General features: G+C 45.8%; 4 protein-coding genes and 1 long non-coding RNA gene across 7 annotated transcripts; 3 read left to right on the top strand and 2 right to left on the bottom strand.

Annotated features, from left to right (window-relative positions):
- The first annotated feature begins 3,769 nt into the window (after positions 1-3,769).
- On the top strand, positions 3,770-127,263 carry HtrA2 (HTRA2-related serine protease). 3 transcript variants are annotated; one of them, XM_037413036.2, is made up of 7 exons: positions 3,772-4,077; positions 15,169-15,400; positions 36,114-36,315; positions 75,966-76,190; positions 92,659-92,767; positions 95,527-95,687; positions 127,072-127,263. In XM_037413036.2, the coding sequence occupies exons 1-7, from the start codon at positions 3,837-3,839 to the stop codon at positions 127,090-127,092; spliced, it is 1,191 nt and encodes a 396-aa protein (XP_037268933.1). In that variant the 5' UTR covers positions 3,772-3,836; the 3' UTR covers positions 127,093-127,263. The 3 variants fall into 3 exon arrangements, with proteins under 3 accessions (XP_075736976.1, XP_037268933.1, XP_037268932.1); XM_037413035.2 differs by having other exon boundaries at positions 3,773-4,077; positions 95,527-95,683; XM_075880861.1 differs by lacking the exon at positions 75,966-76,190 and having other exon boundaries at positions 3,770-4,077; positions 95,527-95,683.
- Positions 28,411-30,547, bottom strand: LOC142776701 (uncharacterized). The gene has a single exon (XM_075880860.1). The coding sequence runs from the start codon at positions 30,425-30,427 to the stop codon at positions 28,439-28,441; it is 1,989 nt and encodes a 662-aa protein (XP_075736975.1). The 5' UTR covers positions 30,428-30,547; the 3' UTR covers positions 28,411-28,438.
- Positions 127,264-128,045: 782 nt separating the features above from the next.
- On the bottom strand, positions 128,046-223,154 carry rempA (intraflagellar transport protein rempA). Its single transcript, XM_037414268.2, has 6 exons — positions 222,954-223,154; positions 221,507-222,032; positions 176,598-176,914; positions 163,408-166,156; positions 151,772-151,980; positions 128,046-129,226 (listed from the first exon to the last, which is right to left on the bottom strand). The coding sequence occupies exons 2-6, from the start codon at positions 221,696-221,698 to the stop codon at positions 128,356-128,358; spliced, it is 4,338 nt and encodes a 1,445-aa protein (XP_037270165.1). The 5' UTR covers positions 221,699-222,032; positions 222,954-223,154; the 3' UTR covers positions 128,046-128,355.
- On the top strand, positions 137,651-144,583 carry LOC142776702 (uncharacterized). Its single transcript, XR_012887729.1, has 3 exons — positions 137,651-142,020; positions 142,884-142,997; positions 143,294-144,583. It is a non-coding gene; the product is annotated as an uncharacterized LOC142776702 (long non-coding RNA).
- A 47,857-nt stretch (positions 223,155-271,011) lies between the features above and the next one.
- LOC142776703 (uncharacterized) lies at positions 271,012-274,407 on the top strand. Its single transcript, XM_075880862.1, has 3 exons — positions 271,012-271,402; positions 272,212-272,412; positions 273,779-274,407. Exons 2-3 carry the CDS (start codon positions 272,238-272,240, stop codon positions 274,390-274,392), a joined length of 789 nt encoding a protein of 262 aa, XP_075736977.1. The 5' UTR covers positions 271,012-271,402; positions 272,212-272,237; the 3' UTR covers positions 274,393-274,407.
- The last annotated feature ends 13,951 nt before the right edge of the window (positions 274,408-288,358 follow it).

The raw sequence follows: 288,358 nt of genomic DNA on the forward strand, positions 1-288,358 counted from the left end.
AATAGGTCACGTGGAACACTGTCGTATGCCTTCGAAACATCTCGGAAGCATGCGAGTAGATGGCGGGATTGTTTACGCGCAACCTCAATGCATTGGGTAACCACGAAAAGGTTGTCCTCCAGGCGTCTGTTTGGGCGGAAGCCATTTCGGAGTTCTATGAGGTGTCCACTACTTTCAGCCCATCTACTCATCCGTGCTTTAACTAGTTGGGCAAATAGCCTGTATAGCACACTGGTCACAGTTATGGGTCTGTAGCTGCTGAGGAAGCTGCTGTCAGCGCTTTTCTTGGGGACTGGACATACGCGGCTTCGCGACCAGTCTTCGGGGATGGGGTTTCCTTCTATAATACCCGTGAAGATAGCAGCAAGATGTTCCTTCCCCATCTTTCCCAGGTGCTTTACCAGACCTGCGGGTATATCATCCAGCCCATGTGCCGTCTGTGATGCTATTAGCTCTAGGGCACGTTCTAGCTCTACTCGCGCGACTTTCCATTCACGGTCTGTCTCCTGTGCATCCCCTGGGGCTGGTGGTATATGTACTTCGGTCTCTGCTGCTGTCACCGGAGCCGGGGCTGCAAAAACGCTCTGCATGTACTCAGTTATACGCTTTTTGACATCGGAGAACTGTTCTTCAGTCACCTCGTCTCGGAGAGTTGGTCGTGAGAGGTTTTTTCTGTCCAATGTTGATACATATCTTCAAAAGTTCTGCATTATACTACGACCTCGTGTTGTGAGCTCCTTGATTTTCTTGTGGTCGCTTTCCGCAATCTTGCGTTGCACTAGTTGTTGCATGTGCCACTTCAGCTCCAGGTGCTTGTGCCACGCCTGTTCGCAATCTTCAGCTGGGAGGTTCCGAATGGCGCTCCGATGCTCTCGATTTGCTTCCCGTTGGGCTTTCAATGCCTCTTTCACCTTGGTGTCCCACCAGGGTTTACGCTGAACAGCAAGAGTCTACACGAATCTCATGTCTGCCCATTATGTCTTTCAGTTCTTTGATGAACGCTTCATACGTGACTGGACCATCTGGATTATTGTGTATATCGCTCGCTTCAAATGCCTCAGCTATTGTGTCGTAGGCTTCTACTGGTAAAAACCACCTTGCTGGGCCGCGGTGTCGGGGCTGGGTTCTATGGTAAGGCAAGGCTGCAAAATTCAGCCTTATTCTGTTGTGGTCGCTCCCCACTCTGTATTGGCCTGCCTCATCAACATGTACTCGGGAGATGTGCATTGCCAGTCTGCGTGACACAAGGGCATTGTCGATACATGACTGACTGTTGCGCGCACACCACGGGACCATACCCTAGCAGTCGGGTCGAAGATCGGTCACTTCCCATGCCAATTCTTCTGCCAGTTGTACTAGAAGGGATCTGTACTAGAAGGAATATGTACTGGAAGGGATATTGATGGAGATGCCAGCGCCGCTGCCTGGGTGAAGAGAGAAACACACACAAGCGACGTTTGTGGAGCCACCCCACCGCATACTCTACGCCGGAGAGTAAGCCCACTGCCTTCTTCGAGTACACTGTACCAATTAGCCCAAGCTGCCACACTATACTACAGCTACAGTGAACTAGATAGTTCACTATACTACAGCTACATTGCTAGCCATGGTAGAGTGTACTAGAAGTGTTGAGTGGCGTGACCACGCCTCGCCGCCTGATCCTTTCCGCGTCGCCCATAGCGAAGGCGCTGCAGTCGAGTAGTACTGAAACTACTATTTGCTATTTGCTTGAACTACTATTTGCTTCGGCTCCTCCATCGCGCTTTCTTGATGCAGATTTCTTCGTACCTGCCCATCATTCATGTCTAGCACATGATGCCAGAGCCCTTGAAGTATAACACGCCAATCTACTGTATTTGAGCTCCGTAAAAGCCCCTGTGAGAGATCGAAAATAATTCAGAAAGGGCGCGTCTTATACCTATTTCTTCTGTCTTAACTCTTTCTTCGTCGGTTAGGCGTCTAGATAGATATGTGGGGTTTAACGTCCCAAAACCACCATATGACTATGAGAGACGCCGTAGTGGAGGGCTCCGGAAATTTCGACCACCTGGGGTTCTTTAACGTGCACCCAAATCTGAGCACACGGGCCTACAACATTTCCGCCTCCATCGGAAATGCAGCCGCCGCAGCCGGGCGTCTACAATGTACAGAATAACTGAGCCGATTTATTAAAAGTTAGCTGCACTCAGAAGGCTGTGAGATTGAAAAAACAAATACCGTTTCAAACGCACTCAAAACCAGGTGGCCGATAGTAAAAAGGGGAAAGGAAGGGAGCCTGAACCCCCTGCACCTGAAAATGTTTTCGTAATTTAACTTTTCGGGGTATACTAAAATATTTACACACATTCACAGTTACCACCCATTGCCAAAGTTAGTCGTACTGCTGCACCCCCTCCCATAAAAAAAAAAGAAATCTGTGTGCTAGCCTTGCGTCGAAGGTTTACAGTTGGCGAAGCTGAATTTAGCATGTCTCTGTACAAATGCGCACTGTGAATTTTACCTTTTCGACAGTATGACGTCCTAAAGCTAGTTCAAGTCTAACGTAGTCGGACGAGAAATGCACCACCAAAAATAGTAGCTGTGCTAAGGGACATTGTATAGATATTATTAATGGGGTGGTGAAATGTGTCTTAAAAACGTGCTGCACTGGTGGCGATATATATATATATATATATATATATATATATATATATATATATATATATATATATATATATATATATATATATATATATATATATATATATATATATATATATATATATAATGAGTGTGCGTGTGTGTGCATATAAAATGAAGGTAAATTTCTCAGAACAAGATGCACCACTGCCTGCCTACACTTTTGACACTTAATAATAGAACTACGCATATAATACAAAACATCGTCATAAGTTTTCTCGCTTGCATTGGTGTTACGCCAATATAATATTTCGAAAGCAGCACAATTTAAGCTGTTGACACAAAATGAGGACTGGTTACAATAAATTTACGCACATTAATAAACGGGCTACATATACAATATGCACTTTTTAATATGTTTGTGTGTTGTTTTTAACATGTTCAATATACAATAAGCGTTTCATAAACCAATAGTTGTTATCTTCCACGAAATTGGCATGATAAAACTGAGTCGTCACCGATATAAATGTTGTAACAGCGTTACTTATACACGGGTTTCTCGTGAAACAATCGAGCGCATGTAGGCTCATATGAGGAACATTGTTCTCTGCACATTGTAGGGACTGCCGACGAAACGAGCGTATGATTTATTCGCAGTTTTGATACTTCTCTTCTCTTTGTAGTTCGCCAGTAGCCACTTATGATGCAACGCAGCTCAAAGCGCTGCTTGAGTGAGGAGCTAGGCGGATCTATGCACATTCCGATTGACATTTCTTTTTTTTTTTTTTTTTTTGTGGGCCGGCAGGCTTTTGAGACAGTGAATGTATCGACGCAATTTCGGCGTGCCTGTATATTCACTCGTGGACCATGGTGCATAGCAGGTGAGTCCACTAATAAAGGCTCGGAAATGCATTAAATTCACTAATAACGAGCAATTAGACGCTTTCGCAGGCTACGGCGCGCGCTCTCCCAATGCAGACGCTCCTGAGATCTTCAGTACCATGGGACAACAGCGCCGTCGCTACTGTCACTCACCAGAGAATCAGCCGAGATGCGGCGCGGCTTCCTCGTTCACTCCATTGCGCCCTTACAGTCCACTGTAGCCGTGGCTCGGGCTTTTTTTTTTTTTTTTTTTTTTCACGAGCAAGACAAAAAGCAATCCATTATGGCGGCTTCCAGTTCCATGTGCGGCTGTCGTGCATACCAGAGTTGGGTCAATGTTGAAGGTAGTGGGCGCATGTAACCTCGGTCTGGCTGGTTGCCTGCTGCTGCGTTATTTTTGCATAGCAAAAACAACCCAAGACAGATTGTGCGGGTCGGTGAGGAGTACCGTTACAACAATGATGCGCAACACTGCCAACTTTTGTCGACTGCCATCCTTGCTCTGCCGGAGTGTCCCAGCTGTTTCACTGCGGACTCAGGTGTCGTCAGAGCTGGCTCACAAGTTCGTTCATCCTGGTAATGGCCTAAAAGTGTTATCAGTTACCAAAGGCGGTAATGCGACATTGCTTTCAGACCTAATCGGCTGCACACTTTTTAGTTGGTAGCACCAAAACAGCTCCCGCTAATGTTGGCGCGCCAGAGACGTTTAGGAAGTAGTGATATGATTGCCAATGTTCGTAAATTAAATTACAACGCGCATATATTCACTTGTACGCGTGTCGCCTCTATTCTGGTGCTTGATTTCTCTCTTTCTCTCTCTCTATGCTGCTGCCCTAACTGCGACACATTTCACATAGGCACTGCGCCGTGCTCCCGACCGGATTGCAGAAATTAGGTGCCTTTTCTTATCTTCTAACCACTACCACCACATTTCACAAGCGAAGGTCGCCCATTGATTCTGTTCCGCCTTTCCGGCCTTGCGCTTGCCTCATTCGCACCACATTCAACGTGAACCTTCCAGCCTAGAACAAAGGCATTTTGCTGTCGTTTCATCGTCAGCTGGTAGTCTGACTCAAGTATCGTAGTGTCCGAGCCGCTTAAGTGTCTAAACATATTTTGGAGTCCATTGTAAATAAATGTAACGAGTGGAAATATATTCGTCTTAGAAACACATCATTCAGACAAGAATAAGTAAAAGTGTTTTATTTTATTGTTCCAAGCTTGTTTATCTCAAAACAAGTGTCATTACTAGTGATTACCAGTTACCTCTGTCTTATGCCTGCAGATTTCCAAACGTAAGACCGTGAGATTCTCTGCTGTGCATTTATTTTCACGGTATCTGTTGTTCTGCAACCCCTACTTATTCCTTTGCATATATCAGGCCCAACTCAAATTCCTGATGTCTTCTACACTGTTGGTTATTCCTGTTACAATTCACACCAGTTTTGTTTTTTCATATCATGCTGTTTTCAATAACATCTCAAGCTATGTTGAATCCGCACTGTCTTGGGCCAGTGGGAAATGCAATTTTAATTGCGAAGCTTTTTTAGCTAATGAAAAGCATCTTGACCTGCAGCGATAAAAATGATAAGCTAGGTTGCCTTGCTTATGTTTTTCTACACTGTAGTTGGGCTCAGGTAATTTACAATTGAGGCACCTGCCCGTCTGGCCTACGTACAGTTTTCTGCATAACTGTGCATAATATACACCGTTCACTGTGTTGTATTTCTATTTTCTTGTCACTCCTTTCTATTGAACGTCACGTGCGAAGTTCAGACGCTTTTCTGGGAAAGCATCAGAACTCCTCGTCTGGGGAAACTAGGGGTCAGACACCGTGAAACGGCACCCTACCACCGCCGATATTGCCTCGGCAGGGCGACCTTTGACGGTAGTGTTGACGGAAGAAAAGCAGTACATCGCTCTGTGTTGTGTGTTTGTGGGAGTGGTGCACGGTCATGTTGACGGGAACCAATGAACTGTGTGCCTGCATGAAAAGAGATGCTCATAAGATCTTGTAGAGAGCAGAGGGCTGTCCTAATGCTGAGGTGCTCCGTGTTCTTTCTTTCTTTCTTACATCTATGAATGTAAGTTTGTTCAGTTCTAAAAAAAATTGGAGTTTTGTATTTCTTCAATCGTTCACATGGTGTCGAAAATAGAGGGACAGAAACATCGAAGCTGACAGAGGAATTGAATTTCTCAACCACTTGGACTCAGTGACTTGGTCACCCACCGATGCATCAATAATTCTACACTTGAAAAAGCTCCTGGCAAAGAGGCATGTATCGCGTGGCCACAACTCTCGCATCATCAATAAGGCTGAGCCTGCACTTCACGACGAGACACAAAGCCATCTGTCCACATTGATTCCATGACTAGAAACCAGCAACGAGTAGCTGCGCAAGATTAAGACAAGCTGGAGTCGCTGATCCCTGAGGAGTAGTTTGAAGCCAAGTACAACAAGGCCGTCAGGTGTGACAACGCGGTCATAGCCATGAATGGTTGTCTTCAAGCGTGGCTCAGCACCCTCAATATAAACAACAAAGCACCTCAAGCTGCGCCACCGAGTCACAATCATCAACAATAACCTGCACGTTATGCATGGTGGTGTCCAGGACTCAATGACACAAATTTGAGATAGTTTTTGGATTCCGTGATCATGTGAAGTTGTAAAGCAAAACATTCAAACTTGCAATGGCTGCATAAGGAAGAGATTACTAACAGCCAAGGCACCGACTGCACCGCTTCCTGCGCACAGAACTGCGCTAGACAGTTGTTTTGACGCTATGGGCATTAATTTTGTCGGCCCTTCATTCACAAAGGGGAAACGCAATGAAGAAAAGGCATACATAGTATTGCTCACCTGCATGGTTACTCGTGCTATTCTCCGATCTCTCCGCAAATAAATTCCTGCTTGCCTTTCGGCGTTTTACGTTGCGTCGTGGTTTGCCGTCAGTCATCTACGCTGATAACGCTCTAACATTTAAGAAGACATCTGAAGACCTTGGTTACTTATTCAATAAAATGAAGAAGGGAGACTTCACCAGCTACTGTGCAGATCACCAGATACAATGGAAGGGCATTGTGGAGCGAGCAGCTTGGTGGGGGCGCTTTTAGGAGCGTGCAGTTAAGAGTGTCAAAGTGTGCCTATGGCGCATATTGGGAAATGCACATTTGAGCTTTGAAGAGTTGATGACCATGCTTAACGAGCTAGAAGCTGTTATTAGTTCATGCCTTCTGACGTTCCTGCACGTATCGGCAGATGAAGGAACGTCCTTGACACCAACTCACTTTCTAACTGGCAAAAGATTGCTCGCGCTTTTTACGGTCAACCGAGTGCTCCGTCAAGTACTTCAGCCAAGGAAATAATAAGATGGAAGCATTGCCAAAGAACAGTTGACCATTTCTAGCGTTGGTGGAGGTATGAATATTTACTTCAACTAAGACCGGCGCACCTTTCTGCAGGCAAAGAAAACATCGTACTCAACAAAGGAGACCTGATCTTGATTAGTGATGAGAAGCTTCCTCGGCTTGTTTGAAAAAAGGCCGTTATTTACGACGTGCTGTTCATTCAGGATGGGCTAGTGCGAGCCTGCACTGTAGGTCTGCCAGACGGTAAACTATTTACCCGGCCTGTAAAATTGTATCCAGTCGAACTCAGCAACTAAAGAAAAAAAAATGAGCTTGCTCATTTTTTTGGGGGGGTGTGGGGTGTGATGTAGTTTTATTTTCTTCTCATTTATACTTGTTAAACATCACGTGCACAGTCCAGACACTTTGCTAGGAAAGAATCAGAACTCCTTGTCTGCTTGCACTCGGGGTCTGAAAACGTGAGACTGCACCCAACCGCCGATATTGCCTCGGCGGGGCGAGCTTTGACGGCAGCGTTGACAGAAGAAAAGCAGTGAATCACTCTGTGTGTGGTGTGCTTGTGAGAGTGGTGTGCAGTTACGTTGACAGGAGAGGACTGGCTGCGTGCCTGTGTGAAAAGACATGCTGAGAAAATCTTGTAGAGAGCGGAGGTGTGTCCTAACCCTGAGATGTTTTGTGTTCTTTCTTTCTTACCTCTAAAAATATATGTTTTTTCTAGGCTTGTGCGAATATTCAAATGCTTTGAATATTAGAACGGATAGTAGTGCATTTCAAAATTTCGAAGTATTCACAATGAACGAATAGTTGTACATCAATCCGCATGCAACAGCCTGTAAAGGTAGTTTCACTGCAGTGTTGGAGCGCTAAACCATGAAAGCACTCATTCAAAGAAAATTTGCTCTGCCGCAAAGTCCCCCTTCAAATTTAAAGGGGCCCTGCAACACTTTTTCAGCATAGTCAGAAAACACTCCCGATCGTTAGTAGAGGCTACCGAGAACACGCTAAACAAATATAGCGCAGCACGCGTCCTGAAATTCACAATAAATTCTCAAAGCCAGCTGAAAATCGCTCTATTCTCTTGGCAGATCGCTCAAAAGTCGCTCATCACAGCCTTGCATCAGCCGTTGGCTGATTTGGACTTAACGCACTCGGTCATCACTGGGGTCGCCGCAACTTGTCTACACACGTGCGTGCGATCACACTGAAAAGCCGCTATTCGAAGAAAAAAACAAAACAAAAAGTTTTCAAGGTCATGAGGTGCATGTTACATATTTTCTTTCGCTGTGCCATCCCTTCCTGCTTGGCTTCCAGCGCTTTTGTCAGGATGAGAGAAGAGAGAATGCAATTGTAGCATGCCACAAATCTTTGCAGCTCTGTTTGCACTGGATAGACTCTAAAAACTTTTGTGGCAGTGAATTCCTGAGGAAATAAGCTTCTTTTATTAATCCATTTCATGGCTACTTGAAGAAGTGTTTCAGGGCCCCTTTAAATGAACATATTGCTCTCAAATCAATTCATAATTTTCTTAAGCTTAAAAGCTCGTTATGACTTCTTATATGCTTCAAGTATAGTAAATTTTAAAATGTTACACATTTTTTACAGTTAACACTCGCATCATACCGAAAGTTAAATCCTGCTACTACTCCAATTCGTTTAACTTCCTTTGAACAACAACAACAAAAAAAGGCCATTTGCATAGAGGCCTTATTTCAATAAAAAAAATATTGTGCATGCTAGTTATATCATAGTAAGTATGCCAATTTTTCTATGTATGTTATATATACTATTCAAATTCTATTCGAATTTATTCGAGCAAAATTACTATTTGCTTCGAATTCGCATCGAACCTAAAATTCACTATTCGCACAAGCCTAGTTTTTTCACTTGTAAAGAAATTGGAGTTCTTTCTTCAGTCGTTCAGACACTGTGCACTGGATGAACTTAATCTTGTGCTTTACAGCACATGCTGCAACTGTTTTGCAGTTCAGATCAGTGACCCTGCATATCTTAGACAACTGATGCAGAAAAGTTGCCGAAAATGCAACATTAGATTGCACAGTTTTTTTTTTCTTCATTATGAAAAAGAGAGTGCAAGTACAGAACAACCGTGCTTTTCTGCAGATACCCTGGAAGTTGACAGCTGAGACATATGCTAATTTCTGAATAAGCCCTCAACTATCGACGTTAACGAAAAATTGGAAAACCCTTTGAAGGGCTTGTCTTTTAAGGCTCTGAGTCTTGGTGTGAGGACATGATTTTTTAAGGTTATTAGTGAAACATATTATAACTATGCTTAGTTTTGAATGCGCTGTGTCATACTGAAGTAAAGCTTAGCATGCGGTTCATATATCCAACCAGTATGTTCATCGGTAAATAATAGTTCAGGGTCTAGAAATGTGATAGTGTTGTCTGCTACCATTTCATGCGTGAATACTAATGGATGCAGGACCTCCTAAAAAATTGTCGAAATCTCTGCTCCGTCGGTGTTCCGGGCGTGTGTCAAATAATACCAAATAATCGTCTGCAATTCTATGAAGTTCAAGTGCATCAGTGCTCCTTAAACACATAGAAATTCATTTGTCTGGTGTCACTAGAACTATATCGCTAAGTATGGGCGCTCGGCAGGAACCCATATGCACAGCCTGCTTCTGAACATGATGGCTCTACGCCCAACTTACATAAGTCACGTTAATGTAAAAAGTGAGTAGCTCTAAAGAATTGCTAACAGATAGCATAGTAGTCTTCTGAGAACTAATGGCACCAACCTGGTGATTGCTATCTTCAACAAACTTAAAAATAGATCTTGCAGCAAGAAATAGTAGAAATCTTTCATGCCTACCGAGATAGCAGTGAATTTGGATTTATTGGGTCTGATTAGGCACTCAACAACTGATTCTGGATTTCTAACCATGAAGGGATCTTCGATCGCAATCTTGTCCTCATGCAATGACCAAAAGCTTTAACAGACAAGCTCTTCAAGGTGCACTGACACAAAAGTTTTGCTTTGTTTTTTTTTTTTCATATTGTGTTAAGCACTTATCATTGGCTGTGAAGTTTATTTGCTTGAGCACATGAAGGTTATTTCCAAAAGGCTCTATACGCATGTCGAAGCATGGCACGAGGAAAACGAGACACAGTAAAGAACACACAGATCAGGCACTAACCGGAAACTAAAGTTTAATGGAGAGACAACCGGCATCTTATAGTCCTCAAAGTCGGCACTGATACGATGTCACGTGAATATCCGTACAACCTGCTGAAGGAAAAAAAAAAAAAAAATCAGACAGATTGTGACATGGTGAAAGGTAAAAACAGCACAAATGAGAATAGATGAAGTATGAGGAAATGACAAACAGGACAAGCACTGACTAAACAACTGACTGTGTATTGCTTCAATGCAACATAAAGAAAGGTGCGGGGGAGGGGGAGGTTAACAAAGAATAACTGCCTCTCATGTGCCTAGGTGTACTCTTAAAATTGTATTTTTTCGATTAACAGGTTTTACGCTTTGTATAATGACAAATAGCTCGAAAGTTCACGTGACTTGTTACACCTCCCCCCCCCCCCCCCCCTGCACCTTTTCCTTCATTTCCTAATTAATCCGCAAAGCAAAAAAAGTTGCAGCATTTACTGTTCAAGGGGTACTGCTGAAATTATGGTCTGTGTTTTTTTGCTCCAATGTGTCACTGGAGAGGGTCTGTTACTTGCAACACGGTACATCATTTGCTGCAGTGCACGACAAATTAATTACCGGCTCCTCATTACCTACTATCTCAGTTCCAGTTTGAAAGACCTCCAAAAACAAAAAGCCATTGGGTGTAACTATCACCATCTACCGAGTGCAACGCTTGACCACGTCAGCGCACAGAACTGTGATGCCCTTCCGCACAGTCTGCATCAAGAAGCCCTTTCAAACGGAAAACGAGACAGCAGGGTAGCCAAACAAAACTTTCGGCCTTGTACTCCTGAGTAGTCTGCTGCAACAAATGTGGCAAACGAAAAAGGTCGGCTGTCATCATAACCTGTTTTATTGACGTGGTGATGTAAGGGAAGTAGGTGGTCACTTTTGAGGGTGTCAATATGGCGCACACGCATACTTATAAACATTCCTGTAAAATACTAACCAAGCTATATATGCTGTTGATATTTTGCAGATGATATACACATGTTCACTAGAATTGATCCCACAGGCTATCTCGGCTGCGAAATTTTGTCGCAGTACGCCGCTAAGTGCAAGATTTTGTCCAGTTCTCAGTGAACGTTGTGTAGCGTGTACTGTTGTCCTGTGGAAAATTGTACTTAGGCCAGATGGCCAGATGCTTCAATTCTAGATTTGAAAACAAGTACAATGTAGAAAAAATATAAGTAACACAACCTTAGGTCATCACTGTTATCATTGTGGGTGTGTTCTATTTTATGTTGAGTGTCGTCTCTAAAACCGGGAACAGATCATGCATGATATTATGCAACCAGTCTTAACTCGTTCATTACCATGACTATTCAAATCTATCACCCTTGATGGATACTTTGGATCATCAATTTTGGCATGTTGAAATTGTTTCTGGTGCACTCAGCACTTTCTTGTAGTTAGCTCAGTCAATTAAATTTTAGAATCAATTAGCTTGTTTTAGCAATATAGTGATTTTTGACAGACAATTGCACAAATCAGTGTGTGTGTGTTGAGAAAATGCTCATGGCTGGCGAACTTGACAGAAGTGCGTGCCCCTCGCGCTTATGCTACAGTAACATCAAAGTTCTGTCATCGAAGGAACCTTTGCTAGTCAAGTGTCAAATTAAGGTGTCAGCTTCACAGTCTGACAGTGTTGAGAATAATTGCCATAAATTTAAGCCAGCTATTCCATTGAGAGCTGTTGCTAGAAGTCGGGGGAAAATTTATTCTACAAAAATGTATTTCCAAAGCTCCGCCGCATGTATAAGGTGTGCAGGTGGCCTTCTCGGCCAGTTTCCAGCAGCTTTCATTTTGCTTGTATCATTATATCAGACACAGGGCTGCATCCAGTGTCACTAGTCGCCATGGCGTCATGCACGCATGGGTGCGCACCTGCGCTGCAAACAGAAAAAAAAAAATGCTCCACTCAAAACCGTCCTGCAGCACGCCTGAAATGAATGAGCACGAGCTTAGAGTCGTAGGATGGCGACACCTCAGCTTCAAATTTTATGGCGACGATGTTTTGCGTTAGTCTGAAACATCCGCAGCCATTCATGGGTTTGTTTTGCTTACAGCCTCAAATTGTCTCCTCTGCTGTAAGTGCGTAGCTATTGACCGTTGTGGACAATCCTATAGGTACTCTGGTTATGGTGCGAGGTCCCCACGTTGCTGGGGCGCGGTGTGCTGGCTTAGGCTGTAGAGCTCCTCGCGACAAGAAGGCGACCGGAGGACATCTCAGCCCTGACTACGGAGCAAGGCGAAAGGTTTTAGGACTTCACGCGATATTGTCGTTTTCTTTAATACGATGTGCAAAAATGCAAAAAATCATGTTTGGATACATACATTGGAACGCCAGTCTACACGAAGTGAAATGGCTCTTTTAACTAGACAAAATAGCAAAGTTCATAGCATGTCTGATTTATAGAGGGATTATTCTTATCATGGGCATTCATCTATAGTGGAACACCTGCAGGTTGTTATCACCAAGAAAAAAAAATTTACTGAGAAAAATGTACGGGTTCACTTGTGTCTCATGAAAAACCAAGCAATACTTCAATGCATGGCACAAGCAACGAAGCAGCACCTTGATTCTGATTTTCTTTGTCTATGTGAATAGAAACATTTCGTACTAAATTTATTTATTTTATACTGTTCCTGAAATCTTGTAGGCCCGTGTGCTCAGATTTGAGTGCACGTTAAAGTACCCCAGGTGGTTGAAATTTCCGGAGCCCTCCACTACGGTGTCTCTCACATTCATATGGTGGTTTTGGGTCATTGAACCCCACATGTCAATCAATCATTTATACTGTTCCTGTGTCATTTATCTTCAAAATATACTGAATTTTCTTTGTTTTGAATATTTTTGTATATATAGTGTTTTTATTGCACTGTTTACTAGCTGAAAACGAAAAATTTCTCACTTTTCACATTTTTATTCATTCCAAAATATTTGTGTTGCCCGAAAACATATATTTTTGAAAAGAGCATTTTATTGTGCAAAATTTGGTATGCTCCAATGCATGCTGGAGAACTTTTCAAACTGGCAAAAACTATCTTCCCCGAGACATATGAAAAAAAGCCATTTTCACACGGTAATGAAAGAGTTAACTGATAAGCTTGGGGATCAATGCGTTAACACCCCTTCGATAGCTCTTCTTTTTAAAGAAAAGAGGTTTCTGCTCAAGCTGTGATTTTGTTTCTTGTGATGGGTCAGTGCTATGCGTTGCGTGTTCCTGCATAATTAAATCATTTGGAAGTCAGCTCTTTTAGTCTGTGTGTTCATCCGTAATTTTTTGCGCTGTTATTTTACGAACATATATGTGATCATGATGTGCACCGTAGTGAAGGGGTCCGGAAATTTTGACCCCTTGGTGTTGTGTAACATGCACCTAAATCTGATGCGCATCAGCTTCTAGCATCTTGGCTCTGTCAAAGTGCAGCCGCTGTGGCTGGGATTTGATCTCATGACCTTTGGGTTAGCATTCGAGCAGCATAACCATTAAACAACCTTGCTTGGTACCATTGCACTCTAGCGTGTTTTCTGTTCCAATAAAACTGACATCTCTGTTTTAATGTGAGCGCCCACATTGGTCCATGAGCTAGTGTAGTTGAGGTGCCGTGAAACCCCCGATATGTGCACAGCTGCTCAATTTACATAAAAACATTGATTCACCTCGTACTGCTTGGCTTAAAGAGGCCTTGCAACACCTTTTCAGCATAGTCAGAAAATGCTGCCAATCGGTTGTCAAGGCTCCTGAGAACATGATAGCTAAACATTGTAGTGCAGCGCAGAACCGTGACTGTAATGTTGGTTTTCAAAGGGGGCAATAAATCACTCCCTCGACAAATTATGCGATAAAGCCACTTGACTGCGCTTAGTGGCCATTGGCTGATATCCTGAGCTGCATAATTAGTCACTGTGGCTCCTGCAGGATGCCACCATATGCCAGCGCGCACGCTCGTGATAAAACTTGAGGTATGCCACGGGTTTGAAGAAAAAAAAAGATCGAGGGGGGCTGATTAAGGGACGCCTATTCTCTTCCCCGTGTCGTCCCACTTACTGTGTAGCCTCCAGTGTGCTCACTGGTATAAATGGAGAGAGGAAGCAGTTGAAGCGTGCAAGAAATTTCTGTAAATCTGCTTGTACTTGGTAGATTCCATAAGGTTTTGCAGTTGTTGACACATGAGGCCATAAGCTTCTTTGATAAAAGCATTCAACAATTGCTTGGAGAAATGTTCTAGGGCTCCTTTAGAGCCTAAAATACCGTATGAGCTTCTAATCCTCTGCTTTCAATGAAAGTGTTTCGCACAACCTAATGGATTTTTTTTTCAAGAAGCAGAGTTGTTGCAGGTAACATTGCCTGCAGTTCGATCCCATTGGCAGGTGCTGGTAAATTCGCCATTGTGGTCTAGGGACTGAAGTACTCGGCTGCTGACTCGCAGGTCCTGGGATCGAGTCCCGGCTGTGGCGCCTGCATTTTCGATGGAGGTGAAAAATGCTCAAGGCCTGTGTGCTTAGATTTAGGTGCACGTTAAAGAACCTCTGGTGGTCGAAATTTTCAGAGCCCTCTAGTGCGGCACGTCTCATAATCATATGGTGGTTTTGGGATGTTAAACCCCTACATTTATTATTATTAGGTGCTGGTAAGGCAGCATCGGAAGTGCTAATTTGTGAAAAGACTGAGTTCAAACGACTGATCATTATTTATCAAATTTTGGTAGTGCCTCAAGGTTACGAAAAGTGCCATGAGGGTAGCAAACTTGGCATGCAAATTAGTCGTATGGGCTTTCGAAATATCTTCTGAGAAGCCCTGAGTGGGCAAGCATGGTGGACCATGAGCCATTTCATGTGCATTCATGTACTGATGTGTTTTGGCCTTGGTAGCCCTGACCCCGATTTCAGCGTTGTTCCCCTGCACTCAGTTGCCTAAGATATTTATCTTGGGCACTCTCCTGAGGTTTGCCAATATTATGGGATTCATCTGGCATTAGTAATGCAACCATGTTGAGGATGAACTGGTGGTAAATATTTAGGCGCAAGTAACATAAGTGTTTAGAAAGCACTCTGAGTTGCTCGCGTTAGGGTTTCCTGCTTTAATGGCCTGTGGGGTGTTTTCTGAACTGCACAGGTTCCAGTCAGCTCAGCAGCCTACAATTATGCGCTGGCAGGAATCGCATAAACCGCTATGCAGTCGGAGCAGGTGCCCTGTTCTCGGCTTACTTGCTCTGGAAACAGCGTGCAATGTGGCTGCCCATTGCCTCTGCCTCGACAATTCCACCACCATCCTCCCGGTTCAACTTCATCGCTGATGCTGTGGAGAAGACAGCACCTGCAGTTGTCTACATTGAAATCCTGGGCAGGCAAGAGTTTTGCCCAATTTGAGGATACAGAAAATATAGAAGGGGCACGGGAGGGATGATAAGGCAGTGGCATCGATGTCGGTAAATTTTCAGCACCTGTTTCCTTTGGTACTCTCGTGATGTATGTCTCCTCGAGTGACGAAAGAGGAAGCAGGCTCATTATGGGATGGTGATGAGGACCACTGCCATATAAAATTGTTCAGTCTTGTATTCAGCAAAAAGCTGAACATTGCTTGAAGGATTGAAGACAAATTAATGATAAGTGCCACCGGTCCCAGACGTAGTCTATGTATGTGGTTACATCATTGTAGACATTGCACAAAGCAATTAGCCATTTTGGTTGTAAGGCATCGTTGTTTAGTTATTTGAAATTATGGATAAGCCTCAAAGCAAAAAGAATCACTCTAGCTGTTACATGGCCATTGGAAACAGCAATATCCCAGCATTGTAAAAAATATGACATTGGAAAAAATGTTAGCTAACATTGCAGTTTCATAGGCTAGGATTTCCCATATGGCATATATTCGGTCAGTTCTCAATTACGTCCCAAAACTCCAAAAAACATAGTGATACTGATCTTGAAGTATAGAATTATTGTTTCTCGTTTATGTTACAAGACGGGGTGACCGCATTAGATGCCTTATGAAAAAAAGAAATAAACATACATATAATACCAGTCATTTCTGTATAACGTGCACAAAGCATTATTAATCATGGTAGGCGAGAAAGTGATGTAGGCACTTTGTAGCAATGTCACAAACAGTCACAAGGTCATTAAAATATGGGTCCAACAGTTTCACGTGCGCGTCGCAGGTTGCAAGTGAAAAAGTCAACCAGCCGCATGTGGCAATGCGTGTTTGAGACTACTCTCAGCTTTCTATCATATCAAGAAAACACAAAAAAAGTTGCTGAAGCCAAATACTGGCATGGGGACTTCCACATTGCTCCTTGTTAATGTGTTAGTTTCGGTGATATACCTTGGCCTACTATTTCTCAGGCACCTGTGAACTTTTCGTTTTAGCTCCTTGGTCTTTATGTTATGTTGAAAGGGTCACTTTATATGGTGCACGGATGCCCTTACTTGTGCTATAGAAATTTGATACTACAGTCGAACTCCGCTATAACGAAACTGACGGGGCACGGAAAAAAATTCCTTGAAGCAAAAATTTCATTGTTGTGAAGTCGAAAAAATATAGCTGATCTGAGCTAGCAAAACAAGGGAACGTTTATTCTCAAAATTTAAAAAGTGTCCACTGCTTCCTATTCTTTCCCAGCAGCATCACGACGTGATTCTCACACATTCATAGCAAGGCCATGGTGAAAAGCATGCTGAAACAAGGCCTATAACCACTTTCGTGAACAAACCAAACAGCTGCATTAACACATAAACACCAGAAGCTGTCCGCCGTCAAAGTGTATCCGACAATGCCGAGATGGAGGCAGGGTATCGTGCAGCGGTAACTTTTGCCTTTATTCTATGCCATTCTTATCATTCATCACTCGCGGCTAGCTAATTTTGTTGATAATGTGGGCGAACAGCTGCTCTGATTAGTTACACAATGGCCAAGCACAAACGAATTGATACGCATTGGCATCGAAAAAGGCATCGTTTCGCACAGCTGCGTGAAATTATGAACTGAGCGACTGAGCTTCAGCTTCGGATCATCTGCGGCTGAAAAGAAAGCTAGTGGCAAAGGCGGGACAGTCTCATTGCCATCGCTATTGAGCAATGGCCGCGCCCATGCTTGCTGAACAGCGGCGGTTTCTGGTGGTGCCAACACGTGTTTTAGACTTCATCGACGTACATTAAGGTTCTGATAATGCTCCAAAATGTTAAAGATAGGGTTTCCTGTACAGCAATAAATATCTGAGCCTGGAATCGCATCGTGAAGTTTCGTTGAAGCAGGACAGCAAAAGAAAAAGTGTTCGTTGTGGCGACAATATTGTCATGCACCAAGAGCCGTAAAGACAAGACAGGAACAGCGGGGAAGAGAGACACGAGCGTGTATATTTAAACGAAGCGCTAGCACACACTTCTTCGTTCTCTTTGCCCTTTTCGACTCGCTAGGGCTTGCCGGCTCACAACTCTAGGTGGCATTATTCCTCCTCCCATTAGAGCATTGACTCGATGCTCATACACAAGGGGACAGCAGGGCCAATAAGGGAATAAAAAGAAAGGGAGAAACGATAGTTATAGTGCACAGGGCACATGCAGGTGCAAAAAAAATGTCTGTGGTTGGTCATAAGAAAAAAAAAACAATTACACAGTTCAAAGTTCGTTCGAGACCTTACGGACAACATAAAAAAAGAAAATGTTTGCTGCCCGGGCACAATAAGACGAGTATTACCGCGTAAAATAAGGTTTTAGGCGGACGTCATGCACAATCTTTGTTCGTGGTGAGTGGCGCTGGGTCGTTGCCGAGCCTCCGTCTGGAATAACTTCATAGTTGACCTCGTTCAACCGCCGTAATACTTTGTAGGTTCCGAAGTACTTGCTCAGGAGTTTCTCGCCGTCTAACAGGAGTCCAAACCCACACTTGGTCTCCAGGTTGATAGGTGACTGGTCGATGGTGGATATTATACCTTCGGGAGTCTTTACATTGCTGCAATCTTATGTGCACGCGAGCTAGTTGACGTGCTTCCTCTGCATGCTGAATGTAATCCTCGACATCAGGAGTTAGCAGCTTGTGCTGGTCGATGTCACAAGGAATCATGGCGTCTAGCATGGTTTGCACGTCTCGACTGTAAACGAGGCGGAAAGGTGCGAACCTTGTCATTTCCTGAGTTGCGGTGTTGTACGGAAAGGTTACGCACGGCAGGATCTCATCCCACGTTTTATGCTGCACATTCACGTACGTAGAAATCTAGTCCGCCAGCGTTTTGTTTAGCCTTTTTGTGAAGCCGTTACTCGGGGGGTGGTATGCGGTTGTCTTACGGTGATTCGTGTAACTGAGCTTGAAGATGTCGCCCAACAGTTTTGCCGTAAATGCTCGTTCAGTGATGATGAATGACGAGGCGCCGTGACGAAGCACTGTGTGGTCCATGAAAAACTGGGTGACTTCAGATGCTGTAGCGCGTGGCAGTGCCTTCGGTTCAGCGTAACGCATCAAGTAATCAGTTGCGACGATGATCCACTTGTTTTCAGAGTGAGACAAAAGAAACGGTCCAAGGAGGTCCATCCCAACTTGGCCAAACGGCGTACGCGGTGGGTCGATGGGTTGTAGGAGGCCTGCAGGTTTTACAGGTGGTGACTTGCGACGCTGACATTCGCGGTATCGTTTCACCCAGCGTTTGACACAAGCTGCGAGTTTTGGCGAAAAACATAGCTGTTGTACCCGGTCGAGCGTCCGTGAGTATTCCAGATGGTCGGATGTCGGCTCATCGTGGCAGGCTAATAGGATGTCATCACGAAGGTCTTGAGGAACGACTAGAACATAAGATCTGCTGCCGACATTGGTGTTTTTGTTGTATAATATGCCATGTTGTAAGCAAAATGATGGCAATGTACGGGAAAGCGGATGAGGAACAGACGCGGTGCTGCCTTCTAAATGATCGATGATGGGCCCTAAGTCGGGGTCTGCTCGTTGCTTACTGAGGAGGTCCGCCCCACGGAGAGTCTTCAGGAAGGCACTGTCATCTTCTACAGCTGTATGGTCAGATTCCAGAGGTGCTCGTGATAGCGTGTCGGCGTCTTCATGCTTTTTACCCGACTTTTATACGATGGTGACATCGAACTCCTGAAGTCGCAGACTCCATCGTGCTAATCGCCCAGAGGGGTCTCAGAGGCTAGCCAACCAACATAAAGCGTGATGATCAGTCACAACTTTAAATGAGCGCCCATAGGGTTAAGGCCTGAACTTTGTAATTGCCCAGATTACCGCGAGACATTCCTTCTCTGACGTTGAATAGTTGGTTTCGGCGCGTGATAGAGTGCGGCTCGCATAGGCAATCGCACGTTCGGTTCCATCTTGTGTTTGCACCAAGATAGCTCCGAGATCAATGTTGCTTGCGTCAGTGCGCACCTCTGTGTCAGCGTCCTCATCGAAATGACCAAGTACAGAAGGGGAAGACAATCGATGTTGCAGTTCCGCAAAGGCAGTCGCTTGTTCGTCAGTCCACAGAAATGGGGTGTCGTCACGCATAAGTCTGATGAGTGGCTCCGCAATCTTCGAGAAGTTTTCAATAAAGCGGCGATAGTATGTGCAGAGCCCCAAAAATCGTCGAAGACTTTTCTTGTCTGTCGGAGCTGGAAGATCGGGCTGAACACCTGCAGCACTCACAACGTGACCCAGGAACTTCAGTTCTTTGTAGCCGAAATGGCACTTCTCAGGCTTGAGGGTAAGGTTAGCGGATCGTGTACCTTCAAGAACACTCCGAAGGCGACGAAGCTACTCGTCAAACATTCTTGAAAAGACAACGAGATCATCTAGATAGACGAGGCAACTTTTCCACTTTTCCACTTGAGGTCAGCGAGAACGGTATCCATCATTCGTTGGAATGTGGCTCGAGGGGAACAGAGACCGAATGGAAGCACTCGGAATTCATACAGACCGTCAGGAGTTACAAAAGCAGTTTTTTCCTGGTCACGTTCATCGACTTCAATTTGCCAGTAATCACTTTTGAGGTCGATTGAGGAAAAGTACTTTGCTCACCTCAGCCTGTCAAGAAAATCATCCACTCGAGGCAACGGGTACACGTCTTTCTTTGTGACGTTATACAGCTTCCTTTAATCGACACAAAAGCAAAGTGTACCATCCTTCTTCTTTACAAGGACCACTGGTGATGACCAAGGGCTGCTTGATGGCTGTATTACACCGTCTTGAAGCGTTTCCTTCACTTGCTTTTGAATCACGCGTCCTTCAGTTGGTGAAATGCGGTAAGGGTGTTGCCGTATGCGCGTCGCCGTAGGGGTTAATGCGGTGTTTGATAATCAATGTCTGATGGATTCTCAATGAACGTGCAAAACAGGCATGGAATTCTATCAACAGGTCGTTAAGCTTTCGTTTGTTTTCGTCAAAAAGCGTTGGATTTATGTCGACACACCGGAGAGGTACTTCGGCATTATCGGTTGCCTCGGAAGCAAAACACTCAGTCACATTGGTTACTGGGTAGTGTTGCGACCGGGGTTTGCAGGCACCGAAGGTGCGGGATGAAGTTGTCGAGGCAGGAGGAAGAAAGACTTGAAGAGGGTTTATTTACATTATATAAAAGATGAGCTCTCGTACATGACGAGCTCTTTCTTACATGGCGAGCTTTCGAATCTGGCATTCCTCTACATGGCGCTCCTTCGAATGAGCGGGTGGCTCATTATAAAGGGTATGTGCTCCCCATATCCTTAGATCAGGGAACACGTTCAGATGGTCCAATCACGTATCACACACAACTGGCGAGGGAGACGAGCATGCACGGCCCACGTGAACGCCCAATATTGAGCCATGATCACTGCAATCCAAGGTGGCGCCAGCGGGGCTCCTCCTCGTCGTGTGTGTGCCGCTGGTCGAGGGGTCCCAAGCTCATGACAGCATACATCAAAGGGTCTGCCGAACTGCTCGCTTAATTAGTGAGGTGATTTGCGGCGGCCACCGCGGTCTCTTCCAAGGAAGATGCTGTATTTGTTGTCCCCTCTCAAACGGCTTATGGCGTCGTGGCAACATGATCTCTCACCCTCCGGCTAGGGGAGATAATGCCTGGCGGTCATAGGCAGCCGGCCGGTTGGCTACTTGTTTGAAGATCCAAAGAGCGCCGCTCCTTTGTCAGCTCTGGCGCCATTCACAACAGCTCGTCCGCCGGTGGGAGATTCGACTTTAGGGTGACCAGCTGCACAGGTTGCCCGAAGTGTCGTAGTGTGGTGCCGCCTTCCAGGCCACTGTCGATGACGCCCAGCCAAGGACTCTTTCCCGCTCGTTCCTTGTGGCTCTCTTCTGGGAAAAGCATTTATACACACCACCACAGGCACGGGAAAGCGCCCTGCCCGCCCTGAGATGCATCGAGTCCTACAAATTCTCCAAAACAACCTTTCTTAAGTAGTATCACAACACAAAGCAGCAATCGGAAGGTTTGTCTGAACTTTCGCCAAAACTGCCAATCCCAATTCGAGAATAATCTTCCTATTAACTGCTTTGAAATAAACAAACTGTCAAAAGATGTGCTCCTCGTGGCATACCTGTGTGCTAGCGTGAGTAATCAGCTGTAACCTACCAGGCCTCATACTCGTAAAATAAAGCCTTTGGCTTCACGCTATCTTTTAGTTCCCAAGATTTTGTGCCGCCAAAGCTAGTCGTCAGTTCCCCCAGAGCTGACGAAGAAACAACTGTCTTGCTGCACCTGCGGGGATGAACTACTAATTCTGCCTTGCGGTTACCATCTTTATAAAAGCTACACATCAACTTTCGAACTAACTTTTCATACGGATATCCACACCGGACACATGCGAACAAAACATTACATTAACAAAAGAAACTTTCGCATGAAACCCGAAAAACTCGCATGGAATATCTTTGCGTCTCTGCGCTCAGTCTACTTAGTTCATGACGTCGCCCTGCTCAATTAAACGTATCTACCATGACGCAGGCTCTTATGCATGTCGTTCAGGCAATCGCACAACATTTACCTTAGCAAAACTTACAACGCCCAAGAAATGGACAAAACCGAAAATGGGTTACCTAGACACTGTCTAGTAGCCGACATACTTGCAGGACACTTTCTAAAACCCAAAACAAACTTAAACTGTCAAATTCAAACTTCAAAACAAAACAAATCCACTAGTGACCTTCGTCAAAAGCCTACGGCTGTCTACTCCCTTTTCAGACGAACGCGTGGTGTCACGTCCTGTGGGTCTTTCTGGGCGAACGGGAAATGGAACAACGGCAAAACGCATTCGCTTCGCCTCTGACCCCCGCAAAGCTCATCGCTGGCAACCAGAGTTCTTACCCTCGCTCAGTTACTATTAGCGAGCCACGGACCTTGCACTACCACGGCCCATCAAACATGCGGTCGATAGAGCGACGAAAGGCTGACGGGGCTCTTCCTTCCGTTTGCCTTTTTAGCCAACGTGCTTTTACTTTTTTCGTTTTGTCCGGTGGCTCGGACGCATACAAAGCAACTCCGGCGCCGATGAGAAATGCCTAATTCTGTAAACTGCCTTCTTAACATTTACCAAGTTTCTTCAAGCCGGCTGTGCTCTTTATCGTATCCTTTGCTTTACGACGCCGCTTCCGTCTACGCTTACTCTAGGGGTCATTTCTGAGCCTCTCGCTCGCATCTTCTGTACACTCTGCTCTTCCAAAGATGGTGTTCTTACCTAGCGGGCCGAATTCTCTCTGGACCCTGCACGCAAGATTGACCGTCGGGACAGCCTCCCTGTGCCTGTGCCAGATGTTCTAAAACTATCTTAACTGTTTCGCTAGATTTGCCCTGGCACAGCACCACGTTGTACTTATTGTGGCCTTCGTCGGCTTCCTCTCTTAGCGTAGCAACATTCGCAGTTGTCAAACTCAGTTCATTTTGGACCTGCCGTTACCCTCATAGGTGCTAGACTCTTCTCTACGGCTTCGATCTCAACTGCAACGTAGCCATTATTGAACTAGTGGTACACTAACAGGAGGATATTTCCCTGTGTCTACGCATTACACGCAACGGAAACGCCATAATCTTTTTTCCGTCAGCTGCCGTCACCCCATTCTAAAGGAGCTCATCTGTTAATTAAGCCCAACAACTCGCTCTAATGCGTATCACTATCCTTCCGATAGATATATATACAACGCATATAGGCTACCGAAACGATAGAGTGCTAACGAAAACAATGTTCAAATGAGTTATGTACAAAATCACTAAAGTAGGCAAACAAAACACTTCTTTTAACAGTCCTGAGTAAATAATTTTGACAAGCTAACAGCTATTCTCAACAACTTTAAGTCGAACTCGTGGTGGTCGCGCCCGGAATGATCTTCTCGACAAGCAGTGTGTGCAACACATGTATAAGTGAATCGCCTTGCTACCTAACCCCGCCACGTTCCTCGAAGCAGACTTGCCGTCGTCCCTTCCTGCTACTTCGCAAACCCCACCGACCTTTGTGTTCCGCACCCCGTCCAATGCGCCGTGACAGCAACGGAAGCGTCCCTTTTCCTCTGACCACTTACGCACACAATGCGCTTCTCTTTCCTTGGTCCTCGGCCGCTCGGACGTTTGCGATACGACAACTTTCTCGCAATTTCGCTCCGCCATTTGAATACATTCCTCAAACGCATCACGATTTTCATCTGCCTGTTTTTAGGACGCTTTCTCTGTTTTGCACGCTTCTTGGTGCCGTCTACGGAGTTTTACGCCCACCATCGATGCTCATCAGCACCCACATGCTTGTTAGCTCTTTTGGGTGCACTATCCTGATGATTGCCGATCAGTTCATCGTTAGACCGCGACCGTGTAGATTGCACTTTTCTTTTCCTTACTTTCCGGCCGCTCAGACGCATGCGATTCAAGCCAGTCAGAGAAGACAACGGCCTTTTCTCGCGAATCCGCCATGCCGTTTGAAGGTCCTCATCGGCTGACCTCCGGTTTCATGTCGTTCTCCATCGCTGAGTCGTATGCCACCGCTGCCAACCAGTTGTTTCGACTGGGGTTTGCAGGCACCGGAGGTACGGAATGAAGTTGTCGAGGCAGGGGGAAGATAGACTTGAAGAGGGTTTATTTACATTATATAAAAGGTGAGCTCTCGTACATGACGAGCTCTTTCTTACATGGCGAGCTTTCGAATCTGGCGTTCCTTTACGTGGCGCTCCTTCAAATGAGCCGAGTTGCTCATTATAAAGGGTATGTGCTCCCCAGATCCCTATATCAGGGAACACGTTCAGATGGTACTGTCCAATCGCATATCACACACAACTGGCGAGGGAGACGGGCATGCACGGCTGTCAAGCAAGGTTCTTTTAGATGTTTAGTAAGAAGAGCTCTCTAAGGTTTAAACCTACGAGAGACTTAATGAAGGGACAAAGCCGTTTGTACCAAAACTCAAACAAGAAGTTTAATTCAAAATTAAAAACACGAAAATCCCCCATAAAACGAAACAACTAATAAACAGTTAACTGGACACGGCGAAATCCATCTATCAACACTCAACAAAGAAGTTCAAAGTGTTCAATTGAATCTAACGCCCGAATGGGGCTGAGCAGTGGAGTAGGGCAAGATATCTGTTCGGTCTCACCCACACACTGAATTCCGGCGTCGATGAGCAAACCAGAACGCGATGATTCCGGCTTCAGGACGCGGGCAGGACGGGGATGAAGGAACGCTGGCTGCTCATGACACGTCGAGAAACCAGACCGGAACGTGGTGGCTCTGGCTTTAGAAGTGTGGACCCGTCGGTGACGAGAGAACGCAGGCAGGTGGCGACGCGTCAGAGAACCATGGTCAACCTGGCCAAGCACCTGGGCGCAAAGCTGGGGCCCGTAGCCTGACGACTGTTGCTCGCCTGTTGGAACCAAAGTCCGCAGGCCCTGGGTAGAAGTTCAGGACCAGATGGCCACAGTCCTCTCGAGCAGGAACATGACGGCAGGAGGCCCCGGCCGGTTGAAGTCCTGCAGGCTCGGGTCCGACGCACGACGGCCCATCTTCAGCGCCCGGTCCGGTGACGACCTTCCGCTTGCCCTGTCTTCTTCGAACTCTCCTTGATCTGCTCTGCTCAGGCTTCTCCTTCCGCTCTGGCCCACTTGTCTTGTCCCGATTGAAGATTCTGTACTTTTGTGGTACCCAGCCATTGGGCCTTGAAATCTCCGTGGTCTATGATCATTGGTTACCTTATCTTTTATTTTGTTCATGGGGTGCCATGTGTCCTCATGCATGCGACGTCTTCACTGTCGTCGTCATCGTCGTTGTCTAGGCAGCACCGTGCGTGCACTCTGTTCTCTTCTGTTTTTGTAATGTGCACTTTCCAAAAGCGCGCACTTTGAACGCGCACTCCACTCATCACAACGGCCCACGGGAACGCCCAACATTGAGCCGTGATCACTGCAATCTAAGGTGGTTCCAGCGGGGCTCCTCCTCGTCGTGTGTGTGCCGCTGGTCAAGGGGTCCCAAGCTCATGACAGCATACATCAAAGGGTTCGCCTGCTCGCTTAATTAGCGAGGTGATTTGCGGCGGCCACCGCGGTCTCTTCCAAGGAAGATGCTGTATTTGTTGTCCCCCCTCGAACGGCTTATGGCGTCGTGGCGACGCGACGTCTCACCCTCCGGCTAGGGGAGACAATGCCTGGCGGTCATAGGCAGCCGGCCGGTCGGCTACTTGTTTAAAGATCCAAAGAGCGCCGTTCCCTTGTCAGCTCTGGCGCCATTCACAACAGCTTGTCCACCGGTGGGAGATTTGACTTTAGGGTGACCAGCTGCACAGGTTGCCCGAAGTGTCGTAGTGTGGTGCCGCCTTCCAGGCCACTGTCAATGACGCCCAGCCAAGGACTCTTTCCCGCTCGTTCCTTGTGGCTCTCTTCTGGGAAAAGCATTTATACACACCACCACAGGCATGGAAAACGCTCAAGCTGACAACAAAGGTAGAACCACGAATCTGTATTCATGCTGTGCAAACGCCGAGTGGCGTGACGATGTGCCCACCAGCAGTACGAATCGGCCTGAGGTTCCAAGGCATTGTCACTTTCTTCAGGAGAGCAGCCTCTTTTTCACTTATTATAGAAAAATCTGCACCCGTGTCAACTAAAGCACTGACTTTGCGACCGTCGAGCAGCACTGGAATGTCTAATAAATCTTTGCGGAACCAGCTGGTGTCGTCGTCGGGGTACTGTCAGTTTGCGGAAGCGTCGGTAGGAGGCCTTGAGCTTGTCCAGTATGAGCGGCCTCGCCCCCGAAGGTCACTGTGGTTAGTTTTCCCGGCGTCGACTGGGTGACCGACCCTGCGCCACACTCGAATAGGTATGGTGATTAGGAGAAAATCGCCGCAGTGACGGGGAGCGTGACTGGTGCAAGGATGACGAAGTTCCGTACTGCTGAGCCACATACTCTTCAATTTCAGGGGGCCGCTGACTGAACCTGGGCGGCAGTGAGTTCGTCGAAAATCTGCGTAGTCCAAGTTGTCTGTAAGAACAGTGTCGGTACAGATGGCCAGCTTTGCCACAGTGGAAGCAGAGAGGACGTCGATCTGGCGCACGCAGACGTCTGATTTCCCCGAGATCAGGCGAGGCGCGCTGTAATATGGCACCGCTTGGTCCATCTGCAGCATGGCTGTGGCCATGGTGGGATGCAGAATTGTAGATGTAACAGGTTGCTGCAAAGTTTGAGCACACGACATGGGGGGGGAAGTCACTGGGTGGTTGATAATCCCGCATAAAAGGCGGTTCTCTTAAGGCATGCTGGACTTCATCTCGGACAACGCTGGACAACGAGGAGATAGTGCGCTGCGAGGACACTGACAGCTTTTAGAGTTCTTCGCGGATGACTGAACGTATGAGCTTTCGGAAGAAGTTTATTTGGCCACCGAAAGCTCCCAAGTAGTCCGTAGTTGAAGCGTTGACGTGCCATTTGTATGACGGGGCCCGGTGCCTAAGAGTGCTTTCGATGGTGATGGCTTCTATGAGAAATTCTGACACAGTCTTGGGTGGACTGCGCACAAGCCCACTGAAAAGCTGCTCTTTCACCCCACACATGAGGTACCGTACCTTCTTTTCTTCTGCATTTCCGATGGAGGCGGAAATGTTGTAGGCCCGTGTGCTCAGATTTGGGTGCACGTTAAAGAACCCCAGGTGGTCTAAATTTCCGGAGCCCTCCACTACGGCGTCTCTCATAATCATATAGTGGTTTTGGGACGTTAAACCCCACATATCAATCAATCAATTCTTTTCTTCTGGCATGCAGGGGTCAGCTCGGTGTAAAAGACGCGTCATGTCCTCAACATACATCGCAACCCCTTCGTTCAGCAGTTGTATGCGGGACTGCAGATCGCGCTCAGCTCTCTCCCGATGGTCAGGGCTGGCATATGTCCCAAGAAGTCGGTGTTTGAAGTCTTCCCATGATGTAAGAATACCTGCCCGGTTCTCATACCATACACGTGCACCATCCAAAAGACTGAAATGGATGTGCCCCAGTTTGTCTGCGTCATCCTACTGGTTGTGCACGTCAACGAACTCGTAATGAACAAGCCAATCTTCGACATCCTCAAGTGCAGTGCCATGAAAGGGATTTGGCGTTCGCGGTGTGAGTAAGGTGCAATGAAGCGGCGTTGTGCCGTTCGTACCATTTGGGTTGGTGTCAGTAGGGCTGGTCAGAGCTGCCATGTTGTTTGCGAGCAGTCCAAACTCGGGGGATTGCCCTCGGATTCTTCTGCTGGCGCGGTGCACAGGAGTGACCACCGGTTCGATGCTTGAGTTCTTGCTATGTGGAGGGGTACGGTGCATAGATTACCCAGCACCTCCACCAATTCGTCACGCACCAAGAGCCGTAAAGACAAGACAGGAACAGCAGTGCAATGAGACATGAGCATGTATCTTTAAGGGGGGAGGCTACCTTCGAAGGGCAACTTTTTTGTTTGTTGAGATATCTTAATGAAATTTTCAGGGTACACTAATAGCAAAGCCATTTGAATAACCACAAAGTTTCATGCAGTTATGTTCACTGGTTCCCAAGTTACAGCCATTTATCAGGGTAGTCCACATGGGTCCCTTAGTCAGGGTCTGGAGAATTTGAAAAATGTGCTAGCACTGTGAAATTCACTATGATGATTCCTGGATAGGTGCTTTAGGGCAAGACAGAGCCCTTTTTTTAAATTTCCTTGCCAAAAAATGTTAGCAGAGCACTGAATTTAGTGTTCACAATTTGGCTCTCATCAATGAAGTTTTAGTTAATTATTACAAATTACAGACACAATAAATTGAAAAAGCGGGCTTGTCTTGCCCTGGGCAATTTATTAAGGTGCATAATAAAAAAAACCTGATAGAAATCAGACCAGCAGTTCCAGAGAGATCACCTGACTAAGCAGCCTCACTGGCCAAAAAAGTCATTCTGAGAAAATTGACTTCGAAAGTTTCAAACATTTATTATGGTCTAAAATGACCCTGCAGAGTAGCTAGATGTGTCCTTAGGCTCTCTTTTTCTTTGCCGCTTTTCCTGCTTCTCATTCATCCGTTTCTGAGCCTTTCTCAGACGCAGAGAGTCTTTCTCCGCAGCTCGTTGAATGGTTAGGTGGCCAGGTGTGAGTCCCACTGATGACGACAACTCTTGGGTGGCCCTGTAGCAGCCGGCATTATACCACAAAACTGCGTCATGCAGTGCTGTCTCGACAGCAATCAATGATGCATGTTGCTCCTTGGGCATCAAGGACCATAGGACAGAATAGAATGACTTCGATGCATTTTGCGTCTTTGCTCCCAGGCAGCGTTGCAGTAGAGAAGCCTGCGAAAGGCGCTGGTAGACTGGCAACAGCGTTTCTGCAACGTAGCCCGGAAGATTGTATTTGTGCTTTGGAGGTGGCACGCCATTCCCCTTGCAGGCATTATGACGGCACCACGAGTCTGCACCTTCCGGGCACAAGTCATGGTGAGGATCCTCGTCAGTTGAGGTGACGTGATAATATGACGCCATCACTGCACGCTGCATTGCAGCCACATTGTTTGAATTGTTCCGCAGTGCCCAGCCATAATAGTCTGTGAGTTTATCAATAAGGGCTTTTGTCAATCTGCCCTTCCCTCCCAGAGCCTGTTCGCTTTTCTGCACAAGATTACGTAGGGCTGTGCCCATCCTCTTCCGGACATGGTTCAAGCATTCTTCTTTCACAATAGGGACTAGCCCATAAACATTGTCTTGTTGAAGGGCAGAGAATGTGGCGCTGTCCCCATCAGATACAATGGTTGTATACCGGAGGTTATGCTTGGACAGTGAACGTGAGAACAGAGTTACAGCTGCTTCAACCTCCATCCTCCCAGACTTGGCATCAGTGTTTTTTTGGCACACATGGTGCTTCAACCAGCTTGCATAGCCCTCGTCTTCAGGCTTCGGTCCTACCTGGCAGCCGAGACACTGATTCGATAAAACTACAGCATCCAAGATGAGGCCTGTGTGATACTCGATGATTGCACCAACTCCAATGTGAGATGTATGTCCACGCTTATGCCACGTGCCATCATAGTTCACTGTAATGTCCTTGCAGAAAGATGGGTCCATCTCCTTGTACACCTTTTTCACAGCAGAAGCCGATTCTTCATAGAATTTATCCAGGGTCTGTTGCTGTGGTTCTCTGAATTGCTTCAGGTGCCTCTGGAAAGTTCTGTGGTGCAGGCCACGGTGGGAAACATTCATAGTTGCCCAAAAGTCGTTGAGGGCTGTCTGTCCCTTCCCTATTTGTTTCATGGCCGTAATGGCTCTTATATTCACGTCGAAGGCCCTTGACTCGTTCTGACGAGCAGAGCTCCACGAACTTGAAACTATTCCACAATGTGGACATACCAGCTCAAGCTTCGTGGCAAGTCCAAGCTGGGTGCCTCCTTGAACTTTCATCCCGGTCGCGAGGCAGCGCGGGCACGGGGTCTTGGACAGCATGTCGCTAAGGGCATCCCCTTGCACGAGGAAATATCTCTCGCCTTCGGTCGTAGCGGTGGCAGCTTCGGGTTCAGGCATCATCGCTTGAAACTTCCTCTCGGTCGCTGGCATAGCGCCAAGCTTTCGTTGCACAGCAGCATGTTCTCTCTCCGCCGTCGCCAACTCCTCGCACGTCCGAAAACGTGTTTGGAAGTGCACAGTCGACGACGCGGTCTCACTGTTCGGGGCCGGAATCAATGCGGTTGGCGAGCGCGACACACCAGGCGCACTTGAGCACGAAACACCAGCCTCACTCGTCACGACGGATCCTTGTGCCGATGGTGTAGAAGTCTCGTCGCTAGAAGCGTCGACGCAATCGTCTTGAAAAGATGAAGCGGAAGCATCGGTGCAACTGTCGCCGCGCGTGGGCGTGCAGGTGAGCTTCGCCATGCGTACGAGCTTCAGCTGACGCTTTCTTGAACCGAACGCGTGCCGAGTCTTGAACTTCGAAATGCCCATCGTGACCGTCAGCGCAACAATCCGCGTCCCGTGAACACGGCGGAAGATCGTCTCGTGAGGACGGTAGTGATCGTCTCGTAAAGACGGTAGAAGATCGTCTCGTGAAGACGGTAGAAGATCGTCTCGTCAAGACAGTGAAAGATAGAGGAGCACGTGTGACGACCGATCGGAATGATGGCAAACGGGGCACACAAAGAACGCCGGCATTGCAAGCGCCGGTGCAGACGACGAGCCGGCGCATGCCGGAGAAGCAGCTACGTCATCGCACGCAGCAGCCAATAAGAGCCGCGCGTTTCCCCATTCCCTTGAGAGGCGCGCGCTTTGTCCAATCGCGGCTTCGCATCCAGGCAGCGGGACATTGGAAAGCTTCTGCGAGCCCCCCAATCATGAGTGACTCCCGCCTCGGAGCGCCACTGCCACTGCCGCGGGTGGCGAAAAAAAAAAAGCGCAAGAATTCGCGAGCAAAACAACATCAAGATGGCGGCGATCGGCCGAGCGGTTGGGAAATGGCGAGCGCGCGAAGTTGGGGTATTTTTGGCGCTCGCTCGCCGCTTGCCGGCTGCCGCGGCATGTTATAAAATTTATTTGACGTATTTTCGCGATGAATTAGACATTGATATTTACAGTAGAGGCAGTTTATGAGTCATACTGCCCGAGTATGTGGTTTTCAAAAAATCTACTTTTTCGCGATTTTTCGGTTTTCAAAGGGCGCGTCCCCCCTTAAACGAAGCGCTAACACACACGTCTTCGTTCTCTTTGCCCTTCTCGGCTCGCTAGGGCTTGCCGGCTCACAACTCTAGGTGGCAATATTTATGCATTGACTCCTATGAACTGCTGACGGGGAACCGTGAATTTTTCGTTGTAGCGGAAATTTCGTTGAAGCAGCGTTCGTTGTAACGGAGTTCGACTTTAAAACATTTTGTGTAGGGAGTTCAGCAATAGAAAGGTTGGCTTGTTGGCCTTGTTAGTGCAGCATGTTCATAAATGTAAGCGCAGCTCTGAATTGACAAGGACAGGACAAAGAGAACACGCACAAGTGAACACGCACAAGGTGTTCAACAATCTCCCTTGATGTCCATGGGAGTGCTCTCATTTTGGGCAAGCTGCAGGGACAAAAAAAAAAAAAAAAGAGCTAGCAGAAATTGCAGTAGGCAATGAAGTAAATGCATTTTAACAACATTCAAATTTTTCTCTTTGCATTATCTGTTTGGAATGCGTGTCTTAGGAACTATCTATACGCCTTAATACATATATTAATAATATACATATTAATAAATCCCACGGATGATGCCCCCTTGCAGTGTGCCTTTCTTTGACCAACCAGCCTACATGGTTCAGCAGACTTGCATCAACGCAAAATACAGTATTGCCAGCACAGTTGTCAGAGTTTCGTTCTACATGTTTTTGTAACCAAAGCCAATTTTTCATTTTGATTTCGATAAATTATGAGCTTTCACATATACAGAATATGGTTACTAAGTGTTATGTCTGGTGGTGCTGTCGGCCCAAAGACGTACACGTGGGGCACGATAGCCTATAAAGTATATAGTTGGGAAGGGATAAAAAATGTTTTTATTCCTACTCGGAGGTGGCAGCCGAACTGTCATTGGAAAGGAGTGGTTACTCGCTAGTAAAGAGTGGGGGTAAAGAGGAGCAGTCGACAACCGGACGTCTGCAGGTACGGTGAAACGCTTGGATATTCTGGGGCCCGCTTGGGAACATAAGTGCACTTGGGAGTTGGAATACATCTCCTCTCTTACATTTTTGCTTGGAAGTGGTCCTGGGGTCGCCGTTGGCACATGGACATTTTGGGTGTGTTCGGAGAAGCCTCAACTTGCTGGGTGTCATTTTCCTTGCGTTCTGGGCCAGCCGTTGGCGGCGCCGATTCATTTGGTGCGAGATGCCAGGCTAGGTGGGATGACGCTTCTGTCGGGATGCTTGCTTGAAAGGGAGCCTCCTCTGGCAAATTACCTGAACGACATAGCTGATTAAAGTGGCGGTGAGTGGCTTTTCTGCCTATGTCGATGAGCCATGACTGCAAACCTATGCATTCGAGTGCCGTCACTTCAAAGCAGTAGGGTATTTAGTTGAGCTGGCGTGCATATACGCGTTGTCCAGTTTCAATTCTCCTGCTGCGCAGAACCTTTTCTTTCCCCGACGATGTTTCTGATGAGTGCTCCGGGACAATTACTGTCAGCAGGGTTGAGAAGTGTTCTGCTGCTCGAAGAGAAAGTGCACATTATGACGTTGCATTGTTCCCGTCTGATTGTCTGTAAGGGCATGTTTAAGCTCTGCCACGCAGCACTCAGCTTGTCCGTTCGTTGCCGGGTGGTAAGAAGGTCATATAGCAGATGAGACATTGTCACTGTAAGTTTGAGAATTTTCGTAGACACAAATGAAGTGCGGTTGTCCGAGACTACTTTGCGTGGTAGGGCGAACGTTGCAGACAATGATCGAAAAGTGTTGATCATTGTTGCGGATGTTGTGGTCATTTGCTTTACTTCAAGCCACTTTGTGTATGTGTCTACAATCACCAGGAATGAACACCCTTTGATTAGTCCAGCAAAATCAATGTGCAGGGTGTGCTACGGCTTGTCTGGTCTTTCTTATTCAAGAATAGAGGCTCTTGATGGGGTTGCATTGACAAGTCAGGCAATCTTGTAGATGGCCCTCTTGTGCCTCAAGGTTGTTTACCCGTAGTACTGAAGTCTTTGGTCAGAGCTGTTTGCACTTGGTGATGCATGTCCCGGTTTTTGGCAAAAGTTGCAGATAGCGATCTTGAATCGGCACACCTGGGGATCGTGCATCTCATCGCTTCGCCAACAGCGTTGTGTATTTCTTTTTGAATAAGCTGTAGTGATGGAATGGCCTGACTGCTAATTGGTGTGATATATTGGTTCGACGTTCCGTCGAATATCTCTTTGCTGGCGACCAGCACTTTCTGCTTTCTGGATGATGTCGTATGCCTTGGCAAAGGTGAGACCTGTCTCCGTGAACAGGCATTATTGTAGGTCTTCGTCGCTCTCTCTGCACACAGAACGGTCACACAACATGTTGTCCAAGGGGAGTATAGTGGTGTTAGCAGGTGTGGCAGTAGATGCTCCCTCCTGCGCAGTAGCTGAAGTTGTCATTGTCAAGGTTGACGTCCCAAAATTGCAGTCAGCAGCAAGCTTTTTGAGAGCCGCTACGTAGTTGCTCTCTTTTTTGCCTTCCAGTTGGTCTCGCCATTGTAAATAGACTCGGCTGTAGAGATCCGATGGCCTTGGGCCATAGTACTTCTGTAGCGCAGCTGTGATGTCATCGTAGTCTATGGTTGCTGGAGTGCGTGGCTGAATCAGGGCGCAGACTGTGTCGTATGTCTGCTCCCCGTAAAGCATTAGCAGGTTGGCTTTCTTCATTGCTGCGCCCCGCCGCGGTGGTCTAGTGGCTAAGGTGCTCGGCTGCTGACCCGTAGGTCGTGGGATCGAATCCCGGCTGCAGTGGCTGCATTTCCGATGGAGGAGGAAATCTTGTAGGCCCGTGTGCTCAGATTTGGGTGCACGTTAAAGAACCCCAGGCGGTCGAAATTTCTGGAGTCCTCCACTACGGCGCCTCTCATAATCATATGGTGGTTTTGGGACGTCAAACCCCACATACCAATCAATCATTCTTCATTGCTGCATTAGTGATGTTGTTAGCCTCAAAGTAAAACTGCAGGCGTCCATACCACGATGACCGTGATGAGCTGCTGAATCCGGGTGGCTGAATTGCATAGCGCAGGTACAAATCTCATCCTCATTGCCACTGTTTTATGTCCGGTGTTGTCGTCGGCCCAAAGACGTATGCACGGGGTGCGGTAGGATGCCCGGAGTGTGGTAGGGTACTCGCTAGTAACGAGCTGGGGTTAAATGGAGCAGTCGACAACCAGACGGCTGCCGGTACGGTGAACTGCTTAGATATCTGTGGGCTCGCTCGGGAACAAAGGTGTGCTTTGGAGTCGGGACACTACACTAAGATAAGTGTTGCTTCTCCCCAATGCCCATCTCATGTGGCCACACTTCAACCTCCTTTGTGAAATTCGAGTTCGAATGTGTTTATCAATGCTTGTGTGACACGGTATTAAATCTGTACAGCTTTAATTTGTGCATTCCTCTACTGCTTGAGTCTACATTCTTAGCTTCTTTGTTGTTCAGAGCTATGATAGTAAAGTCGAGTTCAAACTTCACTACCGAAAAGTGAGCCCAAGCTGCCATTTTTATAGCTTGGGGACCGTGACGTCAGTAACAGGAGTCCTTCACATGTGCTGCATCGGGTGATTCCTGGGTAGACCATGGGGCAGAGATAGCTCCACAGCTATGCCAGCCATGAAAGGACCACAGGTCTTTGACTTTGCCGGGTGATTGCCTCTGTGCCATGTTGGATAAAATGATTACTCCTGTCCTGTGTGTCAGCTGCCTTAACTACTCTGGAATGAATCACTTTGTTTTTTTTGTAAGTTTTTTTTCATGTGGAAACAAAAAGTGAATGAACTGCGTGTGGTAAAATGAAACTAAAACTAAGTAAAAAAATAGTTTGTTCTGAAAACCTACATGACAGAAGTGCCTTGAGCTTCTAATTCTTCTTCTTTATGTATTACATCAACTTGCCCTCATCTTTATATTATCTGCACACATACTTTTTAATCCAATTAGGTGTTGCAGAAAGATCTGATTGAGCTTGAAATACTATAATGAACTGTACATCTAAGTAGTGTTCTGATGAAATGATTGCAAAGTCATTACTACATCGAGATCATAAAAGTTTTCTAGCTCTCGACCATATTTAGTTCTAGAGGATAAAAAGAGTGCATTGTGGGTGATTTGAGGTGATAACAATTTCATAATTAATCATAATTAAGTGCAGTGTTTATGACACAAAATATGGGTTACTTTATAAAACAAGACTGGGAGATGGGCTAGTTGGTGAGCATTAATTATGCATTCGAAAAGCTTTTGCTTTGAACATGAATGCTTATTTTTAATAGGGGTGTCTAGAGGACTAATCTTAATGTTTAAGGTAAGTTTTTTTCATTGAAGGGCTCATTTGTATTGTCCGTGGATTTATTTATTTCAACTTTTTGGATATCATGCAGCAATGGAGAAAAAGTTGTACTTTTCAAAGTGTCTACAAGGCGTTTTAAGGTTAGTCGAGACTAGTCTACTTTGCTGCTGACTTTAATGCGCAGATGTTTCTTAAGTGAAGGTTACCTTACACATAAATCCTCCACCAATCTGCAGAGCTTACACAAAAGAGTCAATTCCACATTAAAGTATGTTACAGTCGCTAACTGAAATTTATTGGTAGTGTTTGCCTGCGGTAAATAGACTGTTGACGACTGTCATATAGTGTATATGTGCTACTCTACAAATTTTGACGAGCAAAATCATCGAACCTGCACTCTTAAGGTACAGTTGTCGTGGAACAATCTTGTGCAGCTGAAGGAAATCGCATACAGCTCTCCTAGCAGACAACAAATTATCAAGTTGGTGACACACTGAACATGAATGATAGTGAAAAAAGCAGATGACACTGTAGGGGAACGCAAATCCTGTATTTTATCCAGCTTAAGGGAATGCAGCTAGTTGGTCTCCCTTTAGTGGAGTATTCTCAGCATTCCAGGATGCTTTCAGACCAGTGCTGTACTTGCACAATTATCTTGTCTGTGCAGGCACCCCTTCACACAACAGCAGATAGCTGTGTCCAATGGCTCTGGCTTTGTGGTGCGCCCCGATGGCCTTATTCTAACCAATGCACATGTTGTGGCCGATGGTCGGCTCGTGACCGTGAAGTTGCATGATGGGCGCCAGTTCACGGGAAAAGTGGAGGCTGTCGATCGCCGTTCTGATCTGGCCACCGTTCGCATCCCAGCAGTGAGTGCCTCTCATCCTTCAACTAAGTGAGCTGCTAAGGGTGGATTTTTGGCCTCGTTGGTGAGACATCTTCATATTGTTAAGTGCTGTGTTGAAACAGAGGCTAACACGCACACACCCTGGTCATACCACGGAAGGAGAAACAAGCCCCTGCTGTCGTTTTTTTTTTCCTCCCACTCATAACTAGAAGAGAAGAGTCGTCAGACACTGCCTCTTAGTCAGCTAAGCGAATCGTGTCACCATTTAATGGGCTTGACTGCCAGAAGGCTCACCTTGCTCCAGCTGGCTATCCTGACCACCTCCTGGTGTTCGTTGCTCCTGCAGTTACTTCAAAGATCTTAGCCAATGAGTTACAGTGATGGAAGTGCTGTTCCCATTGCTCCAAACTGCTCAGAAAGAGAAAGGCTGCTACGTGCCGCTCCAAACAACAACTGCTGTTGGTAATCACTCTAAACCTGCTGCAAATGGCACTGAGAGAATAATAATGACAAACTTTTACTGTTTGACCAGCTCCTAAGTCCTAAAAAGACTGAAACTAATCAGTATGCTATCATTGATTGATTGATATGTGGGGTTTAACGTCTCAAAACCACTATATGATTATGAAAGACGCCGTAGTGGAGGGCTCCGGAAATTTCGACCACCTGGGGTTCTTTAACGTGCACCCAAATCTGAGCACACAGGCCTACAACATTTCCGCCTCCATCGGAAATGCAGCCGCCGCAGCCGGGATTCGAACCCGCGACCTGCGGGTCAGCAGCCGAGTGCCTTAGCCACTAGACCACCGCGGCGGGGCCAGTATGCTATCATCCCAGTATACTACTAGTGTGTGGCGTAATCGGCTATGATCTATTTTATGCGACAGGATCAGGCATATTAAGCATATAAATCACTTGGCAGTTTTTTTATTGTTTTTTTTTCGACTAGACTTGCAGGCTAGTGTGGTGAAATGTGAAAATGAGCAGGATTGCTTTTATCCGAAATTGATTTTCTACTGCTTATTTTGCAACAATTATGTGGGACTGTAGTCGCTTCTCAAACGTGGTGCTCAGCTTTGCCAGTTTGATTTTATTTATTTTGTTTTTTTCCAATCAGTTTCATTCAGCTTCTTTAGATACAATATAACAAAATTAGTGAAGTATTACATCTGGAGGTTCCATAGTTTCAAGAACTGATGGGGGATGGGGGGACTTCCTAATACTAGAACATATGTATATTTAGTGTCGTGAGCAATATGAGAAAAAATACATGTATAAAATTTAATTTACAGGAAAGCTAAAGAGCTACATTAGAAAAAATCAAAGCAAGAAATAAACAAAAAAAGAAAGCAACAAACAACAAAAAGCTGCAATGGTATATAAATTCATAACTGTCATATAAGTTGAAAAAAAAAAAAAAACACAAAGTTAAATTGGAAATATTCATGACACAGACGTCATGAATTGATGAAAACAAAGTGAACGTATAAGATTCACCACAACAGCAGTTTATAAAAGAATGAATACCAAACGATATAGAAAATGGTGGCTACAAAATAAAAGCAACATTAATAATGAAAAAAAAAAAGAAAGTATTCAACAGTAATGATAGCAAATCAAGCATGTGCAATGCCACAAAAAAAAGAAAATATATAAAAACAAAAATGGCATATCGCTAAGTTAGTGTACCTGCTCACATAATGTGTCGAGACAGTATTTTTTGTGAAGGCTTTGAACTGTATGTATAGATGACGCTGATTCAATTTCGTATGGTATGAAGTTCCAAACTGATATGCCTGAAAAAAGGGCTGTTAGTTTTCTGTAATTTGCCCGAACGCCGGGAAGTAGATTGTCGTTTGAGAAGAACCTCGTAATCTTGGTGTTGACAAAAAATTCATTTGAGTAAGTAGGAATGGAGGTGTCACATCGCTTTAGCTGAAAAATAAATAGAGGTAGCCTTTGTTTGAGTAGTTCTGTGAGTGGCAAAATATTTAGGTGGGTATAGTGCACTGCTACAAATATTAGTATTTTAACTATATAGATCATTTCTCCGCACATGTTTGAGAACCAGCCATCTTGCTGTTTGCTTCTTGAAAGTTTCAGAAATTGTTGTCTGTGAGATATATATTGTATCAAATAATATTTTGGTACTTACGGGATGCTTCAACAATGCTTTCAACTCCAATTGGTGTATGACAAATTTTGTATCTGCTTCTAAAACACCTGTAGTTGCTCCAAAACAACATTTTTGTCTGCTCTGAAAACACCTATGGCTGTTCCAAAACAATGCTTTTTCTGCTTCAAAGTATGCTCCGAAAAGTAAAAAAGTCACTTCCATCACTAGATTTGTGAAATGGTGTTAACAGATCCATTGCATGGATATAATAGCGGGCGTATTCGGCAAGTGGATCTTTATGTCTCTGGACGTCACCTTTTTTCATTTCTCGAAAGAAACTTTTTGCTATCACAATTGTAATGCTCTCAGGATTCGACCACTTTGTGGGTGCTAATATCAATTTTTATACGGAAACATGCATCAGTACTGTACTTTTTTAAAGAAAAGGTTTAAGAATTATGACTCAACTTTAGCCGTTGAACATTGTTCATATTGGGAAACATAGTTTAAAGGGACACTAAATAAAAACAGTGACTTGATTAAGGTTCACAAACTGCACTCTGAGAAGTCGAGTGCCATGTATTTTACTCTCAGTTCATTATGAGTGAAGAAAATCAAGCTTGAAGTATCATTTTTAAGTTTCATGTGAAAATCTTTGCACATGACGTAAGAAATTTCAACATGTATTTTCAGTATTTTCATAGCATTGGCTCGATGAAATTTTTTGAAACTCTGTATGCTAAGTCTAAGGCATCCCCAGATTACAATGTAGCTCATATTTATCAATTGGAAGCAATATAGGACCTAGTAGACAGCTTCAAAATTTCTTACGTTGTGCCATTTTGTGCAGGAATCTTAAGGTGGTGTTGCCAGCCGCATTTTGTTTTCACGCTTTTTCTCGCTTCCTAATTGTTTTGTCGCATTAAGAATGGTATTTTCGAGATTGTAAAATTGTACTCTATGTACACGCGAAAAATTATTTCGCTCTTTAGTCTCCCTTGAAGAGGAATGGGACGGTTGAGTAGAGGAAGGAACAGGACACTGTCTCATTCCTCTCTATCCTTCTGCTACATCGCATTAGATGGCGCAAACAGAAGAAAAAAAAGAAAAGAAGAAGCAAGACGTTCCTCTACATTGGGAAGCATACGAGTGAACGAGAGTTCACAGAAGCTTGCTCGAAATTTGACTTAAAAAGAGAAGGGCAGTACAGTACTGCCACAGCCCACCTGAAAAAAAGAAATAGCATTTGCTGAAAAATTGCCGTTCTTCAGGTACACTTGCTGTTGACTTTGACCAGTCTTATGACTAGTCAGGCTTGGATGATGACTGGCATGACATTTGAGAAATCAACTGGCCTAATGAATATAATCAAGTGGCAAAAGGTGATTTTTTTTTTGCCAATTTCAGTAAAAAAATTTGGCGTTCATTAGACTAGAGTCAAGAGCAGTAATAACATGTCAGTGGCATCGGGTAGTTCCTGCGGGACAAAAAAACGAGTTCTTTGTTCTACTTTCCTCTTAAGTAGACATGGGAACTCCATCAATTACAGACATTGTGTGATAATGCTGCAAGTATTTGCAGTAGTACACAATTCCGTTTATTGTTTGATGTTCAACTATCCGTTTATCAAAGTCACTGGAGACACTTGTACCATTGTGCTACATTTGTCTTACTCCTCCTAAGTGATCTTCCACTCTACCAATGAAGCGGGTTGAATGGGACAGATTTTAGCATTCACAGAATATTTGTTTACAGCAGCCTCTCCGAAGATTTGCAGCTTGTTTATTGGGTTTGTGCAAATATTCAAATGCTTAGAATAATCTAGTACGTATTACAGTATTTGCAGTGATTCTACTTCTGCACCAAGCACCCCAAAGTGCGCCATATCAAAATTGCTGTGCCATCCTGATAATATCCGCAGAAATTGTGCCAAACTGTGCCAAAGTCTTAGGTTTGGGAGTGTCTTTCACCAACAATAGCCACGCTAGTGAGTCTAAACATGTGCTACTTTTTCTCGAGGCCATCGAAGTCAAAATCAGTGACGGGAATTTTTCTGCGGAATAAAAAGCGGTCACGCGTCCATCACAACTAATCTACAATTCTGTGCTTGGTGCCGACGCAGCTTGTGTTGTGCAAGCCGGCTCAATGGTAAAACGTGCTTTCCACAGAGCCTTGTGACGTCTAGGCCAATTGGGAGCACATCGGCGGACATTGTTCATTTCATAAACGCTGACCGTTTCAAAAGTCTCACTGCACGTTATTAAAGCAACTTTCACTGTAGTTTCACTACAGTAAAAGTTGCAGTGAACTACAGTGAACTGCATGCGTACCGCCAGAATTTCTGTTGCGTCTATTTATGGGCATCGTGATCGAATTTTCCATGCTTCATGTCTACAGAAAATTGCGTGAACAGCGGGAATGCATTGACACTTTTTCTCAAATATACTTTATCCATGGATATTGAAGAACATTTTTGTAATTCCTTCCACCAGCACATCCGCGTGTGTAATCGATTTTGTGGTAAGTAGCTCTACAAGGCTCTGCCCTTTCGAGCTCATTAGTACTCGGGCCTCAATTCGAATTTTTTGTGGGATTTTTTAAAATGTCATTTCATTAATAAAGTCATGCCTCCTGGTCGAAGAAGCAGCAATTTGGTTTTAGTACGCGCAGCTTTCAGTAGTGGGCTCATCGCTGACCGCTCTGGTGTCGGAAGGCCCACTGTGAAAAGGCTATGCCATGTTACTTATCTGCTGCTCACTTTCCAGGGTCGATAGTTGAAAATTGAAAAAATTAAACATGATGAGACTCTGTGCTCACAAACTTGCTGGGCTGTAAACATTTGTTTTGATTTTAGTGAACTTGCAGCACGATAGCCGCTTCAGCATCTGGACTGGCCATACTCTCTTTCACCAGTATTGTGGTAAATTACGTGAGATCGCGTCTACAAGATATACATAGTTTGTTAGTTTCACTTAAGCCCTTGGCAATGAATGAAATACCAACAAATTGTATTGTCATCTCAAGTAAAGCTTGACGTTATCCGCGAGGAGCACTAGTGGAGGAGTCGTCATTCCGAAGATCGGTGCTCTTGCCGCACACGCAAAACACTTGCTGCATGCTCTCCATATGGTGACTTGGACGACGAGAGATGCCCGGCCAGAACACCTCTTGCTTGCCGAAGCACGTACAGCACGAATGGTGCAGATGAATAGACCCCTGAAATCGTGTGACGATAGTCTTGCCCTCTTGCGAATCAAGGCTCCTGAAACATTTTTCGCACCGTTTGTTATCATTGAGAGCGCAACACGCAGAAGGGTATACGAGCCGTCTATGCCAGCCGAAATAGCGCTCTCGTCACTGATTGCAACCGCGTTTTCTAGACAAAATTCACAGTTGCTGCTTTAGCGATACAACCCGCCCCGCCCCTTGCGTTCCTTCATGCTTCTTAAAATGGGCCTCAACGAAAGCTTCGCGAGACAACCCTTTTGTTGAACGGGCTCGAACAGCGTGGAACGATGCCAATGTGGCTGTTCTCATGAACTCAACCTCTCGACTCTGCTATTGTCATCTACGTGAGGCCATCGCAAAACTCTTAACAGTTCGGAAGCATGGGAAGGCGTCAAAGAAGCCGTTCTCGGGGATCGAGCGTTTGGACTGCCATGTTTGAGAGAGTTCTGGAAGCCTGTAGCTGAAAGCAGCCATGGACTGCCGTTGACGTTCGGGTCAGCGGCAATCTCTCCGGAGGAGCTCAATTTTCCCTCTCCGGACTCTACCTCCTCGCCCTGCGGTTCCTTCAAGGCACGGGCCGAGTGCATCGTGTGGTGCACTCGTGATGACCATTGGACATTTTCACCCACGTTCTTCTTCTCACGAGGGGCCCAATTTCTGCACCCTTTCTGGTGGGTGGACCGCTGAGACATCACGTCACCTGATTTGTGGCAAGAGTGGTCCCCGCCTTTTTCGGACCTCCATGTAAGGGGACGACGGGCTATAAAAGCTGAAGACATTTTGTAAATAATTGTTGAATCATGAGCTGAATGTTTGTACATAGCTGAATCTGTGTACAGTTCCTTCTTTCAACTATCATGTAAATAAACCTTGGTTCTATCTCTCCTAACGCGTCCCCTCACTGGCGAAGATCGGCTATGCGGACAACGGCGGGGAGCGAGCTACCTTGAGGAAATCCCGCCGTACCTACCATCGACCTTCAAGCCCTTAACGACTGGTGGCCACGGTGGGATGATACCATCAAACCTCAACCCTTAACAGTCTACATAATTGCCATTAGAATGAAAACAAAAAAGCTTTCGTCTTTGAGTAGTCTTGAGGGAATGTAGAAGGTACCTATGAGGTTTTCTTTCTTTTTTACTGTTTTCTGAAGGAAATTAGGTGGCACTTCAAGTCGTGGTCATGATTTTAAGGCCCTTATACAGCCGGTTATCATAATCATTGTTCACATCTCAAGTCCTATGACCTGGCGCTTTTTGGCTATTGAAAGGCCCTTGCGCCACAAAACGCGAAACATCATCGGCAAAGGCACTAGGCAGTTCTTGGTTTACAGACTGAATGCCCCAGCCATAAATAATTTCGCTACAAAAGGAAAATCAAGTTTGTTCAATCATTTAGTCCATCTTTGAACGCACTTTCTGACAATTTTTCAGAAGTTGGATCGAAGTGTATTCCATATATGGGCAACCCGGCACATGCGCAGGGGATAGTATGAAAACACTGTGGGAATGCGGCTGTTTCAGTGCAGAGAGGTCTCGGAGAGAGGGAAGAGAATGTCGGGGGAGACTGTACTTATTAGGCTCGCTAAGTGACGTCTTGCTACACCCCTCAATAATATTCATTGCGAAAAAAAAAGGAATTTTTCTATTTTCTTGGAGTTATTTTAGGGGAATACATATGCAAAAGTGGAAGTCTTTAGCTTTGAGGCATTTTTGTACATCGCAGTGTTTGTCTACCATGTCTTCTGATAACCGTAAAGGTGTATTTAGAATCTCATTTCATAAAGTACACTTTTATTGAACCATCATTTTGTTTATTTGCTATAGAAATAGTCACTGAAGTTGTTCCAGAATACTAAACTTCTATGATGCCGGTATTTTCACACCATTATTGAAACGAGATGATAGGCTCTATGAGATTTGCAATGAATCAAAATATTGCTAGCTGTTCACAAGAGCCTCATAATAATTATTCATTTCCTTGAACATAAATGCAGCCTGCTTTTTCAATATATTTCAGGACATGCAAAATTATATACTCCCAGATGCAAGATTACCTGCTCCAAAGTGCTCCAATATGGAAAATTTTGCTGCTCTAAAAGTTGCTCTGATTCAGAAGACCTTCATGGAAACACTGTATTTGAATTCATTTCGACTAGAATTTAAAATATTGCAAATTTCTAAGTATTCTAAATGAACCATTAAGTGTATATTAATCCGTATGTAACCACTGTAAAAGTAGTTTTGCTGCAGTGGACGTGTGCTAAGCCTTAAAAGCACTTTACTAGATGTATATAACTTTGCATGTTGTACCTGTAAAAGTGGTTTAACTGCAGTGAAAGAATGCTAAGCCGTGAAAACATTTTTTTGGGGGTAATCTGCACTGTTGTGAAGCCTCACTTCCAGGTTATTTGAACATATTGTCCTCACATCGTTTCATCATCTTTAGATTCGAAGCAGCGTTTTCTCGGGGCTGTGTCAATGCCTCGACGACTGTCCGCTTCCCCACTCTCCCTCCTCTCTTCACGTGAGCGGGAAGAGGTGGCCAAAATGCTTCCTCTGGTTTGTTTCTCCTCTCCCGTTTATTTTCCGCCACAGCTGTGGGCTCCTATATAATTGAAGTAAAGTAGCAAATTGGGCTGTTTGGAACATACTCATTATGATCAGTGCAGAAAAAAAGTATAAAAACTCAAGAAAGTGCGTGACACAGCGCTTGTGTTGTGCACGTTCTTGTGTTTTTGTGCTTTTTTGTGAGCTGATCGTAATGACTCGCATATATTGCCGGGCACTCTCACTTCATTTGCACTCTTCTAGCAGCTCTTGGTGTTCACTTCACTTTGCGGCACACACGCGGTAGTACACATTTAAACGAGCCCATACATAAGATCTATTGGTTATAAGGACCATATTTCGGTGAACTTATGGTTTTCCTATGCTGGCCCTTTAAAACGCATAGTGAACATCTTTAAAGGCCTCCTACTTTTACAATGAAAACTTCAGACAGTGTCGTGGTAAAATTAATGCACACACTAAGTGAAAAAAAAAAAAACGATAAAGGCATAAAGGCATACTAAAGCATGTGATAGGCACGTGCTTGTGCGTGGCCCGCTGCAGATTTCTTGCGATGAAAATATCGTAGACTGGCTGCGAGCACTTGATGCAGATTCCGGACGCTGTGAGCGAGGTCCCTCACTTTCCAAGTGTTTATTCACTGGCAGAGCGAAAATAAGGAAAAAAAAAATAAAAGGCAGCATGAAGACTTACTGTCAGCTTTCTCATGGCTAGCATTTCTGACGTCGTTCTCAGCATCTTGGCATCTGTGACCGCCGACGATTGACCAACCTTGCCTTCGAATGCAAGAAGCCATATAGAAAAGAAGCGATAATTTTTTCTCGCATAAAAGTTCACTGCAACGCTCAACTCTCCGATACTACAATGTCCTGCATAAGGATTTGATTGATTGATTGTTATGTGGGGTTTAATATCTCAAAACAACCATATGATTATGAGAGACGCCGTAGTGGAAAGCTGCGGAAATTTCGACAACCTGGGGTTTTTTAACATGCACCCAAATCTGAGCACTGCATATTTTTTCACATGGTTGCGGTGGTGCCTGAATGGATGGGCATCACAAAATAGCGATAGCGAGGTGGCCGGTGGCAATGAACGGGAAATTTTGACTCTTGGCCGGCAAGTTTGTCAGTGTCACCTGCGGATATCTGCTCAGTCGAGTGCATCATGCTGCCATTCTCAAAGTCAACCCCGCCATGTCTTACAAGGCCGTTTGCGCGCCTGAGGCAAAATTAGTCTTTGTTAAAAAATTGCAAAATTAGTCTTCGTTCTGTTAAATTAACAAGCTACTCGGCGCACCTGAGCGCGATCCCATGTAAAGCATGCATTAAGACCGCACATGCGCATATATTGGGCTTCAAATGACCTGGCATGTGACACGCTGCAGACGGGGATGATTGTTTCAATGTGGCGGCACCGCGCTTCAGTGGAACGGCATGAGTTCATTGCCAATGTGTTTTAATGCACTCGTGAACACATAATGGGCAAGGCTTAACAGGCGAAAAGGCCTAACTTGTCAGCAGAGGGGTTGCGGGCACTTAATAAAAAAAAAAAACAACGGTTTGGCTGTCAAGTGGACCTTTTTATGGGCGAGTTCATATACAACGAATTATTGATATAATGACCACTTATCACAACACTTTCAAGTTCGTTTTAAACGGGTCTGACTGTATACACAAATGGGAGAGGGTGGTAACATGAGCGGTATACCACATCTTCACAACTTCACACACAAATCAAGCATACATGGAAATATACAAATAGAAACAACACAGTAAAGTGAACACCAGGGTTGCTTCATGTCGCCACATGGTTCCCTTTAGTGGGAGATAGTGTAATCTTTTTTATTTCAAGTTTTAAAGCTTGTTAAACTGGCTTATGTGCTCTAATTATAGTAAATATTAATATGTAACATATTTCACAGGTTATCACTTGCCTTTTACTGAAAATCGAATCCTGTTGTTATTCAAGGTTGTTAGCACTTCCTTTAAACAACCAAAACAATGTCATCTGCACAGGCAGTGTTTAGATAAAAAAATATTGTGCAGTTTAGTTGGGTCATGACAGATATGCTCATTTGTTTTAAATATGTGCTATTGGAATTCGTGTGCAGTTTGAAATTATTCAAACAAACTCACTATTTGCTTTGAACTTGCCTGTATTATAATCTGTCGAAAGTTGTTCAAGAAAGTGAAAAAAAAAAAAAAAAACTTGCGGCATATCCACAGAGTGAATGATGATGAGTGGGGCGAAGCTTCGGTGTGTTTTATTGGTAAACCATGAATCCGTCCGTCCGTCTGGCTGCCTGTCTGCCTGTCTGCCTGTCTGCCTGTCTGTCTGTCTGTCGGTCCGTCTGTTGGTCCGTCCATCTATTTGTCTGTCTGTCAGCACCTGCTGAGTGAGCCATAGAACTAGGCAGTCACGTACCAAGAGAGACATGCATGTGCAGACTCACGGCTTAAAGAGCTTCGCCCCTCATATAAATGTGAATAGTGTCCCGATCCTCCGGATTCTCCCCTATATATTTTTGACCCGGCTTACAATAAATCATTTTGTATGTGTTAGTACTCCCTGTTCCATCTGTGTCATTTCAGTTCCACACTCCACAATATGAATGAATTGGCCACTTTTGCTCATGGTGATTGGAAGGAGAGAGGGGGGGGATTACACAGTTTGATCGCTGAAATTTAGCTGATAATGCAGTAGACTCTTGACAACTCTGTCTCAAGGAGACCTCAGGATTTTATTTAAAAACTTCACAAATGTGATTCTGGGAAACCTACCAACTAGTTTTGTGAAACCTTTTGTTTCTCAGTGCTGCAGCTACATCATTGACAACTCTGCATGATTGCCGGCAACATTTATAGACATAACCCGTCATACTCGCATTCTTTATCGCACAAATTGTGCATGTGAGTGTAAATAAGGTCCAAAAGGTGTGTTGTCTCATGACAACTTACAGCCCCTGCTCATTCCTAGGATGCTTTTTCGCTTGACACCAGTGCTCTGTGGTGAAAAGAAAGCATTCCACATGCTGTAAGCGACGGTTTCTCACCTTTGTTTTTGTTTTTTGGAGCTTGTTTCTTCTGCTCGTGGTTTGTGCTATGTCGGTGGCGTGTACGACAGTGTTGCCTATACACATCTGCGGTCGCGCTTACGGTCGCCTCTCCAGTGATTCCAACTATGCTGACTAGATGGCGCACTTCCCCCGAAGACATCTGTTTTCGATGGCCCACATGCTCGCCTCCTTGAAGTGGAAAGGGAACGTGAGGGAAAAGTGTGTCATGAAAACTTTCTCTCTCTGAGGAGCTTACCTCAACAACGCCACATGGGAGATGGGTAGTGGGGGAGAGAAAGGAATGTTTGAGAGAGAGGAGGGTGTCATTGGTGTTTGGTCTGGCTACGCACGTATGCATGCCACTTTCCAAGGGGTCGTCTTTCTGGTGATTACAAGAATGCTCACCAGATGGCGTGCCGTCACTCATGGCGGCGCACATCATTCTTGGAGCTCACACAGTGAGCACACTTGGTCACCGCTCGGCCGCACGTACAACCCACGCACCAAGGCAGCAGCACGGCGGGCTCACAACGCAGCTGCAGCTCGAGCAGAGTCCCTGAGCTCATCGAGCAACGCCCTTCTTGTACTTTGCAAAAGAACATCTCTTGTGTATATAAAATGAGTGTAGTTAATCAAAATGTGTATTATAGTAGTGCGTCCAATTGTAAATTAATAAATACTGCATATCTAATGTATATATAACAGCGTTGTCAATCTGTATATGATGATAGCGGGTGTGTAAGGAGGATTCGTGAGTTACCCAATCATATCCGAGCAGGCTCCTCCATTACCATTCACTCTTTCGATATGGCAGGGATTTTTTTTCTTCTGCAGTCAGCACTCAATTGTTGGTATCATAGTTTGGCTAATTTGGCTGTGTTGTAGGCTGGCCATGGGCTTTATTTGAAACTGTTAGTGATGTAAAATTGTGAAAGTTTAGCTAGAAGGGATACCACCAGGTGGCGCCGTTTTGTTTGGCTGGCCGCATACAGTGCTCCGCTTTCACGTGTTCTTGGCCCGTTACCGGGCCCCGCCCGTGTCTGGACAAGCTCACTATTCCTTCTAGAAGACTTCCGGGACACGCCGACATCATCCGGGCCCCGGTCCGACCTCAGGCTGGCCCACCAGGCCCCTTCAAATGTACGAAGCGGCGCGGCGCCGCGCTAACCCTAATGCGCCGCGCCCGCACCACCGCGATGCAGCGTCCCGCCCAGCACTTGACACCAACGACAACTGACGCCCTGTCGGTAAGCCCAGCCTCCTCCGGTCGTACTGCTGATACAGTAGTGCCTCTGCTGTCAACATCTGGCAATGTCACCAGCCCCGCACCGACAACAATACAGCAACAGGCAGCATTCTTCAACAGTGCACACGGTCCAGCAACGTGCAACGCTGGTGGCGTCTGTGCTACTCCCAGCTTGATAGCCACGCAAACGCCGGAGCCCGAGAGCCGTAATGCAGCGTTGGCGTTGCAGTCAACCACGCCTGCTGCTCTCCCCACCATAGCCGCGTCTGGCCTCTCCATTGGAAATTCCGAGTCTGTCGACAAGCGCGTTTCGACGAGCATCGTTCCTTCCATCGCCGAAGTTTTGCCTTCCATCACTTCAGCTGACGACTTATTGACGGAAATGGACTTCACGGCGTCACAGGTCAACGAAGACAATACGCCATCCCCTGAAGGCAGCTGGAACACCGTTAGTGCCAATCGAAAACATGCCTCGACTGCCCGCCCCCGCTCCGAGCTCATCACCGTCGGAATCCAACTTCCACCCGGAACACTCACGCCAAAACTGCCTCTCTATGACCTGCTTTCTACCATCATAGCCGCTGCAAATCTCTCTCCCAAGACCAGTGCGGAGGTCACTCTTCAGGCCAAACCTGCTCAAAGCCTTGTGTTTCTGAAAACGCACTCACCTCTCACTGCCCACCTCCTACTGTCCCTTACAAGTCTGGAACTTAATGGTAAGCCGATCACCATTAAGCCCTATGCCCCCAGTCCTCCAATATCATATCTCGGCGTCATACACAACGTGGGTGGTCACTTCACATCATCTCAGCTCTTGCATGACCTCGAATCCTTTACTTCAGACATACTCGCTGCACGTATGATGGGCTCCACTGAATCCGTCCTCATAACATTTGCTGGAACCACCATCCCTCACTTTGTGTACTTTAAACGCGTCTCTTTCCGATGCCTTCCACATAAACCTAAGCCCCCTGCTTGCACTCAGTGCCTTGCTATGGGGCACCGTGCTCACAGTGCTCCGGCCAAGTGCCGCCGCTGTGCGTCTCTTCTACCAGCAGATCCCGATGCTCACGTTTGTGCCCAACCCTGGTGCATCCATTGCAAAGTCAACACCCACTCATCTCTCGACTCCACCTGCCCCTACCTTCTAGCTAAGCAACGCGACTGCGCCAAAGCAGCTTTTCTTCATCGCACAGCCATGTGCCGAGCCACTCGGCCGTCACCGCCCTCCTGTTCAGCGCATGAGTTCCTATCATCTCCCACAACATCCCCCCCCGGGCTCATACGCCGTTAAAATTAAGGGCACACCTCCCGTGTGCACTTCTTCGTCAAACACACCTTCACCATCCTTAAGTAACGAGAGCCGCTCCTTCGATCTGCGACTGGCTATGTTGGAGTGCAACCAGCGCGAGCAACAACGCGTCTCATATGAGCTACAACAAAAAATACTCTCACTGACATAGACACTCGCAACTACCACATCCTCTCTTACCTCTCAACTCACGGAGCTAATTAAGCAACTCGCCACACTCTTCACCCTGATTTCCAGCTCCGATGTAATCAAATTGGCCGACATGGTCAAAACCACCACCACTGCGCATCACACTCGTTTGGTTTAGCTGGAAAATTCAATTGTCCGGATTCTTACGACCCTCGAAACCCAATCGAAGCAACTGGAACTCACCACCTATATGCTTAACTCCCTGCAAGAGTCGCTTCCCGCGGCAAAAAAGAAGGAACGCGCAGCGCAGGCGCTTCCTCTACTTCAAAGACCTAGATGACACGTGAAAAGAAACTCGATATTTTGCAGCGGAACTGCCGCAACTTTGCTAATAATAGGACCCCTCTCCACCAATATCTTCTCATCCACAAAACATTACCCCATTTTCTCCTTATACAGGAGACTCTGACGGCCCTTGCCGTCCCGGGCTACCGTGCATATCACGCTACGACGGGAACGCCAGTTGCGTCCATTTATGTACGCAATGACATTCTCGTTTAACCACTAGACGTACCCTCCCCCTCCTGAAACATTTAGTTGGTGTGGTCTATTACCAACCATCTACCCGCATTTATTTCGCTCTGATGTCCTTTTACAACCCCCCTGTCACGTCCTCTTTATTTAGTGCTCTTGGCAAATTCCTGCACTCTCTTCCATCGACCACCCATATCCTCCTTGGGGGTGACTTTAATGCTCCTCATAGGCTCTGGGGTTACCCCCAAACACTCAAACCAGGTCGCCTTCTACACTGCCTCGCCCAAGAACGCCATCTCACCCTTCTTAATACCCCTGACACCCCTACTCGAGCGGGCACTGTTTCATAGCACTCCACTATACCCGATCTCACTTTCTCTCCGTCTCTTATTGGCTTCCGATGCCACATATGTGCGCAGGACATATTCCTTGTTCTTCAGCATACTTTTTTTTCACCTTTTCGTAGTCAGATCCATGCACTTGTAACCGTCGATGTACGGAAGGCATTCGATGGCGTGAGTCATGACTACATACTAGCTCAGCTCTCCTCCCTGTCATGTGGCTCCCGCATGTATTCTTACATCCGATCATTTCTTTCCAATCGAGTTGCTCGCTTTAGAGTCGATACTCATTTGTCTAACCAACACTCCCTCACCCGCGGCACTTCTCAAGGTGCCGTACTATCTCCTACTCTATTTAATATGGCTATGGCCCCCCTTGCCTCCCAACTGTCCCAAATATCTGACCTCCACCATATTTTTTATGCAGACGATATCACTCTCTGGTGTAGGTCTGGATGTCCTGGCCTGTGCAGGATACTTTCCAACGTGGCCTGGACCTTATCGCTTCCTTTCTTGCTACTGCTGGCCTGTCCCCTGCACCAGAGAAGGGAACTACTTTTGCTAAACCGGTCTGTGTACGAGCGCTCCCACAATACCCTCATCTCCCTACATCTTTCTAGCTCTCTCATCTCCACTGTTCAGCAATGCAAAGTTCTTGGCTTTCCTTTGCACGCGACAAAGAACGCGCAGGCCCTACATCACGTTGTGAGGACTTGCCACTCGGTGACCCACCTCCTGCGACTCGGCAGTTGGGGCTCCACGAGGCTCTTGGTGCCGGGTTTCACATGCGCTTGCCCTTAACAAGTTCTTGTACTTTGTACCCTACGTTCAATTCACCCAAACGCAACTCAACACACTCAAAAGAGCTCTATTAGGCCTCTACAAGGCAGCTCTAAACCTCCCTGTCACTACCTCTACCACTAAGCTCTTTGCCACAGGCCTCTTTCATCCATTACGTTCTCTTATTTCTCTGCACCATGACTCTCAGATTGCCCGTCTTTCTCTCACTCGTCAAGGCCAATGGCTATTAGCCCAAGCCGGTATCCCTCACATTCCCGTTTCTGTTCCCACCTTGCCTTCTGCCGCTAGCACCGCTGCTTCTAATCTTCGCATCCTTCCCCTTCCATCCAATATGTCTCCCGTTCTTCACCCCGGCCGGCGTCATGCGGCAGCACAGCATCATTCTCCTCCTCTCTCTACTCAGGGATTTGCCTACACGGATGCCTCATACATGGCTCCTCAGGGCTCGTGTGGCTACGTTATCTACCATCCACATCTTTCGGCACCTGACACACACACCAGCGGGTCATACTTGCACCCGCCAAATGTACTTTCGCTCGAGCTCCTTTCCATGGTCCACACCATGCAGTCATTTTCCTCCCTCCCTTCTCTCCCCGAGTACACGATTTACTATGACTCTCACGCCACCATTAGTCACATACAGAACAACACGTTGCCCCCTGCTCTTCAACAGGAGGTCAAGTGAGGGGCCTCTGCTTTTCAAGCCTCCACTGTCTTCCTCCGCTGGGTTCCTGGGCATTCAGGTATTAACGGCAATGAGCTAGCTCATCAGCTTTCCCGTGATATATTGCACCGGGCACCGTTCATTCCCTGGCCCACACCTTCGGAAGACAGTGAGAGCTCCGCGAATAACGATGGGCAGATCTCCTTGCGTCACACTATCAAGGAGGTATATCTCCAGGTCCGGCTCGACAAGCGTCTTTACCCTCCCCCTCATCCATCACTCACTGCGCTCGAGTCTCGAACTCTACGGCACATCCAAATGAATTGCCTGATAACCCCCTCTCGCCTTTTCCTTTATAAATATAGGTCTAACCCCTGCTGTTTTAATTGTCCCTCCCCATACGCCGACCTGTCACACTTCCTGTTTTACTGCTTAACTGCTCAGCAATCCAGCTATTACCCTCCCCCATCCCTTTCCATCACCTCCTGGCTCGACTGGATCGGCGCCGAAGGGGAAGAACAGCGTGGACTGGTCGCACAGGCGGTCGAAATGCTCGGCCTGTAAATTGTGGTTGAATAAAAGTCTACTACTACTAGCTAGAATCAATAAATGCAGCAGGTATTTTCATGTATCAATTAGCAAAAAGTTCAAAATAACAGAATTAATACAATGGGGCAGTTTTAATTGAGTGACTGAAATATAATGAGAACATAGTAAGCCAGCCAAAAATTTAACACTTTCATGACCACACCTATTCCCATTGTTGCTATGGTATCAAGGACAAGTTCAAATTTTGATGCTCTTAGAGCACTTCTGGACTGCTAAGGTCATTTGAAAGGATAAAAAGGATGCATATTGGTTTCTTTTTCTCACCATGGGGTGATTGTTAAGGCTTCTTCACCGTAGGGGAGATGAGTGCTCATGGGGTTCGCTGTGATGTCGACGTTGCTCGTGGGAGCTTTACGAAAACCATGAATTTTGGTAGATTCCGGTGCATCTGAGCAACAATCTCTGGATGATGGTCACAGCACAAACATCAATTCATCAGCCTCCAGTACAGCTAGCAATAGTGTGTCAGATCACACCAAAACATCAGCAGATATCCGCCAGAAAGTTTTGCTCTTTCCTCGGGCCATTTCATCACTGCTATACTTTGATGTAAACATATTCGGTGCGTACTAGGGTTCACAGCTCTTATGTGCAAGGTGTCAAGTTCATTCCACTGAGAACATTTGGCACCAACTGCATAATGAGCGGAGCTCTTTACATAGATGGCGTGGAGTGGATCACGACCGAACGCCCCGTAATGCTGCGCAACTGCTGCTTTGTGTTGTTTTTCAAGTTGCCAGAGAGCTGTGCCACCACTCAAATAGGTATGCATGAAATGCATATTTTTGAAAAGCCAATGTACAGTCAGCGGGATGAATACTCGAGGGAGGTCACTGAAGAGGAGATGCACATGTTCATTGGACTCGGGGTGTACATTGGAATCATCCAAGTCTGTTCAGGCTTGAATCGTTACTGGAGTTGACCGAACATATTTCCAGGCCTTCTGCCACTGTCAGTGATGCTACACAAGAAGGTTCAAGGCATTGCTTGTCTATACTTGAGTGTCTGTGGTCTGGAGAAGATGATCATCACGTGCCACACTGTTTAACCCTTGAACAATTTATCCGCAATCTTTTTTCAACCATATCAGAACCTCCCAATGGATGAGTAGATGGTGAAATATACAGGTCAGTTTACTATTCGGCAGTGCATAAGTGGCCAAGTGGCCTAATGGGGATACAAGTTATGGGTATTCGTACATTAGGGAAAAAGATGCACTGTTCATTTCAATGCATGCATGAGAAGGCTCCTAAAGCTGTCCAGCACTAACCACAGAAACATGGAAAAATACCAGAAGTGCAAACTATGCTACAAAGAAAGGAAAGTAGAGCAGAAAAAGAATGTTTTCTGTGAAATATGTGCAGCCATGTTTTGTTCCACCCCAATAACTGTTTTGTACGGTGGCATGATAGGCACATTTGCAGTATTATTTCTTATGGCTTTGTTTTCAGAACTTATGTGGCGTTTTTTTCCCCCCGAAAAGAGCTAAGTGTAGTAACCGAAACTAGGCTGAATTTCATGGGTGCATAAAGCAATGTTAAGTATCTTTGACTTCTGAAATAGTTGGAATTAAAATGGGGTGATTCCTGGTGGTAAAGTGGACTCAAAAGGCAGTTTGCAATTGAAAATAAGCCAGATGCTACACCTGTTTTAATCATGTACTCGCTGCAAGTTACACCGTCGCGCTTAACTTGCCGAGAAACCGCCTCTACCTTATCGGTTGACCTCTGAAACTGAGCCGGCAAGTCGCAGCCGCAGCTGATTTTGTTTGCTAAAACTATGGCAGAGAGCAGCGTGGTCATGGCGTGCAACTGCGCTACTCATGTGGTTCTTTTTGTATTTCGTGGGCTTTCTTCGCAGCTTGGAACGAATCATATACAAGAGACTTTCTTTATTGCAAATAATGCACGGCGGTTTTTGAAGTTGCTCTCAAGCTTTACTAGTTCCATTTTTCGCCTAACCTCAATATTTAGCAATTCACTTAAATAATCAGAATCATGACGGAACCATAGACTGACTTTCCCATCCCCAAGTACACAGGAGCAGTGAATGATGGACCCGTGCAGGACTGCTTCTACCTGTTCGAGCTCCACACTACCGCTGCATTATAGTTGGAACGGGAGATGATCATCAACTTGACTTACATCTTCGGCGAAGCTGACGCGCATATTCGAGAAGGACGAATCGTGGCAAATGATCAAAGAAGAGATGTTTGTCCATTTTCATGACTATGATGAAAACTTTCTTATTGCTAACCATCTGGAAATAATTGCACTTGGTCGTCATAGTCAAAAGCACTGTTCACGCATTGGAACACCAAGAATGAAGAGGCCTTTGCAAGAAGACCAATTAAACCATTCTCTCGCTGAAAGGCAGCCAGGTCTGTTTGCAGGAAGAGTCTCTCCTTCACAGCACCGCGTTTTGCAACTGCCCGATCAAAAGCAAGCCTTTATGTCATCACTGCACCGTAGCACTCATGTTAGGGAGCCACCTTGTGCACTGTACTCTCCGTCTCGCGCACTTAGACCACCTCCTGGTTTTCTGTCACTTGGCTCTTCAGTTGCTCACAGCTCTCACCTCGCATCTCACATTCTCGCTACACCGTCTCATTTTCGCGACACAAAGCTGAGGAACTTGGAAGATACTCAGCCAGGCTCTAACCCTTCTGTGCATATGCGTGTGTTAGAACAGCTCAGCTCGTTAGTTACACAGAAAGACGAACATTTCCGATGGGAATCGAACCAAATGGACACCTGATAGTCCAAACAACACAGGAGGCACGGAAGCATCAGTTCTCACACATTACCGGTTGCCAGAAGTATGAAGGGCTTTCTAGCAATGACGGTACGCTACTGAGCAAGCTTGACAAGCAAGACAACAGCTCACCATGCACCAGCTACCTACCCCGCAGGGGCGCCTGCGCAAGTAGGCGTTTGGTGTGTAGCGACACCACGGACCCGAGCTAACGGGGGGTTTCGGCTCCCTCCCACGCCTAGCCGTGTGTGGCTGAGCATTGTCCGGGGAAAAGGGGATCCTGAGGGTTGAGCCGACGCTGGGTGATTGGACCTTTAAGGCCCCCCGGCAGAGGCAACACACCCCTTTGGCCCCGGCTTCACGTAGACGGCACCTCTGGGCTGACCCATCCAGGGGAAATCGGCAGTCGCCTTTTCCTATCTCTCTCTCCCTACATCTTCGTCTTTATCTCTCACTATTTATCTGTCCTGTCTTCTACTCTCTTCTGTCTACTTCCAAACTTCCTGGCGGCTAGGGTTAACCCTGTGCAAATAGCCTACCTTGGTCTAGGCGCATTGGGTTATAGTAGCGTTGTACGGCTGGCGTCTGCAGGTTTTACCATCCGCAAACTTGTAGTGTCCTCTCGTTGGGCTCCGTGGTGGGTGGCCGGCAACGCTTCTGAAGAAAATTAAACTGGAATGCATAGAGCGTTTCCCTTGTTAAGTGATCGTACCGCGTTAAAGCACGTACGCACTGAGGACTTAGGCTTTTTCAATCGATCAAATGAAAACTTTCCCCATTTTCATGTTATACATAGTGAGATAAGCAGCAAGCAAGCCAGAACTGTATCCCCCTTTGTAGTAGCCAGATGTCTCACAGAAACTCTTGGAGCCGGGTACAAAGTTACCAAATGGCCAGCGGAGACCTCCTCCTTGAAGTTCGAGAGAAAGAACAGTTTGAGAAGCTACAGAATCTTTCAACTTTTGGTGACACTTGATCATTGTAACGCCACACAGATCTATGAACACAACCCGTAGAGTAGTATCTGATGCTGACTTGCTCGGCTTGACCGAAGAGGAACTTCTGGAGGGGTGGAAGAGTCAGAATGTTACCAATGTACAAAGGATCATCATTAGAAGAGACAACAAGGTAACACCAACAAAACACCTAATACTCACGTTCACTTCCAGTAATCTGCCAGAAAGTATTCAAACAGGGTACACAAAGACGTCGATCAGACCATACATACCTAACCCATGTCGTTGTTTTAAATGCCAGAGGTATTGCCACAGCTCACAAAGCTGTCGTGGTCACCAAACTTGCGCACAATGTGGAGCGTCAGGCCACAATTCTGACAATTGCGAAGAACCATCACACTGTGGGAACTGTGGCGGAAATTATGCCGCATACTCACGGTCTTGTCTATTTTGGAAAAAAGAAAAAGAAATTATCACATTGAAAATTAAAGAAAATATCACATTCAAAGAAGCCAGACGAAGAGTCGCCATTTTACGGCGCTACATATGCTGATGCGGCGTGTCAGGGGGCAACACCGCACCAGCCCTCGCCACTCCTTTGGCCAGCGCAGAGCGAGCCGTCGGCTGTGGCGCCTGCCCCCAAAGCGGCAGTAGTTCAGTCTACTCTGCCTCCTAGTGAATTGAGGCCGGAGACTCCAGGGTCCTCTGGTCTCAAAGCCTCCCCTCACCAGGTGAAGCCTAAAATCCGAACCACCAGCTCGCATGTGCGGGCACCCAGTGCCTCTGAGGAGGCAATGGATACAACGGTACCCTTGGTACTAGAAGTGCGGCGCGGCTCCTTGGAGCGCGCCAAGAAAAATAAACCAATAACGGGGCCGGACGACCGTCCTGCCACCTGAATAAACGAGCTCACTTCAACACAGGATACTCTTTGTACACACAGCAGCATCTCTCTTGTTTAAATATGCAGACAGAAATATTACAGTGGAACATCCGAGGCCTTCTTCGAAACCTCGATGACTTACAAGAACTCCTCCATGAACACAATCTTAGAGTGCTGTGTGTACAAGAGACTCACTTAAAACGAACAAACACAAACTTTTTACGTAACTACGTAATCTTCCGAAACGATAGAGATGATGCCATGCCACCATCCGGTGGTGTAGCGGTTATAGTTAGTCAAGGTATAGCATGTACACAATTACCCCTTCAAACTTCTCTCGAGGCGGTGGCTGTCCGAGCAGTTATTCTAAACAAACTCGTCACTGTCTGCTCTTTGTACATACCTCCGCACCACCGTCTTGAAGAACTTCAATTCCAGTCTTTAATAGACGAACTACCTGAACCTTATCTGGTCCTTGGGGACCTGAACGCACATAGTGGTCTGTGGGGTGACTCTCGCTGTGATGCACGAGGTCGTCTCATTGGACAATTTCTCATTTCATCAGGTGCTTGTCTGTTGAATAGGAAAGAGGCAACATAGTATAACCTTGCCAGCAAAACTTACTCTTCCATAGACCTCAGTATCTCATCTCCTTCACTTGTACCATTACTTCAGTGGAAAGTCATAAATAATCCATACGGAAGTGACCATTTTCCTTTAGTTTTGAGTACACCAATAATATATGAATGTCCTCCACATGTGCCCAAATGGCTGGTAAACAAAGCCGACTGGGAACAACTTCAAAAGCTTACTCACTTAAATTGGACTGACATATGCGGATTAGGCATAGATGAAGCTGTGCAGTACTTCACGGCTTTTCTTACTGACGCAGCAGCCAAGTGCCTTCCACAAACATCTGGACTGCCTGGCAAACAACACGTCCCATGGTGGAACACTGAGTGTCAGAATGCGCGAAAGGAACAGAACAGGGCATGGAGGTTGCTACGGAACTCGCCGACAGCGGAAAACCTTGAGAGCTTTAAGAAAACAAAATCTCGAGGCAGGAGAACGCGTCGGCAGGCCAGAAGAGAAAGCTGGCACAAGTTTTTATCAGGGATAAATTCATATACACAAGAGGCCAAAGTCTGGAACATGGTTCGTAGGGTAGCAGGAAGACAAGTACACTCACTCCCACTCGTAAACACACAGGGTGACAGCCTGGAAGATTAGGCGAACTTCCTCGGTGCACACTACGAGCAAGTGTCTAGCTCGTCACACTATACTGAAGCTTTCCAAAGATATAAAGCAAGGATAGAAAAGCAGAAACTAGAATACAAGTGCACAAATCACGAGGCATACAACCAACCTTTCAACTTAGCTGAGCTACAAACATCACTAAACTCTTGCAGTAATTCTGCCCCAGACTATGACCGTGTCACGTATGAAATGTTGAAAAACCTGCCGCTCAAAACGCGAAAAACTTTACTCTCTCTATACAATGCTGTCTGGCTTTCTGGCACCATCCCTGCTTCCTGGAAAGAGGCTATTGTTATCCCTATTTTGAAACAGGGCAAGGATCCTTCCTCAGTTTCAAGTTATATGCCTATTGCACTAACCAGTTGCCTTTGTAAACTTCTTGAAAAAATGATAAACCGCCGACTTTTACAATTTCTTGAAACACACAATCTGCTTGACCAGTTCCAGTGTGGGTTTCGAGAGGGTAGATCCACCACCGACCATCTGGTGCCTATAGAGGCACAGATCCGAGATGCTTTCGTCCACAGACAATACTTCCTCTCGGTGTTTCTCGATATCGAGAAGGCTTACGGTACAACATGGCGTTTTGGCATATTAAGAGACTTGTCTCACCTGGGTGTGCGCGGTAGAATGCTTTCCATAATAGAGAGTTACTTGTCCAATCGGAAATTCCGTGTCCGTGTGGGCAGTATTCTCTCCCAAACATTTGTGCAAGAAACGGGAGTATCGCAAGGTGGTGTACTTAGTTGTACACTTTTTATTATCAAAATGAATTTCTTGCACCTGTCCATCCCCCGCAACATGTTATATTCCACATATGTCGATGACGTCTAGCTTGGCTTTATTTAAGTCATGTAACCTAACAATGTGTGAGCGGCAGGTTCAGTTAGGTTTAAACAAGGTCTCCAAATGGGCAGAGGAAAACGGATTCCGGCTGAACCGAGAAAAAAGCACGTGTGTCTTGTTCTCCCGAAAAAGAGGCGTGCACTCAGAACCTGACATTGAACTGAATGGTCAACGTCTGTCTGTCAATGCGGAGCATAAATTCTTAGGCCTAATCTTAGACAACAAGTTGACCTTCGTACCACACATCAAGTATTTAAAAACAAAATGTTTAAAAGCCATGAATGTTATAAAAGTGTTGTCACGTACTACGTGGGGTAGTGACAGGCAATGTCTCATGAACCTGTATAGAAGCCTCATTCGCACCCGCTTAGATTATGGGGCCGTTGTTTATCAGTCTGCGACTCAAAGTGCTTTGAAGATGCTGGATCCCGTGCACCATTTGGGCATCCGCCTTTCTACGGGTGCTTTTCGCACCAGCCTTTACGTTGAGTCAAATGAGTGGTCACTTCATCTGCAGGGAACTTACATGTCCTTTCTCCATTTCCTTAAGGTGAAAGCAGACAAGAAGCACCCCTCATACTCTACTATTAATGATTTGTCGAGCTCCATTCTGTTTCAAAACAGGCCTTCGATGAGGCAGCCCTTCTCAGTTCGCATGAAGGGTCTAGCTGACGAAACTGGAGTGTCACTTGAACACAGTTTAATGGCTCCTGTAGCATACCCGCCACCGTGGCAGTGGCAGACTATAGACTGCGATGTGTCTTTTCTAGAAGTTACAAAACATGCGCCTATTGCCCATATCCGAACATACTTCCTGGAACTTCAACACAAATACACACGTCCTGAGTTATTTACAGACGCCTCCAAGTCTAACTCCTCTGTGCCCTACGCTGCTGTCGGCTCATTCTTTTCGGATGCTGGCCCTCTACACCCAGGCACAAGTATCTTCACAGCGGAAGCTTATGCGATACTTGTGGCGGCTAAACACATCAAGCAATTACAAATACAAAAAGCAGTAATTTATACGGACTCCCTCAGTGTGATAACGGCTCTGCACACTCTTAAAAAACAAAAAAACCCAATCCTTGTCTCACTTTACTCCATTTTGTGCACACTCTACACACTCAAACAATATGTTATAGTGTGCTGGGTGCCAGGGCACCGTGAGATCCAAGGCAACGTGAGGGCGTACAGCTCGCTGCATCCGTCCACAAAAGTACTGCCCCTACACCCATATCAATCCCGGCACTTGATCTTAAGCCGTCTCTCAAACGAAACCTCAGGGACTACTGGCAGAGCAAGTGGGATACACACACACAAAACAAACTACACATTATTAAGCCACCCCTTGGTCATTGGCTGCCAGTATCAAAATCGCGTCATACAGAGGTAATACTAACGAGACTCAGGATAGGACACACATACACGACACACACATATCTTTTGTCCGGTGGCGATCCACAATTGTGTGACAGATGTGGTGAAGCATTTACAGTCCTTCACATGTTAATCCAGTGCAAACAGCTAGAAACTCTAAGAAAACAACATTTTCCATTACCCTACCAACAACATATACCTTTACACCCTGCAATGTTTGTCAGTAGGGAACCGCTTTTTAGTCATAAATCATTGTTAGCGTTTTTAAAAGAAATTCATAGTTTTCATATCATATACCCGGGCATTCCGTAGCAGGACCTCTCCAGAGAGGTTTTTGCTGCGGTGGCTACACAAGAAAGCACTTGCCTCACAGCCCTTGGACGCAAGGGTATGAACGAGTGAGGTACTTGTGCTAACGCCGTACATGTCCACCATCGTTTTTCATTATCACCAACTTTTGTCACCTATTCACACCACACACACCTTTCACGGCATGGTCATGATTTTATTACTTGTATGTTTTTACCCGCCTTACCGCAAGGAAATTTATGGCCCTTATACAGCCGCTTATCACAATCATTTTCCATATTTTTAGTAAGATTAACTGGCGCTCTTTGGCCGTGAAATGGTCCTTGCATCATAAAACATCAAACATCATCATCATGCACCAGCTACCTACTCGACAAGACATCTACTAGCGGAGAAAATGAGGGCCATGTTCCGAAAGCGGTTCCAGTACAGCAATCTCTTGAGCAACATCAGGAGAGCCAGCATAGGCAAGATAACCGACCTCTCCTACTACAACCGATCCTCTCATAAGCAATACAACCAATGAAAACTTCGTTGGAAGCACAATCGCAGCTAAAAGGTCAATGTCACACAGTAAGCCTAATAAAGAAATGATGAATAGAAGACATAAGGCATCTTGACATGAAGGATCATCACCAGAAACGCATTCTGCGCAAACAGTCACTAGGCCCCGCCGCGGTGGTCTAGTGGCTAAGGTACTCGGTTGCTGACACGCAGGTCGCGGGTTCGAATCCCGGCTGTGGCGGGCTGCATTTCCGATGAAGGCGGAAATGTTGTAGGCCCGTGTGCTCAGATTTGGGTGCACGTTAAAGATCCCCAGGTGGTCGAAATTTCCGGAGCCCTCCACTACAGCGTCTCTCATAATCGTATGGTGGTTTCGAGATGTTAAACCCCACATATCTATCAATCAGCAAACGGTCACTAGTGCGTCTACGTTCAAACCTACTTAGAGAAACCCACCGAAAACGACAAAAAAAACAAACAAACAAGAAATCACCTGTACAACACATAAAAACAGGCATCATCCCATCAGCCTCGCTTCTCCCGAACGCAGGATAAAAGGAAAATGTCTGTTGCAACCACGACACAGAATCCAACGCCTAAGACATTCGACCTTCCAATGCTTGAAGGGCTCCCAACCTGTGTCATAATCAGTGCAGATGTGCATGGCATGGCTATGCTACTCAGGACACAACAGCCAGCTTCGCCCACCAGAACTCTTCTAAGTATCACTGGATGGCTGCCCTCTCTTGAGAAATCTTTTGTGGGAGTTAACGGAAGTTTGTTGTGATGCGGAGCTACTTGTCATTTCCACATTTTCTGCTTTTGAGACTGCTTTTTTATGCTTTGTTATATGTAACTTGCACATTCCTTTGATGGAAGGGGGAATCCTGTAACGTAAGAAGGCAGAGAGAGTTAGAAATGGATGAAAAAGAAGTGAGAAGGCAATAAACATAGCATATGAGTCAGAACACGTCTCCCAGCCAGTCATCACAGCATCACACTCACACACACACGCACGCATGCACGTATGCACACACACATATATATATACTGAAGTTTTGTCAGTGGGCCAAAAATACTTAGAAAAGTTGTGTCTCCCCTCTTTCTCTCTCTCTCTCTCTCTCTATATATATATATATATATATATATGTGGGACGTAGGAAGGCAGTGACTGATGGTAGAAGCCGAGGAAGAAGTGCTTAATGGAATAAACATGGTGTATGAGCCAGGCCACGTCTCCCATTCATAGCCTCACACAAGCCGACAGGATGAAGACCTGCCAGCCCTTTCATCAGTTGCTAAACATCGACGCAGTTCTCCACGAGACGCCCTGACCATACATGGACTACGGAATCATCTTTTAGCAGCACACAGCGACCAGCACCATGGCAGAACCATCGGCCGAGCTTGACATCCCTAAGTACACCGGATCAGCGGATGACGGACCCGTACTGGACTGATTCAACCTATTCGAGCTCCACGCCGCCGCTGCATCCTGGTCGGAACGGGAAATGATCACCAACTTCACTGACTACATCTCGGGTGAGGCATTTAAATTTTACCTAATGCACATATTCGAGAACAACGAGTCATGGCGATAGATCAAAGAGGAGATGATTGCCCGTTTTAACGACTATGACCATGACCTACTCATTGCCAACCATCTCGAGACAACCGCACACTATCGTCGATTTCCTAAGCAGTCCGCAATCATTCGAACACCCAGCATGAATCGACCACTGCCACAACACAAAGTGAAACATGAGTACACTGACAGGCGACCATGTGTATTTTGGGAAAAACTGAACCATCGAGCGCTGCCTGTCTTCTGCACGAAAATCGGCATTTTTAAAATTGTCGCTCCAGCATATTACACAAGACGTTGTTCACCCTACTGCTGCCCAGCATGCATCGTCTCGCATACATGGTCCACCACCTGGTTTTATACCACGCAGCTCTTCTAAGGCTCCCTATGGTCGCTATTCGTGTCATAAGGACGCCTTGTTCACGATAGACCAGCTGACGCATGGGATGATGCAGAGCGCGGATGATGCAATGCGGATGATGCAGAGCGCGAAGCAGTCCCCGACCTGTCAACTAATGAAGCTGATCAGTTGCGCAAAGGCGAACGCGGGAGACCTGCGCACGAGAAATAAAGGAGACTCCTTCGTTCCCACGGTTCACGAGCGGAGCCGTCAAAGTCACCCCCATTTGGGACTAGAAGGGGAAGGCTTACTCGGAAAAGCATCTGGCAAGAAGCTGGTCAAGCGCCGTCGTCGTGAGTTGAAGTCATTGTTGGCATGCACGTGTGTTGAGAATGTCGCGGAGACGCGCCCACTGAGCTGACCGTGTTTGCGGTACGGAGACGAGCATATCCTCCCCCGCTATACGTCATTACCGAGTGTTATTGGGTCAAAAGTGACAGCTGTAACAATATAAAAAATTAACTAGGATGAGAATTGGTATCGTTGTGTTGAATCAAACTGAAATTAAAGCTCCTGTGTCAAGCATTTCGTGCTGAACTCACATTCGAAAATGAATGTACCTAAACAGTCCTCTTCGCGCAAGGGTAATTAAGATTTCAGAATGTCGTATCAGATATATTTTTTCTAATATTTCATTTTTTGTGAGTTTCGTAACAGAATGAAATGGCTTATAAAAAGAACAAAGTGTGTTGTGTCAATGAAGGTGTTTTTTTTTTTTTTTTTGACATTGTAACCCATCTGCTGCAGCACCTTCAGGTAAAAAAATGTGATGTGCATCTGGCTTTTGTTTTGTTCGTAATTTACTTTTTAAGCATCTCTCTTTAAGTGACATAATAAGTTCTAGTTAGACACTAGAAGTTCTTGCGTGCCCCGCCTCGGTGGTCTAGTGGCTAAGGTACTCGGCTGCTGACCCGCAGGTCGCGGGATCAAATCCCGGCTGTGGCGGCTGCATTTCCGATGGAGGCGGAAAGGTTGTAGGCCCGTGTACTCAGATTTGGGTGCACATTAAAGAACCACAGGTGGTCAAAATTTCCGGAGCCCTCCACTACGGCGTCTCTCATAATCAAATAGTGGTTTCGGGACGTTAAACCCCACAAATCAATCAATCAGAAGTTCTTGCGTCCTCAATTAAAAGTGTTCTACCAAGGTGATTTTTAAAATTGGTTCGCTATGAGTCACCAAAGCATGAGGCGAAAAAGCAAGCTTGAATACCTTGCCTCTCGTCGCATGTAGCAATCGCGAGCCTCATTCCTTCCCTGTTCTGTTCAGTATCGGGGCTGGAGAATCACATGAGGCATACGCACCAAGCACAACATGCGTAAGTAAGGTCACGTGCGCATGACGTGCCCCAGCCTACTTGTGCACGTGCGCCATCGATGTTGTGTCATTTTGACGTTCTTTGTTGTGTATTATGATTTTCTGTGGAATGAATCAGTCAGTGCGTGTGCTTTAGGAGAGGCTGGCAAGGATCATGTATTGTGACCACGATACACCACGTCACTCCGCTGAAACTGTGGTCACAGACGACGCACCAAACACAAGCTAAGTGTTGTCAGGGTTGGCGAAAGCACTATAAAGGAAGGACGAGAAGACAAACACAAGGGAAATGAGGTCTTAGTAGTAGTACCAGTGGTAGTAGTAGAATATAGTAGTAGTAGCAGTGGTATTATGTGTCGTTTTACGTAAAAAAAACAATATGAATATGAGGAAGTCATAGTGGAGGTCTCCGCAAATTTTGACCATCTGGTACTCTTTAAGGTGCACTGACATCGTGCAGCACACGGGCATCTACTTTTTCACCTCCATCTAGATGTGACCGCCGCGGCCACAATTGAGCCCCCGGCATTCTGGCCAGCAGCAGAGCACTCTATTGCGACTTGTCCACCGAGGCGGACGCAAAACGAGGGTCGATTAGTGAATAGCATCTCAAGGCTATTAAAAAACAAAAATAAAAATGACAAGCTGAGATTCCACTTGCGTGTTTTGTTATTTTTCTCAGCTTTCATTCAATATACTGATTTTGAAAGGGCAGTGCAAAGGCACAGAAAATAAAGACATCTGTCTTTTTTTCCCCTTTGTCTTTGCGCTTCCCTTTTAAAATCATATGAAGCAGCTAGCCCAAGCCAAAATATCCTCACTCACGCTACACAACAGAACACACAAAGGGCACATGCCAAGTAATGTCACGTGCAATGCTCTTAATTAGATACCGTTTAAAATGCAGGATATAATCAGAAGACGGGACATTCTTCGTCTGTTTTTCTAGATATAGCTAGCATTTAAAAAAGTTCTGATGAAGAGCGTACGGTATGTGACGTCAGCCCACCAATGTCAAGGTAAAGGAGCGATGTAAAAACGGGACCAATCCTTGCTGTACGTCGCTCCCTATAGATGTTGGGGCGCACGCGTGTGAGAAGGGCAAGTGGCACTCATTAGATTTTTTCGCGACATGTAATTTTGCAAATTTTAACAAGAATGATCCGGAAGGCCCAGTGCACCATTATGCTTGTCAGCTCAAAATGCCCAAACATAGTGAGGGGCTCTCTAAAGTGTTCACCGATACGGGAGAAATTGGTCCTACGTGATTAGACCTAGCATTCCTCTTTGCTGGGGTGTCAGTGGTCTGGTTATTTGCTCCTGCGCTGCCCTTCTCAGCCACAGAGAAACGAAAGAAACCCAGGAGAGTGTTAATTGAATGGTGGCCACTTGATGCACTATGTTAGACAATAAAACGACAGACCACGCACTGCGAATTGTGTGGGAAATGCATGCCTATGTTCAATCGTTGGTACCTTTCTGCTATCTTAAACAGTATATATATATTTTTTACTTTTTGCCGTAGAATAATGAAATATTTGAATATATACAGTGAAACACCAATGATTGGAACTTGGTTATTTCGAAATACTGCTTAATTCGAAGTATTTTCACGTTCCCGTATTTTGCAATGTAATTTTGAGTGCATAATTCAAAGTGGCGGCAACACTAATCCACTTAAATCGAAAACTTTGGGTGCGTGTGCCACTTCCCGATCCCGATTTCGCCGCAAGACTGCAGCAACGACAGTTCTGAGAGCCACTAGGCAATGTACTGTACTGATACTAATAAGTAGCAGTTAAAGCACATCAACTTTAATACATCTAGCTAGAGAAATATTTTAAAGAAACAAAAAATGGTCGCGTGATAAACTGAAATGTGCGCCTGCAAAAAACATGTGCTTCACTGCAATGCAGTAGTGACGCACGGGCAGCATTTGGCATGCTTCTCGCAGCTGCAACGAAGCCGCCCGTCTTCTGTGCTACCCTGTGTACTAGGGAGTCAGCGCTACTCAAGCTGTTCTCACAGCTTTTACTTGCCCTCCTCATAACATGTCTTCGTTGCAAAATAAAATTTCAATTTCAGAATATTCTTTCTGGGAATATGAAGAAACTAAGAAAAGACAGTCAGGCGGAATTCGCGATGTATGCGAACTTCCGAATGCCGGTTGCTTGAGCGATTTCCGTGCTTGCACTGTTGGCAGAGTTCTTGCCTGCAACACCTACTTCGAAAACTCGGTTCGAGAGCTTCAGTAATAATATTTTTTAGCCAAGACACATCACGACTTTTGTCACACTGTTCATTATTAAGTTCCTTATTTTACTAGACAAAAATGGGTGGATGGTCGCATTGACCTGCTGACGCAGCGAGGAGCAGGAGACATGCTGCTCGCGTGTCACTACTGTGTTGCAGCAAAGATGTCTTGTTTTTTCGCAGGCACGCGTTTCAGTTAACTATGAGGATTTTTTCTTTTTTTTTTTATGGTGGCAGCAGCGAGGCCCAGCATTTACCCTTGTTTGCGGCGAAATCGTGACCTGGTATTGCTGGAAAACATAACCCTTGGGGCCGCGAACTAGCTGGCACAGCAAATGACCAGCCCTGATTACTTTGAATAATTTCAGGTTTCTTGCATCCCACTTTTTGTATATTCTGTTAATTAAGGAACCTGCCTAATTGAAATATTTCTTATGATCCCATTGGCTTTGAATTAACGAGCTTTTGTTGTATGTTAATTGAGAATATTTAGAAAACCTTGGAAAAAACGTGTTTCTTAATTTTCTTTCTTGGAATGTAATAATGAGTACAGTGATCCTACTCTTGCGTCAAAGTGCTCCAAATCAGATTTACTGTGCGATCTTGATAATATCATTGAAAATTCTGTCATACTGCATAAAAGTCGGATTCGGGAGCGTCTATCACCGGCAATAGCTACACCGGCTCGTCAAAACATGTGCATCTTGTTGTCGGGTCCACAAAAGTCACAATCCTGTGCCTACAATTATTTCATTGAATTAACAGCAGTCGCGTGTACGTTCTAAGTAATCCACGATGCTATGTTTGGTGCCGACGCAACTTCTGTTGTGCAAGTCCGCTTAATGGTGAAACGCGCTCTCCACAGGGGCTCGTGACGTCTGGTCTGATCAGTGCGTGAAACTGACGGTGATTCAGCGGGGGAGTTCCTAGTATCGCAGTCTGATTTCTGGTGCTTCGCATCTACTGAAGAACACGTGCATGGTAGAAACGCGTTCACACTTTTTCTTTAATATACTTGATTCATGGATCTTCATTCAGAAGCTCATTTTTGTAATTCCTTCCACCAGCACATCTGCGTTTGTAATCACTGTTGTGGTAAAAAGCTTCCAAAACACCCTGCCATTTCGAACTCGAGATTGCTAGGGTCTGTATTCAAAATTTTTGCATGCTTTTTTTTAATGCCATCTCATTATAAAAAGTATGCTTCCTGGTCAAAGCAGCCGGAATTCAGTTTTAGTATGTGCAGCTTTGAATAGGGAGGCTATCCCTGGCGGCTCTGGGGTCGGAAGGCTTACGGTGAAGCGGTTACATGTACACCTCTCGCTTTCCAAGGTCAATAGCTGACGGTTAAAAAAAAAATATTAAACATCACGTCATCGCATTCATTGCTTCTTTTGACGGGCGCATTCGCGAGCGTGCTATCTTGAGGCCTAATGAGACATGCTGATAAACTTTCTCGGCTGCTATAACCTCTGCTTTGCGTTTAGATAACTGACAGTGCAAAAACTGTTTTGGCAATTGGAGTGATCATTGTCTTTTCAGGTAGCGATCATCTGAGTTATGTGACGTCGTGTCCAAAAGATACTATTTGTTAGTTTCACTTAGGCTCTTAGCAATGAATGTCATACCAAAAGTCTGTTCGTATTGAGAGTACAAGATAGAAGGATATAACAGCCGTCGTTAAAGGGACACTAAAGTGAACTATCAAGTTGAAGTTGATTATTGAAATGGCCGTCCAGAAACCTCGTAGTGTTACTTTTGTGCCAAGGAAGGGCCTATTTTGAAATAAAATCACGTTTTAGTACTCTGAATCTGGTTAGCGCACCTCAAAATACCCGCCTCAAGAAGCGGACCGACCGGACCCATAGAGTTTTCCACAATACTTACTAGAGGGAACTCTGGCGCTAGTGTCTATGGGAGCTGCAATGCACGGCGCTTCAGCGAGCATGGGAATGATGGGTAGTACACACATTTGTCTAATATTCGAACTTCTGGCCTGCTTTTGGCTCCGTGTGTGTTCGTGTGGCTTGGAGCTGTTTTCTTACGAAACAAGTATTAGCAAATGTTCAGTTGTGGCGCTTCACCAATTTAATTTATTTAAACTTACTTTCCAAATTGGCTCACGAAGTTCAAAAGGGTTCAATCTTTCTTTCAAAACAAAACCGAAAGACAGCAATAAACGAAGCCGCAAGTACGATTCACCACCCGCAAGTACGAAGACTAGGCAAATGTGTGTACTACCTATTATTCCCATGGCCGCTGAACGATCGCAGTGCCAGAGTGCCCTCTACTTAATTTTGAGAAACTCTATGGACCGGACCGACTCACATCACTGTTGCCATGCAGAATGTTGCCCGGCTTTACTGCGCTAGTAGCAGCAGACTGAAAACAGCGGGAGCCACAGCAGCAACAACGGCTATTGATCAATTTCCCGCCATTGGCTCGAAGATTGCAGACGTTTTTTAATTCAACTGCGCCTCACTAGATGGCACCACCTGTCCAGTGTAACTACACGAAAATTGAATTTTTGAATTACTTGCGCCATTCTCCATAGTAATGTCCAGCGGTTCTTTTTTTCATGAATCAAACAAAAATGAACAAACAGAATTTTATTGCATCTCTTGATGCACGGAAGGTTCTTTCTTTAGTGCAGCTAGATCGATTACTAGTGATTAATTGTAGGTGGTCCGTCTGATGTCATCGAGATCATTTTGAAAATGCCCTACTGCGGTGCTTGTCTTCTACATTTACCTCAATTTCTTGGTAAGTAGGGCACTGTTGTTAATAATATTGTCGTTTTAGATGTTATCATATATTGAGCTTTCACTCTGACGTAAATTGTTATTTGACTTTAGTGTCCCTTTAATGCCTGCAGAATTAGCGCGAGTACCAGTGATCACACCCAAAGTTCATACCCCCCCCCCCCCGCCCTTGCGTTCCTAGTTCCTTCCAGCCTTTTGAAGATGGGTGACGTGCGTTCCTCTCTGCTTGAGTAACAATTGATGGCAGGCCTGGCACATGGGGGGATGCTATCGCATCTGCACTCTGTGCAAAGGAGGTAGGTCGCCTCTTTTGTTTCAATTATATGGGCAGTCTCGGCTGGCTTTTTGCCGTCCTCGCAGCCATTCACCGTATATATACATATACGGTGAATGTATGAAAACTCAAGAAAGAAAAAAATAAGCCACCCGCGCTCGGCACTCGGCTTGTCACGGCGCGCCCGCGCGTGCTTATCTATCACACATTTTGTCCCGCTAAGGGGGGGGGGGGGGAGGGGGTTAGATGGTTGTGTGCGTGCGCTTATTCTTCAGTGGGGAGAATCTTGTGCGTTTGGCTCTCACCGAACCGATTATGTTAGTTGCCGGGCCTAACACAAAAGTCACTTCGCTGGCTGCACAGGCCTGGTTTGCGAAAAAAGCCTGCTTTTCATAGACAGCGAAGTATAACAACTCGGACACTTATTAGTTGGCACTCATCTGTACTTGTGACTACGTTTCGTGCATCGTTTGTGTTTAAACAGTGCGCTAAGTGTCAAGTGGTAAACGTTGTTGGTTTGCTCTAGTCCTGTGTATGTTGTTTTCGTGTGTCACTTGTGCATGAGCAGCATGCTGCATGTTTCTATCTGATTGCCGTTCTCAGCGTTACATTTCAAGTTGTTGCTGTCGTATTCATTGCTTCACCCTTGCGATCAAACTGCGACTTTTTTATTTCTGCTTTAGCTGTGTCCATCACCCCCCCTTGCGCGCTTTTTCCCGCTTGTAAAACGCACGATGCGGGAGGTGGGGGGATGTTATCGATTGGGATATTACACAAAATATGACGGCCAGTGGCATCTCCCCCACCATCGAAACATTTTTTACCATGGCATTTATATAGCTCAATATTACCATTTGCATGTCCCCCTTTCTGATCAATGTGCGCTTCCCCCCCTAAATAAAAAAAATTTTACCTACACCCTTGGCGATTGCGAAGACCCGTCGAGAATGTCTTCGAACAAAATGGCTCTCGCCTTCTAGTCGTCTTGGGCGTATGCATAAGGTACCCTGTGAGGTTCTTTTTTCTTCATGCACTGCTTTCTAGAACACTACAGGGGACCTTGGGGTATAGACAAAACGCCCTAGCCACATAAAACATTGCTGCTAAAGAAAAACAAAGTTTGTTAAATCATGTAGTTTCAGCACAGAGAGATGAGTGCCGGAGGAGGTTGGCTTTATGAGACTAGCTAAATGTCATCATGTTAAGCCCAGCAGTATAATCAGTTGGGAATAAAAATAACCTTTATATATTCTTGGAGTCGTCTAAGGGAAATTCAGCTGCTACTGTGTGTGTGTTCCTGGTGTTGTACGTCACAGCGATTGCCTACCATATATACTGATAACCACGTAGGTGTAAAGGATGTTATTTCATGAAGTACCATTTTATTCAACCAGTATTCTGTTTATTTTCTACTAAAATAGTCACTGAACTCACTGAACAAGTTTTTTTGAGAATGGCCAACGTAATGATTTCAATATTTTTGCATCATCAACGAAATAAGGAGTTCTGCTAAAATGACTGGCTTCATGAGCTTCGAAATGAACGGAAATATTTCTAGCTTTTTACAGGAGACAAGAGCCCCAAAATAGTTATTTATGACCTTGAATGTAAATTCAACTTGCTTCTCCTCCCGGATGTGAAGTTAAATGCTCCAGATTGCTTCGAAATGAAAAATTTTGCTGCTCCAATGTGCTCCAAAATAGAAACTTTTGCAACTCCTAAGTGCTCCAAAATGAAAATTTCGCTGCTTAAAAAAATTGCTCCAAATCAGAAGACCTCGCCTGAGTATTATGTCGTGTTAAATTTAGACATTTACGAACAGTGCATCATAATTCATGTCTGAAGGGGATATGCATTCACCACTGACCCTCAAAATTGCATTTGAAAGAAGAAATGTGAAATAAAACGAAATCGCTGAGAACAGATGAACCGAATTGTGCCTACTTTCAACTGAACTTTTATTTCAATTTATGCATAGAATATTTGAATAGATGCTTTAAAATGAAATTTCAGCTTGGATTCTATGCTTTTTGTGTGCACTCAGCTATTTCATTTTACTTTGTGGCATCGTTTCTTGAATATGAGTTTTAATTAGATATTGCACATAAATGAGTACGAATACTTTTCAGAATGAACTATGCAATCTGTGTTTGTGCCTCTCAATACCTTTTCAATTGGTTTTAGGGAAGGACTTACCGTGACTGCATGAAGCTCACTTAATTGTGCCTTGATTTATCACAGATTCAGCGCTGCAATAGCTGCATCAGTTGTGTCAATTTGATACAATTCTTCATTGTTGCACCGAGCTGTGCCAAAACCATAAAATTGGCGGAAATTGCGCCGCGCTGGTCTAAAATGCCCGAGCAGCCTCAGGTGTGCTAATTTGAGAAAGAAATGGAGACCACATTGGCCACCTGCAATTTCTATAATCTATCCAAGCGCGCAAACACTAACCTTAAAAAACGGTGTAATATATATATACTGCTTAGGCGAAGACACTTGCGAGACGCGATCGGCCAGATAAAGTAACAATTCCACCCGCCCATCGGTCTGCTGACCACAGCGGATACCTATCAGCGTGGTGTCATAACTTCAAGACAAAAATGCGTGGCCATAGCCAGCAACCCTTCGCGCGAGATATGAATTTCCTTCTCAGTAAACGCGGTAATTGCATGCTAGGATGTAAACCTTAAAACGCATCCCGTGTTTTCCACACCCAAACAAACTTGACGTGCTACGAACGCAGGCGTTGCCAGCCACCATGTTGGTTGTCACAAAAACGGCACATAGAACATTTTTCTGTCTTGAAATTGCGTCCCGCCGATAGATATCCGGTGCCTTCGCTGAGCCAATGGGCTCATGCCGTCATTTCTATATCTCATCAAACACGCCTTGCAAGTCAGCTAAAAAGTTATGCCCTAAACCTAACCGCCACTGGGAATGAAAAAAAATTAAAAAAATTAGGGGAATAGGGTGGGGGGAGGAGTTGCTGATCGAAATCCTTGTTCTAAGCCGCGCAGCACCCAGTTTAAGCTACATTCGCCACAGTACACCACTGCCCTGTGGATAAGCGCGTGATGATTTGGAAGGGGCTGTTAGCATGAGTCATAGGACACAGCACATTTTGTCCAATTATTCATGCATGTACGCACTGCATAATTAAAGGGGCTGTAAGATCACTCACGTCTAAGAAAAGTTACTGGCAATCATTTTGAGCATTGAATGACATTTCTGCTGCCCAGTAATTTTTTTTTTTCGCCACCTCTACTTCTCGGTTTAGCGATTCTCCCGTATTTCACAGTTGTTAGCTTGGGAGAGCCACATTTGAATTTGCAGTTTGTCAAAGGACTTGAGGGGAGTGGCAAATGCTAATGTAAACTTCAGCATTGTTTGCTTACTGGGGTGGTTTCAAACACTCCTTTAGTTGAAAAGCAGTGTTCATTTTCACTCTTCATCATTTAGGTCAAGTCGTCTAGTTTTTTTTTTTCTAAATTTAGGCCTTCTGTTTTATACTGCTCCAAATTCGGTCTTTCGTGATAAAAAATTAATGTCCTTTTTTCTGTTACCTCTTCCAAATTTTGGCCTTTTTGCTCCAAAAGGAACATTTTGCTGCTCCGAAAATTGCTCCACATTCTATTTTGGCTGTTGCACCCCTGCAGATGTGAAATTTTTATGAGGCTGGCTTTCTGAACATGCTATGAATACTGCATCTTGTTCTGCTCCTAGCGTTGATTTCCCACGTGTCCCGTAATTGGCACAGCATACCCTAAGTTGGTTTTGTGCTGTATAAATCGGAAAGAACCAAGTATTTATGGCATAGTTTGATGCAACATATTGATTTTTGGCTGTGAAGTGGACAGTTCAGCTACACCAAGCTTAGGTGAATGCTTTCTGGGGACGATATAGAGTTTATGCACTCATTAGTATAGGCTACACTTTTCCCAAAGCTTCTGAAGAACAACATGTGTTGCTTCGAAACCAGGTTATCTGAAAATGCGAGGTATGAAGTAAGAATTCTGGGAGAGCTCAGAGGCTATATTATGTATGTTGGCATTTGTAATCGTTACGGTATTTATAAAAAAAAAAAAAAAAAAAAACTGTGCACTTTGTATTTTATCACTCTTGCAGCTCGATTAGTTCTGCACTCAGTGCACAATGGACTGTGGCTTGCATGTGGCGTGTCGTTGCATGTGGCTTGCAAAAGCTAAACAAGTGGCACAGTCCCGCATGTTTTTTTTTGTTGCTTCTCTCACAGTATGTTGCATAGAATTTGGTGAACACAAGCTTGTACCACAACCACGAAGCTTAGTTTCACTGAAAAGTGCAGCAGCCCATGCAATTGCACCTATGAACAAAGTTCACGTGCCGGCTGTTATGCTATCTGCAGGCTGTATCGCAATGCTTTCAGCCCAACCCTGTACCCGAGGTAAACTTTTCTAGCCACTCTAGTTGTACAGAGATGCTTGGAAAGCTTGGCCATCTGGTAGCATTAGAACGCCACATGACTGCTCTCTTATTGGCTGACACGCCTTGCGCTGCACCATTTGGAGCATTTTTTTCCCCTGCATTGAGTAGTAACACGAGGTGAGTAGACTTGGCGATAGATGCACTTGGGCATGCATGTGTCCCACTAGCTGTGCATCAATCATGCCTGAAACTGCACCACACAGCTGCACCTTATTAGGATTTTATGGGCACAAGAGAAGAAGAGGAATATTTAAATTCGGTAAAGACTACAAAATAAAGGGCAATCCTTTCTCTCCTTGTGAACCACTTGAGCTTGGAATATGCGTCAAACAAAACGGGCAAATGCCCATGAAAAAAAATCACTGGAGGGACAAGCTTCCAAAAAATTTTGTTTCGTTTGTCGAAGGACTTTAGCTATTCAAAGAAGCCTCCTCATTGGTGGTGGGAGGGACTAGGCTTGTGTTTGTGGGGAGAAAATGTCTCCTTCTGCTCCCGCCTTTCTCAATCCCATGCTGCTATCTATTACGACTCGATATTGCTTCAAAATTGTTTGGTACCGATTGCCATTCACCTCAGTTTGGCTTTGTATAAAGAAAGTTATATTCACATAAGCTTACTTCTGAATGCCAAGTCATGCCGTGCAGAGCAAGAGTGGGATGGCGATACAGATACAGAGATGATTGGAACACAAGAGGTCCCTTACCATAGGATCACCTTCTAATCTGTCTTTACATTGCCTCCAAAGTGAATAGATGCACACCGAAGTTCAGTAAATGCACAGTTTTGTACCCACACTGAAATGAAAAAACACGTCTAATGATTGAGGCATGGCATATTGTTAAAAGTGGTAGCACATGCTAGATTGATAGGTTTATCCATGGCATGAGCATGCACAGATAAGTTTTGGTGCCTTCTTACTTTTCCGCTCTCATGCGCATCTTCAGGTTTCAGTCGGCTTTTGCCGTGTTTTTTGTTTCTTGTGTCTGTGATGGCATTTCGTTCTTTTAGAACAATCTCCTTATGTTTCAGCTCACGACTGCTCTTTGCGATGCAATAAAGCTTGTGTTGAATCTCTGGGCCAAGACAGAACCCATCGACCTCTCTTTGTTGATTTCTGCAGAAAGGTCTGCCTACGCTACCACTTACTCGCACGGACCAGCTTCGACCCGGCGAGTGGGTCGTTGCCATGGGAAGTCCGCTGGCCCTCAACAACACCATCACAGCTGGGGTAGTCAGCTCCGTGCATCGTTCAAGTAAGGAGCTTGGCATTCACAACGAGATGGACTACATCCAGACGGATGCCGCTATCAACTTCGGCAACTCAGGGGGGCCTCTCATCAACTTGGCTAGTATTCCTTTGTCTGCATTTTGGTTGTGCTTGTAAATGCTTCTATATGGCTTGAAATTTATGCAAATTTGGGTTAATTTAGTTTTTTTGGACAGCAGAAGGAATGACAATGACAAAGGAAAGACACACAGCACTCAACTTACCACTGGCTTTATTTTCCTGCTTACAGCAATATGTGTGTTGAAGAAAACATACACTCCCCAACCAAAATACAATGCAATTGACAGAATTTGCATTTCGGCATGCAATACTAATGATTGTTTACAGTTAACATGGCTGGCTTTACTAAAGACATAATGTACATCTCAGGGAGTGGACCCAGTGTCTGATTTATCATGCCAGAAAAAAACACTGAAATCTATAGAGATACTAATTGTGGTACTGCAATTTCCAGTGAGTCAATAAAAATGTGAGAGCAAAAAGTCTCAGTAATCCCATACTTGCCGCGAATTAGCCACTATGTTGAGTGAATTGGAAAGTGAGCTAATGTAAATGTTCTTCTTTTAGCTCGCAAAAATTAAAAAAAAAATGTGCACCACCAAGCATAAAGATAGGTTCGTCCAATGTGACAATTGCATTGTGTAATGTATACCGCTATCTTGCCACCGTAATATGTATGTAGGTGAAACCAAAAGATGCAGTAATGAATGTCCGGGAAGGGGGGGGGGGGGCGGTATGGAAGGCAAAGACGACTGAAAATGCAATATTTGAATTTTCATGGCACGATATTCCAGCATTACTGACAAGGGATTCCATGAAGTGGAAAGTTTTATGCGCGTGAAAATCATTTGGAAATGGCCCCAGGCACTCCTACCAGGCAAATCGAACTTTAAATGGAGTTTTTTCTAAACACTACTCTTTGTCAGAAAAGAAACATTTGAAACATTTTCTCTGAAACCACTGATGCTGTGAAATACAAACTTTTGTCACTCCTTTCTGAATACCATTTTCCTTTTCTGAAGCAAAAAAAATGTTGTAGCCACCATAATTAAATTTTTTACGGAATTTGTTCTTCAAGAAAAAAAGCCCTAAAATTCTAGTCATCAGACATTTACCTATATTTTTAACTGAAAAATGGTCATGCCTGCATTTATTACAGTCGAATCTCATTAATTTAAACACGCTTAATTCGAACTTCCTGTTAATTCAAGCTCACAATGAGGTTCCATCAAAGCTATGTGTATTTCAATGGGCGAAAACGCCCGATAATTTGAACGTGCAAGCACTTGCGACGGTCAATTCGAACATACGGTGCTCCGAAAATGCTCTCAGCATCCCGCCCAATCTTGCGGCGGCACCTCCGAGAGGTTTCAACCCTGCGCGAAAAAGAAAAAGAAAAGGAAAGAAAAGGCTGCAGTGGAATTTTCGCTCTCTCTCAAATGCCGTTCTGCGACATGCCTGTACCACGCTTCTTTCTTTTCCACCCCTGCCACGTAAAGACCCTTCTCCTTCCAACGCCGTGCGCAAAGAGAGAGATAAAAAAAAAAAAAAGCTGTCACGGAGTGTGGTTCTCTCTCACACGCCTGTGCTATGCTTCCCCTTTTTTGTCTCTGCCATGTAACCTTTCTCCTTTCAACGGCGTGCGTGAAGAGAGAAAAAAAAAGCTGCTGTGGAGTGTTGGTTTATCTCAAACGCCAATCTGCTTCTCTCCGCATGGAGACGCTCCTCCTTTCTTGTCACGTGCTAGCCACGCTGGGGCTTTCGCCCAGAGGGTAGTAGCGGAGATGCAGTCGTTGTTGTCGTCTTTAGAGTGTGTTGGCACTGGACATTGCCGTGTGCAACTTCTCTCGCCAGGAGAATGCTGAAGCCGAAGTAGAAATGCTTTGCAAGCTGCGTGCGAAAATGATTGACTCGCTGCAAAGCAAACGTGTGTAGATGCGCATCACGGATTACTTCAATTAATGACGAATCCTGTGATTTATGAATAAATGTAAGTTTTCTGAAACTTCCCCCTCGTGTGTTAGCTCAATGCACATGCGCCACTGCAAGGGGAGTGCTCTGTTTACTTAGCTTTCATTAATTCAAACTTCTTTTAATTCGAACAAGTTTTCGGGCTCCTTCGAGTTCAAATTATCAAGATTTGACTGTATTTGGTTCAGAAGGATGCCCTGGGCACACGTAATAAGCAGAATAGATTTCACCATTTTACAAGCAAAATCCATGTCACAAATCTTGCTTCAAAAATGAAAATAATGAAATAATTTATTTTTTATTATTTTTAGAATGGCTTTGTATTTTCTCGCCAAATTCACAAAACATCTAGTAAAGTCTCCGTTCAAGCACATTGCAAAATTTTTAGAGTATACTTTTAACTAATAGAGCGATGGGCAGTAGTAGTTGCACACTTTTCTGTGCTATTCATCCCCACTTAAGCAGGTAAAATGCAGATAGAACCAATAAACATGAGTCTTTGGGTGAGTTGTTAGTTTGTTGTCAAGAAAATTGAAAGAGTGTGGGAAAAATACGAAAGGACGAAAAGACAGCTGACAAGGACAAACACTGATTTTCAGCTGATATTTAATTCAGAAAAGACACATATGTGTCTGAAGAACTGCACTGTGGAAAAGAACATGCGACAAAAATTGTTGTTAGTAGAGCATCGTGTGTCATTCTTTCTTGTCCCCGTCTTTTAAGCACTAGTTTTTTGCATTTGTTATACTAAACCAACAGGCCCAATGTCGTTCACTTTTTCTTTTTATTTACTGATTCAAGGCTCACAAGCACATAGGACTCGCATCTGCTCTGTCGCCTTTCTGAATCCATCCACCGGAATTTCAAGCTTGAAATGTACAGGGGTGGTCTTCAGGCCATGCTGCTGTAGGATTTCATGGGAAGGCAGCCTCGTAACTTTTGCCCACCCCTGCACACCTCGCTCTCATGAACTTACTTTTACAGTACCAATTTTTATAAAAGGGAACGCGCAGGCGCGTGGCCTGCGTTCTGCTGCGGCTACCTGCAACATCATCAGCCGACAGATAAAGAAAGCGCGTCTGCTTTTGGTGGCATCGATTGTTGCGAGACCAGAGCGGGAGCACAATTTAGCAGTGCTTGTCCAAGGGTCATGACATATGGCTTCGTTTGTTAATAGATGACACGGAAAGCGGACACACTTTCTTTATCCGGCGGTTGATGTTGCTGCAGGCAGCTACGACAGAGCGCAGGCTATGCACTAGCGTGTTCCCTTTCATAAAAATTTACACTATACATAAAAGAACTTCTGAGGTACTGTCATGTTCATTCAAGCTAACTTTCACTTTGCAATAAAGTTAAGGGTTGCAGGGGTGCAACAGATGTGCCAATTTGGTACCATTCCCCATTTTTGCGCCGAGCTGTGCCAAAACCATGAAATTTGCTGAAATTGCGCCATGCTGCGCTGAAATGCCAGACTATCCTCAAAATTTTCTCAGTTGCGCTGATATCAGCGAGAAATGGAGGCCACATTGTCCACCTGCAATTAGTCATCAATCAATCAATCCAAGCGTGCAGACTCTAACCTTAGACCACGGTAACCTAACCTTGCTAGCCTTAATTCTATTAGGTCAGGGAACTCGTGAGATGCAATCGACCAGATAAAGAAAAAGAAACAAAGCCGTGCGCCCATTGGTTCACTGACCACAACAGTTGCCTATCGGCAGGAAGTTGCCTATCGGCAGGAACTTTAAGACAAACATGTGTTGCTGTAGCCATAAACGCTTCGCAGGAAATACGAAGTTTATAGTCAGCAAAAGTGGCTGTGGCATGTTAGAAACTAGAGCTGGGTGCGTATACTGCATTTTCTGCGTGAACAGAGTCTGTGTGCTGTAAGTTGCCATAGCAGCGACACATAAACTATTTTTCTGTCTTGAAGTTCTGTTAGATGCTGTCGCCGGATCAACGGGCATGTGCCGTGGTTACTTTATCTAGTAGAACGGGCCTTGCAAGCGAGCCCAAATGTTGTGCCCTAAGCATAACACCTATCATTAAAAAAGAGGGGGAAGGGGGATGTAGCGGTGCATGAAAATTTCTTGGCCTTGTTCTGACCCGTGTGGAACACTGCTTAAACCAGCTTCGTCACAATACATCGGTGCCTTGCAGAGAAGTGTATTATGATTTGGAAGGGGCTGTTAGCATTACTCACGGGACAGCAAATTTCGTTCAATTACTCATGCGTGTATACTGCCTCATAATTGTGAGTACTACTATGATCGCTGATGTCTGAAACAGTTACTGGCAATCATTCGTAGCAGTGTATGACACTCCTACTGCCTTAAAAAAAAAATGAAAACCGTGCAAGCTTTTTTTTTTTTTTCGCCACCCCTATTTCTCAGTTTCTCGATTTCCTTGAATTTCAAGGTAAGGTCGCTAGGTTGGCAGATCTACATTTTAATTCACAGATTTTGTGAAAAGATTTCACAGACACGGCAAGTGCTAATGTCGACTTTATCATTGTTTGCTCAGTGGGGTAGATCGAAATACTAGTTTTATTGAAACAGCGGTGCTCATGTTTACCCTGCATGATTTAGGTGATGTTTAATGGCTTGAAATACTTTTTTTTTAATGTAAGCCTTCTTTGCTCCAAATGTGGTCTTTTGTGATAAAATTTTATAGATGTTTTATTTTCGTAACCTGCTTCAAATTTGCATTTTAGTGCTCCAAAAGTAAGATTCTACTGCTCCGAAAATTGCTCCAAATTCTATTTCGGCTCTTTCACCCCTGGGGTTGGCACGGCTTGTTGTTGCAGCTTACACAATTATCAGCAGAGGGGACGTGTGCGTAGGCATGGCTTCGTTATCCCTGAGCATAAAAGGAATCAGTTTCTTAGGTGATGCATCTTATGTGCACGTGTGCCTAATTGCTGTAATTTGTTAATGATGAGTTCACCATGGTGAAAAGTATTGCTTATTGGTTTTAAAACTTATCGTGTACATTTATTTATGACGATGGAATCGGTGCATGTGCCAGGAGGCTTGCTTTGCCTTGTTGGAATATTGTGTGTCGTTATTTCTTGGCCCTGTCTTTTGAGTGCTGGTTTTTCCTTTTGTCAATAAATGAAGGTGAGCAGAGAAAAAAGTGACCAGCACAATGATTGCGTGTCAAAGGTTTATAATCTCACCACATTGGAGGGCATGCGTGCCTGTTATGCCATGACTGTGATGGTTGTACAGTCAACTCTTATTGATTTAAACTTGGAGAGACCTTTGAATTTTGTTTGAATTATCAAGAAGTTTGAACTGTCAGAAGTTTCAGATAAATGGACTCTGGTTGAGGTGACACCATACGCTATGATTAGGCATTGATTTTATCCCATTTAAAAATTTTAATGTTTTTAAGCCCTAACTGCACGCTATGAACTGAAAGCAGAGGAGTAAGGTCCACAGGTTTATTGGCCATTTACTCCTGCTCAGTCCATTTAAAGAAATCTTGAATTGCCAATTGCTTCTTTGCTATAGGTATGTGCCTTCAGCACAAAGCTCTCTACACCAGTTGAAAGCATCACAGTTTACATGCGTGTGCTTTGTTTCAAACATTTTTTTACTAGCAAAGATTTTTTCTTGAATGCCTGAGGTGCTTATTTTTCATTTTGAAACTGTTAGGATTATTAAGCACGCAAATTTTTAAATAGTAGTGGGAAAACAGCAGACATTTTTTGGTATGGAACTTTAAAAAGTATAAATTAACCGAATGATGGAGTTTGAATTAAGAGGTCTTTAAAAGAATAAAGGGCCAACCAAAAAGTTTAATATTGTTTGAATGAACCGAAAGTATGAATTATCAGAGTTTGAATTACCAAGAGTGTATCTGTTTCTCCTTTCCGTTGTTCAAGGTGCATACTGAAAAGGACTCCATGGTGGATTTTTCAAGTAATTTTTGAGAGGGTGCTGAACACCAATTGTGTTGTACAGCTCTCTTTTATGCCCGCTTGCCTTTGAGGTCTAGTCACTTATCCATGCTATAAAAGAAACTAGCTTCTCCATGTCCGAGGTATCCCAGCGACTGATGTTGCACAGCTGAGCTCTTGAACATGACAACTGCAATTTTAGGAGGCTAAAATACAAGAATGCTCATTGTACTTGGATTTAGGGGCTGGGGAAAGAGCCCCAGATGGTCAGAATAATTCTGAAATCCCTAACTATGACTCATTTCACTGCTCCAATTTAAAACATGCATTTGTGTCTGCCTGGGTGGATCAGCGCCTAGTGTGCTCAGCTGCTGACTCAAAAGTCGCAGGCCCGATCCCAAGTGTGGTGGTTGAATTTCGACGGAGGCGAAATGGTAGAGGCTCATGTACTGTGTGATGACATTGCACGTCAAAGAACACCAGATGGTCAAAATTTTCAGAGCCCTCCACTACAATCGTCTCCTATAATCGTATCGTGGTTTTGGGACTTAAAACTCTATATAAAAAATACTACATGCAGGGGTGAGACAGCCGCGCATATCGCACATTTTTGATACCTTTTCGTTTTCTTGCACCAAGCTGCTCCAAAAGTATAAAAATCATGAAAACTGCGGCAAACTGCTCCGAAACGAGCAAGAATATCGATGCCAACTTCAGCTTCAGAAAAAAAAGTTAAGTTGACTACATGATTTTTTGAGCAGCACAAGGAATACCAAGAAAAGAAGACGTGTTCTTTACTTGACACATTTCTGGTGACGAAAGCTCCCACGGTGCTAGTGTAATCTCCCGTGGACTGTTGTATGTATGTGCGACCCCTCAAAGGTGTGCTGCTATAATCCCTATATTCTAGGTGAAAAGGGGTATATTGGCGTGTGTTGCGACGGTGGCCCTACGATGAAAACACAATCGGGACAGAGCAACGATCAAGCAGATGCCGGCGACGATCAGCACGAGGCAAGCGAGAGAAGCCCAGAACAAAGTACCCAAGCGGTGGCAATGTTGCTTGCCATTGATGCGTTTTCTTCTTCACAATTTGCCCCCGCCGAAAAAGAGCCATTCTGGCGACCTAAGAGTCTGGAGGCAGAGGGCTATAATATGGCTTAAGGTGGGCGATGAGGACAATGTCACGTCCACGCCGGCACATGTCGTCAGATGGGTAAAGTGGCTCAATGAGAAAATTCACCGGCGAGGTTTGCTCCAAAACGCGGTAAGGGCCCTTGTACTTTGGGACGAGTTTTGAGGAAAGGCCGGGGGTTTGGTAAGGAACATCCAGCCATACAAGTGATTCTGGGGAATAGCTGTGGCTTCATGAAGAGTCGACGTGGTTTTCTTTCTGGCGCTGCTGTTCTTGGGACGTAAAGGTGCGTGTGAGTTCACGGCACTCTTCCGCTTTTCGGGCAGCTTTGGACATAGATGGGCATTTGGATGCGTCAGGACGGTATGAAAGGAGAGTGTCGATGGTGTGGGATGGTTCGCGTCCATAAAGAAAAAAGAAAGGTGAAAATCCAGTGGTAGACTGTGCCGCAGTGTTGTATGCAAACGTGATGAATGGAAGAATGCGATCCCAGTTAGCATGATCAGATGTCACATACATCGCGAGCATATCGCCGAGGGTACAATTAAATCTCTCCGTAAGCCCGTTAGTCTGCGTAGTGGTATGCTGTGGTCTTGCGATGAACAACATGGCATTCAGAAAGCAGAGCCGTGATGACTTATGATAGGAAGGCTCGACCTCGGTCACTTAGTAGTTCTCGAGGTGCACCATGTCGTAGTATGAAGTGATGGAGGATGAAGGACGCTACGTCCTGCACAGTGGCACTTCGAAGGGCGGCGGTCTCAGCATAGCGTGTTTAATGGTCCACAGCGACTATGATCCACCGATTTTCATCTGATGTTGTCGGTAGAGGGTCATAGAGATCGATTCCGATCCGATCGAATGGTTTGGCAGGGCACGGAAGCGGTTGAAGCACACCGGACGAGTGGAAAGGTGGTGATTTGCAGCATTGACAGCCAGGGCAGCCCATAATGAATTTTCGAACAAAATTATACATTCCGCACAAGTTGAAGCAATGGCAAATGCATTCGTAAGTTTTGAAAACTCCGGCATGGCCACATTGGGGATCGTCATGAAAGGAGGCGCATATTTGGGATCGCAAGCTGTGGGGGACAACCAAGAGCCACTTACGACCTTCAGGGGCGTTGTTGCATCGGTGTAGCAGCCGATCACAAATGTCGAAATGAGCAGCATTACTTTGGAGAGATCGTGATATCGCAGTGGTTGACGATCCAGAGAAACAGTCAAAAAGGGAAGCGATCCACGGGTCCTTGTGTTGTTCACTGGCAAAGGAGTCGAGGTCGAGAGATGCGACGGAGTTGGTACCAGTGGTTTCGCAGACCGAGTCGGGAGGTAAAGGCGAACGAGACAGGGCGTCGGCGTCAGAATGCTTGCGTCTGCTGCGATAGATGACGCGAATGTCGTACTCCTGGATTTGCAGTGCCCACCGAGCTAGGCGGCCAGAAGGCTCTTTCAATGTGGCGAGCCAACAAAGTGCATGGTGGTCCGTTACCAGGTTGAATGGCCGACTGTACAAATAAGGGTGGAACTTCCGAAGCGCCCACACTAGCGCTAAGCACTCCTTCTCAGTGACGCTGTAATTGGCCTCAGCTTTACCAAGCGGGCGACTCGCATAAGCGACAATGTATTCAGAGTAGCCTGGCTTGCGTTAAGCGAGGACAGCGCCAAGACAGACCCAGCTAGCGTCTGTGTGAACTTCCGTTGCAGCTGTTGGGTCGAAATGCTGAAGAATGGGAGGAAATGTTAGCAGACTACGGAGCGTGGCAAACACAACATTGCAGTCAGGAGACCAGGATGAAAGGTCTGCGTCACCACGTAGGAGGTTGGTCAGTGGTGACATGATCGACGCAAAATTTCAAATGAAGCGCAGGAAGTACGAGCATAGATCAACGAAACTGCGTAATTCTTTCAGTGTAGTAGGTTTCGGGAACTCAGCGACTGCTCGCAGTTTTGTGGGGTCGGGTAGAACACCATGCTTGGACACAATGTGCCCCAAGATGGACAGCTCTCGCGCGGCGAAGCGGCACTTTTTAAGGTTCAGTTGGAGCCCAGTGTTGGTTAAACACGTCAGAGCCAGTTGGAGCCGAAGCAGATGTGTAGGAAAATTGGGAGAGAAAATGACAATGTTGTTGAGGTAGCATAGACACACAGACCACTTCAGTCCACGCAGTGTGTTGTCCATGAGTCCTTCAAACGTGGCAGGAGCATTACAAAGCCCAAAAAGCATTACGTTAAATTCGTACAGGCCATCTGGTGTAAGGAACGCAGTTTTCTGGCGATCAGCTTCTGCCATAGGAACCTGCCAGTATCCAGATCGCAAGTCTAAGGAGAAGAATAATTCAGCTCCTTGGAGGCTGTCAAGGGCATCATCGATGCGTGGTAATGGATAGACGTCTTTCCGTGTCACCTTGTTTAATCGCCAGTAGTCAACACAAAATCGAATCAATCCATCCTTCTTTCGAACTAGAACGACAGGAGATGCCCAAGGACTGTGCGATGGTTGAATAACGCGACAGCGTAGCTTCTCTTCGACCTGGTCGTTGATCACGTGACGTTCTGCAGCAGAGATATGGTACGGTCTTTGACGCAATGGCTGGTGCGAACCGGAGTCAATATAGTGGTGCACTCCGGAAGTGCGACCCAATGGCGGCTGAGAAACGCAGAATGAATTCGCGAAGTGCTGGAGGAGATTAAGAAGCTCGTCGCGTTCTTGAGCACTTAGGGTGTCGGCGATGGAACTCGAGAAGATGTCACTCGACGAGCATTCCAGTGGGGAAAAGGCATGAAGTTCGGTCGAGGCGCTACTGCACAATTCGTCTGTCATGTTAAGGAATAAAAAAGAATCAAGGTACTCCACTCGACCGAGACATTCGCTGGCAAGTAGTGTAAGCGGTGCAGAAAGGGGTTGTGGACGAAAATATTGCTTCGGCCAGCAGTGACGTCAACTGTAGCGAAAGGCAAAGAAACGGCTCTGCGACTCATGCAAATGTCGGAAGGTGTAAACATTACCCTAGCATCGTTATGGTCATCGCAGCAAACAGGGACAACGGCAAGAGAGGCTGGCGGAATTTCACTGTCCTCACGCACGACGAGTTCTGGCGACCGCTCAAGAGTTTTGTGCAAAGGTTTGTCTGTCACACAGGTGCGAAAATTGAACTTAAACGTGTGCGCAGTCGATGACGGCATGATGATGTGGCAAAGTCCTACCCGAGGATAACGTCATGCGAGCACACTGAAAGGACGATGAACTCGACAACGTACATAGAGCCTTGGATGAATGTGCGGGCCGTACAGGTGCCAAGAGGTCGAACTGGTTGTGCGCTAGCCGTACGAAGCGATAGTCCAGAGAGTGGCGTGGTCACTTTGTGTAGGGAGCGGCAGAGCTGGGCGGCTATAATAGAAACGGCAGCACCTGTATCGACGAGGGCAACGGTAGAAACACCATCAACAGATATGGTGACGACGTTAGTAGGTGAAGTGCGAGGACTTGGGCATTTTGAGGACGGCGTAGTTCTTACCTCTGGAACTGCGGCGTTCAGTTTTCCCGGTTGGAGGAAGCGGGTCGGGGCGCATTGGGGACAGTGATTGCCTGGGAGGAGACGGGGGGTGGGGAGAGTGAGTCTTAGATGGGGGCTGGGGTGACAGATTCAAGAAGGTTAGTGTAGCCATACTGCGGTGAGGGATAGGGAGCAGGTAGGTGCAAGGGCTGTGGGTCATACGGTAACGGCCGATTAGCGTCGTGGAGTGGTTGGAAGCGACGGCTACAATATCGTGCCATGTGTCCTGGAGTACCGCAGGTGTAGCAGATCGGTCGATTGTCAGGAGTGCGCCAGGAATTGCTGACTCGTGGTGCAGCCCAAGGTGTCGATAGAGGGGCGGAGTGGGGAGCAAGTGAAGACATGCGTAGGAAATGCTGCTGGCGGGGTCTGCTGCGTAGCACCTGGGCATACGCAAGAGGTGCGGCCACGAGCTGCATAGCCGGTGCATGGGGAACAGGCATGGCCACAGGCTGCTGGTGGGCAGCTACGGGAACAGCCTGAGCTACCTCTTAGGCACTAACGTCGTAGAGTGGTGAGGGCAGACGAGAGGACGGCTGCTGCTGTGTGAAGGGAATCAACGACAGTTGCCGAGCTACTTCTTCACGCACAAAGTCTTTAATCTCTTGCAGGGTTGGTGAGTGATCGGGAACAGAAGTAAGACTGGAGAGCGAGTCGGCGTGTAAGAAAAATTGCCAAGTCAGGGCGCGCTGCTTCCTCAGCTCGTCGAAACTTTGACATAAAGTGATAAGTTCCGCAACGGTGGCAGGATTACGGGCCAGGAGCATCTGAAATGCGCCGTGATTTATCCCTTTGAGGATGTGCTGAGTCTTCTCCGACTCGGGCATGGCGGTGTTCACACGGTTGCAAAGACCAATAATGTCTTCGTGTAACTGGTGAACGATTCCGATGGCTTCTGTGCGCGAGTCCGCAAGCGTTGTTCGACTCTGGGCTTGCGGGCAGTGGGTCGGCCGAAAACGTCAGCAAATGACGTTTTGAAAATGGACCATGTCGTAATGTCGTTTTTGTGGTTGTTATATCACATTTCGGCCACGTCAGCGAGGTAAAAGCTGACGTTAGTCAACTTGTTCGCGTCATCCCACTTGTTGTTTGTGCTCACCAGTTCGTAGTTAGTGAACCAATCTTAAACGTCGGTCTCATCAGCTCCGCTAACGACCTTGGGCTCTCGCAAGCGAAGAACGCCGGGGTTGCTGGAGGATGGAGTGGAAGAGCCAGTTTGCACGTTGTTGGTGGCCATGATGGGAGGTAGCGTTTGGTTGCGCAGCTCCAGGTTTGGGCGACAGCGAATGGCAGCACCCAGGTTCAGGCGATGGGGAATGCCAGCACCCTCCACCAATTGAAAGAAAAGGGGTTTATTGGCGTGTGTTGCAACGGTGGCCCTTCGATGAAAACACAATCGGGACAGAGCAACGGTCAAGCAGATGCCGGCGGCGATCAGCATGAGGTGAGGGAGAGAAGCCCAGAACCCAGTACCCAAGCGGTAGCGATGTTGCTTGCCAACAATGCGTTTTCTTCTTCACATAGGGACCATAGTGCTGCCTTGCACCAAGTGTGCTGCTCCTGCTAGCTAGGCTATGTGGTCACGTGCCACTGTCACTTCCCAAAAACCACCGAGTTAGCCACCGTAACCGAATGGCATGCGTAGCGAGATTTCGACTCAGGTTCTTTGTTGTGTGTAACACATTCCTCTGGCTGTTACTGTTTTCATGTCGACACTGCTGCGTGTGGTCACGTACGTGTGTGTGTTCTGCACATCAATGTCTGTAGGAAGTAAGAGACCCACTTGGTACAGCACTAAATAGTCGTCCATAGTGCAAAGTAGTAAACTTGCATGATTTGTGCCATCCAACAAAAATACAATTTCTTTTTTCCCCGCGAGTAATTATTGCACCCCCGAAAATTGCTGCAATAATGTGGTTTGCTTGTTTTAGCCACTGATTATGATAGTGTGCACCATCTGGCGCCATCTACTAAGCATAAAGGGTACTATTTTTTCACGGAGATTCAAGCCAAGCCAAAGTAGAGATGGGCAAAGCGGCTCACTTCAATGAGCAGCTCCGAACAGCTGAGCTCACTAAAGTGAACCAGGTAAGTTCAACGACTCACTGGTTCACCAGGGGTTGGTTACTCCGTGTACTTCCCATAAGACTCCTTAAATGATGATGTCGGCTCTTGCAGTGCCATATAACCCTTCATTTATGACCCTTTCGAAGGGAATTCAGAGTTTCAAAGTGCATCAATGGCAGTGCATCGGTGTGCGTCGACATGGCAAAACTAGAACCAGCCGCGCCTCGCTTAGCTCTTTCTCGCCCGCCGTTTTTTCACGTTTCTTGTCGCAGGCTTGGGCGTATTCTTTTTTTTTTATGAGTCCACTCACGCGTGCTGCGATATGTGTGATGATTTTTCTTTAATGCATCCGCTTGCTCGTGCTACGCCGTCTTCTGCGCGTTTCAATTCACGCATTTTACAATGATGCATTCAGTCATTCTTGCAGCCACGTGTTCATCTGCAAGAGAACAACAAAATGAATTGCACTCAACACATGTGTCTTTGTCCTCGTTTCCAAAAATCAACATTTTCATCAAACGAGGTGCGACACAACCTTAAGTGATTAACAAATTAACAGGAGACCAACATAAAGATACTTGAAGAAATGAACCGCAATGAACAGGACAACAAAAGAAGAGGCACACAGGACAAATCACTTTGTCAAATGTGCCTGTTCTTTTGTTGTCCCGTTCATTGCGTTTCATTTCTTCGATTGTATGCATCACAAACTGGCCTAAATCTATACTTTTCTAAAGAACATACACATGTTCAATGCCACTGAAGACGAAAGCTTCCAGCAGGAAGGGCTTACAGTGTCCTGTAAGCCCTTCCAGCAAGGTTAGGGGCTTACAGGACACTGGTATAAAAAAATGGAACAACACTTGGACACATATCTACAACAAAATTTTTATTCTGAGAAAAGTTTACAAGACCTCTTGACATATGCACACGATATGGCGCAATTTTCCTCTTGTATGTCAATATTATGACAACAAACAAACGTATACATTCACAGCATAGTGAAAACAATGAAAATTGTTGAAGTATTTAAAAACGGAATAATATTGTAAAGATTTAAATATCTCAACATAAACTCCAGATGAACTCAACGAATATTGGCCGCACTTCATTGATTATTGTATAACTTGTGGTATGAAAAACACGGACCAAATTAACACATAATATCGAAGGATGTGTCATTTGTCCATAAGAAGCACCGATTCTGCAATTCTAGAGCTGTCCTCTGTGTGCTATGATCATCTGAGGTTTTCTGGAATAACCTAACAAGAACACTTCAAATCTGAAGAAAAGTGACAACATTCAATTAGATGAAGAGCGCCGGCAAATCGTGCTAAAACAAACGGGTTTCTTCATCACAAAGCAGTACAGCTTCTCATACATCTATCTAAAGACTCAGAAACACGGTTATAAGGGATGACGAGTGATTAGCCCAACACAAATACAAAGAACGTATTCAAACATGTGGCTCCATGGCCGTTGTAAATTTGTATACAATTACATTGCACATGCTTGCCCACTGCTTGTTTATACAATGACGTAAGCGCTGCGATCACATTCTTTTCATGTCACTCTCTTTCGAAAATATTAACTGTGTCCACACTGAAAAAAAAGTAACAGTACTGCTGGTCGATATGGACGTAAATTAAAACTGACACAATGAAAACTACGGCTCAAAGGACACGCTCGCCTGTCGTTCTTTTGGGCGTCGGCAACATTTACCGTAACATGTTCTAAAAGTATCTAAGCAACAAAACACGATGCACAACAGTGTATATCGTAACGCATTGCGGCGCACAAGCACACAGCAAGCGAGCACCATGTAACGGACAAGTGGAGATCGCCAGCGCATGCTCCGGGAACACCAGACGAGGAACTTTTTCACTGATTCTGAAGCCAGCGAGGCGGCGGAAAGCACGCAACCCAAACTCCTTTCACATGACCTTCGAGATGGTGGGCGCGCGGCATGTTGAGAGAAACTCGCCACGCGCCAACCATCTCGGAGACCATACCTTTCAGCACTTGTTTTCTTTCATCAGCAATAGATGGCGTGGAAGCTGCATTCACTCAGACCCAGGCAGCTCACGGAAAGTGAATGAAACGAAGTGGTGTGGGTCAGTAATGTGCGGATCCGACGGGTCAGTGAGAAAGCAAAAGCCTAGAGATCCTTCTCTCTGAGTGAGCGAGAGAGAACCATCGTTCAGTTCGCTCTTTGGCTCCCACTGAACCATTGAATCGTCGGCTCAAATGAGCCGCCGAGTCGGATCAGTGCGTGTTCGCCGGCTCAGTAGCAGAGCTGCGGTTTGCGAGCCGGCAGGTCAGTTGCCAAGATGCATCAGTTGGAGAGCCGCGAGCAGGTAGCAGTGGCGGATCACTTGCCGAGACGAACCAGTCGGAAAACTGCGAGCAGGCAGCGGCGACGGGTCAGTTGGCTTTGCGATGAGCCGTCTCCCGAAGAACCGCCACTCACTTTTACTGAGCCGCGGATAACTCGTTTTTTAAGAAGAGCCGCTCAAAAAATCCGGCTCACTTCTGAGCTGCTAATTTCTAAGCCAAAGTGGCAAGGGCACGTTGCAGTGTGTTTTGTATGTTGTGTCCTTCATGTTGTTACGTTATAGGGCAATGCAGAAGCTACACGGCTGCTTTCAAGTTGAAAGTGATTGATCATCCACTAAACAATGGCAACAGGGCCGCTGGTAGGCCCTTCGGAGTCGACGAATTTTGTGTTTGCTACTGGTGACGGCAGCTGAAAGCCACCAAGACGCGTTGGGCTTTCCTTGCCTCTAAGCCTGGGATGGATGGTAAACCTTATTTCGTCAGAACGCAACTGTGGGCGATTCTGTTAAATAGTCATCAGCCAAATACTGACGCCCTACACTTACCTTTTGCGGCTTCCTGTTGAGTGACGAATGCTCGTAACGCCCCCAAGCTTTGCGTTTGGTTTTTTAATTCTCAAGTGTTTGCTTCCGCCTTTTGTCTCTCAAATAAATCTTTCCTTGTGTTGATCCTGTGATTTTATTGTTGAGGGAAGTCTTAATTAGTATTTGTCAAAGCTTGCTGTTAGTTGCTGGTGTGAGAATCCCGGTTTGCGGCCACTTTGGTTTTTTTTTTGTTCTGTACGTTTTCGCGGAAAGCTTTCCCCGCGTCATTCTCGCAGCCCCCAACTTTGCATCGGTTTTCCTCTAAAAGAAGTACGAGGATTATGGGAGTAAATACGGTAGTTGGTGAGGTGAATTTTTTCTCTTTCCGCGCCGCACTCTCGAAAGTGGTCCCTCACGAGGTAACCGCTAACGGCGGTGCATTGCGCTTTTGTTGTCGGTTAAAAGCTCATAGTACACTTGACGATAGCATGTCACTTTTCTTATGCGAAGGCCCGCGTTTGTGTAACTATGATTCTTATGCAATCACATTTTAAAAAATTTTTTGTGTGTGTTGCGTTTCTCTTTTCTAATGTTTCTGGTGAACCTAGTTTTCAAAACCTTTTTTAAAATATTATTTTATGTTTGTTACAAGGGCTGGACAGGTCGCGTGGTATATAGGAAGGTAGTGCAGTTCATACCTGGCGATAATCTGTTCAAAAACTTTCTTCAAAGTCTGTTTCAGTGTGATGTGTATTATAAGTAACTTAAATTATGCACTTATGCCCCCACGTTGCTAGTAATTTGTTTTTCAAGCTTCCAGGACGACATAATAAATGCCGCTGACTGCTTAAAAGTGAGGTTCGTCTGCTCCGAAATTTAAATTTTGCTGTTCCAAAAACTGCTCCCAATTCAGTTTCAGCTGTCTCGCCCCTGTACATGCATTTGTGATTTTGAGCAAAAAAAAAAAAAAAAAGCAAGGGGTAGTCATTCGAATTTGTTTTGTTTTTTCACTCTATCTTGGTTACAGGATGGAAATGTCATTGGAATCAACACAATGAAAGTAACCGCAGGAATATCGTTTGCTATTCCAGCTGATTATGCACTGGACTTCCTGGAACTGGCATCAAAAAAAAGCCGTGAGTGAAAATTACCGTCAAAATTTAGGACGATTTTGAAAATATACTGCAAGCACTTCCATTGGTTGTAGGAGAGATCAGCAGAACAGGGTCATGGCTTCTGTTACACACATGATAGCGTTTACTTGGGAAAAAAAAATTATGGGAATTGAGATGTGGACACGTTCACGCAGAAATTTAGCAGCAGCCGTTGCATGATCCTTGTACTTGAGACTATGCATAATAAAGTTTTCTGAAGGACATTGCAATGAGCCTGGTGAACTTGCCTTGAGGATTTGCACCTTTTATATGGTGCCAAATAGGTGTGGTTCACAGATGTTTTTTGCTTTGTCACGTGTATATTCTTTTGTACTTGCATTAAGAGGACCATAAAGAGCAAAACGATTTATCGTGTACTGTACAACCTTGTTAATTCGAGCTCGGTTATTTTGAAATCCCACCTAATTGGAAGTATTTCCGTGGTTCTGTATTTTGCAATGTAAGTTTGAGCAGAGAATTTGAAGTGGTGATCAGGACCAGTCTGATTAAATCGAAAACTTTGGGTGCAATGGGCCAATTTTCGATTGAGATTTCACCGCAAAACTGTGGGAACGACAACCCTTAAGAACCACTTGTCAATGTACTGTAGCGATACTTATGAGTGGCAGCTGAAATACGCCTATCCCTATATTTTCAACTGAAAATATAAAATTGTAAAAAAAAGGGTCGCGAGATCTACTAAAATGTGTGTTTGCGGAAAGCAAGACATGCTTCACTGCAATACAGCAGAGACACGCAGGCAGCATGTCGCATGCTTCTCGCAATGTCAGCAGGTCATGATTTACCCATTCTTTCTGGGAATATAAAAAAAATTAATAAAGAACAGTCTGGCAGAATTAGCGATGTATGCCAACCTCCGAGTGCTGGTTGCTCCAGCAATTTTCACACTTGCAATGTTGGCGGAGTTCTTGTTCGAAACTTCTACTTCGAAAATTCTGTTCCAAAGCTTTAATGATCATATTTCCCAGCCAAAACACGTAACAAATTTTGTCACATTGTTCAATAATAAATTCGTTATTTTACTACAAAGAATGAACTGGGGGTCGCATCATGACGTGCCGACGCAGTGAGAGACTGGCGACATGCTGCTCGTGTCTCTCTACCGTGTTGCAGTGAAGATGTTTTGTTTTTCGCAGGCGGGCATGTCTGCTGATTATGACGTGTCTTTTTTATTTTGTGGTGCGAGCAGCGAGGCCCAGCATTCCTCCTTGTTTGCAGCCAAACTGTGACCTGATATTGCTAGCAAACATAACCCTTGGAGCCGCAAGCTAGCCAACAAAGCAAACGACCAGCCCTGATTACTTTGAATAATTTCAAGTTTCTTGCATCCCACTTTTTGTATGTTACAATAATTCAATAGACCACTTAATTCAAAGATATCTCACGGTTCCAGTGACTTCAAATTAATGGGGTTTTACTGTATCATTAAAGTATAATTTCACAGTCCCGAAAATACCAACCGTTCTTACTGTGACACAATGTTTGCTAAGCGAGAAAACAGGCGAAAATAAAATGTAGGTGGAGACACCATCTTGAGATTCCCACAACAAACACCATGACATCATGAATTTAAAAGGTGTTTACTGGGACCTACATAGCTTGTAATCAATAAAAATGAAGTACATTGTCATCTGTGGGTGTCGTACACCTAGCATACAAAGTTTCTGTAAGTTTCATCAAGTCATTGTTGCGAAAAAAAAAAAAGATTATGTCTTGCATAGAGATTTAGTGAGACATCAAAAAATGAAACTTTAGCCTTCAATTTCTCCACTAATATTGGACTTATGAAAAGTGAAACATATGGCATCAGAGTTTTCAGACAGCTGTTTGTTAAGGGGGTATGTTTGGGTAAACCCACCAAAAAATTAAATTTGCAATTTTGACACCAGAAAATTCACTGCACTCTAAGGAGCAAACGTGTGGAAGCCCGACGTCAAGTGGCTGCTTCAAGCAGTTTAAATGCCACGCTGAAGTGCGCTGTGCGCCCTCTGACGTAAGCAGTATGTGTACATATAGCTTTGTTTTTCTCAAATTGCATTTTCTGTAAATTTTTCAACTTCAATGTACCTTTTCTCAAAAAGTATTGAATTGATTTTGATGGAACTTCGTATGCGTGAGCTACAGCAAGTTAGAAACAATATGAACTAAAAACAAAATGGCTTGTTTTATAAAATGTGAGGCTGTGAATAAATTACACAACAATACATTCCCTCCGTGCCATTGTGCAAGCAGTATTAAAATTTTTTTCACAAAAACTTCATGAAAAATAGATCATTTTTTTAGTTCATATGTAACCTATGAGACTCTACAACAACACGGCTGAATATGGTTACATTTTTTGTGGAAGTTGCAAAGAAAAGCTACATTGAATAAGTGAACCCCCTTTAAAATTTGGTTGTGGGCCATAGGAGGGATAAGCAACCTAGGCATAAAAACCGGTGTCACTTAATACCCAGTGGCATTTCTTTGTGAGCACATAAAATTTTCTGGGAACACTTGCACCTGTTTCTAAGATATTACTCTAATACTGGCATATACCATTTATCCTATCATACCCACCTTAATCTAAAACACGTCATTTTTTCTTTAGTGTCCCTTTAACAGTAAACGTTTGGCGTGGGATGGTACTTTTTAGCTCTAATGGCTTTTATCAGTAGCACGTACTGTGCTGCTGTGCTCAGAAGACTTCACGTATGAGATGGTGTATTGGTTTTACGCAGAGGAGGAGACATCAGCTGACCGATGGTACCTGGGGATCACAATGCTGACACTGACACCCAGCCTTATCCTGGAACTCCAGCAGCGTGACCCTATGTTCCCGCATGTCTCCAATGGGGTCCTTATCTGGAGGGTTATGCTGGGCTCACCTGCAAACCTGTACGTAAGAAATCCGATATTTTCTTAAACTTGTTTGGAGACCTCTTGAAGCAAGAGATGAGGCAGGTGCATTTTCTCACCTCTGCACCACGCTTGTCATGTCCGTACTGTACGTTTGATAATGAAGTGAGATCTGTTCATGTTTGCTTATGTACGCTTGTAGAGTGCTCGCTGGTCGTTTAATGTACATGCTGCACTTAATTTCACACCTAAAGATGGCGGCCTAAGTGCAGGAGATGCACCACTGCTGTGTTCTTGATTTTCTGCTGGATTGAAGGTTTTTTGCGGAATGTGCAAGAAAGCAGTAGTAAAACCCAATTTTTCCATATCAGGGGTTCTCAAATTTTATCGCCTAGAGGAACCACAATGGCTTTTCCAAAGTGCCATGGAACCTTCAATTTTTTTTTACAGCATAAAGGCAATCGAAAAGCTTGAGGGTGGGGTGTCTCTCAACGCGCTTATAGGAATCCAAGGTTGGCCACATCCCACTGCCTCCAGTCATTGTGTCCTGTGGTTTGCAGCATTTCTGGCTATATCAGTCGTTGGAAACACAGGTCCAGCACATCTTGACATTGATAGCTGGCCTCCTTGTCTGTCGAACCCACTGTCCAGCTTTGCAGAGAGGAGAGGCAGTGGTATGAGAAGAGGGAATAAGAAATCGAAGGAGATGGAGTGGAAGTACTGAATTTTTGCAAAAAGTCTTCGGAATTCATAGCCCCGTGTCTGCCAACACTGGTGCACTACAATCATTGCATACCTGCCAAGTCTCCCGGATTGGCCGGGAGACTCCCGGATTTCGACAGTTTCTTCCATCTGTACGGTTGTCATGAAGATCTCCCAGAAATCAAAATTTGTGTGCGTGATCTGGCCGCATTGACAAAAAAAGCAGCTCGATTCGCTCCGCGCTTTTCGAACCTACCCCATTTTATTATGAGTTCAAGAGGCATTCATCTAAACGTACAGTAGAATCTCTGTGGTGCGAAACCCCGGCTAATAAGAATTCGGGAAATTATCCAGCCAAATTTCACTGTATCATCAGTGGGCCTAAATTCGAATGTTCTGAACACATTTCCTAATCACGGCGGGTGACACGAACTTTAGTACTGAAACCGCCGAACGAAGGCTGAGAACAGCGTACTCGAAGCTTCAGAAGTACGCGTGTGACCGGCGCACGCACTGTAGAAGACAGTGCGTGTGATTGTGGTTGCCACAACCGCCTTGGACGAAACCACGGTTGCTCTTGACACGATCATGGCGACGACGTAACTGACTGAACTCCGAAAGTGTGCGCTCAACTAACCAAAGCAACGCTGATTTTCACAAACTCTGCGGACAAAACTGCGGCAGATGTGATTGTAGATGGCATAAAACGACTTAGTTCTGAAGGTGCGTGTGCAGCCAAGCACACGGGGATTGTAAAAGGAACTATCTTTTGCTGCAACTGCCACGCACAAAGCCGCGGTCACGGTGACGCGATAGCGATCTACGAGGTCTGAGGGCACGCAGCGATAGATTAAAGGCAGTAAATATGTAAAGAAAAAGTTAAATTTTAAGTTTCGCGGCAAGGGCGAAGCAATGAATGTGACAGCAACAATTTGGAATGTCACTCTGAGAACGGCAAGCAGATCGAAACGTTCAGCGCGCTGATCACGCACAAATGACGCACGAAAATGATAGTCTACGCTGGTTTTTTGCCGTCACCGCTGCCATCGTTATTCACTGTGTGTGTGTGTGTGTGTGTGTGTGTGTGTATGCGTGCACATGCGTGCGTGCGTGTGTGTGTGTGTGTGTGCGCGCGCGCGCTCGCGTAAACAACGTTTATCGCTCGACACGTAGCGTGCTGTTTAAACAAAAACAATGCACGATATGTAACCACAGGCACGGATGAGTACAAACTAACAAGTGTCCCAGTTGTTATGCCTCGCTGTGTATGAAAAGTGAGCTCTTTTCGCAAACTGGACCTGTGCATAGACCGAAGATACCTTTGTGGGCCCGGGAACTAACGTAATCGTTCCAGTGAAAGGCGAAGGCACACGATTTTCGCCCACCAAAGATAAGCATGTGCACACAAGCATCTACCTCCCCCTCCACCATCTGCGGGGCAAAGTATGCCCGAGAGATAAGCGTGCCTCGGTGCATTGCGACAAGCTGGGCGGCGCCGAGCGCGGGTGGTTTATTTATCTCTTCTCTTTCTTGAGTGTGTGTGTGTGTGTGTGTGTGTGTGTGTGTGTGTGTGTGTATATATATATATATATATATATATATATATATATATATATATATATATATATATATATATATATATACACACACACACACACACACACACACACACACACACACAAGATCTAAGAGACAGTATTGCCAAGGAATGTATAGGGGAAGTTATTAGAATCAATGTAATGTAAATAATAAGAAAGAAAAGTGGGTGAAAAAATAACTTGCCGGCAGCAGAAAGGTGCTGTGAGCAGGAAGGTGCAGGAAGCAGGAACTTCCTGCTCACGGCAAGTTATTTTTTCACCCGCTTTTCTTTCTTATTATTTACATTACATTGGTTCTAATAATTTCCCATATATTTTCCTTGGCATTATTGTCTGTTAGATCTCACTAATATTGTGTCAAAACACGGAAACACGAGCCCTTAAGTATACATTTCTTTCTCTCACACACACACACACACACACACACACACACACACACACACACACACACATATATATATATATATATATATGTATATATGTGTGTAGCATATATATATGTGTATATATATATATATATATATATATATATATATATATATATATATATATATATATATATATATAGGCTCATTTTTTACGATTTTTGACACAATAATAATGAGATCTAACAGACAATAATGTCAAGAAAAGTATAGGGGAAGTTATTAGAACCAATGTGATGTAAATGTGAAGAAAGAAAAGTGGGTGAAAACATAACTTGCCGTGGGCAGGAACCGAACCTGCGACCTTCGAATAACCTATTCTCCCAGCCACTTTATTGGGTATATATTGTGAATTTAAACTTGGGAGTGCCAGTCAGCGCCATGCGTACGCGCGCGCGCGTGCGCACACACACACACGCACGCACGCACGCACGTGTGCGCATACACACGTACACACACAGTGAAAAACGACGACAGCGGTGACGGCAAAAAACCAGCGTAGACTGTCCATATAATTGCTATCACAATAAAAAAGGGCTAGACGTGTTTTGGCCTTCCTGTAAAAAAATCTAGTTGTGAGCAAAGCTTTGACCCCTGCTTTTGTGGCAGCCAGCTGCATTGTCTTGTTCATTCAGGTGTGTCCGAGAAAGACATACGCGAGTTGTTTTGACGGAAATAGATTCTGCTAGTTGTGTTGATCCTTTGAGACTCACCTTAGCGGGAAACCCTATCCTTGTGTGTTCGGCCACTCCAAGCCACTATACCCCGTAGGGGCGTCTGCGCAAGTAGGCGTTTGGTGTGTAGCGACACCACGGACCCGAGTTAATGGGGAGGGGGGGGGGGGTTTGACCCCCTCTCACGCCTAGCCATGCGTGGCTTTGCTGTGTCCGGGGAAAAGGGAATCCTGGGGGTTGAGCCAACACAGGGTGATTGGTCCTTTAAGGCCCCTCGGCAGAGGCAACACACCCCTTTGGCCCCGGCATCACGTAGATGGCACCCCTGGGCTGACCCACCCAGGGGAAATCGGCAGTAGCCTTTTCCTATCTCTCTTCACCTAATCTTCGTCTTTATCTCTCACTTTTTATCTGTCCCGTCATCTTCTCTCTTTCATTTACTTCCAAATTTCCTGGCAGCGAGGGTTAACCTGGTGTAGCTATCCAAGCTAGGATAATTCTAACAGGTTATAGCGGTGATGTATGGCTGGCGTCTCCAAGTGTTTGCTTTGAACCTTGTAGCGTCCCCATGTTGGGCTCAGTGGTGGGTGGCCACCATCGCCGCCGAACTTCGTAGTATTTTATGGCAATAGCTCCCCCCCCCCCCCCCCCCTTCCTGATCGCTCCCTGAAAAGGTGGCGCACCGAAGAGACTTTCTTGCTTAACACACCAAAGCCGACATTCCCAAAGTACCATGTTATCCACAGCCAGAACGAAAAGAAGACAGTCCGAGCGATTTCCCCTTTCCTCGTGTCGAAAACTCTCACGGAAGCAATAGGCCCAGGCTATAAATTGACAAAGATGGGAAGTGGCAATCTTCTTCTAGAGGTTCGTGACAAAGCTCAGTGTGAGAAGCTGTCTAAACTTGTAGCCTTTGGGGAAACCCCTGTTTCGGTGGGCCCACACAGGTCTATGAACACTGTCCGTGGCATAGTTTCCGATGATGATCTTACTGAGCTTTCTGAAAGTGAGCTGCTCAAAGGTTGGCAGGACCAGAACGTGGTCAAAGTTTAACGAATAACAATAAGACGCAACAACAAACTGACCCCTATCAAACACGTTATAATTACATTCAGAACAAGTGACCTACCAGAATCAATCGAAACCGGCTATTGGAAGCTCCGTGTAAGACCATACATTCCCAACGCTCGTCGATGTTTCAAGTGTCAGCGTTTTGGGCATGGATCGCAGAGTAACAGAGGACGTGCCACTTGCGCAAAGTGTGCATCCATCCAATACATATCAGAAAACTACCTCAGAAACAACTCATTGTTCGAACTGTGAAGGAGACCACGCTGCATACTCACGATCATGCCCCACATGGAAAAAAGAGAAACAAATAGTAGAAGTTAAGGTCAAATTCAATCTGTCATTCCAAGAAGCACGTCAATGTTTCGCACTACACGACCCATCTTATCCCTCCTTTGCAGATGTGACGCGCCGGGGCGCCGCGCCACATGTTCTGCACCCGTGAATGTCACACAGTGTGTGGCCGCAATCGTGCCACCAGCGCCCCAGGCTAGAGCAGCCTGTACTGCTCCACCACCTGACAAACAGGGCCAGCAGACCCCTGTGTCTGCTGAACCTTGGACCACTGCAAGTGCAGTTAGGTCTGAAAATTCTGTGACCATGCCTGCCGAGCAGGCACCATCCACCACCTCACAAGAGGTGATGGATACAAGTAAGACTCCTCCGGCGCCTCAGACGCCGAAGGATAGGCGCAACTCTTTGGAGCGCACCAAAAAAGACAAACCCGAATTACAGGGCGCCCAAAAGGCCCTGTAACCTAGGGCAACACTTTTGTACACACAGCACCACACAAGACTAAAAACGACACAAATACTACAGTGGGACGTCAGAGGACTGCTGAGAAACCTCGACGATATCCAGGAGCTGTTACATTAACATACACCAAAAGTGCTGTGTGTGCAAGAGACACACTTGAAACCGAAACACACTAACTTTCTACGCAATCACGTTATCTTTCGAAAGGACTGGAATGATGCCATTGTGCCATCCGGTGTGTAGCCATTATAGCCAATCAAGATATTGCATGCACACACCTACCACTACAAACATCTCTTGAGGTGGTGGCTGTTCGAGCAGTTCTTTTAAATAAGCTCATCACCATCTGCTCTCTGTACATACATCCACAGCACCGTCTTGAAAAGCATGAATTCCAGTCCCTCATAGATGAACTTCCAGAACCTTATATTCTCCTTGGAGATTTCAATGCACATAGCAATCAATCTATGGGGTGACTCTCGCTGCGATGCTCGAGGTCGCCTGATTGAACGGTTTCTTTTTAGTTCTGGCCTGATTAAACGGTTCCTTTTTACTTCTGGCGCGTGTCTTCTAAATCGGAAAGAGCCCACATACTACTGCCTCGGGAACAATACCTACTCGTCGATAGATCTCAGTATTGTCTCTCCATCCCTCCTTCTTTTATTGACATGGAACGTCATCAGTAATCCTTACAGAAGTGACCACTTTCCGGTAATGCTAGGCACACCCATACCAAATGAATATCGCCCACAGGTTCCCAGATGGATCACTGACAAAGCTGATTGGGAACAGTTCTCGCAGATTACTCACTTAAGTTGGACTGACCTATCTAGTTTAAACATAGATGCAGCTGTACATTACTTTCCAGCTTTTGTGATCGACGCTGCGATGAAGTGCCTCCCGCAAACTTCTGAACTGCCTGGCAAGCGACGTGTCCCATGGTGGAACTCTGAATGTCGCAATGCACGCAAACAACAAAACAAAGCGTGGAGGTTGCTACGGGACTCGCCGACAGCAGAGAATCTTGAAAGCTTTAAGAAAATGAAGTTGCAAGGCTGGAGAACGCGCCGGCAGGCTAGAAGTGAAAGTTGGCATAAGTTTTTATCAGGCATAACTTCATATACACAAGAAACTAAAGTCTGGAACATGGTTCGCAAAGTAGCAGGACGACACGCATCTTCACTACCTCTCGTAGACACACAAGGGGACACCTTGGAAGACCAGGCGAACTTCCTTGGTGCCCACTTCGAAGAGGTGTCCAGCTCGTCACATTATACTGCAGCTTTTCAACGACACAAAAGAAAAATTGAAAAAGAGAAACTACAGCAAAAATCCTCTAAACATGAGTTGTACAACAGCCCTTTCTGCTTGGCCGAGTTACAAGCGTCGCTATACGTCTGCAATAACTCAACTCCAGGTTCGGACCATATAGTATACGAAATACCAAAAAAACTGCCTCCTGAAACGCAGAAAACCCTGCTTTCCCTGTATAAAGCTATTTGGTTTTCCAGTGAAATTTACTCTGCCTGCAAAGAAGCCATTATTATTCCTATTTTAAAGCAAAGCAAGGATCTGCCTTCTGTTAGTAGTTACAGGCCAATCGCACTTACAAGTTGCATGTGTGAACTTTTTGAAAAAATGATAAATCGCCGACTTGTACATTACCTTGAAACAAATAATTTGCTCGACCCATTCCAATGCGGGTCCGAAAGGGTAGATCCACCACCACCACCTGGTACGTATCGAGGCACAGATCCGAGACGCCTTCGTCCACAAAGAATACATTCTTTTTGTGTTCCTCGATATCGGAAAAGCCTACGATACGACATGAAGATTCGGAATATTAAGAGACCTGTCCAATCTTGGTGTGCGTGGCAGGATGTTTAATATTATCGAAAGCTACTTGTCCAATCGTACATTCCGTGTCAGAGTGCGCAGCATTCTTTCCCGAACTTTTGTTCAAGAAACAGGAGTACCGCAGGTAGTGTACTTAGTTGTACTCTCTTTATTGTCAAAATGAGTTCTTTGCGTCTTTCTATCCCACAAAATATGTTTTACTGTACATATGTTGATGACGTCCAGCTTCGATTTAAGTCTTGTAACCTGGCAATTTGTGAGTGGCAGGTTCAGCTTGGCTTGAACAAGTTCTCCAAATGGGCTGAGGAAAACGGATTCTGATTAAACCCCCCAAAAAGCACGTCTGGCTTGTTCTCTAAAAAGAGAGGCACTCACCCTGACCCTGACATTCAATTGCATGGTCAACGCGTGTCTGTTAATACCGAATACAAATTCTTAGGCCTAATTTTGTACACCAAGCTAACCTTCGTACCACACATTAAGTATCTAAAAAACAAGTGCATCAGCCATGAATGTTCTAAATGTGTTGTCACGCACTACATCGGGGAATGACAAGAAGTCTCTCATGAACTTGTATAGAAACTCGTACGCACTCGCTTGGATTATGGAGCAATAATCTGTCAGTCTGCGACACCCACCGCCCTAAAGATGCTTGACCCTATTCACCACCTAGGCATTCGCCTCTCTACGGGTGCCTTTCGCATCAGCCCCGTTGAAAGCCTGTACGTGGAATCGAACGAATGGTCACTCCACCTACAGAGATGTTACATATCTTTTCAATATTATCTCAAAGTGAAGGCAGACAAGGACCACCCTTCACATTTCACAATTGATGACATGTCTACTTCTGTTCTGTTTGAAAACCGTCCATCTTTGAGACAACCCTATTCACTACGTGTGAGGGCCCTTTTTGAGGAAACTGGTGTGTCGCTCGAATATCGTTTGGTAGCTCCTGCAGCATGTCCGCCACCATGGCGGTGGCAATTGATAGATTGTGATGTGTCTTTTTTAGAGATTACAAAGCATGCACCCATTGATTGCACATATCTGCACATACTTCTTAGAACTACAACAAAAGTACACATGCCCTGAGTTCTTTACAGATGCCTCAAAGTCCAACACTTCTGTTTTATACGCAGCCATTCGCCCATCCTTCTGAGATACTGGCGTTTTGCATCCTGATGCAAGCATTTTTACAGGAGAAGCCTATGCAATACTTGCGGCTGTTAAACACATTGCACATATAAAACTACAAAAAGCGGTAATTTACACGGACTCTCTGAGTGTGGTGAAAGCCTTAAAAACACTTAAAAAACACAAAAACCCTGTTCTTGTGTCCCTATATTCATTGCTATGCACAGTCTACTTATCCAAACAGCATGTTGTAGTCTGCTGGGTGCCGGGGCACCGAGGGATACAGGGAAACGTTTTGGCAGACCAGCTGGCTGCATCCGCCATTAATGATGCCGCTAATGCATCAATACCAATCCCTGCACTTGGCATGAAACTTTTCCTGAAACGAAAGCTCAGAGGTTATTGGCAAAACATGTGGGACAGACACACAAGTAATGAACTACATGTTATTAAGCCACCACTTGGTCATTGGCCGCCACTATCAAAATCGCGACACACAGAAGTAACACTTACAAGACTAAGAACAGGGCATACATACTCTACACATTCATATATTCGGTCCGCCGGTGATCCACCATTGTGCTAGAGATGCGGAGAACCACTTACGGTTCTCCACATCCTCGTCCAGTGTAATGAGTTGGATTCCCTAAGAAAAAAGCACTTTTTACTGCCCTACCGACAGCAGCTCCCACTACACCCTGGCATGCTTATCGGTAGGGATCCGATTTTTAAAATTCACTCATTGTTCACATTCTTAAATGATGTACATAGTTTTCACTGCATATTTCAAGGTGATCTGTACCAGGACCTGTGTTGACTGCATCTCCGCCATTGTCTTATTATCATGACTTTTCGACATTCACTCTCACTGCACATATTTCACGCCACTGTCATGATTTTAATGCTTACGTTTTTACCTAAGCACACGTGTTTAGTTTTTTTTTAATAAATGCATATAAAGAGAAGTTTGTGCCAATGCATGCCGACGGTTACTCCTCTTTTCTTGCTCAAAAGTCGACATCACATATTTAGTAAGAGTGACTTAGTAAGAGTGGCTTGTAAGAGTGACAGCATGGGTGTTTAGATTCATAAAGAACACAAGAAAGGAAAATCACAAAGGGCCGTTGACAGTAAAAGAGGTAACAAATGCAGAAAAATGTTGGATAAGACGGGCTCAAATATCACTGAGACAAACAAAGAGGCCCATGCAAACACTCAATCATTTGAAATTAGTGGACACGAAGTCTACCTTGATGACGTTAAAATCATCAGACAGAAGGGACGATTGCAGTGCAGCCAAGAATTCAACAAGCATGTTATAGTAATTCCAAAAGACGGGCATTTCACGGAACTGTTCATATGTCACGTGCATAAAATGGTATTACACGGAGGAGTTCAAGTGACGCTAGCGCAACTTTGAACTAAGTTCTGGATATTGTAGGGTAGACAAGCAGTGAAAAGAGTTCTAAACAGATGTGTCATTTGCAAGAGGTATAACTCTAGACCGGCGACTCAAAACACTCAAAACATACCTCCACTCCTGGCAGACAGAGTTCGAAGCAGTCCCTGATCTCGATCGTCTTGATAGTAACAAACACAAGGCTATACATAGGTATACATAGCACAACATTTACGTAATGAGTCCACGTTTTTTCAATACTGAATGTGTTCACACCACACAGAATTTGTAAAAACACAAGTAATCACGGCAATTGAAGTGTCCAAAACATGAAAGTTCACTCAAATGACAAAGGTGATCATGACTCTTAAATACAGTATAACCTCGTTACAATAAATCCACTTACAATAGACATTCAGTTACTATTTATTTATTTATTCAGATACCTACATCACCCAAAGGGCATTATTGTAGGGGGGAGAACAAAATATAATGCATTACAGGTGGTCTACAACATCAAGAGTTAACGTAACAAGATCAGCAATGTGTTAAAATTACAGATGACGTGACATATTATCACACAGATGTAGGTGGCAGCGGCCAGCTGCCACCTACATACTAATTTGCAGCGTTATGCCGACCTCACTATTTGTTCCATTGATTGAGCTTTGTTTACTACGGATTCTGGTACAACGAACATTCGGGTATAATTGACTAAAATGTGATGCCAGCAAGGTGGTCAGGAAAGAAGTGCACGACATTTCAATAGTGCAGTAACATCGGCATGATTGTTGCGTTTTTTTTGCCTACTCAACATCGCCCTTCCCACAGGCATTTGTCCTCTTTCGGGCAAGTTCTTTCATTCCACCTGGAGCATGGAAATTCCCACTTCCAAAGACAAAAAGGAAGCCAGCGCAGCACTCTCGTGCCGCTCATTTCACTTCTATTGATTAATATAGGTGAAATTATGGACAGGTTCTATCTCTCTTCTTTCTGAAACGTTCATGCAAGGTACAACGGACAGTCTGGTACTACGGACATTTGGATATATTTGATTAAAATGTCAAGCCAGCAAGGTGATAAGGACTCTTTTGCAACGTACTTTAATACCGCGTACAACCCAAATTCAATAACTCATGGTTTCAAACATTGCTTGGCATACTTTCGAGACGGGAATAGGGCTTCAGATATTGACGTACCGATTTAAAAATGAAGGCCGCATATCTCTGGTCTATTAGCGATGAGTTATGCTTAGCTACAGCGACAAAAAATTAGCACGCAGTGTAATTGATTTCGTGAGCTGGGGCGCTGATGTGCGAAATGGCTGGCTACTGCCACCGTTGGACCAAGCGGTTGGTGCGTAGTGAGCTTGGCTGGTGTTCGCTACTGATGCGCAATATTAGCGGTTCTAAGAAGCCAGTGGCACACAAAGGTAAGGTAGGTGTGAACACAAGGTGAAGTAGGTGTGAGGACAGAAGAAGACACATTTGAGACATCATAGTGCTGTGGTGTCTCGAATGTGTCTTCATTTGTCTGTGTCCCTAGCATACACTACCATCAATTATCATAATTTGGGGGCTTCCATTTCGCCAACCTCCAGGTGATGCATGCTGTAATGGGGCAAGACTGACAACATGTCGTTCTTGACCTCAAGGGACTTTCTAGCTTTGCTATCTTATGGCTATCATTGTGAAAAGTAACTCCACACGCAGCTGAGATACATGTGAGGGCTCCCATTTTGTGAACCTGCCGACGATTTATGCGGGAATGCGGCAAGGCTTACAGAATATCCCTGTTTGACATTGAGGGACTGGCTAGCCTTGCTATTCTCGGGCTCTCATAATGCAGGGTTACTCCATGCGGAGCTGAGGCAGATGAGAGGGCACCTATATTGTGAACCCTCAAATGATGCATGCAGCAGTGGGGCAAAGCTGCTGAAAGTCCATCTTTGACCTCAAGGGACTGCCTAGCCTTGCTATCCTTGGGCCATCATCATGAAGGGTAACTCAAGATGAAGCAGAAGTAGGTCTGAAGGCAGGAAAAGATTCGTTTGAGACACCACAGTGCTGTTACGTCTCGAATGTCTCATTTGTCTGTGTCTTTAGCCTTCTGCTACCATCAATTCGCGCAGTTCCCAACCGGATTAAAAAAATCCGCGTGTTGATGGAACTGCATGATGGTGAGGCCTGGGGTGCGGCCTCACCGGCAAACAGCGCCGAGAACGTACTCCCTCACCAGAGAAGGATTGGCCACCCTGGTGCAGTATCTGGCCACTACCTCCCACCTCCCACCATCAATTATGATACATGTGAGGGATTTCATGAACTTCCAGGCGATGCAGGCAGCAGTACGGCAAGGCTTACAGATGTCGCTCCTTGACCTCGCCTTGCTATCTTCGAGCCATCATCATGAACGGTAACTCCACACAAAGCTGAGGTAGATGTGAGGGCTCCCATTTCGAGAACCTGCAGACCATGCATGCAGCAATGTTGCAAAGCCAACAGAATGTCCTTCTTTGACCTTGAGGGACTCCCTAGCCTTGCTACGCTCGAGATGATATTGTGGAGGGTAACTCCACTGAAAGCTGATGTGAATGTAAGGGCTCCCATTTTGTGAACCTCGAGACAGTTCAAACAGTAGTGTGACAAGGCTGACAGAATGTCCCTGTTTGACCTCAAGGGTCTGCCTATACTTACTATCATCGAGCCATAATCATGAAAAGTGACTTCACACAAAGCCAAGACAAATGTCAGGGCTCCCATTTCGTAAACTTCCGCAGGATGCATGCAGCAGTGCGGCAAGCCTTACAGAAGGGCCCTCTTTGATCCAGAGTGTGTTAACGTGAAATGTTAGCCTCAGAACAGCGATAAGGCTGCCATGCTGTTTGCGTTATCCATCTGCTGCTTGTACATAGTATTTGTTGCGGCTGGTGACGTCACGCCAGTCTTATATATATTGGTTGCTCAGCACTGACTAAAGACTGCTGATTCCTGTTGTTCAAGCAGTGCCTCGGTTATACAGTGCAGTCCACTTATAACGATACCACATATAACGATATATCGGTTATAACGATGGGTCGACTTAACTGTCTCATTTTATGCATTGGGGCTATGGGGAAAAAAACCATATATAACGATATGTTATCCACCGCATATCGGATACAACGATGAAAAGTTTGCCGTGGACGGCATGTTTCATTCAGAATAATCGTAACATTTAGATTGATAAGTTCTTCTGAAACGAACTATGCCGAGACAAGACGAAAAGTTAGCGTAGGCGAGCACGTATCTGCCGCCACTGCAGGACAGCGCCGGCAGCGCGTCCCGGCCGTTCAAAAAGCCGAGGAGAGCATCGCGAGTTGGCGCGACGCGCTACAGATGGCGCCAGCTGTGTCACGTTTTGCGCCTCGCCGCGCGTCGACCGCGGAGAGGCTGAGAGAATTTAAAAAAAAAAATGCGAAAAGCAAAGCGCCGCGCTCCGCGGCTCCCCGCCTTCTACAACGGCAAGCCGGCAAGCTACTCGTAGCTTGCCGAACGAAAGCGGGAAAGAGAGAGAAAATAAAAAAAGCGAAAAGCAAAGCGGCGCGGCGGCATGGGGGCGGGGCCTCGTTGGCATTCCGGCTGTGTACCTCTGGCTGTGCTTTCTTCCTCCCACTGCTCCCACCCCGCCGTCGGTCAGTCTCTCTTCCTCAGCGAACCCGTGATGCGTTCTTCGGAGTAAGAAATAAAGTCTTGTTTTTGACATCCTACTATCTACAATATTTATTAATTGGTGAAAATAGCAAAATGAAGCCTGGAGCTACAAAAGGTACGTCCGACGACGATTTTTTGGCGGCAGTCCAGATATAACGATCACCGGTTATAACGATCATATTTTTAGGTTTTCTCGACATCGTTATAAGTGGACTGCACTGTATCATGTGCCTTCCCTCTTTGTTCCTTCATCCAAGACCACCTTTTCTCTTTTCGCAGGAGCCTGTAAAGTGGCTGTGTGATCGTTGAGACATTATTCAGAAATTTTGCATAAAAATTTAGCATTCCCAAATACGCCTTCAGTTCTGTCCTGGTTGTAGGCTCTGGTGCCTGCAAGATTGAGTTTTTAATGCTTATATTTTTACCCGCTCCGAAAAGTACACATATGTTCGCCATGAGGTCTGCCTTGATCTCAAAGACGAACACTTTATGATAGAGTTAATTAGAAACTTAATGCTTAAACAGTCAGTCTTTGTTCTCAACGTATATAGTACACCTGAAAACACGCAAAGTACATTTCAGGTCCTCTTTCAGCGAGTGAGCAAAATTTTAGGGGATCACATGTTGATAATCGCGGAAGACTATAATGCCACGCATTTTGACTTTGAATACCCCGGCTCTTCCCTTAAGGGCAGTGCCCTGGTAGCACAAAAGCACACACATAGACTCACGCTCTTAACCGATCCAACTTTTGCTACATGGGTAGGTAACTCGGTTACGTGTGATAGCAGCTCGGACCTCACAATGGTTAGGCACGTGGGACAACCCACGTGGAGTAACCTAGGTGAAGATTTTGGGAGGGACCATTATATTATACAAACGATCATAAACGTATCTACAAACAAAATGCAGCAGTTTTGCATAATGGGATTGCTTTCGCGAGCTCAGGAAACGCGAGGAAACTGCGTACGAAACCCTATCAGAACTCCTTGCACGAATAAAAGAAGACATTGCAAATTCGACTAAAGACATTGAAACCAAACTGAAGGTTGAGCACATAGATAGCTGGCTAGCTCACCTACTCAAAGCTAAGAAATCACTGCACGCAAAATGGCGCACGCAAAAGCTCAATCACAACCTTCGTAAAAAGATAGCTTACCTTAATCATCAGATCGAGGAACATTGCCATAGCTTAGAGCTTCAGCAATTGCATGAAGTGTGTAACTCGGTTGATGGTCAAATGCGAAACAGGGCCAAATGGAACCTGTTGAAACACTTACTAGGTGAGAAACCGTCAAAAGCGTCTCAACAATTTACGATAGACAGACTAATACAAAAACTCCAAGTATCGAGTAAGACAGACTCTCATATCACCAACGAGCTAGCTACACGTTACCTATGTACCGAACCCAGCTCTCCATCCGATTACCCGTCTGCCCCAGATGATACGGAGGAAGATTCGTTCGCATCCCCCTTCACTTGCGTCAAGATTAGGGCTGTCATCTCCGAACTCTACTGCTGCTCGGCCCTGGGCCCAGATGGCATAAAGAATAAGCTTCTCAAAAAATTTGTAGAGGAGGACATGAAAGTTCTCACCGAGCACATTAACAGAATGTGAGAGACGGGTAATGTTCAGCCTGAATGGTGCGAGGCAACCGTCATACTTATCCCTAAGCTGGGTAAACCGTTAGCGCTAGGCTCACTTTGTCCCATCTCGCTCACGTCCTGCGGGGGTAAGGTGGCCAAACACATAATACTCAAGCGAGTCACAAAATTCGTTGAGGAGGGCCAGATTCTACCGATCAATCAAATTGGCTTTCGTCCGTCGCTGTCCACGCAGGATGTAATGCTGATGCTCAAGTACGAGCTCATGGATATGTTAGCTCGTTCCTGCGGGACAGGACAGCTACAATCCAACTCAACTCGGGCTCGAAGCAGTTCAACCTGGGACCGAGGGGCACACCCCAAGGGGCCGTGATCTCTCCGTTCCAGTTCAACCTCTCCATGCGCGCTGTCGCAATAACTCTCACTGATCGATGGCATCAGTCACGCCTCCTACGCAGACATCACCGTCTGTTGTACGAGCGGCAGTGACGGCCATATCGAGGAGCGACTGCAAGACGGCAGGTGGGTCTTTCGCTATCTGCAGAGAAATCAGAATTACTTCTATACTGCCTGAAATACAAGGGGCACATAGACGCATACGCGGGGATCAACGTCCTGACGGCAGACGGTACACCCATTTTCACGGTGGACCAAGTTCACATACTAGTCATGGTCATTCAGGCCAACGGCAGTAATGACGTCAGTATTTCTCATATTTCTAGAAAGGCCGAAGCAATGGCTAAAATAATTAACAGAGTAGCTAACAGGCATGGAGGACTATCTGAGGAGAATCTCCACAGACTGTTGCACACTTTGCTCATGAGCCACTTCAATTATGTGGCTCCCGCCCACCTATGGCAAAAAGTAGACATACGCCGTCTCGACAGGATCATCCGCCGGTCCGTTAAACAGGTGCTTGAGTTACCGGTCAGAGCCCGCACGGTCAAGCTCAACGAGCTAGGCATTCATAACACATTCAATGAAATTTTAGAAGCTCAAAAAGTATCTAAAGTTGGCAGGCTGTCTTCCACTGCAGCTGGGCGATGGTTACTAGCCCACATCGGGCTCAAATCTCCTGTATTCCAATCATGTCCGTGGCTGCTCCCGGAAGACCGGCATGCAAAATTTACAGTATCCCCAATACCCTGTGACATGCATCCCACACATAACGTTGGGAGATGTCAGGCACGGGCGTGAGCCCTACTCAGTACCACAGCCGCTATGGAGGATAACATGTACTTCATAGATGCAGCGCAGTACGGCTCTACGGACCACTTTGTCTCGGTGGTTACAACACTTAAATGCGAACACTTGTCGTCTATGACTTTGTTAAATTCTAACGCTGTCCATGCCGAGCAGGTCGCTGTGGCACTAGCTCTCGCTGCCACCAATTGCACGTTCATTTACACAGATTCGCGCACCCACACGGGCCTTCATGACGGGTTCAGTTTGTCCGGAAGCCGCACGCGTTCTCTCTGCTGCCAATTGGTCAGACGAAAAGCACATAGTTTGGTTCCCAGCACATGTTGGCCGACACGTACACGAAACCATCCTTAATGCAAACGAGTTGGCTCACTCCCGGGCGCGAGATCTCACATTCCACGCCAGGGAGAATCACTCGAAGGCTGAGAACGTTACTTGTTACTTCAGAGACCCGTTGCTAACTTTTAATGAAATTTGCAAACATTACCAGTTGGAGCGGTGGAAGTACCTACTCCCACACCCACACTTAACAAGGCCTCAGTCCATAACTCTACGACTCTTATAGATGGGGGCGTATGCATCGCCTCTAAATTGCTCTTAATACATCGGGGGCGTAGTTCCGTGGTGCCCGCGCTGTGGTCACTCCAAATGTACTCTCCAACACATGCTGTGGCAATACCCTGCATTACGTGAGAGGAGCGAGTCTTCCTCTGTGGGGCGGAATGGTCCTGTCTCCTCACAAGCCACGACAAAAGAGACCAGCTTAGGGCCATCCAGAGGGCCCGCGACATAGCCGTGGAGTTGAATCTTCCCGTACCGTCATGGGAGTGTCCCACCGTGTTGCCCCCTAAAGGGGGTTGAACGTCATCTCCAGAAATTATAAAGTTCTTTGCCTGCCTGCCTGTCTCTCTTTCTGTCTGAGAGGTAGGTAAGAGAGAACATACATGGTGCGGCTTACGACGTAAGCTTGTGTGAGGCGAAGCATGTTTCACTTGCGTAGGCCAGCCCGACAGTTCGCTATGTGACAAATTAGTCGAGTGGTCTGCTGAGCATGTGTTTGGAGAGTCCTGATGACTTCGCCGTGTGAGTAGAGAACTATCCCTAGCACCCGAATTTTTTAGACAAGTGGAATGAGATGGGCACCTAGCATGAAAGATAGGGGGAATGGCTGAAGTATGTTGCTTCAATCGGTAAAGAAAGAGCTACGATTTGGAAGGGGAGCAGGTAAGGCCACATTCTTGAACTTGAACATATGTGTCGATGGGGGTTAGTGACAATTGTAAGTGTTCTTCTATTTCGGCACCACTACCATGGTTTGCACACATGGTCATGTTGTCGGCGTAGAAGCTGAAGTGGATGTCGGGGATCTGACCCAGCTTTTGGGGCAGATGAAGAAGCGCTATGTTAAAGAGAATAGGGGACAGAACTGCTCCCTGGTGCGTACCACGTGCGCCAAGCGTGATTCTTGGCAGGCTGTGATCGCCTCCTGTGCATGGTGCTGGTCGCGGAAATCCGTGGCACGACTTTGCTTTTCGCCCCGCCACGGTGGTCTAGTGGCTAAGGTACTCGGCTGCTGACCCGAAGGTCTCGGGATCGAATCCCGACTGGCCCCGCTGCATTTCCGATGGAGGCGGAAATGTTGTAGGCCTGTGTGCTCAGATTTGGGTGCACGTTAAAGAACCCCAGGTTGCCGAAATTTCCGGAGCCCTCCACTCCGGCATCTCTCATAATCATATGGTGGTTTTGGGACGTTAAACCCCACAAATCAATCCAGCTTTGCTTTTGGCATTTTTTTTTCAAGTCTCTCGCCGCTTCCTCTCCGGCACATTGCATTTTTTCTTTCACTTGCGACAGTGGCGCCCCCTGCAACGCGCCATGAGCTTGCAGTTTGTTTTCGAGCCGGTGGTGTGCCACCATTACTGCATTAGTTACAGCCACTTCTGTACAGCGGTGGCCGTGTGCCGTGCCTCGCATACGGCTTTATGTAATGATTCTTCTGCATTGATTTTCTCAGCAAGACTGGGTGCGCTCACCATCAATATTACCTCAGAAGAGCTGCTGCAAGTCATGCACAAGTTTTAGCGATTTCCACGTTGTTTAAATTTCTTTTCCCAGTGTAGTGTTTACTTGTGTATCTGGTGCTGATATACATAACTGGATTTATTGAGAACAGGTTGAAGTGAAGTTCAGTAAACTCGGCACGCTAATTATTGAACTGGTAAAAAATAAAATAGCAGCTGCAGTGTCTTAAGCCACACCGTTTGGGAAGGAATAGTTCCCGTGTGTACAAACTATCTTGATATTTTATAACTGCAGCAATGTCCACAATGTCCTTGAAAGTGCTCACTCAGAACTTCGTGACGTTTCACACGCTACCTCTCCTCTGCCTGTCCAACGACTTGTGCAGGCAGTACGCCATTCTGAGATGTTTGTCCTCGTCCTCTGCGGTGCAGTTTGCAACCATTGTCTTGAGGTTTTACATGTCTTCATGGGTGTTGCAGATTATATAGGTGATAAGGGTCGTTCTTGCACACAGAAACTATTTCGAATTGCTGGACATCAAAGATGGTGCTGTCATGTAGAGGTCGAAAAACGCAGTCACGTCATCACTGTCGAAATTACCGCTTGCCCATATCTAGCGATGTATTCTCTGAACTCAACGCACAGTATCACCTCAAAGCAATGAAAAAGTTCAGCACATCGTCATATGTATTGCAGCAAAGCGTTCTTTTTTTTTTTGCACATGCCAGCGTTTTTCTGCAAATGCCAGCAGTTGCTTCCTTGTTGGGGTTGTTTCCTGTGTTAAAAGATGGATGGTATCGCCTTCTTTCTCAAATTCTTCATTCTGAATTTCTGGAGGATAAGCTGCTCGAACTGATTTTTTAAAGTCATCCTAGAAAAGAAAACAAGTTTGATGGAAACATTATTACTGCAGCAAAACATCATAAGCGCAGAAAAACCCATTAAACATGAATCAGTGTCAAATAAAATAAACGAATAACAGCACTTTTATTGAAAATTTATTGATTTCATCTGCTGCATGTCAAATAGTTACAACTACCACAGCATTTCCAAACTTATGCGTTGATTGTGTGAAGCGATAGTTCACGCTGACATGCCAGCCGAGGAGCCACGGTGTGCTGAACCACTGTCGCTCGTCATGCTGCTCATGCTCCGAATTAGCAGAAAATATTGAATGTCACCCAGAAGTTGTCCGTGAAATTAGGCAATACAGTAAAGTCTCACTTGTACAAATGTCAGTTCAACGAATATTTCAGAATAGTGAATTTTTCAGTTGAACAAACATCATTTGCAGACCCAGGCTCATTTTTAAAACGACGACGTGCTTGTGCACTATAGGAAAGACCGGCAGAAGTTTCCACAACCCCACGTGCGCCTGGACAGGTCGCAGGCGGTGGACCTGAGAAGGCTGCAGACGGGCACGTTCACGAACCCCTACCATCTGCACCGCTTATGGCCCACGCTGCACCCGTCGCCTGGCTGCCCGTGGTGCGCGCACGAACGGGCCGATATGGCACATATACTTTGGCAATGTGAAAGAGATGAAGATAGGCCAGGAGAAAGGATGACGTCAACTGAGGGACCCACCAAAATGGGGTGCCTTGCTAAGCGATGGCAAGCCACCCTTCTCAGCGAAGCCCTCGAAGACCAGGTGTGGGCTGTCCAGCAGGCCAGGGCCGTCGCCGAGGATCTCGAAAGATGTTCCTTGAACGATGTGTCCCTGGCAGCCTAGCCTAGCGCCGGGCACAGCAACAATCGTTGGGCAAATAATGTTTATTCAACTCAACAACTTTAACGAATTTTTGTGCACTGCAGCACTGGCTCAGCCGATGCGAGTCGCCACTAAATCTCCCATTCATCAACGACGGCACGACATCGCTTGTGCATGCAGCGCCGCCGAGGCAAAGGGGCCATGCGAGTGATGAAAATGAGTCATGTGTGCATCAGTTCGCTGGCGCTTTCAGCGTTCCTTCTTTTTTTTTGTCTGTCTTATGGGCATTCGCCGGCGCCATCTTTATTTCGGGAAACAACAGCGCATTTCACGTGCCATGCGCCCTCTTTCGTAACGAGTTCGACGAAACGCAAGCTGTTGACTCTGTCAGACAAGCTCAAAATCTTTCGATGTCTTGACAGCAGGCAAAGGCAAGTGGACATTGCGAAAGAATACGAAATTGCACCGTCGACATTGTCAACGATAGTCAAGCAAAAATCGAAGCTCGAAAGAGAAACTTCGTTCAATCCTGCCAAGAAACAACTCTGCACGGGACATTTCAAGGCAGTGGACGATGCCGTTGCAGTATGGCTCCGCGACTTGCGATCCGAAAACATATCCTAGTCCGGCCCGATGATTCAGTGCAAAGCGAAAGAATTTGCTCTGCTTCTGGACGTTCGTGGCTTCGAAGCAAGCAGTGGATGGCTTACCTGATTTCGGGATAGGCATGGGATAGCATGGAAAACGATTTGTGGTGAAAGCAAGGATGCCGACCATAAAGCGGCGAGAACCTGGAGGGATGAAAAACTACTGGATATCATTAGTGGATGTTCACCCGATGACATTTACAACGGTGATGAAACTGGTATGTTTTATCAAGTTCTTTCAAACAAGACAATTGCATTCGAAAATGACAGTTGCAAAGGCGGGAAGTTATCGAAAGCAAGGATCACTGTGCTGTTGTGCTGCAATACCAGTGGCAGCCACAAGCTGAAGCCCCTAGTGGTAGGAAAATACGCGAAACCGCAATGTTTTAAAGGTTTCCCTTCATTTCCATGCACGTATAAAAGCAACCAAAAAGCATGGATGTTCAGGAATCTCTACAGTGAGGGACTACTGAGCATCAACAAAGAAACGAGAAAGGCAAAAAGAAACTTTCTTTTGATTGTAAACAATTGCTTCGCACATCTTGTCAATCTCCATTTGAGCAATATGCGTGTCGATTGTCTCCCGCCAAATCAATCCCGCCAAATTCAACCGCTCGACTTGGGCATCATACAGCACTTGAAGGTCGAGTATCGACGGTGGCTCGTGCAGTGGATTTTAATTAATATAAGGATTGGGAACAATGAGCCCATCAATGTCAGGCAGGCGGTCGAGATGGTGACAGGCTCCTGGTGGTCAGTGTCATAGGCTACAATTAAAAACTACTGGCACAAATCCAGCCTTTCTCCCATGCAGGATGCAAATGAGCAAGAATAGCACGACGAGGTTAGTCAGTAGGAGGAAGAGAACGGTGCGGTCATTGACACTGGAATGTGGACAGAGGTCTGTCAACAGCTGGACATTTACAGTGGTGCTTCATTTGCGGACTATGTGCAGTGTGACAGGGATCTTGTCACTTGTGCAGAAGTATCTGATTTAGAAATTGTTTCGAGTGTTTGTGCAGAACAAGAAGAGTGCCACGAGGAAGTTGTAATGGCTGAGGTTTGTTCAAATCCTGTAACTTTAGCTGAGGCAATAGAGTATGTTATAAAGTTGCGAGACTTCGTGTCTCAGCAACAAACTGTGCAGATGCACTGCACAGAACCCTAGACTCTGGTAAGCTTCATTTCTTCTTGTGCTTTAAGAGCACCAGTGCAAATTAAAATCACAGATTTCTTTACAAAATAAATTGCATTTCACACTTATGACTCTAATGTCTGCTGTGCCCAGTGCGGTTCCATATTCTAGTGAATATTCAGTTTAGTTAACTTTCAGTGAACTATTTCGTTGGGTCCCTTGAAGTTCACTCAATTGAGAGTTCACTGTATGAAGGGAAGGAGGAGTTGCATGTAAATACATGGCTTTAGTATAATCTGTGCGTTAGTCTTTTTTTTTTTTTCTGTCTGTTTGTCCATTTGCAATCGCACTTTCAAACCAAAAATCACCAAAACTAATAGTTAGCTAGCAGAGGGTGGCACCACAACACTGCAGTTATTATCTAGCAGTTCCTGAACCACATCACTTTATGACAGAGTCCAGTTTCTTCAAATGCAAGTAGTAGGGATAAAGCTCCTGTATTTTCTTCAGGCAGGGACAGGCAATCGCATCAATGTCGTGCAGCGTGTCATGGGGTTGCATCACCTGGTGTACAGCCGCTTCCGAGCCACAAAAGTTACTTGATCGGGCAAGCGACTGTCTTGGTGCACGAAAAATGACACGCAATTTCGTGTTACATTTAGGAAGTAGTGCACCGTATATGTCGCATGACAAAGCTAGGCACCAGTGAAGAGTAAAAACACACGAACATTTACCTCACCAAGCCGTGTCGATGTCGGCTTGAAGTTCTCTCGATCTATTCAGTGGAGCCAGACTCTGCGACAATCCCCATTTTATTTGCCGCACGAAATGGCAAAAAGTTTTTTGCCTAGGTTGTCACAGTTATTACAGCCAAAAGCACAGCAACTCAGCATCGTGACAAAACGAGTGAGAAGCATGTATGCACTTCGCACGTCCTGCACTTTGCATGCAGCAAACAAGCAACACAGTGGCGCTTTAGCGTATCCGACTTGGCGCTGAGCGGGGAAGAACCGATTTTCCGGTTCTTCGCCGCATCGACTTGAAGAGACAAGAAGCTCCGGTGGAGAGGGGAGAAACTGGCGCAGATCAAAACAACGCTGTACTTTTCCAAAGGTATAGGGGCTTCAGCTGTGGCAACTCGCGATGTTCTCTCTGGCTTTCGAAATGGGCAGGACGCGTCGCCGGCGCAGCAATGACGGTAAATATGAACTCGCCTACGCTAACTTTTCGTCTTGTGTTCGTTCAGTGGAACTTATCGGTGTGAATGTTACAATTATTCTGGAACTTGCTGTCCAAAGGGCAAAATTTTTATTGCTGTATCCGATATACAGGGGATAACGTATCGTCATATATCATATATGGTTTTTTTTCCCATAGCGCAATGCAAAAAATAAGACTGTTAAGCCAAGGTTCGTAGCGGTCCTTGAAACTCTTGAAAACCCTTGAATTTTGAAATGGCATTTTCAAGGCCTCGAAAACCTTTAAATTTCTTTGAGATCCTCAAGTGCTTGAATTTCATCAATCAAAGTTTGGTCAGCCATAATCTAGTGGATTTTTTGCATGCCTTGCAAATGTGCTTTCTAGCCATATTACTGTGTTGTAGTACAGTGTACTCTTCTAGTACACTGTCGTTGTGGTAGCACTTGCGTGGCTACAGCAGCAACGACAAAGCTAAGCCTGGCTTTTTTGTGGATACTGTGCAAGTGTGCTCGGATATTCGCAGTAGTGTCGCTTGTGGTGGAACTATGTTGGGCAAGTGCAAATTCCAGCTATCTTGGTTGTGCATTGCTATTTATAGGCAGTGGGTTGCACCTGATACGTCAAACTTGTATCAGGCAAAGAGAAAGAGCTTCGTTGTGTCATCAATGGGGAAGTCTGCCCTTAAAAGTCACATGAAGAGCACGAAACACATTGAGAACACAAAAGCGACTACAGTTCATGGTAACTTGGGTGCGGTCATAGTGCCAACCCTACAAAGTAAAGTACAAATCTTTATGCTTCTTGCAGGGGCGTCTGTGAAAGCAGGCGTTTGGTGTGTAGTGACACCGCACACCCGAGCTAACGGGGGGGTTTCGACTCCCTCTCACGCCTAGCCATGTGTGGCTTTGCTGTGTCCGGGGAAAAGGGGATCCTGGGTGTTGAGGCGATGCCGGATGATTGGACCTTTAAGGCCCCCCGGAAGAGGCAACACACCCCTTTGGCCCCGGCTTCACGTAGACGGCACCCCTGGGCTGACCCACCCAGGGAAAATCGACAGTCGCCTTTTCCTATCTTTCTCTCTGTACATCTTAGTCTTTTCCCCTCTTTAAATCTATCCTGTCTTCTCTTTTCCATTAACTTCTACGTTTCCTGGCGGCAAGGCTAAACCTTGTGTGTGTGTCCTTTCTTGGATACATTATATACCGTTATAGTAGCCGTGTACAGCTGGCATTGGCATGCCTTACTATAAACACAAGAGCTGTCGCGTCCCCATGTTGGGCTCCCTGGTGGGCGGCTGGCATGGCTGCCGAAAGAACTCCTATTGTATGGCTTCTACCTCCTTTCCCCTACTTAATGATCATCCTCACTCAAAGAGGGGGTGCGCCGAATTGACTGAAAGTATTTTTTTCATGAAGACCCAAGAAACTTTCCCACGATTCCATGTAATTCCCTGCGAAACAATGAACAAGAATGTTACAACAATCTCACCCTTTGTAGTACCTAAATGTCTTACCGAAACACTAGGCTGGTGTTACAAGGCGACAAGAATGGCTAGCGGAGATCTTCTCCGGGAAGTCAACAACAAAGCACAGTTTGAAAAACTTTCTAAACTTTCTTTGTTCGGAAATGCACCTGTTTCAGTGACCCCAGATCGCTTTTTTAACAGCTCGCAAGGAGTGGTATCTGACCAAGACTTGCTCGACTTGTCAGAGAGTGAACTGCTCGAGGGCTGGAGTGAACAGCATGTCATGAATTTACAACCAATCAAAATCAGGCGTGATAATAAAGAAGTCTCCACAAAACACCTAGTCCTCACATTTGGTACCAGTATGCTTCCAGAATATGTAGAAACGGGTTATTTGAAGTTGAATGTCCGACTGTATATTCCAAACCCCCGGCGCTGTTTCAAGTGCCAGCGTTTCGGTCGCGGCTCTGAGAGCTGCCGTGGCCGCCAAACCTGTGCTAAGCGCAGTTCACATGACCACTCTGCAGACAGCTGCAATGAAACTCCGCAGTGTGCAAACCGCGAGGGTGCATACCCAGCCTACTCTCGCACATGCCCAGCATGGAAGAAAGAAAAAGAAATAGTAACACTGAAAGTAACCCAAAACATTTCATTTAAGGAGGCATGAAAACATCTCACTTTTGTGCAGGGTCCTTCATTTGCAGACGTGGCGCGCACAGGGGCAGTGCCACAACGGTTCGCGGCACCCGCTCATACCACACGAAGTGGGCGGGCGGTAGTACCATCCGCCCCATCAGCGGAAGCAGCAGCCAATGCTGCTCCACCACCAAAGGGCATGCAGGCATTGGGACCTGTAGCCCCAGGGCCTTCTGTTGCAACAGAAAGCCCGAAAACACAGACAACCGCGCGCGAAACCCGCGAGCAGACATCCAGCGCCTTTACCGAGGCAATGGACGTAGCGGCTGGTCCAACGGTGCCCCAGATGCCTAAGGGTAGGCGCAGCTCATTGGAGCGCGCCAGAAAAGTGAAAACTCCCGTTACAGGGCCTGACAAGGGCTCCCTGACTTGAAGTAAAATTCCTTCTAGTACACACAGCACTACTTTACACACAACGTGGAGACACAAATTCTACAGTGGAACATCAAAGGACTGATCAGAAACCTTGATGATATCCAAGAACTTTTACACGAACATTCACCAAAAGCGCTGTGTGTACAAGAAACACATTTAAGATCCAAAAACATAAACTTTCTATGCCAATTTGTTATATATCAAAAGGACAGAGATGATGCTGTAGCGTCATCTGGTGGTGTAGCCATTATTGTTAATCAAGGAGTAGTTTGTACTCATGTACCGCTACTAACATCCCTAGAGGCAATGGCTGTTCGAGCGATTCTATTGAATAAGCTCGTCACGATCTGCTCTCTATACATACCACCGCAATACCGCCTGGAAAAACATGAATTCCAGTCTTTAATAGATGAGCTACCAGAACCTTATCTGGTTCTAGGGGACCTAGATGCGCACAGCAGTTTATGGGGTGACTGCCGATGTGATGCACGAGGCCGTCTCATCGAACAGTTCCTCTTTTCATCAGGTGCTTGTCTGTTGAATAGGAAAGAGGCAACATATTAAACCTTGCCAACAAAACTTACTCCTTTATTGACCTTAGTATTGCATCTCCTTCACTTGTACCATTACTCCAATGGAAAATTATAAATAATCCCTACGGAAGTGACCATTTTCCCATCGTCATGAGTTCACCAACATCATACGAATGTCCTTCACGAGTTCCCAAATGGCTGACATACAAAGCCGACTCGGAAAAGTTTTACAACATTACTCATTTAAATTGGACAGACATATGTGGGCTAAGCATAGATGAAGCTGTGCAGTACTTCACAGCTTTCCTTGTTTACGCAGCAGCCAAGTGCATCCCGCAAACATCTGGACTGCCCGGCAAGCGACGCGTCCCATGATGGAACACTGAGTGTCGCAATGCGCGAAAGGAGCAGAACAAGGCATGGAGGTTGCTTCGGAACTCACCGATAGCCGAAAATCTTGACAGCTTTAAGAAAATAAAATCTCAAGTCAGGAGAATGCGTCGGCAGGCCAGAAGAGAAAGCTGGCACAAGTTCTTATCAGTGATCAATTCATATACACATATACACAAGAGGCTTAAGTCTAGAACATGGTTTGTAGGGTAGCAGGAAGACAAGTACATTCACTCCCACTCGTAAACACACAGGGTGACAGCTTGGAAGATCACTCGAACGTCCTCCGTGCCCGCTACAAGCAGGTGTCTAGCTCATCACACTATACTGAAGCTTTCCAAAGATATAAAGCAAGGATAGAAAAGCAGAAACTAGAACACAAGTGTACAAAACACGAGGAATACAATCAATCGTTCAGCTTAGCTGAGCTACAAACATCACTAAACTCTTGCAGTAATTCTGCCCCAGGCTACGACCGTGTCATGTATGAAATGATGAAAAACTTGCCGCTCAAAACGTGAAATACATTACTCTCCCTATACAATGCGATCTGGCTTTCTGGCACCATCTCTACTTCCTGGAAAGAGGATATAATTATTCCCATATTAAAAAAGGGCAAGGACCCTTCCTCAGTTTCGAGTTATAGGCCCATTGCATTTACAAGCTGCCTTTGTAAACTTTTTGAAAAGATGATGCCGGCTGGTCGTTTTTGAAAAGATGATGCCGGCTTTTACACTTCCTTGAAATACACAATCTGCTCGAACGATTCCAGTGTGGGTTTTGAGAGGGAAGATCCAGCACTGGCTATCTGGTGTGTATCGAGGCAGAAATCCGAGATGCTTTCGCCCACAAACAATACTTCCTCTCTGTGTTCCTCAATATCCAGAAGGCCTATGACACAACATGGCATTTTGGCATATTAAGAGACTTGTCTCACTTGGGTGTGCACGGCAAAATGTTTTCCATAATCGACTTACTTGTCCAGTTGGACATTCCGTGTCCGTGTGGGCAGTGTTCTCTCCCAAACTTTTGTCCAAGAAACGGTAGTACGGCAAGGCGGTGTTCTTATTTATACACTTTTATTATCAAAATGAATTCCTTGCACCTGTCCATCCCCCGCAATATGTTCTATTGCACATATGTCGACGACGTTCAGCTTGGCTTCAGGTCATGCAACCTGGCAATATGCGAGCAGCAGGTTCAGCTAGGTTTAAACAAGGACTCCAAATGGGCAGAGCAAAACGGATTCTGACTGAACCCAGAAAAAAGTATGTGTGTCTTGTTCTCCTGAAAGAGAAGCATGCACTCAGAACCTGACATTCAACTGAACGGTCAACGTCTGTCTGTCAAAGCCGAGCATAAATTCTTAGGTCTAATCTTGGACAACAAGTTGACCTTCATACCGTACATTAAGTATCTAAAAAACAAGTGCATCAGAGCCATGAATGTTCTAAATGTGTTGTCACGCACTACATCGGGGAGTGACAAGAAGTGTCTGATGAACTCTGATAGAAACTCGTACGCACTCGCTTGGATTATGGAGCAATAACCTATCAGTCTGCGACACCTACCGCCCTAAAGATGCTTGACCCTATTCATCACCTAGGCATTTGCCTCACGACGGGTGCCTTTTGCACCAGCCCCATTGAAAGCCTGTACGTGGAATCAAACGAATGGTCCCTCCACCTACAGAGATGCTACATGTCTTTTCTATATTATCTCAAAGTGAAAGCAGGCAAGGACCACCTTTCACATTTCACTATTGATGACATGTCTACTTCTGTTCTCTTTGAAAACCGTCCATCTTTGAGACAACCCTATTCACTTCGTGTGAGGGGCCTTTCTGAGAAAACTGGTGTGTCACTCAAATATCGTCTGATGGCTCCCGCAGCATGTCTTCCACCATGGCAGTGGCATTTCATAGATTGTGATGTGTTTTTTATAGAGATTACAAAGCACGCACCCATTGCACATATCCGCACATACTCCTTAGAACTACAACAAAAGTACACATGCCCTGAGTTCTTTACAGACACCTCAAAGTCCAATACTTCTGTTTCGTACGCAGCCGTTCGCCCATCCTTTTCGGAAGCCGGCGTTTTGCACCCTGATACAAGCATTTTGACCGGCGAAGCTTATGTGATCCTTGCGGCTGTCAAACACATTGCACATAGAAAACTACAAAAACGGTAATTTACACGGATTCTCAGAGTGTGGTGAAAGCCTTGAAAACACTTAAACAACACAAAAACCCTGTTTTTGTCTTTCATTATTCATTGCTATACACAGTATACTTATCCAAGCAGCATGTTGTAGTCTGCTGGGTGCCGGGGCACCGTGAGATAAAGGGAAATGTTTTGGTAGACCAGCTGGCTGCATCCACCATTAATGATGCCGCTAATGCATCAATACCAATCCCTGCACTTGACATGAAATCTTTTCTAAAACAAAAGCTCAGAGGTTATTGGCAAAAAACGTGGGATAGACACATAAGTAATAAACTACATGTTATTAAGCCACAGCTTGGTCATTGGCTGCCACTATCAAGATTGCGACACACAGAAGTAACACTCACAAGGCTAAGGACAGGACATACATGCTCTACACATTCATATCTTCTGTCTGCCAGTGATCCACCATTGTGTGAGAGATGTGGAGAACGACTTGCGGTTCTTCATTCTCGTCCAGTGCAATGAGTTAGATTCTCTAAGAAATAAGCACTTTTTACTGCCCTACCGACAGCAGCTCCCATTGCACCCTGGGATGCTTATCGATAGGTATCCGACTTTTAAAATTCACTCATTTTTACATCTTTAAAAGATATACGTAATTTTCACTGCATATTTCAAGGTGATCAGTAGCACGACCTCTGTACCGAGGCCGCTGCTGCGGTATTACATCTCCACCATGGTTTTATTATGATCTTTAGACATCCCCTTTCACTGCACATATTTCACGCAACTGTCATCATTTTAATATTTATGTTTTTACCCGTGGTAGCGCGAGGAATTTTAAGGCCCCTCTACAGCCATGCACCATATTATTGTTCACATCTCTAATCACTGAAATTGCGCTTTTTGGCCATCAATTGGCCCTTGTGCCATAAAGCACCATACATCATCATCATTATCAATCTTTATGCTGGAAGAAGTGGGGTTGTCATTTTCTGTGGTTTCAAGTGTTATTTCAGGTCCTTGAAAAGTACCTCTTTGGTCCTTTAAAGTCATTGAATTTTGTTTCACTCGGGTGCTATGAACCCTGTAAGTCAACCCATCGTTATAACCAATATATCGTTACATGTGGTATCGTTATAAGTAGACTGCATTGTGTTAACAAGTTTACAGCAAGTATCCTAAGCATTTCTAATGGGATGCGGCTTCTCCAACCTGGCTCATAACATCCTACACAAGACACCAAACAGACCCGTCTAGCCCACAACGTATCCACTTGCTCTGGACTCCTGGTCATGCCTCCATGCGGGGTAATGATCGCACTGACGCGGTCGTTCGAGAACTTACCCACCAAGCTGCCCAGCATGGCGAGGCTGGGAGTTCATATCAAGTGGGCCCTCCACTCGCATTTCAAGACATAGTGACATACTACACCACAGCTAGGTTGCACCATGCTGCCGCCACCTACTTTCATTCTTTCTGGAGTAACAGGTGGCACTCCACCAACTCCAAACATATACCTTTCCCAACCTCCTCTGCATGCATAAATTCTGCCCTGACCACTACGCATACTCTTGCCCGAGATGTGGCCACTCACCAACAGTATTTCACGTCATGATGGAATGTGCCGCAAAAATATTTCCTCCCCTTCCCACTATGCTGCTCCGCTTCCGCACTAAAGAGCTGTGGGAGGATGCCCTCTGAGAAGGGCCTCCCGAAGTGCGCTAGGCCTTGGTTCAATTGGCCAGGGTGGTCGCCGAGATCATCATAGGGAGCCCGGACTATAGCGTTCCCTCCCACGTGCTTTGTTTTTATATGTTTAATAGAATGTTCTCTCTCTTATTTCTCATCCGTGTGTGTTAGTGCTCTGTCATATCTATTTTGAAGCAATGACATGCCCCTTTTGCATTGCCCCACACACAGAGGCAACGCTCGACCACCTTTTGGGAACCTGTTCAAGCCTTCACGAGGCTCCCCTCGCCACCTCCACGGTCCTGACTTAAGGATCTGGACGCATCGTCTTTTGCATTGACCGCTCTTGGCCTTTATGAGAAATAGAACTCTCTTTTTATTTAAATTATGCCATTGAGAACACTGGCACCAATTAAAAAAATGTTAATCCTATATTTTAATCATAAGCAGTGTACAAATCTGAAGGCCCACATACTGCAAGTATGATTGACAAAAGGTATCATCGCATTAGTGTCTTCCAACCTTACAGGTGCCTGGCTGAAAGACATTTTTAAAGACGATAGTCTTTCTTGGAGACCTTTGACGGAAAAATTTTGATCTGTCTGTCTGTCTGTCTGTCTGTCTGTCTGTCTGTCTGTCTGTACATTTGTCTGTTTGTCCATCCTTAACGATACCTCAAACGGTTGACCTCATCCGCAGCGCCCACCAGTATTGTTCAAGATTCAGCGTTCATACTTGTGCGATTGTCAATTAAAAAGCAATCATTGCGCATATCAGAGGTACATAACAACACGTCGATGTTTTGTATGTGTGCCTTCATACTAGAGAAGGCACACACAAGTAATTCTAAGGACCGTAGCGTTTATCACGCTGCGCTGAAAATGCAGCGCTTGCACGAAAAGGCAAGCGTTCCCAATGCTTTGATCAGACGACACGGTGGTGGCACCTTCCCGTCGCTTTGCGTTCTACACCTTATCGCCTCCGAGAATGGCAGGCATCTTTCTCCGCAGGCACGCATGCCTTCCTTCATTTTCGAAGATAACTGGCAGATGGCGCTCGCGTCTAATGTGCCTCGATGCGCTGGTTCGCCTCTGCTGCATGCTCGAGGCACTCTAATGCAGCGCCTCCAGAATACCTTTCACCTATTTTCTTGCGCAGAACATCAAATAAATGTTTTGTTCCCTCTCTCCAGACGCAAGACTATCGTCTTTCGGGGGCATTTGCAATGTACCATGCAGATCCGCGGCCAATTTTTTTCACAGTTTTTTTTTTTACAGGGCCGGTCTCCAGCCTGGTGACATCATTGTGAAGATTGGAAATACAGAAGTGAAATCTTCTCAGGATGTTTACAAAGCACTTGAAGTCTGGAAACCACTTGATATTGAAGTAATACACAGAGGCACCCGAAAGAAGCTCAAAGTTCAACCTTGAGCGGCATAGCACAAGCAAATAAATTTATGCTTCATGTTCTTGGTTGTCTAGCTAGTGCCATAAGTGTCTGCTTGAAGGTGTCTGCTTGAAGTGTGAAAATGGTCAGAACGGATTTTTAGTAAAGCTGTTGTTTAGGCCTGTTTGGACCTTTAGGCTCAGATCTGTCCTCAATGTGCCACGATCACTGTGAATTCATTTATGAAGAACTTAATTACCGTTGAAATGTAGTTTTGATAATACTATACTGACTCAGGTGAGATTATATTTGCTTCTTCAACTATGCGAATCAAAAAAAAAAAACACGCCAACATTGAGGGTTCTTAACAAACCTTTCAGAGCAGCTGAGTGCTGCCGTAGGTGTGTGGCTGTCAGCGGTATAAGTCCATATGAAAGAGCCAACTGCGAGGGCAGGTTGATGTTGATTGTCAGACATCAGGACGTTTCACAAGGAAGCTGAGCGGAGACCACATGCTCGTTAATCAGTGATGGTGCACCTTCACCTCTCTACATCGCCAGTCATTTTTTATTCGTTTAGTTTTCGTGCATTTTTCATTTTTTGCAATTTAATCCAAAATGCATCCGTCTAGTGTGATACTCAAAGGCACGCGCATTTTGCCTATTTATGTTAGTAGATATGAAAATAAAATATAGCTCTGGCCTGCACAAAGTTCTCAATTTAATGTCCTGCGTTGCAGCATGACCTATTTGCTTCGAGTGCAGATATCTCTAATCACTGATATCCCGAGTTAATTAAAAAAGTTCTTAAAATGTGATTTCTGTAAGTGCTTGATTGTATGCGCACAATAAATAAAAGCTCAAATAGATCGGGAATAACGCTTTTATTTGTCTGAAATTCATAAACTATGCGCGAATGTACACATGTAAAAACTAAGGTCACCTACTCGTCCCCCCACCCCGTTCATAAAAGGAGCCTTGAGCCCTGAGCGTAGGTAACCAGAGGTTGGCCGGACCAAGCTGTCCTCACATTTTATAAGCAAAACTTGTGTTCTTCCAATATTATTATGCTTCCTATTAATATATCTGTGCCATTTTGCCACCTCCCCAGACCCGTAAGAAAAAAAAAAAAAGAAAACAGGGTGATTATCTGGCTCCAAAGGCGTCGTTCCAAGCTAGTCGAACAGTTCCTCCTGTACCTCACCGTCCGAGCTGTAGCGGTCTTCATCTCGCTCTGTGGCCGCACCATTGCTAGCAGTGACACACCTCGCGAGTAGTGACATCTGCTGAAGACTGCGACGTTCATCCGAGCTCCAACCTACGAGTCTCAAAACTTCAGCGTCCACGTAGTCGGAGACCGCGACTCCAGGCACAGCCATCTGGAGCTCCTGCAAGCAACGTCTCGCCGCGGCGTAGTCCTTTCCATTCACGTAGTGCTGCACGAGGAAAGCAAATAAGTCTCTCTTGCGCACTGCCGGCTCTAGATTGAGCTTGGTCATATCTTCGCACTGAGCCACCGCTTCGAGCGGACTGTCCGTGTACAGTTCCTGCACGGCGAGAAACTTTCGAATGGCATCTATGTGGCTCCTGATCCTCGCCGCCGCCTTGGACGTGTCGCCGCCCAACTGAAGACACTCGTGTGCTTTGTTCAGGGCCGCCAAGGCCTTCTCGTAGTCCCGACGTTCTTCGATCTCCACTTGAGCGCAGGACTCGTAGAAGCCGGCCAGCAGATCGAAGGCCCTGGCCTTGGTGTAGAAAGAGACGATGTTCTTTGCTGCGTCAGCATCTCGTTGCCAGTCGAGCGTCTGGAGATAGTTGGCGGCCAAGACGTATATGTCTCGCTGCCGGGACACGCTGGCGAAGAACACTATCTTGCGTGTATCGCCGGACTTCAGGAGCGCCCTCATAGCCTGCACCTTATCGCCTGCCTGGGTGAACTTCTTGGCTGCCAGGTGGTAGTTGTCCTGCTTGAAGCAGCACTCTGCAATTTTCTTGAGGACTCCACGTAGCTTGGCCTTGTCGTCGGTGGCGATTTCCTCAATAAGCCTGTCGGAAGGAGACGTACAAGTGAGACTTGTTGTTGGGCGAGTTGGTTACCATCACATGATAACACAAACTTAGCAAGGACACGTGAAAAAAAAGTATAAAGCTGCAGAAACGTTGGACACTAAACTTCGACTCTTCATTTGAAAGAACAATCCACAACATTAGAACTGTTTGCGCATGCGCGCATACCGACAAAAAGACTCTCACACTGGCATATCGAAGAACTGCATCTCATTTTGGAAAAGTGAAACAACTGATACAACTTGTGCTTCTCTTCTTAATGAGAATCACCTCCACATACTCTTGCACTGATGTGTCGTTGCTCCTGCCTTAATTTGACAAAGGCTTGACAATGCGCTAGTACACAGTAGACTGAATTGAATTATCCGCCATAGTCTCTCATGGATGTATGGTCATAGTTAGTACCTTTAACTCCAGACATCATATATCATCATAAATGTCACACACGCAGAGGTTCCATTACTGCTCCTCGGACCCTAATTTTCTTTCTCATTGTGCGCGATAACTGAGGCGCACACCGATGGCGTCGGTGTATAGTATGCCACCGAAATGGGCTGTTGTTATGAGCTCATAACAGTTTCGCGGTGATACACATGGGCTTCGACGTAGCACTTTTGCAGATGCTATAGATTTAGGAGTGCTATTACGTTAATTGGTGTATAATTTCTCGTTCATAATAATTTTTCACACTCAACATACGTGAGCACCGGCGCAAGCCTGGGCGAGAGCAGCAACTGCTATATAAATGTGTAGTGGAGTTCTGTCATACTTTGGCAGGTAGTACTAGTAAATATCTGGGTTTGTGGTAGGTTTTCCAGCCTGTTAAGGAAAGCCAGACGAGGGAATACCAGCATGGATTCGCGTGGCTGAAAATGAGCTCAAGCGCGAGAGACATAGGGTATGTTTGCGTAATGAAAGATGGCGGGAGGGGGAAGTGGGTGGGGGATGTTCGGAGGTTGCACCCCCCATAAGTTATAGGGCTCATTTTGCAATGAGATATTGTCACCGAGCTGGCAAATAGCTGCCCTCTCTGTTCTCACAACTTCTCTTGTAGAGAACAATGTTATTGTACTGTACATTTTTCATATATGTACGGGAACAACAGAGCCCCTGCTTCAACACTTTGCTGAAAACCGAAGGTTGGTGGGTGACTCTGTTTTGACCTCTTTAGTTTATTTATTTATTTATTTATTTTTACATACTGCAACCCGTAAGGGCTATGGCAGGAGTGGGTAACAGGCCGGTACAAAACAAACATGGTGTAATACTTTGCGAAGGAAAGCAAAATACAAAGTGGCAATACATGGCATCACATGGTGGCATAATGAAGACATGGTGGCAAGGAAGAGAACACAGTAAACAGTGAAACGGAAAAAGAAAAACGGTCAAAGGGTATTTATGGATAACAAGAATTCATTTAAGGGCAAAGAACGTATGTCACCGGATAAGTTATTTCAAAGTTCGACAGTTCGTGGAAAGAAGCTAAATTTAAACGTGTTAGTACGGGCGTAGAATGGTGTCATATTCAAAAGATGGTATCGGCGTGTTGAAGAAGGTCTGGAACATGTTAAGTAGAGATCTTTTGAAAGTTTGCACGTCGAATAAATTATAGAATGTAATAACTTGAGAGACTCAATGTTCCTTCGCGATGAAAGTAGAGATAGGTTCAAAGATGGTAATGCTGTCGTAAGTAACCAGACCACTGAAGCCCGTAGCACAAAACTTGAAAAAAAAAAACACACACACACAACTAAAACAATACATACAATGTATTCAAGCAACTCACCAAAATAGGAACCTACAATCTATTATGCAGAAAGGAATTCCCTTCCAAAAACACAACGACGCAAGTCGAAAAATTCTGCAACAGCGCCCACCTGCCATTCGATCATCACCACCACAGAAATGCCCTCGGCTATCCGAGGCGCCAGCGAAACCACTGCTCTCAGAGACCGACCGTTGGAGAGAGTTAACCCAATGCATTAAACAGTTATAGTATAACCGACTTAGCGAAATAGCCACATTAAAATGCCAAAGGAACCGTATACGTTTACCTTACGCACGCCATTTTCAGATTTGGCGTTACCATGTTTACTTACGTAGTCCACGTAAACTTATTCAGCGGTTTTGGACGCCCGTGTCGAATTGAAGTTGCTGTTGAGGGACTAACTTTGTTCTCGGAAAATGACTTTCTGCAGGTTGCTTCGATGACCGAGCATTACGGTTGACTTTGCGGAATTTTCAAGATCACTCTTCAAGATTTCGAACGTGCCTAGGCCTAAGAGGACGATCGGTGTAAACAAATCTGTGACATATAAATTGGAACTTTCGGTGTGTCTCATATTGTGACGATAGAAAGCGTTTATTTACAAGATGGGCATGTCAGAAGTGAAGCTTACTGAAGCAGAGTTCACGGCCCAGTTCAGCCTCGCTCTCCTGAACGTCGAATCTTGGCTAGCCCGTTTCACTTCACGGTTGGCAGACGATGCCCACTGGACGAGTTGCTGGTGCAAGGCGCGTAATGTGTGTCAGCTGTGTTTTCATAGAGCGGCGACCATTGCGTGCGACGCTGGAGATTATGTGTCATTGTGAGCAACAAGAACTCGAACACGCGAATGGCCTCAAAACCGACATTATTCATTTTGCGTTAGGTGACACCACAGCTTGTGCATGTAAACGCTCTCACATTATCCCGCTTATACGCCCTGAGTACGCTGTCCGGAACGAACTTTTGTGGCAATGCAATGACAATCCCTGAACCTCTATTCCACTAATTTCTTTTGACAAAGCGGGAATATCCAGCCCCTACATTTTGTGCATATATAGGGAGCTGTGATTTATCTATTTTTGATTTGTTCTTATTTTTTGTGCCCTTCAATTCATTTCCACCGACAGGGTGGCTATAACGGGGAGGTGTGAAAAGCAAGCCGTTTTTTCCTTGCCCGGAAGCACCACCGTGCACGATATCTGTGAGAAACGAAGAAGGGAATCCGGCCCCGATCGTCCGGCTACACCCAAGGTCAAAGGAACAACTGAGCAAGCCAGCACCTGTAGCTCGTACTTGTGCCCGCCGCCCCTTCTTCCTCCTTTATTTGCAACACACTCCCGCGGCCGGGAAACTCGCGGCAATGTTCGGGTGCACAGCAGCAGAGGTTCAGCCGAAGATTTGCGAACAAGATGCGAACGTCTGAAGGCGCGAGGTGTTACACGGAGACGATGGAACGCTTGCCAATGGTGATAAAGCTTGCGGAGGCTGTGGCTTGTTTTGCGGAGGAGGTCGTTCATGCTCGCTGTAGTGTCCAGATGAATTCATGGTCACGTTGTTTGCCATCTGCAGGTCATACTGGTGACTTTCGCACTTCTTTCGTCGCTTGTAGTAGGAAGAGTCAGCTTTCGGCCTGCTTTCGTTGACTCACGAGGCTTCTTGATAATTCGCGTACTTCTTCAAAGTCATGTTAACCAACCGTTGTTGATATTACCTCTGACGCCTCTATAGTAGCTGCGCGATTATGCACTGCTTGACCACTTCGGGTGTCAGGTAGTTCTTGGAATGTTCCTGGCTCACTGGTGCTCCCTCCTGATCTTCATGAAGACTGCAAGATCGACGATGATTTTTCTTCCTCGCTTGAAGAGGATGACGATTACGCTGAAGCATTTCGGTTCCGTCGGATAGTGACGTCACCAAGTGTGGGAATCTCGGCCGCGTTCGGAGGCAGGGGGGTTTGTCTACGTGCTCTGTGGCCAGTAGTGGATTGTCGGCGTCCCTCTCGACATCGTGAGCGATGGCGCACGTCGAGCTGACATTTTCGGGCGTATGAGTCTGACGAATGACGGTGTTTTTGGAGTCATCGTCACAGACATCGCTGCAGGAGTTTTCAGACGACTGGCCCATCTGGTCTCCCTAATCTCGCTTCGTGACGACTGGTCTCGCTTCGCGAACGTCCTCGTTTCCGCCGGTTTCTTGCATGAGGTGCGTGGCGTAGTGCTGGAGCTCTGTCATGTGGCGATTGCACATATTCCAGCCGGCCTCCACTGCTCGGCTGTATATATTGTATATAGTGTTGATCTGTTGTTATAGAGTGTGTACTTGTCGTATTCGGTGGCGTCACACATGGTCATGGAGTGCAAGTACTCAATTGAGCGTGGCTTGTAGCAGGGCTGCTGCTTGCACTTTCGATCGTCGAATCGGTTGGATTTAAGGGGAGATCAACTGGAGAACCTATCGCCAGGATCGGGCTTGAGGCACATGTGGGACGAGAAGTAGGACTACGGGTGTTGCAGTTTAGGTGGCAAGTCCTGGAGGTTCATAGTGCCGTGCTACGGATAGTACATGTGTTCGCCCTCTTGATCTGGGAAGTAGGACTGCCTTGATGAACTGCAGCTCGTACTGCAGGAAACCGGGTCCTACTGGTCGATGGGCAGGGTGTACCCGGGGATTCACTTGGACATCGAGATCTTTATGGCGCTCCTTGTGGACGAGTCTTTGCATAGAAACGCCGTGGATCGCGTGGAAAGCGGCAGGTCTTTCGGCGTACGCTCAAAACTAGTTCGAGTCATGGTTGACATTCATGTCGGCAGGCCACTGGAAGGCGGAGTCGTCGCTTGCTTCGACATTGATGCGGGAAGAGCCCTGAGGCTGGTCGAAAGCGAAGTCGCGGCCTGCCGCGACGTCGAGACGAGAGGATCTCTGCGTGAAGCCTCTTGCGCATATCTTTCAGAAGAAGACAGACGTTCAGAGCATTCCTGGACAATATGTTCGGGAGAGGTGCACAGATCGCAGGGCTGCAAATACGGAGGTCGAAGTTCTGTTGACAGCAGAGGGTAAGGGTGACTGACGGGTCGGCATGTCTCGCTGTGGAAGCCTGCGGCTGGTAGATATTGGTTCCTGGAGACCGCTTTGCTCCGCTATCTCTACTTGTACTTTCATGAAGCTCAGCAGGTCTTTCACTTGTGACCGGGCTTCCTGGGATGCTGTGGCGTTCTCAGTTAGCATGGATTCTTTCTGCCATTGGCGATACAGAATGCTGAAGTCGGGAGGTAACGCCTTCAAGAGGACGTGCCGCAGCACCGTGCAATATTTTCCTGGAGGCACTCCGAGCCTTTTTAGGGCGTCCGTGTCGAAGGTGGCTTCATTATATTAATTTCGTAGCTTGGTAACGTCGGCGGAACTTCGGTGTGGTGCGGCTGACAGCAAACTGTCGAGATGGTCGTCGACTAGCATGTTGCGACGGCCGAAGCGGTCTGACAGAAAATAAATGGTGGCGTCATAGTTCGCTTTGGTCAGGCGAGTGCCTCGAATGGCTGAATATACGGCCCCAGCCGGGCACGCTAATAAGTGTTGGAACTTATCGAGTTTCGGAATCCAGTCGATGTTGTAGATGCTTGCTTGAAACTGGTCCCGAAATCTTTGCTAGTCGCGTCGTTCTCTGGAGAAACTAGGAATGTCCAGCTCGGGCAGTGCAATGCGAGAAGGTGTAGTTGGAGTCGGAAGGCCGGGCGATGGCAACGTCGCGGCCGGCCGCGACGTACATGCGAAAGGGTCACTGCGCGAAGTAGTTGTGACGGCGACGGATACGGGCGCGGTTGCGCGGCGAACCCTTGCTTGAGCGCAGATGACCCGATCTTCGTATTCATTGGTGGTAGTCAAGTGCAGGTCTTCACCATGTAGCGCAGCTTGAATCCCCTTGTCGAAGGTGATGAGGTGGGCGTGTTTCGCCACAATGATGTCGATGAGCTCCTGGAGCCTGTGAGCAGGGGTCATCGAGTCCGCCAGTAGGGTGTCGAGAGTCGATATTGCCTTGGTGATGGCTGTCCGGTAGAAGCCGCACTGTACTCGGCATCGGTCTATTGTCGAAAGTCGAGGGCCAGACAACCGGATGGTTTTCGGCACCAGAGCAAAGTGCGACAAACAAAGAAGAAGACCCGGACACGATCGTCTGGCTACATCGAAGGTCAAAGGAACAACTGAGCGAGCCAGCACCCGCGGCTAGTACTCTTGTTCTTGTTGCCCTTCACTTGTGGCTCATACCCACTGTGGGGGATCGGCCAATAATCAAGTGGTCTTATTAAGTATTATTCAATTTTAGAGTAAAGGAACTTACAAATTGAAAACGTTACAAATTTTATAATGAAATTTTGATGATCACTGATCTGTACCTACTATTAAGTTTTGTATTAGTAATAGATAATAAGCTAGATCAAAACCTGATTTAAAAAAGAGAGAAGTTATGCCTATGTCAACACAGAAGAATATTGTTAGTTTGTTAGTCTTGTTTCATTCAGATAATTCCGCACTGCTTCGGAAACTTTCGCACTGACAAACCCAGTAATAGAGGCTTCAAAAAACAGAATCGTGGGCATGGATAAATTATTTCGAATAGCACGTAAACTATTTTTTAACTTGGATCTATGAGCTGTAGTGAATCATCTACATCTCAAAAAGTAATGATCCATAGTTTTTTGGCTCGCCACAAAAAGCGCAAATTGGAGAAAGAGCCTGACCAGACCAGTGTTGGTAAAAATTTAGTTTGGGCACCCTACAGCGCAGCTTCGTAATTGCGGCTTCTAGTTTGCGTGTGTCTCAAGATTGGTGCCAGGGATATAGTAAGTGCCAATATTTCGTTGAATTTGTGAGTGATGTACCTGTGGACCTTTCCATAATGGTCCGCCTGCAAAATCGCGCAGCCGTTACATAGGCGGATGGTAGGAAACACGGTAAAAGTGGCCCACTTATTGCCAATTTCTCTAAAGAATCGGCCATTTCGTTTAAGAGCAACCCTTTATGACTCGGCACCCAAACTAATCTAACTTTTCTCAAATAAGGGGGGGGGGTATAAATGCACGAAACGCCTTTATTATGTGCAATTCAGCACCAACAGAAAGTGCAGTGCAAAGAGACAGAGAATCTGTAATCATAACAGCCCATGAAATTTCTGCGTTTAACTTTCGTAAGGCGAGTACCACTGCCAGAAACTCAGCCACAAAAACGTGTATGAACTCAAGTAGTCGGAGCGAATAGGACCAATCCAAATTCGGGTTGAATATATCAACAGCTGACTTTTCGTCACTCTGTGATGCATTTGTAGCAATAATTACACTTATTTTGATGCTCTCCGAGTGTTCTTGCAATGAACTATCTAGAGTGTGTTGGGGGAGAAACTTTGCATTATTAGGGAAAATGTCGTCAAATTGAATATCCACATGGGGTGAATTATCGCTAGTCGGCTTCATCTCGCTGATACGTACATTCAGCGGGTCTAGTCAACGTTGTACAAATAATATTTGTGGTGTTCGGGACCGTGGCCATCTAACACCAAAAAATAATTCCAGAGAGGATATGAATACTGTCTCAATGGTCAAGATACAAAACCTGCACGAAAGAGAAGGAACTGTCGATGTTAAATATAAAACGCAGTTAGAAATCGTTTCAGGTAGACCAAGGCATAAGCGTAACGGTTCTTTTTGTAAATGAATCAGATCCCGGATTTTGTAGGCTGGAGCACCAGAAAAAAGCACGCATCCAAATTCCAAAATAGAACGAACATATATTTGGTATATCATTACTAGTGCATTTATTCTCACGCCTCTTCGGTACTTGATTATCCTACGTAACATGCGGACGGCTCGTGCACCCTTTCCTGCTATGTATTCAATGTGCTGGCGCCAGTTTAGAGACGCGTTATAAATTACCCCAAGATATTTAATAGATTCCACCTGTGGTATGCCCTCAGAGTGGTAACATAATGAGATGTGGACGGGGTATTTTAAGGTGAAGACAAGGAGGGCATATTTACTTGCATTTAGTAAATAAGTGATTCTCATCAAGCTAGTTCTCCAGGGTGGTAAGATAAGACTGCAGGCGGTCGTGTAACGTCTGAACGATGTCTACCGTTGCAAATAAGGTGATATCGTCTGCATAAACATAAGTTATGTCCTGGTTACGTGCAATGGTGCTCATTAGCGCATTAAATAACACCGGGGACAGCACTGAGCCTTGCGGTACTCCTTTCAGTTGTGTGTACATAGTCGATGAAAAACTGCATTCAAAACAATAGAAATTCCTGTCCAAAAGGAATTTGTGAATCCACGTTACTATTTATGCCGTAAAATTGAGGGATTCCAGTCGATTTATCAGAATATCATGCTCTACAGTATCGGACGCTTTAGCGATATTCAAAGTAAATAAAGCTGTATATTTGTTGTCCCAGCGGGCTAATTGTATAGGACTTTCTAAATCAACATAATCATTTCATATGGAAAACCCAGCCCTGAACCATTGCACATAACCAGGACATAACTTATGTTTATGTAGACGATATCACCTTATTTGCAACGGTGTCTACCGTTGCAAATAAGGTGATATCGTCTGCATAAACATAAGTTATGTCCTGGTTACGTGCAATGATGCTCATTAGCACATTAAATAACACCCGGGACAGCACTGAGCCTTGCGGTACTCCTTTCAGTTGTGTGTACATAGTCGATGAAAAACCGCATTAAAAACAATAGAAATTCCTGTCCAAAAGGAATTTGTGAATTTACGTTACTATTTATGCCGGAAAATTGAGGGATTCCAGTTGATCTATCAGAATATCATGCTCTTCAGTATCGTATGCTTTAGCGATATTCAAAGTAAATAAATCTGTATATTTGTTGTCCCAGCGGGCTAATTGTATAGGACTTTCTAAATCAACATGATTATTTCATATGGAAAACCCAGCCCTGAACCCGATTAGACAGAGCCTTAGAATGGACCTTTTGTCAATAAATCTATTGATTGGAGTATAGATAATTCTCTCAATCAATCTCACCAGATTTGATGTCAAGGCAATTGGCCTTATGTTTTCCAATATGTATCTGCCGTTTTTTTTCTTCAGCAACAGTACAATTTTAGCTAGTTCCCATTCTGGCGGTATCCGTGAGTTCTTCAACGAATAGTTCACAATATCTAAAAGAACATTAGGTGATTCTTGAAGTAAAACATTTCACATGGAATTTGTAATTCCATCCAGTCCAGGGGCAGTCATTGGTAAACAAAGTACAGTTTCAGTCAATTCAGATACGGAAATTTCTGTAAATTCATGCATAGATACCTGCATGTTGTGAATGATTGAGGGATTTGTTCTAAAGCGATGTTCTAAACCTTTAGCTATCTCTTCCAGAGAGGCGGTAATCTCTTGCGGCGTCAAGATACATGATTCTAAAGTTGAAGGTATTGGTAATACTTTTCTTGACCGCAGATACGCGAACAGAGCACGCTTATTGTTTCATTTGCAAAGGTAATCAAAATGTCGACTGTCATATTCTTCTATCGCGCGTTTAACAGTGCGCTTAAATACGCCGGCAAAAAACTGATAGTCTTTCTGATTTGTTGGACATTGATTATTCAGAAGCTTCTTCCAAACGGCTTTCCGTCTTCTGTAATCACGCGTACATTCATCAGTCCAGCAACGAGAGGATGGCCGTTTACTCAATGGAATAACGAACTCTCAATGTTTCCGACATCCCTCTAGTATGGAGCGGCTCTTAGGTGCAATCTCCTGACCATTGTCATTCTGAAGTTTTGAAATGGCCGTACGCTAAGAGGTTTAAAATTTCTTATGGTTGACATGTACTCGAGGTTGCTGCTCTAAAGTTGTTATTGAACATACAATGTCAAAAACTACCTGAAGATGGTCACTGTTAGTTGCAGAGTCAACCACGAACCATAACAAAACATTGATCGCACTGGTACAAAATGGCCAATCGAACACTGATTGAGTCTGACCTCGAACAAATGTTACGTGTCATTTATTTATGCACGAGAAATTTCGATCAATGGTCAACTTCTACAGCCGTCTACCACGCAGGTCTGTCTTTCTGCCCTAAGAAAAATGATGAGAATTAGTCACCTGCGAGACCCGTTTCCTTTTGACAGGCTGCAAAAGCGCTGCTAAGGTGATTAGTACTTTTTACACCAGTGGGAAAATAACAATTTATAATTGAAAAAGGGTGGTATCCTGAAAGGTACACATCTAATGGTCAGGCTACTTGCAGATTCCAATGCACGAGGAAGACAAGGAGAAAACGGCATTTGTTACAACAGATGAACTATTTGAATTCAATGTGATGCCGTTCGGACTCTGCAACGCGCCCGCAACCTTTGAGCGATTTATGGACAACATTCTGCGTGGATTGAAGTGGGAAGTGTGTATGTGTTACTTGGACGACGTTGTAATTTTTGGGCGCACCTTTTGTGAGCACAACACACGCCTTGGCCTCGTATTGGGCTGCCTAAGCAAAGCACGCTTGGTGCTCAACTCAAAGAAATGTCGTTTTGGAGAGTGCCAAACACTCGTCCTTGGACACTTAGTAAACAAAGAAGGCATACGACCAGATCCCGCCAAGACGGCCGCAGTGAAGGCATTTAAGGAGCCAAACTCGGTGAAAGAACTGCGTAGCTTTTTGGGGCTTTGTTCATACTTTCGCTGATTCATTACTGGCTTTGCCAATATCGCATACCCGCTCACGTGTCTGCTTCAGAAAGGTGCGCAGTTTGACTGGACCCCGGAATGCGAGTCTGCTTTTTCGGAGTTGAAGTTTCTTTTGACGTCCCATCCGATTCTTCGACACTTCAATCCTCTCGCTCCCACTGAGATTCACACAGAAGACAGCGGTATTGGTGTAGGTGCTGTCCTGGTTCAACGCTTGGATAATCAAAAACACGTCGTAGCGTATGCAAGTCGCTCGCTCAGCAAGTCTGAGCGTAACTACACTGTCACAGAGCAAGAATGCCTTGCAGTAGTCTTCGCAGTGCAGCGCCTCCAGTCCTACCTTTACGGACGCCCTCTTACCGTCGTGACAGACCATCATTCTCTCTGCTAGTTGGTCAATCTGCGTGGCCCATCTGGTCGGCTGGCGAGCTGAGCACTTAGTCTACAAGAATATGACTTCACGGTTTCCTCTAAAAGCGGCCAACGTCACGCTGACGCATATTGTCTTTCGCGGCTACCGCTTCCAAGGATGGAATGTGACGCGGACACCTTCGATACCTACATTGCATCACTCGACCAACCATTTCCCGATAACAAGACCTTTAAAGACGAGCAACAAAGGGACAGCACCATACAACAGCTTCTCGCTACCAAACCAAAATCATCGCCTACGCGCTTCTGTATCCGAGACGGGCTAGTTTACAAAAAGAACTACACGAACACCGGCTCACGATATCTTCTGGTGGTTCCGAAGAATCTTCGCGTTTATGTCTTGCAGGCTATGCATGATGACCCAACATCCGGTTATCTAGGCACAGCAAAAACTCTTTGCCGTCTTCAAGAAAGATTCTACTGGCCCAAAATGCGCCAGACGACGAAACAATACGTGTCTAGCTGTAACGAGTGTCAACGTCATAAGAGCCCAACAAGTGCTCCTTTAGGGAGATTACATCCGGTGCCGCCCCCTAGAACTCCATTCGAGCAAGTCGGGATTGACCTCCTTAGACCCTTTCCCCGGTCTTCTGATGGAAATCGCTGGATAGTCGTTGGCACCGACCATTTAACACGGTACTGCGAGACAGCTGCCATACCATCGGCAACTGCAGCCGATGTGTCTTCCTTCATGCTACGTTTTGTAATTCTTCGACATGGACCTCCCAAAATCGTAATCAGCGACCGTGGCCGACAATTCACAGCAGACGTGATGGAAGAGATGCTTCGTGTCTGTGCTTCAAGGTTTCGGCACTCTACGCCATACCATCCCCAAACGAACGGTCTAACTGAACGAACGAACAGAACTCTCTCAAACATGCTGTCTATGTATGTTGCATCCGATCACAAGGACTGGGACAGTATTCTACCCTTTATCACATATGCATTCAACACCGCTCAGCATGAAACTACCGGCTACAGTCTTTTCTTTCTTCTATATGCTCGACCACCTCGTCATACCCTGAATACCATCTTCCCGTTTTTGGACCACCATGATCCCTGCATATCCGAGATCATCTGTCGGGCAGAAGAAGCTAGACGCCTTGCTTATTTGCGCACTCTTGCTTCGCAAGACCGCTCGAAGGCACATTTTGACCGCCGACGCCGACATGTGACGTACAATCGCGGCGACCTAGTGTTTCTGTGGACACCAACTAGAAAACGCGGTTTGAGCGAGAAACTGCTAGCGCACTATGCGGGACCTTATCTTGTTGTAGACCGTATCAGTGATTTAGTTTACCGCATAGCGCGTCTCCATTCAAACGGCCGACGGTCTGCAAAAACTGAACTTGTCCATGTTGCACGTTTGAAGTGCTTTATTCCTCGAGAGACTGTTTGACTCGCCCAGTGGGCTTCGTCTGCGTGGAGGGAAATGTTACCACATGTGTAATTTAGGTATGTGCACCTGTGTAGCGGGGAACATGGTGGTAGCAGAAGAAGAGGACGTTCGGTTGGTCATAGAGAAAGAAGAAGACAAGAGAGGACACTCCGCGAAACCTGGCCTCAGGAAGTGCGTCACGATTACGTAACCAGCTAGTGCTCTCATCAAACGTCAGAGGGCGCAAGCGCAAAAAAAAACAGTTATAATCAATGAAACAAAATTGTTTTCACAAAATAATAATTATACGCCCGAATTAGGTATGTTCTTTATACATAAAAACAATTTATTCAACACACCTTACGTGATTATTTTTCTTCAGTCGTACTGTCATAAACACCATCCACCCAGCGACAAGCCCATGCATGACTGGCAGCGAGAAGCTTTCGACAACGTCGGCTGCGTCGGTGTTTTCGTGCGTGAGATAACAGGTGAGGCACGTTTTCAAGCGAAGCTTGTTGAATGACATGTTGTTGGTCTTGTTCGGTCATTTTTTTTTTCAGAAAACGGTTACACCTGTGCGAATAAGACACCATGAAACAAACATAGAAAGATGCACACACACACGTTGCGCTTCGTGTGTGCGAGTTTGTTTCTTACGTGGCGTCTCATTCAAGCAGTTGTAACCTTTTTCTGAAGCTTGTAAGGACTGGGAGGTTCGCTAAAAAGAAAGTTTGTGGCTCTATGCGGCGGCTAGACGGGAACATTGTGCAACGTATGCAGTATAGCAAAGGCGGCACGGCGTCAAGCCGAGGCGACGCGTGCTGCGTCTGCCACGGACGTGAGCGTCTGTAGGCTGAGCATAGCTGGGCAGCTAGGTCATAGGCTCGGTGGCTCGGTGCAAAATATTGAGAAGCGTTCGCTGGGCCTCGCATGCTTCACTACACGTTTCCCGAAGGCTCGCAACACGAATAATTCTTGGTGTGCCGGAGGCAAATCTGGACTAGCCAAGTGGCCATTATCTTCGTTTCTTCGCTAGCCTTGTGCCACTAGTGCAAGCTGCCCACAAATTTTTTGACGTTTACAATATACTTTTACCGCACAAATTTTAACTACGATTTTTCTTCCCAATGTACTGTGCTGATACTGCGTACGCACGAAGGTGTTCTAAAGTTCCCAGGCCGCGATACCATTGCATTACAAGGGATAGCGGCCTGGAAACTTCTGAAGATCTTTGTACGTGGTCTTGACGTATATCTTTGTAAGTCAGAGTTTTATGGGTCAGAGATGTATCACTGGTTTTGTATTGTGCATCGATTAGCTAATCATTCAAAGGGGTTTGTTGGTTCCGCAGGCCGCTCGCAAGATTGTTCCGACAGCACTGTCTAAGGCACCGAACAAGCTTCACAAGACCCTCCAGAAGATGTCTCCGCCAACAGCTCCACGTCTGAGTGCCCTAGAGAAAATGGTGACTATGCTTTTATTGCAGCTGTTTTTAATGTGCTATTTTATGTTTAGGACATTCTGAGGAAACTATCCTCAAAAGGACACTACGTGTGCACTTACAAAATGTAAGGGTGGGCTCTCAGTGATTTTCATTTTTTTTGTGCATTGTCAACATTGTGAATGGTTTGTTTTTAGGTAGTGGAATCGAAAACTTTGCACCACAGAAAGTTGTGCACCTTGGGTCTGAAAGAGCGAGGAAAGTGCTCGTATGGGATTAGTTGTTCTTCGCTTTTACATCCATTTTTTTGTTTATTGCAGTGCGTTCCTGTGTGCCAGCGACAATGTCTCCATCAATGAAGTACAAGCAAACCATTAAACATCTGCAAGCCAAAGTAGCAGCACAGCGGAAAACTATCAAAAGACTGCGGAGACAGCCTCACCAAACTAACCACTCATTCGTTGCATACATTGTTTTGGTTACCTGCTATGAGGAGTAGGGACACTGTGTATTCGCTCGAAGTGATTTGCATAACCTTAAAAAGAGTGTTGGGTATCCTGTCTGTATTTTTGTAGCAAATGTGGGCGAACTGTACACTTCACTGTGGGTCGCTTGGTCACTGTGTATGCTTTATCTCTCCAGCTCAAGTAATATATCGATAACAAAACCGCTTGTTGAAATGTCTTCGAGCGGGTAAGGAACACAGTATGAAGTGGGCACAGTTCACGTTATCACGCTTTTTGTATTTTAGCTTCTCATCAACCTCCTCATCTCACCCACCAAAATTTTCAAAAGAATACCCAAACTTGTAGCGTTTGACGGGGCTGCGGACGCTGCCATTTTATTTTTGTATAGCTTGTGAGTGATAACGTACGATGTAGAGCCTTTGTGAAAAATAATGAGCCAAAGTGGTTTCCTTCTGCTGTTTATTAGCCCTGTAATACCGCTCTCGTAACAACAATTAAGGTCCACAATTCTGGATAAGTGATGACTACAATCTATTTTAGCTCGCAAGCGTCACAGCAACAGCCAGACGCAAATCACCTGGGATCTTAAGTTTTTGATGATAAGAAGAGCCACAAGACCTGCCAGTGTTTAGCATAAAGTTTGTCTTTCACGTAGTGAGCAAGCTGCAAAGCCCTACCTTTCTGAGGACAAGCAGGCATCAAGTCTGCTTTTTTTTTTTCATTTTGGGCTAGCTGTTCTTAAGCACAGCCAGCACACTGCAGCTTTGCCTTTCTGCTATATTGTGTCGTGTGGTTTCTGTGCACTCTTTTTTTCTATGCATTATTTTGGTTAACCCCAGGCGTGATTCGCGACTTCATTGCTGTGTATATGTCACTTCTTCCTTCTTCTTCAGCATTGTGCGCTGTGTTTTTGCCATAGATCCTTACTTACCCACGGGCCCGGTGTGTCATACTTCACCAGCTTCTCGGCTTCTGCCAACTCTAGCAATGTGTGCGTTGTCTGTGTTCTCTCTGTATTTGTTACAATATTTGTTACAATTTATTTGTAAGGCGAGATGCATTTGTTGTCTACCTTTGTCATATTGTGCTTTTTATATTCTCAGACTCTACCTTGCCTTTGAATAAAACATTGCGGATACTCTGTCTCTTTGACTGATATATACATTGATCACTTGTTCCAAAAGAACAAGTGAACAAAAGAACAAGAACATCGCGATGAATAAAATCGTAGTGAATTATCACTACCTGCATCTCTCTTTATAATAACTTAATCGAAATAAAAATAAAAAAAATAAAAACTCAAAATTTGCGCCAGTGAAACCGAAACAGGAAGTGCACGCCACTTGCTCTCACCAACCACCAGGTGTGCTAGGGTCGATTGGGCCGCTGGGGTCTACGGGAGTGTCCGCTCTTCACCTTTTATTTCTCTATGGGTTGGTGGCAAGAGCTCTCTGCTGCGCGTTCACTGCGGTATACCCTCGAGTCGACCGTTACGTCTGCTTCGAATAAACCCCTCGTAGACGTAACACTATTATTTCACAATCAGAGTCCGACATCCTGAAAGCAATTTTCGCTTTATGACATAATTTATTTAATACTACATATCAATAAACCACCACCCCGTGTTGGACAATCTAATCGAAAAGAACGAAATACTGTAAAATTATAATTTTTTCAGCTGTAGGCCAAGTTTCTTGTAGAATTATAATATCGGGGTTAAGTTGGTTAGAGAGTTAATGTAAGTCAGTTGAGGCTCAGAATATAGAACGGCAGTTCCACTGAAGTACCTTTAGTTGACCCATTGTGCTGAGCGCACCGCAGAGGCGCATGCCTTGTCCTCTTTGGTATCTTGCAATCAGTAACTCATTATTTTTAGTTTTAATACTTTAGGTCCGCAGACATAGACGATCGTGTACGTTTGTTGGCTTTGATCTCAATTTTCATATATGTAGCATTACTTGTGCTCTGCTGAGGCGTACAACGGTGTCACTGCACCTGTGGAGAAGGTTGCTCAGCATTATGAACACATTCAGACAGTTTATCCAGCACCATGCTATGTAGTTCAGTGGCTTCAATGGTGTCTGATTGTTGAAGAACTGTAGGAATCTGAGCTTGCACTCCTTGCGTCGTCTGAGTTGAAAGGATTTGCGGTTAACAGTCACTGAGGTTAGATATTTACTTATTCACTGCCTTAGCCATTGCCCTTTCGATGGCAGATTCAATAGCTTGTGAAAGGTTGTAGTCTAGACTAGAAGTGTGTCGTAGTGCTGCACCTGAATAGCCAAAGGCCCCGTCTTTAACTATATCAATAGCTTCCCTGCGCGAACATTGGCGGTGGTCTATAATCTCTAGGATTTGTATTTCCCGAGAGCGAGCAGAACATTCGGAATGGTCTGCGGAGTGACTCCCTGCACAGAGGCAGTACTTTTCTGATGTTGCTGAGCATTCGCTTGAGGAGCGGCTTTCGCCACAGACGCGGCAATGAAGATTTGACTTGCATCCTCCCGCACTATATGGCCGAATCTCCAGCCGTTCTTACATTGTACTGGACGGGCAGCGAGGGGCTCCACGCGAAAGATAAGAGGCCATAGCTTTATTTCTGACGGGCAAGTTGTGCCCACAAATGTAGCAATGATAGATTCGGTTGGTGTCCCCTCGTTATGAATGCGGCAACTGCAATGGTAAACGGAAATAACGCCTGCTCCCGAAAGCCTGCCTAGTGTTTCTTCTGGACTCAGTTTGGAATCGACGCCTCTTACGAGGTCTTTAGTACACGCAAGGTGAGGCGGAATGAAAGCACTCAGCGAGGCTGACGTGACCGAAGTACACTTAAGCAGATCCTGTACACAGGTCTGGTCCGGTGACCTACACACTATGCCAGCTCGTCCAAATTGGCGCATGTCGGTAATAGTCTGAAAGTGGGTCGATGTGGCTTTCAGTTCTTTTTGGAGCCAGGGGGTTCGTGAGCCTGATGAAACCTCAATTCGTAGGTACCAGTGTGACAGGAATGTTGCTGACCCCACTGCGAAAGAATAACCCTAACGGCAATTCATAAGGTAACAGTGACGCTGATCCAGGTGGATCGTGCCTGGCCAGGAGAATTGGTCGACATCAGCACAGCAGATTGGGGTAGATTCAAAAGCAAAGAAAATCAGCTAGAGACTGTAAAAACTAAAAAAAAACAAAACTCAGAACTAAGACCACTCAATACTCAGCCAACAACCACACAGTGAAACACGGCGAGAGCAAGAGCACCCTAAAACTTCTTCTCAATCCACCTGTGTACTTTATCATAATACCGCGCTAATACTCGTACCCGCCGTGCCTTCTTCCTCCTTTATTTTCAACAATATCTCCCCTAGGGCAAAACATGGCGTGACACCCGAAGGCGCTGCCAGCTAACATGGCGAAGACGGTAGTTTAGGCTGCTGCGACGGGAGCTTGTCAGCTTCATCGGCGTTCCACGCGGTTTTACGAGTACTTTGTGTTAGTGTGCATCGAGAGGAAGGGCGTTTGCGAAATTAAGAAAACTCCTGGAGCGTCCTTCGTGTCAAGCACTGTGATTCGGGTAAAAAACATGCACGGCAAAGGTGTCACTTTTCCGTGCGCTGGCATGCTGATAGACTTGAAGTTGGGAAGCTTGCCGTCTTCTAGACCGGCAGAGCTATAACGATTTTTATTGTGGGGCCAGAAAAAAAGTATATGGAAGTACCCCAGCTCGTACCCAGTATAATGGGGATAAAGCTGTACAGGAAAACTCGGCCATCTCATAAAAAACTAATATTTTGGCTCAAGGTAAATGTAGTGAACCCAAACAAGTGCTGCAAAAGTTTTTACGCGCATGTATGACGAGCACCATCAGATTAAACACTAAATACTTTGAGAGTCTTGAAGAAGTACTGAACGATAGCTTTCATAAGTGCATTTACCCGAATGATGTATTTTCTATTTAGGTTTTACATCATTGTATTTTCATCGAATATAAAAAGCAGCGCGGCCACGCTCACCTCGTGTATTGCTTGCACAAATAACAAAATGCACGCATTGTGCCCACATTTAAAACAACCACAACTTAAAAAATTGACATTTAAGGGCTGTTGCACCCCCCCAAATGACCATACAACTTCACACGCAGATAATGTGAAGCAGGCTGACAACGTTTTCAGCACATTGCACCTACATTCAAAGATATATAGTTTGCAGCTTAATGTCGCTCTGCAAGCTGCGTGTTGCAGAGATTGGCTGCGTCAAACGTGCAAGCGATTGGCGAAATCTTGGTGAATTTTGTTTACATCACAATCAAATTATCATTTTTCTTTGATGGGAATTTAACTCAGGCATAAGTGAAAAGAGCATCCACCAGTGTACTTTATCATAATACCGTGCTAATAATTAAATTGGTTGAAGCCATGAAACTAATTGCTATCTCAATTTTTATATAAACTTGAGAACATGAATTCTGGCTCTGTGACAGTGCGACCTTAAGCGTAATGGCTGTTTAGCTTTTATTATTTAGAATGCGAGAAACAAATGGACAAATTGGTTGAAGCCATGAAACTAATTGCTATCTCAATTTTTATATAAACTTGAGAACATGAATTCTGGCTCTGTGACAGTGCGACCTTAAGCGTAATGGATGTTTAGCTTTTATTATTTGGAATGCGAGAAACAAATGGACAAGGCTACTCGCGCTATCAAGGTAAAATTAACAGTACCAGACAATACAATTTATCAAATGTTATGGTGTGATAATCCTAGAATGCTTGAAAAAATTCGAAATAGTATGATGTCCCGCTTGAAGAAGCTTTCTTTTTTACTGTAATTATATGGCCAAATATTATGAAGATGAAGATCATTTTGTCTACGTCAAACATGTACACAGTGGCTAATTAGAAATAACAGTTGATCCAAGAATCGTTGCATTATGGCCGGTTGAGCTATGTCTCATTTTTCAGAAAAGTGGCGCTAGCGTGGTACATAGAAGCAACAAGACCAGCACTGTTTTTGCGGTGGTTCAGTACGCACCAACAAGCCCACATTTATTGGCGCTCTGTGTCTGGCTATAGTTTGACTGTCTGACTTGCTAACTACCGAAAGGTTAATAAAGCCGTCAATTATTCTTGAGTGCGGCATAAGTTCCTTGTGAATTAATAAATTTGCTTATCACATTGAGAAAGCTCTTTCAGTGGTGAAAATCTAGCAATGACCAACGCGAGTGCTCGGGCTTCGGGAGATTGGGAGGAGCAGTGTGTAAGGGGCACATGCTTACCCCTACCCTTCGCACCCAGGTCACACGCGCCGACAGGGCGTTGCATGAGGGGTTCTACCCTTACCCAGTCCGACGCAAAAATTTTTGCCTGTCTGTCAATGTGTCTGTACATTTGTCTCTTTGTCTGCCCTTGACGACACCCTAAACGGCACCAAAAGATACCCCAAACGGCCGGCCCCATCCACAGCGCCCACCAATATTGCTCAAGTTTCAGTGTTCATACTTGTACGATTGTCATTCAAAAAGCAATTTTTGCGCATATCTGAGGCACCATAACAACACGTCAATATTCTGTATGTGTGTCTTCATAGTAGAAAAAGCATATAAAGGTAATTTTAAGGACCGTAGCGTTTATCACGCTGCGCTGAAAATGCAGCGCTTGCACGAAAAGGCAAGCGTTCCCAATGCTTTGATAAGACGACACGGTGGTGGCACCTTCCCGTCGCTTTGCGTTCTACACCTTGTCGTCTGCGAGACGGGGGCGCACGCTGCGCGCTTCGTTTTTCAAGACAATTGCCAGATGGCGCTCATGTCTCAAGTGTGACGTGCTCGATGCACTCGTTTGACTTCGCTGCACGCTCAAGGCACTCAAACACAACGCCCCCAGAATACCATTCACTGATTTCCTTTTGCTGAACATCAAATTAACGTTTTGTTCATTCTTTCCAGATGCAAGACTATCGTCTTCCGACGATATTTGCAGTGTAACATGCAGATATGGGGCCAATATTTTTCATTTTTAAACCCCCTACAACAAGAGGGCAGTGTAGGTACGTGTACAAATAAATAAATAAATAAATAAATAAATAAATAAATAAATAAATAAATAAATAAATAAATAAATAAATAAATAAATAAAAACGCTAGGCGTATATTGTCTTTTGTCTATAAAACTGCTTGCGTTGCGTGCGACGCCAGCTGCAACAACAAAACCGAGAACCTGAATGACTTCAACGACATCTCTGATTTGGCAAGAGATCGCAGCCTTACAGCCGGATATGCAGAATAAATTGCACTATATGGTCTTCGCAGCTCAAGACCAATTACGCCAAAAAAAATTTTGGCCAATATAAACGACCCCAAACAACGTGAACCGCGCTTAAAGTAACCTACCGCTTGGTACATACATGGTCTCCGCCCCTCCGTGCGTAGCGCGCGCAAACACACACACACACACACACACACACACACACACACACACACACACACACACACACACACACACACACACACACACACACACACACACACACACACACACACACACACACACACACACACACACACACACACACACACACACACACACACACACACACACACACGCACGCACGCACGCACGCACGCACGCACGCACGCACGCACGCACGCACACACACACACACACACACACACACACACACACACACACACACACACACACACACACACACACAAAGAACGCATAAAACGAGAGCGAGAAAGGACACGTCCACACGTTTAAAAAGCTTCCCTCCCTCCTTTACTGAGAAGCTCACTCCTACTAGTCAAGCCGTTGCACTCCTGTGTCTGCCGACGGGCATCGGCTTTGCCTGACGCACCCCTTTATAACATAAAGAAAAACAGACCCCTCTTTATATGGCTCCCTTCCTCAAACACCGAAGGAGAAGCCGTTCAGTTTCCTAGACGTCGGCACTATGTTCACTGAAATGTATAAAGGCAAGAAGGCCGCGGTGGCGGCATCAGATCCAACTGCCAAGCATCGAGGCATGCGCTTTCTGTGGCGAGGCACGTGTTTTCGGCCTGATTTTTTTTCCTAAACTTTGATGAGAGCTGACGCACAAGGTGCGTTAGATAAAATGCCACCTCACACGTGTAGTTCGTCAAAGCGACCGCGAATACACGGAGGCTGCATAGCATGAGCACATATCAAGTTTAGGCACGTTCACCATGGCGCCTGCACTTCTAAGCAAGCTTTAGAGCAACTAATGTGTGCGTCGCCTCCCATGCCACATTATCACTCGTACGCAGTGATATCAGGCAAGTACAAGCAGATATCAGGCAAGTACAGGCAGCGCATCGAATTGCGCGCACACCGGCGGCGAGCCGCGCGCGGCGGCGGCGGAGTATCAATGTGCATGCGTAGACCAGTGCCACGCGAAATTGGCTCAGCGAGGTCAGTGTAGCTAACGCTACAAAATATTAGGTTTATTGTTCGGTATACAAGCTCAAAGTGCGTCCCAATAAACCATATTATGAACGTTTCACAGCCGTGGCGGCTACAATAGTGTCAGTTTTTGGGTTGAAAAACTTCCTGTCGAACGCGGCCACTGCGTCCATTGAGGGCGATGGTGCGCCATGCGAAGAATTTGGCTTGGCAAAGATTCAGAAGAATACATTTCAGAAGAATTTACTCCTAGTGATTGAAAAGAAGAAGGAGCAGCATAAGTAGACTGGCTACTTCAGTGTGGGTCAGTAAAAGTTGCTGATGGTGCTTGCACACTTTCCTAGTTTAAAAAAAAAAAAAAACCTCGGTAGGTAAAATTTTTCCCCATAATATGCTTTATTTTCTAGATGCCGTGAAAAACGTATCAATGATATTCTACTCTAGGTGGATAACGAATCACAAGCACGACCTACTAAGCATGTCACAACTCGAACCCTTGACCTTCTGAACGTTTACGTAGTCGTACTGTCGACTTCAAGAGCGTTAGGTGTATGTAAACTGTTCCTAGTTAAATCAAACATACTGGGGCATCATCGTGATTCTCGGCATAACAATGAGGCCCCTGGCGCATCGAGTTTATGCCTCACAATTTCCTCTACCTCTCGAGTCCAGCATTGCGCCATCCATGGCTGTTTTTTTTTGCATTGAAATCCACACCTTCATTTGAAACTGTGGCTGGCTCTAGGCAACATGTGTCTTTATTTCGCAGCGTGTCTCATGAAACATTTTTTTTGTTGTTGGAGCAAGGTTGATGGCAAAGAAAGGCGGAGGATAGAAAACGCCAAGAATATTTTTTGGTGGTTGAGCCTTCAAGACACCTGCCGCGGACGGTAAGTTGTGTCGAATGAGCAAGTACCTGTCTGCAAGTTCCTCGGTGATGAGTACGTTGGACTGTATGCACAGCTGAAGCGCGGCGTCGCTCTGTCCGCTGGTGGCGAGCAGCATCACAGCTTGATCGTGCTTTCCGGTGGCCGCAAGTCGGTCGGCTGTGGTGCGCACAAGGACAGGGTCGGCGTTAGGTCCCAGCTCCTGGGCGGCCTGCTGTAGAGCGCCCAGGTCTCCGGCCTGGGAATATCCAGCGGCATTACTACATGCCCGCTTTCAATGTGCGAGATTCTCGGACAGAGCGGGTTTTGAAGAACCCTTTTGTTTGTAAACGGACTTCTCATATAAAGCAACGAAGCGAATCATTAGCTTGAATCTTTGCTTGACTTATTTCACTATGACTCGTATGATGTGCCGGGGATCCTTAAAGTGATCGACCAATATCGGGACAATAACTTCACAGTATTTTGTTGGCAAAGTCATTGACACAATTCAATATAAACAACGAATCAATTACTAAACATTCCCATAAAAAACAAAACATAATAATAATAATAATAATAATAATAATAATAATAATAATAATAATAATAATAATAATAATAATAATAAATTGTGGTACCCGTAAGCTTCGCCTTTAAGAGTTGAACGCGATAGCGACATCCCGTCCCTGTAGCGTACTTCAACCACTTAGTGCACACTTTTTATTGTTTCATGTTAGTAGAGAAGTTTAAACTGTGCATTACTAGAATGTAATAGACAAACTTAAAAGTGGCTTGTGTCAGTGAAGCCTTCGCGTGCAGCTGCATTCCGTGTAACGGGAGGCATGATTTAAATCCTGAGCAATTACGCGCATGAAATCTTTCGGAACTCTCCTACACGCGCCCACTACGTGGTCTCAAAGGAATACGCGCATTAACGTGGGTGCCTGTTGTAATGTGTGGCTCGCTTTAAACCGTGAAGTCATATGATAATAACATGGTCTGATGTCTGATCGTAATGCACGCCTTCACCACGCAATATTATTGCGCTATTACATGTTGTTTTGGGAACCCTGTAAACAGGACTCGAGTGTTTGTAAAACACGTTACTTTCACTGCATTTCAAGTGGAGGAAGTTCTTTTCACTGTACTAGCCAGCAGAGGCATGGCTGTGTGTTAGGACACCTGCTTGCCGCACAAACGGCCTGGGTTGGGTCCTCACTCTAACCCATAAATTTTTATTATTTATTATATCTGCAACTTTTTTGATGTTTCGGTCACGCAAAAGGTGATCATTTTTCGCTCACAACCACCCACGCCGAAATTTCCGTGAAACGGGTTGTTTAACGCTATCGCGCTAATAATGATAATAACGTCAACTTTCATTCAAGTAGGAACATACCAAGTGGGGTACTGAATATTTTTGTTCTGCACTAAAGTAATATATGGGCTGGAAAAATAATTGATTGATATGTGGGATTTAACGTCCTGAAACCGTCGTGTTATTATGAGAGACGCCGTAGTGGAGGAGTCCGGAAATTGCGACCATTTGGGGTTCCTTAACGTGCAACCTTGTCTGAGCACACGGGTCTACAGCAGGCTGAGCAAATATCTCCATCAAAAAGAATCGGCTCTCCTTTTCAAAAAAAAAAAAAAAAAACTCATTGTCACGTCGTTCCAGGGGGTGTCGACAAGGTTTATTGACGTCTGAGCAACAGGGCTCTAACCAAGCACGTTGGTTGGGCTTGTTTGCCAGAGCAGGGGGGGCTCACGCGCACTTCTTTCTTCTCTGTGGTGTGAGCCTTCACCTTGGCATACGACCCACTACTAGAAGTAGGTGGCAATATATTGTGGACGTCTAGAGAGAAAAAAAAAAGTCTACCTTCAGCCGGAAAAGTACTATTGCAACTTGCAACTTTCAGATTGCACTATTCTGAAAGCCAATGACTAAAACATTAATGCAATGATGCCACCAAAGTTTATTTCTCGTAACATCACTTGGTCTGATGAAAGTTAAGCTGATGTCACTAACTGCAACGGTTTTAAAAATGACAAAGTTTGATTTTTCAAGAAGTGCATCGCTGACCTACAATTCTGGGTCTGTTTTATAAGCTTTGGCTATGGTGCTGAAGTGGAAAATATTTCTTACAATTTTAGTAAACATGTTATTTGTGGCGGAAAGCTGGACACATCAAGACAGGAAACGAAAAAAAAAAGCAGAGATGAGCGCTAGCTACTCCCTGCTTATTCACAGCTAAGGGCCCCGCTGTGATGGTCTAGTCGGTAAGGTACTCAGCTATTGACCTGTAGGTCGTGGGATCGAATCCTGGCTGCGGCGGCTGCATTTTTGATGGAGGCGAAATAGCTGTATAGGCCCATGGGCTCAAATTTGGGTGCACGTTAAAGAACCGCAAGTGGTCGGAATTTCCGTAGCCCTCCACTACGGCGTCTCTAATAATCATATGGCAGTTTTGGGACGTTAAATACAACATATCGATCAATCACAGCTAAGTTTGATAACCAAAACACTTCCTAGCACGCCCAGATGCGTGGAAGAGTGACGTGAGACATCTTATGACGACTGTCTGTTGAAAATGGATAATTCAGATCCGTACAGCACAAATGAGGAATCACTGACACAGGCAGACTCCTCTTACGTTAAACGTTTCTGATAGTCCCTCGACGTTTGATCCTGTACTCTTGCCAATAATGCTAACTTGTACGAAACGTGGCACACATGAGCATGACTCAACTTGTGCCGAAAGATGCGTGCCATCACTTTTTCCAATGCTATTGGCATGCTCCTAATGCGCCGTCACGTTTCTCCTTCATGGGACTTGAAACAGCTCAGAGTAATCTCGTAGACGACAATTTCGGCAATACGGCAGAAAGCTTTCACGTGCTTCTTTTGGCACCTTTGTGGCGCAGCACGAGAGATTCGCTGGCACAACTGGACCAATTTCTTTGGAGCGGAGAACACGACAGGAGTTCCATACTTAGTGGCCACCTTCTTCTGGTTATGGCTGACCTTGTGCACGCAATTAAGGCACCACCTGTGGTCTTGCGCGCTCCCGTTCTTCCAGGTGCTCTTCCGGAGTACTGATTTTCAGTTTTCGCACCAAAAACTTGGCCACGGCATTCAAGACCGTAGTGGTAATGAGAGCGCGTAAGCAGACAAGAAGCGAGCGCTCTTATTACAACTATGCTCAAGTACAAACTCGCTAAAATTTCAGTGATTCAAGACCCTTTGAGGGATGCCAGTCTTTTCAAGGCTGTCAATCTGAGTACAACGGCTACCCTGCATAATCTTCGGACACGAATTGCGCAGCGCAGATTGAAAGCAATGCAGAGGGATGCCATGCTTAACATGTCTTTGATCGTATGGAAACCACGCTTACTACAAGACAAAGTAAACGCAAGATGACCATTTGTCACCGCTTGGTTAATATCTAAAAAGTGCAAATAATGGTTGGTGGGAAGCTCATAAGTGAAAGTTGGTACTTTCGTATTTGTCCTCAGGCATTCAAAATAGAGTCTCATAGTACGACACAGCGCACGCCTACAATATTTTTAGAAATTACGAACATGTCTAGAAATATTAAAAGGACGAGATCAAGTAAAACATGATGGTCGATATGTGATAACAAGATGTCACATAAAATTGGTGCAACACTGGAGTCAATGCAAATCCTTCTTTTTAAATGTCACCTTGAAAATAAAAGAAGGCGCTATTCAGACAAGCTTCAAACAAAGTCATAAAACTGGAATCGGCCATTCCTTGCTGGCAACGAAATTAGCCTCGCCACTTTCATCAATGCACTGCTTAACAACAGCTCACGATGTGGAATAGAAAAAAAACCTTCATTCACGTGCACAAAAAACAACAACAACAACTTAATTTCTTATAAAAAATATTCACAACAACGCGTTTGAGTTATTTTACGAGAAGTTTAGACAGTCAGTTTAGACAATCACTATGCCCCGACTTCTTCATCTTACATCCTCCTTAACTTCAGTCAAGCTTACTTTCACATTCCTTAAATTATTGTTAACAGCTTGCCAGGCTTTTTCAATAAAGAAACATCTGTACATCATATGAAGTCCACCGTTTTTGTCGGACTGCATCATGCAAAAGGCACTGCAAGATTCAACGCGCTCACATGGCGTCCAGTTTTTGTTTTGAGTGCACATCTACGAAGACTGTGAAAACCATGTAGTAAGCACCTTCACGCAACTTCTTGGAAGCTTTGCTAGGTACCTTTCGGTTTAGAGCCAGTAGCCCACTTGAAAAAACATCCGTTTCAAATCTATGTGTGTGTTCCTTTTTTAGTGTTTCGTCTTTTTGCACCTGCAAATCTATCCTAATCATGAATTAACTCGCCGAAGTAGTAGTTTTTGCAAGATTTATACATATGTACTGCAACGATACATGCATCGCGTCATGTTAGCGTCAACTGTAGTACTTAAGAACCATACACTGAAATTCGCCCCGCCGCTGTGGTCTAGTGGCTAAGGTACTCGGCTGCTGAACGACAGGACGCTGGATCAAATCCCGGCTGCGGCGGCTGCATTTCCGATGGAGGCGAAAATGTTGTAAACCCGTGTGCTCAGATTTGGATGCACGTTAAAGAACCCCAGGTGATCGAAATTTCCGGAGCCCTCCACTACGGCGTCTCTCATAATCATATGGTGGCTTTGGGACGTTAAACCCCACATATCAATCAAATTACACTAAACTTCGTCTACGTAGCATTCTCCAGGGCTAGTATTCTCGCAAGCATAAGCGCTACATTTCAGCTTACCGCTTCTGGTGTTGGCAATACCCATGTTGCTATTGGCATTGTTACGCAACTGTAAAGAACTAGTTGAAACCAACATGTGCGACTGTTAAACACATATGCCTGTGCCTATAAAATGTGAATGTACATGCAGCATCATTTCATAATCTTTCCCACTTGTAACAAAAAGTTACACCACACTCACCTTCCCGCCCCATGCCTCGCATAACATCGATTCCCATAGTACATTACATCTGCCAAATTTTTGTTCTCAAAATCAACCTTCTGCTTTTTTACGTTGTGATAAAGGAGCAAACATAAAATATTTATTTCGAGGTATTGTGAGTTAAAATAAAAAAAAACAAGTTTATTTCATGTTTTGTTTAAAATGAAAGTGCTGAACAACTTAATTAATATCAACGTGCCAAATATTCTCCACACAGATAAGCTTCTTGCTTCTTTTATTGTTTTCCTTCATTCTTGCCTTGTTTTTTTATTGTCAAATTTTGCAATGGCAGTATTTTAGGCCAATCAGAGAGGTCATATCAGTCTATAGGGCCAATCAGCATCGATCAATGGCGGAATCTGACAACGTGGTGGAATTTTACAGTGTCCAGAAAAACACCCTGTATGCCTCTTTTGAACAAATAATGTCAATGGCAGTAGATCTCACCCGATCATATTGCAGTGTTGTGTTTCGGTGATATGCCAAAAAAAAAAAATGTTGAGAAAGTTTCAACGGTTCATGCATGCTTTTTTGGAAAATTAGAACGGTTTTAAAGGTGGCAGTTCTGGGGGTTTCTCTTCAAAGGACCATGGTTTAGTCTGCTAAGAGTGCCCCTGTTCATTCACATTTTGTGCAGGGACGGTAGCTCGCAGTCAAAGTTTGTAAAAGATCAAAATCACTCAGAGTATAGCCATTATCACTATGGTCACAATTTATGCTTGTGCCGACACGGAATGAGGATAAAGCTTACTTCCTGAAGTGCTCGCAAGAGTACTCCCAGTCTCGCTTCTGTTGCCGAAGCGGACCTACTTCTTAGTATGCTGAGCTTTCTAAATGTTTTTTTTTATTCAACAACACAACAATGTCTGTTGCCGCCGCAACAAAATTGTCAACTCGGGCGCAACTAAGTTGAAACAAAGGTGCAACTAAGCTGAAAATAAATGCCCAGAAACGCGTCTCTATTCGCCTCTCACACAGACGGAAAGCAATTATGTAAGGCTTCAGAAATTTCAATGAAGCGTGCACTGACATCACACAGTGCATGGACTTGTAGTATTTATCCTCCATCGAAATGCGACCAACGGGATCAAACCCGTGACCTTCAGGTCAGCATCTGAGTATGTGGACAGCAGACATCGCATGAATGCGCAACTTTCTCTAAATCGCAGTTAGAGCTACCTTCGCGAGCCAGCAAAGCCTGCGCAGCGATTCACAATCATGAAACTACCCCTGTGATGCGAGGATAAAATCGAAAACTGCTACTGATATGCAACCGCTTGAGTGGAGTACAAGCTGGAGAAAACGAAACTACAGTGGCTACACGGTAATGGAAGTTGTAAAGCTGGCTCCCGCATTCCTCTAAACGTGCCCACTATTGCAGTGGCCTCTCTAACACCATCTCTTCTCGCCCAAAAGGGCCCGTTGATACCTTTTACGACCGTGGACACAAGGAAGGGCATTGGCGCGTCGCGTTGTTCGTTTTCAACCAATTTCTCGACTCAAAAGCTTCGTGTTACGTTGGCGCCGTTTGCCACGATAGCTCTTTTATCCTATCAATCAAAGAGAAACGCGTAAGCCGCATTGCGTTACGTCTTGTAAAGCACGGAATGTTACCTTTTTTTGATAGGGTCATTCTACGCCAGACGTCCCTGCCATATTGGCGAACATCTCAATTGTATTCGAAAAAAAAATCGTGCTGAATTATGGAATTGAAAACAGTCAACTGGTAGAATATTTCGAAGAGAAATATTTTTGTGGTCACGTGGCTGCCTTCGCAGTTTCGTGGAATGTCGTTTGTTTGTTGGTTGTGTAAAAACTTTTTTGGAACAGTGCCGCTCCTTCTTTCTGTACCAAATTTGATCTGCTTGTTAAGTACAGGTTCTTGTGTAAGGTTTTTGAGGCTCAGTAATATCGGTGCCATTTTTTTGGCTCATACGCCTCCAAGAATTTAGCCAAATGGTGTTATGTTTACAATTTTTCTATTGCAATACTGCACTTTGTATGAATATTTATTTATTTATTTATTTATTAGCAATACCCTCAGGGCCAATCGCAATATAGAGGGGAGTGGGTACATTCATAAGAATAACAAAAAAAGCAGCGAGAGAAAAACATATCAAACAAACATATTATACAAAATTAGGCAGAACAAAAAGAAACGCAGCAAGCAAGCATAACTGTACACAACAAGCAAGAATAACAAAATGTTGACTATGGCATTTTTGAAAAGCTTGTGATTTACAATGGTTGCTGTAGGAGAGGCAAGGCGATTCCATTCTAATGACGTACGGGAAATAAATGATTGAGAAAAAGCGGTCGTTCGTGTTGATGCAATACAGACATTGTGAACACGATCAAGGCGAGAAGAAATGTACAATGAAGGCAAAATGAGTTCTTCACGCAGATGTTGGTCATAAAATATTTTGTGGAACAACGAAAGTCGGGAAATTTTACGTCGAACTGCTAGGGATTGAAGGTTAAGGGAAGATTTCATTGTTGTTACGCTGGTGGTTCGGTTATAGTTAGACAGGATGAAACGGGCAGAATTGTTTTGTACCATTTCAAGTGAGTTTATGAGATTGTTACAATAAGGATCCCAAATACACGGGGCGTATTCTAATTTAGAACGAATAAGTATTTTGTACAACAGTAGTTTAAGAGAAAATGGTGCCTTAGAAAAATTACGCCTCAGGTAACCCAGCATGCGGTTTGCATTGTTAATAATATGTTCAATGTGAACGTTCCAGGTTCCAATATCTGAGTTGTGAATGCTTACTTCACGAAAGATATATTTAAAGGGAAAAATATTTTAGACTTTCCAGCTCCTACATACACTTTAAGAGAAAAAAATCACTAATTTTGCGAAATCATCATTTTTTTCCATATTGAGACTCAATTTTACACCATGTGGTGGTTCAATTAAAAATAATTTTCATACTTAAATTGACAGCAAATGAACGATTCTTTTAGGATAGCAAATATTATCATTAAAGTTTTTTGTTTTACAAAAAAAAATAATTTTTGAACTTTCCCATTGGCGTCATGCGAATCTTCCCATTTGTTCATACGACGGCTGCCGCCTTGCAATTAGACTGCCGTCAATGGGAATGTTCAAAAATTATTTTATTCCTTAAAACAAAAAAATGTAATGGTAAAATTTGCCATATGAAAAGAACTGTTTATTTGCATTCGTTTTAGGAATAAAGGGGATTTTTAATTGGACCACCACATGGTCAAAATTGAGTCTCAATATGAACAAAAATAACGATTTTGCGAAATTTGTTATTTTTTTCTCGTGAGGTTAACAGCTTGAGAGGTCTAAAATTATTGTTTTCTCAATATATACTTTTTGTAGAGTAAGTAGTCACTACTCAGATATTCATACAAAGTGCAATATTACAATAGGAAAAATGCAAACATAACACATTTTGGCCCAATTCATGGAGCCGTATGTACCAGTAAAATTGCACTAATATTACTTAGCTTTAAACAACTTACACAAGCTCCTTTACTTAACATGCGGATGAAATTTGGTATAGAATGAAGGAGCAGTAATTTTAAAATAAATTTTTTCACAAACAACACCCAAAGGACATTCCAAGAAGTTCAGAAGGCAGTCTCGTGACCATATTTTTTTTCTCTCAGAAAAATGCTACCGTTTCACAGTTTTCAATGGAGTAAATCAGCGCATTTTTTTTCAAGTACATTTGAGATTGTCGCCGAAATGGCTGGGACGTTGGGAATCCATATAAGTAGTTTTATTGATTCATTGTATATGGACTGTTGGCGTCATAGTGGCTAATTCCGAAATATCCCACTGATGAGTCGTGAAGCATATTACGTCCTACAGTTACTTTAATTTTCGCACCAGTAGAGCTCTGCTATTAATGCTATTGATGTGTCAAACGTTCTCAAAGATCGACTTTTCACTGTGACCAATTTTAAGAGCTAAGCTCTGCAAGCGACCATTACAACGTGCGCGTTTTACGAAAAGCCATCCCTGCCGTAGCTATGGCAACCAGCAGTGCGGCAGCTGCTAGACTGCCTGGCATAACTTCGTAACGTCGTGCCAAGCACTTATGCGCAGTTGCGACAACTACGCACAAGCTATCGTTAAGCCCCGCCGAGGGACGGAGACAACTCGCGCAACCGAGTTACACCGCACTTCCGCCATTCGATGAGATACAGCTATGGAACGCGCAGAGAACGTGCGTTCACAAGAGTGGCGCAATGGCTTGCCGCCCGAAAAAGATAGGGGTGCGGTGATTGCCTTGAAAGACTGAGACACCCGTCGGCAGAGCATCAGGGCATGACAATTCCGCTCCTGCAATTCTACTGTCAAAGCATTGGGTACTTCGGCACATGGTTCATTCTATGTGTACGGGAAACCTTTTACCGCATCTCGCTGTGTCCGGGATCCAGTGGCGTGCCTTTGCTTGGCGTAGAAGAAATGCCTCTCTTTCATTTTAAAAACAAGTGAGCTCATTTTTGACAAAAAAAAGTAATGATATACTCGTGTTCAACACGGTATCGCGGTCCAATCAATACATCGTAAAAGTATTTGATTTCTGAGATACAAATATACTTTTCAAATGTATCTCGATACCAAAACACAGATACTGAAAAACAGTTGTAAGATACTATCACGATACTTTGGTATCGTGATACTGCTTAGCCCTGACTCGATCCCACTTTCATGTGGCCGCGCGTATGTCGGGCAGACGGGCGCTGCATTAATTTGCACCAGCTTGATCACTATAATCCTCTAAAAGGTCAAGTCTGCTCGGGCTTGTCGCTACACTTTCTAGATAGTGGTTGTGTTTGATTGGCAGCATGGACATTTTGTGCCGCCAAAGAGGGTCGAATAATGAGTCGACTCACTCAAACTTCCTGAGACTCAGATGGAGCTGCGATTCTGGGTAATATTCTGCTGAGTATCAGTCCTACTGAGTAGGATTGAGAACAACTCTGGTGAGTCCGAGTGAATGCTACTAAGCAAATATAGTTATTGAGTGAGTCCGAGTGAGGTTACATTTTTTGCCGACCTACTTACCCTCACGGTATTTTACGCCTCAAGTCATCTCACATATTTCGGTACGTTACCTTAATGAAAAGTGGCATTCATTTGCCACCTCAATATTTATTATTTCGAGGTGTGAGCTTTGATCTCCACCACTTCCCCTGCAAACTCTACCAAAGAGTTATTAATGAAGATATTTTGCGTAAGTCATATCTTTGAATAAACATGTCGTTGCTGACATGTAATAATTGATATCTCGTATTTGAAGATACAATATTGAAGGCTCCAAGTACCCCAGATTATACGAGATATTGGTAATAAAAGCCCCGACACCATGGTTGAAAATGCTCATTAAACGCTAACAAACTCCTGAGCCGACTCCCCCAGACTCCCGCACTGAGATGGGGACGTGACTGCGTCTGAGTGAGTAGTATTTCGGGGAGCTTTGATGATGATGTTGCACCTCATTACGCCAGCATTGAGTCTTTTTTCACAGCAATCACAAGAGCTGGCATGGCTTTGTCTGACTGCCACGCAGAACGCTTGGGTTCAAGTGCAGTTTGGATCCTGATTTTCGTTATTTGCATTTGTTGGTCAAGGCTGTCTGTGTGGGCTTTTCTTAGCCCTCTGCGCTCGCCGTTTCTGGGTAGATATGAACTCTCAATCTCCCGTAACGTGTACCCGCACACCATGGCCCGTAATATACGGGTATGTGTCACACGTGCTTGGACAAAGGGTTTGATGACGTACGTGACAATATTTTCATGTTTTTATGACATAGCCAATCAGTCATTTTGTCAAGCCTTCTTATCCTTTCATACTAGTTTTGGTCTACACCTATTAAAGAGGCGATCACGAGAGCACTCATACGTAGGTGGATAGATAGATTAAACGGCTTCTGCTTCAATAAAAAATGCTTCGAATGAAAAAAATTCACTGCTTTATTTACTCTAGTAACAATGTGCCGTTTTCAGCGCTGAGGCACAAAACTAACTACACATCATATGTGTCGGCACACATTGGAAATGTATGGAAACTGCTGACTTCCGAAAATTCGCCTAAGCGGATGGATAGATAGATAGATAGTTTATTAGATAGACAGATAGATTAAATGGCTTCTTTTTCAATGAGAAATGCTTCGAATGATAAACTCACTGCTTTATTTACTATGATAAAAAATGCCGTTTTCTGTGCTGAGGCACAAAACTAACTACACATCATGTGTATGTGTTAGCACACATTGGAAATGTATGAACACTGCCAATTTCTGGTTGTTAGCCTCAGTAGATATGCGAAGTGAACGAGCCTGCACTGCCTGAAATTTACAGTAATTACCGTAAACAAATGCATTAAAATGTCAAGTGAAGTGTAGATACTGCTCAACATGATTTGTGGACGTTCACATACAAAGCTATTCTCTTTTTCGCTGAGAAATTATGCTGTTTTGAATATTTTCAGAAAAAAAAACACCACAAATATGTAGCGCCCGCCCACTCTAGCGAGAACAGCTATTTCTGTTGTTGAAAATTTTTAGAGAGATGGCAGGTGTTCATGGGCGCGGAGCCTGCAGTGTAGAATGACGTATGTTAAAAATTGTGAAAAGCAACGTCGAAGAATCGCGCAGGTGTTTGTTTGGATACCACATATGTATTTTTGCATTACCTGGAGAGCCAGTTCAGCCGCCTTGCAGGTCCAGCCTCCGCGCTGGTACAGGGAGACCGCTTTCTCAAGACCGTCTTGGCGCTGCTCAAAGTAGCGGGCCGCCTCAAGAGCTTCTTTGGGCGCCGCTTGCAAGGCCAGGGTGTACAGCTGATCGTCCATGTCGTTTTCTTTGCAGACCCTAATGGCATTACCAAACGCACGCGCTCTCGCGAAGAAATGAACCGCTTGCAGAACATTGTCCTGGTTCTCTAGGTATCTCGCCAGGTGAAAGCACGCCGCCCTGTCTTCCATTTCGTTGGCGATCTCGCACGCCTTGTCCACGTTGCCAAAGTAGCAGTGCACGCGCAAAAGCGACAAATAGTCCCGCGCGGCTTCGTAGAATTGCAATGCTGCCTCCATCTCCCCTACGCTCTCCATGTACTGGGCCCACCACTTGATCATCTCGGGGCTTCCGCTCGCACGAACGTACTGCTCCAACGCCTGCGGGTTGTCGAAAAGCATGCGAGGCACATCGAACAGATGTGTTTCAGCTTTCTCGTATGCCGCTACTGCTTTCTCAATATCGCCCGACGCCTCGAGGTGTTTCGCGTAGTTATGGTACGTGGCTCGCAGGCGAATTCGGTCGTGATGTCGAGCGACGTCTATGGCTCGTTCCCATTGGCCCGAATCTTCCAGAACCCTGACGAGCAAGTCGTAGCGGCTGCAGCTTTCGAGTAAATCCTCAGCCTCTTGCACCATGCCAAGCTGGAGTGCCAGGATAGCCGTTTGTGCTTCTAGCTCGGGCTCAGTCTCCATGGCTCGTCTCAAGGACCAAGCCCCACGCGCATGAGCCATTTTTCCGAGGCATATCTTGGCCACATCAAGCCGCTTGGTTTTCACACACATGCGCGCCATGTTCTCCCAGACTGCCTCATTTTTGATGGCCTTTATTGCTTTGAAAGCCTCGTCCATGTCCCGGAGTGTCAGGAAGAAGCTGAATGACATAATGGCGTCACGCACGGTGTCATCACAATCGTGCAAACCGACGAAATCGCGCATTGGCATCCGGAAGACGTGCTTGGAACCAGGAACTTTCTCAGCCATCCCTGGTTCGCGGACGTCATCAGAATGCTTGGCCAACAGATAAAAGAATGGAACGTGTACGCCCATCAGCCTGAACTTGTCGTCAAGTGGGAAGACATCTTGTTCCAAAATTCCATATTCTGTCGTTACAAAAAAGGACACCACCACCACGCGTGGTTCACGCTTTCTGGACGCATCGATTTGTGCATGACCCGACGGCACACACTGAGCTTCGCAAACAAGTAGTCGAGGATCACTTTCATCCCAGTAATGCGAAATCGGAGCTCGGTCGCGTACCGTGCCGTTGGATGGCGAGTCACCGACAGCTTGCCCCTTGCAGCTTTCGCCAGTAGTGAAATTGAATTCGAACAGCGAGTCATCTTCTATACTCCAGACGTAAAGAGTGCAACCTTCGCGGCGTGCTGTGCGATGTGGCACGCTCTCCTCTAGGACGAGAAAGCTGACTTTATTACCGGCGCAGTTGCACTTGATACTAGAGATTTTGTAGTGGGGCATATTGCTTCTCTTGGCAACAAGTGCTGTCTTCAGTTCTGCGTGGAGCTTGAGCTCTCGTCTGCTCAAGTCCCAGACGCGGACGCAGCCGTTAGATAAGCCAAGGGCGAGAAAAATTCCCGATATGTCGAGACAGGCTGCGCTGGCATCTTCTTCATAAACAGGAATAGTCTGCTTTAGGATGCCCTGGAATGTCTTGACGTGGAGCTTGCCATTCTCTACGAGGTAGACGCTTGACTCGTGCAGTCCGATTAGTGAAGATGCTGTGTTCATAGCTCCTAAGAACTTGGCTGACTTGCTACTTGGCAGCATCTCATAGAAAAAGAGCCGTTTTCCATTGGATACAGCCATGTGGTGCCGACTCACGAACAAGGACTTTACAGGGATTTCGGTTTGTAGAATGATCTGACAGTTACTAGAGACACCATCCACAAATACTTGTCTGGCGGCTGTTTGAAGAGCGAGGCAGCCTTCCCGGAAACTGAAGCAAGCTTCTTGTTCTATTAGAAGAAACAAATCCTCAATCGTCAGGGTGCCAGTGATCCGGAGAGTATCGCACCTCGCCAGTTCTCGAACGGGACTACATAAACTGGCGGCCAACTGTGACCGCCAATATCTACTGTCAGCGCCGTTTTCTGTTAGCGTCCACACAACGACCCGGCCATGATTCGTGCCCACGATAAGAGTCCGCCCAGCAGCATCTGCGGTTATGCACGAAACTGTTTCGCCATATTCCGCGCCTGGGAGCGACAGCACCGTGGTCTCCCCAGTCTCCAGGTTCAGCAAGCGAACGCTTGCTTCACCGGCCGCTAAGCCAATTATTCCGTCTTTTGCAGCGACCCACGTGACCACCATGTCTGTACCATGCCCACTAACTTTGAAACGGCTTTTCTCTGATAACAAGCCACCGTCTGCTATAGAAAACTGGGCTAGGGTCAATGTGTCGGTGACAACTACGAGGGCGTCTCTAGAAACGTCATGCAGAAGACGTGCAACACCTGCGTCCATCTGGTACACGTCGCCGCAGCTCCCGTTCTCGCTGACAAAGTAGATGACTCCTGTCGTTGAGCCCACGTAAAAATCATTAGAAGTCGTCTCATCGTCTGCCATCATAGAGGACCCCTCGTTCGACGCCAGGAACGCCTCCTCCTCGCCACCGTCGTTATCCAGGCTCCTGGGCACAAGGACACACTTACTGACACTTTTAAAGCTTACCGATGTAGTCAATTACCCGACATAGTCACAGCAAGTAAATTGACATTTTTATCATGCAGCGGTCCCGCGTGATATAAATGCACAGAGGGTGGCGTTGTGCTTTGCATGACTGAATGACCCCTACATAGAGCGATGCAGGACAAAAAAGGCGAGAAGTGACTTTGCATCGAAATGTGACTTGCTTAGAGGAAAGTTAGACGTTCACCAAGAAATATAACCGGCATCAGAAGTGTTGTTGCAAGGCCAAGGAACATTCGTACAAGCTTCCATGCAAAATTGAGTGAGTGCCGCTTTTAGGGCGCGTAGCCGAAGAAGAAGCAACAGTTTGCGCAAGATAATTGATGAAGAGTGGGAGACGAGACAGGACAGAACGCGAACAGAGCGCTCTTCATGCATGTTGTGTAGTATACGTTACTTATTCAGAGGGACTTGCCACAAGCTGCTTCTTAGTTGGTCTTGGTCAATAGCTGTGCAAGTTACTGTATGTTAATTTGTAATAATATTAGATAATTATGAAATTTATTAGCAGAAATAGTCTTTTTCAGATACGCCCCCTTCAATCCTTTGCCCTTGGTATGCTGATAATTGGCTATTCGTAGTGGTTTCATAGCGCAAAGCTTGTATTCACTGATGACACGCGCACAATTACGCATGGGCTAGTAGGAAGAGCGTCAGCCGCTTCCTATCAGCCACCACCTGGTCACTTAGTGAAACACTTTATTTTTCATTTAATTATATTATACCCCTCAGGGCCAGAGGCATTACAGAGGGGGGGGGGGGTAGCAACACTTTGACACAAAAAAGCAAGAAAGAAAAAGTAACAAAAAATACAATAAAGCAAAAAGTAAAACAAAACACATATGTAACAAAGGAGCAAAATGTGAACTTAGAGTGAGTTTTGAAAAATCCTGAGTATACATGATTACCTACGGAATAACGTAACTGTTCATGATGAAAAGTGTTCAAAACGTTCATGGAAAGGCCATTCCAATCACGAGAGGCTCATGGCTGAAATGAATGATAAAAGTGCGCAGTATTACATGAAGTGAGTCCGACTTTATGACGATGGTCAGTGCGATGGGATACATAAGATGGCTCAGGGATGAGGCGATAGCGTAGTGCAGGGTGATGATACATTTAATGGAACAAGGCAATGCGTGACACTTTTCTGCGCGATGATAACGATGGGAGGGAAAGGTCTGATTTCATGGAAGTTATACTGGTGGTGCGACTGTAATTAAAGTTAATGAAACGTGCGGAGTTATTCTGAACCATTTCTAGAGCAGAAATTAGGTTAGCTTGGGTGGGATACCAGACCAGTGTAGCATACTTCAGTTCCGATCGAATTGGTGCTTTTTATACAGGAGGAGTTTCAAAAAAAAAAAGAGGAACATGATAAAAATTTCGACGAAGATAACCTAACATGTGAATAGCCTTGTTAATTAGGTGCGAAAAATGAGTAGGCCAGTTGAGGTTTGCTGTGATGTACACGTCGAGGTATTTATATGAAGTCAGTGATTCTAAGTTAATGTTATCAATGTAGTGAGGTGGGTGGGCGGGAAGATTTTCCAGAAATGCACATGACTTTACATTTATTATTATTTAGCTCCATTAACCAGTCGTTACACCAATTAGCAACTGTACTAAGATCAGATTTGAGTGAGGAAGAATCATTAGTATTCGTTATCTCTCTGGAAATGATGCAGTTGTCCACTAATAGAAGAATGTTAGAATTTACAACGAAAGGACGATCATTAATATAGATTAAAAATAATAAAGGTCCAAGGACTGAGCCTTGAGGAATGTCTGAATATACCTCTGTAAATGCGGAGTCGGAACCATTAAAGGAAACAAGTTGTGAGCGGTTTAGCAGAAAACATTCAATCTATTTCAGTAAATTGATATCAATATTATGATTTTTAGTTTAATTAAGCAGCAGTAATTTATGGCATACCTTGTCAAATGGCTTTCGAAAATCTAAAAATATGCAATCGATGACTAATGATCGGTCTAGAACTTGATGTGGAGCATGAGTAAATGATACGAGCTGAGTTTAACATGAATAATGTTTCGTAAGTTCATGTTGCGCTGAAGAGAAGAACGAGTTTGATTGAAGAAAACTGACAATGTTGGTGAATATAATGTGCTTAAATATTTTACAATATGTGCTAGTTGGGCGATAGTCAAGAGGAGATGTTTTGCTGCAAGATCTGTGAATTGGAATAACCTTCCTAATTTTCCACACTTTTGCAAGAACGAAATGATCAAGCGATTGCTGAAAAAGTTTGCACAGGATAAGCGCAGCATAGACAGAAGTGTTTTTCAAAAACTTCGCACCAATATTATCGCATCCGGGTGCTGAATGAAGACCAAGTTTACTAATTAGCTTAGAAATACCGAATGCACTGATTAGTATAGCGGCATGACTTCAAAAGTATGGGTGACAGGTGTCGGCGTACGAACAACCGAGATAGCTGAGAAGTTCTCAGAATATGTACCGTTAAAAACTGTGGCGCAAACGTCCAATGAAATGGGGTCACCAGAGGAATCGGTCAGCGTGATGACGTCATTGGTTGGGGGGTTAATAGTTCGCCAGAATTTCTCAACATTAGTGGTCTACATAGAGGGCAGTGCACGAGAATGGAAATGTTTCTTTGCTTCTCGAAGGGCTTGAATGTACAGAGCAGACGCTGTTGCGTGCAAAGCCCAGCGATCACTTGTAGGCGAAATCTTTGTGGAGCGAAAAAACGAAAACGCTTTTAAGTGCGAATGCACTTTATAAGCGACCTTGAATCTGCCGTCCGCGGTGCGCCTCCTCCTCTCCCCTAGCAACGGCGCGAGGAGCGGAGAGGAGCGTCTGTAGCAACGGCGCAGCGACGTTACACACCACGTGATTGCGCGCTCCACCTTCCGCTCCGTGGCTGCGCGCGCGCCACGACTTGCTCGAGATCGGCAAGTCGTTATAGGTATGGATCCATCGCAGGCATCAACCTCGACTGCGATACCTCCAACAACGAGTACAACGCAATTGAATGCGAGCATTGCACGCGTTGTTGAAGATGTCGCGCCGGTTGAAGACAAGGCAGCGCGGCGAAGGGTCCGTGATGCCGAGCGCAAGCGGGCGAAGTGGGCCGCGGACATAAACATCATTACAGTGCGAATTTACTCTCACATTTGCGCGTAAACTCACCAAGATTTCCCGAGAGGGTCTAATGGTTCCTGGGAATCGCAATGTGATCACACGGGGGAGCTTACGTTAACTCACTGGTGAATGCCAACGGATTTTAACTTTACTCCCCCTCATGGCATCACCCCGCGCATTCGCACTTAACCATGCTCACCCTCGGGGAAATGCTTGGAAGTTTTTTCTGTTTGATAATCAACTGATATAGCGGTTGTACCCTGAGAGCATTTGAGCTGTTTAATACGATACGGTGTAGAATGTATTGGTCTCCGAGCTACGCAATTTTATTTGAAAACATGTTCCAGTTAGTTTCGACACTTCGATTGTCGAAACCACCAAGAAAAAGATGGGTGAAGCTAGAAAGTTCATAGTTGATCGCCTCGAATTCTCCCTGCTGTAGTCACGTGTCATTGTTTTCCTTTTTGTTTGTTCTCGGAGGAGCTAACTTAATGTCAACATAGAGGATCAAACGATCGCTAAGGCCTGGAAGGTAAGTTATAGGCGAAATGATATTTAAACTTTTTGTACGTAATAATTCTAGTCTATTTGAAACGTGCGCAGCTATTCTTGTTGGTTGTGTACACGTTTGCTGTAATGAGAAAGCCAAGCTGACATTTACGAAATTGTGAGCTTGGGATGAGAGTGGAAAAATTGAAGCGGAATGAGAATTCCAATATATATTAGGAAAATGAAAGTTACCTAACAAAATCAGCGAAGATGCGGGAAAACGTGTAGTAACAATGTTAATAGCATCGTGAAGATCGCTACTGATCGCTCCTTAGGATATTCCTTGCCTCATTCAGTGAAAAAATAGCTGATCATACTCTGCTTAGGTCGGTGTGACTGTACGTAAATTGCGCCATCTATTTTTTGATGTAGCAATAGGCCGTGGCGAAAAACAAAACAGCAATAGCACAGACAGAGCCAAATCTTATAGAGTGCCTTCGGTCACTTTAGCAATAGGAGGCAAACATTGGCGCAGGGAGGGGCGTTAGGCTGAGTGGGTCACCGCCGACTCGTCAATAAAATTTCGGCTAACTACAAAGCGTTCAGCGTTAATTTCACTTCTGGTGAGTAGTAGTTTATGTTCTAAACATTACAAAGTCCGCGCAATTAACGCGTTCGTGTTTGTCTTATTTTGACCAAGTTCCTTGGCGAATTGCTCATTGGCTAGAGGTTTACGCTCGCATACGCGCATTTCTATTGATGTAGATGAAGTTGACACTTATTGTCAGTATGCATGGGCACAGCGGCATTAATTTTGGCTCTGCTTGCGATGTCTCGCGGTAAGGCATTCGCCCTTAGTGTTATTTCAGTGACACTGTTTCTCACTTCAAGTGACCGCGCTTGCGTACGACATAACTGTTGTTTAACTTATATTTGTGTTATTTCCTTGCACGAAAGCCATCTTATTTGATGAAGAAGAGAAACCTGAACTGGGCGAAAAGTCTTCGTCTAGGCTATAAATTCTAGCTACAAGAATTCCGCAAATACCACGCCTTAATTGTGGGAATCAGCTTCATGTGATGTAGCCGGCGAGTTATTGTGCATGTTCCATTTTTAAGAGCGAAGCTCCTAAAGCTCCACATAAAAATTGGGGGACCCTTAAGCTTCGCCTTCAAGAGTTGAACACGATAGCGTAATCCGGTCTCTAGTGCGCCCTTCAACTGCTAAGTGCATACTTAATAATATGTTTTGTTTCACACCCATAAAAACACACACACACACACACACACACACACACACACACACACACACACACACACACACACACACACACACACACACACACACACACACACACACACACGCGCACACACACACACACACACACACACACACACACACACACACACACACACACACACACGCACACGCACGCACACACACACACACACACACACACACACACACACATACAAACGGGGGGGCACGCAAGCTGGATATATCTATAGTAATGGTACCGGTTTTCGATCTATTTAACAGCACTTTTATAACAAGTTCATGAAAATATTGTACAGTGATATAGTCACATGTCCCTGTATTATAAACTGCGCGTAGGCGTGACGTAAATGGTCACATTCTGTTGTCCGTCTTGCATTAGTTATCTGGCAATAGTTCGACTTGTTTTTCTGGAGACCTCATCTGGCCAACCGCAACAAGCATCGCCTTATGTTGGCTGAAAGCGCCGCTCCAGTACCTTACTTCTTTAATGGTGTCGTGAGAATGAAAAGCTAAATCTATGCAAGTGTTGTGGTGTGTTGAAATAGTATTTGAAGGGGCATAAAGAGTCTCACAATGCCTCACAGATGGCAGCATATGGTCTAGCGTTTGCTGTTTGCTTGATCAAGGGCTCTAGAAAGGCATGATATGTTTTCCGCTAGATGGACATAGTTGTCAATTTTTACAGTTGTTTGAAAGTTCTGTGTGTTTTTAGTGGCGATGGTTGCACTATCCCGGCCTTTTTTGACGCAGTTTGATGGCCTCCCAAATGCGCCTATAAATCGTCGAATGGGCTCGTTTTCGTCGTGACACCTGTCGAACAAAATGTGTTGAGACGACTCCTTCCACTACATGGCATTTATGTAGTGTCTTTTTCCCGGAGCTGCTGCAAGTAACATCGTGACTTTGTGGTAGGACACCTGCTTGCCACGCGAACGTCCCGAGTTCGATCCCCAGTGGGACCGAAAATTAAATTCTTTATTTTACTTGCTTCTTTCTCGAGTTTTTGCTCCCAGACGATTTTTCGCTCACAACCAGTGGTGCCTATGTCGACGGCGAAATTTCTGCGACACGAGCTCTCTAACGCTATCGCGTTAAAACAATGGGTGTTAGAAACTCTCAGCGCTGTTGTTCATCAGCTGCGTGCCCACCGACAGAGGCGTTCCGCGTAGCAGCCATGGACGCCGACTTTGCCTGCCGCGCCAGCCGAGAATGAGCGACGAAAGGCCCGCGCTTCTATCGGGGATGCCAGATCCAGCTTTAGACGTAGTACTGGCGCTGTAGCTCGTACATTCTTGGGCGGGTGTGCAACAAGCTGTGGTTCGACTTTGTCTACGCCAAGAAGGCCACGTTAAGATCAACTAGCTTCGCCTATTCGCCACGCCGTGGTGGTCTAGTGGCCAAGGTACTCGGCTGCTGACCCGCAGGTTGCGGGATCGAATCCCGGCGGCGGCGGCTGCATTTCCGATGAAGGCGGAAATGCTGTATGCCCGTGTGCTTGGATTTGGGTGCACGTTAAAGAACCCCAGGTGGTCAAAATTTCCGGACCCCTTCACTACGGCGTCTCTTATAATCATATCATGGTTTTCGGATGTTAAACCCCACGTATCAATCTAGCAAGCTTAGCTTAATCTTAAGCTTCACACCAATTTATAGTGTAAACGCCTTCCTTTTCTGGGGTGGCTTTGAACAAATTGAAAACGCAAAAACAACGCAGGGCTACGCACGCATTTTCTTTCACTGCGTCAAAGGACTCGAAACTTTTTTTGAAAGCGCGAGTGCCCAAATGTGGTATATTTTCTCAAAGATAAGGAATTGCTTCATCAGGTAATTCGGAAATCCCAAAGTCGAATTTTTTGACCAAGGGAAGTCTGACCCCACCTTCAACCATTTGCTTTGCACCTAAAAGCAAGAGCCCACAATATTCAGACGGATGCATAGCAGTAAACTTTTAAAGAAAATGTTTCAGCCAATCAATATATGCTAGACCAATGAAATGGCATAATGAACATGTTCTTCATGGCTACTTACCTTGGCTCGTTTTTAGCCTTCGTATTTCCTTCTTTTGAAATAAAAATAAAGCTTCAGACACTGTCCTAATGTGTTTTGTCAAGTGAGCAGTACCTTTCAATAAAATGCATAAGTAGTGATTCCATTCAGACTAGCTTATTTCCATTGCGTGTGGTCTAGAAAAGACTGTTGCCATGCTGAAAATTGTGGAGCATTGAAAGTGACTTCATCACAGCGCAGTTTTGCGTATAAACGATGCTCTATTAACTACTGACTTGCTCATGTAGTACAACAATGCAGTAGCTACAGCTGCACTGCAGAAACATCAAAATAGCCATTCCGAAAGTATGGCGCCTACGTGATATCTACAACACTGGGTGAGCACATTTAACTTTATTGGTGAAGCGATCAAAGTAAAAGCTAATGTTGAATTGTCCGCAAGCAATGCTATAGCTCTTGTGTAATACCAACGTTACATGGGCGTTTGTGATTACTCTCCACCCACACCTGGTCAAACATCTGTTCGCGATTAAGAATTATCGTAGCCACATGATCTGAATACCTCGGCACACGTATGGATTACACATTTGCAAATTATAGGACAGTGCATCATACCGAATGTGAATTGTAGTTGACTGTCGACTCAGAGTAAAATCACTGTGGTCAAAAGAGCATGAAAACGGGATGAAGGCTAAGGAACAAACATAAGTGCTGCTCTTTTGTCTTCTTGCAGTTTTCAACGGAACAAGGTTTAGCAACTTGCCCTTAAAGAGACGCTTCTGCGAGTAAAATTGCTAGCGAATTTATTGTGCAGGATCTAACATTCTGAGTCGAACTATATCGCGCGTGAACTTGGCGCGAGCCATCCTTCCGACATGGTTTCTAACGTCTAACGCGTATATTTTATCTAATTGTTTTCAACAGGCAAGTTTGTTGCGTCGTAGTATATTCATTGCGACTTTTCTTCTTCGCTTTGGTGGTGAAGCACGGAGTCGCGAAACGAGGAGACGATGTGATGCACGTGTGAAACGCTTCGTCGTTTTGTAGTGCCGAACTAGTTAAGGATTGTCTTTGGGCAGTCGCCAAGATTTGCCGCTTTCAGTCAAAGGCTTTGGCGAGAGTGTTCAAAGCAACTAAGAACACATTCGTAGCAGTCACCATAGCGCAGCAGCTGCCGATGCGCGCGGGACGACGGACGGATGCTGTTCTTTTTAAAACGGGGTGGCGACATGTGTGCCACCACTCGGTGACTCTGGGAAGGCATCAGCGTAGTGGGCACGTGAACGCCCGCACTCAGCACATTACTAGCCCGGCAACTTTAAGGTTGTCTTGCCACTCCACTCCCTTTCTCATCCCCTTTCCCAATACCATCTAGAGAAGGTTGGGAGGAGTACCTGCTCGGCTACTCTACCTTGGATGCGCAACGCTCCTTGGTGGCGCGCGCCCGGGCAGCGGCGATCTCCAATGGCGTCCCGGACAAGGGACTGCCACTGAGGCGCACAAAAACTTTCTAGTTTATTTCAAAATACAAAGTTTACCACCACCACCAGTATATTATAGGTACTATACTGTCGCTTATCAGCCGGAGACAGTCCGCACAGCCGCCCACTGCGCGAGCAACGTCACTGGGGAGGACGACGCATGTAGGCAATGACATTTCAGCTCCACTAATGGGAACCCTGGAGAGCGGCCAAGAATGTAGTCTGCTTTTAGTTTGTGGTGCATCATTATCATCATTTCCTGACCACCACGCCGCGCCTCTCGCACAGCTGATTCTAGCTCGAGCTGCGGGAGAGGAGAACGTGCTCACGCGCCTGGCGTGTCGGACGCTGGCAGCCGCCGTGGCTGTGCTTCAGGCCTGAAATGAACTGGCGAGATTGGCACGACCACGTAGGCCGTCTTCTACGTCGTCTAACGTCTCTCTTCTTGCCCACTACAAGTTTATGCGCGCCCGGAGGAAAGTGATTGACAATGTACGCAACAGAATTTTCGCGTTATTCATTTTGTGGCCAGACGGTCATACTTCTCATGCTCTTTTACCCTCCTATGCGAATTTCGTTTTATGCCAGGAATAAAGAGGTGATCACGAGAATAACCAGACGTAGGTAGCTAGCTAAACAGATAGATACTAACTATGCACAGTGTCACGGACGGCCATTTCTGGCGACCCCGCGTCACGACTATTAACGGGCGCCGTACTCCCCCACTGACCGTGGGAACGGCGGGCGCATGAAAGAGAGCCGAGAAGTGCAGAACGGGGTGCTCTTCTTCGAACGTTGCCGCCGACGTTTGATCCTTTGTAACTGTGGCGGCGTCTGCAGGGTCGTGGAAGGCCGCGATGTACCCCGAACAAGGATTAGACTACGGGATGCACCGGCTGAGAGCCAAACAGTCTGACCGTTCCCACGGGGAAAACCGTGGGAAAACCTCTGGTGGCCAAGTCGTATGACAACACCCCAACAGGTTGTCACTCTCGCTTGTTGAGGGCCCTCTCCTAATTAAAAAGGGGTGGGGTCAATATATTTTTTGGGGCAGAGTTTGCATCAATGAAACGCGCATGATTGGACCCATGTAGAAGTCTCTTGTCCCCAAGGAAGAGAGCGAGGAGACACGAGGAGGATTTAAGCGCAGAATTTTGCCCTGCTAGGCAGACTAGTCGCTGACCAACATGGTGTAGAAACAGATCAACAAGCATCTCTTCTAGAAGTTTTTAGTGTGGCTTTGTATCGGCTGGCCACCTAAACTTAGCCGTTCGTCTAGTTGTGACGCGATATTAACGTCTGCAACGTAGACATCGGGACTTCGCCTCGAGTTAGCTCAACCGGCCCGAGGTAACCTGCAAGCTTTAGCCTCCCGGAGCCACCAGCGTTGCAACACCGCCGACATCCCAGTCGTGCCAGAACTCTCTTCGACTTCTCGCATCCGATCGTCGGGGACGCAACGCTGCCGGTGATCACACATATGCCTTCACCTGTTTATATCTTCGAACTTTCTCCTCCGTAGTTCTATTGTTGTTAGTTTGTGTAGTTTGTAATAGTTCTCTCTCGTAAGCTGATTTATTGTTTTTTATATATTTTTTAGTCGTATCAAGTGTTGATGTATTTCGTTGGTTGTATTGAAGTGTTGTACTAGATCCCGTGTGCTGCAATATCACTAGAGTAAAGTTTGTATTGTTTTCTCACGTCTCTGATCTCTTCACTGTCTCTGCTTGCGTACGCAACGAACTAACCGGCTGTCATTCCTGTCGCCGACTTCGCGCTGGCGACGCAAGAGTGGCAGCTTGTAACACACAGAAACGCTTGAAGTGCCTGCAGTTCGCTAAAAAATCCTTCGCGTTTAAAAGAAACTCGAACCATTGTATTCTCTGCATAGGATAGAGCCAACCCGCAAAAGTTATGCATCAGCTGACTTCAGGATATCCTCTGCCTTCTATAATTAATCCACAAAAAGAACGCAATCCATGCTGAGAAACCGCTGCACGTACCGGTTGCGTCTTTGCCGCCGGTGATCCCTGAAGGCTAGGGAGACAAGGGAGTCCCTGAGCTCGTGGTAAAATGCCGTGGCAAAGGAGACACCTCCGTTGGCCGCCCTGGACGCTTTCCAGCCTATGCAGGTACCCACGGCGTCGATAGACACCAGTCGCGTGCCGGTGCCATTCCACAAGAGTCTGGCCACAGCGCGCTTGTGCTGAGTCTGCGGCTCGTGCAGAGACGCCCGGCGCTCGTCCCACACGCACACCTCGCCGTTGTCCCATCCTAGCGCCAGTAGCGGTGCCCAAGGGTGCCACGAGAGGGCGCTCACCTGCACATCGAGGGGTGCATTCATTTGGGGCATTCATTCATAAAAGTACAGACTGGCAAAGCGTCAAGCAGGGGTGCAAGGAACATTTATGGCTAAAAGGGAAAGCGGCAGGGCAAATGACACTCCTTGGTTTTGTGTACTTGTGGACGCGAGAAAAGACCAGAGAGGAAAACCAGGTAATGGTAGAGTGTATATCAAGTGACATTCAGGAGTTAGGAGGAGAGTGCGATATAATTATACTAGGAGATATGAATGCGCACATAGAAGATATAGATGGGTATACCGACCCGACAGGCAAAGTGATCATGGATATGTTTGAAAGGCTTGATTTGATCATTTGCAACAGTACCGAGAAGTGTGAAGGGCAAATAATATGGGAGGTAGGAAGACTGCAGTCGACGATAGATTACGCACTGATGTCACATAGGATGTATGATAAGCTCAGGAGAATGCACATAGATGAAGGTGGCTCGAGAAGTCTGGGTAGTGATCACAAACGTATCAAGCTAAGTTTTGGAAGAGCAGTGAAAGTGGGACAGAGATAAGATGAGCAACTACAGAAATATTTTCATTCAGAAAGGCAAAGTGAAATAGCCACTAAACAAATTTAGAAAGTAATCACTGAGGATAATAAAACAGTGTGAACATACACGAATATAATTATACTGTTTGAGCTAGAGCTTGCTAAGGCACGTGACAAGTCACCCCGGAAAAGAAGACACAAACACAAAAGTTGGTGGGATGAGGAAGTTAAGAGAGCCATAGCAAAACGCCAGGAAGCCTCTAGAGAACACAGACATGCTAAGCAGCGGGGGAACCGACAGATGATGTTGAAAGAAAATCGGAAATCTTTCTAAGCTGTAGAACGGATGCAACCGTTCTGATCAATGAAAATATTAGAAGAAAGGGAGCTCAGTGGCTGGCACAAGTACATAAAAAGAGAGAAAGGCAGCTGCGAAATTTTGGAACCACCTAAACTCCCTAAGAAATGAGACGAGCCTGCAGTAAAGGTTTATAACTACAGCTCAAGGTGTTAGGCTAGAAGGGTACAAAGCTATTGAATATATAAAAACAAGGGTGACAGAAAAATTTCAACAAAAAAGTGCTTTATGCACCACAATAGACAAGAATGAAGTGGCGCAATGGCTCCATTTTCACAACGAGATTGGGAAAGGGCTGAGAAGAGAGTTCCTAGTAGTACATCAATAGGCCCAGATGGCATTCCAAATATGCTGATAAAGACGTGAGGTCCGAAGTCTAAGCAGGCTTCTAGAGAGGCAGTGAGCAAAATAATAATTGATGGTGAAGTCCCCGATGGATGCAAACTTAGCAGGATGAGCATGATCTCTAAAGGAAAGGTGGACAAAGCTGACATAAACAACTACCGTCCTATAACAGTGACATCAGTGGTCTACAGGTTGGTGATGCAGATTATAAAGGAAAGACTGCAGGCATGGTTAGACGATGAGGGGGACTGCAGAATGGGTTTCGGAAACACGGGAGATTGGAAGACAATCTGTTCTCACTGACGCAGTGCATCGAAATAGCAGAAAAGGAACACAGGCCCCTGTGGCTAGCATTTTTGGATATCAAGGGAGCGTACAATAGCGTGGTTCAAGAGGAATTGTAGCGAATACTGGACACATCAGGCGTGAAAGATGGAGTCACTAATCTTTTAAAGGATATCTATAAATATCTATAAAGGTAACAAGGTAGGTCTAAAGTGGGAAAACAGGTATCCAAGCCCGCAGAGGTGAAACGGGCGCTTAGGCAGGGGTGTCTTCTGTCACCCTTATTATTCATGACTGGGATTCAACCTCTCTTTCGTCAGACAGGGAAAACTCATTGAACAGGCACTACGAGCATTGATGTACGCAGATGATATATGGCTAATGGCCGACAACAAGGAAGATTTGCAGGGATTGATGGACATCTGCAGTAATGAGGGAGATAGGTCATATTTCAAATTCAGTAAGAAAAAAATCGGCAGTCATGATTTTTAATGACAATGAAGGTAGTGAGCTTAGAATACAGGAGGTCACGCTAGAGATGACAGATAAACACATATATCTGGGCGTATGGATAAGCAATGGGGCCGAGTACCTAAGGAAACACGAATTATACGTTAGGACTAAAGGTAACAGGAATGCAGCGGTAATGAAAAACAGGGCACTTTGGAATTATAATAGGTATGATGTGAGACGAATATGGATAGGGGCCATGGTTCCTGGTCTGACGTTCGGCAATGCGGTCTTTTGAATGAGATCAGAAGTTCAAGCAAGACTAGAAATTAAGCAACGTGGAATAGGTAGGCGTGCCTTAGGAGCTCACGGGAATACACCAAATCAGGGAGTAAAGGTGATATGGGATGGACATCATTTGAGGGCAGGGAAGCTAGCAGCAAGATAAAATTTGAGAAGCGATTGAGAGAAATGGGGGAGGAGGGTTGGGCTAGGAAGGTATTCAGCTACTTGTACATGAAGAATGTCGATACAAAATCGAGGAAGCGAACCAGAAAAATGTCTGGTAAATACTTGGAAAACAGCAGGGGGCCAAACCAAAACAAATTATCGGTTAAGAAGAAGTTGAGGGAAGCTGAGACTGATATGTGGAGAATTGGCATGATTAAAAAGTGCGCACTCGAGATCTATCAAACTTGTAAGCAGGAAAGTGCCAAGGAAAAGATCTATGATAATACTCGGGGTAGTTCTCTACTGTTTGAGGCCAGGACGGGAATATTGCGAACCAAGACATATCGGGCCAAATACGAAGAGGTAGACACGGTATGCAGTGCGTGTGGAGAGAAAGAGGAAAGTGCCGAACACTTGTTAATATTCTGTAAAGGGCTTCACTCTATAGTTCAGGATGATGGCGCAGTGTTTTTCAAAGCACTGGGGTTTAGGGACAGAAAGGGCAAAATAGACTTTAAGTGGGTAGAATTAACTAGAAAGGAGTAATCTGATTGGTGCCTAAAGTCAAGGCACGAGTGAAAATTCAGCCCTTCACTGCAAAGTACCAGTCCTTAACTTCACTACTGAAAGAAAAAAGAAATATAGTTGTTGGTTCACGAAGTATTATGGCTAGGTGGCGTTAGCCGCCACACAATATTATGGGTACAGTCACATCAATCAATCAATCAATCAATCAATCAATCAATCAATCAATCAATCAATCAATCAATCAATCAATCAATCAATCAATCAATCAATCAATAAATCAATCAATCAATAAATCAATCAATCAATCAATCAATCACTTTCTGTTTGGACTGGCATGGTGGATTGACGTGTTTTGCGAGGGCTCCCGATCGACTGCACAGATAAGTGTTTCTGCATATTTTAGCTCGCTTTTGTAACTATTAAGGCAGCGGTGTGAACTTTTGGAGCACTGAATACATTGTATGGCTTTTTTGTGGGGAGGGGGGTCAGTCACCTGATATTTACTTGTTTGTGTGTGTTTTTTTTCCTGCCACCCCGTGGTGGTGGTGCATCTGCTCCGGACAAGCAAAATTTGGTAGTAATGCTTAGACGTTTTTGCTTAGGATAGGGTTCGTCGCACGCCACGTTTCGTAATTATCTGGTGTGACAATTGAGCAGGACAACTGGTGTCAAAAATATGGTTAAAAAGACTGTAAAATGTTAAGGATGCAAGTGAGTTTGAAAATGGAGGCTAGTTGTGACGCGAAAGTATAGGACGCTCATGCCAAGTGTAGGCAATTTTACGTCGAGAGAAAAATAGGAAAAATGATGGTTGCCCAGAATGAACTGCTTATGGGAATCGCTGAGCTGGAGACTGCGCGCGCGACAGAGCAAGAGAAAACGAGGGCAATGGGAGAAAGGCTGAAGTCCGCCGAAAAAGCACTATCCAAGGTGAACAAAGGAGTGGCCGATGTAGAGAATGGTAGGGCACCGGTATCAGGAACGGCAGAGATTAAAAAGAAAACAGGTCCGGAAAAAACAGGTTCAACCAATTTAATGGTCACAAGACCCAGCTTCAGCGAAGTAGTGGTGGGAATAGAATGGGACAATTCAGCCGGTGGTACAAGCGCAAGTAACCTCCAGGTGCGGAACACTCTAGCAGAAAAGTCGGAGCACGTAATAATATCCAGGGACTCGATTTTAAATTGGTGTGCAGTAGCAATCAAAGAGAGGGTTACAGGTGACAAGAAGGTTTCAGTAAAAACGTTCCCACGACATGAGCTGGAAGCAGTCATGAGGCAAGCGAGTGCAAAACTCACAACTAAAGCTGGTGAATGAATCCTCGTGAAAATTGCGGGCGGGGTAAAGGATTTCTTAAATGAAGAATCTGCAGGACTAGCGTCCACACTGGCCGATGCACGCCACTTATTTTTAGGTACATGTAGTGGCATGCACGATACCGGAGATACCAGTACATGACGGCAACCTGCAAAAAGTGGTTGTCGATGCAAAGTAAGAGGTATATGACAGATAAGTCGAGAGAATGTTTCGAAGTAGTCTAAATAAACAGAGGGGGGCATAGGTGGGGTGGTTTTTAACGAGACAAAATTCACTTCAATAGGAGGCTAGGTCATGATGTGGGGATGTGGGTTGGTGACTTGCAGGACGCGCGTTAGCTTTTTTGTGGGAGGGGGGGGGGGCACGAGTTGCCTTCGGGTCCAGGGTAGCTAGTAATGAGGTATACAAGCAGGGAGACTATTTGACAGGTAGTATAGACAGATATGGTTTCAAAGTGGCACCAATATCTAAGACAGATCGGGCGAGGATTAGTCGTAGGCGCAAGCGCTGAGCAAATTTAGACGGGGGGTATATTACCATGCAGGGCGGCAAGAATAGGTTGAAGTGAAAGCGATATAAGAACAGCTAAGGGAGGAGAAGCTGGTGGTATATGGGTTTGTAGAAACACGTCTTAGGGACATGGAACAACTACCTAGCGATCCGGAGTATGCATGAAAATATTTTATTAGTACAGAATGCAGCAAAAAGGGGGTGGTATTGGGGCATTTATTTATAAACGTACTAACTGGCTGTGGGTTAAGCAGGAGTGCAGGGAACATTTATGACTAAAAGGAAAAGTGGCAGGGCAGATGACGCTCCTGGGTTTTGTATACTTGAGGACAGTGGCAAGAGCCAAAGAAGAAAACCAAGAAACGGTGCAGTGCATATAAAATGACATAGAAGAATTAGGAGAAGAGGGTGAGGTAGTTAAATTAGGAGATATGAATTAAAACACTGAAGATATGGATGGATATATTGACCGAACAGGTAGAATGCTAATGGATATGTGTGAAAGGCATGATTTTTTCATTTGCAACAGTGCCGAGAAGTGCGAAGGGCAGATAACATGGGAGGTGGGAAGGCTGCAGAAGACCATAGATTACGCAACGATGTCACATAAGATGTATGATTGGCTAACGGTGATGAACATACATAAATATGAATCCTGAAGCTTGGGTAGTGATCAGAAACGTATCAAGGTGAGTTTTAGAAGAGCAATAAAAATGAGAAGAGGCATTATGAGCAACCACATGGTAATTTTTACTCAGAAAAGCGAATAAAAATAGCAATTAACAAGAATAAGAGAATAATCACCGAGGATACTAAAACAGACTGGACGTACCCAAATCTAACTTGATTGTTTGAGTTAGAGCTTGCTAAGGTACGAATTGAATCAACAGGGAAAACAAGACGCAAAAACAAGAGCTGGTGGAATGAGGAAGTTAAGATAGCCATAGTAAGACATTAGGAAGCCTCCAGAGAACAGATGTATGCTAAACAGAGGGGTGAACTGGAAGATGATGTCAAAAGATAATGGGATAACTTTTTTAAGTTTCAGAAGGGAAGCAAATCTGATCAATGAAAAGTGAAAAGAAAGGGGGCGGTAGGGATGGCGGAAGTAAACAAAAGCGATAGAAAGGCAGCTACAAAGTTTTGGAACCATCTCAATTCTCTGAGTAATAAGAAAAGCATAGAACAGAAGTTTATAACTACAGTTCAAGAGGTTCGACTAGAATGAGATGAGGCAGTGGAGTATAATGAACAATCATGGCAGAAAAATTTAAACACCAAGGAAGCGCTGCATGCACCATGGCAGATGAGGATGGACCATTTAGCGCAGTGGCTCCATTCAGACAATGAGAGTAGAAAAGGGCAGAGAAGAGGGTTCCAATAGCACATGAACAGGCCATGACGGCATCCCAATAGAGAAACTAGGACAAACTCTAAGCAAACATTAAGAAAGGGTTTAATCAATGGTGAAGCCTTCCAATGTGTGGAAACTAAGCAGGATGAGCATGGTTTATAAAGGAATAGGGAACAAAGCTGATATAAACAACTACCATCTTATAACAGTGAGATCAGTAGTTTACAGGCTGGTGATTCAGACAGTAGAGAAAAGACTACAGACATGGGTGTAGAGTGAGAGGTGCTGGGATAACTACAAAATGGGTTCCGCAAACAAAGGAAGTTGGAGAACGATATGTTTTCATTGATGCAGTGTATTGAAATCGCAGAAAAATTTGAACACCGGGGAGCCAATCTTTGTTCGCAGATGCGTGTGTACTACTATTGGCTATAATGTCAAAACAGAGCAATGTGCCTGCACCTGGTCGATCAGTCCAGACACCTGGGGATCAGATCATTTTCCGATTTGCCCGCACACCAATACTGTACCCTTCCCCAGAAGTCGCGTTTGCTCTACAGTCAATTCAGGCATATTTCGACGACTCAGTGTGACTTCTGCGGAGAGCGACTTCTGGCGGCATGTAATCGACATTCCTGAAGTGGCTACCAACGTGCAAAGAACCAAGCCCGGACGTCCCATTCCTGACCTTAAGCAGTGATAGTTGTAGGCCACACGAAGAACGGCCGAGCACCGCGCCATCTGCAGTTCTGCGGCAGAAGATTGGACAGCTTTCAGGCGGCTGGACACCGTCTGTAGACGCCCTGCACACCGACGATGGAAGCGAAGCTGGGATGGTGCCTGCAGTAACATCTCTAGCTCTCGACACAGTTCAACTGCGTGGCGGCTTCTGCGATTGCTGCAGCGCGGGCCAGCCATCCGTCAGGCAATACTGGCCGTGGCCATTTCTTTGGACCTCACAGAGCTCGCTCTGGCGGACCTCATGGCGAGTCAATTTGCAACTAGACCACCAGGGCTACCAGCAGAGGCCCGGCTCTTTGACAGATCAGTATGAAAACTCCATATACATTACCCTGCCTTTACCATTGAGAGAGTGGCAGCCCTGTGCAACGAACGATTCCTGCCCATAACTGACCATGTCTCTCAACCACTCGAAGAGGCGAAGCGCACCGGGAGCGGAAGGAAGTACGTTCCAGATGCTCCGCAACCTGGCAGACAGTGGTCAGATTCTGCTTCTTGACTACTTTGATGACATCTGGAACAGCGGACAGCTACCAGAGTCCTGGCTTACTGCCATCATCGTGCCGATACTAAAACCGCTTAAGCCAACGTTGACCCATACATCGTACAGGCCTGTTCCTTTTACCTGAGCCGCCTGCATGGTGATGAAGGCAACGGTCTTGGCCCACCTCGAGTGGATTGCTAGGGCCCTGAACTACTTTCACGAGCGGCAGACTATATTCCGGCGTTACCAATGCGCAGCTGGTTCGCTTAGTGACGTCGCCTAGGCACTGCAGAATGCAAGGTGCAGGAAAGAGGCGGCCATTTTAGTGGTTTTGGACGTGCAGAGTGCTTTTGATGGCTTACCCCACCTGGTAGTCATGTAGGCATTAGCAGCTTTGGGCGTCCACAGCCGCATGCTGTGCTTTGTGGAGGGCTTTCTGTTGGGATTCGTTCCGGCCAGCGCTACCCAGTCTAATGTTTCATATATGCTGATGACGTCGCCTTGTGGAATCGGGGCCCTACCAGGATTCCGCGAACTGTCCGACGTAACCTAAAAGTGCTCTGAATGCTGTAGTCGGCCATGCCGCGTCTGTAGGTTTGGTTGTCTCTCCGGACAAAGCGAAGGCACTTCTTGTGCACCCCAGATGAAGAACACGCTTCAGAGTGGCCTGTCTAACCATCGTGACTACCACAGTACCATGGGAAAGTGCGGTGACCTATCTCGGGCTTTGCATCTACCATCAGCTGTCCTGGGCCCCCGCAGTCAAGGAAGCCATATGCATGGTGAAGAGAACCCACAGGGCGGTGAAGGGCATCTTCCGCAGCGGCCGCGGCTGCTCACCATCCTGGGCTCTTCGTAGTTACACAGCAGCCGCAACATCACGGCTGCTATACGCATTTGCTGCGGTTTCACTTCCTCGACAGCTTTTAGAGCGCCCCGAGTTGCTGCATAGGGGCTTCTTTCGCTGTGTCCTTGGCCTGCTGCGGTCCTCTGAAATCGCAGCGATCCTGACAGAGGCGGGTGTCTGGCCTCTCTCCCTGCTCCTCAAGCAACGTAGGCTTCTACACATCCATCGGCTAGCCCATGCGCCTGATGGGTGCTGCCTACTTGCCCGTCTGCAAAGTCGACCAGGATCTCGGATGGGCGAGCTACTGCAGATCTATCGAGCTGCTGTGAGACCAGTGCCTCCAGCCGTTCCTTATCTCCCGCCAACAAAAAAAAAACACTGGCTATCAGCACTGGTATGGAAGGACTCTCCAAGCGTCGCTCACCCATTTGAGCACTTAAGCAGGTATCTGCATCCATGCTAGAAGAAGAGCTTGCTGGAAGGCTAATTGCGCACACGAACGGCTCCGTCATCCCTGACATAGTCTCCGCCACAGCTTCCTGCGTTATGCCAACACTTGTTTGGGCGGCCTCCAGCTGTCTGCCTTTTGCGGCCTGCTCTACCGCTGCTGAGACGGCCGGTCTCCAGTAGACTTCCTGGCAGCAAACCCCCCAACGTGCCCCGTGGCTGTCGCGTGCAACGCAAGAGCTGCGTTGCTCGCCTTGGCAAAGCCCGAAAAGGCAGGCTTTGCAAAGCAAGTGCTCGTCACCACACTGCATGCCCTCCTTGCCAGTGGAGTCGATGTTTCTTTGCACTGGGTCCCATCTCGTGTGGGAATCGAGAGAAACGAGCAGGTAGACACCCCGGCGAAAGAAGCACAGCACTTCGCCGTCTCTGTGTGCTGTACCATGGTCGCCTTAGATGTTTCGAGGCTCATATTGAGGAGGTTGTTGCTACGCTGCCACACTGACGATCGTGTAACAAGGACGGAACCACCAACTCGGCTGCCTCACCGGGGTCTCACCAGAAGGGAGAGGTCCCTGCTACTTCGCTTACGCATCGGCTGCTCCTGGCCCGAGGCCAGGTGTCATTGGCTTGGCAGAGCCTCGTTCCAGATGAAACCATCGAGCCTCCGTTGCGTGTTTGCCCAGCGCTTCGCACACAATGTGACGTCTTGCTCGCCCCACTCCGTTGCCATGATCCGCCTGGGGCTACACAGAGAAATCATCTCTTGCCTGCACGGCACCACACCCAGGACTTCAAGGCGATTCTTCGCTTCCTTGAGGACACTGGACTAGACAACTGGCTATTGAAGCCCCCCGCCTCGTTTTTGATCATGAACGCCAATTTTCTTTTTATTCTCTCTTCTCCACATCTTTAATGCCCTCATCCCACTCTTACAGACGCTGAGCCGTGCTCCAAAATAGGGCTCCAGAAGTTGCGTCTTTTCCTTTACCGAAGCTTTCTCTCTCTCTCTCTAATAGCGGAAAAAGAACACAGGCCCCTGTGGCTGGCATTTCTAGATATCGAGAGAGCTTGCAATAGTGTGATTCAAGAAGAATTGTGGGTAATACTGGATATACTAGATGGTGAAGATAAAATAGCTAATCTTCAAAGGATATCTATAAAAGTGACAAGTTAGTTAAAACTGGGAAGAACAGGTGCCCGAGCTTATAGCAATGCAACACGGGCTCTTACAGGAATGTCCCTTGTCATCTTTGTTATTGATGCTGTTTTTACAGGACTAGAAGCCAAACTAGAGGGGAGTCAACTCGGCTTCAGCCTCTCTTTTGCCAAGCAAGAAAAACAGGTTGAACAGTTATTGCCAGCATTGATGTATGCAGATGATATAGCATTTGTTACGTGCCGCTGAGGCCGTCGGATATACTGGATTCCGAGGCGGCCTAAGAAGGTCGTCCATGCTCTTTCAAGATCAGGAAGGGACTGCCAGACCTTTTTTTATTCCACGTTCTTCGAGCGGCCGCAAGCTCAGCGCCGATCTGCTTTGTTTTGCTCGCGCAGAGGCGGAAGACACGCACCGAGCGTTGTCTGCTATCGCTCGTCACATGCCCGGGTTTGGAAACTAGTCGTCCCGACTTCATACACAGAATACTAAGACAGACATAACTAAACTAGCTTAAACAGTCCTATCTGTATCATTTACAAAAGTCAACAAAACATTGTCTATGCACTTTCAGGCACACAAAACTATATACAAGCACCAACAACTATATACACTGCAGGGCATCCATGTGCACCTTAGTCCAAAACATTGGGTTACTCCATGTGAGCAATGGGGCTCAGATATGGTCTTAATTTTTCCACATGCACAACGTCACTTCCCATGTTGTCCGTGAGTTTGATCTCGTAGTTCACGAGAGACAGTTTGTTCACTATCCTGTGAGGTCCGGTGTACGATGTAGTTGTTTTCACTCCGGAAGTTGGAGCCTTCAGGAGCACCAATTGTCCTCTTTCAAACACAACGTCTTTGTGGTGGTTGTCAAAGTGCCGCTTCTGCTTTTCTTGAGCCAGTCGGATGTGCGTAGCTGCGAGTTCTCGGACTTTTTGTAGTCGTTCTTGCATTACCGTGAAACAGTTTGATACTTCTTTGAGCTCTTCAAGCTCGCGGCGGCTGTATACAACATCTAATGGCAGCACCTGATCCCTACCGTAGACCAGGTAGAAGGGAGATTGGCAAACCGTGTCTTAGTACCCGGTGTTGTAACAAAATACTCTATAATGAAGGACATTGGCCCATTTTTCTCCCCACGCGGTAGTCATGAAAATCATCTGTTTGATTGTCTTACTTGCTCTTTCGCACAAGTCGTTTGGTGCGGGGTGATATGCGGTAGTGGCAGCATGTCTGATGCCCCGATGCTTGAGGTATGCTTCAGTAGAGCGCGCCATCATTTGAGTACCGTGGTCTGTGATAATTGTGGCTGCGCCTCCGTGCTTTAAGATGATCCGTCACTCGAGAAACTTCTGGACAGTTGCGGCCTTTATGTTCCAGAGTGGTTTTGCCTGCACGAACTTCGTGAGGTAATCAATGGCTACAATGATGTACTTGTAACCTCTTGAAGTTTTAAATGGCCCTATGATGTCCATCCCATCTGTGCGAAATGAGCTCTGGATTAATATTGGCTGTAATAGACCATAAGGCACCGATATCGACGTCTTTGTCTTCTGACAAAGGTCACAGTGACACACGTACCGTCTAACATCTGCATAGAGTTTCGGCCAGTAATATTTACACCTAAGGGCATCGAATGTTTGCCTGATGCCCATGTGGCCACTATCGTCCTTCATGCATTTCACGGAGTGCCTCAGCTTGTCGTTGTGCAGGAAGGCAGAGGAGAAATTGACTGCTGACTGGCCCTTGGTCTCTTTTGTACAACACGTCGTTATGCGCGATAAACTTCTTTTGCACGCGTTTCTGTTGCTTTTTCGTGCCCAGCACACCCATAAGCATGTCCAGGACTTTAGCGCAAAATGCATCCTGACGCTGCTCCCCACTCATGTCACAGAATCGCAGTGATGAATATGATACTGCAAAAATTGGTTCAGCATCATCAACAATGGGGGGATTTCTGGAAAGACAACCTGGTGCGATGTGCAGAATTGCTGATTTATAGATGACATCAAAGTCAAATTCCTGCAGAATCAGTGACCAACGAAGAAGGCGTAGGTTTCCTTCCTTGTAGCGCAAGACCGAGCACAGTGCATGGTGGTCGCTGAAAACTTGAAATTTTCGGCCTATCAGGTATGGTCGTAGCTCTTCCAATGCACATTTTACTGCAAGAGCTTCCAGTTCTGTCAAAGAATAATTAATTAAACTCTGCGCCTTTGAGAGACCGACTCAAGTATAGCACTGGACAGTATAGTCGCTCTTCATCTTCTTGCAGCAATAGACCCCGCAAGCCGAGCCGAGATGCATCTGTGTGTACTTGGAAACCGAATTATGTTTATTCGGAGAATAGCATAAGGACAAGTGGCTGGCACAACGTGTGCTTTAATGTCTCAAATGCCACTTGATGATCTTCTTCCCAAGAAAAAGTAGCGTTTTTCTTTAGGAGTGATCAAAGAGGTGTTGTGTTAACGTTGTAATTCGGAATAAACTTCCTGAAGTACGATGTGAGCCCAATGAATGATTGTAGTTCCTGTACATATCGAGGAGGCTAGAAAGCCTGAACCACTGCCAGTTTGGATGGGTCAGGAGATACACCGTCTTTTGTGTCAACGTGCCCAAGGTAATTGGTGGCAGTACAAAAAAAAAGAAACACTTCTGTGGCTTGAACTCCAAGGCTGCTATTTCGAACCTTGTAAATATGTTCTGAAGGTGCGAAACGTGTTCTTCAAATGTCCGGCTGAAGACTACGCAGTCATCCATATACACAAGGGCATTGTCGTGTTTAATACCGTCAATGATTGTATCCACGGCTCGCTGACAGGTGAATGGGGCACCTTTAAGGCCAAATGGCATCCGGAGGAATTCGTAAAGACCCCACGGCGTGACGAAGGCAGCCTTTGTATGTTATCTGGATGCATGGAAATCTGATGAAATTCAGACACGAAGTTCATAACAGAAAAGTACTTGCTTCCGGGGAGTGCCTGCAGCGCATCTTCAATTCTTGGGTAAGGGTACACAATGTCCTCAGTGACGGCGTTGAGACGTCGATAATCAACGCAAATTCGCGTCGTCCCGTGTTTCTTTGCTATAAGGACAAGGGGTGACGCTCAGGGACTCCGAGAAGGTCACTCTACATTGGCATCAATGAGGTCCTTGATCATACTTTTGACGAGATCACGCTGTGCTGGTGACAATCTGCGAGAACATTGCAATATTGGCTTTGCGTTTCCAGTTGGTAAGCAATGTCGCTCAACGGTGCACGAGCCTGCATCTGTACTTGACTGTGCAAAGCAAACCAAATATTGCACCAGCAAATTCCTCACGACCTGCAGCTCACTGGAAAATAACGTTGTTCTAATGTTAAAGCTGACGTTTCCTATTGCGATTGATCGGTGCTGTGGATCGACGACCGCATGACCTGGTGGCGCATCAAGGTCCACAGGAGAAGGAAGGCATGAAATTTGGAGGATCTCTTGGCAGTCCTCTCCAAAAAGTTCAATATCCTCAATTCTGCTTTCTTGTTCAATGAGGCCAATTGTCATCTAATAAGGAAGCAAGACGGCTTGAGAAGAGCAGTTCGCGATCAAACCTTTCGTTGTATTTTCCGATTCAGCTGTTACAATGGGCTCCACTATGACTGAATAGCGGTCGTACAAGAGCTTTGTCCAGGTAATGACCATTACATGATTTTCAACTTCCGTCACGCGATGCCAGGCCACAGGAACTAACTTCTGCAATAAATCTGTCAGTGGTTACTTCCTAACCAATTAGACCTTGCGTAGCCTTTGGGGTACCGATACCACGAAGCTCTCCGAGCCCAAGTCGATAACGGCTCTTGAAGCCCGCAAGAAGTCATCGCCTAGCAGTATTTCTTCGTTAGGTAACTTGAAAACAAAGTTATGCTGCAGTGTTTGGTCGTCCACTGTCACCACAGCCCTGACGACCTAAGTTTTATAGCTGATGACCGCTTTCTCCTAACAAACTTAGGGACGAAGTCCTTATGCTTCATTCGAGTTTGTCAAATATTGGTGCCAAAACCAAGCTTTTGGCAGCTCCAGAATCCAAGATGCCTTTAATCGTTTGTTCGCTGATGACGACAGGAACAGAAAAAGTACCCGCTTCGGAGACAAATGACACTTGATTACTGGTGACTGCTCGCGGGCATCGGCGTCACCAGCTGTTCGTTTTCACGTTGTTGTGAGCTCGAAGATTCGAAATCTTCCTGCCAATTCGAAAATTCTGCAGTTAGGGGTAGACGACACTGCGTGACTACATGGCCACTTCTGGAGCAGTTCAAGCACAGTTTGCGAACTCACAAAGCATTTCCTTGTGACCTGTCAAAAACACGTGTTGCAGAATGAGTCGATTGCCGCGACGGGGATGGCTTCGCCTTCGTATCCTCTTTCACCTTTTTCTCAGCTACTTCATCATCTGAGGAACCGCTAAACTCCATGCTGTCCGCGCGTTTACGATGGCTCATAGGCTTCCAAGGCGAACGCTTTGCCATAACACCGCATTCGGCGGATGGCGTTGTGGATGGCGTTTCGCGTTGTTCCACAGCCCAAATTTGAATGCTTTTTTCTGAATCCCTGATCTGATCGAAGCGCGGAAAAGAGCTTATCATATCGTCTAACCGCCTAAATGTTTTATCAAAAAAGTGCTTCTTTGACTTGGCTGAAAGAGTAGCCATGATAACTTAGCACTTTTCCTGTCGTAATCCCGGATAGTTTCACTGCTCTATCAAGTCGAGCTTTCGGTATGCGAAGTCTGTACATGACACGCCTACGCGTTGCGTTGCGGCGAACATTCGCTGCTTAGATGTTATATCGCAGTCCATCTTATAACGTCAGCGGAATGCCGCCTTCATGTCAGCCCAAGTACTGATACTAGCCACCTTCGTGTGGTGACGCATCCATGTAAAGTCTTTAGCTGGGAGCCTTGAAATAATGAATGGTATGGTGACCTCATCGGGAACGCAGGAGGTTCTTAACGAATAGTCAACTTGGTGAAACCTCACGATTAGATCTTTCCCGAGATGTGGTAAGGAGCTCGCCGAGAAACTTGAAAGTTGGTCGCGAGCGTATTCACTGTTAGACATGCACACGGGAGTATCGCTTTTGGCTTGTCTTTGTTGCTTTCTCGAGCCGCGCTCGAGATTCATTGACGCACTGCTCTCTTCTGCAGTCGTGCTTGATTCGGCGTCAGAATTTTTATGCGTTTTTAACTCCAGACACTCGATGCGTTCTACTAGTGGAGCAAGTAAGTTACACAAGAGGTCGTGGCTTGCCTTCATCTGCGAGTCAAGAGGCGGCTTTGGTGAGTCGTCGTCTTTGGCGGCGTCGTGGTCATTGAGAATCATCAGTTTCAGTTCCTCCTATTCGCTCCAGAGTTGACCCACCTCGGTCCTTAGGACATCGGCTTCAACCCGGGCGGCGTCATCCAGCTGCTGGAACACGTCGACAAAACACAGGGCCGTCGCCATCTTGAGATCACGGAGCCGACGCTGTCCGAACGTCATTGGTTGAGCCAAAGGAGCACGTAGGGAGTGACGTCCCCGCATAGAAGATGTAAACGTTTTCTTAGTTCACCTCGAGCCGTTGGACGCCGATTGTGACGTGCCGTTGTGGCCGTCGCATATACTGGGTTCCGAGGCGGCCTAAGAAGGACGTCCACACTCTTTCAAGATCAGGAAGGGACTGCCAGACCCTTTTTTTATTCCACGTTCCCCGAGTGTCCGAGAGCTCGGCGCCAATCTACTTTGTTTTCCTCGCGTGAAGGCTCGAGACATGCACCGAGCGTCGTCTGCTATCGCGCGTCACAGTATTAATAGCCGATAACAAGGGAGATCTGCAGGGATTTATTGACATCTGCGGTAATGAGTGAGACAAGTCAAATTTGAAGTGTCATTAGGAAAAAATTGGCCATCATGATTTTTAATGACAACAAAGGCAGTCAGCAGAAGATACAGGAAGTCACGCTAGAAATAGTGGATAAATCCAAATATTTGGGTGTGTGGATCAATAACGGGGTTCAGTACCTAAGGGATCACAAAAGATACGTAATGTCTAAGGGTAACATGAATGCAGCCGTAATGAAAAATAGGGTCCTGTGAAACTGCAGTAGGTATGACGTTGTGGGAGGGATTCGGAAATGTGTCATGGTCCCGGATTCGACGTTCGGTAAAGCGGTCTTGTGCGTGAGATCAAGAGGTTCAAACAAGATTGGAAAATAAACAATGTGGCATAGGTCGACTTGTTTTGGGAGAAAACTGGAAGACCTCTAATCAGGCGGTACAAGGTGACATAGGATGGACATAGTTCGAGTCCAGGGAAGCTAGCAGCAAGATTAAATTTGAGGAGCGGTTGAGAAAAATGGAAGAGAAGCGTTAGGTTAGGAAAGTTTTCAACTAGTTGTATATGATGAATGTTGATGCTAAATAGAAGAAGCGAACTCAAAAATTGTCAATCACGTACTTAGACAACAGCAGAATACCCAGCCTAAAGGAAACATCGGTTAAGAAGAAGGCGAAGGAAACAGAGAGAGACATGTGGGAGACTGGAATGCTTACGAAATATTCACTAGGGAATTACCTAACTTTCAAGCAGGAAATTGGAAAAGAAAAAAAAAATCTGCGGTGATTTTCGGGGTAGTTTGCTGCTGTGCGAGACCAGAGCGAGAGTTTTGCGGACCAAGACGTACTGAGCCAAATACGAAGGCACAGACACGTTATATAGCTCGTGTGGAGAGGAGGAGGAAACGGCTGAATATTTCATAACGTTCTCTAAAAGGCTCCACCCTATAGTCCAAGATAATGGCGCGCAATTTTTTGAAGCATTGAGGTTTAGGGACAGTGAAGGTAAAGTAGACTCCAAAAGGGTAGAAATAACCAGGAGGAGGCTAACTGATTAGTGACTATAATCAAGGCACCAGTGAAATTCAACATTCAACTCATAGTTATAGCAACTAACTTTATGGACAGATGGCGTGAGCCGCCGCCCGATCTCAAGGGCACGGCCGCATGTACCCATCCATCAATTTCCTTCCTCGAGGCCAAGGCATTGGTTGATGCCCGCCCGTGGTTTTAGGTTTAATGGAAGGTTGCTGTGGGATGTCCGTGTTAGTCACGTATGCTTAGCTGCCTCACGCGTTGTTGGCTTTTATACTGTAACAATGATGTATTTAATGCAAAAATTCAAACTGTCACATTTCATATCTCTGTTTAGTTCACAGCTTAATTATTGCTAGCTAGTTCGAAGCACTACAACCCTCCGAAATTTAGAAATGGTTTATCTTGAGCAAAATAATGTTTTACGTCTTCTTTACGTTTTACCTGCAGAGTATATCTTCTGCACAGCTCTTCCCAAATGCTGCTACTAAAAAGGTATTCACTTTGTATTAATTACGCCTACTTCCCAGATATAAATATGACAGAAAAACTATAGATCGATGTTTGACAAAACTGCAGAAGTAGCCGAACGCCTTGGCGTGTAGTTAATGCAGTTAACCTTTTGCAGTTAATGCAGTTTGCAGTTCACCCTTTGCATTTATTGGAAGATTTTGAATTTCTCACGAACAAAAATACGGTACCCAAATATTAAAAATTACTTTACCCTTTGTATTAAATGTTTTATCCGAAATGATCTTGACTTGATGTATGTTGTTGGCCTGATCTTCTAACGTGTTTGTTGTGAAGCCGATATCTGCAATTTGAAACATTAAGTGGTATTCATGAGGTAATCTGACTGCTCATTTTCTTTCGAATGATGATGATTATCGTTGTAATGATTATTCTTATTTTGTATTTGATTATTTTTGCGCCAAGTATGTGTGCTGCGACTGCGCGAAGCTGGACTGTCACAGGCTTGAAATGCTAGTCGAGGTCTGCTGACATTTTTCTTCTTTTGCCCTCTGCTCTGTGAAGTAATATATGAAACGAAATTTCTAAAGCTTTCTCCCCCGATGCCGCGTTTGTTAGTTCCCTGTCGCAGCATTAGGATCTCGCGAAAAAACTCTTTTTCTACCGGGAATCGCTCGGAACACTGTTTCGAAGTAAATGACTATTTTCTTCTCTTGTGTGTAGCTTTCTTCATTGCTGTTTTACAAGACATTGGGCCTCAGACAGCCCCACGTGATTTGGAAATAAGTAAAAAATCTCTGACGGGGCCTGGAGCGCATTCGTCTAATACCTGAAGTTATGTTGCCGGCATAGCAATCAGCTTCATCTTGTGCGGTCGTCATCTGTCGTATTTTGTGGAACGTTTGGTTGTGTTTTTTTGGCATTAAGCCCACTTTCACAAGATCATTGGGCATGCTTCGCTTCAAGGAAGTTCGATTCAAGAAACCAACAGATAACCTAGGTTACCAAGAACATTTTGCATTTATACTAACCAGTCCTCTTAATGGCCTTACTAGCATTTACCACCTTCGTGAAATTAGAGATCGTAAAATATTCCAGGCTACCTTCACTTTTACTCCTATCTTATTCCGTCCACACAAAAAGATAATTCATCAATATTACAAAGGTGTTTATGGTGGAATACCGCGGGAACCACATGAATTTGATAAAACTTTAGAATCGCGCTTTAATTTGCAGTCAGTACCAAATAACTGCTCTCACTTCAAAGATACACTTAACAGCCTTCCAGATAGGTATTTACCTACCTGCATCGTTCCGTCAAACTGACATCAGCCTTGGTAAAATAAATTTTCTCAATAAATTCAATGACGAAAAATTCGGCAGATCCCACGTACCTTGGGAATCGATGTTATGAGAAGCATGCGCATGGAGATTGACTGCGTTGTCTTATTTTTAATGAGTGAAACGTCACGAAGTGGTGCAAAAGATATGTATAAGTGTACGCACAGAAATACGTTAAACAGCCGCACTTGTATTGAATAACCAGTGCCTTGCAGTTGCGTAACATTGCTAATATTCATCTTTCTGTTGGCAAACAGCCGGTATTTGATCCCGCGACTTGCCGGTCAGCAGCCGAGTGCCTCAGTCACTATACTATTGCGTAGGGGCTTGGTATAGAGGGCATATACATATATTTATGCTCGAAAAGCTGATAGCAAGCACTGATGCTCGTAAGAATAGTAGCTGTGGATGCTGCTACATGTATCAACTTCAGCGAATGACGCAGAACTACAACTGACGTGAACCCCACAAAACAGCTGGATTATAGGAGTGCATATGTAATGTTTAAAAAACAGGAGAGCTTGCAGTGGAGTAATAATTGATGTTCCACGAACATTACGGTCTCTTTGAAAAATACTTTCGATACCTGGCGTGGCTTCCTGATAGAATACTTGATTTTCACGCAGAATGCTGGGGTTTAATTTTTGATGGGATCCTGACATTTATATTTGGGATTTATATAGTCAAAGCTGCCGATGTCAGCCTTTCTTAACGCTCACGCGTTAAAATTACCCATGTGTGTTCTCGACGTTCCGGGGCAGATATCAAGTATCAGTCGCTTGTGGCACACACCTGTTTAATTTTTTTATATCTTAAATGTGCCGCTTCACGCCATGGCGCCACAACTAACCAGCATCGCTGCAGCCGCCAAAGCGCTTTCCTGCGCGGTGCGTGCGTACGTTGACTCGTTTTTGTGCCATTTAAAGGTTAGCGTTCATGAAGATATTTGTTCAAGACTCGAGAGCGTTAGGGTACGACAGGTACAGCACCATTCACATAATAGTGTACTGCTGCGTTCCATTCTGCAAGTCGAGCAGCCGGCGGTCAACTGGGATATCGTTTCACGAACTTCCCATCACTTAGATTCGACAGCGCCGATTCTAAAAGCTCGTGGAATAGAACAGGGACAATTCAAAGTGATTTATCCAGTTAGAACGCATGGTATAGACTGATACTCGCGTATCTAAAAATAACATTATTGCCTTTGCAGAAATGGAGCGCGATAAAAGCTGTTGTCACTTAATGCGCTGTATTTTGCTGCTCCATAGATAAAAGCTCGGTGACATCGCCGGTGAGACACACACGGAAACGCCAGTAGCGCTCGAACAGTGATGCAACGAACTGCTGCAGGTGCGAGAAATCACTGTAACAACATTGCGGTAATCTACCGGTTTTATCGCGCGATTCCACCGATCGTGAGACATTCGCCAGACGATAGCACAACCAGTTCCTTCTATTGTTATCAGTGAACAGTATCATTGAAGGACGCTATGCAGGGCATGAAAACTTACACGGGTCATCGCATGCGTTTTTACTACCATATGCGTCATTATTGCGTCGCAGAAACACACTGATTTCAGGTTGCAACTCGTTACAAGATTGCTGTTTTGCCCACGGACGAATTATTTCAGCACCTTATAGACAGTGGTTCGGTGGGGCGCACTGCACAAAACAAACTGGTGGTGTGTCGTATATTGCTCGCGTTCGCCTGCGCTTAGACCAGGACACAAACCGCTTACGCAGATTGAGTTCTTGTAATGAACATCCTGGAGCCAACCACTATGGTGCTTCTCACAGCTAGAATGTTGCTTCGATTCGTTAACTCTGTGAGTTGCTCGATCGGCGCGCTATAACTAATATAAAAAATTGCAGAAACGCGCTCGCATGAGTGCACCACTACGGCAGCGCGTCGTCTGCTACGCAGGTAAGTCGTGGTGGCACCTCGTGGTATCTCCGGTCCCTACGCACCAATTTTGGGGCCCACACGCCTTCATAGGAGTGGCGCTGATGAGCAGGTCGTAAGTTTATAAAGCAAGTCGTGGTTTGACCACGTACGTGATAGGAGCGTGACATTATTGATGTCATTACCAGCGAATCGTATTTATCAAATCCTCTAACCCTTCCATATTATCTTGTTCACCCAAGTCAAGGGATGATCACGAGAGTACCCTGCCGAAGGCGGCTATTTAGATAGACAGATAGATAGAACGTAGACAGACGCTTAAAGTACCTGCAGTACGCAAAGAAATGCTTCGCATTGAAAAGAAATATTGGTTTCGATCGACAAAAATCAAAGCGAAACCAGGCGCATGGGACAGATGCTGTTAAGCAGAACGCGCATACTTGAGCGCCATTCGCACAACTTAGCACTCCTGTCTCATTGACCGCTCGCACGAGGGCAGGAAGCTATCCGTGTTCTTGTTCCATTAAAAGAGCGTACGTTTCAGACGTGCCGTCTCTCGTTTCTGCACGACAGCCTGGTCTCAGACAGACCTCGAGGTTCACCACATGGAGCCGGAATACAACGGAATCTTTGAAAGGATGCCAACCTCAACGACCCAAGGTGTCGCGCGGGGACCCCTGAACATTTACCCAAGACTTCCCGGCTGCCACCTAAACCGTGGAACGGCTACTCCGACGACGTATGTGCTTCCACTCTTGCGTCGTGCGTCAAAAAATGTTGGTAGCAGATACAAAGTTGATGTTCTTTTCAGCGTTGGCCACTAGTTGCGGCAATGCGCCTAGCTGTGTAAAACAAATAGAGGAAATTATTACAAAAGAAAAAAAGCGCGATAAAACACAAGAGCAAATTCATTGAGTGTCGAACTAATGCAGGCTCCGCCGCGGTGGTCTAGTGGCTAAGGTACTCGGCTGCTGATCCGCAGGTCGCGGAATTAAATCCCGGCTGCTACGGCTGCATTTCCGATGGAGGCGGAAACGTTGTAGGCCCGCGTGCTCAGATTTGGGTGCACGTTAAAGACCCCAGGTGGTCGAAATTTCCGGAGCCCTCCACTACGGCATCTTTCATAATCATTTGGTGCTTTTGGGACGTTAAACCCCACACATCAACCAATTGCAACAAGGTTAACTTTGGGCGTCGGTGCGTCAATAAAATAATCCAGAAGAATGCGCGTGATGTAAACAATGGCACAGGTTCTCATTTGGCCACTCATTGTAGAAGTGGTTGTAATTTTCATTTCGATAAGACGGAAGTCTTGCATTGCCAGAGAGGCCGACGGTTACGAGAAATCATTGAAGCTTTTTATACGTCACGTGAAGGTGATAATTGTATCAGCTGCAGCCTTCTCTAACACTATCAGGAGCAGAAGTTTCATATTGCTGCGTGCATAGCTGCATTTAGCGGCGAGATAGCGACGACAACGAAGAACGCGGATTCGCTCGAGAGGCGCAGCGCAGCAGAGTGAAGAAGAGGACAATCTTAGCGGCTTTCTCTGAGAGCGTCTCTACAAGTCCTACTGTCCGTGTTTTTAAATAAACCCCCCTGTCATTTATAACCCGCGACACTGGTGGAGGAGCTGGGTACTACCACCCCATGATCAGCACCCCTGTGAGAAGCCCCGAGTCCAGCCCTACGAGACAGCCACGCGTGGAGACGCCTGTGCACCGCTCAAGCCGTCGCCTTCAAGGTCTTGAACCAGAATTTGGCCTTTTAAAGGGAGCAACACTTCCGACAACCACCCCTACTCAAGAAATGGCAAGGAGTCCTGCACAGGTGACGGTCCAGAATATGCGCATTCCTGAACCATTTCATGGCCGGCCGAACAAAGATGCACAAGACTGGCTTGAGCAGTTCGAACGGGTAGCTAAATCGAACTACTGGAGTCTCGATGGAAAGCTATTCCACGTATACTTCGCCCTTGAAGACGGCGCGAAGACATGGTTTATAAACCGAGAGGCAACATTGACGACATGGGAGGAGTTTTGTCGTCGGTTTCTTGACACCTTCGGTAACGCGGACCGACGCGAAAACGCACAACGCCTTCTTGAAGGACGCACCCAACAGCTGCATGAAAGCGTCGCCATGTTTGCTGAGGATATGGTGCGCCTGTGCCACCGCGCGGACCCCAACATGCCCGAGGCTCGAAAGCTAACCCATCTCATGAGGGGCGTCAAAGAGCAGCTATTTGTTGGTCTTGTGCGCAATCCACCGACAACAGTGGACGAGTTCATCAGGGAGGCCACCGCAATAGAGCGTGCGCTACAGCAACGGTACCGACAGTCTCATCGCCCGGCCACCGGCGCAGCTGCAGGCGCCGCCGCACTTACCGCAAACGACGAGTTTGCTCTACGCCACCTGATTAGACAGATCGTGCGTGAGGAGATCGCGAAGGAGAACGCGAAATACACATTGCAGTCACAGGCGCCCCCGCAGCAGGAGTCCACGGTAGCCTCCGTCGCTGAAATAGTTCGCCATGAACTTCGACAAGCGTTTGCCTCTCCTCAGCAATATTCTGCTCCACCGCACCGTCCAAACTCGTATACCTATGCAGATGCTGTGCGTCGTCCATTGGCTCCAGAAGTATCGTACCAGCCGAACGGATACAGCTATGCAGACGCTATTCGTCGACCCACGCCCATGCCAGCGCCGCAGTACCTCGAACCGTATCCTGTGGCAGCCTGGGCTCAGCAGGATTCTGTCAGGCGACCCTATATGCGGAAGACCGACATATGGCGCACTGCGGATCGTCGACCACTCTGCTACAACTGTGGAGAGCCAGGGCACATTTGCCGTTTTTGCCCACATCGCCGAGCTGAATACCGCGGTAGTGCACCTACAGCTACGCGCCGACAGTTCGACGAAAGCCATGCCCCCATCGACGACGACCAGGCTGGCAGGCGGGAAGGCTCTTCTACCTTCCGGACGCGGTCACCATCACCGGCTCGCTTTGGTTCACCAAGCCGCCGTAGTTTTGCTGACGCCGTCAGAGGTCGGTCTCCCAGCCCACGGCGGGGAAACTGAAAGCAGCGACCTCTGGGGGGAAGGTTGCAAGCCGTCGAATTGCCGAAAAACCCCCACTGCTGCCGAAACACGTGAGAGACGACGATGAAGACTTCGCCGAAAAAACTGTGACTGCCGACCTTGCTGTGACGATTGACGGCGTTGAAGTGACGGCCTTAGTCGATACGGGTGCAGACTTCTCCATAATGAGTGAACGATTGGCAGATGAACTCAAGAAAGTCAGGATGGAATGGACGGGCCCTTATATCCGAAGTGCTGGAGGCCAGATAATGACTCCCACGGGAAAATGTACAGCAAGACTCACTATTGAGAATGTGGCTTTTGTAGCCACATTTCTGATCCTACCGGAGTGCTGCAAACCTATGATTCTGGGAATGGACTTCTTAAGAGAGTACGGTGCTGTGGTCAACATACGCGACGGTGTGATCACATTTGCCGCTGACAAGTCTGTGACCACTGATCCAGACCAAGAACCCAGGGTGTTACGTGTGGTCGACGACGACGTCTGCGTACCACCACTGTCATGTAGTCTTGTTTCCGTGTGTTGTGCCGTGCACTGTAATGAAGACGCCATAGTCGAACGCATCACTGACCTTCTTTTTCACCAAGGCATCGCCATCGCTCGCGGTATTGTCAGCTTAGTGGATGGGCGCGCAGACGTGCTTCTGACCAACTTCACGAATGAGCGCCGGCACATCGGTAAAGGCACGGCTGTGGCGTACCTCGAAGAGCTGGACTACTCTCACGACTGTCTTCTAATGCAAGGGGAAGCCACAGTTCAATCACCTCCACATACACCACCAGTTGATATCGGTCCGAGTCTAACACCGACTGAAAGATGCCGTCTTATGGAGCTGCTAGACCAGTTCAAGGACTGTTTCTCATCGACATCACGAGTGGGTCGAACGCCTCTGACTAAGCATCGTATAATTACAGAAGACACAGCAAGACCGATCCGACAGAACCCTTATCGCGTTGCTCAGAAAGAACGTGAGGTAATCCAGCAGCAAGTCAAGAAGATGCTAGAGGATGACGTTATCCAACCGTCAAAAAGTCCTTGGGCATCTCCAGTGGTACTCGTGAAAAAGAAAGACGGCAGCTTTCGTTTCTGCATCGATTATCGTAAGCTGAACCATGTTACAAAAAAAGACGTTTATCCATTACCACGGATCGATGACTCTTTGGACAGGCTACGGCATGCACGCTACTTCTCGTCAATGGACCTTAAAAGGGGATACTGGCAAATAGAAGTAGATGAGCGCGACCGAGAAAAGACCGCCTTCGTGACGCCAGACGGGCTTTATGAATTCAAAGTCCTCCCTTTCGGTCTATGCTCAGCCCCAGCCACGTTTCAGAGACTAATGGATACCATTCTGTCCGGCCTGAAATGGAAAACATGCCTTGTGTACCTCGACGACGTGGTCGTTTTTTCGGCCACGTTTGAAGAGCATCTAAAGCGGCTACTGTCAGTCCTGCAAGCCATACGGTCCGCTGGACTCACACTCAAACCGGAAAAATGCCACTTCGGCTTCGAAGAACTCCAGTTCCTGGGACACGTGATCAGTCGCGAAGGTGTGAAGCCTGACCCAGATAAAACAGCAGCCGTCGCAAAGTTCGCAAGGCCTGTTGATAAGAAAGCGGTCAGGCGTTTTCTGGGTCTCTGCGCCTACTACCGGCGATTTATAGCAGGCTTTGCACACATCGCCTCTCCACTCACCCGCCTTACAAGGGAAGACATCGCATTTGTATGGGGTGAAGAGCAAGAAGCTTCATTCAACGAGCTGCGACAGCGTCTACAAACTCCACCTGTCCTCGCTCACTTCGACGAGAATGCACCAACAGCCATCCATACAGACGCCAGCAATGTGGGCCTAGGTGCTGTTCTTGTCCAGTGCCAAGATGGTGTGGAGAGAGTGGTTGCCTACGCTAGCAGAACGTTGACACGTGCCGAGTCCAACTACTCAACAACGGAGAAGGAGTGTCTGGCCGTCGTTTGGGCAGTTGCGAAGTTCCACCCGTACTTATGTGGCCGCGCTTTCCAAGTCGTAAGCGACCATCACTCTCTTTGTTGGTTGACCAACATGAAAGACCCATCTGGACGTTTAGCACGGTGGAGCTTACGGCTCCAAGAGTACGACATGGCCGTAGTGTACAAGTCCGGAAGGCAACACTTAGACGCCGACTGTTTGTCAAGGTCACCGATTGAATCACCGGCTATAGAGGATGATGATTTCCCAGGTTTTTTAGGAGTTGTTGATGCAGCTATTATTTCTCGGCAACAACAAGATGATCGGGAGCTCAACTCGCTTATAGAATTCTTGAATGGACGAGCCGCCAATGCACCAAGAGTGTTTTCGAAGAACTTATCGTCATTCTGTTTACGGGACGGAATTCTGTACAAAAAGAACTTTTCATCAACAGGTAGAAGCTTATCTGCTGGTAGTTCCTGGAGCTCTCCGCAGCGAAATTTTACAAGCCTGCCATGACGAAGCCACTGCGGGCCACCTCGGTTTCACAAGAACACTGACACGCATCAAAGAAAAATATTACTGGCCAAGAATCGCAGCAGAGGTTAAACAGTACGTCCGAACATGCATTGACTGTCAGCGGCGCAAGGTACCACCTGTCAAACCCGCTGGGCTATTACATCCTGTGCCCGTGCCAGAAACCCCGTTTTCTCAAATCGGAATGGATCTGCTGGGCCCATTCCCAACATCGGACAGCGGCAACAAATGGGTTATAGTGGCGACGGACTACCTCACCCGATACGCGGAGACCAAGGCAATCGCGAGTGGCACTGCAGCTGAAGCGGCCCAGTTCTTCATTGAGAACATTGTTCTGAGACATGGTGCTCCAGCTGTCGTCATAACAGACAAAGGTACCGCGTTTACAGCCGAGCTTTTGCGCACTGTGCTTACGCTCAGTGGCACAGCGCATAGGAAGACGACAGCTTACCACCCACAAACTAATGGGCTTACAGAAAGACTTAACAAGACAATCGCTGACATGCTTTGCATGTACGTCGACGTAGAACACAAGAATTGGGACCGAATATTGCCGTACATCACATTCGCGTATAATACGGCGCGCCAGGAAACAACAAAAATGACGCCGTTCGCACTAATTCATGGCAGAGAAGTTACGACAATGCTTGACGCCATGCTGCCTTACGATTACAATGATTCAGAGACAGACGCCGCAGACTTCACTGAGCGCGCCGAAGAAGCAAGGCAGCTTGCCCGCGTCAGAATAATGAATCAGCAACAACTTGACGCCCAACGGTACAACCTTCGCCATCGATTCGTCATTTATCAACCAGGAGATAGAGTCTGGGTTTGGTTTCCTGTACGACGACGAGGCCTCTCAGAGAAACTTCTACGCCGATACTTCGGACCTTACAAGGTTCTGCGTCGTCTTAGCGACGTGACGTACGAAGTCGTGCCCGACGCCTCCTCCTGTTCAAAACGTCGCCAGCGTCTGCCTGAGACAGTGCACGTGGTCCGCATGAAACTTTACCACTCTCAGTGATATAAACACTCGATGGCCGCATCTCTACCTGTTGAGCGTCGGGACGACGCTCACTCTGGCGGGAGGGTAATGCTGCGTGCATAGCTGCATTTAGCGGCGAGATAGCGACGACAACGAAGAACGCGGATTCGCTCGAGAGGCGCAGCGCAGCGGAGTGAAGAAGAGGACAATCTTAGCGGCTTTCTCTGAGAGCGTCTCTACAAGTCCTACTGTCCGTGTTTTTAAATAAACCCCCCTGTCATTTATAACCCGCGACAATATCTTGCAGATAGTTTGCACGCTGCATCAGTCACGTAGAGTTTTATGGAATTTGTCACTTTGAGCTTCCGCAATGGTTCTTTCTTGTCTTTGCTTCGCTATTTCAGATGGTATTTATTCCCCTTCTTTTTGGGATAAAGTTCAGTTGCGAGTTGCGCTGTAGTTTGTCATTTATTCCCCGTCCCTGTTATTATCAAGCTGTTATTCGTTTAAGATGAGAATGCAGCAACTCGCCCAATTGTCCCTTCTGATGCCAGAGATGGCTTACATTTCCTATTATGTAGACGGTATTTGCTGCTCAATTCTTTTGTTTTATTTATTTCAGACATACTGCTGAACCCGGCGGGGATTTTTTCAGAAAGGGCACACACGAAATTAAGATATACCAGAGCAAAAATTTTAGAGATAACAATATGTAACAAATATAAGCAAGCTCAACATAATAATTTAACAAATGCATATGGGAGTATTAGCATGAACTTATACAGAGCTACAAATATGTGCTACGGAAAATGAAGAAAAAGAAGAAATGAAAAAGAATACGGATAAAAGTAGTGTATACTATAGGAAACGCTTGTAATGATTGAATATGTCTTCAAAAGATGCAAATGATGTCACCACACAAATAAAAACGAGAAAGTTAGTGCTATATGAACAGTTTATGGTTGGGAATCTCATAGGCAATTTTCAAAGAGTGACAGGAAGTTCTCTTCGTTATCACAACTAGTTATATGTGTAGAGAGACAGTCACATCCACTAATGGCTTGTGAAAAGAAATAGAATCTAAAGCAGTCAGTGCTGTACCGGTGTTCCTGATAAAAGTGTGGGTGCTTATTTTTATTTATTTTATACTGACCATTCCGTGCTTGGAATCATTACAGGGAGGGTGTCATATATACATAGTATTCACACAGTAAAGCAGTATTCAATAGCACATAGGAATAACAGATGAATAATTATCTTCAGGAAAAGAAGAAACAATCAAACAGCAGTGATTATGCCGATTAAAATCGAGAAACAAATGGTGGCAACAGAAGTTAGCAATTATCACTGCATAGAAAGCTGTCTAACCCATTTTAAGGTTGACTGACGTCGTTTGTTGTACAATCAAATCAGGTAAGCTATTCCAAATTTGTATTGCATCTGAAAAAAAAGGTGTGGCGGTTAGCATTCGTGCATGTGAAATAGGGTTGAATTGCTCTGCTATTATTAAGACGATCGCATCGCCTTCTTGGTGGCCGAAGTTATGAATCCCTGTAAGAACGCGAGGGCCTGGTTTCTTGGTGAGATAGGTGTTCGTTTCTATCACTACGAAGCTTATTGTGAAAAAGGTGAAACAGCGTTTTCTGGCGAGCAAGTTCTGCACGGTTACGGGAAGTCAGTATTCCTGCTTCTTGTATTAATTCGGAGGGGGAGTGCAATGTACGGTATCCCTTGAAAATAAACCTGGGGATCGCTAGGTGGCGTCGAGGAGCGCGGACGTGAAAACGTCGGCTCCCGCTTTTCTAAATGTTTTCGGTCGTTTCTTTGCTCCAAGATCACTTAGATTTGTGCTTATTCGAACAAGCAAGCTCTGCGGTTTCAGTGGAGACGCCATTTTTGGCGGGGAGTGAACTCTTAGACATATTTTTGGACTTTGATGTTGCGACGCGGCGAGCGTTCCCGCTAACCCTAACCACACCTAGGGTTTGTGAGGAGTACGGTCGTTACACGTAGCCAAGGGCTCGGCCAGACGCGGTAGCTACTGGATCAACCTCCGTACGTCGCAGCCGACAACAAGGCACTGAAAATGTCTTCCACCATAACCGTGGAGGGAATGGAAGTAAGCGCGGAGATCTTCGACGGACCAGGATGGGCCATCGCCATGGGACGCCAAAGACAGACGACTCCGACGAACGAGGAGCTGGCCACTGGGACGGTTGAGCACAGCAACCAGCCGAAGCACTCCAGGGGCTTTGAAAAGTCAATCGGCACTACACCGTATGGTATCCGCTTCCAGGCTACCCCGCCTACCCAAGGACCAGATCAGGGTAATTATGAGACCCAGAGGAGGATTGGACGTAGCCCGAGTCGACCTCGTTCTGCTGGCGAGAGCCGTCATCATGGCCGCCCAGATCACCGACGAACAAGCACGGGAGGACACGATCTGCCCCAACAATATGCAAAACATCATTGTTATTTCTACGCCGTACCAAAATAATGCTACATCATACGTGAACGTGCAGAAACTGCACACAAACCAAGGCTCGTTCGAAGTTGGCGCATACGTGGCCGCGCCCGATAATACATGCAAGGGCGTCATCAAGAACGTTGACCTCTCCCTTCACGACGCAACGCTCAAACGCCTGATTGTGCACGACCGAAATCCCACTGCCATCGAGGCAAGACGCATTAAAAGACCCAAGTAGTCGCAATCCTCTTTGACGGGTTGTGCGTTCCGAGCACATTGATATGCGGAACCGCCATGGTTCCCTGCTCGCTCTACAAGCGACAAGTCGATGTTTGCAGAACGTGCGGAGGAGTCGGCCATCGCGCCGATGTTTGCCGGCACACAAACGCGACGAGCAAGAAATGCCACAACTGCAGAGCAACGCTACAAGAAGACGGCGTGCATCACTGCGAGCTGAAATGCAAGCTTTGCGATGGAAATCACCCCACCGGAGATCGCGAATGCAAAACACGCTTCCACATTCCATACGTGAGAAGGAGAAGAAGACGCAGCAAGCAAGAGTGGCAAGCACAACAGCGTCAAGACGCACCAACATCTGTCACGTTTAAGGAACCCTGCCACAACCAGGTGCCGGGACAGGAGAACGCCTTGAGCGTCCATCACCGTTCTCCATCCAGGGGGAGATCCAGATCCAGAGGGTGTTCCCGATCCAGAAGGCGTTTTCGATCCAGAGGCCGTTCTCGTTCCGGAGGACGCCCCTCGACCTTGTCGGGATCCGACAACCGCCTGTCATCTCGGGAGTGCTCCAGATCCCGATCGAGAACGAGACCAACAGCCACGCAGCAGCAGCAGCCGAACAATGACTGCTGGGCCAGAAGGGTTGCAGGTGAATCACGAAGCACAAGTAGCCAGCACAAAGGTAAGGCACAGCCAGAGCATGCTCCCAATTCTTGTATTGTTGCGCTTGAACAAGAACACAGGGCCCTCAAGAAGGAGCTTGAAGAGCTCCGGGCCTCAATAGCTAGAATAGAGAGCTGCCACGGAATTAATCTGTCGAGCTCACCGGCACCACCGACAACATGCTCACAACAAACGATCCACAACACACACAAACGCGAAGCCGTAGACAGCGACAACGACACGACGGAGGAGATCGAGATGGTCTTGATAGAAAAAGAAGCCCCACTGACAAATGTCGAGTCCGCGACAACTAAGCTCAATGACAAAATTGATACGTTGGCGAATACGCTTGCCAAGTTCATGGAAACCGTTAAGACTTACACTGACAAAGCTTACCAGAAGCTCGTGAGCCTGGAAAAGATGGCAGCCAACCCACCTGTTGCAGGTGCTCCTCAGAAGCTAAGCGCGGACAAACCAGCGGTTACGGCAAGCGTGCCGAGCATAACTTGTAGAGCTAAAGTCCGACCAGTCAAAGCACGCAATCTCGCGGAAATAACGAGCCGCGACGCACGCAAGCTACCAAGCCAAACTGGCTGCTGACCGTAACGAGATTAAGATCTGGCAGTGGAACTGTAACTCACTTCAGAAACGCAAAGCAGCACTAACACAACTATTGCTAGCCTGTAAAAAAAAGCCGCATATAATATTGCTACAGGAATGTGGAGAAAGCAAAACTGCTAAAAGCATTGGCATACAGGGGTACAGGGTAGCCAGGCCGACCCTGCACCCCGAGCAGAACAAGACGCGAGGAGTGGCTACCTTTATACGGAAGGACATGATGTTCGCCGAAAGGGACGCTCCCGTATGCAAAAAAAGGCCTGGAAACGGTCCTGGTGGAAATCTTACCACACAGGGCTGTTAAAAGAAGCATCTTTGTGCTCAATGTTTACAGTCCTCCATCAGATAAGAAAAGAGATTTCAACAGACTACTTACCTCGGCGGTAATAATGGCGGGTGACAATCCGCTTATAGTAGCGGGTGATTTTAAGGCCAGGAGTACCGAATGGGGATACTTAGAAAGCGAAGGCAAAGACACAAAGTTAGCAGAAAGCGCGAATGCGCTGGACCTGCAGCTGATAAACAACCTTGCCCTCCTGTCAAGAACAGGTAATTCGGTACAGCGGGACACAAAGCCGGACTTCACCTTCACCAAGAACGTCAGAGCTACCTGGGATAACCTCGCCGAAGACCTAGGTAGCGACCACTGCATCCTGGAAATTACCGTTGAGAACGAGGCGAAAGCACCAAGAAATTTCAAAATCACAGACTGGGACCAGTTCCGTAAAATACGGAAGCAGAAGGGCAATACAGAACTATCATATGAAGCCCTCTTAAATGAATTAAAAATGGCAGCGAATGAGGCCACCAAAGAAGTCGAGACTGATGAATCCATCCAGGCAATGGACTCTCACCTGGCCAGTTTGCTGCAGAAAAAGCATGACCTAAAAGAAGCATGGCGTAAAAACAAGCTCAACAGACACTTACGCACAAAAATCGCGGACCTTGGCCGTGAAATTGAATCTCACGCCAAAACACTCTGCACCCACCAGTGGAAGAACACTTGTGACGAAGCAGATGACAAAATGAGGAAGGGAAGCAAATGGGGGCTGCTCAAACACTTTATAGCGGACAGCGACAAACCCACTAGAGGTGCCACCCAGCTGCAAATTGAACGATTGGTGCACAAGCACGCCCAGGATAGTGGTGGATCCCAAGCTCTCCTCAAAACGCTAGGCCAAGAATATCTCCCACTGGAAAGCAAATCAGTAGCCTGGGAAAACAAAAATCCCTCATATGGAGGTCGACCGCAAGAAAAGCTGGACGAACCATTCAGCGAAGCTGAAATACGGTACGCTCTACAACAACTCAATGGCAGATCGGCGCCAGGGCCAGATGGAATTGACAATAAACTGCTACGGAATCTAGACGATAAAGCAATTGTAATCATTACTAAGAAGATAAATGAGACATGGGAAACGGGTACCGTGGCCAAAGAATGGCGTAGTGCCAAGGTTTCGCTCATCGCGAAACCTGGAAAACCGCTGAGGATCGATAACTTAAAGCCCATATCACTCACATCTTGCGTTGGAAAAGTAGCTGAGCATGCAATACTCAACCGTATCACGGACCACATTGAGAGCAATGGGCTCTTTCGACACAACATTATTGGCTTCCGCAGGGCACTGTCCACACAGGACGCCATGTTGATGTTAAGAGAACACATATGTTACGGCCTCCTTCACACGCCCAAAGCCATGTTAGCCCTGGACCTCGCCAAGGCCTTTGACACCGTAAAACATGAACACATACTGGGTGAAATATCGCACATGAACCTAGGCGAGAAATTCTACTACATTAAAGGCTTTCTGGCGAACCGAACCGCCACCATACGCATAGGAGAGCAATGCGGCGAACCCGAACGACTCGAAAATATCGGCACCTCACTAGGGTCAGTGCTCTCGCCATTGATTTTTAATGTGGCGATGCACAGGTTGCCGGAGAAGCTCGCTCAAATCCCATCCGTGCACCATGCCATATACGCGGATGATATTACCATATGGGTCCCATGTGGCCACTCATATGGTGCCTTGGAAGGAATTCTTCAACAAGCACCGACTACAACTGAAGAATTTCTTAAGCCAACTGGACTCGCACTGTCCCCCACTAAATCTACTCTAACGCTCTTTCACCCTCGACGAAATTTGGGCGAAGAGGAGCAGCAAGTAGTGCTCAAAGCTGAGAACAACGAAACAATACCGCAAGTATATACGGTCAAAGTACTAGAGCTAACGTTAAGCGCCAAGGAGGGCCACAACAAAGAAGCACTCAAGCGCCTTGAAAAAAGCACGAACAATTTTTCAAGAGGCGTTGCTAGAATCGCCAACAAGAGAGCAGGCCTCCTAGAAGACATCATGAAGGCGTAACACGCCTTTCTCGTAAGTCACGTAGCATACGCATTCCCGTTTCTGAAACTTACGAAGGCTGAAATCAAAAATGTCGACTCCATGCTCCGCAAGGGACTGAAAACGGCACTCGGCTTGCCCAATAGCACAAGCAACGAGAAACTCGAGCAACTTGGTCTGCACAACACAGCCGAAGAAATTTTTGAGGCACAGAGAGTGGCACAGATCACACGCCTGTCCTTGACGCAGGCAGGCGATCTCATCTTACGAGACGCAGGCATTTGCCCAATTTTTGAACCAGAGAAAAGAACACAACTTGGTAATGGCGTGAAGAAACACAGTAGGGTTGAGCCAATCCCCCGCAACGTTCACCCTACGTTCAACAAAGGGCGAAGGAAAGACAGAGCGAGGGCGCTCATAAACAAGGAAAAAAAACACAACACGCACGCGCTATTCGTAGATGCCGCCCGCGACTATGGCAGGGAGGCGTTTGCCATAGCGGTCGTTGATATCGACAAAAACCTCATAAACACGGCAACCGTCCAAACAAGCCATGTTCACGAAGCAGAGGAAATGGCGATCGCGCTAGCCTTGCAAAGCTGCAAGTTTACTCCACAATATACACAGACTCTAAGACGGCGGCACGAACGTTCGCGGCTGGCCTAGTAGCTAGAAGCACTGGAAAACTTACCGTCAACGCAATAAGAGAGTACGTGAGCAAAGAAACCCTTGTTAAGGAAGAGAAAGCTCAAATCTACGTATCCTGGTTCCCAGCCCACATGGGACAGTTACCGGGACTCGACCACTGCAATCCCAACGAAGAGGTCAACCGCCTGGCGCGTGAGCTCACACGCCGCGCCCCGGACAACGACCCCTCGATGAGTGAGCGGTACGAGAATCGCTGCCGCTAGGACAAAGCACTCACATACCACGAGATCACTTCACATTACCGGGGACAAAGACGTGCCTTCCCAGCACTGCACCCAAAACTTAACAAAGCACAAGCTCTAACTCTCAGAAGATTGAAAACACGTACGTACATAACACCATCCACCTTACACAGAGTCGACCCCGACACACCACCCACATGCTCCCTTTGCAACCATCCCTATTTCAAATTCGAACACATGCTCTGGCTGTGCCCTACCCATAGCGCAGCACAACTGAATACCCAAGAGGCTTGGCAGGAAGCCCTCAAGAGCAATCAATACAAGCTGCAACTACAGGCGGTCCAGAGGGCCCGGGACACCGCTACAAGCCTTCGGCTGCCAGCGCCATCCTGGGCGGAACCTCCAGGTTGAATTAAGGGTGGAATGGCCCTTTCTCAGCCTCCTCAGGATATGTTTAAATAAATTCAATCTTTCTCTCTTGAAAATAAACCTAACTGCTTTCCTCTGCACATTTTAATTTAATTATTAAGTTTATTGTCGATAATAACTAGTCGACGTTTGCGTATTCAAGTATGATCTGACAAATGTGTAATAGGAAAGTAGCTTCGTTGCAAGCGGTGTCGAATGTAGGCGCCTTTTCAGGAAAAAAAAAAGCCGTTTTATTGGAGATGACGTTACGTGGTCTCCGTGTGCCGCTCATTTTAAATCTTCAGATATGTTTAGGTCAAAATACCTGTTTTCTTTAGCTAGAGTTAGCTGAGTGTTCGCGATTATGTAGGAAAATACAGATTGAATGTATTTTTTCTGGTTATTCTAAGTAAAGCTGATTGGCCTAAATTTAATGACATCTGCCACTGCACACACTATTGAAACACTGATTTTAGATCACTTTCGAGGGCTAGGGGGTCATTGGAACAGTTATTTTCCTTGTACACAATATAATCATCGGCAAAAAGTCCTATGTTAGTCTTAATAGATGCGGATGGATCATTTATAAAAATTAGGAATAAAATGGAAGCCAGGACACTGCCCTGATGTTTGCCGAACGTGACTTCAGATATTTCAGATTTTTGGTCAATAATTTCAACAAATTGCGTTCGGTTTGATAAATAGGCGCTGGTCCAGTCACTCGTTGGCCTTTTACTTAACACTGCTTCGATTTTTATGGCAAAGTTTTTGAGACACCTGATCAAAAGCTTTGGAGAAGTCAAGCAGCATAAGATCTATTTGTTTTTGATTGTTGAAGGCTTGTGAAAGTTTGTGTTCTAATTCGGTTAATTGGATAACTGTATAAAGTACTTCGCGGAAACCATGCTGGAGTGGTGATAGAATATGATTTTCTTCGACGTACACAGTGATACGTTTAAGGGTGATGTGTTCGAGCAACTTGCATATTTTGCTGGTTAGCGAAGTCGGGCGGAAATTGATAAGATATAAAAGTGTCATCATCTGTGGACTCTGACAAAATCTACAGAGCTGCTCAAAAATTCCAAAATTCTTTCTGCTTCCTTTGTAAATTTGATGGTTTTCCATTCTCTAAACACAGGTGACCTGCCAACGCAATGGGAGGTGGGGAAGGTTGTCCCTGTCTACAAGTCAGGTAATACAGAATCACCACCAAACTACAGCCGAATTTCCCCAACAAGCATCCTTTGCAAGCTGAATAAACATGCCATATTACTTCTCATATATGATTTTCTTTACTCTAATAACGTTTTTGATTCTTCACAAGATGTGTTTTGAAAACGAATATCATGTGAAACTGAATTAGCTATATTCTTCATGATCTATATTTCAACCTCGATAATAATACAAAGACTGATAATATTTTCCGAGACTTCACTAAGGTATTTATTTCATAAGGTAGTTCATCAACAACTACTGCTAAAATTTTCTCATCTCAGTTTTCATATGCATCCTAACGCTCAAGCGGAATCAAGCAATTTCTGACTGACCGCTTCCAATTCGTGCAAATAAACAATAACTCTTCTGAATCACTTCCAGTAACATCAGGCGTTTCACCGGGTTCTGTGTTAAGTCCCCCACCTTTCTTAATATATAACAGATCTAACCCTTTGTGTCTTTAGAACTAATGTTCGCATACTAGCTGACGAGTGTGTTTTCATTGTACTATGACTAATACAAATGACCATATTTTGCTTCAAACTGACCTCAACAATATTAAAAACTGGTGTGACTACTGGATAATGTACTAAACCCTTCGAAGTGCTAGATCATGCCAATAAACCGTCATCACAATCCTTTTATCTTCTCGTATACAATACATGATAAACCTATCGAATTAGTCAAACCATCCAAATACCTACTCGTCAGTATAAGGCGTGACCAACAAAAAGCTAGTATTTTTTACACATCACCTAATACCCCCCCCCCCCCCCCCCCCCCCCCGTAAGACCTTTCGTATGCACATCGTTGACCAGACTTAAACTCGCATACCCTTCTTCTATCAGTTTCCCACATGAAACTGACCTCATCATGGAGATTCAATCCAATCAAACTCCTCTGAAAGGTTCATTCACTCAACATATTCATATGACATCAGCGTACTATCATTAACAGCAGCCACACATTTGCCATTCCTTGTGTGGAGACGTTGCGTTTCCAGCTTATCATTACTTCGCAGACTTTTTTACCCTTCGTACCCTACATCACCCTTGGAGCATACATTGCACCGGCCATTCATTAAATGCTGCTTGCCACAAAGTGCGTATCACATTTTTATTATCTTTTTCCTCGTGTACTTGCAGATTGGAACGGCCTTCCCTGTGATATCGCTGCTATCACCTGCTCATCTGAATTCACGGAAGAAGTGCCTGCATTTCTTTCACCATAAAAACTTTCTATTTTTATAATCCCACCCCTTATGTAATGCCCTTGTGCGGGGCCTCTAATGAATGAATGAATGAATGAATGAATGAATGAATGAATGAATGAATGAATGAATGAATGAATGAATGAATGAATGAACCACTAAGCGGACACACAGAGAATAACTACCCAGCCATAAAAGATGAATCAGGGGCACGCTGGGAATAGTGATCAGGTCATAGAGCGCGAGGATGGAGTGGCGTCGGAGGAGGTGGGTTTGCGGATGCTAGGCGCGCGGGCTCCTCATTTTTAAAGACGATAGTCTTTCTTGGGGTAGTTCAATGCAAAAACATTGGTCTGTCTGTCTGTCTGTCTGTCTGTCTGTCTGTCTGTCTGTCTGTCTGTCTGCACATTTGTCATTCCGCCATACCCAAAACGGCCTACACTATCCGCAGTACCCATCAATATTGCTCAAGTTTCAGCGTTCATACTCGTGCAATTGTCAAATAAAAGGTAATCGTTGCGCATATCTGAGGCACCATAACAACACGTCAAAGTTCTGTACGTGTGGCTTTATACTAGAAAAAGCATATTTAAGTAATTCTAAGGACCGTAGCGTTTATCACGCTGCGCTGACAATGCAACGCTATGCTTAAAAAGGAAAGTGTTTCCAACGCTTTGCCATAGAGTTTCATACAATAACACCTATAGCGGAATCTCGCGCTGCGACCGTGAACTTTCATGAGAATTATGGAAAGTGCAGGCTTCGGATTGGATAGGGTTTGCTAGCAAAATGTCCACAGACATTTTTCTACAGTTTCAGTTTTGTTCTTCGTGCTGCGTGGGTAGTCGGGTGCGGTGAAATGCACTGAAGCAGTGCCATTGTTGTTCGAAGAGGCTGAAGAATACTTGATCTCTTGATTTTCTGTGACGCTGGAGCTCTACGAGTCGTGTTTGACAGTTCAAGCGAAGTGTCGTTTAATCACCGTTACGCAGAGAATTAGCGTCTCATGCGAGTGCATGATATTGCCTCGAGTTTATAATTTTTACGAGAACGTCTTGCCTAAACTCGTTTTAAATCAACTACAAAACGATGATAAAGCAAAGTAGATGCACCATCATGCTGTGCCGACTCGATTTCACAATAAAATCAGATGTGCGTTGGGGGCACACTACTGGCACAGGCACCTAGCATCGCAGAAGACGAAACGAGAAGTGTTTCTCACTTAATACTGCACTGTTATTTCCATAAATAGAGATAGCGTGCTTTCGAGGTGAAAACAAGCATATTGGTTTTCAAGTGTTGCAAAAAATAATTCATTAATTCTTGATGATGAATCTGGAGCGCTATGGCAGAGCAATGCATACCCTGATAGTTAAATTTGCCCAGGTTTCACTTCGTCTCCTTGGTCACAAAATGATTTTGCAATAAAAATGGCGTACAAATAAGTGAAGCGAGGTTCAATTCAACATAGGTTCATATCACTTTGTTTTACATTCGAAAAAGAAGCGTCGTGACTCTCAAGAAGGTATTCTATCTGAAGCGAATTCGAAGCCTGTATTTCCCATAATTATGGAAGCCCACGTAGACACTAGCGCCAGATTCCCCTCTAGGTATTATTGTATGAAACTCTATGCGCTTTGCTAAGAGGACATGGTGGTGGCACCTGCCCATCGCTTTGCGTTCTACATCTTATCGCCTCCGAGACAGGCACGCACGCCTTCCTTCGTTTTCGAAGATAACTGCCAGATAGCGCTCGTGACTAACGCGCCTTGATGCGCTCGTTCGCCTTCGCTGCACGGATCGAGACACTCTATCGCAGCCCCTCCAAAATACAATTCACCAATTTTTTTCGCGCAGAACATCAAAGATACGTTTTGTTCACTCTCTCCAGACGCAAGACTATCGTATTTCGGCGACATTTAGAGTGAAACATGCAGATACGGGGCGAATTTTTTCCAATGAGTTCACATGCGAAACATTGGCCACGCATCTGTGTGCTTTCCTATAAATGTCGTCGGAGGGCGATAGCCTTCTAGCGGTAGTAGTATGTTTTGCCTTTCTCAGACCGCGCCTTCTCTATGTTGAATCGGTACATCTGGCAGCGAAGCATTGATATAACAGGGGAGGTGCTGCGTGAGATATGAACGCCATCCGGCAGTGCCATCGGGAAACATAAGCTTGTGCAGAAGACTGGGCTACTTACTGCCCGCTGGCAACACCATATCGTTGGCAGAGGGATTTTCGGGCCTAACCTCACGTCTTCGACACAGCCCGGGTTTCGTGCATAGCGTCGCATTTTCAACGCAGCATAAGAAAGACTATGGTGTTTAGAATTGCGTATCTAGGTGTTTTCTAGTAAAGAACACACAACCTAATAAGCATTGGTGTTGTGCCTCAGATATGCGTAATATTTGCTTTTTGATTGACAATGTTCACAAGTATGAACACAACCACCAGTTCAAGAAAGGTGGATATTCTGCAAGTGCTTACACTTTAGCCGAGTGGCTGAATCGTGTGACGAACAGACCGATAAAAAGAGATACAGAAAGATAACCGGACCAAATATTCTGCGTTCAAATATCCCAAGAAACCCTATCATCCTAAACAAAAAGAACCAAATTAAACAGGAGCATGATGGGTGTTGCAAAATAGATCCGTGAAGATAGTATACCGGCTTCATAGCAGGTTGGGTTACGCTAGGCGCACTCCCTCTCAAACTTTTTGTTTTGTTTTCTATTGTTGAAGCGCATTCCCTCCTTCTAATTTTTGTTGAGAGTTGCTGAGGCTTCTTGACGTGAAAATGACGTTGCAGGAGAAGAACCGGAAAAAGGGGGCGTGTTGCTCGCCGTCATCGGGCCAGTCAGTGGTGGTTGAAATGGACAGTGAATTAGATGGACACACAAAGAAGAACACTCCCGGTCACTTGATGCATGCTAAGTCGACATTCCACGTTAGGGTTAAAAGAAGGGAATAAGGCGACGTCCCGCAATCAATGTGCAGTGGTGGTGGCGGCGGCGCAGTGGTCTACCAGCGATCGCACTTCATTCGACGCTGATACTGCTCGTAGCGAACTCGCCCAATCCACACTTGTTGCCGACAATGACCCACTTCTTGGGCAACTCATAAACGTTATTTATTCTATTTATTTACGTACAATACGTACAGTGTTCGCGTGGAACATTAGTGTCGAGGAGACATAACATATAAAATACATATTTGAAATACGTATACAAAAAAGTAATACACTTCAGAGCAGTAAAGAAAAAAAGAAAGAAAAATGCGGAATGGCAACACGCCATGCATTGTAAATAAAAGTAATAAAGCTACGTATCAAATCATGCAAGGGTGACCCGTAATTAGCATTGACGTGTGGAAAAATACACAGCAAAATATGTGTAAATATAATAAACGCACGCACACATATATTTTTATATTTTACATACATACACGCACATACATACATACATACATACATACATACATACATACATACATACATACATACATACATACATACATAAATACATACATACATACATACATACATACATACATACATACATACATACATACATACATACATACATACATACATACATACATACATACATACATACATACATACATACATACATACATACATACATATGAGGGACTGTTGGTCAGCTGCCAGCTCATAATAAGTTCACGTGCTACCTGACGCCAAACAGGCCCAAAAAGAGTGTGCCACACTCGCCGTCATGGCTACTGGTGGCGCTGACTGATACTCCCACGTTAAATTCCCATTAAACGTGGGAGTTAAATTCTCATTAAACCCAATGAAGTAGCTGGGGGGATAGCCGCCGTGTTAGCTCAATGATAGAGCATCGAACGCGTTATTCGACGAAGATCGCAGGTTCAGTTTCTGCCCACAGTAGGTTTTGACCAACTTTTTTTTCTTCGCATTTACATTACAATTCGGTCTAATAACGTCCCCTATACTTTCCTTTCCAATATTGTCTGTTAGATCTCATTAATATTGTGTACAACACGGAAAAGCGAGCCCTTAAGCATACACTTCTTTCCGTACACACACACACACACACACACACACACACACACACACACACACACACACACACACACACACACATATATATATATATATATATATATATATATATATATATATATATATATATATATATATATATATATATATATATATAAGGGAAACAAGTAGTATAGGAAACTTACTATGCCAATTGTAATGTAAATGAGAAGAATAAAAAGTGGGTGAAAAGACAACTTGCCGTGGACAGCATCCGAACCTGCGACCTTCGAATAACGCGTTCGATGCTCTACCCCTGAGCTACCACGACAGCTATCCCCCCAGCCACTTTGTTGGGTATCTATGTCAATTTACACGTGGGAGTGTCAGTCAGCGCCACTAGTAGCCATGGCGGCGAGTGTGGCACACCCTTTATGAGCCTGTTTGGCGTCACGTGGCACGTGAACTTATTACTAACTGGCAGCTGACGAATAGTCTCCCGTATACAACCTAAAGGCACCAAGTCGCCAGTACGAGACCCTCGTTAATCAATAAGGGAAACAAGTGTATACTTAAGGGCTCGTTTTTTTTGTGTTTTACACAGTATTATTCAGATCTAACAGACGATAATGCCAAGGAAGGTATAGGGGAAGTTACTAGGCCAATTGTAATGTAAATGAAAAGAAATAAAGTGGGTGAAAAGACAACTCGTCGTGGACAGGATCCGAACCTGCGACTTTCGAATAACGCGTTCGATGCTCTACCACTGAGCTACCATGACAGCTATCCCTCCGGCCACATTATTGGGTATCTATGTCAATTTAAACGTGGGAGTGTCAGTCAGTGCCACTAGTAGCCATGGTGGCGAGTGTGGCACACTCTTTATGAGCCTGTTTGGCGTCACGTAGCACGCGGACTTATTACTAACTGGCAGCTGAGCAATAGTCCCCCGTATCCAACATAAAGGCACTAAGTCCGCCAGAACGAGACCCTCGTTAACCAATAAGGGAAACAAGTGTATACTTAAGGGCTCGTTTTTTGTGCTTTACACAGTATTAATGAGATCTAACAGACGATAATGCCAAGGAAGGTAGAAGGGAAGTTACTAGGCCAATTGTAATGTAAATAAGAAGAAAGAAAAGTGGGTGAAAAGACAACTTGCCGTGGACAGGATCCGAACCTGCGACCTTCGAACTGGCAGGCTTGGTGCCTTTAGGTTGTATACGGGGGACTATTGGTCAGCTGCCAGTTAGTAATAAGTTCACGGGCTACGGACGCCAAACAGGCTCATAAAGAGTGTGCCACACTCGCTGCCATGGCTACTAGTGGCGCTGACTGACACTCCCACGTTTAAATTGACATAGATACCTAATAAAGTGGCTGGGGGGATAGCTGTCGTGGTAGCTCAGTGGTAGAGCATCGAACGCGTTATTCGAAGGTCGCAGGCTCGGATCCTGTTCACGGCAAGTTGTCTTTTCACCCACTTTTCTTTCTTCTCATTTATATTACAATTGGCCTAGTAACTTCCCCTATACCTTCCTTGGCATTATCGTATGTTAGATCTCATTATATATATATATATATATATATATATATATATATATATATATATATATATATATATATATATATATATATATATATATATATATATATCGCGAGAAGAAAACAAAACAAGTAAAAAAAGCAAATTAAAGCGTACACCACTCGAAGGAAGAAGGAAGAAACGGATACAATTTTTCGAGGTAGTTTGTTCCAGCAATATTGATGATGAAAAAAAGGATTATTTGATAACGTTAATTCTTGCAGTGAACTCGCGCACCTTTAGTGGGTGGTCAGTATGAGCAGATTTATACGTAGGCTTCAATATGTAGTTCTCTTTGTGAATACCCGTTGAAAAATAAAATATTTTGTGAAACAGAGATAAATATAAGATCTTGCGTCTGTCTTCACGAAGGGTGAAAAAGAAACAGCGCGAAAAACGATTGATTGATTGATATGTGGAGTTTAACGTCCCAAAAGCGAAAAACGAGAGACCAGGCAAAGAAGTATACACATACATTCTGTATGTGTACTTATTTGTCTGGTCTCTCGTTTTTCGCATCGTTTCTTTTTCACTACTTGGTACCAACAAGCCCAACCAACCATTTTAGCTTTAAGAAGGGGCTATCCTAAATTATTCCTGATTTCTAAAGATCTTTTACGAAAGTCATAATCACCTGTGGCGAAACGGCTCGCTCTCAGCTGCACACGCTATATAGCTTCGATGTTCACTTTAGTAAAAGGGTCTCCAGTGGTATAGACGTACTCCAAAAGTGGGCGCGTATTGGATATATACAGGGTATCTTTCAGGCTGACCTGTGCTTGTTTTAATGTTGCTGAGCTTTTTTCGATGTACTCAGTGTGCGCATTCTAAGTAAGATTGCTTGAAAAATGGCTCCTTGGTACTTATATATTCTGTCAGAAGAGACAGCTGTGTTGTCGGCAAGTGGTTATACATTTACCATGACTGCATTTGTGAGCGAAGTGCGATGTTTCTCAAACTCAGAAGCTGCTTATGCAACGCCAAGTTTTACAAATACGTGTTACAGGTAAGATATCTCAATAGAACCCAAAAGCATGAGGATGGCTACCCCCCTCTCCTGCACTCTAATCATCTGAAAGGGGCGCCGATAACTGCCCTTTCACTTAACGCGCTCGTGCATTTCACGTCATATGGCTAAGCGTGTTTTCCAACTACAATGTCGACCATCTGGTGTACGTGCACTGACGTCGCACAGAACACGGGCCACCATGACGTTACTGTACGACTTCGAATAACTTGACGTAACTATGACTCACCTTGGAGTTAATCAAATGCGTATTGGGTGCACTGTGGCGTTTTACGATAGCCATTTGCAGCTTTTTACACTTTCCAGCTCACTTTCTCTCAGTTCTGAGTTCTTACAATTGTGTGCATCTATCCAGAGAAATTTCCGGTGGTATACTGTGTATTTTTAAATCGTCTTCGATCTGCTTTACCTATATCGCTTGTACGGCTAAAGAAGGGCTCTGCTTCAGCATGCATAGTACACGTATTGGCCGGCTTTTGTGACGTTTGCGTCGACCGTGTATTTATCAGTCGTGTGTAATTTTTATGACAGACATAAAATTAAGCTCTCCTAAAGAGTGAATAATACCATGACCATCGCAACGCCTATACGTGGTTTATATAGTATCCGCATTCGCCCCACGCGGCGCATTGAGGTGACGTAAACAAAGCCATTTTTGCGCAACGTGGCATTACAGGGTGACTTAGAAGCTGAAGATGCGTGAAGCCACGTCGTGAAAACAACGCCAACATACGTTGAATCATCGACCTACATCCTCCACCTTGCATTATCGTTTACAGGGCGACATGACATCAAATCAATCGTGCCTAAAGTATTTTTCCTACGTTAATGCGTGTCCAGAATGAGGAAAGGTGCAGCAATTGCGAAATTTCTCCAACTCTGGTCTTGTGAGACGTGTTACGTGAGTACGAGACCACGTGCTGAGCCTTACCTGGGCTCCCTGCTTTCGCGGCAGTTCGCTGGGCAGCGGTACGCCGTCTTCCGATAGCAATCGCACACCTCCCGAGTCTCTTTCTCGAAAGGCCAAGGCGAACAGGGCCCCTGCTCGGTAACAGGACAGTCGCGTCTTGGATGCAGACGACACAACCACGTCTTCCACACGGCAGTCCAGGTACACCGCCATTTTAGCACGATGACTTCCTTGGCTTGCCCCTCTCCCCTCTTCTTGCAATTTATAGGTGAGCACCGAGATATTATAGTCAGACCTGACCCATCGTAATCCGCAGTTACAGTCGCGGCGTTTTCAGCCAGGAAACGTAGAATCTGGTTCCGGAGACGTGAAAATATGAGCGCAAGAAATCGTCGAAATGTGCTTGGCCCTTTAGAGGGGTGGGTGTAGGTGTGTAAGACAGAATTATTTTTGCGCAATACGAGTCATTGCTGTTCTTTTCAAGGTCCATGGTGGCGTCGACGAGCACACAGTAACCGAGTAGCTGATCCTAGAGGCTTCAGGCGATCTGCAAATTGAAGTTAGACGACTGTGAAGTAGCGACGTAATGTATTTAGGGGCAACAATAAAACATCCAACAAAAACGGAGCGGCGCAATCTTTGTGGTTGTATACAAAAATCTGGGCTGTACGTAACGTTGACTCAAATGAAGACTCCGAAGTTACACCAGAAGAAGCGTCTTGCCGTCGCTAGCGGAGTTGCTTGCGAAGCACGCTTCAACACTGAGTACTATGGGGAAGCAAGCATACAGAAACTCTTACGTCGTTTCTTCCATGAATTTTTTCTTTATGTTATCAGCCTCACATTAACCAATTCAGGTTCACAAAGCCATGCAAACAAAAAAATGGTATTTCCCCTTCGTGTGTCTTTCTAATGTTTATCCTAAAGTGCGCGCTCTATAGTTTTGTCACTGTTCTACATGTCTCAGAAGTCAGAAGAAACGTAGTCGAGCGCTATGGACTGATATCATAGGTTTAATTTCATGCGGTCCGCTTAAAGAAAGAACCTGGCTGGTGGCACAGTGCGCCGTAAACAATTTCGTCATAACATAAAAAGGAATTGCAGGGACATAAGCACGTTTCTCAGGAAAGCTTGATCTTATTAGTTCCATTCTTGATTCTGCAGCTATTCTAGGTATGCTTGCGTAAAAAAAAAAAACATATTTTTCAGGGGCAGTCATTTAGTGCACTTAGAGAAGAGCTGAAACGCACCAAGGAGAATGTATATGCCACAATTATAAAGAAAGTAGTATTTGATGATGATTGCAGGTAAGTGACTGCACAGAATACAGCACCTGCGATAACGGCCATCCTCTCTGAATGGCTCAGCAGTTTGCGTGGCCAAAGGACGCAACGGTGGTTAGATTTGATTTGTTGTGTTCAGTATTGATCATGCACATGAATTATACTGCATATTAAGGTATAAATACCGGTAGTTCGCCGTCTTCATATCCCAAAGGTGCTGCGCATATCACGTTGCAGGCATGACGTTGGGCAATGACTGACAGCGATTCACAGCGAAAGCCGAGCACGAACAGTTGGTTCGTGGGAAGCAAGGCCTCTCGAGAATGTGTGTTGATCGCATAGTTCGTAGACGGGACGACCGAAAACAAAACTGCCGGGCTCCATGGTTCCCGTCAGCGCAACGGTTGCCACGGGCGATCGACCCATCTGAAGGGACTGTGTGAGGCGGCGCTGCCACCTGGACTGTGGCGCTGGTAATACCAGTGAAAGCGCGGACATTAACTCAGTGCAGCACGAAATAGAGAAACATTTAACCGGGCGTCCTCATGTTCGTGCTCACTGCACCATTGGCGTGCACACGAGGAGGAGGTGCACGTGGTGGCCTAGTCAACTGAGAGCAGCGGGGGCGGCGCAAAGCCTGCCCGATGCCCTGCACGGTGAAGATTGCAAGCGTGCGGTGCTGTTCAACGCTGCAGTGGGCGTTGCATGTCAGCCAGCATGGTCGATGTTCTCTTCAAAAGATTAGTAGGCCTTGGTTTTGAGAAATTGATTGGTGGAACTTTTCACTTTGAATAGATTTCACTCGTTATGTACCCTGCAGTTGACTATCTATTTGACTTGCGTTTATATACCTCATGACAACAATGCAAAATGCTAGAGCTGCGTTACATCATGACAGAGTAGATGATTTAGACAATGGGCGTAGCAGTCACTATATAAATGAACCCATTATTAAGAACCTATTGCTGGGTGAGTTTGTGAATACACCACATGTTGGATTTTACTATAATAGAGAAGAATACGTGATGGAAGACAGCACAGGTGCCAACTATTGCTATTTATTTATTGCGATGATTGTATTGAAATATGCAAGCTGTTTAAGTAATCTGTGCAGTATTATAAAAAAGTTGCAGAAAGACGGTATCTGCGTGCTACCTGTGGCGTTCCCTTTACTGTGGCAAACGGAATCTGCAGATGCGTGTGAACATTATTTACGTCAGTAATTGAAGAAATTTACACGATTTGCTTTTTAAGCAGTGTGAACAAGCGGTGGAGTCAAATAAACGAGTTCTAGTTCTATACCTGCAATTAGTCGATAGCCATTTTGAAATTTCTAAAAGACGGCTACCGGTAAACACTGCGGTGGGATGAAACCTAGCTAATCTAGCAGGCTAAACCGAAACATCAAACAGCGCATCTACCATTCACTTCGAAAACGCCCTCAATGACCACATTGTTTCCTCGCATCGGCGAGGAGGATAAGTGGGCGTCGATGAGCGGCCATGCGCAGGAAAGCGCTTCCATGAAATTAAGTATGGAAAATAATGGTTGATCATGGCGAGGTACTTTGATTACCAATGAAAGATGAGTCAAAACAGAAACCTTAACAAAGAGCTGCTCCGTCCTTCGTTGTGGGTATCGGAAGACGTTTCGAAATCCGTATTCGATGACGTCAAGAAATGCGCTACACACCGCCATGGCTGGCGATGGTGTAAACCACGGAGCAAGAATTGGAGTAAACATAGCAAATGTGCCTCTCATGACACGTGAAAACAAAGTTGGCGATGTCATCCTACCGAGAATGAAGTTCTGCCAGCTCGTCTGAGCTTACAAGGGGCTAGTTCAGCGATGATTGCGGACTATCTGAGTGCGGAAGGGTCGCCTTTTGATTTCGACGCGCCGGTACGTGAAGCATCTGACGTGCCCCGAATCGATCTCTTCGTTGCTCAATATCGTGCACCCGACGTCAACGACGCATAACACGCTGTATGAAGCTGAAGAAACTGAACTGTGAAGGTGTCACCACCGCCTAGTAGAAGAAAGGGCGCTACGTCAGTTTGCTGGTCAAGGCAGGGTTTTAGAAAGAGAGTATAGGCACTTACGTCAAATATAAAGGGTGGGCCGCGTCTATAAGTGATTCGAGAATGGGCTGCCAATATTTAAAACTAGTTTTCTACAAAAACTAAATGACTACTGGTCGTATAATTTGGCTTATATAACTACGGCGCCAACTAAGTGTTGAAAGTTTTTTCTGAAATCACTAAATATAGCCATGCCATTTCTTTATTTTCACCTTTATTTGATTGCAGGTCGCGGAATCTATTCCCGGCTGCGGTGCCTGAGGTTTCAATAGAAGAGAAAATGCTGTAAACCCGTGTGCTCAGATTCGGGTGCACGTTAATGAGCCCCAGGTGGTCGAAGTTTCTGGAGCCCTCCACTACGGCGTCTCTTATAATCATATGGTGGTTTTGCGATGGTAAACCCCACATATCAATGTATCAATAAATTTTGTTTCATTCGGCTTTCGCCCAAGAAGACTGGGTCAGGAATGCTCAACACAAACCTCGTTGTTTGAGAAGGTTCGAGATCATTGTAGATCGTTATATTAAGATTGGCCCCAAGATGTGAGCACTCGTGATTATTCCAGAGCTTGCGCGAGGAGCAGTGATAAAGGCTGGAATATTCGACAACACTTGTATAAATGCCGCCACGCTTTGCCGCTTGTGAGTTGATGGGACGGCCAACACTCCGTTCGCCGCTATCAGTACAACTGTCTTGCTCTAATCTGGCTTTCCTTTTACGTGGCTACAAGGTCAGCCCATTAGACGGTTTAACCCGAACATCCAGTCTGCTCGCTTCGCGCGTGTTACAACCCCGTGACAATATCAAAATATCGCCAGAGCAAGGCTCGATAGGCCTAGTCACCAGATAGTTAACAAAAGATAAGCTGAAACGTGCGGGCTAATTGGTGTGTGTTCCTTTAATTTCTAGTGGGCTAGTGCGACACGTGATACTGAGGGGCAAACTGCGAAAAAGGGAAGAAGAAAGAATGACCACCCAACAGAAGCGCTGATGAATGTGTGAAAGTTTATTACACCGGGAAATATAGCTGAAAAGAAAACAAGACTAAAAGCATGACGCGCACATAAAGGTCGAATGCAAGATCAATATATCACGAGTCGAGATGTCCCAAGTTAACAGCTCAAAAACATATCTTTTTTTTTCGTGGAGGACGAGTGAAGGAATACGAACATGTTCCCTTTCCTCTTGATATTGAAGAAGAAAGGACAGTTTGCCTCTGGGGGGGGGGGGCATATTTATTTAGCATTTCGTCATTAGGTGCATGCAATAAGTCTTGTTTTTGTTCAGCTATATGTATTTCCCGGTGTATAGATAGCGAAACGGCGCGTCGTCTACTATGGCACTTCCGATTCGAGGCCTATCCCTTCGCTTCGTCAAGGTGCCTACTGTGCAGTGTAATCTGGGAGGAAACACGTGAAGTTTGGAGCCGCACTTGTTGCCGCTTGTTCAGTGATTAAGGGGTTGTTTTTCTTCTTTTTGTTTGGCAATTGGATTAACGATATTTCTGAGAACAAAGCGAGAAGTGCAAATGGGAAAACATAAAGAACGGCAAAAGGCGGGTTTCGAACTCAGTATGCGATTATGCTTTGAAAGATGACGTATTCTTTTCCAGAACCACCTCGATTTAGTATTTTCGAGTGGAAACGGTGACAACTTCAAAATCTCTCTCATTTATGGGCACATGCTGCCAAATGTCAACATACTATGAAGTCTCGGTTTGGATGACCTTTATTATGCCCGAGGAACTGGCAGCCGACAGCTACGATGAATCAACCATGATGATGCTACGCGACAACGATGACGATGCATTAGCCACACATGATAATGATGATAATGTACAGGTGAAGAGGATGCGTATACTAAATGGCCACAATGCTTTCGATGACAACAGAAGTAAGCGTACTCTGTAAAATTGGTATTGGTAATGTTGAAAGTTGAAAGCTGAAAGTTGAAATTTATTTCACCACAACGATACACCGTGATTTACACAAACAAGAAACAATTGTGGCATGGAAAGTAGGAAAAAAGCTGCGCTATAGCAGCTTGACTAGCCCCACCTCCCATTTGTACAGGCAACAGAAACAATGGCACACCAAACTCCATACAGTGCTCACGTATGATTGAAAGAAAAAAGAAAAGAAAATAACATTCTAGTGGTTGTTTATGAAGTACAGAATAGATGCACACTTGGGTGTTTACAGACAAACAATTTTTGGGAAAAAAGGCAACCAAAATAAGACGCTATAACAGAAAGGGGTACACTTAAAATTTCATGCATTTACAAGTACTGGGTGTAATTTTTCTGGGTTTATAGCTCCTTATACAAACAGGTTTAATATATCACTACTTGAAAGGAGACGCAATTGCTGTTCTGTGAGCTTGAACTTATTTAGTATATGGGGAACAGAGTGCTTTAGCATTTGGAGTCCGTAATTTGTTCGCGGTCGGGGGATGTGCCAGTGTTCAGAACTCCGCATCGGACGCTACAAAATTTTCGGCTGTAAATGTGCTAAGCCTCTCAGGTTTGCGCAATTCTTTCGAATTTCAGACCTCAAAGACAACAACAAGTTATGTTCATATGCAACACAAAATTTTAAAACTTTAAACTTGACAAATAAATGGGATGTGTGTTCTCTGTAACCTATATTTGCAACAGCCCGCAAAGCGCTTTTTTGAAGTGTATACAACTTTTGTTTTGACGTTTCAGTTCCAGAAGCCCATTTAAACTGACAATAGCGTAGATGAGAACAAAAAAGCGTATTAAAAATAAGAAGTTTCTGGGGAGCGGTAGAAACGACTGACACCTTTTCAGCACGCCAAGGGCTTTTCTTAGCTTAATACACAATTGTTCAGTGTGGAAATTCCAGAACATATGTTGATGAAAGATGACGCCCAAAGTTTTGACAGTCTCTGAAAGTTCGATAGTGAAATTATTTAGCATCAGTTTTTGTGTGTACGTACATGTTATTCCTTTCGCACGGAAAAGAACGGCCTTGGTTTTAGAGCTGTTGATCTGTAACGAATTTTGGCAGGACCATTTCGAAAAATTGACTAACGTTTTATTAGCTGCTTTTATCAAATCGTCTATATTTGTCCCCGTAAAGAATAAGCTTGTATCATCTGCATAAATAATGTACGTTATTGAGTGATCCACATTTACAATATCATTGATATAAAGGTTAAATAGAAGAGGTCCTAATATGCTTCCCTGTGGTACACCGCGTTTGATTTTTTTGGGCATAGATGTTTGCCTATTTATAGACACACACTGGTACCGATCACTAAGGTAGCTTTCTATTAAATCAAGCGCGATGCCTCTAATCCCGTAATAAAACAATTTTTCTAACAAGGTTTGGTGATCAATTCTGTCGAACGCCTTCGTAAAGTCTATGAATACGCCTAATGTTAGCTTTCTTGCTTCAATGTTGCCCAGTATCAACTCTTTTTGATGCAACAGCGCTGTCTCCGTCGATACGCCAGACCTGAACCCATATTGTGCTGTTGTAATCACAGAATGCGAGTCCAAAAAATTATACAATCTAGTGAAAATGATTTTTTCTAGAGCCTTTGAAAATATAGGTAATACCGATATTGGCCGGTAATTACTCATTTCATTTTTGTCACCACCTTTATAAAGCACTGCAACTTTGGCATTTTTCATCCGCTTAGGGAACATACCTGTGCTTAAAACAATATTATAAATATGCGTCAGGCAGGGTGATAATAAATCAATAACAAAGATAACCGGTTCCATTTTTATGCCGTCAATGTCCTCACTTTTGCTTTTTTTAAGTTTCATGAAAACGTTGTTTACCTCAGTTTGCTCCGTAGGGTCAATAAATATTGAGGGGGCTATAGGTGTTGGCATGTAACTTAATGCATTTCCGTCGTAAGTACTTTCTGACAAAGAAGTAAAGTACCCATTGAATTTATTGGCTAATGCTGTTCCTTTAAATATATGATTATCAATTGTAATTTTGTCGACACCGGGCGTCCTATTACTTGAAGATATATTTGTGTGTAGTTTTTTCCACATTTGCTTGACATCTACGATACCGTTAAAAATAGTATGGTAATAGTCGCGTTTGGCTTGCCTTAAAGTTTTTGAAAGACTGTTTCTGTAGGCCCTAAACGCTTTCAGTGCATTCAAATCGCGATTTTTCAAGAACACCTGGTACAGTCTGTTTTTCGTACGTATCATTTTCAATATACTTAACGTTACCCAAGGCTTACGTGCGCGTTTTGGCTTAGTTATTTCTTTGTACGGAAAGTGTTTTTTATATACCGAAGAAAAAATTTCTATGAAATGGTCATATGCGGTATCAGCCGTAGAGCACGCAAAACTGCGTTCCAGCTTGTTCTGGCGAGTTCATCTCGGAACTGCGACAGTGTAACCACGTTGATGTCTTGATATATTATATTTACAGTGAATTCTTTTGCCGTATTGTACGTATCAGTTACTAAATAGACAGGCAAGTGGTCGCTAAGTGTCACATTAATGGTACCAGAAAATAGGTCATTAATTGCTAGGTTAGTAATAAAAAGGTCGATAAGAGTTTCACTAGTTGCAGTGATACGTGTGGGGGTGGTTATTACATTAAACAAAAAATGGGAATCGAGAATCGCAGATAATTCGCCCTGTTTAGGAGTTTTTGTCAGCATATATATGTTTAGGTCACCTCCTAAAATTAAATAGTATTGGTTTATGTTTACAAACGAAAAAATAGCCTCTAGAAACCTGAAAAATTCGCTCAAGTTACCATCAGGTGGCCTATACACGACAGCAAATACAAAATTGTTGCATTTTATACAAATTATTTCAATGTCCGTTGTAGACCAAGAAAAGTCATCGAGGAGGTCATAGGTAAATCCCAGTTTTGTGAACATGCATACGCCGCCTCCCCTTTTCACTTTCCTATTCAAAGAAACGGCACTGTAGCCGTCTAAATGTATGGTATCAAGATCAGAGTACCTCGTCTCAGTCAGCATAATAACCGAGAAGGAAAACCCGAACTCGTTTATTAAAATGCAAAAGTCATCATATTTTTGGCGTAACGACTGCATGTTCATATGTAAAAATGTTAATGGTGATTTACACTTTTCAACAATATCCGACTTGAGTGCGGTTGGACTAATACAAGATAAAGTCATTGCTGATTATTATGGGTCAACATAGAAGTGCTGTCAGTTTGCAGACAAGTAGTGACATACTTCCAAATGAGAAAAAGACGACGAAAAATATCACTGTGCCTACAGATTTCATCAACAAGGGCAGAAAAACGCAGCCAAGTTGTTTCCCAGCTCATGTCGCGATACAGGCATAAACGCAAACAATCCAGAAAATAGCAAAAGCGGCAACTACAAACCAGTACTTCCAAAATTAAAGCACACAAGACAAAAAAAAATAAAAACGCAGAAAGCTTTGATGTGGGACGTAAAACGATAGAAGTAGCTTTTGAAGCAACGAGTACCACGGTACGGCGTCTTTATTGTGTCAGACTTGCAAGTGTAAAGTGCCGATAGGCTGTGTTTTACATATTATGTGCGGAGATGATGATGCTACGTGACAACGATGAGGATGCATGAGCCAAACATGATAATGATGATAATGTACAGGTGAAGAAGATGCGTATACTAAATGCCCACACCAATTGCTCCCACGTGAAAGCGGCCAGCCTGGCCGCGCCAAGTCAAGGGGACAAAAAACGTCGCATGAAGGGCTTCATACGGGAGACATGGACGACCTCTGTAGTTCAATAACGGTGATCTGCTGCGGCTACAAGTCGCGTCACGCGATATTTCACTGGTGAAATCTCTTCAAGAACTGTGTATGGCCCTATAAAGCGTGGCTGAAATTTGTCACACAAACCAGGTATGCCAATAGGCGTCAAAAGAAGCACTTCGTCTCCAGGTTGGAAGGATACAGCACGATGTGATTCATCATAAACTAGCTTTCTGTCTTGCTGTCAGGCTTCGGTATTTATACAAGCACGTTGGCGGCACTGTGTGAGTCGTAAAACGTATTCCTCTGAAGAGGATGGAGATAAATCCGCATGGCAGGGTAAAGAAAGAGACGTCCAGGAAAGAAGTAGGGGAACGTCCATAAACTAGGTAAAATGGTGAGTAGCTGGTTGTCCGCTGACTGGCCGTATTGTAGGCGAAAGTGACGAATGGCAGAACTACGTCCCAGTTCTTGTGGTCTGGTTTATTATAGGCGGTGATCATGTCAGCAAGAGTGCGGTGGAATGGCTCAGTGAGGCCGTTAGTCTGGGGATGATAACTAAAGGCAGTCTTGTGAGTTGTGCCGAAGGCGTGAAGATGTTCGTTCACTAGTTGTGAAGGGAAGGCCCTTCCACGGGCACTGAACAATACACGTGGAGCACCATGACGCAGTATAATGGCTCGCAGGATGAAATCAGTAATTTCAGAAGCTGAACCAGTAGCGATGGATGCCGTCTCGGCGTAGCGCGTCAAATGGTCAACAGCTGTTAATATCCACCAGTTTCCAGCATCACTGACTGAAAGGGGGGCATAAAGATCGCGCTTACAACTTCGAATGGTGTGGCTGGGCACGGAAGAGGCTGTAGTGTACCGGCTGGAGCAGATGTTGGTAGTTTTCTACATTGGCTAGTAGTGCAGGACCCGTCGTACCGAGCTACACTAGTGGTAATGCCAGGCCAATAAAACCGACTTCGAACGCGATCGTAGGTTTTATGGTAACCAAGGTTACTAGCAGTCGGATGGTCTTGAAGCGCTTTGAGGACTTCGGACCGAAGCAATCGGGGTAGAACAGGAACCCAGCGCTGACTGTCAGGATGGTAAATTTTGCGGTACAGCACCGAGTTGTCCAGCTTAAATTGCGAGAGTTGGCGACGGCGCCTTGCATTAGGTGGACGGGAACTGCCAGTGAGGTAGCCTATAATACGTCGACAGTCTGGGTCAGCCAAATATCGAGAAGGACAATCGTGGGGGTCGTCCGAAGGCAGCTGGTTCATGGAGGCGAGAGAGGAAACCGCCGTAGACGTGGACTCCGAGGGTGTGTTGTGCAAAGTGATTGCGGAAACCCCGAGTGGAGTCGCTGGTAGTGGGCAGCGAGAAAGAGCGTCGGCATCACTATGCTTCCTGCCACGCTTGTATATGATGTCAACATCATATTCTTGGAGGCGTAGAATCCAGCGGCCGAGGCGTCCCGACAAGTTCTTGAGTGTCGAAAGCCAACATAAAGCGTGGTGGTCAGTCAGAATGGTGAAATGGTGGCCGTGCTGATATGGACAAAATTTCTGCATTGACCAAACGATGGCCAGGCACTTCTGCTCTGATGATCGTGTAGTTCCTATCGGCTGCAGAGAGGACGCTGCTGGCGTATGCAACGACTCGCTCTCACGAAGAGTTGTCGCGTTGCAGGAGCACGGATCTTATACCATGGCCGCTAGCGTCTGTGTGCAGGAAGGTCGGTGCATCATTGTGAAAATGAGAAAGTACAGGGTCGGTCGTGAGGGCACTCTTCAACCTGTCGAAAGCCGATTCACATTCCTGAGATCACTGAAAGGGCATACCGGAAGCGAGTAGCTTATGGAGTGGTGCGGCTATGGAGGCAAAGTTTTGTATGAATCCCCGAAAGAACGAGACGAGAGCAAGGAAACTTCGCAAATCTTTCGGTTTGTCAGGGCGAAAGAAGAGAAGCACTGCAGCAGTTTTATAAGGGTCTGGACGAATCTTGTCCTTGCTCACAACATGACCGGGCACCTTGATAGATATGCTGGCGAAATGGCACTTCTTGGTGTTAATTTGAAGACCAGCGCCCGCAAGACAAGTCAGGACCTCGTCCAAGCATTGCAGATGTTGAGGAAACGTCGATGAAAAGACATCAATGTCACCGAGGTAACATAGGCAAGTCTTCCATTTAAGGCCACGCAGCACGGTGTCAATCATGCGCTCAAAAGTTGCGGGCACATTGCATAGACCGAACGGCATAACATTGAATTCGTATAGGCCATCCGGGGTTGCAAACGCAGTTTTTTCTTTATCATCTTCGTGTATGGGGATTTGCCAATAGCCGAAACGCAAGTCGAGGCTCGAAAAGTATTCAGCACCCTGTAAAGAATCGAGGGCGTCGTCGATGCGTGGCTTGGGGTACACGTCCTTCGCAGTGATCTTATTGAGTGCTCGGTAATCGACGCAAAATCGTACGGAACCGTCTTTTTTACGCACCAGAACAATGGAAGACGACCAAGGACTGGTTGAGGGTCGGATTATTTCTCGTTGCAGCTTATCGTCTGCGTTTTCCCCAATGATTTTTCGTTCGGCTAGAGAGACGCGGTACGGACGGGGGTGCACAATGGATGTTTGGTCGGTCTGAATACGATGTGCTGTAGCGGTTGTCTGGCCCAGGGTGGAGGAATGAACGTCGAAGGAGTTTGCATGCTTTTCCAACGAATCAAGCAGCTGCTGCTTCTGTGAGTCTGTCAATTTTTTGTTGATGGCTGCTGTAAAGGCCGAGGAAGCAGCATGTTCGGCAGGATGGCCTTTAGAGGAGACAGGGGTAAAAAGCACAACGCACACAGGCTCCAGATCGGCAACGCAGGCGACAGTAGTTCCCCGTGGCAGTAAAATTTTATCTGGTGTGGTGTTGGTAGCAGCGAGGACAGTTGATTCATTGTTGAAGTGAGCCACACCTGATGCGGGGGCCTTTATTAAGGCAACGGGGTGACGGAGTGACGAAAATGTCACCAGAGTCAACGTTGTTGGACAAAACTGTGACTAATTGATGTTCATGTGGTGGTAACTCGATGTCTACAGCAGCGATGAGTCGAAGTGGCCTGTAGGTTTCATCGTTGAGCAAGTGGTGCGTGTCAGTAAGATGGACGACACGTTGTGCACAACAAATAGCCGCAGAAGTAGAGGAAAGAAAGTCCCAGCCTAAAATGAGTTCGTGGGAGCACGGGGATAGAACAGCAAATTCTATCTGATGAAGAATTTCCTCGATTAGTACACAGGCAGTACGGAAAGCGGAAGGGCGAATAATTGTTCCCTGGGCTGTAACCAGTGTTGGTCCATCATAAAGCGCCGTGACTTTTCGAAGACAGGCACACAAATCAGCACGAATAAAAGAAAACACAGCCCCAGTGTCCACCAAAGCATCAACGTCCACTCCCTCAACTGTGACCACAATCATATTGTAAGGGCGCGCTGGAGGAATTGGAGTCCTGTGTTGGAATGCAATGTGTCCTCCAAAAACTGCATCGCTTAGTTTTCCGGACGCTGATCAGAAGCGAGGGAAGCAGGCTGAAGAGGAGAAGAGGAGCGATGGTAGGGCGATGGTTAACGGCGTCGGGTTGATCGATGACTACTGCGCAGTTCACCCGATGCTGGTGGAGATGGAGACCGACGCGGCGGTGACGAATAACGGCGGCCCTGGTGCAAGGCTCCTGCGGCATAGTCCCGTTCGCGTATGTCTTACCCTCTACGCTCGTCTTGCTGGCGCTTGCGGCTAAAGCGTGAAATGTGACCACGATAGCCGCAATAATAGCACGTAGGGCGAGTCGATCGATAAGGAGGGTAGTAGCTTGCGCTAACTGCACCTGGAGAGAAAGCAGTTAGAGGGACAGGTGACGGCTCAGGTGGTGGTGATGGAAAGCTCGTGAGAAAGCTTGTGGGAGGTGAGGCAACAACCGACGCGTAGGTTCAGGGCGGGGACGTCAAGCTGAGGCTGCCTGTTGGTGCGGCGGCGGTGTCGGGAATGATTGGAGAGTACGAGCGACAGTGGGATGCAGGTGGGTCATGTGGGTCTTAGACGTGAGCTCCTCCCTGATGACATCCCGAAATGACGTTGAAGAAGACTGAATGGGGCACACTGAAGGTAGTGTGAATCCCATTGATTCTAATTCTTCGCGTATAATCACCCTTATCGTATCTCGTAGGTTTGGATCCACCATAATATGGGCCGCGTCACTGTCCGGTTGTAAGCGCGTAGACTCAAGTTCTTCGAGGCGCTGACAGGTTGTCGCAACGTCGGCAACGGTAGCCGGATTCTGGATTGCGAGGGCATTGAATGCGACGTATGCAATCCCGTTAAGAAGCTGGCGCACCTTGTCTGACTCTGTCAATGGTGTGTCAACCCGGCGGCAAAGTGAAAGAACATCCTCGATATAGGAAGTATACGACTCCCCGATGTGCTGTTTCCGAGTCGCGAGAGCTTTCTTTGCGAGAGCCGAACGAACAGCCAGTGTGCCAAAGACATGGCGAAGCTGATCTTTGAAGGCTAACCAGTCGGGGATGTCGATGAAGTGGTTGAGGAACCACGTCTTCGTGACACCTGTGAGGTAGAATGAGACGTGAGCGAGTTTGTAGGTGTTATCCCACCGATTAGCAGCGCCAACACGTTCGAATCGTCCAGCCATTCCTCTACATCTTCGCCGCGCATACAAGCGAAGGGATGGGGCTACCGCTGGAGGCTGTTAATGACGTGAGAAGGCACGGCACGCGGCGGTAGAGTGGGAACGGCTGCAGTACCGACCTCATCTTGGTGCGACATATTTCCGGACACCTGGCCCAAGCGGCGACATAAACGTAGCTCCAGGGGCTAGAGTGGTCGAGAGGATGGCGGGGTATCTAACAGCACGCTCCACCACGTATGAAGGCTTGGTTTGGACCTTTATTAGGCCCGAGGAACTGGCAGCCGACAGCTACGATGAATCAACCATTATGATGCTACGCGACAACGATGACGATGCATGAGCCACACATGATAATGATGATAATGTACAGGTGAAGAGGATGCGTGTACTAAATGCCCACACCAATTCCTCCCGCGTGAAAGCGGCCCGCCTGGCCGCGCCAAGTCAAGGGGACAAAAAACGTCGCATGAAGGGCTTCATACGGGAGACATGGACGACCTCTGTAGTTCAATAACGGCGATCTGCTGGGGCTACAAGTCGCGTCACGCAATATTTCACTGGTGAAATCTCTTCAAGAACTGTGTATGGCTCGATAAAGCGTGACTGAAATTGGTCACACAAACCAGGTATGCCAATAGGCGTCAAAAGAAGCACTTCGTCTCCAGGTTGGAAGGATACAGTGAGATGTGATTCATCATAAACTACCTTTCTGTCTTGCTGTCGGGCTTCGGTATTTATACGAGCACGTTGGCGGCACTGTGCGAGTCGTAAAACGTATTCCTCTGAAGAGGATGGAGATAAATCCGCTTGGCAGGTAAAGAAAGAGACGTCCAGGAAAGAAGTAGGGGAACGTCCATAAACTAGGTAAAATGGTGAGTAGCTGGTTGTCCGCTGACTGGCCGTATTGTAGGCGAAAGTCACGAATGGTAGAACTACGTCCCAGTTCTTGTGGTCTGGTTTATTATAGGCGGTGATCATGTCAGCAAGAGTGCGGTGGAATTGCTCAGTGAGGCCGTTAGTCTGGGGATGATGACTAAAGGCAGTCTTGTGAGTTGTGCCGAAGGCGTGAAGATGTTCGTTCACTAGTTGTGAAGGGAAGGCTCTTCCACGGGCACTGAAAAATACACGTGGAGCACCATGACGCAGTATAATGGCTCGCAGGATAAAATCAGCAATTTCAGAAGCTGAACCAGTAGCGATGGATGCCGTCTCGGCGTAGCGCGTCAAATGGTCAACGGATGTTAATATCCACCGGTTTCCAGCATCACTGACTGAAAGGGGGCATAAAGATCGCGCCTACAACTTCGAATGGTGTGGCTGGGCACGGAAGAGGCTGTAGTGTACCGGCTGGAGCAGATGTTGGTAGTTTTCTACATTGGCTAGTAGTGCAGGACCCGTCGTACCGAGCTACACTAGTGGTAATGCCAGGCCAATAATACCGACTTCGAACGCGATCGTAGGTTTTATGGTAGATGGTCTTGAAGTGCTTTGAGGACTTCGGACCGAAGCAATCGGGGTAGAACAGGAACCCAGCGCTGACTGTCAGGATGGTAAATTTTGCGGTACAGCACCGAGTTGTCCAGCTTAAATTGCGAGAGTTGGCGACGGCGCCTTGCATTAGGTGGACGGGAACTGCCAGTGAGGTAGCCTATAATACGTCGACAGTCTGGGTCAGCCAAATGTCGAGAAGGACAATCGTGGGGGTCGTCCGAAGGCAGCTGGTTCATAGAGGCGAGAGAGGAAACCGCCGTAGACGTGGACTCTAAGGGTGTGTTGTGCAAAGTGATTGCGGAAACCCCGAGTGGAGTCGCTGGTAGTGGGCAGCGAGAAAGAGCGTCGGCATCACTATGCTTCCTGCCACACTTGCATATGATGTCAACATCATATTCTTGGAGGCGTAGAATCCAGCGGCCGAGGCGTCCCTACAAGTTCTTGAGTGTCGAAAGCCAACATAAAGCGTGGTGATTGGTCAGAATGGTGAAATGGCGGCCGTGCTGATATGGACGAAATTTCTGCATTGACCAAACGATGGCCCGGCACTTCTGCTCTGATGATCGTGTAGTTCCTATCGGCTGCGGAGAGGACGCTGCTGGCGTATGCAACGACTCGCTCTCGCGAAGAGTTGTCGCGTTGCAGGAGCACGGCTCTTAAAACATGGCCGCTAGCGTCTGTGTGCAGGAAGGTCGGTGCATCATTGTGAAAATGAGAAAGTACAGGGTCGGTCGTGAGGGCACTCTTCAACCTGTCGAAAGCCGATTCACATTCCTGAGATCACTGAAAGGGCATACCAGAAGCGAGTAGCTTATGGAGTGGTGCGGCTATGGAGGCAAAGTTTTGTATGAATCGCCGAAAGAACGAGACGAGACCACGAAAACTTCGCAAATCTTTCGGTTTGTCAGGGCGAAAGAAGCGAAGCACTGCAGCAGTTTTATCAGGGTCTGGACGAATCCCGTCCTTGCTCACAACATGACCGGGCACCTTGATCGATATGCTGACGAAATGGCACTTCTTGTTGTTAATTTGAAGACCAGCGCCCGCAAGACCAGTCAGGACCTCGTCCAAGCATTGCAGATGTTGAGGAAACGTCGATGAAAAGACATCAATGTCACCGAGGTAACATAGGGAAGTCTTCCATTTAAGGCCACGCAGCACGGTGTCACTCATGCGCTCAAAAGTTGCGGGCGCATTGCATAGACCGAACGGCATAACATTGAATTCGTTTAGGCCATCCGGGGTTGCAAACGCAGTTTTTTCTTTATCATCTTCGTGTATGGGGATTTGCCAATAGCCAAAACGCAAGTCGAGGCTCGAAAAGTATTCAGCACCCTGTAAAGAATCGAGGGCGTCGTCGATGCGTGGCTTGGGGTACACGTCCTTCGCAGTGATCTTATTGAGTGCTCGGTAATCGACGCAAAATCGTACGGAACCGTCTTTTTTACGCACCAGAACGATGGAAGGCGACCAAGGACTGGTTGAGAGTCGGATTATTTCTCGTTGCAGCATATCGTCTACGTTTTCCCCAATGATTTTTCGTTCGGCTAGAGAGACGCGGTACGGACGGGGGTGCACAATGGATGTTCCGTCGGTCTGAATACGATGTGCTGTAGCGGTTGTCTGGCCCAGGGTGGAGGAATGAACGTCAAAGGAGTTTGCATGCTTTTCCAACGAATCAAGCAGCTGCTGCTTCTGTGAGTCTGTCATTTTTTTGTTGATGGCTGCTGTAAAGGCCGAGGAAGCAGCATGTTCGGCAGGATGGCCTTTAGAGGAGACAGGGGTAAAAAGCACAACGCACAATTGATGTTCATGTGGTGGTAACTCGATGTCTACAACAGCGATGAGTCGAAATGGCCTGTAGGTTTTGTCGTTGAACAAGTGGTGCGTGTCAGTAAGATGGACGACACGTTGTGCACAACAAATAGCCGCAGAAGTAGAGGAAAGAAAGTCCCAGCCTAAAATGAGTTCGTGGGAGCACGGGGATAGAACAGCAAATTCTATCTGATGAAGAATTTCCTCGATTAGTACACAGGCAATACACAAAGCAGAAGGGCGAATAATTGTTCCCTGGGCTCTAACCAGTGTTGGTCCATCATAAAGCGCCGGGACCTTTCGAAGACAGGCACACAAATCAGCACTAATAAAAGAAAACACAGCCGCAGTGTCCACCAAAGCATCAACGTCCGCTCCATCAACTGTGACCAAAATCATATTGTAAGGGCGCGCTGGAGGAATTGGAGTCCTGTGTTGGAATGCAATGTGTCCTCCAAAAACTGCATCGCTTAGTTTTCCGGACGCTGATCAGAAGCGAGGGAAGCAGGGTGAAGAGGAGAAGAGGAGCGACGGTAGGGCGATGGTGAACGGCGTCGGGTTGATCGATGACTACTGCGCAGTTCACCCGATGCTGGCGGAGATGGAGACCGACGCGGCGGTGACGAATAACGGCGGCCCTGGTGCAAGGCTCCTGCGGCATAGTCCCGTTCGCGTATGTCTTACCCTCTACGCTCGTCTTGCTGGTGCTTGCGGCAAAAGCGTGAAATGTGACCACGATAGCCGCAATAATAGCACGTAGGGGGAGTCGATCGATAAGGAGGGTAGTAGCTTGCGCTAACTGCACCTAGAGAGAAAGCAGTGAGAGGGACAGGTGACGGCTCAGGTGGTGGTGATGGAAAGCTCGTGAGAAAGCTTGTGGGAAGTGAGGAAACAACCGACGCGTAGGTTCAGGGCGGGGATGTCAAGCTGAGTGTGCCTGGTGGTGCGGCGGCGGTGTTGGGAATGATTGGAGAGTACGAGCGACAGTGGGCTGCAGGTGGGCCATGTGGGTCATAGACGTGAGCTCCTCCTTGATGACATCCCGCAATGACGTCGAAGAAGACTGAATGGGGCACACTGAAGGTAGTGTGAATCACATTGATTCTAGTTCTTCGCGTATAATCACCCTTATCGTATCTCGTAGGTTTGGATCCACCATAATATGGGCCGCGTCACTGTCCGGTTGTAAGCGCGTAGACTCAAGTTCTTCGAGGCGCTGACAGGTTGTCGCAACGTCGGCAACGGTAGCCGGATTCTGGATTGCAAGGGCATTGAATGCGACGGATGCAATCCCGTTAAGAAGCTGGCGCACCTTGTCTGACTCTGTCAATGGTGTGTCAACCCGGCGGGAAAGTGAAAGAACATCCTCGATGTAGGAAGTATACGATTCCCCGATGTGCTGTTTCCGAGTCGCGAGAGCTTTCTTTGCGAGAGCCGAACGAACAGCCAGTGTGCCAAAGACATGGCGAAGCTGATCTTTGAAGGCTGACCAGTCGGGGATGTCGATGAAGTGGTTGAGGAACCACGTCTTTGTGACACCTGTGAGGTAGAATGAGACGTGAGCGAGTTTGTAGGCGTTATCCCACCGGTTAGCAGTGCCAACACGTTCGAATCGTCCAGCCATTCCTCTACATCTTCGCCGCGCATACAAGCGAAGGGATGGGGCTATCGCTGGAGGCTGTTAATGACGTGAGAAGGCACGGCACGCGGCGGTAGAGTGGGAACGGCTGCAGTACCGACCTCATCTTGGTGCGACATATTTCCGGACACCTGGTCCAAGTGGCGACATAAACGTAGCTCCAGGGGCTAGAGTGGTCGAGAGGATGGCGAGGTATCTAACAGCACCCTCCACCACGTATGAAGTATTGGTTTGGATGACTTTTATTGGGCCCGAGGAACTGGCAGCCGACAGCTACGATGAATCAACCATGATGATGCTACGCGACAACGATGACGATGCATGAGCCACACATGATAATGTTGATAATGTACAGGTGAAGAGGATGCATGTACTAAATGCCCACAATACTTTCGATTACAACAGAGGTATGCGTACTCTGTAAAATTGGTATTGGTATTGTGGGATGTGAAACGATAGAAGTAGCTTTTGAAGCTACGAGTACCACGGTACGGCGTCTTTATTGTATCAGACTTGCAAGTGTAAAGTGCCCATAGGCTGTGTTTTACATATTATGTGCGGATAATCACGCACAGATTTCAACATAATGTTCGAGTGCGGGAGAAAATGAGATCGCTCGTATAGAAAAATTGAAAGGCGTAAAAAAGCCGGAAAACTACGAGTGCACTTAATTTTCAGGGCAAAAAATGGTTTACTATTGCCATTCGCTATGTCAAACCCGAGATAGTGTCTTTGTAACACAACAACCAATAAATAATTTTACCAGTAGGCAGCGTAAAACCAACGGACAGATACATCGTGATACTACAAAGTTCAGAAAATTATTGTATATGACAAAAGATGTGCGATAACACCTTATGCAGCAAAACAACAAGCATGTGTCCGAAGCTGCATGCCGGTTTAATGAAGAAATGACCTCTCGTACGATTATAACTATCTGCGAGGGACTGCATTTGTTATTAAACTAAACTACATAGCTGTACAGATAGCTTTCCTAAGTATTATGCAGCAACTTGTGAGAAAAGGGGCATCGCGAGTGCTGAATGGAATACGCAGAAAGGGACGATACTGGCGAAAATGTCCTACGGTGGCACCACGGCATCTCGAACCTGAAGTTTATGAAGACAGGTGGTGTAGCCCACAATCTATTGCGTGAGCTAGAATTTTTCTATCCACCTGTAATCTTGAATACAGTTGTTCGCCAGTGCTTGTGTTGTGTGGTCATTCTTTTTTGTCACGTTTTTGCGCTGTTTCAAACTCAGCATCATGAGCTACACTGGCCCTTCTACGCCCTTCTGCAGTGTGGTGAGCACTGGAACTTGCCCTGTGTGAGACGAATCCCATCATTAAAACACGACGGCTTTTTATTCGCTAAGTCACAGCAGTGGGCGAGCATACCAACCCATCACGGTGCTCAAGTGGCTAAGCACTTGGCTTCTGACTAGCAGATCATGGGATTGAATCCCGGCAGCGGCGGTGGCATTTTAAATGGAGGTTCTCGTGTGGTTAGCGCCGCAGGAGCACGGACACGCAGAGACTGACGCGTGCCCGCTGCTGCCTCGGACGAAAGTGGAACCCCACTCTTTATAAGACAAGAACAAGGGCACCATGCTCCAGTGGCGGCCTAATAAAAGGTCTAGATTGTGGTGATCTCTCCCCCCCCCCCTCCCTTGAAGAAGCTTGAAGGTCCAGTGAGAGGATGGAAAGCGCCAAACACATAGCAAACTCACAAGTTCAAACGATGCGGCAAAACAACGCAACGACATGTACACCATCCCTACGGTCTCTGGCTGCAAGGTAACGTTAAAAAGGTTGCTCTTGAGGAACCTTAGGTTGCACGCTGTTGACAGGCTGAGGTTCCTGAAGGGGAACTTGCTGTGGTGGTCACGGTGGTTGCTGTGCATCTGTCGGCAGCAGTTCCTCAGCTGAGGCAGAAGGCACGAAAAGCACTAGGTGACGATGACTGCGCTGTACTTCGGAATGCCACCTCGGTCTGTTTAACGACATAAGTTCTTGGCTTTTGCCGCGGGCTGAGGACCGTAGCTTGCGCTTGGTCAGGGCGCACCCGAACATGCTGATCCGTTTGGAAAGGTGGCAGATCTCGAGCTCCGCGATGCCTATTGTAGTCTTCTAGACCGCATCCTCAGTGATATTTTTCTTAGGTGGCCATTTGGGACGTAACTGGGAGTTTTCTGGTGCTCAGCTGACATCCCATCAACAGCTGGGCTGGACTGAAGCCATCGGCTCTCGAAGTGTCCCTATGACTGAGCAGAGTGAAGTGAGGGTATTCGGACTCACGGAACAGTTTCCTGACTGTCCGTACCACCCTCTCTACCTCTCCGTTTGATTGGGTGTAGTGTGGGCCACTGGTCGCATGGTTGAAGCCGTAAGATTTAGAAATTCTCCAAACTCTTGCCACGAGAATGGTGGGCCGGTGTGGTCCTACTTGACCTCTTGCGGGATTCTGTTGCATGCGTAGATGCTTTTGAGAACATTGATTACTGCTGGAGCTGTTGTGCTTCCAGGGTCACCACCTCGGGGAACCTTGAGTAGTAGTCCACGACTAGGAGGAACGTCTGACCATTGGAATGAAACAATTCATTCCGAGAAACTCGCAGAGACGTCGAGGTAGACTTGTGGAGATGGGGAGGGGGGCTCTGCAAGGTTCACATTGGTGGAAGCACACTATTAACAGTTGGTGACGAGAACGGCAATGTCTGCCGAGATAACTGGCCACCAGACCAACTCCCGAGCGATGTTTTTGTTCTTGTTGATGTCCTGATGGCCTTCGTGCAACAGCGTCAAGATCGCCAGCCGAAGAAACGATCAGATGACTGTCAGGGGGCCTTTCAGCAGCATTCCGATGCATACAGAAAGCTCATCCGCCACTTCGACACATGCAGAGGTATCTTGGTCGTTTGTGGCCAACCTTGCTAGCAGACTGAGATGGGGGCCTTGAACTCTCCATCTGATTCTTGCACCTGTCGTGCATCTTCCGAGCTGAGCGGCAAGAGTTGCAGCATGCAGGCGACTACTTGTGCTGCGAAGAATCCCACCGTGTCTGCAGAATTTGATGCCTTGTGGATGATAGGTAATAAGGTGTCTGCTGTTGCTAGCAGTTTTTCTGGCACGTGCATCATGCGAAACTGGTACCACACTCTCTGGAGCCGTAGTCTCTGAATACAAGGCGGTTACATATCCAGCTCTACCTTGCCTAGAAGTGAAACAAGTGGCAGGTGGTCAGTCTCGACGTCGAAGATGATACCACGGGCAAATTTGTCCATCTTTTGGATAGTCCACGTCGTTGCCAATGCTTCTTTTTTGTTGTGGCCCGCAGTAATGCTGTTCGGTATCCGTCATTGACCTCAAAGCGAATTTGACTGGGCGATGCTCTCCGAAGGGTTAAATCGGGGGTAATTCTGCGCCGAGTCCGAAAGAGCTTGCATCTGCAGACACTGTCGTGATGTGCATTGGGTGGTACTTGACCATGCACCTGCTTGTGGTCAAGAGTTCTTTGAACTTCTTGAATGCTGCCTCTTGCTCATGCTGCGACACCCAACTCGCAGACTTGTTCAGCAAGGCTATGATGGGTGCTGTGACGAGGTGTGACGGAAATCTGGTGAGATTATTCACCATTACAAACAGTCAGATAATACTGGCGACGTCTGTGGGAGCTTGCATAGCTTTGAATGCTTCGACCTTGCTTTTATCTGGCCTGACATCTCGAGTAGAAATGACAACTCTAAGGAAGGAGACCTCAGATACTCCAAAACGATACTTGCTTTTATTCAATGTGATGCCTGCTTTTGCAAGGCGAGATAGCAACTGGCTCAGCCTGGTGTCAAGCTCCTGGCTGCAACGTCCAAAAACCGGAATGTCATCTATCATGTTGATGGCCTCTTCTTGGCTCCCCAGGATTCTTGCCACCTGACTTTGGAAGTACTCGGGAGTGGAGGTGATACCAAATGGGAGCCGGCAAAAGCAGTATCGGCCATATAGGGTGAGGAATATTGTCAGCTATTGGGAATCAGCAGAAAACTTCCCCTGGTTGAAGCTTGCAGTTTCATGCAGCCTTAAAAAACTATTGCGTAACCGAGGACGCCAAAAACGTCTCAACCATTGGCAGAATATATTATTGTCGGAGGACGACCTTGCTAAGTTAAGTCTAGTCGACACCCAGCCGGGAGTTGGCTTGCCGATCCTGCGGATCACACCCGCGCTCTCCAAGTTTTTTATGTCGTGGTGGACGACCTCGAGCAGTGAAATGGAGATCCTGTGGGAGACGCTCAGTGAGAAGAGCACAGCATCCGGTTTTAGCCGGATAACGTACTCATTCTTGAGTGTGCCGAATCATTTGAAGAGCTCGGCGTGCAGTGTTGATATTGTCACGTTACACCGTAACTGCAACGTGTAGATAAAAGCACCCAAGGACGTCAGACTGGGTCGATCAATGGCAATACGACTTTATCGACTTTTTCGCAAGTGCATCTTCGTCCTCTTTTGAACAGTGGCACATACAAGCCTGCCAGCATCTACGGAAACAATACTTGCAAAAATTGTACTAGTGGCATTACCGCCCTTCCTAAAGAACATCGTTTCGATGTCACAACATAATTACGAGATGAAAAGAAAAGCACATACAATAACCAGCGCATAAAAGGGGTGTTAACAATCGCCGAAAGCCTACTCAAGAGAGTTTGACGAATTGTCAGCGTCGGTAAAATGGTTTTATTCTCGAAACATGGACGACATGTGGCTGTTTTGAGTGGCGCGATTGACGAGCCGTGTCATCATCAAGAACTTCGTAGTTCACTTCGCTGAGATGACGGATAACAATATAGGGACCAAAATAGCGTAGTAACAACTTTTCTGACCGGCCCCGTTGTTGAATGGGAGACCACGACCATAGTCGTTCTCCGAGTCGGTAAGAGACATTGCGACGACGAGCGCTGTACCACAGCGAGTTGATGCGTTGTTGCTTATGGATTCGTTCGACTGCAAGCTTACTAGCTGTGCCCAATAGTCTGATAAATTCGTTCGCCTTGACACTAATCAGATGCCTGTCTGGTAGAAGCATGGAATCCAGCATTGTAGCGGCCTCCCTGCCATAAAACAACCGAAATGGTGTGAATTCAGTTGTTTCTTGACAGCGGTGTTGTAAGCAAACGTTATGTACGGGAGGATATCATCTCACGTTTTGTGGTCTTGGCCAACGTACAGTCGAGTGCGTAATTTTAGAGACCACGGGAGCGCGTGCCGAGGCGCGTCGCTGCGCCTTCTGGCGGCTGCACGGCTCTGTCCGAATGCGCGTACTGCGCACGCTCGTCCCATATCAACCGGCAGCCTGCCCTTTCGCTCGTTTCAACGGCGCGCATCTCGAAACGATGCGGACGGCGCAAGGTGCCACTTCTGCAGTCGCTGTGAAAGCACCGGTACTCCCGAGCGATAATATAGTGGCGAAAATCCTCTAGTGTAAAAGCTTGGCTCGAACGCGCCATGAAATACGCTTTCTTCCTTGATGCAGCGCGGAAAACATGCAGCTTCTCAGCTTTTCTCAAACGAAGTTGCGTGATATGCTCATCTTGAAGTAATGAGTTTTGTGTTCTGTCTCGGAGACGTTATGCCAGCTCCATTTCTTGGTGCGAATATCGCGCGTGAAGTGGTATGCAGTAAACCACTGAATATCGCGCGTCCAGAATGAAGAGCCAGGAAACGCGATAAAAAAAAACAGTTTATTCTTATAAGCCATAACAAAAAAAAGAAACGATAGCTATAACTGCTATCCAGGAAAGATCACTACTTTCCGTATTTATTCAAACGCCCATCGGCGGCAATCACTTGCGCCACACGAGATGGCATCAAATTGTAAAGCACGGCCAAGATCTCGGGGCGTGAACGAAGTGCTTCCCACTCCTCCTGTATGGCCGCGAATAGGGTCTCCTTCGTTGAACTTCCAAGGATCCGCGCCGCAATTCGGCGTTTTACGAGACTCCAGACGTTTTCAATGGGGTTCAGGTACGCTCCTACAGGTGGCCATTCCAATGTAAGGCCCTCATGCAAAGATTTCACACTGCGAGCATTGTGCATCAGGCTCCTGTCATGCTGGTACACGAAACAACCATCCTTGAACGGCCCATTGAAGACATAAGGAAGCAATTCTCTCTCTATTATAAAGGAGTACGTGGAGGCTGAAAGGTTCCCATCGGTAAGAACCAGTGGTCCAAGTCGTTCCCTGGTCATGGCGGCCCAGGAGCTCACAGAGCATCGGCCGCTGGCAAAGACCGACTGCGTGTACTGTGGTGAATACCAGGCGAGGAAGGAAATGCTGGATTGGTTACATGGATTTATAAGAACGACAATGGCACATAGTCACTTTATCCCCGAAGAATTTCGTCTTACTTGAAGATCCATATAATGCAATTTTAATTATGCGACATCACCGAGATGGTGCGAAATATTCGACATGTTGCTAAAGAACCCTCAGTGCGTTCCAGGAGGCCTCGCAAACTCAACTGTATTTTTCTAAGGCAATGAGGTACAATATACAAACATTGGCTAAAGTGCTTAAGTTTGGCGAGCTGCTCACGATAAGAAGTAACACAGCTTAAGTAGAATCAAAGCAAAGCAACGTTCTACAGCAAGTTCGAAGACAATAAAGGGCTGGGCTTTACTTGCCTTAACCACAACGTAATCAAGGTGCACTGTAGTGGGTGACGTGCCATTAATTTTTACCAGCTGCGGTTACTTACCCAGTGCACTACTCTTTCTACACATTCAATGGTAAATAGTACAAGGATGACATTAATGTAGAAGACAAATCGCAGATGTTATCTCGAGTTCATTGGACGCCATACGCCATACTCGCCGTTCCTGATCCCAGTGACTTGAGAACGTTAATTCATCGCTGTACACGGCTTCTCCCCACTCTTCTGATCCCAATGTCTGCACAGAACGTGCAAACTGCAGTCGCAAGGATCTTTGCCTGTACGTGATGTGTGGCTTCTGGGCCACGACGCAGTTGGCAAGCCCTGCTTCTGCTAACCTCCTACGGATAGTCCAAACAGACGCGTTGAGATGCAATGCATCTTTTATGCCTTTCGCTGTTATATGGGGATCAGCTACTACGGCGGCGATAATTAGCTTGTCCACTTCGTAATCTGTGCATCTTGACCTTCCAGCACGGTCTCTGTCACTGATCCCCCCTGTTTGTCGGTACGCTTGGATGGCACGACTCACCGCATTTCTTGACCTTTGAAGGAACCTGCAGATGACCCGCTGAGAAAAGCCTTGGATGCTTAACTTTACGATGCGTCTCCTTTCATCAGCTGGTACTCGTGGCGACATTTTTGAAGACAAATGTGGGGGCCTTGAAACCTCAGATCTTATACTGTTTCGAGAATGGCACTGTCCAATAGCTGTCTAATTGCTGGGCTGTGCCACGATATGCTGCCATTCAACATTTCCTATACGAGATAATTTCTTATCGTCACCAAGCCCGAAAGACCACAAAACAAGGCAAAAAATTGACAAAAATGACAAAATGGTACTGCGCCTGCGTCGCAAGCACGCGTGAACCTTCTGAGTGTCCAATTTTTTTGAGAGAGTTATAATAAAGAATCGCATTTCCACGCAGTGAGTAATGTGTACAAAAGGAGTGGTGTGCCGCCGTGCGAGGTATTTGGTCGAACAGCTTAAGGAATTAACTTTTGTTTCCTTGTGTGGCCTCCAACATTTGAGCACTTCTAACTGAAATGTGCTCGCCTGTAATTCACTCAGTATTTTACAAAACAACGTGACCAGAATACCTGAATATACGCTTATGCTCGAGCGACGGATGTTAATGAAGGCAGTCTCAATTCCCGACTACTTTTCGTTAGAGAATGTTCCGTGCATATGTCATGGGTAGAGTTCTATTGAAATACTGAACGTGGTGACGCCCCTTTGAACCTTCGTGATTTTCTGTGATTTCCGGAAAAAAAAAACATTCCCAGATACCCCCAAATATGAAAAGACTCGAAAGTGAAAGCCTATTACATCTCTTGCACGTCTCAATCCGCATTAATTCACGCTTACTTGTCTTAATCTACTCTAATGCATCCAAATAAAGGGTTGACTTCAATCGGGGTTCATGGTTCGAGTAGAAGAAGACGACACTAGAATATCTGAAATTCAAATCCTAGAAACTCTTGGATCGAGGCTCGACTCCTACCAATAATAAGTGCGTGCTCTCGACGTGGCAGAACCACAATATAGAGAGATAAATAAATTTTATTATATAAATATGACATAGAGCTCCACCAAAGTAACGTCTTAGAAATGTTTGCTCATTCGGGGTTCTTTAACATCCACTCAGTATACTAGTTTCAAGTATCTCTCCTCTATCGAAATACGGCATGCGCGACTAGACTTGAAGATGCGTCTTACGGGTCAGCAGCCGAGCATCGAAACCACTGCACCACCACAGCGGCCTTAATAAAGGATTGATCCTTAATAAACCGAGTTTGTTTTCACTTTTCTTCCTCGGCTCTTTTCTGCAGCTGTTGGACGTTTGGTAGTTTCATGCATGTTCATAGACACATGATATTTAGACCGAGTATTACTACGTGCGTTAGTTCGGTGAATGAGAGCGCAAAAGGCAACACTGCTGGGTGAGCTTATTGATTGCCTAACTCGACATTCAAAATGTGATCACGCCGCGGATCACCTAGGAGTAAGGTGCACTATGTGCATCACGCCGAAACCCGCAAGTGGTGTGCTGTCGTCACATAAGCACTCGGCTTTTTTCGTTGTCTTCACAGCGACTACAGAAGTGACACATTGCACCGTCTGCATCGTTTCGAGATGCGCACCGTTGAAACGAGCGAAAGGGCAGGCTGCCGGGTGATATGGGACGAGCGTGCGCAGTACGCCCTCCCGGACAGAGCCGTGCAGCCGCCAGAAGGCGCAGCGACGCGCCTCAGCATGCACTCCCGTGGTCTCTAAAATTATGCACTCGACTGTACATAGATGGCATGCCGTCGATCGTCTTGTTTAGTCTATCTGTTGGGCCTTTGCTTTGTGAGTGGTATGCAGTAGTTTTTCGATGTACTATTCTGATAAGCTGCATAACGTCTTGTATGATCCGGGTGGTAAAAGCTGTGCCACACTCAGTTATGACAACTACTGGTGCTCCGTGTTGGAGGACGATGTTCTTCATAAAAACGTGGGCAGTCTCAATCGCGGTGCCACGTTGTAATTCCTTGGTTTCGCAGTAACGCGTCATGTAATCAGTTGTGATTTCAATCCAACGGTTGCCATCACGAGACTGGGGAAAACGTCTGACCAGATCCATGCCGATTTGTTGGAACGGTTGTGTCGGAGGGGCGACGGGCTTCAAAAAGCCGGCTGGGCGCTGATGTGGTGCTTTATGGCGCTGGCACTCGTGACACGTTTTCACGTAATGCTTCACGTCTTAGTTGTGCTAAGGCCAGTAGTAGAGTTGGAGAATTTGGGCCAAGGTACGTGAGAATCCTAAGTGGCCTGAGGAAGGCTCACTGTGCCAGGCGGACAAGACATCGGCCAGTAACGCTGGCGGGATGACGAGCAGGTACTGAGTTGCGTGATGGTCGAAGTTACTTTTATAGGGGATATTTCTGCGAACGCAGAACGATGATAGCGAACGTGCAAACGCTGGTGGTGGATGAGGACTGCAGCCTTCAAGATATTCGATAAATTCTCGATGCTCGGAATCAATCTTCTGCTGTTCAGCCAAGTCAGATACACAAACCGCGCTGAGAAAACGGCTGTCGAGATCGTGATTACCTGAAGCTGTCGTAAGAGGAGCTCGGGCAAGGCAGTCCACGTCAGTATGCTTCTGGCCAGAATTGTACACGACTGCCAAATCGAACTCGTGAAGGCGTAAGCTCCACCTGGCCAGACGTTCGAAAATGTCTTTGAGATTCACCAACCAGAGAGCATGATGATCGGTAACAACTCTGAACGGGCGACCATACATGTGCGGTCTGAATTTAGATATTGCCCAGACTGCAGCTAGGCACTCTTTTTCAGTGGTTGTGTAATTCGCCTCCGCAGATGATAAAAACCGGCTGGCATAAGCAATAGGGCGTTTGACGCCGCCTTGCCACTGGACGGGGACTCCACCAAGGCCGATGTTACTGGTGTCTGTGTGTAGTTCAGTGTCGCCATCTTCATAGTAGGGCCCGAGTAAAGGCTCAGTCTGGAGGCGCTGCTGGAGCTCGGAGAAAGCGCGTCTTTGCTCAGGGCCCCACATGAAGAAAACATCTTTTTTTCAAGACGAGTGAGGGGTTCGGCAATGTTTGCGAAATTTTGCATCAAACGTCTGTAGTATGCGCAGAGGCCTAAAAACCGACTCACATCACGTTTGTTGGAAAGTTGTGGAAAGTCTGCGACAGCCAATGTTTTGTCTGGGTCCGGCCGAATACCCGTTTTTTGTAACGAAAGTGGCATTTTTCTGGTTTCAGTTATAGGCCTGCCGTGCGAATTGCAGCAAACACAGATCTAAGTCGCTGCAAGTGCTGCTCAAACGCTTGGGAGAAGACAACGACGTCGTCTAAGTAAACAAGACATGCTTCTCACTTGAGGCCGGAGAGCACTGTATCAACCATCTTCTGGAATGTCGCAGGGGCAGAACACAGACCGAAAGGCAGCACCTTGAATTCGTACAGACCATCAGGTGTTATGAATGCTGTTTTCTCTCGGTCGCGTTCATCAACTTCGATCTGCCAGTAGCCACTGCGTAAATTCATAGAGGAGAAGTATCGGGCGTGTCGGAGGTGGTCTAGTGAGTTGTCGATGCGCTAAGAGGATAAACATCTTTCTTTGTCACTTTGTTGAGTTTGCCATGATCGGCGTAAAATCGAAAAGTGCGGTCTTTCTTATTTACTAGTACGACGGGGGACGACCATGAACTGTTCGAGGGTTGAATTACACTGTCTACGAGCATCTGCCTCACTTGAGAACGTATTGCCTCTTATTCCTTTTGTTATACTCGGCAAGGTCGTTCAGCATGGTCTGTGACAATGCTAGGCTTTAGGGTTGGTGTTTGCTTTATCTTGGATGTAGACGCGAAACAGTCACTAAACATGCGAAGAATACAGCGGGTTTGCTCTTTCTGCGCACACGACAGCTTCGGATTGACGTCGACTGTATCGGCTACCGCGGTGTCACTTTCAACGGCTGCAGAAATTGGGGCAATCGTCGTACACGCTTCATCGTCTATGTATTCGAAATGAGTGATAGTTTTTCGCTTGGCTACAAATGTTGGTATTCTCCACTAAAATTGGTGACCAACAACTCAGTCATCCTACGTTTAAATTGGGTTATGCCGCGGGCAACGCAGATTTGCCGAGACAAGAGCACCTAAAGGTTGGCTTCACCGATACCACTACTGTCATGATCTATGTCGCCCTGTACAGTAAAGAACATGCCAGTTTGTGACGAAAGTGTGACGGTGTCTTCGACATTTTGAAGCGTATTCCTCTTCAGATTGGTATCTCTAGGCTTCGGAGCATAGTCGTCAGCAAACTATACGAGGCAGCCTCGAAGATCTATAACAGCGCGGTGCTCGCAAAGGAAGTCCATGCTTAGGATAACTTTCCTGGAGCATTCAGGAAGCACAACGAAATAAGCAATGAACGTCGAGTCACAGGTTTGCAGCTTTGCGGTGGATCTCCCGATCAGTGTCAACAGATGACCACCTGCTGTTCCAAAGTTTGGTCTATACCCCCAAGGAGTCATGACCTTCCTGAGTTCAGCCACGAGTTCAGCGCTGATGACAGAGTAGCCAGCGCCGGTGTCAGCCGGAGCAGTTACCGGATGGTTGTCGACAAGAACGGAAATGCAAGCAGAAACAGGTTGGTCGGCGATGAGAGGCGTCTGCTGAAAGGAATCGTCGAAGGTCGGCAGATGGGTCGGAGGTGGCTGTTTTGACGATCACTTAACAGTTTTCTCACCCCCTGGCGGCGCTGATTCTAGTTTTCCCTGCGGGGAGTTGGGGACCTAGTCGATGGTCCCGCAACAACATTTGCGAAAGTGGAGTATTAATTCAAGGAAGTAGAACGTCGAGGAGGCGGATAGCATGATCGGTGGCACTGAGTAATCGAAGACGGTAGGCTTGCCAAATATTCTGCAATAGCGCGGGGTCGTTCCCCATCCCGGGGCCTATGAGCATCTGGCCCAAATTCAGGCAGGCCCATCTGTGTGTACGAGCGCTTCAGGTACAAGTGACCTGGCTCATTACAGTGGTAGCAAAGTGGCCGATTGTCGGAAGGGCGACATACGCTCGATTTCCGCACATTAGGTCGCAGATTCTCATAGTGTGGCGGGCCCGAGAAGTACTGCGGCATCTGCAGGCTAGTCGGTCAGGGAAAATAACTGGCTGCCGGCGCAGGAGTGCGTACAGCTTCCGCATACGTTAACAGAGGAGCTTCGGCTGGAGGCGCCACTAATTGTCTTACCAGCTGCTGTAGCTCTTCATGAACGACGTTTGTCAGAGCAGCCGCTTGAGGCTGTGAAGGCACTGCGCAAAGCTTTTGCAGCTCATCGCGTACAATTCCATGGACTAGATCAGCAAGGTCTCTCATGCTGGCGACGTCGGGTGTTGCCAAGAGTGCTGAGAGACGTGCAAGAATGTCGGACCGCTCAATCTGCGAAGATGGCTGTCTTAGCATTTGCTGCATCGTTGTCGCTTCATGGAGGAATTTCGCCACAGTAGCTGGTGAGTTTCACACAAGTCCAGCAAACAGTTGCTCCTTCCCTATCAGAAAAACTATCATGGTGAATGCTGGAAAAAATGGTGAGCGTAGGGGAAATAATAGTGGGCATAGTGAAAATTATGGTAGATATGGTGGGATGTAGTGGGAATTATGATGGATATGCCGGTGGCATGGTGTACAGAAGATTGGTAAAGTGGAAACGATTGTGGAAAGTAGTGGCTAGATAGTGGGCAATCCTGGGAGGCTCTGCGCTTCATTGCGATAATGCTGGGAAGCACTAGGCATATGGTAGGTTGTGCTTATTATGGTGGGCCACATGGTGTACCATGCTGCGAAGCTCTTCCAACCATTGCGATAATGCTGGGAAGCAGTGAGCAGATGATGGGTGGGCTTATAATGGCGGACAATATATATGGTGTACCAAGCTGACATCTGTACACTACATGTTCTACCACCATAATTTCCACCAAACGTTAGGCCTCCCGACCGAGCCCGTACAGTTTTGTTATCCATGCTTCTGGGTTTCAGAATACACCATTTCGACGAGTAAGAATGACTGTAAAGCACAGCCACGGCATCAATTAACCTACATGAAGCATTTTTTATTGTGTACGGTGTCCGCGCAAGAAGCAACAAACATCGATGTGACGCGATTTCAGCACTTCCAGAGAACGTACGTACCCGCTCACTGACAGCTGCCGGTCATACTCGCCGGCACTTCTCTGGCTCTCATGCGAGAACGCAGACTTGGCGATTCGTATGCTTGCTGAACCAATATGACAGCATAATGTGTCCGGCGCACTGCATATTCGTTTGGACAAAGCCTTTATGTAGTTGTCGCTAACAATAGAGCTACAGAAGTGCGCTAGCACGACTGCACTCTACGTTGTGCGAAAAGCATCCCAATACTCAATAAATGAGGTGGCCGTATCTATGGAAGGAGCCTAGAGGCGTGATAAAGCCAGGCTTTATCACTGCTGAGTAGATGTCGCCCTTTCGAACGAGCGAGAAACGGATATTCAACTTGGCATACCTTGCCGGTAAACTGTACCTGCTTTCCAGATCACTTGGTTTTTTTCTCTTTAGGTTGTGAATTGTAACAAAAACATAGCGTTGGTGCCATTATCGCAGTGGCAATCGTTTCAGGCAGCAGTTGCTTGTGTTTATTAAATGTGCAAATTTTTGTAGCTGGTGCAGATCTCGTCTATGTCGAGTACGCGACAAACAAATCTCAATTGGAACCCTCAGTTTGTATGTCAACTAGCTATTTGACATACGTCCTCCGTCATGTTGGTATGACGCAGTGGTTAGTGTCTTCAAATGAGAATCTGCAGGTTGCACGTTCGAATCTCCGTAGCGGCCTCTTCTTTTTTACGGGTGCTTTTTCACAACGTTCTTTATAGAAATCTTTTTTATTTTTTGAGGCAGCTTGTCACGGTGATTCTTACGCCATTTCGCGCTAAAGCGTTGCCGGCACTGCAGCATTCAGCATATCCCACCTCATACTATGGTGGACGTTTTCCATCATTCACCCACTAGACTAATCCACTATAATGGTGGGTGATGGTTTACACCATGTCCACTATTCGTTTTTTTTCAATAGGGTGATTGTTGAGGCTACTCAACAATCGACCACATTCATACCATCAGTCAGGTGGTAGAGAAATTCTCAGAGTACACCCAACCACTACACATAGCCTTTGTAGATTACGAGAAGGCATTTGATTCAGCAGAGATTAACAGCAGTCATGCACACACTGCGGAATTGGGGCGTCCAGAAAACATATATAAACATCCTGGAAGAAATCTACAGATTATCAACTGCCTTCCTAGTGCTCCATAAAGAAAGCGACAGAATGCGAATAAAGAAAGGTTTGAGACAAGGGGGTACGATCTCCCCATTGTTATTTAGCGCGAACCTAAAGGAGGTTTTCAGAGCCCTACACTGGAAAGAGTTACGGATAAGAGTTAATACCTTAGTGAGTACCTTAGTAGCCTGTGCTTCGCCGATGACATTGCATTACTGAGTAACTTAGGAGACGAATTGCAATTCATTGGAGACGAATCGCAATTGCAAGGATAAGAGAATTGTACGTCTTAAATTAAGCTTCAGAAAAAGAAAGTAATGTGCAACAACCTCGAAAGAGTAGAGCGCTTTGAGATAGCTAACAGGGCACTTGAAGTTATAAAAGAGTACGCGCACTTAGGACAGGTGGTAACCACGGAGCCGAACCGCAAGATTGAAGTAACCAGAATAATAAGAATGGGGTGGATCACATTTGGCAAGCACTCTCAAAACATGACAGGTACATTGCCACTATCTCTCAAGAGAAAGGTATATAACAGCTGCATCTTGCCGGTGCTTAGCTACGGAGCAGAGACCTGGAGACTTACAAGGAGGGTTCAGCTTAAATTGAGGAGGACACAGCAAGCGATTTAACGGAAAGGGATAAGTGTAACCTTAAGAGACAAGAAGAGAGCAGAGTGGGTCAGGGAACAAAGCGGGGTTAAGGATATCATAATCAAAAACAGGAATAAGAAATGAACATGGTCCGGGCTGGTAGCGCGTACGCCGTTTAACTGTTGCTCATTAAGGGTAACTGACTTGATTTCTCGAGAGGGCAAGTGGGTGAGGGGGGAGACAGAAGGTTAGGTGGGCCAATGATATTAAAAAGTTTGCAGGTTTAGCGTGGCAGCAGAAAGAACAAGACCACGTTCATTTGCGGATCATGGTAGAGGCCTTTGCCCTGCTGTGGGCGTAGTCAGGATGATGATGTTTATGGGACGGTTGGTAACCCTATATACATGGGTTGCACGGACGTTACAACCGGGAATGAGAATACCAAAAGCCACCATGTTTAGGATTATCTGGGCTCGTGCAGTATAGAGCTTTGCAGCGACGAGATGTATTCTTTGGACGCGCCACCGGCTTCACCTTACCTATTTGCGCTCTTCTCAGATGCAGAACAGGAAGTGAAGCTTCTGCTTCGCAAGGCAAGGCACAGCCACGCATTAAAGTGTTCAGCTTTCCCGCGATTACATTTGATCATTTTTCGCGAACAAGGACGTCTGAAAATTGCCGTAGCTCTTGACTGCAGCATGCTATAAAGAAAAGCATTCGCTTCTGTAGACCGTCATAGCAGGTAAAGTTATTTTCGAGATGTGCCAAGGTTCAACACCTATAATTACTGACGGGAGAACTTCGCTTCTTCAGAGCGCTGCTCACATAATCTAGGCAACGTACAGCCGAGCTTTTTTCCTTAAATGAACACGTCTCGAGTTGCTCAGTTTGGCCTAACAGAGCAACTTGTGTGAAGATGTTTTCTAGTTAAAAGAAAACGTGTGTGTTTATTGAACGACGCGAACCCAAACTAGGCAACGAGCTGGCCGCTGGGCCATGGTCGTTATGACCAGACTACTGCCGCAGCATCTGCGCGTTTTCGCGGCTGTAAAAAACGACAAAAGAGCTAACTGGATGCCGCCATAGCGGGAACTTTTACTGAGTACTGAGAAACTTGTACGAAACACAAATCAAATTCGAATAAATATTTGTTGCGTTTGGAATAATTTTAACGCAACATCACAATATACAATTGTCAACATTTTATTATTAGACACAGTGTTCTGATACTTTATTTTTGTTTGCCATAATTTGTGCTCGTCTTAGGGACCAGGTAGATTTGTTCTCAAAAGTGTTATGCCTCGTTATACAAAGTGAAACTTTGAGTGTGTTGTTGATTGTTTTTAATATACTGCAACAGTCGAAATTTGTAGACTTGGTTCACTTTAAGCAAATTGCAAGTACGGAACAATGGCAACGTGGAAAAATCTTTGGGCTATCACGGCACCAATAAATAGACCGCAAAGCTCTCTATTGTTGTGCTGGCAGTTTTTGATAGTTAGCAGACGTAGTTGTTCCCCATACGAGAGTACAATGTTTGAGCATAGAATACACAAGCGCATAATAAATCTACAGTTTCAACCACACGGTACCAGACAAACTACTTTGTAGAGACAGTTACTTGCCACTGCAGGATCAAGTCATGTCAGATCTGCTGAAAAATGAAGTACAGATTCTGTTAGAAAAACGGGCAAACCTGTTTCCGAAATGTCTCCTGACGGAGGGAGGGGGGCACCAGAATCTCGAAAGAATGCTAACATCGTTTGAATCCATAAGAAGGGGGAGGACAAGACTTTGCATAACTGCAGGCCGATCGGCCTGCCCTCCGTCGTATACAAGTGATTTACAAAGGTAACTGCTCACGGAATTAAGATAACATAATCAGTATTAGAATTCAGCCAACCAGAGGAACAAGCAGCATTTTGAACAGGTTATTCAACAATTTGAGGAATTAGAGGGTGTCAAATGGGATGTAAAAGGATTCAGTGAAGTTAGGAGGACCAACCGTCCCAGCTTTTCATAAGGCATCCCGAGTTCCGCCCTAACCTTGAGAGACAGCTTTTTATTGCGGACTTCTCCCGGCTCTTCCAGTCAGAAATTTTTGTGTGATCCAAGACATCCCCAACAAGGCACGTGATGGAACACGAAGTTGGCACGGATCGCGTGCACGAAGCAACATTGTGGTGGCTACGAATGGCTTTAGCTGAACTCCCGATTTAAGGGAAAATGCCTTAAGTGAAGGCGTTGTTCATTGATCTGAAAGATTTGTACTGTTCTTTGCCTCATAGTATGCTTCTAGAATTTATTGAACAGTGTATACTTATCAGAACGCTTGTGGTATGTCAGTGCGGTTTTTTGTGTTTATTGGCTTTTTACTTAACATCCACATTTGTTATAAAAATGGGACAGCCCATATCAAAAAAACTGCGTATTTGTATCGGTTCAGCTATTGCACCTGTCCTTAGTGATATTTTTATGACCAACTTAGATCGAAAAATTGATCAGAAGTTGTCAGGAACAAATGTTTTAAAAATCTTCAGGTTTGTGGACGAATATTTGAAATTTTTAAAATGTGATGCCATAAAGCTTCAAAGTTGTACTGTTTTGACCCTTGGAGTATTTGAGGCGGTTCGTCAGCCTCTGAAACTTACACATGAAATGCCATGTGGGAACATGCTCAGGTTCCTTGATCTTTCGCTGCAATTTCAGGTTAATCACGTTTGTTGGCTTTATGAGGCCAGGAGCAAAAAGCCATTGTTTTCTTTCTCTTCTGCACATACCAAAGTAGTAAAGAGGTCTGTTGCACGAATGTGCCTTTTTCATTCCTTAAAGAAGTCGTGTTTTCACCTCTTCAAGAAGAGCTTTGAGCAACAAGTTTTGCAACTGCAAGCAACAGGACACCCGCAACGACTGGTTACAGCCGTCGCGGAATCGCTATGTAGGCACCTGAAGAAACAAAACAGAGAGTGTACTGACACTTCCCTGCAGCAGCGTAAAACGACTGTTGTCCCCTTTATCTATGGTGTGACACACAATTTTAAGAAGATAGGAAATAAGGTGTGTGTCTGAGTGGTCATGTCTGCTCCAGAGAAACTATGAAAAGTATGTCGCAAAACTTGTCCTATTTTGAAGGAAAAAAAAGTTGCAACATTAAGCATCGCAATAAATATGTAGAGTGTTCAATGTTGGTTGCTTACAGAGTCCCCTTGTCATGTGGTCATGCTTATGTGGGAACTACCGAATCATGCATAAATGAAGAGTCAAAAGAGCACCATAATAAAGTGCAAAAGGGTACCGATGGTCACTTGGCGATCCACTTTAAGGAGTGCGGTTATGCGCCGTATTTAGATAACGCTTGTGTTTTATATCGCGAAAGAGATTTATTGACGCATTTGATTGTAGATGACACGTGGTGACTTCGAGTGTGTTAGTGCCCCTTCCATCTTGCTCACGCGTAAAGAACTTTGTTTTTTGGATGGTGTGATAGATAATAACGGATGAGTAATGTACAACACTGCATGTGTGTTTTTCTTATTCTGCCTTTTATTATTTTTACCTTGTCACCTTCTTTATATACTCTGGCGCTTGCAATAAACGTTTAAAGTTAAACGCTTGTGTTGTGTGTTTAGTGTTATAGTTGCTGTGCTTGCTACCAAGGTGTACTCGAAAAAATTTCTTTCAATCTATAGCCTACGGGGAACGAACTTTTTTCTGTTTCAGGGTCTTTTTATGCCGACATCAAATATATATTGAGCTCCACAGTAACTTGCACAGCTTACGCCAATGTGCGAAGGGTAGCACTTTTTCTGCACACTTTTTCTGCCACTAAAATTTTATGGTAATAAAATATTCGTGGTTCATACTGCTTCTCATTAGAATGAAAATAACTAATACACTCTAAAAAAAGGAGCGAGAATAGAGAAAAGGGCTCCGTTTCTCCTTCGGAACAGCGACTTCCTCCCTTCTGGGTGCTTTACACGTCGCGCCCTCTCGCGACAAGGACCAAAGGAGTAACGTTCCTCCTTCAGTGTTCTCCTCAATCACGGGGGTCTTGTTTACCTAAGATTGATACAAGCAATGCACGAGTGACGCTTTTCATGTTTTATTGGTGTAGAGTAAAAGCCTCAATTTTTTTTTATCGCCAGGCACTCGCACAATGCTCCGCACACTTCCGTGTGTATCTCGTGTTGTTTTATACTACGAATTTGTCACGAATACAGGGAGCCCTGCTTCCCAAGCAGTCTTGCTTTATCGATTACTTTAGACTGTACACACATAATGGATTTTTTTGGTGTCAACATACTTGGTGAGCCCACGCATTTTTAGTTTCGCACGGCACCAACAGCACTCATGCATTTAACGAGGCGCATAAAAAAGCATCACACTTAATTTTTCAACATTCTAGGAAACCTTATACCACTGTACAGTCTGTGCGTGAAAGCACGATCATATACAATTGATAGAGTTATACGTGCTGCTACCGCAATATGAATGCTCTTTGCAGTTTACCCCTATTCGAATACGGCCGCCGCGGCGGGAAGTCAAACCTGCGTCCTCCAGCTTGGTCACACGACACCCAATAAGGCTATGCTACCATGGCAGGTGAAAGCACAAAGGTAAACGGGCTGCGAAGTTTCATCGAGTGTTTATTCGTCAGACTTGGTTACAACAATCAGAAACATTTAAATCATCAACATACCTACACTTTTGTGAAAAGTAAACCAATTACTTGTGTCAGTTAAACATTATACTCAATCGCATGCGTTTTTAGATTGGCCATGCTAGCAATGAGAGGCAAGACGGAATTATGCACGCGTGCAGTATGCCTTTCTCGTCCATGAGTCTCCTTTCCCCCGTATTCACAAACGCTCCTCGACTCGACGCTTCACTCGAAACGCTCCTTGAGTGGCGTTTTCCCATTCACACACCGCCCTTCACTTGAAACGCTTCTTTCACTTGAGCAAACCTCGAGAGTTTCCTCTAGATTGTCAAGGAAGTGATCGAGCTACCTTGAATCGTCCCTCGAGTGAAGTTTTTGCGCCAACATCGCGTCTTTGGCGGAGTAGGTGTCGCTTTTAGGGCGTTTCTCGATAATTTAGGCTGCCACCGCCGCGTTCTTTCAACAGTGATGGTGCGCGTTCACTACAGAGCTGTCTTGGAACGGTTCGACAACGGCTACTGTGGCGCCGGGACAGGCGGGCAGGGTGCCAAGCGGAGCGCTCACCAGTGCCGTGATATGCTGTGTTTCATGCATGAGCCAGAGGATTACCTGCCTTCGGGTGTGCGTATACTCGTCGTGCGAGTGCTCCAAGGCTTAACTGCGGATTCCAGTGCTTTCAAGTGTTTTGATGTAGCTTGCACACCACACCATTTCAAGCGTGGCGCGAAAGCTTGACAAACAAGCTGAGAGGAAACGTAATAGCAAACTTTCAACGCGCTGCATTCACCATACTCCTGAGCGGCTTCCTCTCCGGTTAATCTTTGCTACTCTAGCCAAAATATACGGTGATGCACATTTTCGTTAGATGAACGTCTGTATCTACGAGAAGGTAAGTTCTCTTTTTTTTGTTCACCCCCCCCCCTACTCAGGTTAGATCACTATTAGAGACAGTTTAGGAAGAACAAAACACAATGCAATTGGGCCCAATGCGTGTGCTGTTGTTGGTACTACGCGTGAAACATAGCTTAAATATACAGTGTCTATGCAGCTCTGAATACCAATGAACAACCACACCCAGCTTTAGAGAATCAAGCAGAGGCTCGTGCTCTGTGAAACGTGCACGCACGCACGAATGCTTGGAGTGTCGTATAAAAACGCAAGCATACGAAATAGAAATACAGCAGATACAATGTAAGGTTGTTTTTTGTGGTTGAACCCCTCTCCCTCCTCCGAAGAGACACTGCTGACTACGTCATGGATTTGTGCAATTAGGTTATCGAATTACATAACGATATGCCTGGTGAGCTGCCCAAGTGCCTGAGCCAAACATGTGTCGAAAATGGCAAAGCTCAATAACTCGACCATGCTGGTTCGTTAACGCAAGAAATATAATGAATGAGTGCATCACGAGAAATAAAAAAATGCGGCTTTGGTGTTCTAGCTATGACGTTTTTGTAATATTATGACTTGCCTCTTTTGTGCAGGGGCCAGGCTGCCGACAGAAGAACACGGAGGAAAGGTTTCCTAAAACGTGCCGTATTCGCAATGCATTGCAGAGTTTGTACGAGTGTATACAAAATCACAAAATCTGCAGTGAATGCGTGCAGCTGCACTGTATAAGACTCGCTATGTTGTCCATTACCTCGATCTTATTTAGGATGTCTTATGATCTCGATATTTATTTCGACAGTGTGTCAGCTGCATATGCTTGATTGATGCACACTTTGCTGTTCCTCGCTTGTGATTGCCTACCACATGGCTATTTATCAGCCAAATGTAATAATGGTTTAATTTGCCATGCGAGATTTCTACTTTGTTCATTTTTGAATTCATAAGTATCATCATGTTCGTCTTTTCAGGATGAGACAGAATTCCGAAAACCTCTTCTCAGATTCTACAGGAGAGCAGTTCTACAAAAATCAATCTTGGTTTATGTACACCAGCATTACTTCCCTTCCACAAAAGTGAGATGGCGTGGTCCCAGCGTGTATATATATGCTAAGTTTGCAACAATAGTGGATATTTTATTTACAACGGTTTGCCCAGATGCGTCCGCGATATCTGCAATACTCTTGAGCATTTCTACCACTTTGTTGCACTGGTCTTCGTGAAATCAGCACAGTAAAATACTCTGCTTCTTGACGACACTTTTTTCAAGTTTCAGAGAACCACCACGGTCGTTTTTAAGACAGAACAGCGCCAAAAATCACAAGCGCCTTCAATTTTGTAATTTCCAAAAGAATAAAACATCTCCTATATATTATGTACTGCCAAGGCTTAGAATGAAGCACAGAAAACACGATCATTTTCAAGAGGTATTACCGGCAATCATAATCTACAATAAAAACCAAAACATAAATGCGAAGGTCATTCTTGCATTAACGAATGTGCTTCTGAGCTTGCAGGTAAAGAAGACAGGACAAAAGTTTCAAGACGGGGCCACTGTGTGAACTTCGAGACGGAAGCTACAGAGATTTAAAGTTTACGTCTATTCGAACATATCATACTAGAGCATCCATACATGCAGGGCAAAAAGAAGATGGGAAAAAATAACTGCTTACAGAGGCATACTTGGAAAATGGAAATGTTAAAATTGAAACACAAAAACACAAACACGCACTGTTAACTGACTAAATATGCTGAAAATTGAAGAAAATATCTACTATAAAATTATGTTCTTGCCATTAGTTGAAGGAAGGCACACGATCACTTTGCTTAATTTGCATAGCAGTCTAATTCAAATGATGAGCCACGAGTGTACCACGCCTACTATTTAACGCAACTCTGCGTCTCTCATAATCAAATTCTCGTTATGGGACGTTAAATCCCACATATATATCAAATCCAGGCTACCCTTGTATAACCTTGAATAGAAGTTGCGAGCTTTGTCTTCCGAAATTTCTATTACATGCAGAGCAACAACTACGAAAGTGCCACGTTGAAATTCACAGTAAATGAGAAAAATCAACATAGCACAGTCCCCTCAAATCAGGAACTGTTCACGTACTCTCGCAGCGAGAACGAATTCACTTACATGTAATCTTTGTCGGTTGTGAATTATAAAAGCACACCAATGTAATGTGATATAAAGTATAAATTACTCACTCCACCACGCTACACGTTCGGTGGCTACACTAGTGATCAGAAGGCTCTCAGCAAAGCGAAAGTAAATAAAGCAAGAAACCATATGTTCTGCTTCCAGCCATCACTAACGTAGTTCGTTAGTCACCCGGTGAAAGCAGGGTCTAAAGCACCCATGCAGACACTACCGCAATTATAAACTGCAATTAATAGACGCATACGAGACGAAATAAACTAAGCACGTGGAAACGTTCAGCAGCAGACGAAACGCCATCAGCTGTTTGTTCAGCTGCCTGGGTCCAACTGTTGCCAGACTTGAAGCGGGCGTTTCGCTAACTCTACTGGCTCAAGGCTTAGGGAAACCACGCTACCACTCTAAATGCATTTATTTTGCTGTAATGTCAATTCATAAAAAATGAGTAAAAAAAGCGTTCATTTATTACACAGAAGTAGGCATTTATTAACCGCAATCGCGAATGCTCTCGTTATCAGGCACTTTTCTCGGCCCATGCAGTTCACTCAAGTGGAGGAAGCATTTCCGAGGCCTCCCTTGGCGAAGGAAGTGTGGAGGAGCGTTCATGAAATGCAGCGGCTCCTTGAGTGGAGGAGCACGCTCCGCCTTGACTTCGTCAAGTCGAGGGGAGCCCTTGAGTGAAGGAGCGTTTGTGAATTCGGGCCTTTGTCATGAGAAACGCCACACAAAATGCACTTCTAGTAACAGCTGGGTACAGCAGGTAAGTACTAACACTCACCCCCGTATTCACAAACGCTCCTTGACTCGACCCTTCACTCGAAACGCTCTTTAAGTGGCGTTTTCTCATTCACAAACCTTCCTTCACTTAAAACGCTTCTTTCACTTGAGTGAATCTCGAGCGCTTCCTCAAGATTGGCAAGGAAGCGATCGATCTACCTTGAATCATCCCTCGAGTGAAGTTTCTGCGCCAACCTCGCGTACATGGTGCAGCCTGTCTCGCTTTGATGGCGTTTCTCGATCAATTAGGCTGCCGCCGCCACGTTATTTTGGCCCGTATTCACGAACGCTCCTCCGCTCAACCCTTCACTCGAAACACTCCTTAAGTGGCGTTTTCCCATTCACAAACCGCCCTTCACTTGAAACGCTTCCTTCACTTGAAAAAATCTTGACCGTTTCTTCGAGATTGTCAAACAAGCGATCGAGCTACCTTGAATTGTCCCTCGAGTGAAATATTTGCACCAGCATCGCGTCCATGGTGGAGCCCGTCTCACTTTGACGGCGTTTCTCGATCAAGTAGGCTGCCACGGCCGCGTTATTTCGACAATGACGGTGCGCGTTTACTACGGAGCTGTCTTCGAACGGTTCAGCAACGGCTACTATGGTGCCGGGACAAGCGGGCGTGGTGTCAAAAAGAGCCCTCACCAGTGCCGTGATGTGTTGCGTTCCGTGCATGAGCCAGTGGATTACCTGCCTTCGGGTGTGCGTATACTCTTCGTGCGAGTGCTCTATGACTTACTGCGGATTCCAGTGCTTTGAAGTGTTTTGATGAAGCTCGCACACCGCATCAGTTCAAGCGTGGTGCGAAAGCTTGACAAGCAAGCGGCATAGCAAACTTTTGATGCGCTAGGTTCACCGTACTTTAGAGTGACTTCCTCTCCGGTGAACGTTTGCTGCCCTAGCCGAAATTTACGACGAAGCACACCTCCGTTAGACGACCATCTGTACCACTGAGAAGGTAAGTTCTCCTGTGTTTTTTATTTTTTTTCCTGCTTCAGTCAGATTACTATTAAAGGCTGTTTAAGAAAAGCACAACATAATACATTGGGCGCAATGAGTGTGCTGCTGTAGCTACTACGCGTGAAACATAGCTTCTTTATACATTGTCTATGCAGCTCACAATACCAATGAACAACCAAGTACACACTTAGGGGATCAAGCAGATGATCATGCTCTGTGAAACCTGCATGTACGCAAAAGTGCGTCGAGTGTCGTATGAAAACGCAAACATATAAAATATAAATACAGCAGATACATAATGAGATTGTTTTTTCAATTTAACCCCATTCTAACCCCCGAAGAAGAATTGCTGGCTATGGCACTGATTCGTGCAATTAGATAATGAAATTATATACCCATATGCCTGGTCAGCTGCCCAAGTGCCTGAGCCAAACATGTGTCAAAGTAGTCAAAGCTCAATACTTCAACCATGTCTGTTCTTGAACGCGAGACATACTAATGAATGTGTGCACAGCTAGAATGAAAGAAAAATGCGGCTTTTGTATCCAAGCTATTACGTTTTTCTAATATTATTTCTTGCCTCTTTTGTGCAGGGGACCAGCTGCCGACAGAAGAACACAGAAAAAAGGCGTCCTAGAATCTGCCGTATTATCAATGCATTGCAGAGTTTGCACGACTGTATACAAAAGCACAAAAACAGCAGTGAATGCGTGCAGTTACATTGAACTAGGCGCGCTATGGTGTCTACTTCCTGAATCTTATTTATGATGTCCTCCGAGCTCGTACTTTATCTTTACAGTGCGTAGGTTGCATATGTTTGATTGATGAACACTTTTCATTTGCATTCGTATGTTTGCCACGTTGCTCCTCATTAGCCACATGTAATAAAGGTCCATTTGCCATTCACAACTTCTGTTTTGTTCATTCATTAATACATAATTATCGTCGTGTTTGTCTTTTCATGATGAGACAGGACTGCAAAAACCACTTCTCCGATTCTACAGGAAAGCAGTTCTAGGAAAATAAACTTGTTTTATATAAATCAGCATCACTCCTCTTCCACGAAATAGAGATGGCGTGGTTCTAACTGGTAGACTTGCTAATGATGCAGCAATAGCGGATATTTTATTTACAGGGTTCTGACCAGATGTATCCGCGATGACTGCCATATTCTTGAGCATTTTTCACCGCTTTGTTGCACTGGTCTTCAATAAATCAGCAGAATAATATACGCAGCTCTTGAAGACACTTTCTCGAAGGTTGAGAGAACCCACAGGATAGTTTTTAAAACAGAACAGCGCCAAAAGTCAGACGCGGCTTCAATTTTATGATTTCCAAAAAAAAATAATACATCCCCTATAATTTATGTTGTGCCTGGGCTTTGGAATGCAGCAAAGACACCACGATCCTTTTCAACAGGTATTTCAAGTAGTTATATTGCAAATAAAATTCAAAACATTAGTGCGAAGGTCATTCATGCACTAACGATTGTGCTTCTGAGCATGCAGATGAAGGAGACGGGAAAAAAATTTCAGACATTGCCGCTGTGTGAACTTGGAGACGGAAGCTACACAAATTTAAAGGTTACTTCTGTGCGAATCTGTCAAACTAGGCGCATCCACAAATGCAGGGCAAATAGAAAAACAATGCAAAAACAGTAACTTATTCCTTGGAAGTTTAAAATGATAAAGGGGACACACACACGCACAGCAGTCCCTGTTAACCGACTATATATGTTACTAAATGAAGAAAACAACTTTAAAATATATTTTTCGCCAATAGTAAAAGAAAGGCACGCGATCGCTTTCCTAACTTGCGTAGCAGTCTAATTCGAACGCTCAGCCACGAGTATATAACCTGCCTAGTTTTTAACGCTGCCCTGGTATAACCTTGAATATCAGTTGCGAGCAATGTCTTTCAAATTTCCTATTATACGCAGAGGAACAACTACGAAAGCGCCACGGTGAAATTCGCAGTAAATGAGAAAAAACAACATTGCACAGGCCCCTGAAATTAGGAACTGTGCACGTACTCCCGTAGCGAGAACGAATTTACGCACGAGTAATCCTGATACATAATACGGTGGTGAATGCTAAAAGCACGCCAACATACTGTGATATATAGTAAAAAAATACTCATTCCACCGCGTTATACATTCGGTGGCTACATTAGTGATCAGAAGGCTCTCAGTAAAGCGAAAGTAAACAAAGCAACAAACCATCTATTGCGCTTCCTGTCATCACTCACGCAGTTCGTTAGTCACCCCGGCGAAAGTAGACTCAAACGACACACACGCAAACACTACCGTAAATATAAATGCAATTAATAGATGCATAGAAGAAAAAATAAACTAAGCAGGTAGACACGTTCAGCAGCAGACGAAATGCCATCAGCTGTTCGTTTAGGTGCCTGGGTTTGACTGTGTCCAGACTTGAAGGAGGGTTTCGCTAACTCTATCAGCACAAGGCTTAGGGAAACAACACTACCACTCTAAATGCACGTATTTTGCTGTAATGTCAATTTGGAAAAAAGATTAACTAGAAAAGGCGATCTCTTAATGTACATAGATAGGCAATTCTTAACCACAATTGCGAATACTCTCGTTATCAGGCGCTTTTCTCGGCGCATGCAGTTCACTCAAGTGAAGGGAGCATTCCCAAGGCCTCCCTTGGCGAAGGAAGTGTGGAGGAGCGTTCATGAAACGCAGCGGCCCCTTGAGTGGAGGAGCACGCTCCACCTTGACTTCGTCAAGTCGAGGGGAGCCCTTGAGTGAAGGAGCGTTTGTGAATTCGGGCCTTTAACAGTGACGGTGCGCATTCACTACGAAGCTGTCTTGAAACGGCTCGATAACGGCTATTGTGGCGCCGGGACAGGCGGGCGAGGTGTGAAGCGGATCGCTCACAAGTGCCGTGATGTGTTGTGTTTAGTGCATGAGCCAGAGAGTTGCCTGCCTTAGGATGTGCGTATAATCGTCGTGTGAGTGCTCCAAGACTTACTGCGGATGCCTGTGCTTTCAAGTGTTTAGATGAAGCTTGCACACCACACCAGTTCAAGCGTGGCGCGAAAGCTTGACAAACAAGCTGAGAGGAAACGTAATAGCAAACTTTCAATGCGCTGCATTCACCATACTCCTGAGCGGCTTCCTCTCCGGTTAATCTTTGCTACCCTAGCCGAAATATACGGTGGCGCACGCTTTCGTTAGATGATCGTCTGTATCCATGAGAAGGTAAGTTCAGATTTTTTCTTTTTTTTTTCGTTCATTCCCACCCTTGCTCAGGTGAGATCACTATTAGAGACAGTGCAGGAAGAACAAAATGCAATGCAATTGGGCCCAATGAGTGTGCTGTTGTTGCTACTAGGTGTGAAACATAGCTTCGATATAGAGTGCCTATGCAGCTCACAATACCAATGAACAACCACACCCAGCTTTAGGGAATCAAGCAGAGGCTCGTGCTCTGTGAAACGTGCACGTACGCAAGAATGCATGAAGTGTCGTATAAAAACTCAAAAATAGAAAATAGAAATACAGTAGATACATTATAAGGTTGTTTTTTATGGTTTGATCCTCCTCCCTCCTCCCCGAAGAGATATTGCTGGCTACGCCATTGATTCGTGCAATTAGGATATCGAATTACATAAACTTATGCCTGGTGAGCTGCCCAAGTGCCTGAGCCAAAGATGTGTCAAAACAGGCAAAGCTCAATAACTCAACCATGTCGGTTCTTTAACGCAAGAAATATAATGAATGTGTGCACCACCTAAAATAAAAAATGCAGCTTTGGTGTTCTAGGTATTACGTTTTTGTAATATTATTTCTTGCCTCTTTTGTGCAGGGGCCAGGCTGCCGACAGAAAAACACAGAGTAAAGGTTTGTGGAATAACATAACTTTAATGTTTCCGTACTGCTAAAGCCATCATACATCATTTCCCAGGAGCCCACCCACCCCCGCACGCCTTCCGCAATTCGCCGACAACAGCCCGCAACGTCTAGGCTCGCGCCCTACACCACCCGCCTTGGACGCCAGGTGCGGGTCCCCAAACGTCTTCAACCCTGACGGCTCCTATCTGCGTGAGGGGGGGGGGGGGGCGAAACGGGTCAGCGTCGCTTCTGCGCCTGCGCGTCGCGGCGATGCCTCCAAACACGGGCGCCGGCGATAAGAACACTCTCGCCGGAAAGAAACAAGAAAACTGTGTGTGTGTGCCCCGATTCGAAGACTGCAAAACTTCCATCTACAACGCTACGCTGCTCTCCCATCCCAAGCCAGAGGCGCCCCTTGGTCTTTTCACAGACGCCTCTAGCACCGCCGTCGAAGCCTCTCGCATGCAGCGTGTGGGAAACAACTGGCACCCCTTGGCGTTCTTCTCGAACAAACTCTCTTCCCCGAAGCCGCCCCTGCCTTCCGGCAGTATCGGCGATGCGACCCCGCCCCCTGCGGAGACGACCTGGCCAGCCTACTACAAGGAGCTCCTCGCCATCTACGAAGCAGTTCAACATTTTCGCCTCATCCTCGAGGCAGAGCACTGCACCATATACACCGACCATAAACCTATCACTTACGCCTTCTCCCAACGCCGCGAAAAACTTCCACCGGTCCAGCAGAACCAGCTGTCCTTCATCACTCAATTCACCACAGATATCCGCCACATCAGTGGAAGAAAACCGTGGTCGCCGACGCACTCTCTTGCATCTGGGCTGTCGAGCTACCAACCGTTACAACCGACACCCTCGCCGAAGCTCGGGAAATGGACACCGAACTCCAGCAGCTCCACGAGAATGGCTCTTCCCTTCAACTTCAAAAAGGTACCATCCCTGGGTCAACAGACGCTCTCTACTGTGACATATCAAGAGGATGAGCGAGACCATACGTCCCTTCTTTGCATCGCCAAAGCCCCTAAAACTAGTTACACAACCTAAGTCATTTCGGCATCCGAGCTTCTACACGCCTCGTGACTGACCGGTACGCGTGGCCCTCAATGCAACGGGACTGCCGCACCTGGGCACGCACCTGCATTCAATACCAGCGCGCCAAAATCACCCGACACGTCACGTCACCACTTGGAGAATTCTCCCTCCTGACGGAATGGTTCCAGCACGTCCACATCGACATCATAGGCCCCCTCCCACCAGCCGGCCATTACCGCTATTGCCTCACCGCCATCGATCGTTACACTCGTTGGCCCGAGGTGTGGAAGCTCGAAAGGATCACCGCAGAAGACGTCGCATCAGCCTTCTTCTCCGGCTGGGTTTTACGCTTCGGCACTCCTCGTCGAGTCACCACCAATTAAGGAAGGCAATTCGAATCTCAACTCTTCAGGCTCCTCGGGCTCTCCACCGGGTTCGAGCGTTCACGGACAACTAGCTACCACCCTTGCGCCAACGGGACGATTGAATGGTTTCACCAGCAGTTCAAGGCAGCCATCATGTGCCACCCACACTCAACCTGGCTCGAAGCCCTCCCCGCCGCCGCTCTCGGTCTGCGCGCAACTTTCAAGCCAAAAATTCAAGCCACGCCACGGAACTCGTCTACGGGGAGCAGCTTCGCCTACCTGGAGAAATCCTCTCCGCTCCGACCTCTCATGTAACCAGTTCGGACACTGCAGACTTCGTCGCTCGACTCCATCGGACCCCAGCCATCGACTCCATTGGACCCCTGCTGCGAGCCGACCCCGTTCGTGTTTAAGGACGTGGCAACATGCTCGTATATCTTCCTCCGTGACGACACCGTACGCGCACCTTTCCAGCCGCCTTACTCCCGACCTTACAATGTCATCTGTCGCAACGACCAAACATTAGCCTTGCAAATCAGTGGAAAGGATGTACGCGTTTCCATCGATCACCTAGGCCCGTATTCGCAAACGCTCCTTCACTTAAGGGCTCCCCTCGGCTTGACGAAGTCAAGGCGGAGCGTGCTCCTCCACTCAAGGAGCCGATGTGTTTCATGAACGCTACTCGAGGGCTCCTTCGCCAAGGGCCGACTCGAGAAACGCTCCTTCACTTGACTTACGCAAGACGCATCTGGTAGCGAGGGTATATGATAAAATACCACATTAAATAACAAAAGTTTAGGTTGAAACACTTTGGATAGGTTAAAAAATTGTCGACTGTCAATAAATGTGTATACGGTGGAAGTATTAGGCGAGATTTCAAATACTATAAGCTAGTTTCGATATCAGGCAGGCACCATATTAGCCAAGCCACGCCAGAGCCGAAGCCACCAGGATTAGATGCCAGTTTTGCGAAGACTCGTTTTACGCGTGAACGAAGTTTTGTTGCATTTCGTGTCATGGTGCCGTAGTGACAAACGGTGCAATGTCTCTCAACGACGACCGTGGCGTCGCGCGTGACGGCAGGAAGACCACCGCAACGCGGTTCGTGTTCACGCGTGAGGAGCGTGAACTGCTTGTCAATATGGTGACGCGGCACAAGGCAGTTATCTAAAACAAGATAACTGACGCGCTCGCCAAGCGCGCTAAGGACAGTGCCTGGGAAAAGCTGACGAGCGAATACAACAGCCAACCAGGCATTCGTCGCGTTACGGTGGCACAGCTGCGTAAGTTGTGGGACAATGAAAAGTTCAAGTGGAAGAAGCAGTCAGAGGAAAAGCGAAACTTGTATGCCACAGGTAAGTTTACGTTTGTTTACTACTGTAAGTGGGGAGTTTCGAATAAGTTAGCAGGCCTCATGGGCGTAGCGTTTGCGTATGGGGGTCATATATGAGTTTTCAAATTGCGTCTCTTGCGTAAGCTATCCGATAAAGCCCTAATAAGGGCATAGGTTCCGCTCTGATCTATATGTCGTAAATAAATGTGTACCTGCCAGAATTGTGCGAATCATAGGCGTGCACAGGGTTCTCTTTCAGGGTTCTCTTTCAGGGGAAGGGGGTGACGGTTTTTCGCTTGCAGAAACATTTTTTTAAATAGCATCACGTCGTCACCGTTCTTTTTTTTTTTCGGCAAAATCTTCCTGCACTTTTTTTTCGCCATCGGGTGCCAAGTGTGTCATTTCATTATGAATTAAGAAATGCTTTTGCTCAGTTTGAACGTGCTTTGCACTCTATATACATATATATTATATATAAGTGCAAGCTTTGGTTTCTTTGTCAGTATTTGTGTATTTTTGCAGGACATAATTTTTCTCCAACTTAAATCACTGTACCGTTTTTCTGTTAATTTCTTTTCTTGTATTTACTGATGTATATTTCTCTATTTACTTTGTACTAGCCCTTCTTACTCGATTCCGTATTGGGCTTTGTAAGGTATGATGAATAAATAAATAAATGGGTAATAGTAGTAGTACATTAAATAGTTATCTGTGTATTATAAATTTTCGCTGCCTATTTCTCTCGCATATGCCTTGTCTTCCTTAAGCACTTTCTTTGTGCTGTCACTTGAAATTTCAATATATCCACGTAACAACATTTTCGCACCTTAGGGGGCGGGCCATCTACCTGCCGGCCAATGAGCCCCTCATTGGCGCTTGTTGGAGCGGCGGCATCACACATGGGGACACGGCTCCAGAACCCTTATGACAGCAATGGAGTCCACCTCAATCAGCCAGTGCTTTCTTTATCGCCGTCGCGGATTTTCGAGAGAATGCTCACTGGTAGCCAAGACAACACGGAAGAGCTGCTTGGTAAAAGACGATTGGGCAGACAATATCAGATGTAGCAACTGTCGTGCTGCTATATTACATCAACTTATGCAAGTATACAATGTGGGAGGAGTTGCGTTTCAATGTTGTTTTGTTTTGTGACTAATGCCTGTGTTCCTACCATTTGCGTATCCATTTTACTAAAATTTACGTGTACAAATAATTCTCATTCTCATTACAAGAACATGCCATGGTGTTAACAGAAAGTAATGCTATGTAATAAGCCTGCTATTACTCTTTTAAAACGTTCCTAGCATAATTTGACGTGGTTCAGCAAGTACTTGTGTGACACATACATTTCACATCATGGGTGGCCTTATAATAAGCCCAACTTTGGAATTGTATTTCAGCTTTGCTTTTGTGTGAAGATGCCCTTTTCTCAGCGCCACTTCCCGGCAGCAAGAGGCTGACTAGCCCGCGAGCTAGTACTCTTGATTTGCCAGGGATAGATTTCGCCAATTGATTCAATATTTTTGCTACAACTGAAGCTCATATTCGTGAAGGACAGTCGCTTTCTTTATTGTGTTTGTGTCTGATACCGTATGCATGCACATGAAGTATCTGTCACCATGTGTGATTACTGGTAAAGGCTTGATGTTTGCAGAGTGACGGTGTTGCATGCCACCAGCTCACATAATTTATTTTCATATTTACAACTGTTATTACTTTTTATATTTCCATAACGTACTGATTCGTTAAAAATGTCGCGTGTTCACGTAGAAGCATGCAAACACACAAATATTTGTGCCTGTACCATAAAGAGGCTTTTCTGATTACGTCGCATGCCAGCAGAGCACCAGTTCTGCTTCTTTTGTATGTGCAGACACAACCAATTTCATGCCATGGCCTGCTGTTGGAGTTACCAAGAGCTATGGGTTTGCCGAAATCGGGAGCACAGGCGCCGCTAGTCATACGGCCCAACTGCATGCAACTATAAAAGTGCTGGCAACATGGCTTCTCGGGTTGTGTGACTAACATAAAACAGGAATATTGAAGATAAGTTATTTCTACAGTTATATGTGGTTAACGTATATCACACACTTCAGGAAAAAGATGTGGGTAAAGTTATTTTAAATAAAATGCTGCTGAGGTATTCCGCAGTAAAGGTCTCTTAGCTACTGCCATAGCGATATTGAGGTTGGACAGAACAGTATTATGAATTATGTGTGCAAGTAACAGGCCAGGCATGACCCGGATAAATTGCCACACTTCTCTTTTACTTTCAGGCCTGATGCGTGATATAAAACGTGCTTGTATTTATACTTGCAGCAGCATATAACAGTCATGCTGACAATGCTTACACGTGTTACGTTTCCCTACCTTATGCAATTGTATTGTGTGTGTGCAGACGAGACAATTCAGCCACAACTGCGATCGAGCGAGGGTGCTGGTTCCCCAGGACCTCATACTACACAGCCACCCACGGAAGGTGCTTGCGCAAGCTGTCCCTCTGACACCTTGGCAGTAGTTGCTCCTGGAAACGAGGAGTCACGAACAGCAGCAGCAGCTCCAGAAGAAAATGGAGAAAATTTAGTTGGTGCAGGAGAACGCCCACGGCCGAAATCAACGCGAAGCCGCCTAGCAGCCATAGAGCGTGTGCTCGCCCCAGAAGCTACGACCCGAATGGAGGCCCTGAAAAATGATGAGCAGCGCAAGGCACAGCTGCATGCCCTGGAGCTGCGCTTGCGTAAGCAGCAGCTCTTGCACCAACGAAAAATGCACAGGATGCAAGTGCAGCGGGAGCAGGAGCTGCATGAAATGCAAGTGCAGCTGTTGGAGCAGCAGCTGGAGCAGCAAAAATGGCGCTTCAACATCGAGCGCCAGAAGCTCCTTTTTGAATTACAGAAAAAAACAGCAGCAGCAGCGCATAGAAACCCGGCCGGAACAAAAATAAAGCATGTGTGCAATCTCACACACCTGGTGCTTTTATTCAAAAGACATCTGCAACAGCTCCATGCGTGATAAAAAATATTTATTGTTGCGAGTCAGCAAGGATGAAAAGAAAACCTAAAACGTGATGAATTCAGGAACTTTTCAGCATGCTCCCGTATTTGAACATGCATATATTTCCCAATCTGAGGTTGTTGGTCTACTCAAAAGAACACGTTACACAATTTATTCATTAGGCGAGGTAAGTGCACGAGTAATCAGCCGCATTCGGCATCGAGATCGGAGTAGGGTGTCGGCTTGGTTCGCCACATCAGGCTGCTGCCGCCTTAAGTGTTGTGGGATAATCACAGGTGGTGGTTCCGCGTCTTGCCTTAGGACTGCAAGGTTGTGTAGGGCAGCACAGGCCGTTGTAATGATGGCGGAGCGCTCCGCCAAGTTTTGTAGCCCCATGTCTAAACACGGGAAGCGACGTTTCCACACGCCAAAGGCCCGCTCGATCATGTTTCTAGTGCGCATGTGAGCTGCTTGATACCTATGCAAAGAAATCAATGTCGTATTACTGTATGAACCTACACTTATTAAACGATACACTTGAGTATTATAGCCAGGCCGCTAGTCAAAACTGTTGCTGCTAATATGCCGATTCTATTGTAACGTGGGATATATTCAGGGCACCAAAAACGATACATGTACCACGCTTATTGTAATAAAAGACTTCAAGCGCGATAGGTAGCACACACGTACACGTTTCGTTCTGGAGATGAAAGTTAAAGGGTTATACAGGCGTACTAACCGGCTCTCCGGGCTGTCCAGTGGCGGGTCAGACATCGGTGTCATGAGGAAAGACGTGCAGCGGTATCCGGCATCGCCAAGTAGGATACCCGGTGCTCGTTTTTTCTCGTACAGAACACGTGCACGACTGTTGTCGAAAATACGACTGTCATGCACTGATACGACTGTCATGCATCGCCTCTCACTGTCAACGGCGTTGACAGTGAGAGGCGATGCTGGCGACGAAATCTCGACGACTTGATCAGCGATGTGAGAGAGCTGGTCCAGGGGCAGATTCGGCTGCACCTGGAGGATGGCCTGCGCGTGTGAGGGTAGACGCTGAAGCCAGATGATATGGAAGAGGGAGTCGTTGACTGGGGTGCTGCCCAAGAGGTCACGCGTGTAACGCAGGAGCTGCGATGGCTTGTGGTCAACGAGTTCTTCGTGCTGGAGTAGGTGACGCATCTTCTCGTCTTGTTAAGGTGAGAGCCGGTAGATCAGTTCCCTTTTAAGGTGTAGGTAACGGTCATCAGCCGGGGGATTCGCAAGCATATCGTGAACCTCAGCCGCATAGCGAGAGTCTAGATGGGCGACGAATTAGTCATAGCGCGTCCGGTCCTCGGTGATGCGTGCCGTAGAAAACTGCGCCTCGACTTGAGCGAACCACACGTCAGGCGCCTCTGCCCGAAACGGCGGAAGTTTGACGGCGACGCGACAAACATCCGTGTTGGTGGCGGCCGCAGCAATAGAGGCGCCCGAGGTGGCTGGGACCGCTGGAGCGCAGTTTTCGGGGGCGTGACCCAAGTGGGGTGGTGCACGGTCGTCGGACGAGAGTGCTTCATTTTCATTGCGCTGCTGCTGTTCCCGGAGCTGCTGCTCTTGGTTCTGTTTCACTGGCTTCTGGGCCTGCAGTTGTTGCAGTTGCTGTACTTCTTGAAGGGCAGCAAGGGTTTCCTCGTCGGCCATGGCGGTGCAGTATGTTCGTTTTCCGGGAAACAGATGTGGGGTAACAGAGCTTCAATACTTCCGCACTGAAGGTTCGACAACGACTGCCGCTGAATCGGGGCACACACACAGTTTTCTTGCTTCTTTCGGGCGAGAATGTTCTTATCGCCGGCGCCCGTGTTTGGAGGCATCGCTCCGACGTGTGGGCGCAGAAGCGGCGCCGACCCGTTTCGTCACAGGTTTCCTAAAACGTTCCATATTCGCAATGCATTGCAGAGTTTGCACGACTGTATACAAAAGAACAAAATCTGCAGCGACTGTGTGCAGCTGCACTAATTAAGATACGCTATGGTGTCTACAACCTCGTTTTTATTTATGATGTCTTATCTCAAAATATATTTTGACAGTGCGTCAGCTGCATGTGCTTGATTGATGCACACTTTGTAGTTGCACGCTTGTGTTTGCCACATGGCTCTTCATCAGCCCATTGTAATAAAGTTTTATTTTGCCATGCGCAATTTCTACTTTGTTCATTTTTGAATACAAAATTATTGCCATGTTCGTCTTTTCAGGATGAGACAGAATCACAAGAACCTCTTCTTCGATTCTACAGGAAAGCAGTTCTACAAAAATGAAGCTTGTTTTATATACACCAGCACTACTCCCCTTCCCCGAAACAGAGATGGCGTAGTTCCAGCGTGCAGACATGCTAATGTTTCAACAATAGCGGATATTTTATTTACAGGGGTTTGACCAGATGTATCCGCGATGTCTGCAATACTCTTGAGCATTTTTTACCACTTTGTTGCAGTGGTCTTCGTTAAATCGGCAGAGTAAAATACTGTGCTTCTTGATGACAATTTCTCCAAGGTTCAGAGAACCACCACGGTCGTTTTTAAGACAGAACAGCGCCAAAAGTCAGAAACGCCTTCAATTTTATGATTTCCGAAAGAATAAAACATCTTCTGTAAATTATGTACTGTTGAGGCTTTAGGATGAAGCACAAAAAACACCATCATTTTCAAGAGGTATTCCCGGCAATCACATTCTACAATAAAAAGCCAAAACATAAGTGTAAAGGTCATTCCTGCATTAATGATTGTGCTTTTGAGCTTGGACGTAAAGAATACAGGACAAAAATTTTAAGACGAGGCCACTGTCAAAACTTGTAGACGGAAGCTACAGAGATTTAAATATTACGTCTATTCGACTCTGTGATATTAGAGCATCCATAAATGCATGGCGAAAAGAAGATGAAAAAAAAATAACTGCTTACTCAAGCATCCTTGGAAGATTGAAATGTTAATATTGAAACACAAAAACACAAACACGCACTGTTAAGCGACTATATATGCTACTAATTGAAGAAAACAACAACTTTAAAATGATGCTTTCGCCATTAGTTGAAAAAAGGCACACAATCGTTTTTCTTAATTGCATAGCAGTCTGATTCAAACGCTCAGACACGAGTGTATCTTGCCTACTTTTTAACGCTACCCTGTGGCCCGTCTCCACAAACACTCCTTCACTTAAGGGCTCCCCTCGACTTGACGAAGTCAAGGTGGAGCGTGCTCCTCCACTCAAGGGGCCGCTGCGTTTCATGAACTCTCCTCCACACTTCCTTCGCCAAGGGAGGCCTTGGAAATGCTCCCTTAACTTGAGTGAACTGCATGCGCCGAGAAAAGCGCCTGATAACGAGAGTATTCGCAATTGTGGTTAAGAATTGCCTATCTATGTACATTAAGAGATCGCCTTTTCTAGTTAATCTTTTTTCCAAATTGACATTACAGCAAAATACGTGCATTTAGAGTGGTAGTATTGTTTCCCTAAGCCTTGTGCTGATAGAGTTAGCGAAACGCTCCTTCAAGTCTGGCAACAGTCAAACCCACGCAGCTGAACTAACAGCTGATGGCATTTCGTCTGCTGCTGAACGTGTCTACCTACTTAGTTTATTTTGTCTTGTATGCGTCTATTAATTGCAGTTTATATTTACGGTAGTGTTTGCGTGTGTGTCGTTTGAGAGCCTACTTTCGCCAGGGTGACTAACGAGCTACGTGAGTGATGACAGGAAGCGCAATAGATGGTTTGTTGCTTTGTTTACTTTCGGTTTACTGAGAGCCTTCTGATCACTAATGTAGCCACCGAATGTATAACGCGGTGGAATGAGTATTTTGTACTATATATCACAGTATGTTGACGTGCTTTTAGCATTCACCACCGCATTATGTATAAGAATTACTCGTACGTAAATTCGTTCTCGCTAAGGGAGTACGTGCACAGTTCCTAATTTCAGGTGGCTGTGCAATGTTTATTTTTCTCATTTACTGCGAATTTCACCGTGGCGCTTTCGTAGTTGTTCCTCTGCGTATAATAGGAAATTGTATAAAAGACATTGCTCGCAACTGATATTCAAGGTTATACCAGGGTAGCGTTAAAAACTAGGCATGTTACACTCGTGGCTGAGCGTTAGAATTAGACTGCTACGCAAGTTGAGAAAAGCGATCGTGTGCCTTTCTTTTACTATTGGCAAAAAATACATTTTAAAGTTGTTTTCTTCACTTAGTAACATATATAGTTGGTTAACAGGGACTGGTGTGTGTGTGTGTGTGTGTGTGTGTGTGTGTCAACTTTAGCATTTTAAACTTCCAAGGAATAAGTTATTGTTTTTGCACTGTTTTTCTATTTGTCCTGCATTTGTGGATGCGTCTAATTTGACAGATTCGCATAGAAGTAACCTTTAAATTTTTGTAGCTTCCGTCTCCAAGTTCACACAGCGGCAACGTCTTAAATTTTTTTCCCGTCTCCTTCATCTGCATGCTCAGAAGCACAATTGTTAGTGCATGAATGACCTTCGCACTAATGTTTTGGATTTTATTTGCAATATAACTACTGGAAATACCTGTTGAAAAGGATAGTGGTGTCTGTGCTGCATTCCAAAGCCCCGGCACAACATAAATTATAGGGGATGATTTATTTTTTTGGAAATCATAACATTGAAGCCGCGTCTGACTTTTGGTGCTGTACTGTTTTAAAAACTATCCTGTGGGTTCTCTCAACCTTCGAGAAAGTGTCGTCAAGAGCATCGTATATTATTCTGCTGATTTATTGAAGACCAGTGCAACAAAGCGGCAAAAAATGCTCAAGAGTATTGCAGTGATCGCAGATACATCTGGTCAGAACCCTGTAAATAAAATATCCGCTATTGCTGCATCATTAGCAAGTCTACCAGTTAGAACCACGCCATCTTAGTTCCGTGGAAGAGGAGTGGTGCTGCTTTATATAAAACAAGTTTAAGTTTCCTAGAACTGCTTTCCTGTAGAATCGGAGAAGTAGTTTTTGCAGTCCTGTCTCATCATGAAAAGACAAACACGACGATATGTATGTAATAATAAATGAACAAAACAGAAGTTGTGAATGGCAAATGGACCTTTATTACATGTGGCTGATGAGGAGCAACGTGGCAAACATAAGATTGCAAATGAAAAGTGTTCATCGATCAAACATATGCAACCTACACACTGTAAAGAGAAAGTACGAGCTCGGAGGACATCATAAATAAGATTAAGGAAGTAGACACCATAGCGCGCCTAATGCAGTGTGGCTGCACGCATTCACTGCTGTTTTCGTGCTTTTGTATACAGTCGTGCAAACTCTGAAATGCATTGATAATACGGCAGATTCTAGGAGGCCTTTTCTCTGTGTTCTTCTGTCGGCAGCTGGTCCCCTGCACAAAGGAGGCAAGAAATATTATTAGAAAATGGTAATAGCTTGGATACAAAAGCCGCATTTTTCTTTAATTCTATCTGTGCACACATTCATTAGTATGTCTCGCGTTCAAGAAGAGACATGGTTGAAGTATTGAGCTTTGAATATTTGGACACATGTTTGGCTCAGGCACTTGGGCAGCTCACCAGGCATATGGGTATATAATTTCATTATCTAACTGCACGAATCAGTGCCATAGCCAACAATTCTTCTTCGGGGGGTAGGAATGGGGTTAAATTAAAAAAAAACAATCTCATTATGTATCTGCTGTATTTAAATTTCATATGTTTGCGTTTTCATACGACACTCGACGCACTTTTGCGTACATGCAGGTTTCACAGAGCATGATCATTTGCTTGATCCCATAAATGTGTACTTGGTTGTTCATTGGTATTGTGAGCTGCATAGACTCTGTATAAAGAAGCTATGTTTCACGCGTAGTAGCTACAGCAGCACACTCATTGCGCCCAATGTTTTGTGTTGTGCTTTTCTTAAACTGTCTTTAATAGTAATCTGACCAAAGCAGGAAAAAAAGACAGGAGAACTTACCTTCTCATTGGTACAGATGATCGTCTAACGAAGGTGTGCTTCGTCATAAATTTCGGCTAGGGAAGCAAAGGTTCACCGGAGTGGAAGACACTCTAAAGTACGCTGAACCCAGCGCATCAAAAGGTTGCCATGCCGCTTGCTTGTCAAGCCTTCGCACCAACGCTTGAGCTGATGCGGTGTGTGAGCTTCATCAAAACACTTCAAAGCACTGGAATCCGCAGTAAGTCTTGGAGCACTCGAACGAAGAGTATACGCACACCCGAAGTCACACTGGCTCATGCACGGAACGCAACACATCACGGCACTGGTGAGTGCTCCTCTTGACACCACGCCCGCTTGTTCCGGCGCCACAGTAGCCGTTGCTGAACCGTTCGAAGACAGCTCCGTAGTAAACGCGCACCGTGATTGTCGAAAGAACGCGGCGGTGGCAGCCTACTTGATCGAGAAACGCCGTAAAAGTGAGACGGGCTCCGCCATGGACGCGATGCTGGCGCAAATATTTCACTCGAGGGACGATTCAAGGTAGCTCGATCGCTTCCTTGACAATCTCGAGGAAACGCTCAAGATTTGTTCAAGTGAAGGAAGCGTTTCATGTGAAGGGCGGTTTGTGAATGGGAAAATGCCCCTTAAGGAGCGTTTCGAGTGAAGGGTCGAGTGGAGGAGCGTTTGTGAATGCGGGCTTGTGTCTCTCATAATCATGTGGTGGTTATGGGACGTTAAATCGAACATATCAATCAAATCACCGCTACCCTGGTATAACGTTGAATAGAAGTTGCCAGCATCGTCTTCCAAAATTTGTATTATATGCAGAGGAACAACAACGAAAGTTCCACGTTGAAATTCGCAGTCAATGAGGAAAGTGAACATAGCACAGTCTCTTGAAATCAGGGACGGTTCACGTACTCCCGCAGCGAGAACGAATTCACTTACAAGTAATCTTTGACGATGGTGAATTGTAAAAGTACACCAATGTAATGTAATATAAAGTAGAAATTACTCACTCCACCGCGTTACACGTTCGGTGGCTACACTAGTGATCAGAAGGCTCTCATCAAAGCGAAAGTAAACAAAGCAACAAACCATATGTTCTGCTTCCTGCCATCACTCACGTAGTTCATTAGTCACCCCGGCGAAAGTAGGCTCTCAAACGACACACACGCAGACACTACCGTAAATATAAACTGCAATTAATAGACGCAAACGAGACAAAATAAACTAAGCAGGTAGACACGTTCCGTAGCAGACGAAACGCCAACAGCTGTTCGTTCAACTGCCTGGGTGCCACTGTTGCGAGACTTGAAGCGGGGGTTTCGCTAACTCTACCGGCTCAAGGCCTAAGAAAACGCGCTACCACTCTAAATGCATGTATTTTGCTGTAATGTCAATTTATAAAAGAAGAATGAGTAAGAAAAGCGTTTATTTATTACACAGATATATGCATATCCTAACCACAATTACGAATACTCTCGTTATCAGTTGCTTTTCTCGGCCCATGCAGTTCACTTAAGTGGAGGGAGCATTCCCAAGGCCTCCCTTGGCGAAGGAAGTGTGGAGAAGCGTTCATGAAATGCAGCGGCTCCTTGAGTGGAGGAGCACGCTCCGCCTTGACTTCGTCAAGTCGAGGGGAGCCCTTGAGTGAAGGAGCGCTTATGAATACGAGCCTCAGTCACCTTTGTGAAAAGAGTATTCCAAATCCAGAGTACTAGTAACCACCGCAACCACAACGCTAGCAAAACTGTGGCACGCACTATGACTACAAGTTGACACGCGAGGCGAATTGCGAGAGGCATATGAAGCAGAAAAGTATGTAGGCATAGCCTGCTATAACGTTATAGTAAATTTCCGCACTGCAGCGCTAGTTCCTCTACTTAAGTAATGAGCTGCCGCGACGCCAACAGACACTGTCACCGCTAACGAAAAAATACTGTCGGATGCGAGGTCATCGCTTGTTTCTCTCGCAAGGCCCGTGTTGTAACCTACGTGTACACTGCTAGGATGGTCGTTACCGCATCAAAAACATTGTCTTTGAAGGGCCAGCAGTGAAATGTATCCATGGCTAACGGTCACACTTGTGGTAAGCACGTAAAAAGAATATAAGCAAACGTTAACACGAAACAACCTAACGAGGTCCATGCGACCACAGAACACTTACTATGACGAAGACAAAGTCTGGTCTGCGTGCTGCATCCTCTCCGAGTAACAAGTGAAAGAATAAAAAAAAAAAGACGTGACCTCCGAAATAGCTAGCGCGCGCCAAGCATTTGCGTTCTCGGAGGCTTCTAGAAAAAAAAAATTCTGGCAGTGGTCGAGAGATGGCGCAGCGTTCTGAATGCCGTTGGCATTCTATGCATGGCTTGGAGTAATCGTTTTCGCGAAAACTTGATAAGCTCTAGTAATTATTCCGTTCATCATTGTGCAACCGTTAATAAACTTCCGTTTGTCTAAGCATCAGATACAACATATTTACGTGTGCGCATGCTGTGGTGTGGCTACAAAACGTAAAAAAAGTGAACGAAAACTTACTTTTAACTTGTGTAACTATGGTCAGTCGAAATTCATTGCTATATAAGCTAGTGCGCTTTCATAGTAGGGTGTGGGTAAACACGTCCAAGTGTGTGCCGCTGTGGAGAATGGTTCATTGGTCTATTGTTCATTGAGTTCACTCTGCATGCGTACTGTGAGTAGGCAGTGTGCTTGTCTGCATGTGTAGCTATATGCATTGCGTTAGTGAGAATTCCTGAATGGGCTGAGTCGCCAAAAATTGGCAAGGGAGACGTGATGGTGGGTATGAGAACGTATATCGCCGCAGGCAAACTTTTTTTTTAGTATCGTTCAGCCCCATCAGATGACGCCAGCTACCACCTACTTCACGCCTGTGGCGTTCTCACACCTCCAGCTACTTCTATAACGTTGAACATCTATCTATTAAAACTGCATTACTGAGTCGTAATGCTTTCGCTGTGATCGAGTTTAGGGTTTGGAGGCACATCTCATGACTTGCGGCCCCGTAAACGCATGGATAACGTCCCCACCTTATGTGAATCTGCGAGACATAAATACAGCAAGCCTAGCATGCACTCTTCGGGTGAGGACTCGGCAGTATCCGTGTCTTTCTAGGTGAACGTTGCCTCGCTGGCCGAACGAAACCTATTTGCTGCGTCGTTCTCTTTCACGATGTTTTTATCACCACACGTTCGTCTGCTTGTTTTTATAATCATTTCGTTCGATATCAAGTTCAGCGGGATCATTTTTTTGTAATTTTCAGTGCCGTGTACTCCTTATCAGTCGAGAATCGATGAGTTTGCCAAAACTACTCGCTTCGCTAACCTGAAGTCAGCTATCGTGATTTTCATAGGGAAGAACCTGTTTCTCCGTGGCACAGGGAGCGACGTTTTTCTATTTAAAGACGAACATTTGGGACATCGCCGTTCCTCCCTAAATGGAGAGAACGTCACTCCATTTTTTAAGAGAGTGTGCATAAGACATTTGAACGAGAAAGCAATATGGCTGGAAATCTTAAATTGCTCAGTCCCTAGTAATAGCGCTAGTTTGAATTCATAATAAATATTTATTTGATGTAAGTTTCTCAGAAAAATGGGGGACCCTTAAGCTTCAAGTGTAAGAGTTCAACGAGATAGCGATATTTTCTTCCTAGTCCGTACTTCAGGCAGTTGGTGCATGAAATATTTTCGAACTTGTTATGCACCCACTACGTGACCTTAAGGGTGCAGAATAGTGTGTGTTTTTTGTAGTGGGCGACTGGTTTTAAAATATGAAGTCATAATAATCCCATGTTCTGACGCCCGATGACAATGTACGCTTCTACCGCGCATTAGTATGGCAATATTTCATGTTGTGTTGTGAAGCATGTATACAGGGCGCGTGTTTTGTAAAACAGGAAAGTTACTTTCACTGTATTTCCAAGTGAACGGAGTTATTTTCCCTGTATTCACAGAGCCGTGGACGTCTTTGAGAACACCCGCGTGGTACGCTAACGACCCGGGTTTAAATCTCACTCAGGTAGGGAATTTCTTATTATTTGTTTTATTTACAACTTTCTCGATTTTTGGGGTCACGCAAAAATGATGATTTTTTGCTCACAACCAACAACGCTGATGCCTACGCAGCAATTTCTGTGAAACGAGCTCTTTAACGCTACCGCGCTAAAATAACTTCACTCTTCGTGTATTAACAAAAGTATAGACAGAACCTCATCCCAGTCTGAATATCAGTAGTACCAAAACATGATGTGCCGTCTGAAGAAGTCATCCACAATTGTTTCTTGAGAAGAACGCACTTTAAACGTGAAAAATGAAAACTAATCTATGTCGTGAAAATGCGCTTTTTCGAATAATTTTTTCCACCACAAAAGCTCAAAAAGCATTGTTATTTTGAGAATGTGGCTCTGGTGAACTCCCATGCGAAATGCAATTGCGAGCAGCTAGGTGACAATCAATAATAACAATATCTGGGGTACAACGTTCAAAAGTCATGATATGATTATGAGAGACGCCGCAGAGGGGGTTACAGAAACTTGAACCATCTCCAGTGTTATTTAACGTGCACTGACATCACATAGTACACATGAACTTCTACCGTTCCGCCTCCATCAAACGCCGCGACTTTTGGATCAGCAGCCGAGCACTCTCGCGACTGTTCCAACGAGGCGCACCCAGGTGGCAATTCCACGGGATCCTTGACAATCTAAGCTCATTATAGTTTTTAATAGCACGTTGTGCAGTTTACGAGTGATTTAAACCCACTTCATGATTATCTGGAACATTGTTTTTCATAGAAATAGAGAAATTAATTGTAATAATAATTTAGTAGTTTGAAATTCGCAAAAAATGTAATTTAGGCAGAAACTGGTGTTTTTTCTTGTGCCATCTCCCGTTAAGTGCGACATCTTTTACTAGTATGCAATCTCTCGCAAACGAATGTGTTGTCAGCGGGTATCCAGTTGAATTACCACTTCAAGAGAACGAAACGATACAGAAACAATAGAATTGTCTTGAAAATATACCGCAAAAACTGGCGCCATTTGTTTGTGCCTTTCACCGCAAATTCCGACTTCTTTCATTGAAGAGTTTAAGTCTGCCTGTAGATGTTGGTAAGTCTGCCTGTAGAAGGCTAGGACACTAGATGATCGGATAATAAACTGTTTATTCGGGCCTAATTTGCGGCCACGTAAAAGGAAAGTCAGATTACAGCAAGACACTGGCACTGATAGTGGCTAGCAGTGTGTCGGCTATCGATCAACTGACAAGCAGCGAAGCGTGTTGACATTTATGCACCTGTCATGGAATGCGCTAGCGTTATTGCTAGCGGTGCCGTAGGTTCCAGAATAATCTGTAACGTTCGCGAAGTGGGCGTAACCTCAACAAAACGATCTACTACAGCGTTGAAGCTTTTCGAACATCGTAGGCGTCGTTGGCGCGGAACGTAGTGTAACAGGGTGATAACAAAACATGAGGAAAGGAACGTGGCAAAGCCCCCTCTGAAAAAGGCATCGTCCCGATTCTTTAACAGAAGATGAAAGAGCAATAATAATGTAATGAAGTACAAATAATAAAGTACGATTCAGCAATATTACCCACAACAACAAAATACACTCTCTGAGTGTATTAACGTTCATAAAACGGCTCGAGGTGCGCGACATAGACGACTTCCGGTCGTCATCGTCGCCGTTGCGAGTTCGTAATGCCGTCTCGGCCCCCTCGTAGTCGAGAGGGCCGAGGCGTCGTACTACTCTGTATGGTTCGAAGTAACGTCGCAGAAGTTTTTCATTGAGTCTACGTTGGCGTATCGGCGTCCATACCCAAACACGTAAGACCGGGCTGGTATTCCACGAAGCGTCGCCGAAGATTGTAACGGCGATGGTCCGTAATCTGCTGATTCGTGATGCGCAGGAGGGCGAGTTGACGAGTTTCTTCAGCGCACTGAAGATACAGGGTGATGTCGAGGTTTTCTTCGTCAGCGATGTTGGGCAGCATTGCATCGAGCGTCGTTGCCGGGTTCCTTCCGTACACGAACTTGTACGGTTGCATCTGCGTCGTTTCCTGTATGGCCATGTTGTATGTGAAGGTCACGTACGGTAGGATGGCTTGTGTTTGACGTCGACGTACATGGCCAGCATGTTGGCGATAGTCTTGTGTAGCCGCTCGGGGAGACCATTTTTTCTGTTGGTGGTAGGCGGTGGTGTGGGGGTGGCGTGTCTGGCTATGTTTCAAGATCGCTTGAGTCATTTCAGCAGTAAAGGCCGTACCTCTATCGGTGATGACAACCTCTGGGGCACCATGGCGAAGGACGAAGTTCTCAATGAAGAACTTAGCTACCTCTTCGGCGCTACCTTTGGGTAGGGCCTTTGTTTTGGCGTTGCGAGTGAGGTGTTCAGTAGGTATGACGACTCATTTGTTTCGCGAATTTGTCGTTGGAAATGGCCCTGGTAGGTCCATCCCGATTTGTTTGAATGGTCGGTGAGGTGGTTCGATCGGCTGAAAAAAGCCTGCTGGCCTTGTGGGTGGTGTTCTTCGTCGCTTACAGTCTCGGCATGTCCTCACGTGACGAGCGACGTCGACAGTAAGGCGCGGCCAGTAGTACCTTTCTTGTATCCTCGTGAGCGTGTGGAAACGCCAAGGTGTCCTGACGTTGGATCACCATGCAGGGCCTGGAGAAGTTCTGGTCGCAGAGCAGAAAGCATCACAAAAAGGACCTTCACTCGGAGCGGTGAGAAGTTCTTCGATTGGTGAAGGCCGTTTCGCAGAGAAAATGACATGCCCGTTTGAGTACCTTCGGGACAACAGAGGCCCTGCCCTCGAGGTACTCGATTAACCTCCTAAGTTCCGGGTCAGCCCGTTGGCGTACAGCGAACTCGTCAGGAGTTATCGTTCCCAAGAAGAAGTCGTCATTCAGGTCTTCGGTCGGTGTTGGGCTGACGGGGGCTGGCGACAGGCAGTTGGCGTCGAAGTGTTTTCTGCCGGACTTGTAGATGACGGTAATGTCGTATTCTTGAAGTCTCAGGCTCCATCGCGCAAGGTGACTTGAAGGGTCCTTCAAGTTAGCTAGCCAACGCAAAACGTGGTGGTCGCTCACAACTTTGAAGGGCCTACCGCAGAGGTGAGAATGAAACTTTGACGTCGCCCAGATGATGGCATGACACTCTTTTTCTGTTGTGGAATAATTGCTTTGAGATTTGGACAGCGACTGGTTAGCGTAACTAATAACCCTTTCCAGTCCATCAGTCCTTTGCACAAGGAGGGCGCCGAGTTATACGCTGGTTGCGTCAGTGTGCCCTTCTGTTTCGGCGTTTTCGTCGAAATGCGCGAGTATCCGAGGCATCTGTAAGCGTTGTTTTATTTCCCCAAATGCTTCCTTCTGTGGGGTTTCCCACTTGAACTCGACGTAATTTCTCGTAAGGTTAGTGAGTGACTCGGCGATGCGGAAAAAGTTTTTGACGAGGCGCCTGTAATAGGCGCACAGGCCGATAAATCGAAGCACGACCTTTTTGTCGATGGGCGGCGGAAATGCAGCAATGGCGGTTGCCTTCTGCGGGTCAGGTCTGACTCATGACTTATTTTTCACGTGGCCCAAGAACAAGAGTTCCTCGTATTTGTCTGGCTTCAGGGTGAGTCCGGAAGTCTTGAGTGCTTGAAGTACAGCTTTAAGGCACCGAAGATGCTCGTCGAAGCTTGAGGAAAACAAGACGACGTCGTTGAAGTAAACAAGACAAGTTTGCCACTTCAATCTTGCCATCACTGTGTCCATAACGTGATGAAAAGTCGCAGGTGCCGAGCGAAAACCGAAGGGCATGACATTGAGCTCGAAAAGGCCGTCTGGTGTCAGAAACGCAGTCTTTTATCGGTCTTTCTCGTCTTCTTCGACCTGCCAATAGCATGTCTTGAGGTCCGTCGATGAGAAGTATTTTGCGTTGTAGGGTCGATAAAGGGCGTCGTCTACTCGGGGGAGAGGGTATACGTCCTTCATCGTTATCTTGTTGAGTCGGCAATAG

Source organism: Rhipicephalus microplus, chromosome X, assembly GCF_043290135.1.
Source record: "Rhipicephalus microplus isolate Deutch F79 chromosome X, USDA_Rmic, whole genome shotgun sequence".
Lineage (NCBI taxonomy): Eukaryota > Metazoa > Arthropoda > Arachnida > Ixodida > Ixodidae > Rhipicephalus > Rhipicephalus microplus.

Coding starts and splice junctions, on each gene's coding strand:
- HtrA2 (XM_037413035.2), top strand. CDS start 3,837: ATGTTGAAGGTAGTGGGCGCATGTAACCTCGGTCTGGCTGGTTGCCTG. Junction 4,078..15,168: donor TCACAAGTTCGTTCATCCTG/GTAATGGCCTAA, acceptor TGAACTGCACAG/GTTCCAGTCAGCTCAGCAGC. Junction 95,684..127,071: donor CTGGGCTCACCTGCAAACCT/GTACGTAAGAAA, acceptor TTTTTTTTACAG/GGCCGGTCTCCAGCCTGGTG.
- LOC142776701 (XM_075880860.1), bottom strand. CDS start 30,427: ATGGGCATTTCGAAGTTCAAGACTCGGCACGCGTTCGGTTCAAGAAAG.
- rempA (XM_037414268.2), bottom strand. CDS start 221,698: ATGGCGGTGTACCTGGACTGCCGTGTGGAAGACGTGGTTGTGTCGTCT. Junction 151,981..163,407: donor CGGCTGAACTGGCTCTCCAG/GTAATGCAAAAA, acceptor GGATATTCCCAG/GCCGGAGACCTGGGCGCTCT. Junction 129,227..151,771: donor ACCGAGGAACTTGCAGACAG/GTACTTGCTCAT, acceptor TCCTTCCGACAG/GCTTATTGAGGAAATCGCCA.
- LOC142776703 (XM_075880862.1), top strand. CDS start 272,238: ATGAGCCCCTCATTGGCGCTTGTTGGAGCGGCGGCATCACACATGGGG. Junction 272,413..273,778: donor CAACACGGAAGAGCTGCTTG/GTAAAAGACGAT, acceptor GTGTGTGTGCAG/ACGAGACAATTCAGCCACAA.